A 288,358-nucleotide genomic window follows, 5' to 3' on the forward strand; every position below is an offset into this window, starting at 1 on the left:
GCCGACCGCCGCAGGCACCGGGGGGGGGTCCAATCGGACCCCCCACCCGCGGGCAGGCAAGGACGTACATATATGTCCTTTTGCCTGCCCGTGCCGCTCTGTCGACGTATATAGTCGTGCGGCGGTCGGCAAGTGGTTAAGGAGTATGCGCGCCCGCTGAGTGACGTAGGAGCCAATGCGTGGGGCCGCGATCTCCGTTCTGTCAGGGGAGTAGAGATAGATTGTCTGTTCCTAGTACTTAGGAACAGCAATTGGTCTCCTCTCCCAGTCAGTCCCATCCCCCCACAGTTAGAAACACACATGAGGGAACACATTTAACCCCTTGATCGCCCCCTAGTGTTAACCCCTTCCCTGCCAATGATATTTATACAGTAATCAGTGGCCATTTTTAGCTCTGATCGCTGTATAAATGTCAATGGTCCCAAAATAGTGTCAAAAGTGTCTGTTCTGTCCGCCACAATGTCGCAGTCCTGATAAAAATCGCAGATCGCCGCCATTACTAGTAAAAAAAAAAAAATTGTAATAAAAACGCCATAAATCTATTCCCTATTTTGTAGACACTATAACTTTTGCGCAAACCAAACAATATACATTTATTGTGTTTTTTTACCAAAAATATGTAGAAGAATGCACAGCTTAAACTGTGGAAGGAATTTGTTTTTTTATATATTTTTTTGGGGATATTTATTATAGCAAAAAGTAAAAAATATTGCTTTTTTTTCAAAATTGTCTGTCTTTTTTTTGTTTATAAAAACCACAGAGGTGATCAAATAACACCAAAAGAAAGCACTATTTGTGGGGGGAAAAAAGGACATCAGTTTTGTTTGGGTACAACATTGCATGAAAACGTAATTGTCAGTTAAAGCGACACAGTGCCGTATTGCGAAAAATGCACAGGTCAGGAAGTGGGTAAATCCTTCCGGGGCTGAAGTGGTTAAATTGCCGTTTACTCTTTGTATTTTTTGTTACATAATCAGCTTAAAATTATCATTTTAAATAATTTTATAATTATAAAAAAATCACACATACAACCAAAAATCACATACAGTACAAAGCGTCTATAGATACTTGCAGCATTTTGCAGTCCCTGCTACTGTGCCCAATTCCCAGGCCATTTTGATTGTAAAAGTTTGATTCTTTCTGGTACCCCCTTGTACTTACCTGAGCCTGATCTTGATGCAGCGCTGTGACTAAGGCCTTATTCCCACCTATGCATTTTTAGTGCTTTTTGCATTTTGCAGATTTGCACTACAGAACGTGTTCCATAGGAAACCATGTTAAATGGACTGTATTGCAAATCTGCAAAATGCAAAAAGCATAAAAAATGCATAGGTGTGAATCAAGCCTAAGAGCAGCGGCTCTATCCTCTCTCTCTCTCCTTAATAGTCCCGCTGCTGTCAATTATAGGAGAAAGCAGGGGCGGGGCCAAGCCATGCTGTGTGTGTCAATGGACACACAGGGGGTTATTTACCAAATGCAAATCCACTTGGAAGTGCAGTCGCTGTAGATCTGAGGGGGACATGCAAGGAAAATAAAAAACAGCATTTTAGCTTGCACATGATTGGATGATAAAATCAGCAGAGCTTCCCCTCGTTTCAGATCTTCTCATCTACAGCGACTGCACTTCCAAGTGCACGTGTAGTGCAGAGTGGATTTGCCTTTAGTAAATCAACCCCACATTGCCCAGCTTGCGATTAAGCCCGCATGAGTGCCCCCATAGCATAGTGGCTTGCTATGGGGGCACTTGGAAGGGAGTAAGGAGCCAGGAGTGGCAGAAGGGGATCCCAGAAGAGGAGGATTAGGGCTGCTCTGTGCAAAACCATTGCACAGAGCAAGTAAGTATGACATGTTCGTTATTTTGAAAAATTACCTTTAGAATCACTTGAAGTTTGGCTGACCACTTATGCAAATTCTTTATGTCTAGTGAACCAGCTTATCACAGTAATGAGCCAAAAGGAAGTTGTGGGAGGCAATCTTCACCAATATCAGGAAGTTCTGTAGCTCTTTTCCAATTAGACCAGCCCAAAATTCAGACGTATCTGTGGGGCTTTTTGGGTATGTGTAGGCACCTCTAGGTGAATGCACTTAAAGCGGTATTAGGGCTCATGCACACTGCAGCTCAAAGGAGCGGCTCCTACAGGCTTTTGAGCTCTTATTTTTTCTGCCTAGCAACTCCCCTCCATGTTAGCCAATGTGTCAATGCACACTAGGGCTTTTTCAGTTGTTTCCAGGCATATGCTCCTACAGGCAGAAAAAAAACCCCAAAACTCACGTTTTTGAAAGGAGCTAGTGCCCCAAAACGCTCAAAAACGCATGAAAATGTTTAAACGTTTGTTCCAGCTTTTTGTTTTGTTTAGACAGTGGTTAAAAAAATACTATCTACTGTAGGAGGATTAGTGAAAGAAAAACGCTTATGCTCAAAAAAGCTAGAAAGAGCTCAATAAAAACACGAGGAAGAGCACAAAAAAAAAGAACAAGCTTCTTCAAGCTTTTATAGGCAGAAATAAAAGCTCAAACGCCTGTAAAAAGCAGCTTTTTTTTTGAGCTGCAGTGTGCATGAGCCCATAAACCCAAAGCCAAAAATGTAATTTATTACAGCTTACCAATCATTAGATATGGTGGCTGCATTATTTTTCTTTTTTTTTTCTCTCTGTTTATACCTGGTGATCTGGCCTATAGCACACCTCCTGTTTTAGGATTCCTACACTCTGGATGAAGAAGCAACAGAGACACCTTTGGACATCAACATTGTCAGCCTGGAAGGAGGCGAGTGTTAGATGTACTTGGAGATTTAGATACACTAACAAACTCCACAAATTCCAGCTAACAATTTTGAAGCAGTTACAGCAGTAGTTTTACCTTTTGAGATAAAGATTTTACATAAATCAATAAAAGCTGACCGTTGTAAGCGCCTCTGAAAGTAGTAAATGGTTATTCTCAAGCCTCTACCTGCTACACCTACAGGACAGCTTGTTTTTTTGAAAAACAACAGACTTATTGGCCGGATCATCAGGTGAAAATAAAAGAAAGAAAGTCTAAAAAAGAAAACCACCCATGGGAGGACGGTCGGACATCAAAGCCCTGCACTTACCCCATCTAGGTAGCAGGTGAGCGGGCAGCGTGTCCGACGGGCGTCAGCTTTCATCCTTCCTGCTCCTCCTGTGGATAATGGCGACTTCTACCGTGCATCTCCTCCCTCCTCCTCCTAGGTGTCAAATAGGATCGCCGGTCCTTTCAGCCAATTGGGTGATGGGCCTCATGACCCGCTTCCTGATTGGCCAGGAGAAGGGTCAGTGTGAAAATAGCGAATATTCATTCGCTGTTGTTACACAACTGGGTGGGCTTCGAGCCCACCCTATTTTGAAAGCCTATTAGAGCCTCTGGCTCTAATCAGGTGCTTCAAACCTCTCTCCCCCATTGGAATCCATGCATCTGATGCCCTGTATGCAGATCAAGGGGCTGGACACATGGATGGGGGGGGGTGCCCATACGCCCCTAGTGGTCGGGCTGCCACTGCAAGCTTTGCAACCTCTTAACTACTTGCCTACTAGCCACTTTTACCCCCTTCTTGTCCAGGCCAATATTCAGCTTTCAGTGCTGTCGCTGTATCATTTTTTTTTAGACAGATAGAGCTTCTTTTAGTGGTATTTAATCACCACTGGGTTTTTATTTTTTGCTAAACAAATGAAAAAATAGTGTCTGTTATAAAATTTTGTAAATAAATAATTTTTCCCCCTTACTGATGTGTACTGATGAGGCTACACTGATAGACTGCACTGATGAGGCGTTACTGATAGGTAGCACTGACAGGCCTCACTGATGGGCACTAAAAGGCAGTACTGATGGGCACCGATGGGCATCACTGATGGTCACTGACAGGCATTACTAATGGGGCTGCACTGATTATCATTGTAGATGTCCCCTGTGTGGCTTACCGCTTACTGGCTCTCCTCTCCTCATGCGCTATCAGCGTGAGGAGAGGACTGCCAATAACCAGCACATCCTGCTTACACTGTGATTGGTATCAGCTGATGACATGGTAAAAGGCCGCTGTGATTGGCCCTTTACCCTGATCTTCGATCAGCTGTGCCTGAAGGACACAGCGATCACAGAACGCTCCAGATGAGCGCCCTGGGGGCATGCGGGAAGGAAGGGTTCTAGGGGGACGTTAATAGATGCCCCCCCAGAAATGTGCGACCATGCTTTAGCCGTAATTCGGCTATAGCGCAGTTGGCAAGAGGTTTCAGAGGAACTTCATTCCTCCCCCGGCTCTGCCATTCTTACATGGCTTTTGCATGCACAGATGTGCCAAAGGGCTCTGCCCGGCCTTTGGGACCCAGCAGAGTCCTGTGGCACATCTGTGCACACGCTGATTTTTCCACACATGAACAGGCAAAACATAAGTGTGCCATCCTTCTGTATGTGTACAGGAAAACCACACGTGTGCAGGTGTACCGAAGAGTGTTCTTGATCTGGCTAACTGTTGTGAAGGGTGTTTTCTTCACCAGGGAAAGAATTCTTCGGTCATCCACCACAATTGTTTTCCGTGGTCTTCCAGGTCTTTTGGTGTTGCTGAGCTCACCGGTGTATTCTTTCTTTTTAAGGATGTTCTGAACAGTTGATTTGGCCACACCTAATGTTTTTGCTATCTCTCTGATGGGTTTGTTTAGTTTTTTCAGCCTAATGATGGCTTGCTTCACTGATGGTGACAGCTCTTTGCATCTCATATTGAGAGTTGACAGCAACAGATTCCAAATGCAAATAGCACACTTGAAATGAACTCTGGACCTTTTATCTGCTCCTTGTAAATGGGATAATGAGGGAATAACACACACCTGGCCATGGAACAGCCGAGCAGCCAATTGTCCCATTACTTTTGGTCCCTTAAAAAGTGGGAGGCACATATACAAACTTAGGTAAAAGAGGAGCAGCGCTGTGAGAAATGTTCCATGTGATGAACAGAATTAGTACATAGGTAAAAAACCAAAAAAATTGGGATAGGCTCCAAGTTCATAGGTTATATAAACAACTGGACTGTCCTATTGAGAACCAATCTTGATGGTAAATACGGGACGTGAATATGGGAATCAATGAGTCCTTCACCACACCACTGTGATAATAAAATTGTGCGCTTACCAAATGGCAAGCTTAGAAGAGCTTGCGACCTTAACCCGGTCGGGGCCTTTCAAGGTGGGACCATCAAGGAGAGACACACCACTTGGTTTGAATTAGGCACACTGTTCTTCAAGTTACCACTCTAAATGGAGATGTGACCCCAGGCTAGGGATAAACCTCCAAGGAGGTATACCAGAGAAAAAAGGAAAGCAACATAGCGTAATCCTGCTTCCACTTTTAATAAAATCAAAAAGAAATGCACTTACATGTAAAAGGATAACAATAAAACATTAGAGCCGGCCGGCTAGAAAGCGAACGCCCGTCCTGTAGACTGTAGACGGTAAATGCAGCACGTCAGCACGTCAGCACGCCCAGCAGGGGGGTTGACGTGCTGACGTGCTGCATTTACCGTCTACAGTCTACAGGACGGGCGTTCGCTTTCTAGCCGGCCGGCTCTAATGTTTTATTGTTATCCTTTTACATGTAAGTGCATTTCTTTTTGATTTTATTAAAAGTGGAAGCAGGATTACGCTATGTTGCTTTCCTTTTTTCTCTGGTATACCTCCTTGGAGGTTTATCCCTAGCCTGGGGTCACATCTCCATTTAGAGTGGTAACTTGAAGAACAGTGTGCCTAATTCAAACCAAGTGGTGTGTCTCTCCTTGATGGTCCCACCTTGAAAGGCCCCGACCGGGTTAAGGTCGCAAGCTCTTCTAAGCTTGCCATTTGGTAAGCGCACAATTTTATTATCACAGTGGTGTGGTGAAGGACTCATTGATTCCCATATTCACGTCCCGTATTTACCATCAAGATTGGTTCTCAATAGGACAGTCCAGTTGTTTATATAACCTATGAACTTGGAGCCTATCCCAATTTTTTTGGTTTTTTACCTATGTACTAATTCTGTTCATCACATGGAACATTTCTCACAGCGCTGCTCCTCTTTTACCTAATTTTGTTATGTGTGTATCTCACGTTTTAGCAGCTGCTTTATATATTTGATCACTTATTTGTCACATTAGATTGGGTTTAATTTACAATTTATTCTTTATTTGTCAATAGGTGGTTTTGCATTATTTAGTTTAATATAGCGCGGTGATTTGTTCTGTTTTTTCCACATATACAAACTGTTGTAATTCCTACATCGTTCACCTGATTTAGATGTAAGTCTGCAGTTAAAGCACATCTTGTTTGTTTCATTTCAAATCCATTGTGGTGGTGTATAGAACCAAAAAGATTAAAATTGAGTCGATGTCCCAATATTTATGGACCTGACTGTATATATATATATATACATATATATATATATATATATATATATATATATATATACATATATATATATATATATACATATATATATATATATATATATATATATATATATATATATATATATATATGTATGTATGTATGCAATATTTCACAGAATTTCATGTGCAAATTCCTTATAAATAATTTCTGGTTTGTAGGTATTGTAATACAATTTAAAAGAACAGAACAATACTTTTATAGATATAATAGTTTCAGGAAAAAGTCTTTTTACAGAGGACAAAGACCTCAGAGCCGGAAGTGTGGCTAATCACCGCAGCAGAGTGAAGAGCTGTCAAATGTGAAAGTTAGGCCATGTGACTTTCACTGCTAAAGCTACATCCAGTAATACCAACTTTGACTATGTCTTAACATTAGACTTGATAGATTTTAGAATCTGAGGTTAGCCTATCTAAAACAAAAGTATGAATAACTAATGTAACATTAACATTAAGTATTGCAAGTCAACCTGTAAGCTCAGTAAAGTGCATTCATTTTAGAGATTGAGATGAGCACTGCAATTATCAGCGAATAGCTTGATTGTCCACTCACCGTGATCCAGAAGACAAGAGAGCACCAGCTGCTTGAAGAATCACAGAGCAACTGATTAAAAGTTGTCAATGTTATGTATGTATGTAGCTGCGTGGCTTGGGGGTGTTTAGGGCTGTCAGATAATAGGTCTGATTGCATGCACAGAGCTTTACAGAAATGCCTTCATGTCAGTATGTGTGACAGCTCTGTTTGGAACCCTTCTCTTAGCAGCCTTCCAACCTCGGAATGTAAAGGGAAGAGTATGTACAAATAAATGTACTGTATATAGAGCTGGGTCACTATACAGTAAGAAAGACAGGTGCTCCTTCAAGGTCATAAAAAATATTTATGGCCCTGTCCCTTTCAGCATATGGAACTGGCGACTCGTTTCTGCAAGTATTTGACCCTGAACCTTGAATCTCAGACTGGCTGCTAGATTATGTTTTACCAAACGTGTAGCAATAAAGCAGTGCCATTTGTGTCATATGTTTGCATTCCTATCAAAATCACATATACAGTATTTGGAACTTTGTCAGTGTGTTTGTTGATCAATTATTATATAAGTCATTTAAAGTGAATTTACACCCAAAACAAAAAAAAAAAACAAAAAACAGTTTTCGAGGTATTGCTGTTATTATCATTGTTTTTTTAAAAAAGGTTGTAAACCCAAGACATGAAATATGTAAAGCATATCCTTCTGTAGTGTGTACGTCTCTCAGTCCAGAGCACTAAAGTGTCATTTCTGTCTGCTGCCTCATTCCTCTGCTATCAGCATTAATCACTTCTGACAAGTTTTGCTGACACCAAGCGAAAAAAAAGGTGATGGGGAGGGTGCTCCGGCTGATTAACAGCCTCAGCTCTGTTCCTGTGTATTGTGTGAAGGGGGGTGTGTCCCTGCACTCCAATCATCTCTCAGATCTCTCCTCACTGAGCTCCGCAGATTGTAACTTCAGCTCTCCGTCCCCTTTTTTCTGACATCTCAGACAAGCTTTATAAATTCTGCACTTTGAACTGGTGTAGAGAAGATAGGGCTGCAAGCTAAACAGGTACAACTTATGTAGGAGGCTCTGTTTCATCTCTGTGTATCATATGTTTTGTAATGCTGGGCCATAGCGCTCTTGGGTTTTCTCTTTATAATGTCCCTCAAATGCTCGCCGACACAGACACAGAGCTGCCATTTTGTTTTGCCAATATAAAGCTTACCACAAGGGCACCCAACCCAAGGCTTCTTATATAATAAGTCCTGCCTCCACTCGCGTCGGTGAACACCCTGGTACATTCTACAAATGGGCAAATTTGACAATGCCCGCAAGGTACCATAGCACTTGTCTTTGGGTAATCAGCCTACCACGTGCTACTCGATGTCCTGGTGTATTCAGATCTTATCAGGACATCACCCAGGGGAGTGGGTATCTAGTTTTGACAGGTACACACTCCCACTTCTGCTGGAATCACCTAGACGATCCCAGCAGAAGTTGCCCCCCCCCACCGCCTGCAGCCTCCTGGGTAACGTGAAAGGTCCTAGAAAGCTGCGGGACCATTAACATTGCACAGCACGGCTTGTGGAGCCATCTGTGACGCCACAAGGAGTCACAGCTGGCTTCCCAAAGTTAATATGGCGGTGACGGGGACCCAAAAACCAGGGAAGAGCCAGCTCGGGTGAGGACAGCACTGGATCCTTGGACTGGTAAGTTGTCTGTTACAGTATTTGTAGTTGCTGCCTTATAATATTTTTTTTAGAAATGACCAGAGATCCTCTTTAATATAGACAGTAGTGTATTTTAAATTATATACAGAAGTGTCAAGGTAGTCCTGTATGCAAAGAACAGTAGATGTGCAAATAAGATGAACTGAGGGACTCTTGAAGGTCTTAGCAATGAGTTCCAGACCAGGAGCAGACTGACCATCGGGCACTGCCCGAGGGCCCGTGCGCCAGTAGGGGGCCCCATGACAGCTTCCACTTCGATCTACCTATCAATTACAGCTAGCTGACGGGTAGATCGGGTCCCGAATCCCTGCTCCCTGCTAAGAGACTGCAGTGTAAACAGACCTGTCATGATGCACTCCTCTCCGTCCTTCCCGTCTACCCCAGGTGCTTGTATTTGTCATCACCTCAGATGGACGAGAAGAGAGGAGGGGCCTGGCGGGGAGGAGCGCATCATGAGAGGTCTGTTTACAGTTGCTTTCCGCGCTACTCTGCATCTAGGAAGGAAAGTGCAGCAGCTTGTATGCTGTCCTGTGTCCCTCTATGTGCCCAGCGTTCTGCTCTGTGCCCCACTGCCCTGATGTCTGCCTCATGCCCTATAGTCTGCCCATACCCTGCTCTGTGCCCCATGCCCTGATATCTGCCCCATGCCCTGATGTCTGCCCCCATGCCCTGCCCTGCTGTGTGCCCCCATGCCCTGCTCTTTGACCCCATGCCCTGCTCTTTGCCCCCATGCTCTGCTGTGTGCCCCCATGCCCTGCTCTGTGCCCCCATGCCTTGATGTCTGTCCCATGCCCTAGGCTGTTCCCCCATGCCCTGCTCTGTATCCCATGCTCTGATGTGTGCCCCCATGCCTTGATGTCTGCCCCCATGCCCTGCTCTTTGCCCCCCATGCCCTGCTCTTTTCCCCCATGCCCTGCTCTGTACCCCCATGCCCTGCTGTCTGCCCCATGCCCTGCTCTGTGCCCCCATGCCCTGATGTCTGCCCCACACCCTGCTCTGTGCCCCATGGCCTGCTGTCTGCCCCATGCCCAGCTGCCTGCCGCTATGCCCTGCTGTCTGCCCCATGTTCTGATGTGTGCCCCCATGCCCTGCTGTGTGTCCCAATGCCCTGATGTGTGCCCCCATGCCCTGCTTCCTGCCCCCATGCCCTGCTGTGTGCCCCCATTCCCTGCTGTGTGCCCTATGATGTGCCCTGTGATGTTTCTCATGACCTACTGTGTGCCCCGTGATATGCCCTACTGTGTAACCCATGATGTGCTCTTGTGGTGCGCCCCATGATGTGTCCTACTGTATGCCCCATGCCATACTATGTGCCCCACTGTGTGCCCAGTTCCCTCCTGTGGGCCTTGTGATGTGTCCTGATCCCCACTGTATGCCCCATTATGTGCCCTGTACCCTGCTGTGTGCCATATGAAGTGCCCTGCAGTGTGCCCTTGATGCATCATTCAGTGCCCCATAATGTGCTCTGCTGTTTGCACCATACTGTGCCCTATTGCCCCATGTGATATCCCCTACTGTTTCCGCCTTATGTGCCCTCTTGCCCCCTCCCCCGTGTAATATGCCCCATAAAGTGCTCTGCTGTGCCCCATAATGAGCCCTCATGCCCCTATGTAATATACTCTGCTGTACCCCATAATGTGCCCTCCTGCCCTATGTAATGTTCCCTGCTGTGCCCCATAATGTGCCCTGCTAGCCCCCGTAATGTGTCCCATAATGTGCTACTGTGCCCCCCCAACCTGTAATGTGCCCTGGTGTGCCCCATAATGTGCCCTGCTGCCCCCCATGTAGTGTGCCCTCCACACACATATTGTGCCCTCCTGACCCCCCTGTGCTCTGACCTGCTGACTTCTATACTTTGACATGGTTCCCCCATGCTCTGCCCTAATGCCCCCTGTGTACTGTGCTTGCCTGACATCCCATGCTCTGCCCTGATGCTCCCTGTGTATTGTTTATCTCAGGTTCGACCCAGAATTGAGGCATCCATGCAGTGCAAGCTGGGGGTGAGGCTTGAGTATGGGTGGGGACACAGGGGGCCCCATGATCTCCTGTTGCCCGGGGGCCCCATAAGTTGTCAGTCCGCACCTGTTCCGGACAATCATATACCTGCATATATGGACAGCTATACCTGCCAGTTCTATCTTTTCTTCCCAATTAATGCTATCTGCAATAAGACTTCTTGTATATAAAAAAAGAAGAGCGTTTCCGGTTTCCTGCTAGAAACATTGGAGGAGTGACCGCATGCTACACTTACAGCACATAGTGAGACAGAGGCCACATACACCTAGTCAGGGTAGGTACACTCTATCACAGCACACATGTGGTCAGAGCAGACACGTAACAGAAAGATGCATTCAGAGCATGCGCATGTGTTCAGAACATAAAAAGGCAATCATAGTGTACATACGCAGACACAGATAGAACACACACAGTCACAACAGACGCAGAAAATCAACGCATGCCCACAGATAGATGCAGTCACAGCAGGGTCATACAGGGCACACATCAAGTTCAAACAGACACACACAGTCAATGCAGATGCAGACAGAACACACACAGTGATAGCAGAAATACCCAGTCAAAATACACAAAGAGCATGCACACACTATTAGAACAGGCACATGCAAACAGAGCAAGCACACGTAGCCACTGCGTCATAGCTCCCAACTGTCCCTGATTTCGAGGGACAGTCCCTGATATGGAACAAAGTCCCTCTGTCCCTCTTTACTCTTCACGTGTCCCTCATTTTGGTCTGATCTATATAGCTGTATATAAAATGCACTTTTTATCTTTCAAAAAGTGTTTCCCAGTACTAAACCTTTCATCCAATTTCTAAATTGCCAAATTTGTAAATGTCAAAAGCCAGTAAAAAGAAATAGTGGTGTTAAACAATAGAACTTGTGGTTTTTTTTTGTATAATTCTCCTTTAAGGGGGTGTGTCCTATGTTAACATACTTTTGCTAATAGTTGTCCCTCCTTCCCATCTCAAAAAGTTGGGAGGTAAAGAGCCAAATCTGATTACCTGCAGAGCTGGTTTGTGATCTATCAAGCTGAGAAGCAAAATGTGTGTGTGTGTGTGTGTGTGTTTTTCTGTATGTGGTAACTGTTGTCTGTGAGTGTTTGTGCTTTGAATGGGACAATATGGGTATTGTTATTTTTCTGTATGTTTGAGAGAGTGTGTGGCCTAAGAGTGTTGTGATTCCTGTGTGTGTTACATCTGAGCAATGATGACATCTACGCTGTCCAGAAATAACCCGTGGTGGCTTCAAAAAAAAAAAAAAAAAAAAAAAGTTGGGAGGTATAACTGCGTGCACACTGTCAGTGCAGAAACGTAATCAAGGCACACAAGCAGTCAGGGAATATGTGCAGCAAGAACAGATATGTGGGACGAGCAAACAATCCATGCATGCATGCAGATAGCAGATAGGGCGCACATGCAGTCAAGGCGCACAGGCCATCAGAGGGGAGGTGGGCACAGCATATAGTCAGAAAACATATACAGATAAAGAGTACACAAAGTATACAAAGCACTGTTAGTATACACATACTGTACATTCTATATTATGTGGAAAATTGTGGTGGCTGCATAGGAACATTTCTATTTCTGTTCTTAACTACTTCAATGTCGGGCGCTTTCACCCCCTACCTGCCCAGGCTCATTTTCAGCTTTTAGCGCCATACTTTGAGACCCCTTTCACGCTGAGGCGTTTTTGCAGCATCTTAGCTCTAAAAATAGCGCTATTAAAACGCTCATAAAACGCTCCTCATGCATCTCAATGGACCCTTTCACACTGAGTCGTTGCACTGGCGGGGCGCCCTGCATGCAGCATCTTTGGAGTAGCTTTTGGGCGTTGAAAAAAACGCTTCAAAAATGCCCCTCTCCATTGAAATGAATTGAAAGCGCTGTAAAAATTCCTTGAGGCTACGTCATAGGCTCTTTACCGAGATCAGTGAAGCACTACAGATCGCCGCGCTGCGTTCCCCCAGGGGTGCACACGAGCGACCCGTCCTGGAGGACATCATATGACGTCCAGTCAGAACAATAAAGCAACCGTCTGGCCATCATTCTGCATAGGCCAGGCGGGAAGGTGTTAACACTGATGTTCTCCTTGCTTGTAATGTACAGTAAGACATTCTGTAGTGCAGAATGTTTAGCAGTTGTGTCTGACTTCTTCTTCTGGCCATCTAATGAGCAGATGAAGCATGACAGTAGAAGATACACTCATGTCAGGAGCATCTGGTGCTATGGCATTCTCTTTGTCTGTCTGTCCAGGTGCAATTAATGTGATCAGTCTCTGGGTGGAAACCAAACCTGTTATAAGTCAGCCAAACCCTCACTCGCATGCTTGTGATAGAGAGTTCAGATGGTCTGGATATTCAAGTCAAACGCAAGTTCGACTTGAACATCCGCTATTCGTTTGTTCGCAGAACAAGCAAACATATGGGGTGTTTGTGGCAAATGGATCACCCCATAATGACATGTGAGATCCCAGTGCATTAACGGCTGCTGATTGCATGCTTTGGCCAATCACAGCGCGATCTGCTGTGAGAGCCATGATTGGCCAAAGGCAGGGTGCCTTTGGCCAGTCATGGCTCAGGGGCTAAGTCCACGCCCCACACTATATAAAGCTGCTTACACGGCGGCCGCGTGTAGTGTGATAACATGGAGATTGAGAGCTTGAGCTAGATTAGGCAGGTTAGTTAGTGGCGTGCAGGTAGTTTAATTATATATATATATATATATATATATATATATATATATATATATATACACACACACACACATATACAGTGCAGTCAGTGTAGAATATATATATACAGTGCAGGCAGTATATATATGTGTGTATATATATATATATATATATATATATATATATATATACGGTATCTCACAGAGGTGAGTACACCCCTCACATTTTTGTAAATATTTTATTATATATTTTCATGTGACAACACTGAAGAAATGACACTTTGCTATAATTTAAAGTAGTGAGTGTACAGCTTGTATAACAGTGTAAATGTGCTGTCCCCTCAAAATAACTCAATACAGAGACATAAACCCCTAAGTGAAAATTTCCAAATTGGGCCCAAAGTGTCAATATTTTGTGTGGCCACCATTATTTTCCAGCACTGCCTAACACCCTCTTGAGCATAGAGTTCACCAGAGCTTCACAGGTTGCCACTGGAGTCCTCTTCCACTCCTCCATGATGACATCACAGAGCTGGTGGATGTTAGAGACCTTGCGCTCTTCCACCTTCCGTTTGAGGATGCCCCACAGATGCTCAATAGTGTTTAGGTCTGGAGACATGCTTGGTCAGTTTATTATCTTTACCCTCAGCTTCTTTAGCAAGGCAATGGTCGTCTTGGAGGTATGTTTGGGGTCGTTATCATGTTGGAATACTGCCCGGCGGCCCAGTCTCCGAAGGGAGGGGATCATTCTCTGCTTCAGTATATCACAGTACACGTTGGCATTCATGGTTCCCTCAATGAACTGTTGCTGCCCAGTGCTGGCAGCACTTATGCAGCCTCAGACCATGACACTCCCACCACCATGCTTGACTGTAGGCAAGACACACTTGTCTTTGTGCTCCTCACCTGGTTGCCGCCACACAGACTTGACACCATCTGAACCAAATAAGTTTATGTTGGTCTCATCAGACCACAGGACACGGTTCCTGTAATCCATGTCCTTAGTCCGCTTGTCTTCAGCAAACTGTTTGCAGGCTTTCTTGTGCATCATCTTTAGAAGAGGCTTCCTTCTGGGACAACAGCCATGCAGACCAATTTGATGCAAGGTGCGGCGTATGGTCTGAGCACTGACAGGCTGACTTCCCACCCCTTCAACCTCTGCAGCAATGCTGGCAGCACTCATACGTCTATTTCCCAAAGACAACCTCTGGATAGGACACAGAGCACGTGCACTCAACTTCCTTGGTCGACCATGGCGAGGCCTGTTCTGAGTGTAACCTGTCCCATTAAATCGCTGTATAGTCTTGGCCATCATGCTGCAGCTCAGTTTTAGGGTCTTGGCAATCTTCTTATAGCCTAGGCCATCTTTATGTAGAGCAACAATTATTTTTTTCAGATCCTTAGAGAGTTCTTTGCCGTGAGGTGCCATGTTGAACTTCAAGTGACCAGTATGAGAGTGTGAGAGCGATCACACCGAATTTAACACACCTGCTCCCCATTCACACCTGAGACCTTGTAACACTAATGAGTCACATGACACCGGGGAGGAAAAATGGCTAATTGGGCCCAATTTGTACATTTTCACTTAGGGGTCTACTCACATTTGTTGCCAGCGGTTTAGACAATAATGGCTGGGTGTTGAGTTATTTTGAGGGGACAGCAAATTTACACTGTTATACAAGCTGTACACTCACTACTTTACATTATAGCAAAGTGTAATTTCTTCAGTGTTGTCACATGAAAAGATTATATATATATTAATATTATATATTAAAATTAAAATTATTAATATTATATTATATATTAAAATATTTACAAAAATATGAGGGGTGTACTCACTTTTGTGAGATACTTAGTCAGTGTACAGTATATATTACAGTGCAGGCAGTGTACAGTATATAATACAGTGCAGTCGGTGTACAGTAAATAAGTGCAGGCAGTGTACAGTATATAATACAGTGCAGGCAGTGTACAGTATATAATACAGTGTAGTCAGTGTTGTACAGTATATAATACAGTGCACTTGGTGTACAGTATATAATACAGTGCACTTAGTGTACAGTATATAATACACTTCAGGCGGTGTACAGTATATAATACAGTGCAGTCAGTGTACAGTGTATAATACAGTGCAGGCAGTGTACACAGTGTGTACATTATATAATACAGTGAAGTCAGTGTACAGTATATAATACAGTGCAGGCAGTGTACAGTATATAATACAGTGCAGTGGGTGTACACAGTGTGTACAGTATATAATACAGTGCAGTCAGTGTACAGTATATAATACAGTGCAGGCAGTGTACACAGTATATAATACAGTGTTTACAGTATAAAATACACTTTAGGTGATGTACAGTATATAATATAGGGCAGTCAGTGTACAGTATATAATACAGTGCAGTCAGTGTACAGTATATAATACAGTGCAGGCAGTGTACACAGTTTATATACAGTATGTACAGTATACAGTATAATACACTTCAGGCGGTGTACAGTATATAATACAGTGCAGTTGGTGTACAGTATATAATACAGTGCAGGCAGTGTACACAGTAGATAATGCAGTGCAGTCGGTGTTGTACAGTATATAATACATTGCAGTCAGTGTACAGTATATAATACAGTGCAGGCGGTGTACAGTATATAATAAAGTGCAGTTGGTGTACAGTATATATATATTTTTTTTTTTCCTTTTTCTTTGCCACATCAGTGTCTATTTTCGGAGGCGAAAGTTTCACCCTTGAGGTTCAATACTTCCCCGATTCATTACTCACATCATAGTGGCTTTGATACCTATTGTCTCTTATTATTTTTCTTTCCATATTACAAATCTCTTTTATTTCTATCTACTTATTTGTAACAACTAACTATCCTACCTGAGGTTTAATCGTAAGGTCGTAACTTAAACCCTCCTTAGACCCCGCTTAGTCAAAACCCCCTACCCTTCCCCATCCACCCTCCCCCCGATCTACTCCTTCTCAAAGTCCTATATTCCTTCCTCCATGCACCTTCATATTAACTGAATCCCCCCTACCTAATGGACACCACTCCTGCTGCCTGTTCCCCATCTAACCTTCTCATAGGTTCACCTTAGCAAGATCTATTAAATTCTCAATACCTCTACCGCCCTTAGTGAGCTTTTAAATTTTTGCCACTTTTCCCATTTTTCCTCGAACTCATCCAGTCCGCTTCCTCCGCATATCTCAAGTATTCTAAATTCTGGGTTTCATTTATTTTGTCGTACCATTCTTGTATTGTTGGACCGTTTTTCTCCTGCCAGTGACTTACAAACAAACTTTTAGCTGCATTCAACATTTGTGGAACTAGTGTTCTCAGGTATAATTCGGTTGGCATTCTAAAACCATGAAACAGACATGCCCATGGATCGTCCGGCACTTCTATTTGGGTTATCTCACCAATGATTTTCCTAATATCATACCAAAATTCCCTTATTTTTGTACAGTGCCACCAAATGTGTGACATTGTACCCAATTCCATACAACCCCTCCAGCAAAATTGTGAAGTTTCATTCTGGAACTTAGAAGCTCTATCTGGGGTAATATACCATCTTGATAAGCATTTGTAATTTAGCTCAGACATTTTGTAATTTACCGAAGTATTGTGAACTCGTTTCAATAAAGTTGTAACCTCATCTTCTTTAAGCTTTGTTTTTAATTCTGACTCCCATTTTTTAATGTGTGCTGGGGTGTCTGTTCCCTTCAGATCCACCAGTATCCTATAGGTTTTTGAGATCCCCTTCTTCCCATCCTGGCCAACACAAAGCTTCTCAAACGGTTTGAGGTTGTCCATCATTCTAATTGGTTGGGGGAGTGATTCAACTAAATTTTTTAACTGACTATATCGCCACCTGTTGAGAATCATAAGGTCACTTTTATTTTTCAGGTCCTGAAATGAGCACAGTTTACCTTTCTGCATAATATCCTTTAACTGGACTCCTCCTTGCAGTATCCATCTCCCACACAGATTCTCCATTCCTGGTGCGAAAAACTCAGTGTCCCTCAGAGGAATCAAAGGGGAGTTATACTCCCATTTCTCCCTCTTATGCAAATTATCCCATATTTTCAAAGTGTGTCTGGTGATACTGTGTGCCTCAGAACAAAGTTTCCTATAATGTGAAGGTATCCAAATTACTTTACTTAACTCTACTTTACTAGTTGTGTTTTCCATTTTTACCCACCTCTTCTCTTTATTCCCTTTTACCCAATCTATAATTCTTGATAAAGTGATTGCTTCATGATATAATCTAATGTCTGGTGCTCCCCACCCCCCTTTCTCTTTATCCCTTACCAAAGTGTCATACCTTATACGTGACTTTTTCCCCCTCCAAATAAATTTAATAATAAGTGAGTGTAATTTTTTAATATATGCTTGTGGAAGCGGAATTGGTAACATCTGCATTTTAAATAGGATCTTTGGCAGGATTGCCATTTTAATAATATTAATTCTACCCCCCGTGACAACTGTCCTCTTGTGATTCTATTCAACTCCCTCTTAACCTCATTAAGGAGAGGGACGAAGTTAGCTTGAAACAGTGACTCTCTGTTCCCTGTTATTTTTACCCCAAGATAGTTTATCTCTCTTTTTCCCCATATAAATGGGAATTCTTTGTGGACCATATGATCTTTTTTATCAGTCTTAATTTCTAATATTTCAGATTTAGTTGGATTAATCTTGAAATTAGATATTTCCCCGTAGTCTTTCAAGGTTTTGAGCAGGTTAGGAAGAGTTATTCTAGGTCTAGTAATATACAACAAAATATCATCTGCAAAAGCAGCCAGTTTATGTTCTTCCTCACCGTCTGAAACCCCCGAGATATCCAGGTTTTGCCTTATCTGTTCAAGCAAGGGCTCAAGCGTCAGCACGAGCAAAAGGGGGGACAATGGACAACCTTGTCTTGTTCCGTTGGTCATTTTAAACGGCTCAGACAACGTTCCATTAACCTTGACCCTTGCTGAAGGACATGTATACAGTGCCTTTATCCTTCTGATCATAATTGGCCCAAATCCTATTTCCTTCAGTACACTAAACATAAAGCCCCAGTCTACCCTGTCAAAGGCTTTCTCAGCGTCTATTGACAGGAGTAGACCTGGGGCTCCACTGTCCCTCATTTTTTGAATTACCATAAGGGTTCTGATCCCATTGTCCCGTCCCTCCCTTCCCGGAGTAAATCCCGCCTGATCTGGGTGTATCATATTATTTAGGATGTTCTTCACTCTCCCTGCCAGTATTTTCGCGAACAGTTTCGTGTCTGCATTTAGGAGCGCTATTGGTCTGTAGCTAGAACAGAGTGTACTATCCTTGCCCTTCTTCAAAATAATGGCAATAATCGCTTCTGACGCTTCTTTTCCCATCTCCCACTTCGTGCCAATCCCATTCAAATATGCACAGAGTTTAGGGATTAGGAGGTCTTGGAATATTTTGTAATATAATACGGAGAAACCGTCTGGCCCTGGGCTTTTCCCTACTGACGTCTCCCTCAATGTTTTTTTAATTTCCTCTTCTGTAATGGGACCCTCAAGTAAGTTATATTTATCTTCTATTTTCTTTAGACCGAGTTCCTGAAAAAAAACTTTGGTTCTCTCCTTTTTTTTAACTGCCTCCCTTTTTGGGGTAGTATTATTGATCGAATACAGTCCCTCAAAATATTTTTGGAAGATTTTGGCGATTTCTCTAGTTCTATGCTTCACCTCCCCATCTATAGTCTTGATTTTCTCAATATAGTTATGGGACTTCCTTTTTTTTAGGATCTTTGCTAGGAACTTCCCCGGCTTATTACCTCCCACATATCTCTCTTTCTTTAATAAATTGTACGTTTCTCGCGTATCTTGTTCAATTAAGGTTCTCATGGCCTCTCTTTTGTTGTGAAGTCTAAGGAGCACCTCCTTCCCCTCATCTTTTTTATGCGTCTGTTCAAGTTCCGCTATTTCATTCATGATTACAAGTTTATCTTCCCTTCTTTTTCTCTTTTTTCCGCACCTGCCCTAATCAGGATCCCCCAATATAGGCTTTGTGTGCCTCCCATATTATTGACTCTGAGACTTCAGCTGTTTCATTGGTTTTAAAATAGAACTCTAGTTCCCTCGACACCAGGTCCCTTATCTCTTTGTCATTTATTAATTCTTCATTTAACTTCCAGCTAAAGCTCTTGTTATGGGACTGTCTCATATTCACTGTTAAGCTTATGGGCGCATGATCAGAGAAAGTCACTACCCCAATATCTGAGCTGACGATCTCATCCAACCAGCAGTGCTCGATCAGAAAAAAATCCAGTCTGGAATATGTCCCATGTACGGGGGAGTAGAACGTATAGTCCCTACTGTCAACATGCTGCGTCCTCCATACGTCTACCATTTGGCACTGGTACAATTTCTTTCTCACTCTATTGCTCCATGCCATACTCCCCCCCCCCGCACATGGGACGATTTATCCTTCCCTGGCTCTAAACACAAATTGAAGTCACCAGCCATTATAGCAAGGCCTTCCTTAAATTCGGTAAATTCAGCCAACCTCTTAATCATAAAGCTATGTGGGTTTTTATTTGGGCCATAATTGTTAGCCAGTGAACATTCAGTACCATTGAGTTTCCCTTTTAAAAACAGAAACCGTCCCTCCGGGTCAGTCCTTCTCTCGTGAAGATCGAACCTTACTCCGTTAGCAAACCCAATGGCTACTCCTTTTGCGCGCAGTGTGGGTGAGTCACCGTACATCCAGACTGGGAAGTCCTTGGAGAAAATTTTTTGGTTCCTCTCCAGGAGAAAATGAGTCTCCTGAAGAAATACCACATCAGCTCCCCGGAATTTCAGTTCCTGCAAGATATTAGCACATTTTGTACGTGCGTTCAAACCTCGTACATTATATGAAATGATTTTAATATTGCTCATCTATTCTAAGAAGTTCTTTCCTAGGCCCTGCAACAGAGTGGTGTCCATGGGATTCATTATTCAAGATTATTCGTTGTACTTTTTTACCGGACTTCAACTCCTGCCTATTCCCACAACCCATACCCTCCCCTCCCTCCAACCCCTCCCATTACCCACCCCACTCCCCCTCCCTTCCCCTTCCCCCATGGGGGTATTAGGCCATCTCATGACCTGAAAAAAACGTGGCTCCTCCAACTCCACCCGCCCCTTCGGTTCTCCCCCTTGAGGTTGAGATCGGACTGAGCCGCCCCTTTCCCAATGCTCCCCCTGATATTGAGGGGTGCCCAAGCCTGGTTGATCTCGCCATACTTCACTGGATAATTCTTTTTCAGATTCTCCTTGATTTTCTCTTTGTCACTGTACTTATGAAATCTTGCGATGACATCTCTAGGGACCTCACCCCTTATTTCTGCCGGTTTTCGGGTCCTATGTATTCTCTCAAACTTTATCTTTTTTACATTCTCCGAAGTATACACCATTCTTCCAAATATTTCGTCCATTACTCCCTGTAGGTCTTCATTTCCCCCTTGTGGTTCTGGCAGACCCCTGATCCGTAAGTTTTTCCTTCTACTACGATTTTCCTGGTCTTCCGCTCTGTAACGTAGATTCCTCTGCTCTCTTTGTAGCTCTTCCAGCTGGGATTTAAGTCCTTTTATCTCTTCTTCTTGTTTATTCATCTTTGTTTCTGCTTCTTCCACTCTTTGCAACATATGGTTCATCTCTTCTCGGAGAGAGCCTATTTCCCCCTTTATAGTTACTTCCAATTTGGCAAACATTTCTGCCATTTCGCTTTTAGTAGGAAGTAGTTTTTTTTGTTGGGGTTCCATTGTTGCCTCTTCAGCTGCTTCGTTGCTTCCTACGTGGATATCGGCCTCGACTATCTGTCTTCTTGTACCTATCCTTGGGGTGCACTCAGGTGTTTTAATTTTGGTCTCATTTTGTTTGCCTGGGCTATTCTTGCCAGTGTCCTGCACCATATACTTTCTAATGGTTCCCGGGCTTGCACTTGTCCTGGTTGGGTTAGCAGTGTTGGCAGTTGCTCCTTTCGTGGTTTTACCTTTCATTTCTATCTTGATTGCTGCTCTTGAATCAGGCTTTTAACCCCGGCCGCCTACCGTTTTCCAAGGGCCACTTCTGAGTTCCCGGCAGCACCTACTACGTTTGACAGGCCAGACCCAGGCTTAAAATATCTGCCAAAGGAGGGCTCCTGAGTCTTAGGCAAACATCTCTGCCAGGCCCTGTTCTGAAAACTATTAAAGAGTCCAGCCCTAGGGGTCCCTTTTACTGGAAGCCCTTATTCAGTTCTGGTCGCTACGTATCAGTTCAGCCTACTTCCGGCTGCTTCGGTCACCATGATAGTCTGTTGCTTAGCGACCAGACAACTTACTGCCTTTCCTCTATTGAATAGGACCGTTTTATCCAAGGAGTTCAACGTCCTGGGAAATAATTTTTTTTTTTTTTTTTTATAGCCGCCCCCTTTTTCACTATAACACTACCTCAAGTTGAGCTGGTTGATATGGTCTGTCCCCTCACCAGGGTATCTTCTCCCAAACGAATAGTCCCCTAGTCTCACAGGAGCAATGTCCTCTTCCCCTGGCCCATATATTGGCAGTGAGCGATGAATTTAAATGTGTTAGTTGCTACAGGCAGCCTTTTTACTAGTAAATATTGCACCGCCGAATCTACAGTTAAGCTCTATGCGTGAATGTGTGTCGCAGGTGTTCTTTGATGTAAGGACAGATTTTTCCTTTTAGACAGCTTGATTTTTAACAGTCGCTATTTCTACTTTTATACTGGTAGAAATAGTCACTTTCCCTCCTGGTCAGTGATTTTTTTTTTTTTCTCCCCTTTCCTGTTATGTTTTTTCTTATATGTGGTCGTAAGGTATAGGCTTAAGTGTATCTATTACACAGGCGTCCCTCTTAATTGTAGTTAAAATAAAGTTAGTCAGCTGAATCCACAGTACTCCTTAATAGACTGCTTTTAAATAGGCCGCTTAATTTACTGGTACAAGATAGGCAGGTGTCACAAAAAAAAAAAAAAAAAAAGTATCAAGCTTCCTGGGGGCAGACCCCCTTAAGCGCAGTCTTTAAACAATATATAGACAATATTCAGCTGCTTAATCCTCTTCAGGCTTTATGCTATCTATAAAATAAGACAAAATAGCCAAACAAAAACAAAGTATAGACTTGTATTACTTGCCCGTCTTCCTTTTCTCCGTTCCGTTCTGGTGAGTTTTAATTTCCTTTATTACCATCAATTTTCTCCCTGGCTGGGTTAGAACTGGGGTTAACAACACTTACCCCTTCCTGCGATTCCAGGCTCTCTCCTCTAGTTTTTTTTTTTTCAGGCTACCTTTGTTCCGTTTTGTCAGAATCCATTCATATTTTACTGTGTCCTGAACCCTGAAACCCCCTACGCTGGAAGCAGCGGCTATCTCAGGCGGGTATGTCACATTCAATGCCGCTTCGGCTCCTCCATTGAGCCGCGCGGCGTCTCCGCGGCAACGGCGTTCCCGTAGTGGAGAGAGAGAGAGTGAAGAGGCAGTGCAGGCTGGAGCGAGACTACGGAGACACTATAAGTCTCGAAGACGGCCGAGAGGTCAGCTCCGCCAGAGGGGGGACACGGAGGGGCGAGGGGGGGGAGACGGGGGGGGGAAAGCAGCAGACCGGACAAGGGGAGGGACACCCCGGCCCTAGCTACACATGAGTCACATGAGCCAGCGTCTCAGGGAGGGGATCCCAGAGCCTCCCGGGCTTAGCATCGCGTCAGGTGAGCTGCCCACATCTGGCTCCTCCCTCCAGCCTCGAGGCTCCCTTCTGACATGCACACAGTTTTTGGTGTACAGTATATAATACAGTGCGGGCGGTGTACAGTATATAATACAGTGCAGTTGGTGTACAGTATATAATACAGTGCAGGTGGTGTACATAGTATATAATACAGTGTGTATAGTATATAATACACTTCAGGCGGTGTACAGTATATAATACATTGCAGTTGGTGTACAGTATATAATACAGTGCAGGCGGTGTACACAGTATATAATACAGTGTGTACAGTATAAAATACATTGCAGTCAGTGTACAGTATATAATACAATGCAGTCGGTGTACAGTATATAATACAGTGCAGGCATTGTATGGTATATAATACAGTGCAGTTGGTGTTCAGTATATAATACACTTCAGGAAGTGTACAGTATATAATACAGTGCAGTTGATGTACAGTGTATAATACAGTGCAGGCGGTGTACACAATGTGTACAGTATATAATACAGTGCAGTCGATGTACAGTATATAATACAATTCAGGCAGTGTACACAGTATATAATACAGTGTTTACAGTATATAATACACTTTAGGTGGTGTACAGTATATAATACAGTGAAGTCGGTGTACAGTATTTAATACAGTGCAGGCAGTGTACACAGTTTATAATACAGTGTGTACAGTATAAAATACACTTCAGGCGGTGTACAGTATATAATACAGTGCAGTCAGTGTACAGTATATAATACAGTGTAGTGCGGTGTGGAAAAAAAATCCCCATCATGTCCGGAAGGCCACCAAGGAGAGGCAGACTCTCACAGGCCACTAAAAGAGGGCAAGCAGCTTCTGTGTCTACAGTGAAAAGTGGTGGTCGTGGATATGGTGCACCCTATGCAGGCAGGGCATGCTTGTCCTTTTTTTCTGCTGCTGGCTGTGTTATTCAACCACAATATGCAGAAGAGTTGGTGGAGTGGATAACTAAGCCATCCTCATCCTCCTTATATCCTCTGTCACCCAGTCTGACACTAGTTTGCCTTCCAACTCAGCTGCCAAAGCAGACTTTTCCACCCGCTCCTTTGCACAGTTACTCCTTCCGTAGCCCCACCATCATGCATGCATGGAGGACTCACCAGAATTATTCAACCATAGTGTCAGTTACATGCTGCGGGAGGATGCGCAGCAATTTGAATCCGATGTTGGTTCCCAGGTTGAGAAAGGGAGTAACATGAGAGAGAGGGGGTGCCACAGAAGGACAAGAAACTAGCAGTCATGTTTCCCCAGCTGCAGCATACTGCCAAGTTTGCTCCAGTGACGAGAAGGGAGGAGAGGATGAGGTCACTGACTGTACTTGGGTGCCTGAGAGAAGAGAGGAGGAAAGTGAGGAGGAGGAGCTGGCACAACTCCAAGGAGGCAGGATGTGTTCCAGGGGCCAGCTTAAGGGCAGCCTTCCTATTGCATCACACCACAGAGCTCCACAGGTGCAGGGTGCTGCTGACTCCCCACTGACTTCCAAAAGTTCATTGGTGTGGGCTTTTTTCAACACATGTGCAATAGATCGCATCGTTACTGTTTGCAATCTACAGTGCCTTGAAAAAGTATTCATACCCCTTGAAATTTTCCACATTTTGTCATGTTACAACCAAAAACGTAATTGTATATTATTGGGATTTTATGTGATAGACTAACACAAAGTGGCACATAATTGTGAAGTGGAAAGAAAATGATAAATGGTTTTCAAAAATGTTTTACAAATAAATATGTCAAAAGTGTGGCGTGCGTTCGTATTCAGCCCCCTTTACTCTGATACCCCTAACTAAAATCTAGTGTAATAAATTGCCTTCAGAAGTCACATAATTAATAAATAGAGTCCACCTGTGTGTAATTTAATCTCAGTGTAAATACAGTTGGAACCTTAGTGAACAAATAGCATCATCAAGGCCAAGGAACACACCTATCAGGTCAGGGATAAAGTTGTGAAGAAGTTTAAAGCAGGGTTATGTTATAAAAAATATCCCGAGCTTTGAACATCTTACAGAGCACTGTTCAACAGCGGCGTAACTAAGGTGGGGCCTGAGGGGGCCACGACCCCCCCAATATTATAGTGTCCCCCCCATGTGCCCCCCCAAGTATAACTCATTAAAACGACCGGCGCCCCGACTGTCCGACTGACTCGTCACTTTTCTGTCAGTCTCTGAGCTGCTAGCTTGAGGAAGTCGGGGTAGGTGATATCACGTGACGGCAGCCGGCCACTGCTGTTGTTTATGGGAGTTGTTGTCCGCTGCAGCGGCGGCTGCGCACTGAAGTTCCCTGCTCCTGGTGGGTGGAGTCTGGAGAACAGCGCGGCCAGCCTGTTCTCCAACACAGTGGCAGCAATCGGATCTCTTGGAGTTGGACAGTGCACACACACGTGGCTGGCCTGGGTGCACTGCTGGTGGCTGCAGTACGCTGTGCACGCACCAGAAGTTGACCCCAGGAGACAGGAGCATCATCCACCCCCCCCAGGACTGGAGGAGGCCATGCAAGGAGGAGGACTTGTCCTGCTGAGCTCTGAGCTGGCAGCTGCACATTCAGCCCATAGCTGAGGTGAGAGACCCTGACACCCCCAGCTAACACCCACATGATCATCCCATCTATCTCCCTCCCATACACCTCATTTACCCTGCTCCAGTGCCCATGGCATGTGAATCCTGCTCGGAGCTGGCCGCAGATCTGTGGGTCCTGCTGGACAGTCATCTGTGGGTCCTGCTGGCCATGGCTACAAGCCAGCAGCTAGCAGGACCCATAGACCATGGCCAGCTGCCAGCAGGACCCACAGGTCTGCAGCCAGCTCCCAGTAGGACCCACAGGCTTTGGGTCCTGCTGGGAGCTGGCCGCGGACCTGTGGATCCTGCTGGCTGCTGACCCTAGCCTAGGATGACCAGAAGTCTCCAGTTTCCAGGGACAGTCCCTGGACAGAGGACACTGTCCCCGGACCAAGTCTGTCCCCGCAATCCTACCATGGGTCCCACTGGGCCCATTGGGCTGCCTCAGAGAGGAAGGGGGGAGCGAGCGCCACAGGATTACACAGATCTCCTGCTTACACAGCGCGGCCATTATGTGTGCTCTATCATAGGAACCTGTCCAGGAGGCGGGACTTCTTATGACAATGGCCGCACCGGTAAGTTGGAGATCCCCACTCTGTGTTTTCCGGTGGCACTCACACCCCCTTCCCTCTCCTCTCTCTAATCACCATGCATTGATGGGCACTGGTGAGGCTGCAAAGATGGGCACCGGTGAGGTTGCGCTGATGGGCACTGATGAGGCTGCATTGAGGACCTCTGGAGTGCATTCTATTCTATGTATATAAATTGCGTTTTATGGTTGGCCCCCCTAATTTTGTCCCTGTCTCCCCATGTGCCCCCCTAAATATGAAAGCTGGAGACGCCACTGCTGTTCAATCCATCATCCAAAAATGGAAAGAGTATGGCACAACTGCAAACCTACCAAGACATGGCCATCCACCTAAACTGACAGGCTGGGCAAGGAGAGCACTAATCAGAGAAGCAGCCAAGAGGCCCATGGTAACTCTGGAGGAGCTGCAGAGATCCACAGCTCAGGTGGGAGAATCTGTCCACAGGACAGCTATTAGTCATGCACTCCACAAATCTGGCCTTTATGGAAGAGTGGCAAGAAGAAAGCCATTGTTGAAAGAATGCCATAAGAAGTCCCGTTTGCAGTTTGCGAGAAGCCATGTGGGGGATACAGTAAACATGTGGAAGAAGGTGCTCTGGTCAGATGATACCAAAATTTTACTTTTTGGCCTAAAAGCAAAACACTATGTGTGGCGGAATACTAACACTGCACAACACCCTGAACACACCATCTCCACCGTGAAACATGGTGGTGGCGGCATCATGTCGGGGGGATGCGTTTCTTCAGCAGGGACAGGGAAACTGGTCAGAGTTGATGGGAAGACAGATGGAGCCAAATACAGGGCAATCTTAGAAGAAAACCTGTTGGAGTCTGCAAAAGAAAGATTTGAGACTGGGGCAGAGTTTCACCTTCCAGCAGGACAATGACCCTAAACATGCAGCCAGATCTACAGTGGAATGGTTTAGAATGTGTTAGAATGGCCCAGTCAAAGTCCAGACCTAAATCCAATTGAGAATCTGTGGCAAGACTAGACAATTACTGTTCACAGACCCTCTCCATCCAATCTGACAGTGCTTGAGCAATTTTGCAAAGAAGAATGGGCAAAAATGTCGCTCTCTAGATGTGCAAAGCTGGTAGAGACATCCCAAAAAGACTTCAAGCTGTAATTGCAGCGAAAGGTGGTTCTGCAAAGTATTGACTCGGGGGGCTGAATACAAATGCATGCCACACTTTTCAGATATTTATTTGTAAAAAATGTTGAAAACCATTTATCATTTTCTTTCCACTTCACAATTATGTGCCACTTTGTGTTGGTCTATCACATAAAATCCCAATAAAATACATTTACGTTTTTGTTTGGAACATAACAAAATGTGGAAAATTTCAAGGGGTATGAATACTTTTTCAAGGCACTGTATGTCTAAAGCGGATCAAGCGTGGCCATAACACCACCCACTTGGGTACCACTTGCTTGACAAGACATATGACGACCTGCCATGCAGTCCGTTGGCAACAGCACCCGAAAGACCCACATCATAAAAAAAGGAGGACTTCTCCTTGCTTCTCTTCTGGGATCTCAACCCCTACTATACCTCAAGTCCTCTCAAAAACCAGCACTGAGAAAAATGAAGGTATAGCAATAGGTGCCACAAGTACTTGCAGCCAATCTGCTAGCAGTACACCACCTGTTGATTTCAGCAGGCAAATTTCGCTACCCCAGTTGCTGAACCGTAAAAAAAAAAAATACTGCCCCAGCCATCCACATGCTCGGCGTCTAAATCCTAGCTTGGCCAAATTGCTAGCACTACAACTGCTGCCTTTTCAGCTGGTAGACTCTGCCCCCTTTCGTGAATTTGTGGAATGTGCTGTACCACAGTGGCAGGTTCCAAAAATAAATTTATTTTCACGTAAAGTGTCATGTGGAAGGCAATGTTTTGGCCAGGGCGGTGAGCAGCAAGGTTCATATTACCGTTGACTCATGGTCCAGCAGGCATGGGCAAGGACGTTACATTACCTTCACTGCGCACTGGGTAACTCTGCTGGCAGCTGGGAAGGATACAGGACGGGGTTCAGCCTTGGAGCTTGTTCCGCCACCGCTCCTACAAAAATCTGATGGTGATTGTGCCACATTTGTCTGCTCCACCCACTCCTCTTATTCTTCCTCTATGGCCCCTGAACCAGCAATGCTCCCTAAGCGTTCAAGGGGCTATACAAGCAGTCAGGCTAAAAGATGCCATACAGAGCTTCAGTTGGTCTGTCTAGGGAACAGGAGCCACACTTGGGCAGAGATTCTGTTAGCTCCGCAGGGCCCGTTCCTGCGCCAAACAAGAGTAACTGTGAGGTGTTACAGTGTTCTGGCACCACCAACACGCAATATGTATATAAGTGAGGACTATATCAAGAACTCACATTAATAAACAGTGAAGTGTTAAATATCATAAATAGATATGTCCATACAGATAGCAAAGTTCTGTTTAGTGCATCCAAGTGATGAGAAATGATGTATCCAAGTGGTGTATCAAAGTGATGAGAAATAAAGTGCTCGAAAGGAAAGCTGGCAGCACCACCACCCTTAGGAATGAGGCTTACCGGAATTCACAGACCTGAAGAGGCTTATACCTCTCAGATCGTGATTAGCTTGTGATAGGTATCCAAAGGGATGTGGCTATTCCCTGTTCCGAAGCGGTCACCGGTGGCTTACTTGATGTGACGTCAGTAAAGTCTCAAGGGATGTATGATAAGTTCAGACGGGGGGGGGCGGTCATCAGATATCCACATATTTGTGCGTTGAAAACCATGTCAGAGAAAACACCATATAGTAATATCATCAAAGAATATTTATTCATAAAAATGAGGATTAAAAGCACTCACATTTGTGTAGCTGTAAACAGGCTAGGTATAGTGTAATGTTGTTGGTATGGTCCAACTGACGCGTTTCGTCCTTATAGACGTCATCTGGCGTATGGACACACACCATAAAACATCACACTTAAATAAATAATGTGACCCTAAGTTGAATTACGAAACAACCGGATGTGGACTCCACTTCCGGTCGCGGGAAATTATGGTCACGTGTTTGCTCTGTCTGGACCATAGCGCTGTACGTGCCTCTCCCTCTTTTTGTGGTCGCCTGCCATCTCGAAGCGAGGTTTGGTGTGCGGCCACGATGACGTGGTTAGTGGGCGGGTGTGGTGCTCCACGTCAGAGCATCTATCACAGTGAGGCTTGAATATAGTGTTCCACTTCCGCCGTCACCGTTTTCGAGACAGCTGACATAGTGCCTCCATTCACGGACAATTTATTTGTACAAACATCCCCATTTATAAAAGAATACAATGGCCATTATTTAATATATATTTAATAGATTGTAATAGATCTACACACCGGAAGTAATTTCCCGTGACCGGAAGTGGCATCCACATCCGGTCATTTTGTAATTCAACTTGGGGTCTCATTATTTATTTAAGTGTGATGTTTCGTGGTGTGTGTCCATACCCCAGATGACGTCTATGAGAACGAAACCTGTCGGGTGGACCATACCAACAACATTACACTATACCTAGCCTGTTTACAGCTACACAAATGTGAGTGCTTTTAATCCTCCTTTTTATGAATAAATATTCTTTGATGATATTACACTATATGGTGTTTTCTTTGACATGGTTTTCAACGCACAAATATGTGGATATCTGATGACCGTCCCCCTCCCCTCTGAACTTATCGTACATCCCTTGAGACTTTACTGATGTCACATCAAGTAAGGCACCGGTGACAGCTTCGGAACAGGGACTAGCCACATCCCTTTGGATACCTATCACAAGCTAATCACGATCTGAGAGGTATAAGCCTCTTCAGGTCTGTGAATTCCGGTAAGCCTCATTCCTAAGGGTGGTGGTGCTGCCAGCTTTCCTTTCAAGCACTTTATTTCTCATCACTTGGATACACCAGTTGGATACATCATTTCTCATCACTTGGATACACTAAACAGAACTTTTCTATCTGTATGGACTGTCTCTTTTTGGATTTTTTCAATGTCCTGAATTGACATTGCCCATGCCAGATTTACTTTATTATATTTTTTTTACACTTCCTTTTTTTGTCACATATCTATTTATGATATTTAACACTTCACTGTTTATTAATGTGAGTTCTTGATATAGTCCTCACTTATATACATATAAGTTTAGTGCAGCATCTTTCTTATCTATATCTTAGCTATTTGTCTCTTGGCTTTGTTTGCTGCTTTATTTATATATTTTTAATCACAGCGCAGTATATACCCACATTTTTCCAACACCAACACCCAAGGCCCAATTTTTCTACACCTGTTTGACTGGGGCATGTAATTACAATTTTTGAAATCTCACATATACAGCCTATTTATTCATCACAGCTTCTTTCTTTCATGCTATAACTGGTTCAAGTAGAGCACCTCCATTCGGTTTGGAAGGCTGGAAGATAGTCTGAACACTGGTTCATGGGTATCGTATGCTTTCACCAAGTTGGGGAGGTGAAAATCTGGGAGGGAAGCAAAATGCCAAATCAGTAGATCAGAGCATTGGGGAACATTGCACCGTTGTGCACAAGGTTATACAATGGGGACGGAAAGTATTCAGACCCCCTTAAATTTTCACTCTTGTTATATTGCAGCCATTTGCTAAAATCATTTAAGTTCTTTTTTTTCCTCATTAATGTACACACAGCACCCCATATTGACAGAAAAACACAGAATTGTTGACATTTTTACAGTTTTATTAAAAAAGAAAAACTGAAATATCACATGGTCCTAAGTATTCAGACCCTTTGCTCAGTATTTAGTAGAAGCACCCTTTTGATCTAATACAGCCATGAGTCTTTTTGGGAAAGATGCAACAAGTTTTTCACACTTGGATTTGGGGATCCTCTGCCATTCCTCCTTGCAGATCCTCTCCAGTTCTGTCAGGTTGGATGGTAAACGTTGGTGGACAGCCATTTTTAGGTCTCTCCAGAGATGCTCAATTGGGTTTAGGTCAGGGCTCTGGCTGGGCCATTCAAGAACAGTCACAGAGTTGTTGTGAAGCCACTCCTTCGTTATTTTAGCTGTGTGCTTAGGGTCATTGTCTTGTTGGAAGGTAAACCTTTGGCCCAGTCTGAGGTCCTGAGCACTCTGGAGAAGGTTTTCGTCCAGGATATCCCTGTACTTGGCTGCATTCATCTTTCCCTCGATTGCAACCAGTTGTCCTGTCCCTGCAGCTGAAAAACACCACCACAGCATGATGCTGCCACCACCATGCTTCACTATTGGGACTGTATTGGACAGGTGATGAGCAGTGCCTGGTTTTCTCCACACATATCGCTTAGAATTAAGGCCATAAAGTTCTATCTTGGTTTTATGAGACCAAATAATCTTATTTCTCACCATCTTGGAGTCCTTCAGGTGTTTTTTTAGCAAACTCCAAAAAATTTAAGGGGTTCTGAATACTTTCCGTCCCCACTGTATGTTGGAAGACAAGCCAAAAACTATATGGTTATTGTGTGAATTGTAGTGATGTTATTAAGATGTATATGCATTATATGTTAGTAAGATACACCACCCTGCCGGTATATTCACCCCCAGTAAGCCATGAATAACGGGGCAGATATTAAATGTATGATATGGAATGTACGAGGTATGCAAGATAAAATTAAATGAACAGTTGTACTAACATTTCTTAAAAGACAAAAAGCAGATATTATTGTGTTGGTGGAGACCCATGTTACTGGGAATTTACAAGCGGCGCTGAGGCGCCCCTGGGTGGGATGGGCGTATCACAGCACCCATACTAACTTTTCTGGGGGGGTCACGGTGCTAGTGGCTAAATCCACCCCATTTGAATTGATAGCTGTGGAAACTGACCGGCAGGGTAGGTTCATTTTTTTACATGCACTTGTTGGAGGAGCCCCCTTGCTAATTATAGCCAGCTATATCCCCCCCATACAAATCTGATGTGGTTTCAGAGGGCCTAGCGTTTATAGCACAGCACTCGACAATACCAGAAATCTGGATAGGGGACTTTAAAAAGACAATGTCTCCATTACTAGATCGACCGACACAAATAGAGGACCAACCGGGTGAACCCACACAGACCAGACTATCCCGCACCATGACAGAGTTTGCCCTAGTGGATGTGTGGAGGCACCACAACCCCTCAACCAGAGCCTACAGGTGCCACTCCACAAGCCATAATACCATGTCTAGAATTGATTTTATGCTAGTGTCCCAATCTCTACTACCTAAGGTCACGGGGTCGGGGATCACACCGAGGATGTTATTGGACCATTCCCCTTGCTGGGTGACAATATCTCTGAGGAGTGACCCCCCTGTACACACATGGAGACTAAAACCCCAGTGGCTAGCGGCCCTGATAGACCATAACTCCATTGAAAGAGAGATAAAATACTTCCTGGAAACCCACCCTCCCTAAACACAGTCTGGGATAAATTTAAAGTACAGGCCCGCTGGATTCTTTCCATCAGAATAAACAGACTTAAACAGTCGTCTAATCTTATACTAACAACTGATAAGCTGCATGAGTTGGAAACAACTTATAACTCCAATCCCACCCCTGAAAATCTAGACAAGGTAAAACTACAGTCCCGCATGGTAACACAATTGTGCACTGAAAAGGCCATACAAAGTATATTTTTTTGCAAGCAAAGAGTTTATGAGCAGGGGGAGAGAGCGGGCAGGTTATTAGCCTATCTAGCCCATATGGACGATAGGCCTCCGGTAGTAGTCTCCCTAAAAGACATTGAGGGAAATAACATTACAGACCCCTCCCAAGTAGCATCCCAGTTCCTACAATTCTATAAAAACCTTTATAAATCCCATACCACACATGCACAAAGGGAACTTCAAGCGTATTTAAATACAATTCAATTCTCCGGTATAAACCAGAACAAGTAAAACTACTAGATGCACCCATAACCAAACAGGATATCATCGATGCGATTGCCCAATTGGCTAAGTCTAAAGCTCCCGGACTAGATGGTCTGCCCCTGGAGTTCTATGCAACCTACGCGAAAACACTCATACCTAAACTCAAGGCTCTCTATCAATCTATATTTGACACAAACCTACTCCCTCCATCCATGCAGGAGGCCCAAATAATCGTACTTCCCAAGCCGGGCAAAGACCCCCACTACCCTGAGTCATATAGGCCTATCTCACTTCTCCAAGTTGATATTAAGATACTAGCTAAAATACTGGCCAATCGATTAAACACAGCTATACTCACGTTAATACATCCTGACCAAACAGGCTTTATGCCAGGGAAAAACACTGCCATGAACATTAGGAGATTATACATGAATATACGGGCCCAACATGACAATTCCGGAACCAGGGTAGTGGTAGCATTAGACACTGCCAAAGCCATACCTATGGGAATGCTTATATAACTACGGCTTTGGTCTACAGTTTGTGAAGTGGGTTAAGCTTCTCTATCAGACACCTAAGGCAAGGGTATTTGTCAACGGCTGGCCTTCGGAGCTGTTCCCACTGGAAAGGGGTACAAGACAGGGATGTCCCCTGTCCCCCCTACTGTATGCCCTAGCAGTGGAACCACTATCAATTGCAATTAGAGCAGACACTAACATAAAGGGACTGAGGAGAGGACACACAGTAGATAAAATAGGTCTATATGCTGATGATACTATTTTGTATTTGGCAGACCAGGGACCTTCACTACAGGCCGCTCTTGAAATCATTGAAAAAATGGGTAGTTATTCGGGACTACGCATCAACTGGGATAAATCCCAAATCCACCCATTGGACATCTCCCCCCCCCCCCCCCCCGAAACAAACCCAACGTTACCATTATCTAGAGTATCCAAAATTAAGTATCTGGGGGTGGAGGTCACAAGGACCTTGACGGACTACATACGTCTGAATGTCACACCCCTGTTCGACTTGATAAAATCCAAAACCCAGACGTGGTCCAGGCTGCCACTAGGGGTGATGGGACGTAAAAATATAATAAAAATGATCTTGTTACCCAAAATACTCTATATGGTTTGGCATGCTCCTCTCTATATCCCTTTGAAAGTCTTTAAACAAATGGAAGTCATTCTAAACTCATTTGTATGGGGAAATGGCAGACACAACCTGGCCTGGCATGTTCTAAAGAACCCTACGGATTATTACTTGGCAGCTCAGCTTTCCCATATATATCACTTTAACAAAGTGGAAATGCAGCGCTATAGATCCTTAGTATGTAATAAATCGGGACACCCAGCTTTCACCCCGCTCCAAGCTATCCTCTGAGGGAAACAACTAAAAAAGCCCCCAAGGTATAATATGGGAATGCTACTCCATCATCAAAGAGTATGGGAAATCACATTGAAAAAGCAAAACTCTGGAAAAATTCACACCCACACCCCACTGTGGTTCAAAAAACACCTACCTGAGCTAGAATCTATCTCAGACTGGACAGTATGGGCTACACACAGCATAATATACCTTCATCAGGTGTTATCTAACTCCAGACTTCAGCAGTTTCAAACACTTAAGGAAGAATACATACTCCCTAATCAGATGGCCTTTAATTATCTACAACTTCGCCATGCATTAAAAACACAATTACCAAATATGGAGTGTCAGACTCCCCGCCAGTTCTAGATATATAAATGGGAGGGGAACCCTCTAAACTCATATCGACCTTATATCTAAAGATCAGAAATCGTAGGTCAATTGCCATTGCACAAAAGGCGAGATTGGAATGAGAAAAAGACATAGGCCCCATAGGGGAGGAAGATTGGGATGAAATAATGGAAGGGACTAGACTGACATCCCCTAAGTTGTGCGACAGACTGACATAGATTTACACTGTACACAAAGCTTACCTGACCCCCTTTGAAAAAGGCAAAATTCCTTAGTACATATGACCCGACATGTCATCTGTGCCATGCAGCACCAGGCACGTTCTTCCACCTTATATGGAGTTGCCCAAATATTCAGACATATTGGACTCAGATTGTTCAATTCTTACATGACAATGTGGGATCCCCAGTAGTGTTAGACCCCAAACTATGTCTCCTGGGACTACTGCCAGACGCCGAAATTAACAAATACCAAGCTACATTTTTAAATGAAACTCTGTTTATGGCGCATAAGGGAATAGTTAAGATATGGATCCAGGCTCAGCCTCCCTCCATACGCCAATGGAAGAAGGACGTTAATGATGCACTAACATTCACAAAATTAGTCTTTACCCATAGAAGGTGTAAGTACTCAAAGGTATGGGATAGATGGCTAGAGGATGGGGAAACATGTGCCTAAAATATTCCAAATCCTGCAATCAGGCCTACCCAGATGTAAGTGGAAAGTGTCTGTCCCATGAAGATGTAAACTATGAAAATCTTAATCAGAATTATATTGGTAGCAGAATGACAGGAAGTCTCTTATACACTGGTTCTTTATACTTTCACAAACTTGTGCCTTAACATGTATTTACAAAGAATCTCACACAAAATGATTGTTGTAATGTATGTTTTTTTATTATTCTATACAAGCAAATACTTTGTAAATGACTCTTATCCAAATAAAGTTGGTTTTGTCCAATTAAAAACAAAACATTTTTTAAATAATTTTTAACAGCAGGGCCCATTCCTGCTCCCATCAAGAGTAACTGAGGGGTTACAGTGTTCTGGCACCACCAACACCTAAGGCCCAATTTTTCTGCAGAGTATATAGTGCAGTCCGTATAGTATATATACTGCAGTTCATAGTATTTAGTTCAGTCCGTATAGTATATATAATGCAGTTCAGAGTATATAGTTGTCAGAAACCATGAACCAGACCAAGACAGAAGTACAGTGAAATCACACTTGTTTATTAATAAAAATAAAAAGGTAAATAGAGTAAGCATAGTCAAAGCATAGCCAGAGTCCAGTAACTGGATTGGGTAATCAGCCAAGCCAGAGCTCAGTAACCAGATGGGTAATCAGCCAGGCCAGAAGTCAGGGATCCAAGTAGAGGAACAGCAAGCAGGATAAGGAGCCAGAAGGGATGTCAACAAAGCCAGTCTTTGAACAGGAACGCAGGAGATGGTTTCTTGTGATGTGACCAAGGCGAAGGCAGTAATGAAGTAAGCTGGAGATCTTTAAGTAGGTGGGACTGACAAGCAGATCCACAACAGCTGGTTAACTGTGGAGAGAGATGAGAGCTGGCAATTAGCTGACAGCTGAGCAGCCAGCTCAGAGAAGGAAGGGCTGAGCCAGCCCTGACAATAGTGCAGTCCGTATAGTATATATACTGCAGTTCAGAGTATATAGTGCAGTCCATATAGTATATATAATGCAGTTCAGAGTATATAGTGCAGTCCGTATAGTATATATAATGCAGTTCAGAGTATATGACTGCAATGTCAGAGGGGGGCAGGGTCACTTGGTTACATCACCGGGTGGCCCTGCCCTTGCCCATATAACAGCTGTCACAGCCAAGAGACAGCAGTCACCAGGAGGCGTCCAATGGAGGTGGAGTTTTTTCTTTCTTTTTTTTTTTTTTCAGGTCTGTCGGGTGGCGTGATTGACAATAGATGTACATCACGGGACTTTTTCTTTTTTAATAAAGGGATTGTCAAAAACTGTCTGTTGTGGTTTTTACTTTTTGAAACTTTTTTTGGTGAATAGGTAGGGGTACAATGTACCCGATACCCATTCACATAATGGGGGGGCTGGGATTCTGATAAGCCCCCCGCCCGCAGACCCCGACAACCAATTGCCAGGGTTGTCAGGAAGAGGCTCTTGTCCCCATCAACATGGGGACAAGGTGATTTGGGGGGCACCCCAAAGCACCCTCCCCATGTTGATGGCAAGCGGCCTGATATGGTTCAGGAGGGGGGGCGCTCACTCGTCCCCCCCTTTCCTGGCCTGCCAGGCTGCTTGCTCAGATAAGGGTCTTGTATGGATTTTGGGGGGACCCCACGCCAATTTTTTAAAAAAAATTGTCATGGAGATCTCCTTAAAATCTTTACCAGACCTGAAGGGCCTGGAATGGACTGGGGGGACAGTGCGCCGTTTTTTTCCTTTTTTTTAATTACTTTTTTTATACATTACAGCAGCGAGCAAGTTTAAATGACATTTTTTCCTTTAGAAATTTCATTTTGCTGCGGCACTGTTCTACACATCGCACAGATGCGCTACCTTACATGCAGACTAAGGGGACCCCTAGACAGGATATTTAAAGGAATCTTTAATTTTTATTGTTTCACTTTAAGCATTTTTAAAATTACTGCTCCTGAAAAAACAGTCGTTTAAACATTTTTTTTTTGCATTGATACATGTCCCCTAGGGCAGTACCCTGGTCCCCAGACACTTTTTATGATAATAACATGCATGTAAGCCTTTAAAATTAGCACTTTTAATTCCTCATGTTCGTGTCCCATAGACTTTAATAGGGTCCGCATGTTCGCTAGAACTTTTTGTCTGTTTGCAGTGTTCTGGTGCGAACTGAACCGGGGGCGTTTGGCCCATCCCTAATAGAGAGTGGTAAGTGTATTATTCCTGATCAAGCCCCCTGTCTGCCCTGCTCTGCTAGATTGGATTTCCAAATGTGTGACCTTGGACCAGAATTTGGACTATTCCTGAACTCAGCCTGCCTTTTACCTGGACTGTCATAGAACCACGCTATCTGTCTGCCAATCGCAAGTACCTGTTTGCTTTGTTCAGTTCACGCCTGCCCTGGCGTGGTGGCCAGACACTATAGCATTGTGTATAAGAACTGGGGGCAACCGAGTACCGGTAGGCCTGCTTGCCTTATGGGAAAGGAGGCTACTATAGGTGAAGCACACAGTAGCCAGCTATAGTATCTGACCACCTGCATTGGGGTAGACGTTGCAGCTCACTCCAGGATTCAGTTGAGTTAATGCCAGCCCTGGGTTCTAAAATATGTACTGCACAACACTCATAGTTGACTATCTACTTGTGCAAGTTTAGGTTTTATTTTTTTTTTTTTTTGTTTCATAGGTTTTATATGAAGATTATTGTGTGTTCTCAGCGTGTGCCCGGAGCCGATGCGAGTACCCGGTGGGCGAGATGACCACCGGGCACCCGTGATCGCTTGTGACAGAGCGAGAACCAGGATCTATGTGTGTAAACACACAGATCTCAGTTCTCTCAGGGGAGAGGAGACAGATTGTGTGTTCATACAATGTATGAACACCATTCTCTCTCTTCCCCTAGTCAGTCCCATCCCCCCACAGTTAGAACACACCTAGGGAACACAGTAAACCCCTTGATCGCCCCCTAGTGTTAACCCCTTCCCTGCCAGTGACATTTATACAGTAATCAGTGCATTTTTATAGAACTGATCGCTGTATAATTGTCAATGGTCCCAAAAATGTGTCAAAAGTGTCCAATTTGTCCGCCGCAATATCGCAGTCCCGATAAAAATCGCAGATTACTAGTAAAAAAAAAAAAAAATAATAAAAATGCCATAAATGTATCCCCTATTTTGTAGACGTTATAACTTTTGCGCAAACCAATCAATATACGCTTATTGCAATTTTTTTTAATTAAAAATATGTAGAAGACTATGGGGGTCATTTACTATAGCGCTATGGCGCTAATTCGCGCGAAAACGGTATTCACTATAGCGCTGGTGAGAAAATACTCCCAAAATCGAATTTTTTTTTTAACAGAGAAAATTTTTATTGAACAAATCAGCATTACATTACAAGATAATTTAGTACCTTCAAAGTAGAAAGGATAATAGCAGTAGAATCTACCTTCAAATTATAGTCTCTGTTTATCAGATATTCCAGTTACATAGATGACAGAAATATCACAGAATAATACCCCTTATTACATTATAGTATTATACCATCGTAGATAAAATTATGTAAGTAACCAGTTTCAATCCAGCCTGATACGGAGTGGGAGGAGAGAAAAGGGGGGGGAACGGGGGGGGGGAGAGGAGGGGAGAGGAGGGGGGGAGGAGGGGGGGAAGGGGAACGAGAGAGAGGGAAGGGGGGGCGAGAGGGGACGAGCACAAGAAGAGTAGGCAATGAGGTATAGGATGTCCTCCAATAAGTTTCACAGCATACCAATTATGGATCAGGGGGCTCAGGGACCCCAGAGGCGTCTATCCAAGAGGACCAGATTTTATCAAACTTCCCTGGGCATTGCCTACTTTCATATGTCAACCTATATAGGGGAAGTACCATATTCACCGACCTTCTCCATGATGCCAAAATAGGAGGCTCTGCTAGTTTCCATACCAGTAAGATTTCGCGCCTAGCATAATATAATGCATAGGTAAGACACAATTTACTATACCTGTCTCCCTCAAGATCCTCCAAATGGCTAAGCAATAGTATCTGAGGATCAACCGGTACATTTAAGCCTGTAATATTGCTCAGTGTGGAGGCCACTGCTGACCAAAAGGGTCTAAGTTTGGGACAGGACCAGACCATGTGCCAAAAGGTGCCCACCTCCTGTCTGCATCTCTGACAATTGGGGTCTCTTTGATTGTAAATGCGGGCCAATCTCTGGGGGGTGAAGTATGCTCTGTGTAGGAACTTAAATTGTATGAACCTATCTTTCGCTGCGATCATGGAAGGAATGTAGGAAATTAAACACTCCTTCCATTCCTCTTCGTCCAGGGAAGGAATATCAACCCTCCACTTTTCCCAAGTCTTAGTTTGGTGTCATATTCTACCGTGAGATATAAATATAATGTTGAAAGTGGCTTCCCCATCACACTAGAAATCAAGAGCCGTTCAATGGAGTCCGGTTCCAAAACGAGGGGGGCAGGGAACTGAGCTTCAAAAGCATGCTTTAGCTGCCAGTATCTAAATTGGAAGGAGGATGGGATAGCAAATGATTGCCTCAGGGCCTGGAAAGTCATAAGCCTACCGTCCTGAACTATATGTTTTAGTGTGAGGATACCCTTTTTTGCCCAGATAGAGGGGTCTGGTATACTGTGAAGGTGAGGGAGCATGGGGTTACTCCATAGGGGCATATGCGGTGAGATATGATTGGGTTTCCTATATATCTTTCTAGCCTCCTGCCAGACCTTAACAGTGGTCCGCATCGAGGCTGTCATGGACGGGCTAGCCCTAAGTCCGCGAAACGGAAGGTTGCTCAGGGCTGCAAAGGAGCCCAGAATGGCTGCTTCGAGAATGACCGCAGGATTCTGTGCGGGCTGGGAGAACCACCACCGGACCGTAACAAGAACAGCTGCCCAGTAGTAGATTTGGAAGTTCGGTAGTGCCAAACCACCACCCGAAAGTGGGAGATATAGGATCTGCTTGGCCACCCTAGGTGGCCTCCCAGCCCACACAAATTGTATCAGCAGACTCTCCAACCTTCGGAAAAAGGCCCTAGGAATGTGTGTGGGTGTGTTGCGGAAAAAATATAAATATTTAGGAAGAAAAATCATTTTTAGCAGGTTTACTCTGCCGACCGGGGTCAGTGGAAGTGAACGCCAAGCAGCGCACTTAGCCGTTAGCTGTGTCATAAGTGGACGGAGATTGTTGTCCATATAGTCCTGGATAGGGATGAGCCGAACACCCCCCGGTTCGGTTCGCACCAGAACCCGCGAACGGACCGAAAGTTCGCACGAACGTTAGAACCCCATTGACGTCTATGGGACTCGAACGTTCGAAATCAAAAGTGCTCATTTTAAAGGCTAATTTGCATGGTATTGTCCTAAAAAGGGTTTGGGGACCCGGGTCCTACCCCAGGGGACATGTATCAATGCAAAAAAAACTTTTAAAAACGGCCGTTTTTTCGGGAGCAGTGATTTTAATGATGCTTAAAGTAAAAAAAAAAAAAGTGAAATATTCCTTTAAATATCGTAGCTGGGGGGTGTCTATAGTATGCCTGTAAAGTGACGCGTGTTTCCCATGTTTAGAACAGTCCCTGCACCAAATGTCATTTTTAAAGGAAAAAATCTCATTTAAAACTGCTTGCGGGTTTAATGTCATGTCGGGTCATGGCAATATGGATGAAAATCAGTGAGACAAACGGCATGGGTACCCCCCAGTCCATTACCAGGCCCTTTGGGTCTTGTATGGATATTAAGGGGAACCCCGCACCCAAATTAAAATAAGGAAAGGTGTGGGGCCACCAGGCCCTATATACTCTGAACAGCAGTATACAGGCGGTGCAAACAAGACAGGGACTGTAGGTTTGTTGTTAAGTAGAATCTCTTTGTAATTTTGAACATTTTTAACGTGTTTAGCTCCAGCCAAAAAATCTTTTCTAAGCTTTTTGGAAAACATAGGGAAGGGTTATCACCCCTGTGACATTTGTTTTGCTGTCTTTCCTCCTCTTCAGAAGATTTCACCTCACTTTTTTGTCCCAATGAAAAATGTTTTTTGAAAATTTGGGTTTTTTTGTGGAACAAGGATTGGAAAGCATCAGTGGAAAGGAGAAATTGTTTTCCCATATTAACTCTTACAGGAGAGAATTTCCCTTCCTAGGGGTAGATTTCATCTCACTTCCTGTTGTCTCCTTCCGTTTGCAAGTAGGAGTCGTTTGTAAGTTGGATGTTTGAAAGTAGGGTCCTGCCCTATATACTCAGCAGAAATTTGGGCCTTAGGTGTTGCTGTGGCCACAACACTGTAAGCCCTCACAGGGCCCTGCTGTGAAATATTAGATCAAGAATTGTAATTACATGCCCCTGTTGAACAGGAGCTGAAAAATTAGGCCTTAGGCACTGGTGCTGGTGTCACAACACTGCAACCCCTCACAGACACTCTAGTTGGAACGCAGGAACGAGCCCTGCTGCAAAGTATTGCTTCAAAAATTGTAATTACACGCCCCTGTTAGACAGGGGCAGAAAAATTGGGCCTTAGGCACTGGTGCTGGTGCCACAACACTGCAACCCCTCACAGACACTCTAGTTGGAACGCAGGAACGAGCCCTGCTGCAAAGTATTGCATCAAAAATTGTAATTACACGCCCCTGTTAGACAGGGGCAGAAAAATTGGGCCTTAGGCACTGGTGCTGGTGCCACAACACTGCAACCCCTCACAGACACTCTAGTTGGAACGCAGGAACGAGCCCTGCTGCAAAGTATTGCATCAAAAATTGTAATTACACGCCCCTGTTAGACAGGGGCAGAAAAATTGGGCCTTAGGCACTGGTGCTGGTGCCACAACACTGCAACCCCTCACAGACACTCTAGTTGGAATGCAGGAACGAGCCCTGCTGCAAAGTATTACATCAAAAATTGTAATTACACGCCCCTGTTAAACAGGGGCTGAAAAATTGTGCCTTAGGCACTGGTGGTGGCGCCCAGAACCAAAAATGTTCTTACAAGCTATCAGCGTGATGATTGAGGAGGAAGAGGATAATTACTCAGGGATAGTCACTCAGCATCAGCATAGGCAGTCTTTGAAGGGATCTGAGATTTCAAAAAAAATTATTCGGTTACATCAGCATCAGGTGCTTGGTAGCTGGTGGTGATCCAAGACTCATTCATTTTTATGAAGGTCAGCCGATCGACCGAGTCGGTGGACAGACGCACCCTGTGATCGGTTACCACGCCTCCAGCAGCACTGAATGTGCGTTCCGAAAGAATGCTGGATGCAGGACAGGCCAGTAGCTCAATTGCATACTGTGCAAGCTCTGGCCAGTGATCCATCCTCAAGACCCAGTAACCCAGAGGATTTTCGGTGGGAAAGGTGTCCAAGTCTGATCTTGCCCCTAGGTATTCCTGCACCATGTAAAACAGACGCTGGCGATGGTTGCTGGAACCGATCATACCTTGGGGCTGCGGACCAAAAAATTGTCTGAACGCATCGGTCAGACGGCCACCTTCTCCACCGCTCCTTCTTTGACTGACCGAAGCCTCAGCAACACGTTGTCCAGAAACAGGAGTTTGTAACCTCCCAGTCTCTGGGAACGCGTTGCACAGACCTTTCTGCAAGGCCTCCCGAAGATGTTTCATCCTCTGCTCCCTCTGCGATGGCAAGATAAGGTCCGCAACCTTACCCTTGTAACGTGGATCAAGGAGGGTTGCCAGCCAGTATTGGTCCTTCTCCTTGATACCACGAATACGAGGATCCTTACGCAGGCTTTGCAGGATCAGGGAGGCCATGCAGCGTAGGTTTGCTGAGGCATTCGGTCCGGAGTCCTCTGGGTCACTAAGAACGACATGGTCCGCAGCCACCTCCTCCCAGCCACGTACAAGTCCATGTGTTTCTTGGGACTGATCCCTTAAAGACTGCTGCTGATGCTGAGTGCCAGGCTCCACCTCCATACTGACACAATCTTCCTCCTCCTCCTCTTCCTCCTCGTCCTCTTCCTGTGTGATCGGCGGGCACGCAGGAACACTGTCTGGATAAAGGGGGCCTTGAGAGCTAAGGAAGTCCTCCTCTTCCTGCCTCTGTTCTGCCTCAAGTGCCCTGTCCATTATTCCACGCAGCGTGTGCTCCAACAGGTGGACAAGGGGGACAGTGTCACTGATGCATGCACTGTCACTGCTCACCATCCTCGTGGCCTCCTCGAATGGTGACAGGACAGTGCATGCATCCCTGATCATGGCCCACTGGCGTGGGGAAAAAAAACCAAGCTCCCCTGACCCTGTCCTGGTGCCATAGTCGCACAGGTACTCATTGATGGCCCTCTGCTGCGTGTGCAGCCGCTGCAGCATGGCCAACGTTGAGTTCCACCTGGTGGGCATGTCACAGATTAGGCGGTTCTTGGGCAGGTTAAACTCCTTTTGGAGGTCCGTCAGCCGAGCACTGGCATTATATGACCGGCGGAAATGCACACAGACTTTCCTGGCCTGCCTCAGGACATCCTGTAAGCCCGGGTACCTGCCCAAGAACCGCTGCACCACCAAGTTAAGGACGTGAGCCAAACAGGGCACATGGGTCATTTGTCCCTGTCGGAGGGCAGAGAGGAGGTTGGTGCCATTGTCGCAAACCACCATTCCTGCCTTAAGTTGGCGTGGCGTCAACCACCTCTGAACCTGCCCCTGCAGAGCTGACAGAACCTCTGCCCCAGTGTGGCTCCTGTCCCCCAAGCACACCAGCTCAAGCACCGCATGGCATCTTTTGGCCTGCGTACTTGCGTAGCCCCTTGAACGCCTACGGAGCACCGCTGGTTCCGAGGAAGAGGCCATGGAGGAAGAAGAAGAGGAGGGGGTGGAGGAGAGAGGTGTGTCACAATCAGCATTTTGGAGGCGTGGTGGCGGAATAACCTCCAACACTACTGCACCTTGTCCTGCATCCTTCCCAGCTGCCAGCAGAGTCACCCAATGCGCCGTGAAACTTAGGTAACGTCCCTGTCCATGCCTGCTGGACCATGAGTCAGCGGTAATATGCACCTTACCGCTGACCGCCCTGTCCAGCGAGGCATGGACATTGCCTTCCACATGCCGGTAGAGAGCCGGAATCGCCTTCCGTGAGAAAAAGTGGCGTTTGGGTACCTGCCACTGAGGAACCGCACATTCCACAAACTCACGGAAGGGGGCAGAGTCTACCAACTGAAAAGGCAGCAGTTGAAGTGCTAGCAATTTTGCCAAGCTAGCATTCAACCGCTGGGCATGTGGATGGCTGGGAGCAAACTTCTTTCGGCGGTGCAGCAGCTGGGGCAGGGAAATTTGCCTGGTACAATCTGACGTCGGTGTACCAAAAGCAGATTGCCCACAAGTACTTGGCTGTGACACACCTAATTCTACACCTTCATTCCTCTCACTGCAGGTCTCAGAGAGGACTGAAGGTCTAGTGGGGTTGGAAATCTCAGCTGATGAGGAGCAAGGAGAGATCCTCTTTGTTCTTTGGTGTGGGTCTTTTAGATACGCTTGCCAACGAACTGCATGGCAGGTCAACATATGTCTGGTCAAGCATGTGGTACCCAAGCGGGAGATGTTTTGGCCACGCGAGATACGCTTGAGACATATGTTGCAAATAGCAGCGGTGCGATCTGATGCACTCGTCTCAAAAAAGGCCCACACCAAAGAACTTTTTGAATAACGCGCAGAGACTGCAGCGCCCTGCACATGTGGAGCTTTGGGGTGTGATGCAGTCAATGTGCTGCCCTTAGGCTGGCCCCTGGAGGGCATCCTGCCTCGTTGGTGATGTGCCGCCGCCTCCTCCTCCTCCTCCTCCTCCTCTCTCCTATCAGGCACCCACGTTGAGTCAGTGACCTCATCATCCCCTCCCTCCTCATCACTGGAGCAAACCTGGCAGTATGCTGCAGCAGGGGGAGCATGACTGCCAGATTGCTGTCCTTCTTGGGCACCCCCTCTGTCCGTGCTCATGTTACTGCCTTCATCGAGCTCAGTATCGTCATCAGAGCCTTCCAAACGCTGGGCATCCTCCTGGAGCATGTACCCAACACTGTGGTCAAACAGTTCGAGGGAATCCCCATGAGGACATGGTGGAGCTAGGGAAGGAGTCACTGATGACATTGAGCTGAGGGAAGAGGCCGCTGCTTTGCCAGACAAAGCACCCTGGGCATGGGTGAGAGAGGATGAGGAGGATGAGGACGGCTTGGTCATCCACTCGACCAAGTCTTCCGCATGTTGCGGCTCAACACGGCCAGCTGCCGAAAAAAAGGCCAAGCGTGTCCCATGGCCACGTGCTGATGAGGATGCACCGTCTCCACGACCAGCACTAGACACAGAGCCTGCTTGCCCTCTCTTATTGGCTTGTGACTGTCTGCCTCTCCTTCTTGGCCTTCCAGACATACTAATGGCCTGTAGCTGCACTAAGCTGGGATAGAACACCTGTAATTTTCTTCAGGTAGCTTTATATACTGTAACCAGACAAGCCTGCCTGTCAGTAGGAAGATAACAGGAACGGATCTAGCTGAACACTGTGAGCAGGACGCACTGTACTAAATGTAAATAGTCTAGCTGCCTGACCGTGGTACTAATAGGATCAAATAGAACACCTGTAATTTTCTTCAGGTAGCTTTATATACTGTAACCAGACAAGCCTGCCTGTCAGTAGGAAGATAACAGGAACGGATCTAGCTGTACACTGTGAGCAGGACGCACTGTACTAAATGTAAATAGTCTAGCTGCCTGACCGTGGTACTAATAGGATCAAATAGAACACCTGTAATTTTCTTCAGGTAGCTTTATATACTGTAACCAGACAAGCCTGCCTGTCAGTAGGAAGATAACAGGAACGGATCTAGCTGAACACTGTGAGCAGGACGCACTGCACTAAATGTAAATAGTCTAGAAGATAACAGGAATGGATCTAGCTGAACACTGTGAGCAGGACGCACTGCACTAAATGTAAATAGTCTAGAAGATAACAGGAACGGATCTAGCTGAACACTGTGAGCAGGACGCACTGCACTAAATGTAAATAGTCTAGAAGATAACAGGAACGGATCTAGCTGAACACTGTGAGCAGGACGCACTGCACTAAATGTAAATAGTCTAGAAGATAACAGGAACGGATCTAGCTGAACACTGTGAGCAGGACGCACTGCACTAAATGTAAATAGCAGGAACGGATCTAGCTGAACACTGTGAGCAGGACGCACTGCACTAAATGTAAATAGTCTAGAAGATAACAGGAACGGATCTAGCTGAACACTGTGAGCAGGACGCACTGCACTAAATGTAAATAGCAGGAACGGATCTAGCTGAACACTGTGAGCAGGACGCACTGCACTAAATGTAAATAACAGGAACGGATCTAGCTGAACACTGTGAGCAGGACGCACTGCACTAAATGTAAATAGTCTAGAAGATAACAGGAACGGATCTAGCTAAACACTGTGAGCAGGACGCACTGCACTAAATGTAAATAGCAGGAACGGATCTAGCTGAACACTGTGAGCAGGACGCACTGCACTAAATGTAAATAGCAGGAACGGATCTAGCTGAACACTGTGAGCAGGACGCACTGCACTAAATGTAAATAGCAGGAACGGATCTAGCTGAACACTGTGAGCAGGACGCACTGCACTAAATGTAAATAACAGGAACGGATCTAGCTGAACACTGTGAGCAGGACGCACTGCACTAAATGTAAATAGCAGGAACGGATCTAGCTGAACACTGTGAGCAGGACGCACTGCACTAAATGTAAATTGCAGGAACGGATCTAGCTGAACACTGTGAGCAGGACGCACTGCACTAAATGTAAATAGTCTAGAAGATAACAGGAACGGATCTAGCTGAACACTGTGAGCAGGACGCACTGCACTAAATGTAAATAGCAGGAACGGATCTAGCTGAACACTGTGAGCAGGACGCACTGCATTAAATGTAAATAGTCTAGATAGAAGATAACAGGAACGGATCTAGCTAAACTGAATACAGTGTATATATATATATATGCAACACCTGGGATGCATATATATACACAATACACTGTAAGTGCAGCTAACTGACTGACTGTTCTGCCTAATCTATCTAACTCAAATCAAATGACACTGTCTCTCTCTCTCTCTATCTCTCAGCACACCGGAACACACACTACACAGGGCCGCCGTGCAGGCGGCCTTATATAGTGTGGGGTGTGTACTAAATCCCCTGAGCCATAATTGGCCAAAGCCACCCTGGCTTTGGCCAATTACAGCTCTCTCTACTGACGGCGCTGTGATTGGCCAAGCATGCGGGTCATAGTGCATGCTTGGCCAATCATCAGCCAGCAATGCACTGCGATGCCGCAGTGAATTATGGGCCGTGACGCGCCACACGAATTTAGCGCGAACGGCCCATATCGTTCGCAATTCGGCGAACGGGCGAACAGCCGATGTTCGAGTCGAACATGGGTTCGACTCGAACACGAAGCTCATCCCTAGTCCTGGACCTTACCACTAATTTTAATCCCTAGGTATTTGAAATCCTCTACCCAGTTAAGCTGCGGGTGTGGAACTCTAGGGGTTGACGGGTGAAGCGGGAACAGCATCGACTTATCCCAATTAATACGGATCCCTGAATACCCGCCAAATCGGTTGATCAGATCTAATGCAGTCTGTAAGGAGGACAACGCATCTGCTAAATAAAGCAGAGCGTCGTCCGCATAAAGCGAAATTTTCTCCTCGATTGGGCCCACCCGAAGCCCCCTCACCTCGGGGTCAGCCCTTAGCAGTATAGCCAGGGGCTCCATCGCCAGAGCAAATAGGCTCGGGGAAAGGGGGCACCCCTGTCTCGTACCTCAAAATAATTTAAACTTCTCCGATAAGCAACCGTTGGTGCGTATTCTGGCTGAAGGGCTATGGTATAGCATGCGGAGCCACTTCGTGAAACCCGGGCCAAACCCAAATCGTGAGAGCACCTCCCATAAGTAGCCCCACTCGACGGAGTCAAAAGCCTTCTCCGCGTCGAGTGAGGCCACTATTCCCCCAGACGCCTCATCCGCCCTGTCTATATGAGTATAAAGGCGCCTAATATTGATGTCAGTACCTCTCCCAGGCATGAAGCCTGTTTGATCCCTGTGGATCAGGGCAGTGATGACTAGGTTAAGTCTATTGGCCAATACTTTTGCCAGTACTTTTGCGTCCACATTCAGGAGGGATATGGGGCGATATGAAGAGCATAAAGTAGGGTCCTTTCATGGTTTGGGGATTACCACTATGATCGCTTCACTCATTGTATCCGGGAGTTTCTCGAGGCGCGTCGACGCAGAGAAGAGGCTCTGAAGTTTGTCTACGAGTTCCGTCGCGTATTGTTTGTAAAATTCTACCGGGATACCATCGGGTCCCGGTGTTTTCCCCGTCTGCATTGACTTGAGTGCCTGGAGTATTTCTAAGGATGTAATCGGGGCATCAAGCTTCTCGCGATACGTCACCGTAAGGGTTGCGATATCAATATTATCTAGGTATGTTACCAGATCCTCCTCTCTATAGTCTGCCCTGGATGTGTAGAGGGATTTATAGAATTCCGCAAAGCAGCCATTGATCTCTTCCGGTGTGTGAACTATCTGTCCCGAGGGGTCCCTGATATGGGAAATGCTCATCCCTCCCGCCTGTTCCCTGGAGAGCCAGGCCAACAGACGGCCCGCCCTCTCTCCCTGCTCAAATATACGCTGAGATTGAGCTAACATTTTTTTCCGGGTAAGAGAGGCACGAAGACGAACCACCTCCGATGTCATAAGTTGTAATTGTGAATAGTGCGCAGGGTCTCGGGTACGGACAAAGAGAACCTCCGCACTACTCGCATCCTGCTCTGCCCTTACCAAATCTGTCCTGCGCTCCCTGCGAACTCTGGCTATAATGGTCTGGTAGTGTCCCCTCGTCGTGGCCTTAAAGGCATCCCAGACAACTGTAGGGTCAGCCGAGCCCACGTTTACCGCCCAGAAGTCAAGCAGCTCCGTTCTGAATTGGGAGTCCACAGCAGTGTCCGAAATCCAAAACCTCGAGAGCCTCCATATCTTGTCTAGCGGACCCAATGAAAGGTCCAATGACAACAACAGGGGGGCGTGATCAGAGATTCCCCTAGGCAGTATTCGTATGTCCGTGACCCTCGGGAGGACCGGACTTGCTGCGAAGACTAAGTCTATTCGGGAGAACGACCTGTGAGAGGCCGAGTGGCATGTGTATGCCCTGGTCTGGGGGTGTCTCCACCTCCAGACATCAGTCAGGCCATAAGTGTTCGCCCACTCGGTCAACCCAGAGTAGTGATGTCCCGCAGACGACAGCCAGTCAAGATCTAGGTCAGGGGCCATATTAAAATCACCCAGTATAACATTGTTATCGGATGCAAAGTCGGCTATCCTGCTGGTGATCTGATTGAGCACCAGCAATGAAGCCGGAGGAGGCAAATACAAGCCCACAATGGTCCACGTTAAAGAATATATTTTAGCATGGATGATAACATAACGCCCATCTGGGTCCAGGGCCAAATCCAGGAGCCGGAAAGGAAGAGATTTCAATATCAGGATAGTAACACCCCTGGAGAAGCTGGAGTGTGTAGAGTGGTAGTGGTAGCCCACCCACGGTTTTTTAAGGACCAGAACCCTACTTCCTATGAGGTGCATTTCCTGGAACACACATATATGTGGATTGTATGCTTTAATAAATTGGAACACCAGGGAACGCTTGGTCGGGGAGTTCAGTCCCCTAGTGTTCCATGAAATGATATTAAGGGAGGACATGGTTACTCAGAATGATAATAATATTAGGATTAATGTAGATCACGGCTCCCGGAGCGGACCCCCGGACCCACAACGGACACACCTGGAAACATTGCAATGCTGATGAGTCAAGTTTTTTTTTAGTGCAGTTATAACACAAAAACAAACTAAAAACAGCCCAACATCTAACGTAAATTAAAATAGCCCCGTTAGGGGAACTTTCCCCACCCCCCACCCCACCCTACCCCCCCAAACTGAGGCGGGCTTCAATCCCAAACCAATTCAGCTCGCCGGCTGCAACAGAGGGTCCGTGGAAGAGGCAAGCCCAAACCCCCCGAGGATTCACACGGGGGGGGGGGGCAGGCAGCAGTTCAAGCGGCTTTCCAAATATGAGATCTCCGCTAATGGACTGTAACAGGCTGTGAGGTGTTAAAAGTCAGACAAAGGAGAAGTGGACCATATTGTGACCCCACAGTAAAGTCGATCCATCATTAAGAGGGTATGAGCAAGAACTTCAGTGCTCCCCGAGGGGGCATGCAAGTGCCAAGAAGCTTCATATCTCAACAGTCTCCTGACCAAATTCTTTGGCGGGGCATTAACTTATAATTTCCTGGTAGGGGATAGTTAGTTACCCCCCTCAATTTCTAACACACCATGGGGTTGAACTGGGCACAACCTGTGCAACAAAACTAAGTCATCCATGGAGTAGTACGTGTATTGACTCAAACCTGGGCCCAGGTTGTTGTAAATAGACAATTGAAGAGGACATTCGGTACGAACTGGTTAGTCGGTCAGCGGATCTGTGGTAATGATTCCAGCCAGGCAGAGGCCTCTCTCGGTGTGGTGAAAAATCGAGTTGTCTCTCCATCTTGGACCCTCAGACGAGCCGGGAAGAGAATACTGTAGCGAATGTTGCGTGATCTCAATGCCGCTTTAACCTGGTCAAACGATTTCCTGAGTTTTTGGGTCTCCACCGAGTAGTCAGGGAAGATCATCAATTTAGTGTTCTGGAATCTGAGGTCCCCCACATTTCTGGAGGCGCGAAGAACTTCATCCCTGTCTCTAAAATTCAGGAGACGGAGTATGAAGGTGCGAGGAGGGGAACCAGGAGGCCCTGGCTTAGGCGGCATACGGTGTGCCCTCTCGACTGTATAGTAGGGTGACCATCAGGCCTCTGGTAGAAGATCACGTAGCAAGCCTTCTATAAAGGAGGTAGGATTGTTCCCCTCCACTCCCTCCGGCAAACCGATAACACGAAGATTATTGCGCCGATTTCTGTTCTCGGCGTCTTCGGCTCTGTATTCTAGGGCCTTTACTTTAGTTTGAAGTGTACGGATTTGTACTCCATGTTCCGCCGTGGTGTCTTCAGTGGTACTCAGTCTTTCTTCCGTCTCAGTAACTCGCGACCTGATTTTGTCTATATCTTGGCGAATTAGACCCATATCTAGTTGGACAGCTTCAATTTTTGTTGTTAACGTGGATTGGCAAGTTGCGATGGCCGCCATGACATCCGCCAACCAGGGGGGGCGAGAGTCATCCGACTCCATGATGCTTGTCTGTGAGGCTCTATGGGTATTACGCGTGTTGTGAGCCTCCGGTGCGAGACAGGTGGGCGTTTGAGGGAAGTCCGACTGTGGCGGAAAGGTCAGTCTTTTGCCCCCTTTGTTATGTTTTGCGCTAGACGACCTGCGCCTCATTCAGAATTCTTAAGCCCTGATCTGGGCAATATCCAGTGGCTGGCCGTGGGAGCCTGTCAGTGGGTTCTGGGGTGTGCAGGGGGTGGGTGCAGAGCTATAAGTGCCCCCCAGAGAGTCTTCCCCCTCACCTGCAAGTTATGTAGAACAGGAGGGATCCTCTTCAAGCCTCCACAGGCCCACAGGAACATGCAGTTCGTCCACAGAGGGCCTCACCGAGGAGGTCAGGGATGGGGATGGTATAGGGCCTGCTCCGCTGTCCAGGTGGAGGCCTCCAGCCGTTTCAGGGCCCCCTCCTCCAGGCACCCAGGATCAATCACTCCCCCAGGCAGTCCGGCAGCCCTGGATCCTCAGGAAAGGCCGAGGTTGCGGCCTATTTGTTCGTGGGGGGTGATGGGGAGATCAAGCCCCGTGCAGCAGCTATGACCAGGACCAAGCCCGGCCTTTAGATCCCACCCGCAGCCGCAGCAGGCTGTGATGGATGCTGGAGGCGCCGACCGCGCCAAGGGTCCTCGAGGCCGCGGCGCGGTCCGCTGGGAAAGTCCGCGGCTGCGGCCTAGTGCCGCGAGGTAGGCCGGGGACGTCCGGCGGGCCTCGATCTCTGCCGAGGATGGCAAACTCTCCTCTCCCCACAGTACACAGGAGATCCACGGGTCCCCCACAGTCAGCAGGGACGTGTCAGCGGAAGATTGGAGGCTGATGGATCCGGATTACTGAATCGGTAAGCGGAGCTCTCTAAAAACGCCGCCGCTCACCTCGCCATCTTGGCCACGCCCCCCCAAAATCGAATTTACTATAGCTCCCTGAAACTAAATAGAGCCCAAACCCTTACTCTGCTAAAACCTAGAGAACTGCACATGGAAATAATGTTTAGAGCATGATATAATTGCCTAAATGGTACAGAAATATGCGGTATATTATTTAAAGATTATCTGCTTTTAAACTGTGTAAAAAAGTGATTTCTACACTGAAATATCTTTAAAAGTCTGAAAAGTGAAAAATTCCCCGTTTTGGACAACTAGGTGCCAACACAACTGAGCATGCTCAGACCTGAAAATAACTCTCATTTTATCTCCAGTGTCTTTTTTACCTGGAGCTATAGTAAATACCAAAATGAGAGCTAATTAGAGAACATTTTTTGGGAGTTAAAATCTGCTCTAATTTAGTCCAAATGAAGTTTCAGTCATTGATTCTAATGGAACGATTCTAACTTTCACAAAAAAAACCTTTTCATGTTGAGATGAAATGTATCTTTCTGTGAAATAAATTTTCCTTTGCAACATTGTTGCTTCTACTTAAAATATTTTGATTTTAATAATGCTACAATGTGGAATGTTTTGCTGTTATGGTAAAATATATTTTTCTCTGTCACTTTCACTTGTTACTCTTCATCTCACAACAATCTTTAACCTAAACTCACACAGGAGTCTTTATAATCCACAAACAATACCATTGCTAATGAAAATTTAAAATGAATCACAATTTTTTGTGCTTTGTATTATTTCCAAATATTCATAATTTGAGCCCAAAAAATGTGATAGGTGTACCAACATCAGAAATCAAAATGTAATTCCCAAAAATTTGAGGGTAATATTCTACTCTCACCCACAAAAAAACACCAAATATCACAGAATAAATCAAGAAGAATAACTCTTGAGTAATGTAATTCTATCACCTGTATGTCCATAGAAATTTAGTATTTATGTGTTTGTATGTGTATTTATGTGTAGTTATGTGTAGGAGGCTCTCACACGTGGCAGCTCTGTGGCTTAGAGGTTAGAAACTTCTGCTTAGTATCTCTGAGGGTCTGGGTTCAAATCCTCAACCATGTTACTTCGTGTGGAGAAGTTGTCTCATCTCCCAGGTCCTATAATTATGTCTAAATGTAGTAGTTATGTGTAGGAGGGTTCCACCACCATTGTAATGCCCCGTAAACACGGTCGGACTTTGTTCGGACATTCCGACATCAAAATCCTAGGATTTTTTCCGACGGATGTTGGCTCAAACTTGTCTTGCATACACACGGTCACACAAAGTTGTCGGAAAATCCGATCGTTCTGAACGCGGTGACGTAAAACACGTACGTCGGGACTATAAACGGGGCAGTGGCCAATAGCTTTCATCTCTTTATTTATTCTGAGCATGCCTGGCACTTTGTCCATCGGATTTGTGTACACACGATCGGAAATTCCGACAACGGATTTTGTTGTCGGAAAATTTTATCTCCTGCTCTCCAACTTTGTGTGTCGGAAAATCCGATGGAAAATGTCCGATGGAGCCCACACACGGTCGGAATTTCCGACAACACGCTCCGATCGGACATTTTCCATCGGAAAATCCGACCGTGTGTACGGAGCATAAGTCTTTTCCAGATACACTATATAGCCAAAAGTATTGGGACGCCTGCCTTTACACACACATGAACTTTAATGGCAGCCCAGTCTTAGTCCGTAGGGTTAAAATTTGATTTGGCCCACCCTTTGCAGCTAGAACAGCTTCTGGGAAGGCTGTCCACAAGGTTTAGTCTGCCTATGGGAATGTTTGATCATTCTTCCAGAAGTGCATTTGTGAGGCCAGGCACTGATGTTGGATGAGAAGGCCTGGCCTGCAGTCTCTACTCTAATTCAGCCAAAGGGTGTTCTATTGGGTTGAGGCCAGGACTCTGTGCAGGCCAGTCAAGTTTCTCCAACCCAAACTTGCTCATCCATGTCTTTATGGACCTTGCTTTGTGTACTGGTGTGCAGTCATGTTGGAACAGGAAGGGGCTTTCCCCAAACTGTCCCCACAAAGTTGGGAGCATGAAATTGTCCAAAATGTCTTGGTATGCTGACACCTTAAGAGTTCCCTTCTCTGAAACTAAGAGGCTAAGCCCAACCCCTGAAAAACAACCCCACATCATAATCCCCCCTCCACCAAATCATTTGGACCAGTGCACAAAGCAAGGTCCATAAAGACATGGATGAGTGATTTTGGGGTGGAGGAACTTGACTGGCCTGCACAGAGTCCTGACCTTAACACAACAGAACACCTTGGGGATAAATTAGAGAGGAGACTGTAGGTCAGGCCTTCTCATCCAACATCAGTGCCTGACCTCACAAATGCACTTGGAAGAATGGTCAAACATTCCCATAGACACACTCCTAAACCTTGTGGACAAGAAGAGTTGAAGCTGTTATAGCTGCAAAGGGTGGGCCAAATGAGTTTTGAACCCAATACTAATACTGGGATGCCATTACAGTTCATGTGTGTTTAAAGGCAGCCGTCCCAATACTTAGGCCAATATATTGTATATTGCTTGTGACACTGAGCATGGCTATGGACTTAGGACTGGTTCACACCACAGAGATGCAGAGAACACACGTGGGGCTGCCTGGTGGCTTAGTGGGTAGCAGTTCTGTCTAGCAGCACCTGGGATGTTGGTTCAATTCCCCAACATGCTAATCCTTGTGTTGAAGTTTATATGTTCTCCCTGTGTGGGTTTCTCACCACAATCTAAAGGCATGCTGGCACCTTATTTGTCTCCTGTCAAAATAGGTTCTAATGTAAGAAAGTTAATTTTGGACTTTATATTGGAAGCTCATTGCAGCCAGGGACTGATGTTAATGTTTATTAGCACTAATCATGCCCAGGGACTTGGACATTTCAAATTTTAGGGTTTACACTGCACGGGTACATATGCTTAGAAAATTGTTGCTTTGTTTATGTGGATGCAAATGGACTTTGATCTTTGTCCTGTAGTTGGAGATTTGATAGCCAAGGGCTAATACAGATGCAAATCCTATTATGTGTTCCTGCTCATCAGGTGAAATCACTTTAGACATACATGAAGAGACAGATTGAAAGATACTGGTGGGCTATTGGGTGTGTCAGTGTGCTAACAATACAACCTCTCTTATATAAAGGCCTGCAGTAGAGGGATTCGTTTGGCCTGAGAAGGTCAGGTTTTTTGTTGTGAGGGAGAAGGAATGATATTGGGAGATTTGATGAAATTCTTGTGCATTTTTTCAATCAAAAGTGGGTTTATGTGGCCATGCTGTCAATGTTGTGTGTGTATTGTTCCTGTCTGATCATGCAAACATCGTTTGGAAGCATCTGCTGACCTACTAATTTTGATCTCGTTTAATCGTGTACACCGAAATGCAGCTTCCAGCAGAACATGGTCACCAATGTATGTATGTGTGGATTGTGGGCTGGTGGTGGGTGTTTTGAATAAGTCTTTTGTAATATTATGTTGGAATGCTTTGTAAGAATGACTGTTAAGTATGTTTCTATAATCTTGCAGATAACAATGTGATGTGTTGCCCGCTATACACTGAAATTAAAGCTGTGTCCACTCTAAGGTTTTGTCTATTTTTAGATTGTAAGCTCCTATGAGCAGGGCCCTTAAAATTCCGTTGCTAAATGTAGTACCATATATCCTGTCCAAATTTTTTTTTGAAGCTAGTAAATGTAAATTTATTTTTTTTTCTGCTGGTAAAATAAAAGTACATTAAGCTTTTGTTGTGGTGTGTGTGGGTTTTTTTTTTTTTCCCTTCTACTTTTCTTTCTTTAGTTTTTGTGGGTGGTGGTTTTGGGAAAGTGCAATATCTTTTATATTTTATTTCAATATGTATTTGTGCACCAAACAACTAATCTCTTTGCCCTGATTAACATGCTACATTGAAATTGCGCTACTTCACTTGAAGTAGCAGGATTTCAAAGTAGCAAGGTCAGCGTGATTTCAGGTGGCTTCATACCCAAATGTCTATTGAAGTCGCACCTGAAATCGGCAAAAGTAGTGCAGGAACTAATTTAGCAAATTGATGTGGTGCCACAAAAAAAATGTTGCATCAATTGGAACAGTGCCATTGCCAATAGTCATGCGATTTGATCTCTCAAATCGCATGACCAATCGCTCCAATGTAAACCTAGGCTTCTGCACAACTGCAAGTTATATATAAAGATTCCACCTTTATCATTAACAGCTGTGGAGAATTGCAGGTAATGGTGGATAGGCAGTGTTTGAATGTGTCGGCTCTGGTTCACATTGGTGTGATTTGACATGTCAAATCTGTGGCAATTGCACTGTTCTAATTGGTGCGATTTGTATTGATATTGGTGCAGAAACCTGCACTGATGTCTCTGATGTTGCCCCCACAGTCGGGACTGACATGCAGGAATGAAATTGTGGGAGTTCAGCTGAACGCTTTCCTCCCGCTGTCAGAGTGAACCAGGGCTCAAACTGGGCCTTTTGCCTTTGTAATTCACCTGCTGCTAACCCAGGGACACCATTTCTTAGCAAACTCCCCTAAGTTTACCTTCAAATATATGTAGAAATACAGATTTGCATATCTGAAAATAAAAAAATACTAATCATGGTTGAGATCAAATATTCGCAGCTGCAATCAAAAGCGTGGTTTCACCTTCTGACCTGGAAATTATTCATTGTAATCACCTGGAAGTTCCTGTGCTGGTCAGGATCTCCATCTAGGTGGACATGGCGAGGTCTCTTTAGCAGAGAGGAGGTGCTGCTTATTGGCCGGGTAAGTGTAGGATATGTACTTGTACTTAATCAATGCAGGGTGGATGTCATAGTTAGATTTGGTGTGGGTGGGGTTCATTGATTTGTTTGGCATCACCACACATTTGCTTCCGTCCCATGTGCACACATCACTTCCTGCATTTGTTCTGCTGATGTAAATCAGTAAGGACTATGCAAGTATAAATGAGAGCTCCTTTTATTAAAATATATATGACTTGTTTCACAGCTGGGCGAATTTTCCAGCAAATTTGGACCTTTGAGTTGAATGACAAGTTGTAGCCCATGATTCTCAATGACAACCATTCATATCTGTGCTACTTTAAGTTGCACCAACTTCAAAGTAGTCCCTGTACTACTTTGGTGTGACTTAAGGTATATCGGGTACAATATTACACAGGCATTCCCAGAAGTTGGGGCCAAGTTGCAGCGGCAAAGTGGCAGCAAAATAGTGTGACTTTCAGGTCGCAGCAGTGTGAATGAGATTCAATGATAACACCTTTGAATTTGGCCCTATTGTCACTTGTGCATCCTGAAGGTGTAGCAAATTCGTCCCTGCACTACCTTGGTTTGACTTTGATGCAAATTGAGGTCCATACACCACAAGATTACACAGACATTGCTTCAAGTCATGACAAAGCTGTGCAATTTTAAGGTTGCACAAGTGCAAATGGGGCCTTATTCAAAGGTGTTATCAATTAATCGCATTAGGTTACTTTCACACTTGGGTGACTTTTCATGGAGCTTTGGACCTCAGAGTCACATGAAAAGTTGTCCCCCTTGATTTCCATGCATATTTATTAGAGCTGCACGATTAACCGTCATCGTGATTTTTTTCCCCTTTACGATCTTGAAAAAAGAGTTTCACGATTCTTGCTATGTAAAGAACTCTCTCTGCTCTTCTGAAGCCACAGCCGAAAAACCAGGAAGTCTGCCAAGAACTAGAACATTCTTTATCAGTGAACTTAACTAGAAACCTTGTAACAATTTGTCAATTAAATAGAATTCTGTGTAAGTGAGGAAAGTTTAACTACTTAAACACTAAACATTTTTCTGACCTGGTTTCAGGTTAAAATCATTTTTTTTTGCTAGAAAATTACTTAAAACCCCCCAACATTATATATATATATATATATATATATATATATATATTTTTTTTTTTAGTAGAGACCCTAGAGAATAAAATGGTGGTTGTTACAATATTTTATGTCACACTGTATTTGCGCCTTTCAAATGCAATTTTTTTTTGGAAAAAAGTACTTTAATGAATTAAAAAAAAGAAAAAGAAACGTTAGCCCAATTTTTTGTGAGATAATGTGAAAGATTTTACGTTGCGAGAATCGTGATCTTTTTATTCTAAGCAAAAAAATTGTGAATCTCATTTTGGCCAGAACCGTGCAGCTCTAATATCTATGCAACTTCATCCATGTTCACATAGGTCTGAATTGACATGTCAAATTGTAGGCCAAATCGGCGCCTATTGATGGCAATGGAACTGTCCGAATTGGTGCGATGCCACAACGATTCCCAAAAGTAGTTCCTGCACTACTTTGGGCGACTTCAGGGGGCGATTTCTTACCTCCCAACTTTTTGAGATGGGTATAAGGGACACCTATTAGCAAAAGTAGGTAGGCATAGGACACCTTCTTAAAGGAGAACAGTTGGGACCTATGTGATTTCACTAGACATCTGTGCAGGAAAGTGCACTGATGTCTCTGAAATCGCTGACAAAGTCGGGCTGGGTCACACTTGTGCGACTTTGGATATCAGAGTCGTATGACAAGTCATACCCCATGATTTTTAATGTGTACCATTCATATCTGTGCAACTTCAAGTAACACTGACTTCAACGTAGTCCCTGTACTACTTTGGTCTGACTTTGATGCGAGTTGAGGTCCATAGACCTCAAGTTTACACAGGCATTCCCTGGAATTGCGGCAAAATTGCTGATGCAAAATCATGGGAAAGTTGCGTGTCTTTCCCTGTGACTCCTGTGTCCATAGACCTCAAGATTACATAGGCATTGCTTAAAGTCGCATTAAAATCTCGCAACTTTCAGGTCGCACAAGTGTGAAAGGTGCCTAAGTCACTGTGCTGAGTACTATTTTATACCTAGAATATAAAGTAGTCCCACCATCAAACACTAGTAAACATATGTTGTCAATATAATTGTGCTCAAATGGCTGAAAATCACACAGATGGTATAACCTACTGAAAGCTTGCATTGTACTCAGCAGCATATGCTGAAAAGAGGCAAATGCCTATTAGCCAATGCCACATCGGCACGAGCATGGTTGTTACTATAATATTAATGTCTGAAATGCAAAACATTATTGTATTGAATCAAACATTAGTAAATGTATTTTCTCTGTAGGTAAGTGCTCAGCTCTGTAGCATAGCGGTATACCCTGCTGCCCCCAAAAGTTCAAGCCATAAATTCAAATCCCACTGACAGCATCACCTCCCAGAAGTGTGCATTGTGCTCAGAAGCATAATTAGGCAAAGCACATCAGCTTGCTTTATTCCATATTTTCACTCTTCAAATGCATGCAATGGTATGTACTTATTCAATAATATGGTATGGAATTCCAAAATTCAAGGAAAAAAATGTCGTAGGGTCCCCCCAGTACATACCAGGCCCTTCGGTATGGACTTTAAGGGGAACCCCACACCAAAATGTAAAATAAATTTGATGTGGGGCCCCCAAAATCCATACCAGAACCTTACCTGAGCATGCAGCCTGGAGGTCAGGATAGGGGGGGACGAGTGAGCACCCTCCCCTTCTGAACCTTACCAGGCCACATGCCCCAAAGCACCTTTTCCCCATGTTGATGGGGACAAGGGCCTCTTCCCGACAACACTGGTCGGTGGTTGTCGGTCTGCAGGAAGGGGGTTTATCAGAATCTGGAAGCCCCCTTTAACAAGGGGGCTCCCAGATCCTGCCCCCTATGTGAATAGGTATGGGGTACATTTTACCCCTACCCATTCACCAAAAAAAGCAGTGAAATGTAAAAAAATTAATAGCCGGTTTTTGACAAGTCCTTTATTGTAGAATAGCTCCGAGCTGTCTTCTTCCCTGAGCCATCTTCTCCAGACACTGTCTCTCCCTCCTCCATCTTCTCCCCGAGCTGTATTCTCCCAGAGCCATGTCTCCTGCCGCCGCCATCTGCTGTGTTCTTCCGCACCGCTGGTTACCCGCTAATAAAAAAAAAGCTGCTCTTCTTCCATGGTGGTCTTCCTCCGCTGTGTTGTCACCCGCTGTGCAGTGTCTCTTACATAGCCATGGAGCGGACTCTCCGGGTGACATTATTGGATGGCCACAGAAGACCGCCACAAGAAGAGCGGCTTTTTTTTTATTAGTGGGTAACCGGCTGCGCTGAAGAACACATCAGCGGGAGAAGATGGTGGCAGCAGGAGAGACAGCTCGGGGAGAAGAAACATCAAACACTAGTGAATGTATTTTCTATGTATTTTCTATGTATTTTCTATGTATGACTGTGCTACACCCAATAGGCTAGCGGTCAGCACTTCTACCTTGAAGAACTCATGGGTTCAAATCCCACTAAATACTAAAAGATTGAATTGGTGAAAAAAAAGCAAATGACTATTAGCCAATTAGCCAAAGCAGCATATGCTGAAAATAGGTGAATGCCAATTAGCCAATGCACTTTAAATTTGGCTGATTCTATTATATTAACTCTTCAACTGCATGCAATGATATGTAAGTATTCAATACTATTATGGTGTGAAATTCCAAACACCACACACTAACTAATGGGCAGATTACATTTTTTTGTTTGTTCATTTTAATTCGCTTGTGCACTGAAAAAATAAACACAGCTGGGGGACGGTAGGTTGGCTGGTATTTGAACTTGTACCATGAGTGCTGTGGAGACATCTGAGCAGACTACTAAGCCATTGTGCTAAGTATGAGACCTGCATAATAGTGTAGTATGATTAAAGAATGAATATAAATAATTACCGCTTTATAGTCACCTAAATTAAAAAATAAAAAACAACATAAAACAAATAGGTAACCTAAATGTTTAATACATGTAACTTTACAGAATAGCAGACATTACTATGTAATAATCATTCATAACTGCATTAGTTAGCAAAAGAAGGAAAAAACTAGGAATACTAATTGCAACATACATCAATAGATGCACACGAGGTAGAGCACATCTCACATAAAAATGTTTCTTTCACATATATGGATCATGATTACAGTGCAGTACTATATAACAACTTGGTAGGAATTGGCATTTGCATATACGCGGAAGCGCTAATTAGTGCCAGCTTAGAATTTACTAACATGTGTTTCTCACTAATAGCGCTAGTTTTTCATTCGCACATTCGCCTGTTGAAATTTTATTTGGCTAAAATGGTCACTGGTTCGTATTCCCAACCACACCACAAGACTACCTGCCTGGAGTTTGCATGTTCTCCCTGTGCCTGCATGGGTTTCCTCCGGGTACTCCAGTTTCCTTCCACACTCCAAAGACATGCTGGTAGGTTAATTGGCTTCTGTCTAAATTGGCCCTAGTATATGAATGTGAGTTAGGGACCTTAGATTGTAAGCTCCTTGAGGGTAGGGGCCCATATTAGTGTATAATGTTTATGTAAAGCACTGCGTAAATTGACGGCACTATAGAAGTACCTTAAAGCGGAGTTCCACACAAAAATGGAACTTCCGCTTTTCGGAACCCTCCCCCCCTCCGGTGTCACATTTGGCACCTTTCAGGGGGGAGGGGGGTGCAGATACCTGTCTAAGACAGGTATTTGCACCCACTTCCGGCATAGACTCCCATGGGAGTCTATGCCTCTTCCCGTCCCGACCGCGCTGTCTGCTGGGAACACACAGCTCCCAGGAGAGAGCGGCGACCACTAGGGACGCGCAGCGCGACTCGCGCATGCGCAGTAGGGAACCGGGAAGTGAAGCCGCAACGCTTCACTTCCTGATTCCCTCACCTAGGATGGTGGCGGCAGCTGCCGAGAACCGAGCAGGTTCTCGGCGTCCCCTGCCGACATCGCTGGACCCTGGGACAGGTAAGTGGCCATGTATTAAAAGTCAGCAGCTGCAGTATTTGTACCTGCTGGATTTTAATATTTTTTTTTTTTGGCGGTGTGGGTGAACCCCCGCTTTAAATAAAAATAAATAAGTCTTCACTAATATTATGGTGTGAATCTCCAAAACACCATACACTAGCTAACAAGCAGTTTACATTTGATAAACTTTATTGTATGGTATATAAACCATCAAACACTAGTAAAAGTATTTTGTATATATAATTGTGCTCAGCCCAATAGGCTAGCAGTTAGCACCTCTACCTTCAAACATTCAGGTATTGAAAGACTCATGGGTTCGAATCCTAAAAGATTACTATTGGTGGTGAAAAGGAGAATTACAGTTAGCCAATTAGCCAATTAGCCAAAGCAGCATACAGTGAATGCCAAGTAGCCAATACACTTTAATGTGGTTGATATTATTGTATTAACTCTTCAAATGCTTGCAATGGTATGTAAGTATTCACTAATATTATGGTGTGAATCTCCAAACGCCACACACTAGCTAACAAGCAGTTTACATTTGATAAAGTTTATTGTATAGTATATAACACATCAAACACTAGTAAAAGTATTTTGTATGTATAATTGTGCTCAGCCCAATAGGCTAGCAGTTAGCACCTCTACCTTCAAACATTCAGGTATTGAAAGACTCATGGGTTCAAATCCCACAGAAAAATCCTAAAAGATTGCATTGGTGGGAAAAGGAGAATGCCAGTTAGCCAATTAGCCAAAGCAACACAAATATACGTGTATATATATTTACTGAAAATAGGTGATTGCCAAGTAGCCAATGCAGCTTAATGTGAAAGTTTTTATTGTATTAACTCTTTAAATGCATGCAATGGTATGTAAGTATTCAATTATATTATGATGTGACATTCCAAACACCACACACTAGCTAAAGGGCAGTTTACATTTCTTTGTTTGTTTATTTTAATTCACTTGTGCACTGAAAAAATAAACACAGCTGGTGGATGGTAGGTTGGCTGTTGTTTGAACTCATACCATGAGTGGTGTGGAGATATCCAAGCAGACCACTAAGCCATTGTGCTAAGTACAAGACCTGCATAATAGTGTAGTATTATTAAAGAATGAACATAAATAATTACTGCTTTATAGTCAACTAAATTAATAAATAATAAATCAAAAACATGAAAAAAACAACATACAACAAATAGGTAACCTAAATGATTAATACATGTAACTTTACAGAATAGCAGACATTACTATGTAATAATCATTCAGAACTGCATTTCTTAGCAAAAGAAGGAAAAAAAAACTAGGAATACTAATTGCAATATAAATCAATAGATGCACGGGAACTAGAGCACATCTCTGATAAAAAAATGTTTCTTTCACATACATGGATCATGGCTACAGTACAGTGCTATATAACAACTTGATAAGAATTGGCATTTGTATATACGCGGAAGCGCTAATTAGCGGCAATTTAGAATTTACAAACGTTTGTTCTCCGCTTATATCGCTGATTTTCATGCGCAAATTCGCCGTTTTGTTTCCATTTGGCTAAAATGGGCTCTATTATTTGCCATAGTGCCCAGTACTTCCTGGAGTTATAGTAAATGACCCCCTATATATCAGCCTAAACTGAGGAAAAAAATAGTTTTTTTGAAAAAAAATGTGGGATATATATCATAGCAAAAAGTAAAATATATTCTGTTCTTTTCAAAATTGTTGCTCTTCTTTTGTTTATAGCGCAAAAACTAAAAAACGCAGAGGTGATCAAATATCACCAAAAGAAAGCTCTATTTGTCGGGAAAAAAAATGGTCAATTTTGTTTGGGTACAACGATGCGGACCACGCAATTGTCAGTTAAAGCAAAGCAGTGCCGTATCGCAAAAAATAGCCTGGTCATTGAGCAGCCAAATATCCGGGGCTGAAGTGGTTAATCATTGAGAGATATTGCTGTTTTGTTATTTCATCTGTTGCAGTGAGTATGAGATGTTAAAGGGTAGGTGACATTTGTAAGCCTTTACTATCTAACCAGACTCAGCTCTATCATGCTGCTGCTAGAAGGAAAGTGAAAAGGCTCTGTGGTTATGAACACTAAACATATACATATAGGCCGCTTATTCATGTCGAATCTTGTTGGAAGTATAATAATAATACATTGCTTGTGACATGTACAAACATGAGGTACATTAGTGGCACTCAGGGGCAGGGCCCACTTTCAAGCTGTGACAGACAGGATATGCTGTTGATTGTTGCTTGATTCAGCATTTGTCACAATACAGGTCAACAGCATCTGGATCTTGGAGCTTAATCATCGAGGAAGATTTTGAAATGTGTTTATTAGCTTTATTAGCTATTGACCACTTTAGCGCCAGAAGATTTTACCCCCTTCATGACCAGGCCATTTTTTGGAATTTGGCACTGCGCTACTTTAACCGGCAGTTGTGCAGTCATGCAACACTGTACACAAACAAAATTTATATCATTTTTTTCACACAAATAGAGCTTTCTTTTGGTAGTATTTGATCACCACTGTGTTTTTTTATTTGTTTGCAATACAAATAAAAACATTTTTCCATAAATTTTGGCTAAAATGTATTCTGCTTAATTCTTTTTTTTATACTACTAATGGCGGTGATAAATGACTTATAATGGGACAGAGATATTGCGGCGGACAATCTAACACTAACGCTTGTTGGAACAGACTAACTGCCACTGATCAGTGCTGTTATTACAGTGATCAGTGCTAAAAATATACACTGTCACTGTACTAAAGCAGAGTTCCACCCAAAAGTGGAAACTCTGTTTATCTGCTTCCTTGCCCCACTCCGGTGCCACATTTGGCACCTTTCGGGGGGAGCGGATACCTGTCAAACACAGGTACTCGTTCCCACTTCCGTGTAAGGTCACTGCAGCGACCTACATAATTTACGGCACCTCCTCCTTCCCCCCGCTGCCTTCTGGGAGACACACAAAGGTCCCAGAAGACAGCAGGACCATTCAGAAAGGCTTCACTTCCTGTTTCCCTTAGTAAGGATGCCGATGCCTGCACACAAAGCTGATGGATGGGTCAGCTTCGGGTGCCAACATCATGGGCTCCCTGGACAGGTAAGTGTCCTTATATTAAAAGTCAGCAGCTACAGTATTTGTAGCTGCTTACATTTAATTTTTTTTAATACAGGCTGGAACTCCTATTTAATGACACAGGCTGAAAAAGAGTTAACATCTAGGGAGATCAAGGGGTTAAATATGTGCCTAACTATGTGTAATGTGTGCAAAGCGTACTGCTTTTTACTTATGATCTCTCAATTTCTTATCCCTGCTTTGCCTACAGCGCCCGCCCATCCGCAGTACAGTGCAGGCGGGCAGTTTTTAAAGCGGGGTTCCACTCTCTCTTAATTTTTTTTTTTTGACCAAATGACATTGATTATGATATATCAATAGGGAACTTACTTGTTCCGTTTTTAAGTGACAGTGCTGTCTGTTTTCGCCTAATAAATAAACTTATATAATCACATTTACACGGTTGTCATCTTGCCTGTGGGCATGTGAAGCCCACAGGCATCCTCTTCCGGGATACGGTGCTGCTGATCGACCTGCATGCACCATCCATTCTTTTCCTGATCTCGCGCATGCGCATTAGACAGAAATCGGAGCACCGTCAACAGCTCCGGTTGCCATCACAACGAGCAGCGTCGTAGGAGGTCCCGCCCCGTTGTGATGGCAACTCTCTAGATGACTCTCGTAACAGGCCGCCGCACTGACTCCTGGGAACAATGACACAAGCTCCCAGAAGCCAGTGCGGCTAAGAGGAAGTGACTAATTAGCCGCTGAAAACACGCCCCTAACCGCAGCCTGTGCTTCCTGGAAGAAACAAAGAGATTATCTACAAGAAAGGTACAGCCTGAAAAAAAAAAAGTGCTGTTTTGTCATTAGGACCTTGCGGTAATCAGCTGCAGCTAGTGTAGAAAAATTGGGTGGAGCTCCGCTTTAAGTGGTTAAACTGAGCTTTCATTAAGATAGAAATTTTTTCCCTAAATGCTACAATCAAATAAAATCAGTACAGCACATGGGATTAGACATCAAAAAGGGAAAAAGGAAGGAAAGGAGTACAACAAAGTGGCTCCTGGAGGACACGAAAACATAGAAGCAACCACAGAGGGAACTGAGGATCATTTGGAAATTTTGCTGCTAAAGTGTCAACAAATGATTCCTACAACTCAAAAAAAGTTTATGTGTCAGGTTCCTCGGTCTCAGTCTAATCCATTTGAAATACAAACACCAGTTTATCCAGGAAGATTCAGTGAGGGTGGTTCAGGGTAAATTGCCTTTTTTGCTGCGAGTGCTCAGCTTTCTGGATGAGTTTCATAGTGTTGGTCAGGCTTTTGATAAATTGTAGGTGGCTCTTTAGGGACATGAGAAACCTGGGCTATGGCCCAACACCCCCCCCCCCCCCAACCTACAATGCATTTCTGTGCCTACAACATACAATAAATGCAGTGTAAGGTTATATAAGGTACTGTGCCTGTGACAGCTATTCTCATGGGGTTTGATTATGTCACTACTAGGTTTCTCACTGTTTTATATTGCTGGAGAGAAAGCTGCACCTGAGGATCTGTAGACAAGAATCTCCCTGCTTCTGCTTTAATTATTTTTTGGATCCATGCTTTCTAAGCCTATTCTGCTGCTGCTCAATTATTCCTTCATCAGCCATAAGATCACCCGTCAAGAGGCAGCTCTAACATGAAGCAAAATCTCTATAACATGACTATCAATTAACATAGTTGGATAGATTGGGATTATTATTTGCCAGCCCTTGACATGAGTGCTGGGGCCTGTGCAAATACTTGCTCTAAATTGACAATAGTGCATGCATAGCACTTTGATAATGTACTCTGCTTCATAAAGGAGGAAAAGATCAAGTCCACTTCCAGGGCGAGTGCAGTACGTTACATACTTCCTTGTGCAATAATGACTACCTCTGACCACTACCTGTCTGTACTGTAAATCTGTGGTGCTCAGATTTATTTAAACTTTTATTACAAAGAAATGCTTTTCTTGTAGTAGACTCTAAAATCACTTTGTCATCACTGCGTGTTCCAGTTTTCCCCACCCTTAATCTCTGCCAGAAGTGAAACCAGTGAAACCAGTGAAGCAAAGATAATAAAATTTTCAGGTGTTGCTGAATAAACAGAGAAAACTTCCCAGGCATTGAATTACAATGTACAGTATATTACCAAAAGTATTGTGACATCTGCCTTTACACGCACATGAACTTTAACCACTTGCCAACAGGGCACTTTCACCCCCTCCCTGCCCAGACCAATTTTCAGCTTTCAGCGCTCTCACATTTTGAATGATAATTACTCAGTCATGCAACACTGTACCCAAATGAAATTAGCGTTCTTTTTTTCACACAAATAGAGCTTTCTTTTGGTGGTATTTAATCACTAGAGGGTTTTTTATTTTTTGTGCTATGAATATAAAAAGACTGAAAAGTTGGTGAAAAAATGCCTTTTTCTTTGTTTCTGTCATAAAATTTTGCAAATTAGTAATATTTCTTTATAAATTTGGACCAAAATTTATACGGCTATATATCTTTGATAAAAAATAACCCTAATTAGTGTATATTATTTGTTTTTTGTGAAAGTTATAGAGTCTACAAGCTATGGTGCAAATAATTGAAAATTGATCACACCTGATCACACCTGATGTAATGAAGACCTCATTCATTTCTTGAGACACTAACAAGCCAGGAAAGTACAAATACCCACAAAATGACCCCATTTTGGAAAGCAGACACCCCAACGTATAATCTATGAGGCATAATGAGTCTTTTGAATGGTTCATTTTTCTCCAGAAGTTTTTGGAAAATGTGGAAAAAAAATGAAAACGCATTTTTTTCCACAAAGTTGTCAATTTTTAAGATATTTCCAACACATAGCATGTACATAGCAAAATGACACCCCAATATACATTCTGCTACTCCTCCTGAGTATGGCGATACCAAATGTGTGAGACTTTTACACAGCCTGGCCACATACAGAGGCCCACCAGTGAAGTAGCACCTTCAGGCGTTCTACAAGCATAAATTTCACATCTCATTTCTCAACCACCTATTACACTTTTGAAGGCCCTGGAGCACCAGGACAATGGAAACACCCTCAAAATGACCCCATTTTGGAAAGCAGACACCTCAATGTATAATCTATGTGGCATAATGAGTCTTTTGAACAGTTCATTTTTTTCCAGAAGTTTTTGAAAAATGTGGAAAAATTCTATTGAGGAAAGGGTAAAAAAAAAAGGATTACCTGTGGTTTTAGTAGTGTCCCCAGAGGAGAGAATTGGTGCAGGCAGCAGGCAGCAGGCAGGGATGTGCTTAGCAACAATAGTAATTATCCAGGCAGCAGGCAGGAATATTGTCTATAGTCAGCACAAGGATATCGTCAGCACAGCCAAAGCATTTGTCCATAGAAATTGTCCAGGCAGAGACAGCCAGCACTCATTATTGTACTGCTCTCCAGCCCTTCATAAACATACTGCCTCTTGCTACAGCTAATTATTTCCATAGTCCAGGTAGCAGGCAGAGGTGTCGTCAGTTTAGGCTGCAGGCAGGGGGGATGGCGGCAGTAAGTCAGCAGCAGACTGAGGGCCACAATCAGGTAAGACCTGTGCACAGGGGCACAGGCATAGAGGCTTTGACCCACCCAAATCTCTATGAAGTCTCCGGACTCCAGACCCTAATCCGAAAATTACAAAACACGGAGACAACAAAAAAAAATGTTTCCTCCATCCAGAAAAACATTTCTGGAGCCCCTCACATGTTAGACCCCTGTGTCCTACAGTAGCAGGGCAACAGATCAGTCCAAACCGTAGGCAAAAGTATAGTCCATAAAACAGGCCAGGGTCAGATGACGTGCAAGAAGTCCAAGCGGTAGGCAGAAGCATAGGTGATAAAACAGGCCAGGGTCAGTTCACGTGGAAGCCGTCCAAGCAGTTGGCAGAAGCATAGTTGGTAAAACAGGCCAGGGTCAGTTCACATGTAAGCAGTCCAAACGGTTGGCAGAGGCATAGTCAAAAAACAGGCCAGGGTCAGTTCACATAGAAGGCAGTGGCATGGTTATTTGAGGAAGAATGGGCTAAATGGTCAGCACAGATGATGAAAATGGGGAAATGGTTAAGAATATGGGCTAATATTTTAGGGATGTGTGATATAGTCTGAAGCATTCACCAATGCAAAGGCTGGGTTCGGAGGGACACTGAGGGCAATGGTAGCTGGTATCTCTTCTAAATCCTTTATTGCTGCATACTCGACATATTTTTTGGCGTCTTCGGCCTGCTTCAGATGTTGGAATGTGGTCCGGGAAGTGGCATTCATGAAGTCGGCTAACAGCATCAGAGGGAAGGTTTTCTGGGGGGGGGATCTTTGATGGTAGATGAGGGACGTGACTTCTTCTATGAATTTTAGGAAGTGGGCAGGGCTTTCGGTGGATTTGGTGTAAATTATGTAGGCATTATAAATGGCCAAATGAATGAAATAGAGTGCTACTTTCTTGTACCAGAAACGGGACCTACTTATTGCTAAATAGGGCTGAAGCATTTGGTCGTTGAAATCCACCCCCCCCCATGTACAGATTGTAATCTTGTACACATTTTGGCTTTACAATGGGACCTCATCTTCTCTGAACTTCAACTGTAGTGTTGTCATGGATGGTGGACATTATGTACAGATTCCTGGTATCCTTCCACCTCAAGGCCAGCACTTCGTTGCATCTCAAAGTTGCTCTTTCTCCCCTTCGCAATTTCTTATTTACTATGGCTTGTGGGAAGCCCTTCCTATTCTTTCTGGAGATTCCACAGGCCAGGGTTTGTGCGAGGTATAGGTGTTTGAAAAGGGGCAGGCTGGTGTAGAAGTTATCCAGGTATATGTGGTAACCTTTCTTCAGCAGTGGGTATGCCAGGTCCCATACAATTTTACCAGTTGTGCCCACGTAGGGCGGGCACTCAGGGGGCTGGAGCTGGGAATCTCTTCCTTCGTATATGCGGAACGCATACAGATATCCCATGACTCTCTCGCAAAGCTTATAAAATTTCACTCCGTATTTGGCCCTTTTGCTAGGAATGTATTGTTTTATTCCTAGCCGGCCTGAAAAGGGTACCAGGGACTCATCTACACATATATGCTAATCGGGGACATAGAGTTCTACAAATCGTTGGGAAAAGAAATTAATGAGTGGGCGAATTTTATATAATTTATCGTAATTTGGATGATTGCGGGGAGGACACTGGGTGTTGTCACTGAAATGAAGAAAGCGCATTATCATTTCGTATCGGGCCCTGGACATTACGGAAGAGGGCATGTGGTGGATGGGGTTGGTGGACCAATAGGCATGTCCTTCATTTTTTTTTTTGTAAGCCCCATGTTTATGGTGAGGCCCATGAACACTTTGAATTCCTCCAGAGTCAAATCCTTCCACTCAAATGGATGAGCGTATGAAGATTGGGGGTTGTTGGTAATATGCTGCTGGGCATATAAATTGGTCTGGTCCACGATGAGTTGCAGCAAAGTGTTGGGTAAAAATAAATGAAAAAAATCAATTTCAGAAAAATTTTGGGTATTGGCCTGCACACCTGGCGGTGAAAGGGGGAATTCTTGCTGATCCTGAGTCGGAAGGCAGCCATGTTGGATTGGCAAGACCATCTGGGAGATATGTAGCGGCCCTGGCTCTTGGGGGACGTGGCACTCCAGTGCTGGTAGTTGGAGTCCCTGTGCTGGCATTTGGGCATGATGCTGCGGCAGTGCTGGTACTGGGCATTTCTTGCGGCCTTTTGCTGGCGGCAGCTCTGGTACTGGGCCTTTGGTTTTGGGGTCTATCGCTGGCAGCAGCGCTGGTACTGGGCCTGGGAATTTGATCCTGGGGTATATTGCTGGTGACTGCCTGGTTTCCAGAGCACCGTGCTCTTTTAGGAGGGATCCATTCTTCCTCTGATTCATTTGCCGATCCACTACTATCGATCAGTTCAAATGCTGAATTTAATTCACAATGTTCACAAATTCACAGGTGATGGGTGACGGTCACTGATGGGTGACAGGTGACGGTCACTGATGGGTGAAAGGTGACGTGTGACGGTCACTGGTGGGTAGCAGGTGACGTGCGACGGTCACTGGTGGGTGACATTGTGATGGTCACTGGTGGGTGACAGGTGACAGTCACTGATGGCAGTCTCTGATGGTGACTGGTGCACTTTATGGGACTGATAGGTGACAGATGAGGGTCACGGATGGGTCACTGATGATGGTCACTGATGGCGGTCACTGATGGTCACTGGCGATGGTCACTGATGGATGACAGGTGCACCACTGATGGCAGTCTCTGACGGTGACAGGTACATTTTGTGGGCACTGATGGGTGACAGGTGCACTTTGTGGGCACTGATGAGTGACAGGTGCACTTTGTGGGCACTGATGGGTGACAGGTGCACTTTTATAAGCACTGATGTGGTGACTGAGATGACTGTTGGGAGACAGCTGTAATGGGGCGGGGGCGATGTGACAGGTTCTCTTTTATTTGTTGTGTTGATGCAGTGCAGTACAAACACAGATCAGTAACTTACTGCTCCTGGCTCTTCTCTCCTTACACTGGAAATGGTGTGTGAGGAGAGAAGAGCCGGTAACAGCTAGTAACCCGTCTTTGTTTACATTTAGTGATCGGCTGTGAATGGTTCACAACTGATCACGTGGTAAACAGCCGCCAGCCATTGGCTGTTTACCCTTGTCGGTGACGAGCAGTGTTCCTGGAAACACGCCTCCACCGACGTGACCGCGCTGCACGCTCCCGACCGCGTGCATGCGGGGTCTAAAGCGGGGAATACCCATTTGTGACTGGCCGTGACGTAATCGCGGCCGATCACATGGTGAACAGCCATGGGGCTGTTCACCCCTGTCGGTGACACGCTGTGTCCCAGGGACACGATGACACCGACAGAGCAGGGCTGCGCACCCGCGATCTCGCGCATGCCCTGTGTGAATCAGCCACCGTCATATGACGGCGGGCCAGAACAAGAGCCGCACCGCTCCGCCGTCATATGACGGTGGACGGGCGGCAACAGGTTAATGGCATCCCAGTCTTAGTCTGTAGGGTTCAATATTGCATTGGCCCACCCTTTGCAGTAATAACAGCTTCAAATCTTCTGGGATGGCTGTCCACAAGGTTTAGGAGTGTGTTTATGGGAATGTTTGACCATTCTTCCAAAAGCGCATTTGTGAGGTCAGGCACTGATGTTGGCCTGGCTCGCAGTCTCCACTCTAATTCATCCCAAAGGTGTTCTATCAGGTTGAGGTCAGGACTCTGTGCACCTTTGGGATGAATTAGAGTGGAGACTGCGAGCCAGGCCAACATCAGTGCCTGACCTCAGAAATGCGCTTCTGGAAGAATGGTCAAACATTCCCATAGACACACTCCTAAACCTTGAGAACAACCTTCCCAGAAGAGCTGAAGCTGTTATAGCTGCAAAGGGTGGGCCAACTCAATATTGAACCCTACGGACTAAGGCTGGGATGACATTAACCACTTGCTTACTGGGCACTTAAACCCCCCTCCTGCTCAGACCAATTTTCAGCTTTCAGCGTTGATGCACTTTGAATGACAATTGTGCAGTCATACAACACTGTACCCAAATGAAATGTTTATCATTTTTTTCCCCACAAATAGAGCTTTCTTTTGGTGGTATTTGAGCACCTCTGCGGTTTTTATTTTTTGTTAAAAAAATTTAAAAAGACCGATTTAAAAAAAAAGAAAAATTATATTTTTTTATATTTTGTTATACAATTTTGCAAACAGGTAATTTTTCTCCTTCATTGATGTACACTGATGAGGCTGCATTGATGGGCACTGATGGGCTGCACTGATGGGCACAGATGGGCTGCACTGATGGGCACCGATGGACTGCATTGATGGGCACCGATAAGGCGGCACTGGTGGGCACTGATAGGCGGCACTGGTGTGCACTGAGAGGTGAAACTGAGAGGTGGCACTGATGGGTGGCACTGAAGGGCATTGATAGGTGGCATTGGTAGGCACTGAGAAGTGGCACTAATAGGTGGCACTGATAGGTGGCACTAATAGCTGGCAGCGATAGGCACTAATAGGTGGCAGTGATGGGCACTGATGGGTGGCAGTGATGCGCACTGATGGGTGGCAATAATGGGCACTGATTGGCACTGGTAAGTTACACTAATAGGCAGCACTGCTAGGTGGCACTGATGAGGCACTGATTGGCACCACTGGTGGGCATTGATAGGTGGCACTCATGGGCATTGATAGGTGGCACTGGTGGGCACTGGAAGGTGGCACTGGCACTTGGCACTGGCAGGCGGGAATTGTGTGCAAAGGGGAGGACGTCATATGACGGCCTCCCGGAAATTCTGGTCCGCGCTGTGGCCATCATTTGGCTATAGCGCAGATGCCAAGAAGCTAAAGTTCACGTGCGTGTAAAGGCAGGCGTCACAATACTTTTGGTAACATATGTATATGCCTTGGCCTCAGCATGAAAATGAATATAAAAATTACGGTTTTCCTGCTATTAAAGGGAAGCACTAATATTTCTTTACATTAACATGTAATGCCCTGTACTCATGATCGGACATTGATCAGACATTCCGACAACAAAATCCATAGTTTTTTTCAGACGGATGTTGGCTGGTTTTCAGTTTTTCTGCTGTTCAGTTTGTGCTTGTGGGTTTGTATCTGGTCTTCAGTGCGTGCAGTGAGTTCCCATTGATTTATCATTGTGTTCTTGTCCGTTCGTTACTGATTTTCAGGTCGCTCTTCACAGGCCTTGCTGTTCTTCAGTGCGTTCTGTTACTTCGTTCTAGCCATGTTGCGTATACGTACTCATCGTAGAGTTCGTGCTGTACGGGGGCTTGGTGTTGGGGTTCTTACTTTGACACAAGCCCAGTCCATGAACAGGGCGAGGAGGAGTTCATGGACCAAGAATTGGTTGCTCCAGCGTGACCAATTCTGTCACATGCCTTTGCTCCATGAGATCCATGAGAATAATCCTGACGATTTCAGGAACTTTCTCAGGATGACGGACCCCGTTTTTCACCGTTTGTTGGCTTTGCTGACCCCTTATATCAGCAGGCGGGATACCTGCATGAGGCAAGACATCACTGCGGAGCCACCCTGCGGTACTTGGCGACGGGGAGAAGCCTGCAGGACCTCAAGTTCTCGACAGGCATCTCCCCCCAGGCTCTGGGGATCATTATCCCAGAGACCTGTTCTGCCATCATCCAGGTCCTGCAGAAGGACTATATTAAGGTAAGATTTTTTAACATCACATTTTATTGTATTTAATGTTTGCTATTGTATTGTATTTCTTTCCTTATTCCCTGATTACCATGATTTTAATATGCTATGAATGTCCCCTTTGTCCTCATGCATGCTGGATTTTTTTTCATGCATATTTGCCTTCACTTACCTCCCTAGCATGCTCTCTTGGGCCTATATCCACCTCGTCTAGTCACTTAACAATGTATTTTGTCAGCTCCATAGTAGTGCTTTACCCTAAACGCCCCCTAAAATGTGTAAAAATGTTATTTGTGCTTTAAATTCAGGCAGAGTGCCAGAGGCTTTTTTTTAGGGGTCCCAAACTCATTTGGAACCCTCCCTCCCCCCAACTGCTAAGTCAGCTGATACCAATCCTCTATCTGCTGACTTTGCCAAACCCATACACACTATATCTACCTCTTTTGTGGTAAGATTTCTGTATGAATTCCCCAAAGCATGTAGTGCAAGGACCTGCCTGAATACTTTCAAATGGTAATGTTAAAAGTTTTTGTATCCTTTTTTGTATTTTTTGTATTATCTTGATAGGTAATAGCAGAATGTAAAAATGTGCTAAAATGTGTACAGTGTGTATTTATATCTTTGTATTATGACACTTCTTACCTGTCCAGTGGGCTGCCAATAGTGTAAGTAAGGAAAGGCTGGCCAAAGTAATACACATTATTTAGGCATTCATCTCTCAATGAAGTGGAGAGGGTTACCTGTCCAAAACATCTCCGTCCCCCCTAAAGTTTTTAAAATGGGCCATCAGAGTGGGGAGGAATTTGATAGGTGGACCTTATACCTTTGTCTTTAAATACTCCCTAAAATAAATGTTATACTGATGTTGGCCAAGAATGTTTGTGTCTAATCTGCTTTCAATGTTTATGTGCAAAATGAATATTTTTTTTTCTTGTTTGACTCCACAGTTTCCTTCCAACCCACAGGAATGGCAGACTGTGGCCTCCCACTTTGCCCAGCGGTGGGACTTTCCCAACTGCGTAGGGGCAATTGATGGGAAAAACGTCCACATCGTCCGGCCCCCCAACTCGGGGTCTTACTATCATAATTACAAGGGGTTCAATAGTATTGTGATGTTGGCGGTGGTGTCGGCTACTTACGAGTTCCTGTATGTGGACATGGGGAAGAATGGCCAGATGTCAGATGGTGGAGTCATCGCCCAGACGGAGTTCTACAGGCATCTCCAGAATGGCAGCTTGGGCTTGCCACCTCCAGAAGACAATGCGGACGGACTCCCATTTGTCTTTGTTGTGGATGAAGCGTTTGCGCTGGGGGACCATCTTATGCGTCCATTCCCATATGAGGACCCTCACCCCGGACCAGAGGGTTTTTAATTACCGGCTGGCCAGAGCCAGAAGAGTGGTGGAGAACACGTTTGGAATAATGGCCAGCTGGTTTCGCCTATTTCTTACACCGATACACATGGTGGAATATAAACTCAATCACATCATCCTGTGTTGCTGTGTTCTCCACAACTTTTTAAGGAGAAATTCTTTGAACTATGCTGGCTCAGTTGGGCCTGAGGCCGGAATTAATATTAATGAACCAACCCTGGCGGCGCTTGAAGCTGGCCGTCCTGGCTTGCCCCCCTAGAGTGCCCGCGAGGTCCGTATAAGATACATGGAATACTTTGCGGGTAGGGGGGCCATCGATATGCCAGACAATGTCTGAGACATTTTTTAAATAAAAATATATTTGAAACTGAACTAATATTTGCTTTGATTTACTGCTTGGCTTTCTTTTAGCTGTCTCCTCGGTTATCTTTTATTAATGTTCTAATTTTTTGGCCTTTTTCTTCAACAGTGCAAACTAAATTTCGTTGACACATAATGTGACAATCTCTTCTTCGGCTAACTATTATTATTATGTTGTGGGTATGCTACACACACACCTTGTTTTTTTTGTTAATGTGTGTAATGCATTACTGACAAAAATATTAATAATTTTCAACAGCATGACCGAAATTTGTGGATTCCTGAAAATGGCGTGATTGTGTAAAATTAGAAAGCACTGTGGGTGTTATTTACTAAAGGAAAATACACTTTGCACTACAAGTGCACATTAGACTGCACTGAAACTGCACTTGTAGTGCAAAGTGGATTTGCCTTTAGTAAATAACCCCCATTGCCACTGAAAACAACAACTTTACTCCAAAAACTGCTTTTGAGAATTGAAAGAAGAAGCCACACATTGTTGATTATCAATCTTTTTAATCAAAACACAATCACATGTGCGTTTCTAAAAGGGTTTTTGAACAAACCAACATGTTTGTTGTATAACATTTTTTTAGGTCACATTAATAACTAGAAATTGCCTTTTAAGGTAAAACAGGCATGTTTAAAACCATAAAAAATTCACAACTCTGGAACTTACAAAGTTCAACTTTTATAGAAAGTGAAGACAATATCAGACATGAGTATTTATAAACTGTGTTTGATATTGCGTTCAGCAGATGGGGTGATGTCACCCCTGGAAAAGCCAAATTTTGAAGATGCACACAAATTGCCTAATGTCAACATGTGCTAGCTGCCATCATGGGGGATCAAGGGACGTGTTTTGGGGGTGCAACCCCTTCCACTCAGCTACTTTATTATTGAGGAAGGAGTTGCACCCACAAAATGTGTACATTGATCTCCCATGATGGCAGATAGCACATGTTGACCCACTGTGTGCATCTTCAAAATTTGGCTTTTCTATAATATGTCAAAAATTAGTCATAAAAACAAAAATGAACCTGCAATAAGTTAGGGATTTCTGGGTGTTTTATATTCTCCCTAAAACATCAATGATGTTCTTCATTTTGTTTTGAACATCATTGTTGTTTTTCTTTAGGGTTTCTAAATCCCTATTACACCCCATTATCTCCCCGATGAGGATCTGGGCACTTTCACTTGTGAAATGACATTCCTCTTCCACAACATCCCGATCACCTAAAACATAAAAAAAACAAAAAAAACACACCATGTATTATAAATATGTGGGCATCCATCAGTTACCTGAAGCTGTGGTCGCAGACACTCACCTGTTGTGGTGACAAGTTCTATAACGTCTCCCTCCTCCTCCTCTGGTTGGGTTTGGGGGATTTCCCCTTCTTCCTGAGGTGGGGGGTCCGTGGTCTCCTCTGATGAGTGGTGTCCTCTGAGTCTTTTCTCCCCTATGTGAACAAAAATAGGTATACTTAGCACACAGATATTTGAGGCCAGAAATAGGAATATAAAACATTGCTTGGAAGTGGGGTACAATTGTCTGTTTTGGCAGAGTTCCAAGATGCAGAAATATTTTTGTCCTTTGTCAAGCTTGAATACTTACCTATTTTGCGCAAGCTTCACAGATGGAGACACCCCTATAGTATCCACTGGAGCACCTGTGTGGGCCCCCTAATAAAAAGGGTGTTCTTGTGTCCCACACTAGTGCTCCAGCGCCCAGATGTGTAAGCAGCTGCTGAGTGTCCTCTCCTTACACAGAATCTAGTTTGCATTTCATTCTAGTTACAAACCCATCTAGCCAACAAACTTATTTTAAGAGAAGTAGGCCAGAAAAAATGTATTGAACTGCATCTGGCCAAAAGATGGTGTTTTAGTGGCCGAACGAACAATGTTTCTTACGAATGAATATAATGTGCCCATGAACATGAAAGTTGCCATTTTAAACTGTACAACAGTAAAGAAAAGCACATGGAGCAGCACGAACATAATAGAAATAAAGAATAGGAACACAGGACAACTACTTACTTTTTGCAGCACTCTCCTGATCCTTCTATACTGATCGTGCTCCTTGATTTTGAGGTCCGACCACCGCTTCCTCAGTTGATCCTTGGATCGCCGTACCCCAAAATTCTTCTGCAGACTCTTCACAACTTTAGTCATGATCTTGGCCTTTCTGACATTTGGGTTGGGGTAAGGTCCATACTTCCCGTCATAGTCGGCCCTCTTCAATATGTCCACCATCTCCACCATCTCAACAAAGGCCATATTTGATGCCTTAAATCTTCTCCTCCGGGATCGTGACGTTTCTGGCTCCGGGCTTTCCTCCTCCTCCTCCTTACTGCTATTATCATGCACCTGTTGTGCCTCCGCCATGTGCTCTTCCCCACTGCGCCGAAAGAGAAGGGGCGGGGAATAGACTAGAAAGAACATCAGGGGCGGGCGGAGTTTCACGCATGTGCAGTGTATATAAAGCATAACACGCGTGCGTCGTACGTAGATCTGTGAGCGGAGGAAGGAGTATCGGAAGCGCCGATTGTGATAACGAAGGTACCATTTTAACTTGGGCCTATACTGCTTATAGATTGAGGCCTATATTATGCCAAGATTAGGAGACTTTAGCCTTCACTTTAGGGTTTGTCTTGTGTTGTGTCTTGCAGAGAAAATGGATCTAGTCAATGATCATGACTTTATGCTAATATTTATTGATATGTTCAGGGAGCTGTCCTGTCTGTGGCAGGTAAACCACCCACATTATAACAATAAAAAAAAGAGGAAGGCAGCGCTGGATCAATTGCTGGAAGGCCCTAATTGGTGGCATGAGGAGCACCTATCTAAGGGAGCACAAGAAGGTCCAGGATTTCCAGAGATCAGGAGCTGCAGATGACATATATGTCCCCAGGCTGTGGTACTATGACAGACTGCATTTTCTGGCAGGCCAGACTGAACCCAGGCCAGCACTCTCCAGTCTTCCTTCAAGGCTCCCTTCCCCCCCCAGCTGAGGCTTATGACGTCCAACCTGGGCCTTCCAGGCAGCAACATGTGGAGGAGCCCAACTTGAGCCAGGTATAGCATTCTTCTAAATATTTCTGTTTGCAAAAATTAATGATGTTAAATCTATGTTATGGATAGCTAATTTCTGATTTCACAAAGTGAAAGTGAAATTTTACATATCAATAGACAGTAGTGGCCACAAATGATTGGGACAAGAATAAAAAATGCTGGGGTCAGAATGATAGTCTTTTCTATTTATTAACATTCAATTTGCAACAGTCATGAGCTGAAAATTGTGTGTGATTGATTAACCAAAAACTAAAACTAGGTCCCTTTTTCATACACAGGAAAGTCTCAGCCAGGAGGTGGCGGGGGTAAGTGGCAGCCAGGAGGTGGCTGGGCCCAGTAGCTTGCCCGATACCCAGGTCCCTCCCCTCCGCCTTCAACCAAAAAGTGACAGGAAGAGGAGTAACGTGAAGGAGGCAGCAATTGGCCTATTTATTAAGGCTACTGCGGCCCTCAGAACCCCCCACAGTTTTCAAGAGGACTTTGCCTACATTACAGCATGCAAAATGCTGCAAATGGAGGAGGGCCAACGCCTAATATGTGAGTATCTCATCTTACAAGCCCTAAATAAGGGGTTGAGGGGCCATCTCACAAGCCAAAGCCACGTTTGTGAGTTCAACCATGGTCCTCCTCCTCCAAGTCCTCATCCTCCTCCTGCCACACCTCCAACACCAGAGCCACAGCCTGGAAGGAAGCGTCTAAGGAAGACCAGAGAGTGATGGCCCTGGGTTTCAATCTGGTCTGACAAAAGATGCAGGCTGTGGTAGTACCACAGCCTGGGAAAATATAGGTCATCTGCTGCTGTTCATGATCTCTTGGACTTCTGGACCGGATTGTACTCCCTTATATATGGACTCCTCAGACCACCAATTTTGCATTAAAATAGTTGATGTGTGCCCTGGGGACCAAAGGCTTCGCCAATTTCAACAGTTTCTCCAGCGTTGCCTCCCTCTTTCTTTGGTTATGACCCCTTAATAAAGGTATTTTTTTTTTTTCAGTTATACTCGCCTATGTGATTTCCTTTAAAAAAAACAGTTTGTTTGTGAGGAGGCAGGTACATTTCAAAAATACAATGAGAAATTAACAAGAGACACCAAACAATCTCCTTGAGATTAAATAATACAAGATAATAATGGTGTTGTGGTAACTTGACACACAAAACACACCCAAAACTATTCTGGAGTTAAAAAAAAAATAATTAAAAAAATAACAGGAGATCAGGATTTAAAAAACTAAAAAAAAATAACACAAAATCTAAAAACATAAAAAAAAAAAAAAAATTTCGGAGAGATGTGACAAATAAAAATATTATATTCATGAAATCACGATAAATAATAAAGAAAGAAGTTTGTGAGAAGTCTGTGTGAATATGAGCAGCAAAACAACTTCATTCTTCTAGCATTATAAAGAAGAAGAGAGTGCGCTGCATTAAACAATTTAAAACATTGCAGTGTGACGAAAGTGCTATATCCATTACGACCGCTAATTTTACCAGACCGAGCAGTTCCGTCTCAGAATTTATTCTGAGCATGCGTGGCACATTGTGCATCGGAATTAGCCACACACGGTCGGAAAATTTTATAGCCTGCTCTCAAACTTTGTGTGTCGGAAATTCCGATGGAAAAAGTCAGATGGACCCCACAAGTCCGACAACAAGCTCCGATCGCACATTTTCCGTCGGAAAATCCGACCGTGTGTACAGGGCATAACAATTGGGAGCCTTGCACTTTGCACAATGGAAGACATGTTCCCTTCCTTGTGGAAAAAGGGCATGAACTATGACAGATTGTCAAGCTTGCTCAAACCTCTGTAACTGACGTGGCAGTTGCTTCAATTCCCCTACTACACTACTACTATTAGTTACAGAATTGTAATGAATGGCCAGCCTATGCATTGATAAAATATTTTATTAGATTGTAAATTACATCATACTTGATCATACTTCATCTTACAGTACATTATATCATACATCTTCATAAATTCTTTAGTTTTCAATAATACAGGGTACAAACGAAAGGACTGCTGTCTGACACAGCACAATTTGTCCACGGTACAGAAATCAGAGGTCCATGAAATATTAGATGTTGGAAATACAGTCAGTGCCCGTTATGGCTGTGGTTATGAATGGAAGCCATTCATTGTGTACAATTGCCATGTGATGTGCTGTGATTAATCACATGGTACTGTCAGCGGTCAGGTGACAGATCAGGCAAAAGATCGCGCCGTAGCGTGGCCCGTGATCGTAGGAGGGCATCATATGATGTCCATCCAGGATAGCAGCGCTCCCGTCTGGCCTATAATAATATGATAATTTAAGTGGTTAAATAGTCTTATGCCGCGTACACACGGGCGGACTTTTCGACCGGACTGGTCCGACGGACTTTCCGATGGACTTTCGACGGACTTTTGACGGACTTCCGACGGACTTTTGAACGAACGGACTTGCCTACACACGATCACACCAAAGTCCGACGAATTCGTACGTGATGACGTACAACCGGACTAAACTAAGGGAGTTGATAGCCGGTAGCCAATAGCTGCCCTAGCGTGGGTTTTCGTCCGTTGGACTAGCATACAGACAAGCGGATTTTTCGACCGGACTCGAGTCCGTCGGAAAGATTTGAAACATGTTTCAAATCTAAAGTCCGTCAGATTTTTGACTGAAAAAGTCCGCTGCAGGTCTGATGGAGCCCACACACGGTCGGATTGTCCGTCGGATTCGGTCTGTCGGACTAGTCCGGTCGAAAAGTCCGCCCGTGTACGCGGCATTACAGATACAACTGGCCCATTGATGGCAACCATAACGTAGATGCGGACCGCAAAAAAATTTAATTTGACACCCCTGATGTATGGTGTCAAGCTTGAATGCTAACAATGGTTCCCAGCATAGATAAAGGTTGGCTCAGTGTACAGATTACCCTGGTGGTCCCCATTTTCTATCATTAAACAGGACCTTGTGGAAAAAAAATGAAAAAAAGATTTAAAAAATATTTAAAGATTTTTAGATCAGCTTTGGTTAAGGGGAGGAGTACATGGCCACAAACTTTCATTTCAGAGTGAAGGCTTGCGTTAACTTTTTTTTTTTTATTTTCAGAAAGCAGACACCCTAGAGAATAAAATAGCAGTAGTTCCAATTTTCTATGTCACTTAATATTACCGCAAAGGTCTAGGAAACACAAAATTTCTGTAAAAAACAAACTAAAGTGAATGTTAGGGCAAACAAATGCAATAAACTGCCCAATTGCTAATCTTTAGACCCCTTTCAAACGGAGGCATTTTTGAGGCGCTTTCACGCTAAAAAAAGCACCTGAAAATATCACGAAAACCTATTTCCATTAAAATCAATGAATGCTTTCACACTGGGGCAGTGCGCTGGCAGGGCGGTGAAAAACTGCCCCTCTGTCAGGGCTGTGCTCAGCCCTTCCTTCTCAGAGCTCTGTGCCCAGCTGTCGGTTAATTGCCATTTTTATTTCCTGCACATCAGCTACAGCTGCTGGTTATATAAACTCCTTGGATCAGATCTTCTGTGCCTTTGCCTTGGTCAACATATCCGGACTCTCTATGCTGTGTTTTCCTGTGAAAGACTTTTGCTTGGCTGACTTCCCTTCTGGTTCCTGATCCTGTTTGCCGCACCTGACTTCGCTGATCTCTAGACTCCTGTTTCTCTGGCTTGTTCTGACTACCCGTCCTGGTTACCGATCTCTGGCTATGTTTTCACTACTTTGCTATTTTTATACCATTTTACCATTTTATTAAATAGTGTGATTTTTACTGCACTTCTGTCTCAGTCTGATTCATGGTTCCTGACACCCTCTCCACTGAAATGAATGGAAAGCTCTTCAAAAGCGTCAGTGTCAGGGAAATGGCTAAAGAACTGGCAATCTTACCAACACCCATCCTGGCCGAATCAGGCGCGGCTGCGCGAACGGGCGTACGCAGATGAGCAACAATGCTAATTGGCGTACACATATATGCAATGGTGCCTCCTGGCCTATATAAACCTGCTGCTGAGAGCTGTGCATTGCTGGATTATCGTCAGCTCCCCTGTGTTCCTGTGCTCCCGTGTTTCCTGCTCTTTGACCTTCTGTTAACGACCCGGCTTGCTTAACCTGTTATCCTGATCTCCTGGTTTGACCTTTGGCTTGTACTACTGACCCTGCTCTTGTCTGCTCCACTGTGTTTGATCTTGGCTTGGCTCACCGATGTGTATGACCCCGGCTTGTTCCAGTTCTGCTACCTGAATCTCACATTGACTGATTTAGCGTGCATGACCCCCAGCCTAGGCTTATGCCGCGTACACACGAGCGGACTTTTCGACCGGACTGGTCCAACTAACTTTTCGGCGGACTTCCAACGGACTTTCCCAATGAACGGACTTGCCTACACACGATCACACCAAAGTCCGACGGATTCGTACGTGATGACGTACGACCGGACTAAAATAAGGAAGTTCAAAGCCAATAGCCAATAGTTGCCCTAGCGTCGATTTTCGTCCGTCGGACTAGCATACAGATGAGCAGACTTTTCGATAGGAACTGGGTCCGGCGGAGTTCCCGAAGTAAAGATTTGAAACATGTTCCAAATCCAAAGTCCTTCAGATTTTTGACCGAAAAAGTCCGCTGCAGGTTTGATGAAGCCCACACACGGTCAAATTGTCCGCCGGACTCGGTCCGTCGGACCAGTCCAGTCGAAAATTCCAACCGTGTGTACGTGGCATTAGGCACAAAAATGCTCAGGTTTGAATGGGACAAAAAGTGTAGCAAATAATTTTGCGCTACCCCCAATTCCAAGCAGCTAACACACCAAATTAGATAAATGGCAAAGAAGAAACGAAAATGAAAAGTGTAGCGCTATAAAATGATAGGCTGTAAGCCCGAATGACATCTGAAAATTTCAAACAAATTCGAATGCCGCGGAACACCCTTTAAAAGTCTATGGGAGAAATCAAAAGTGGTCATTTTAAAGGCTTATATTCATGGTATTGTCATAAAAAGTGTTTGGGGACCTGGGTCCTGCCCCAGGGAACATGGATCAATGCAAAAAAAAAGTTTTAAAAACGGCCGTTTTTTCGGGAGCAGTGATTTTAATAATGTTTAAAGTGAAACAATAAAAGTGTAATATCCCTTTAAATTTCATACCTGGGGGGTGTCTATAGTATGCCTGTAAAGGGGCGCATGTTTCCAGTGTTTAGAACAGTCTGACAGCAAAATTACATTTCAAAAGAAAAAAAGTCATTTAAAACTACTCGCGGCTATTAATGCATTGCCAGTCCGACAATACACATAGAAGTTCATTGATAAAAACGGCATGGGAATTGCCCACAGGGGAACCCCGAACCAAAATAAAAAAAAAAATGACATGGGGGGTCCCCCTAAATTCCATACCAGGCCCTTCAGGTCTGGTATGGATATTAAGGGGAACCCCGCGCCAAAATAAAAAAAAAAAAACAGCGTGGGGTCCCCCCCAAAAATCAGTACCAGACCCTTATCCGAGCACGCAACCTGGCAGGCCGCAGGAAAAGAGGGGGGGATGAGAGAGTGCCCCCCCTCCTGAACTGTACCAGGCCACATGCCCTCAACATTGGGAGGGTGCTTTGGGGTAGCCTCCAAAACACCTTGTCCCCATGTTGATGAGGACAAGGGCCTCATCCCCACAACCCTGGCCGGTGGTTGTGGGGGTCTGTGGGTGGGGGGCTTATCGGAATCTGGAAGCCCCCTTTAACATGGGGACCCCCAGATCCCGGCCCTCCCCCCTGTGTGCAATGGTAAGGCGGTACAAAAGTACCCCTACCATTTCACTAAAAAACTGTCAAAAATTTTAAAAATGACAAGAGACAGTTTTTGACAATTCCTTTATTTAAATGCTTCTTCTTTCTTCTTTCTTCTATCTTCCTTCGGTTTCTTCCTCCATCTTCTTCTTCTTCTGGTTCTTCTGGTTCTTCTGGTTCTTCCTCCGATGTTCTCGTCCAGCATCTTCCTCCGCTGCGTCGGTGTCTTCTTCCCTTCTTCTCCTCGGGCCGCTCCACATCCATGATGGCATGGAGGGAGGCTCCCGCTCTTCTCTTCATCTTCTTCTCTTCATCTTCTTTTCGGGCCGCTCCGCATCCATGATGGCATGTAGGGAGGCTCCTGCTGTGTGACGCTTCTCCTCTTCTGACGGAGCCTCCCTCCATGCCATCATGGGTCTGGTATAGATTTTGAGGGGGACCCCACGCCAATTTTTTTTTTTTTAATTTTGGCCGGGGTTCCCCTTAATATCCATACCAGACCTGAAGGGCCTGGTATGGAATTTAAGGGGACCCCCCATGTCATTTTTTTTTTTTTAATTTTGGTTCGGGGTTCCCCTGTGGGGAATTCCCATGTCGTTTTTATCAATGAACTTGTATGTGTATTGTTGGACCAGCAATGTATTAATAACCGCGAGTAGTTTTAAATGACTTTTTTTCCTTTGAAATGTCATTTTGCTGTCAGACTGTGCTAAACACGGGAAACATGCGCCCCTTTACAGGCATACTATAGACACCCCGCAGGTACGAAATTTAAAGGGATATTACACTTTTATTGTTTCACTTTAAGCATTATTAAAATCACTGCTCCCGAAAAAACGGCCGTTTTTAAAACTTTTTTTTGCATTCATACATGTCCCCTGGGGCAGGACCCGGGTCCCCAAACACTTTTTATGACAATAACTTGCAAATAAGCCTTTAAAATTAGCACTTCATGTTCATTACTGCATTATTCATGTTCGTGTCCCATAGACTTTAATGGTGTTCGCGTGTTCGAACAAATTTTTTGCCTGTTCGCATGTTCTGGTGCAAACCGAACCAGGGGTGTTCGGCTCATCCCTACTCAACAGCAAGAAGTTCCAATGTGGAAAAATGTGTCTGTCCATAGGTTAAAATATGTGACTGTGATAAAACCACCACCGTGAGAAGAGGAGGCTTACCAGAATGTTTGAACACGCCAGAACACATGCTCTGCGTGTCAAACAGGCTTGTATTGTGGTGGATAGATTCAGGAGATGTCGATTTCTTTAGACCGGAGATTCCCTGTTCACAATCCAATGAGGGCGCGTGGAAAGTGACCTCTCATATGGAACGGTACTCAGAAATCTTTCTTTCAGATGGATGATCTGATGCCTTTAGGGTTCCTTTCTTCTCTCTGTTCCACTCTTATCCAGAAATGGACTTTTTACATCTTCATCAGATTGAAAGCAATATTCCCATCTCGGTGTACTCACCACGCTCCTGATATTCTCATGCTTCTGGCAGGATGGCGTTCGGAAAGAGGTGTATGAGTCCAATCTTTCTGTTGAGTCTCACAACTCTAAACATATAGACTGGAATTATATACACACGAAAGTTTCTGTTGCAGCATTGTTAGTGTTGTCATCAATATTGTCAGTATTATTTATGTTGTTATCAACATTGTCACTTTGTATGAAAAATTTTATTTTTATATTTTTTTATTTCCATTCACTGTTTGAAATTTTCAGATGTAATTCAGTCTTACAGCCCATCATTTTATAGCGCTACACTTTTCGTTTTCGTTGAATGGGACAAAGTTCCTCATTCAAGTGGTATTAAACCTAAAACCAAAAATGTAATATATTGCAGCTAAACAATCCTTAGATGTGGTGTCTGCATTAGTTTTCTTTTTTAGCTTTTTTTTCCCTGTTTTCACCTGGTGATTCTCCCAGTAACACACCTCCTGTATTATACGGTAGTGCCCCCACTCTGGATATAAGAGCACAGGGGGCACCTTTGGACAACAGGATTGTCAGTCTGGGGGGAGTGGAGGGTTAGCCTAGGTTCACACTATGAACCGCATGTAAATCGCACCACATTCCAAGTCACATGCGATTCTGTGTGGTGCGATTTGAGCCCATTCATTTTGAATAGGCTCAAATTGCACTGCGTCGTACCAAAGAAGTGCAGGCATCTTTTTTGGAGCTGCACCATCTAGAGCCCAGGGCGAAAATGCCAAATTGCCCCCCCCCCCTCACAAGGTGTATGAGCATTATGTGTCAGCAAATCCCCCCCCCAAAAAAAAAAAAAAATCAAGCACTAATCTCTATGCTTACACCTTAAGCATAAATTCCCTCTCCTGCCAATAAAAATCCGCCCCTGCTGAAATCCCCTTCCCAACACAAATTTTTGCCCCCGCCAAAAAAATAATCTATTCCTAGCACAAAACCCCTCCCCCCACCATATTACCCTTTTCTAGCACAAACCCCCCAAAATTTCCCCTCCTAGCACAACTCACCCCCCCAACACAAATCCTCTTAAATCACCACTCCTAGCACACCTCCCTAAATTTCCCCTCCCAACACAAATCCCCTACCCCTAACCTCCTCGTGGTGCCCCCCTCATGATACCACAGTACCCAGGGCAGCCACCCCTCCTGCCCACCCCTTGTCCCGGCCCTGGTCTGCATAGCCATAAAAGAAATTCACGGACAGATGTAAAAATCACGGATTTATTAAACTGTCTGTAAATTTACTGATGGTTGGCAACCCTGAGTCCAGGTCACAGCTCCAGCTTAATAATCAGTTATAGCAGTTTTTTTTTTCCTTTAGGATAAAGGTTTTACATGAATAAATAAAAGATGATCATTGTAAGCACCGCTACCAGTGATGGATGGATTTTTTCATCCCTCTAACTGCTACATCTGCAGGAGAGCTTGTTTTGTTGAAAAACAACAGACTTACTGGCTGGATCACCAGATAAAAATAAAGGAAAGAGAGCCTAAAAAAGAAAACAAATGCAGCCATCCCATGTAAGAATTAGGAAGCTGCAATATAATAAATGTTTGCCTTTGTGTTTAACCACTTCCCGCCTGCAGTACGTCATATGGCGTCGTGGACTTTGATTGGTAATATATCTGAATGATGCCTGCAGCTACAGACATCATCCAGATATCATCTTTTTCAGTGCACCGTAAGAACAATCATAGGAGCAGTTCAGCCACTTGATTATTCTTACAGGCAGAGGGAGGGGACACCCCCCTCCTGCCGCCTTCTGGTGCTTCTCACAGCTCGCCCTGCGATCGGCGAGCTGGAGAATGAATCGGTCACCGCCACTCCCCAGTCATCTCTATGACCCTCGGAGGCCCGGGCGCGACGTTATGACATCACGTACGGGCCGGCAGAGGTAAACAAAGCCGAGGATGCAGCTGGAAAGGCCGAGAGAGTTTTTTTCTTTTTCGTTTTTTTCATATCTCAGCCTTTCCTGCCTGGAGGAGAGATGTGGGGTCTTAAAGACCCCACATCTCTCCATAAAGAGGACCTGTCACACACTATTCCCATTACAAGGGATGTTTACATTCCTTGTAATAGGAATAAAAGTGATCAAAAAAGATTTTTTAAAGAGAAAGTGTAAAAATAAAAAAATTAAAGCAAAATAAAGAATTAAAAAAAGTAAAGTGCCCCCGTCGCCGCGTCCTCGCGCACAGAAGCAAACGCATGCGTAAGTCGCGCCCACATATGTAAACAGCGTTCAAATCACACATGTGAGGTATCGCTGCGTGCGTTAAAAGCAACAATTCTAGCCCAAGACCTTCTTTGTAATGGCCCGTACACACGATGGAGGAAGAATCGTATGATTTTCGGATCGCGTGTACACTACTTTCGAGAGCTGATCACGACAATTCATCCGATATTATTCGATCGGACAAACACAAAATTTTCCACGTACGATATCAGATCGTACAATTTTCGTTTAGTCAGTATAGTTGTCGTTCCGAAAATACAAATACATTACAACACATGACATCACTTCCAATTTTTTTTTCTGTTGTACGAGAATTTTTGTGACTTTACCTATTCAATTTCTTCTTGTGACTATTAAGCGAAAAAGGTCATACGATCTGTCGTACGATCTTCGGATCGTGTGTACGGGCCATAACTCTAAACCTGTAAAAAAATTTAAAGCGACGCCTATGGAGATTTTTAAGTAGTGAAGTTTTGGCGCCATTCCACGAGTGTGCGCAATTTTCAAGCATAACGTGAGGTATCTATTTACATCATCTTTCACATTATACAAAAACATTGTTCTAACTTTACTGTTTTTTTTTTTTTTTTTCTTTTTAATTCATGAAACTGTTTTTTTATTGCAAAAAAAGTTTGAAAAATCGCTGCGCAAATACCATGTGACATAAAAAGTTGCAGCGACCACCATTTTATTACTTAGGGTCTAATAATATTCTAGAAATGAAAAATGATCATTTTTACATGTAGGAGCAAAGTGGCAGAATTGGTCCGGATGGGAAGTGGTTAATACTCCTTGTTATGTTTTCCTACACCCAAAACTAGGAAGAGCTGTGTGTGTGGCTGCAGTTTGGTGAAGTGAGCGATGCTAATAAACACGTATTGATCATGTTGCAGGAGAAGCCCCTGTGCGTACATAGGACTGATAGACCGGTGGGGAGGGGCGGGGCCTGCAAGCTCCTCCTCCCGTAGAGCGAAAGCCAATCTTAGCACTACTAGACGGAATGCAGAAACTCACCTGGATGACGTCACTAGGGTGGGCCTCCAGGAAGTGCAGCAATGGAACTTATCTGTTCTTGGAGTCCGGGCGCTGTGAGGGCTTATCTACAAGGTGAGTGCGGGCTGTACATTGCCTGAACCAGGGGGAGACTGTGAACTCTGAGGGGGAGAGCTGTGTGTAGGAGGGTGAGGTGACTGCTGGCTCTATAGGGTACAAGGCACTGACTTTACACCACCTGGGCAGTAGGTGGTAGTCTAATGGGAGTGCTTCAGGTAAAAGGCCCCATCACTGATTGATTAATGCCATATGTGTCCTTTCCAGGTCTGGACCCCTCAATACAGCACTACCCATTTAAAGAATGGGACATAACAGGACAGGACCTGCTGGATCTATCCCCCCAACGCCTTGATACTTTGGGGGTGAAGAGCATTGGTCATCAGGAGGTCATACTGGAGGCTGTGGAGCAGCTGTGTGCCCTGGTAAGGTCATGCCTACTGTTATACCAAGGGATTGTAGTGAAAGCTGATCTAAAGGCTAGGTTCACATTCGTGTGGTTCTGTGTGCCATGTTTTCTTGGGCACAGCAGCCCCTTCATTTGAAAGGGCTGCAGTGTCTGCGTTTTCCTGCATCTTCCTTTTTTTTTTTTTTTTTTAATGCGGACGCACAGAAACTGCTTGTTGCTTTGGTGCCTGTGGGCGGGTAACCACATCCTGTTTTTCATTGCGTGGGGGTGCCATTTGGTTGTTGTCACCCCCCCCCCACGCGTTTTCTCTAAAGCACCACGTCTTTGCGTGCAGCTGCATGTGGGTGCGGCAATGCATAAAATTTACACCTGCAAAATTGTTAACCTAGTCTTGGGCCTCATTCAAACAGGTGTGCTTATGGGTACATCCATGTATAAAGGCTGTCTTCACCCGCACGGGATGCACAGGTGGTTTCGTACATAGGCAGACCTCTTTACGTATATTGGGATGCAGCAGCTGGTCCCAATTTGACAGCCGTGTAGGGAGCGTGTCTCCAAATGCAGTATGCGTTTGGTGGACATGCGCTCGGACCTTCACAGCTGTCAAATCAGGGGCCAGTGGCTGTGTCCATTCAGCTGCTGTGTTCCAATAGACTTGGAGGGGACTGCCTGCATGCAGATACACAAAAGTTTTCCCTTTTTATACCTATACCTGTTTGAGTCATAAGGTCTAATGCACACTAGCGCTTGGGCCTATGTGCATTACATCTTAATATTTGTGGGTGCCTGGGAGGCACAGGTACAGAGTCTACCCCACTGTCAGCCATTGGCAGCCTGTCAAAATCAATAACAGGCTGAAGTGCGCAGTGGCTGTACTCCAGCATATGTCCACTACACTCAGTATAGCATCCAGCTGCCACATATGTCAGCCTGTCAAATTTTTGGCAGTGGGGGGGGGTCTGCACCTGTACCTCCCAGATGCCCTAAAACAGTGTTTCTCAACTCCAGTCCTTAAGTACCCCCAACATGTCATGTTTTTGGGATTTCCTTCAGACGGCTGTGGTAATTACTAAGGCAGTGAAACTGATCAAATCACCTGTGCAAAATAATGGAAAGTCTGAAAACATGACCTATTGAGGGCTAGAGTTGAGAAACATTGTTTTAAAACACCAGGATGTGACACACATGGGCCTAAATCCCTAGTGTGAATGTAGCCTAAGCATTTATTTAAACTGAAACTAAAGCTGGGTACACACTAAGGTGTTTTTGTTTTTTTTTTTTTTTTTCGCTCAACCCAGAGGGCTGAACAAAAAAAAAAAAAAAACGTACAGATCACCGTACTAACACATGTACTGTCCCCCTACCAGAACACATTGATCACCACTTGCAGCCATTGGCTGTGAGCGCTGATTGGATGCTGGTTTTCCAGCATGCTTGTTGGACGGAAGCTGGTCGTGAGCCCGGCTTATGTCAGACAGGGAGCTGTACACATGAGGCAAAAGTCATGTTTTTGCCGTTTTCAGCCCATGTGTACCCAGCCTAAAGCTGCCTATGCTTTCCTACCTTTCAGTGCTCTAATGCCAGCAAACTCCTTTTTGCTAATGCCCAGTCTTCTGGGTTCAACATCTTTAGCCATCCTAATTGGTCAGCCCAGATTCACATAACTCCCATGCATGCATGATAATTCATCCTGGCACCAGAGCACACAGAGAGAGTATTCCGAGCTGGACATGCACATTAAGATATTTGCAGGAGGGAAGGTATGAACTTTTATTACAGAAGAGATATAGTTGGGTTATCCAATCATGTAAAAAAAAAGGGAAATTCCTGTTCACTTTGAATACCCAGTCATGTGCGGGTGAAATGAATTTAACACGAAGTGACTATTCACACAATCTTATAATGTAGATCTGCTTTTGTAAATCCCCTATATTGTGTCCCTTCTGCAAAAAAAAAAAATTAACCAAACACTTTACACATTAACACTTGGGTGTTTGCGATCACTGGCAGAATCGCAGCGATTCCAGATTGCTCTGCAAAACTGAAAATTGCACCACACTTGTTTGTTCACGTTCAATGGCGCTTACACGAGGGTGCATTTTTGCAAAGCTTGTCGCTCAAAAAAGAAGTAGGAGCTTTTTTTGGGCAACAAGCTTTCTGTGATACGGTTTGCTATGATTGCAGCGTGCTTTATTGTGCAAGAACTGCACTCATGTTTAGGTGCCATTGAAAATGAACTGTACCTGAACAAGCGTGGTGCGATTTTGTCAGTTTTGAAATCACGGACAGAATCGCCCAGGTGTGAATGGGGCCTAAGAACCCTATGTCATTTTTATTGCTGGCTGGGTACCCACTAGGTAGACTCACCTTTTTAAGGTCCTGTTTGCAGTTGGGTGTTATCGATCGCAGGCAGATCAGCGCAATTCCAAAACGCTCTGCAAAACTGACAAATCACACCATGCTTTTTCAGGTGCCATTCATTTTCAATGCCACCTAAACGCGGGTGTGGTTCTGCCATTCTGCAGAGCGTTTTGGAATTGTGGGCACAAACGCCGCAATTCTGCCCATGATCGCAAACGCCCAGGTGTGAACAGGGGCTTAGGTTTTTTTACACCTTTTGAGCGCAGTCCTATGTTAGTCAATGTGCCGATGCACATTCTAGGATTCACCGGTATTCTTTAAAACAGCTTTTAGGGACAAAAAAAAATGCCCAAAACCTGAGTTCCAGGAAGATCATATTTGCATAACTTCTGATGTACGCATGTAAATGTTTGTGCTAATGTTTACATGAGTACAGTGCGGATGTACACTACTGGCCCCCAACAATGTGTAGCCAGTTGGGGCGCACTATGGAAATGTTTACATATGTACACTGTATTGAGCATACTTTATGCAGGATCTTGCTGCTAGCTTTTGGCACCCAGGTCTAGAATTGATAGGTGTATTTTATCACATCTGTGTGAATGAGCCCTGATTATCCTGGTAATTATTGTGAAATCCATTGTTACAGCCATCACTGAACCAGTAATAGAGGGGAACACCTGTTCTGTTGACAACTGTCTTAGAGGGAATTTCCACCCTGAGATTTCTCTCAGTTCCTGTTATGTAAATAGAACCTCTCCAACAGCATCCAGGAAGCAAAGAGATAAATAACGGGGACTTGGACCATTCCATACTCTGTAAAATCATGATTTTAGTTTTTGATACACTTTAACATTTGTTAAAATAACGTGGAAAACCTATTGTGTTTTTTAATATAGCCTTGTTTACTATGTCACTGCACAGCTGTGCAAAGCCAGTGTTGTGAGATTGTGGTGTACTACAATGAGAAAACAATTGGCATTGTAATCTTGTGAGATAAAGACAAGTACCTAATTTCAGTGTAAATAAAAGATGTCACCTTGTTTGGTGTCATTGTAACCCCTCCATAACAGTAGGTAAAACAAACCTTAACATTTGCAGTTTTGCACCTTAGGAATGTGATAGTAAAACTCTACATTTCATTGCAACTACTCAATATATATAGGTCAGGCATCTTCAAACTACGGCTCTCCAGCTGTTGTGGAACTACACATCCCATGAGGCATTGTAAAACTCTGACATTTACAGACATGGCTAGGCATGATGGGAATTGTAGTTCGTGAATTATACCCTGATTTGTTCAGGACAAATGGATAGTGATGCACGGAAATTAAAATTCTGGACCAAAACCGAAAATTCAGGATGCACTTGGCCGAAAACCGGAACTGAAATGGACAGCTTTTAAAAAAAATATACACTCACTGGCCATTTTATTAGGTACACCTGTTTAGCAATTTGTGTTACCAAGCAATTACAATCAGCCAATCACATGGCAGAAACTCAATGCATTTAGGCATCTAGACGTGGTGAAGAGAACTTGCTGAAGTTTAAACCAAGCATCAGAATGGGAAAGATTTAGGTGACTTTGAACGTGGCATGGTTGTTGGTGCTGGGTGGGCTAGTCTGAGTATTTCAGAAACTGCTGATATACTGGGATTTTCACGCACCGTCTCTAGGGTTTACAGAGAATGGTCCAAAAAAGGGAAAATATCCACTGAGCGGCAGTTGTGTGGACGAAAATGCCTTGTTGAGGTCAGAGGAGAATGGGCAGATTGGTTGGAGATGATAGAAAGGCAACAGTAGCTCAAATAACCACTTCTTACAACCAAAATATGCAGAATACCATCTCTGAAAGCACAACACATTGAACCTTGAAACAGATGGGCTACAGCAGCAGAAGTCCACACCGGGTGCCATTCCTGTCAGCTCAGAACAGGAAACTGAGGCTACAATTTGCACCAGCTAATCAAAATTGGACAATAGAAGATTTGAAAAATGTTGCCTTGTCTGAGTCTTGAATGGTATCCATTCACCAGCCACTTTATTAGGTACACCTTGCTAGTACCGGGTTGGCCCCCCTTTTGCCTTCACAACTGCCTCAATTCTTCATTGCATAGATTCAGGAAGGTGTTGGAAAAATTCCTCAGAAATTTTGGCTCATATTGACATGATAGCATCACGCTGTTGCTGCACATTTGTCGGCTGCACGTCAATGATGCAAATTTCTTTTTTCACCACATCCCAAAGGTGCTCTATTGGATTGAGATCTGGTGACTGTGGAGGCCATTGGAGTACAGTGACCTCATCGTTATGTTCAAGAAACCAGTGGTGAGATGATTTGAGCTTTGTGTATTATCCTGCTGGAAGTAGCCATCAGAAGATGGGTATACTGTAGTTATAAAGGGATGGACATGGTCAGCAACAATACTCAGGAAGGCTGTGGAGTTTAACCCCTTCCCGCCGACCGTACGCACATATGCGTACTCGGCTTTCCGTGGTTATACCAGGATGATGCCTGCAGCTGCAGGCATCATCCCGGTACCGTTGTTTCCAGCGGGCAATCGGCTACCCGTGTATAACAACCGATGCAGCTAAAAGCCGCTCGGTTGTTATACCGGAGGAGCGGGAGGGGACACCCCCCCCCTTCCCGCTGCCTCCCGCCGCTGTTACCGGGCCTCCCGTGCGATCGGGAGGCCCGGTGTCCAATCGGGAATCTTCGGCGGCTGGGGGCGGGCTGGAACGAAGCTGTGAGCAGCTTCGTTCCAGCCTTCTCGTTGTAAACGCGGAAGCAACGTCATGACGTCACTTCCCGTTTACTCGGCTGCCAATTGCCAATGGCGCCGAATTTAAAAAAGCACACAGTATTCAGAATCGCCGTTTTCGGCGATCTGAATACTTTGAAGTGTAAAGGAGGGATGGGGGGTCTTTTAGACCCCCCATCCCTCCATAAAGAGTACCTGTCACCACCTATTACTGTCACAAGGGATATTTACATTCCTTGTGACAGCAATAAAAGTAAAAAAAAAATAAAAAAAAAATTTTTTTAAACACAATTTTAAAGTAAAAAAAAAAAAAAAAAAAAATAAATAAAAAAACGCGCAGCGAAGAAAACACATACGGAAGTCGCGCCCGCATATGTAAACGGTGTTCAAACCACACATGTAAGGTATTGCCGCGATCGTCAGAGCGAGAGCAATAATTCTAGCACTAGACCTCCTCTGTAGCTCAAACCTGGTAACCGTAAAAAATTTTTAAAGCGTCGCCTATGGAAATTCATAGGTACCGTAGTTTGTCGCCATTCCACGAGTGCGTGCAATTATAAAGGGTGACATGTTTGGTATCTATTTACTCAGCGTAACATCATCTTTCACATTATACAAAAACTTTACTGTTTGGATTTTTTAAAATTCATGAAAGTGTCCCTTTTCCAAAAATTTGCGTTTAAAACACCGCTGCACAAATACCGTGTGATAAAAAATATTGCAACAATCGCCATTTTATTCTCTAGATTCTCTGCTAAAAAAATTTATATAATGTTTGGGAACTCTAAGTAATTTTCTAGCAAAAAATACGGATTTTAACTTGTAAACACCAAATTTCAAAAATAGGCTTAGTCATGAAAGGGTTAAACAATGCTCAATTGGTACTAAGGGGCCCAAAGTGTGCCAAGAAAATATCCCCCACATGATTACACCATCACCACCAGCCTGAATCATTAATACAAGGCAGGAGGATTCATGCTTTCATGTCGTTTACGCCAAATTTTGACCCTACCATCTGAATGTCGCCGCTGAATTTGAGACTTGTCAGACCAGGCAACGTTTTTCTAATCTTCTATTGTCCAATTTTGGTGACCCTGTGCGACTTATAGCCTCAATTGACAGGAATGGCATCCAGTGTGGTCTTCTGCTGCTGTAGCCCTTCTGCTTCCGGTTGCGTTCACACTGGTGCGATGTTGGACATCGCATGTAATTCGCACCACACTGCTGTACAGATCACATGCGATGGTAATGGTGCAGGACTTTTTTTTTTTTTTGGTCTGCACTGGAATCTAAATGCATGGATGTTCACACCTATGTGATTTGATTCCTGCACCATTTGGCAGTTTGCACTGCAATCTGTGAACCGATCTGGGGGTGTTAATAACTTTGCATTGATATGTGAAAAAAGAAGTTGGATGGCTGCACACCCATATAATGCATATGGGGGGAGGTTGACGCGTTTTCATACGTTTAGTAGGTGCTTTGTCAAAGCTGTATTGGGCACAATTACCATACACACATGTATACAAAATATCACATGATTGCACAGGTGTAACTGATGAGGTCCGATGATATCAATCGGCTGTTCCCAGTTGAAAAGTAGAGCAAACCATTTCTGGTACACCCATTCCTCCATGAGATAAATATACACAGCAAAGTCTGAAAAACTGAAACATAATAATAAAAATATGCCTTATATATTACAAAGGAGAAAAACGAGATAAGGGTGTGTACAAAAAAAGCAAAACGGAGACCACATCTTGGACATTCTATATATTTACACTCATGCAAATAATAATTTTCTTTTCCAAGACATAAAAAAATAAAGGTGAAAAACAACTGCATCTCACCTGTGGAAACCTACACACCACTACAGGTGATGGTGAAAACAATGTCTCTTCCATATTCAAAACAGTGAAAAAAATGTATATACATATATAATCAAAATCCCTATATCAAGGATATATACAGCAATTACTACATTTACCTTTTTTACTGTTTTACTTTACTGTCCAAAAACTCAAAAGGCAACATATATAATGTGGAAGAAAGGCAAAAATCACCACAAGTTCATATGTGGTATGACAAAAAACAAGAAATCGAAAAAGCACTATACTAACCATAAAAGTGAGTCAAATCCCACTCCAAAGTTTAAACTGGAATCCTCATTTTGAAGGGAAAATTATCCAAAAAACTTCTCTTTTTACAGAGACTTCTAAAGTTGTCTTCACCTCTCTTGCGGGTGACAACCCTTTCAATTCCTTGCATTTGTAATAAGGTGGTGTCACCTCCATGAAGCTCATTAAAATGCCTAGCAACACTAGTACCGTGTTCTTTCTCTGTGTCATAGACATGATCTTGTAGCCTTCTAGTAGTGCGACCAACATATTGGATCGCACACTTGTTACAAGTGATCAAATAGACCACGTTTCTAGTGTTGCGATTATTGAAGCTCTTGATTTTAAAAGATCTACCATTCACTGTGGAGCGAAATTGATCACTTTTTATGACCTGAGAACAGCATAAACAACGGTCAGCACCGCACTTATACGTACTCACAAAATCTAGCCACGTTCTGGTTTGTTTATTGCTACTGAACTCACTAGGAGACAGGGAATTTGCCAATGTCAGTGCCCGCCGTGAGACCGATTTTTATCCCCCCCCCAGGCAAAATCTTGGCATAGCACTTTAATCTACAGTTGTGCTTATAAGTTTACATACCCTGGCAGAATTTGTGATTTATTGGCCACTTTTCAGAGAATATGAATAACACCAAAATTTTTCTTTCGCTCATGGTGATTTATTTTCATTTTATTAATCTAAATGTGTTTACTCTTCTTTTTAAATCATAATGACAACAGAAACTACCTAAATGACCCCCTCAAGATTCATACCAAACACAGTGCCTGGTATTGGCGGGGATCCAAGTCAGATCCCTGTTCATTGACGTCGGACGCATCTCTGACTTCAAGTCGCAGGGCAAAGTCGGATCCAAAGTAGGACGAGTGTCGTGTCGCACCAGTGTGAACCTGGCCTTTGTGTCAACTTGTGTGCATGTTATCAGGCCAAAATCACCAGGGTATGTAAACTTTTGATCAGGGTCATTTGGGTAGTTTCTGTTGCAGTTAGGATTTAAAAAGAGTAAACATAGTTGATTGATAATAAATGGCTTCAGCCAAACACTAACCATGAGTAAAAAATGTTTTTGTGTTATTCATATTCTCTGAGAAATGGCCAAGAAATCATAAATTCTGCCAGGATAGGTAAACCTATGAGAACAACTGTATTTGAATCTGTTCTGGATGTGAATAAGTTTGCACGCAAGTTGACACTTGGGAAACACTATTTTAAGGATAATGAGCACGAACTTCTAGATGACGCACTTGAATCTCATAGATCTGAGTTGTCTGTGAGTATGGGCTTTTCAGATTTATGTGAGGTGCAGGATCTGGAGGATTTGCAGGGGGGAGCCTGCCAGCGTCCAGTATGAGTCATACACTTCCCCCGTGGTGACTTCGTTCAGGACGCGGTCGGACTTCTACCCTGTGAATTCAAGGGGTAAACCTTTGGATTTATTTCGGAAGAGTGTTGAAAAAGAGCTCACTAGGCTTACATTCCATACTCTTAATAATGGTTTCATTTACAATGATAATCTTACTGCTGATGAGCGGGATGCACTGAAGGCTCTAGGTCAAGACGCTTCTATAGTCATCAAGAATTCTGATAAAGGTGACTTGGTAGTGGTACAGGATGCTTCTGTGTACTATGAGTAAGCCATTTGGCAGTTGTCGTTTTTAAAAGGGAATCGCTGTCCAATTTAACACATTGAGTGATTTAGTTCAAAAAGGGGTTCGTCTAGGTGTTGTCTCTGTGAAAGAGGGTGAGATTATGGTTCCTGACTTCACCATTACCCCCATATTCCATCATCTCCCAAAAACCCATAAATGGTTAACTCCCTTAATTGGGTGGCTTATAGAGGCTGGAATAGGTTCTTTGAATGAAAATTTTGGTCTTTGGGTTGATTGCCAGTAAGGATGAGCTCAGGTGTGTTCGTAACTAGCATGTGCAGAGCCTGCCAGGAAGTCGGCACTGCACATCGCTAATCGCAGGCAGTGAGACATTCCTCGATCTCTGCAGCCACGCATCAGGAAAATGTCTCACTGCCTGCGATTAGCGCTGTACAGTGCCGACTTCCTGGCGGGATCTGCACATGCTAGTTGCGAAAGCACGCCTGAGCTCATCCTTAATTGCCAGTTACAGCCATTAGATAAGATTGACCAGCTATTTAAGGGACACCAAACACCTTTTGAATTTGTGATCGAATGAGGTGGGAGGATATAGTGATTACCTGTGATGTGTCCAGTCTGTACTCCTCCATACCGCATACTCTTGGTGTGCGTGCAGTGGAGTACTTTTTGGATCGTCACAGTGGATACTTTCCTATACACAGAGAATACATTCTTGAGTATTTGTTGACACATAATTATTTTTCATTCAATGGTTCTTTTTATCTTCAGAGATGCAGAGCAGCCATGGGAGCCTGGTTTTCACACTCTATTGCCAACTTGTATATGGGTTGGTGGTAGAGGGTATGCAACTTTGGGGATAATAATCCCTTTCAATATTTTCCAAAATTTTTGTTTTTTTCCGTCGCTTCATTGATTATCTGTTCATTTGCTCTGAATCTGTAGGTACATTAGATGATTTTCTGCTGTTTTTGAATAATAATGATTTAAGCCTTAACTTTACGGGGCATATGAGCAACACATCCATTCCCTTTTTGGATGTAGTTTTGTCAAGCAGGGAGGGTTGTATTGTATCAGGCTTGTACAGGAAAAACCTCTCCGGGAACACCCTCCTAGGTGTGGACTCTGGGCACCCAGGCCATGTGACACGCGGTATACCAGTCGGTCAATTTCTTAGGGTGCGCAGGATCTGCAGTGAGGAGGGAGATTTCCAACAGGAGAAAGATAGGATGCGCTCTAGGTTCCTTGATGGGGGCTATCAGCCCAGCATTGTAAATGGGGCAATTGAGATGGCAGAACATACCCCTAGGGAGAAGTTGCTACGGGACAAAAAAACGAGAATCTACATCTAGTAAAACTCCTATGTTTTCAACTTCATACAGTTTGGAATATAATAAAATTAGAAAAATAGTGGAACGATCTGTGCCCATTCTGTATGAAGATGAATGATATGCCAAGATTTTGTCTGGGGGGGATAAAATCTGTCTCCCGGCGGGCACTGACATTGGCAAATTCCCTGTCTCCTAGTGAGTTCAGTAGCAATAAACAAACCAGAACGTGGCTAGATTTTGTGGGTACGTATAAGCGCGGTGCTGACCGTTATTCATGCTGTTCTCGGGTCATAAAAAGTGATTAATTTCGCTCCATATCGAATGGTAGATCTTTTAAATTCAAGAGCTTCAATAATTGCAACACTAGAAATGTGGTCTATTTGATTACTTGTAAAAAGTGTGCGATCCAATATGTTGGTAGCACTACTAGGCTACGAGATCGCCTACACGATCATGTCTATGACACAGAGAAAGAACACGGTACTAGTGTTGCTAGGCATTTTAATGAGCTTCATGGAGGTGACACCATCTTATTACAAATACAAGGAATTGAAAGGGTTGTCACCCGCAGGAGAGGTGAAGACAACTTTAGAAGTCTCTGTAAAAAGATAAGTTTTTTTTTTTGGATATTTTCCCTTCAAAATGAGGATTCCAGGAGGTTTAAACTTTTTGGAGTGGGATTTGACTCCCTTTTATGATTTAGGATAGTGCTTTTTTCGTTTTCTTGTTTTTTGTCATGCCACATATGAACTTGCGGTGACTTTTGCCTTTCTTCCACATTATATAGGTTGCCTTTTGAGTTTTTGAACAGTAAAGTAAAACCGTAAAAATGTAATGTAGTAATTATTTGTATACCGGTATATCCTTGATACAGGCATTTTGATTATATATGTATTTACATTTTTTCGTGTTGAATATGGAAGAGGCATTAATTTCACCATCACCTATAGTGGTGTGTAGGTTTCCACCGGTGAGACAGTAGTTTTTCACCTTTTTATTTTTTATTAATGTTTTGGAAAAGAAAAAAAATATTATTTTCATGAGTGTAATTTATATAGAATTTCCAGGATGTGGGCTCTGTTTTGCTTCCAGCAGGATGTACACACCCTTATCTTGTTTTTCTCCTTTGTAATATATATATAATGCTTATTATTATTATTATTATTATTATTATTATTATTATTATGTTTCAGTTTTTTCAGATTTTGCTGTTTTTATATCTCATGGAGGAATGGGTGCACCAGAAATGGTTTGCTCTCCTTTTCAAGTGGGAACAGCTGGTTGATATCATCGGACCTCATCCGTTACACCTGTGCAATCATGTGCTATTTTGTATATATGTGTGTATGGTGATTGTGTTCAATACGGTTTTGACAAAGCATGTACTAATCGTGTGAAACGTGTCCACCTTCTTTCCCCCCGCCACAATATACCTTGTGCCTGTTTTGATGGTTTTGTCAGTGTGAACCACTGGCAGGTGACATGCAATGTGGGAACCCGCACTGGAATCGCACTGGTTCCCGCATCGCGTATATGTAAACCAGGACTTGAGGTTCTATGTGTTGTATGTTCAGAGATAGTATTCTGCATACCTTGGTTGTAACAAGTTGTTATTTGAGTTAATGTTACCATTTTATCATCTTGAACCAGTCTGCCCATTCTCCTCTCTGACATCAACAAGGCATTTTCATCCATGCAACTTCCGCTCTCTATATATTTTTACTTTTTCGAACCATTCTCTGTAAACCCTAAAGATGGTTGTGCGTGAAAATCCCAGTAGATCAGCAGTTTTTGAAATTCCCAGACTAGCCCGTCTGGCACCAACAACCATGCCACATTCAAGGTCACTTAAATCCCCTTTTATTTCCCCATTCTGATACTCGGTTTGAACTTCAGCAACTTGTCTTCACCATGTCTAGATGCCTAAATGCACTGAGTTGCTGCCATGTGATTGGCTGATTAGCACTTTTTGTTACCAAGCAATTGAACAGGTGTACCCAATAAAGTGACTGGTGAGTGTGTTTTACATAATGTATTATATTTGACTTTTTTTTAATTTAATATTTTTTGAAGTGCTTTTGCATTAAAGAGCAAGAAAAGCTCATGAAAAATGCATCACTTTAAAAATGCACCCGTGTTGCGTTTTTTGGTGCCCATTATCGGCACTTTTTTTTTTTTTTTCCCCCGATTTGTCAAAATGCAGATAACACTATTTTCAGCTGATATATCGGTGCATCCCTAGAAATAGAGCCTTCATCTTCATTTGCTAGTGAATGCTTGAAACCGGAGTTCCAGCCTTAAGAAGGAAAAAAAAAAAAAAAATTAAAGTTAGCAGCTAGAAATACTAGCCGATAACCTTTTAATATAATGTCAACTTTTTATGTTACTCGTTTATCAAATGCAAATTTTCAAGGAACATGCTGTACATTTAATTAAAATTGAGTGCACAGAAACACAATATAATTCCTGTTTTTTTTTTTTTTTTTTTTTTTTTTTTTTAGAACCTTACATAGCAAAACTTGCGCATGCTTGTGAAATGGCAACAAATTATGGTACCTGAAATTGTCCATAGGCGACTCTTTAAAAGATTTTACAGGAGTGCTCTGACTATGGTGGCTATACCTCACGTGTGGTGCAAAGCCGCCGGACTTGCATGCGCGTTTTGTGTGCGAGTACAGGGGTGTTTTTATTTATTTATTTATTTTTTTCATAGCTTTGGGAAGTGACATACTCTTTTTAATAAGACATTGGGGGCCTAATGAACCCTGATATTTCCCTTGACCTTCAAAGCATCTGATCAAATGCAAATCGTGTTTAATCAGATGTTTCACTGGCTGTACTGGCCTGGGAATGACAGCAATTCGGGCCAAGTACACACGGGCCGAATATCAGCCGGTATCAGCCCGTTTGTACGGCAGCCGGTCTGACAAAAGCCGGCCAAATGTCCGGCTTCTGTCGACCGAAAAAGATCTGCCGACCGGCATCCAATTAGCAGGGGGGACGTCCCCTCAGCAGGGAGATCGATGTACTAACATCAGATTGTTAGTACAGGATCTCCTCCCATGCTCCTCAGTTTTTTTTTTTTTTTTTTTTTTTTCGTTCAGCCCGCTGGGTTGAACGGAAAAAAACCTGTTAGTGTGTATCGGGCTTTAAACTGGAAGTGACAAAATCCTCCTCGCTTCTGGCTTCATTTGTTGCAGATGAGATCAGGGAATGGATATGCCTCCATCTTCACTTATCTGTTTACATCGATCCTGGGCTCCCCAGTGGATCAAGAGAGCCTGGAAATGGCAGTGGGAGATCCTTCTGAGCACTGTAAAAGTCATCAGGCAGCTGTACAGCCGCTCCGATCATTTTTATAGAGCTCTGCATGCGGGCTCTAAAAACAAAAAAAAAAAAGGTACCAGGATCTAGCTATGAACTTGGTATACCACTTGCTGCCCAGGACATTTATATATGTATGTTGGGCAGCAAGTGATTAAAGTAAGTTGAAAAATAACACTTAAGATAGAAAATAGTGCTGTGCTGTAATAAATATACTTAAATTATACAAAATGCAATGGTGCATATAATGTGGTAGACAAATCACAGATTAAGTGACAAAGTGCAAAAGTCCCAATGCTAAGCTAAAAAAGATTTCTGTAACAGATCGACAGCAAAAATCCATGATTACTGATGAACGTCCAATGGCATACAATAAAGTCTAATATCATATAATGTCCTTTTCTTCTTAAGTGCTGTAAAAACAGTAAGGATCACAGGGAATCCATAAACGGCTGTGTGCATGCAAAGTCTTCTTTGTATACAGTGCAAACAAGCAAGCTAAAGTGCTGACAAATTGGTGATCACTTTTACTTATATAAAGTGCAGGATAAATGATGACGTCTTATCTTCAGTGCAATATGTGATGAATACAGTGCTTAAAAAAACTGGTGATTGCTCTCTTATATACAGTGCAGATGAATGGTGACTTCCCGTCTTCAGTGTGAGACGTAATATATGGGTGTCCCCTTACCTTACTGCTGTAAGGCAACAGTGGGTGAATATGTCTTTGTGGGTAACAGATGTGCTCCCTATAGATCCTGGGTATCCAGCGACCTCTTGATCGGACTTTTCCGGATCTGCTGGTGTGTGTCTGCCTATATAGCCAATATCCCTCTGCCAAACGTGACTGATTCAATAAGCCTCATTGATGGGCACGCGGTAGTATAAAAGGGAGAACAGGGGGGTGCTCGATAGTGTAGTAGTTTTAAAGTCATTTTTTTTAGAAACAGTAAACGTAGTCAGAGTACTCACATTAAAAATGAATGTAAGTGCAAAACAAAACGAGCAGCGAGCTCGCCGATGTCCCTTCTGGTGCCTGTACGTCCCGACGTGTGTTCGTCACGGTACTATTATCCTACGAAAAATAACACTTACTGGCTGAATCACCAGGTGAAAATCAAAGGAATAAAGCCACCTTGTCTAAGAATCAAAAATGCAACTCAACCGTGCATTTTTGCCACCTGCCAAAGGCCCCCCCCAAGCTGCAATAGGCAGTGGACAGGGTGCTGATTCCGTGATGCTTTGCTCCTGCGACAAACTTGACCCAACTTGTGGTGATGCTATCCGCCGAACACTACACATTCATGTCAACGGGGAAACGCCACAAACGGCTCGCGGCCTCATGCAATGCATGCGGTTGTGGCGCATTTTTATATAAAATGGGGTTAAAACAGGCAGTAAGACGGCATTGCATTGCTTCCTCACCACCTATCAGCCACTAGAGCACAATCCGAATGTGGGTTAGGCTTCAGAGGCTAGGGAGATTTAGACTCATGTCTAAATTGATCCTTACTATGTTTTATTATAAATATTTATTTTTATTTTTTTTTACTTTTTGGAGGGGGGTTTGGAGAGACATCCGGGGTCTTCTAAACAGACCTCTAATGCCTTATTTTTGAAACCGAGATAGGGACTGAATACAGTCCCTTTTGCCTGCAGCCTGAGCTGCACTGTATATGAATGGATAGGAGTCTGTATAGACTTCTATTTATTCAAAAAAAGAAACGAGTACCATGTTTTATTCACAAACTGACACACTGTGTCAGAGGAAGTGGCAGCTAAGAGTGTGGTGACAATCCATTTTAAAGTGGAACTAAACCCATTGATTTAACTGATTTTTAAAACCGTTACATTTAAAACATGCAATGACTAATAACTGTCATGGCTGGTGTCATAACTGATCACATGTGTAGCACCATGACTGCAGATCAAATAGAGGCCAAGACGGGGCAGCTTCCTTGGCTGTAAAAGATAGGTGGTTACGTTTAACTTTATAACTTATGTACCTACATTAATCAGCTTGTAATCTATTTATGTAAAACCTTTACCCAAAAGGAAAAAAACATTTGCAACTGCTTAAAAATGTGAGCTAAAATTCAGCTTTTAAATTGTTAGCCAAGTCCATCTAAATCTGCTAGTGAATCTAACACTTTCTCCCCAGATTTACAAAGCAAAGTGTCTTTGTACATCCACAGTGGAGACATGCTTAAAGTGGTAGTAAAGTCAGAGTTGTTCAAATCCGCTGACAAGCAGGCTTTTTATAATAGAAGAGACCCTAGAGGTCTCTTCTGTCATACATGTCCCCCTTGCCTGTCAATGGGTAATGTGATCTGAGTTGCACATGTGCAGCTCAGACCACATTTACGGCCCAGTGTGCGTGCTGCAGTGATGTTATTCCACTGCGCATGTGCTGGAGTGATGTCACATCGGCCCGGCCAAGCAAGTGGAACCCGGAACGAAGACTGGGTGAAGATAGAAGTGCTGCGGACCAGGGAGAGCCCTGACAGCGCATTGCTGTAGGACTCTGTTTGTAAGCAAGTCTGTTATAATGTACTAGTATGCGGTACATACCAGTGCATTATGGCTTAAACCTGCAGGGGGGCACATTATTTTATATTGTAAAAGAGACTTTACTACCGCTTTAAGCCAGAAAGTATGTTACTGGCTGGCACATCAGGTGAAAGAAACTAATGCAGCCACCACATTTGAGGTATAACTAAGGCCTCATGTACACTGCTGCTGATAAACGGACGTTTAGGAGCAGTTGGGCATTTTTTTTCAACTGCTCCTGAACTATCCTCTGTTATCTTATCAGTACATGTACACAGGGTCATTTATAGTCATTTATAGGCAGTTGAGATTATAGGCTTTTGCGTTGGAACGCAAAAAAAATGGGTTCAGAAGCTGAGTTTAGAAGCATTTCAAGCGCCAAACGCTTCTAAACAGGCGTTTTTCATTTTTGACTATTTAAAAAAAAAAAAAAAAAAAATTCCAAAAATGAAAAACGCCTGTTTAGAAGCGTTTGGCGCTTGAAATGCCTCTAAACTCAGCTTCTGAATCTGAACCCATTTTCTCTCCATAAATATAATTACAATTATAACAGACTCAAAACACTCCCAGTGTGACATAAATTCCTTTTACTGCTGCTGTAATCACCATGTTGGATGGTTAGGACAAGGATCCGACTTCAGTGATAATCAATGGGCTGAAGTAGGACCAAAGTAGTACAGGGAGCATTTTCAAAGTCAGACCGACTTGTATCGGACCAGTTAAGATGGCTCTCATAGGGAATCGTTGATTTGGACACGTCATGTGACATGAGCTCCCAACGTCGGACCATTTTGTCATACCAATGTGAACCCGGCCTCAAGGTAAAACCTTTTTTTTTTTTTTTTTTTTTTTACTAATGAAGTAGAGATTAGAACACCTGTCAGGTTTTTATTGCTTTCTGTGCTCTCGTTTGGGAGATCCACCCTCCCCTTTTTTGTCCTATTTACCATCATCATAAAGGCCTCATGCACACTGGGCATAAAAATATATAAACAATTTTAACCACTTGACAACTGGGCATTTAAACCCCCCCTCCTGACCAGACCAATTTTCAGCTTTCAGCGCTCTCACACTTTGAATGACAATTACTTAGTCATGTAATACTGTACCCAAATGAATTTTTTTGTCTTTTTTTTTTTTTCATACAAATTAGAGCTTTTATTTTTTGCGCTATCAATAAAAAAAAAAGACCGAAAATTTAAAAAAAAAAAACAAATTTTTCTTAGTTTCTGTGATTTAAAATTTTGCAAATTTATTATTTTTTCTTCATAAATTTTCACCACAATTTATACTGCTACATATCTTTGGTAAAAATAACCCAAATTAGTGGATATTATTTAGTCTGCGTGAAAGTTAGAGAGTCTACAAGCTGTGGTGCAAATCATAAAAAATTGATCACACCTGATGTACTGACAGCCTATCTCATTTCTTGCAACCCGAACAAGTCAGAAAAGTACAAATACCCCCCAAATGACCCCTTTTTTGAAAGTAGACATTCCAAGGTATTTAGTAAGATGCACGGTGAAGTTTTTGATGTCATTTTTTCCCACAATTCTTTGCAAAATGAAGATCCCCCCCCCCCCCCACAAAATTGTCCTTGTAATAGGTTATTTCTCTCACATGGCATATGTATACCACAAATAACACCCCAAAATACATTCTGCTACTCCTCTTGAGTATTACGATACCACATGTTTGAGATTTTTTCACAGCCTGGCCACATAGAGAGTCCCAAAATGCAGGGAGCACCATCACGTGTTCAAGGAGCATAAATTACACATCTAACTTGTTGACTACCTATTACACTTTTGAAGGCCCTGGAGCACCAGGACAATGCCACGTGTCACTGATGACAGATGGCACTAATACGTGTCACTGATGACAGATGGCACTAATACGTGTCACTGATGACAGATGGCACTAATACGTGTCACTGATGACAGATGGCACGGATACATGGCACTGATGACAGATGGCACGTGACCCTGATATGTGGCAGTGGGGACAGATGGCAGTGGGGACAGATGGCACTTATATGTTGCAGTGGGGACTAGGGTTGTCCCGATACCGATACTAGTATCGGTATCGGCACCAATACCGAGCATTTGCCCAAGTACTTGTACTCGGGCAAATGCTCCCGATGCTTCCGCCGATACCTAGAGGACAGCTGTGATCGGCGCGTGGGGGAGTTACAAGATTCTCCCCCAGCGGCTTTCACCAGCTTTAGTGACATACATCGGTGATCGCTCACAGCTGACTGTCACTGCATCCTCCTCTGTGCCCCCTCCGTTCCTCTGTCCCCCTCCGCTGTCCCCTCCGTTCCTCTGTCCTTATCTGTCCCCCTCCGTTCCTCTGTCCTTATCTGTCCCCCTCCGTTCCTCTGTCCTTATCTGTCCCCCTCCGTTCCTCTCTCCTTATCTGTCCCCCTCCGTTCCTCTCTCTCCTTATCTGTCCCCCTCCGTTCCTCTCTCTCCTTATCTATCTGTCCCCCTCCGTTCCTCTCTCTCCTTATCTATCTGTCCCCCTCCGTTCCTCTCTCTCCTTATCTATCTGTCCCCCTCCGTTCCTCTCTCTCCTTATCTATCTGTCCCCCTCCGTTCCTCTCTCTCCTTATCTATCTGTCCCCCTCCGTTCCTCTCTCTCCTTATCTATCTGTCCCCCTCCGTTCCTCTCTCTCCTTATCTATCTGTCCCCCTCCGTTCCTCTCTCTCCTTATCTATCTGTCCCCCTCCGTTCCTCTCTCTCCTTATCTATCTGTCCCCCTCCGTTCCTCTCTCTCCTTATCTATCTGTCCCCCTCCGTTCCTCTCTCTCCTTATCTATCTGTCCCCCTCCGTTCCTCTCTCTCCTTATCTATCTGTCCCCCTCCGTTCCTCTCTCTCCTTATCTATCTGTCCCCCTCCGTTCCTCTCTCTCCTTATCTATCTGTCCCCCTCCGTTGTCCCCCTCAGTTCCTCCATCCCCCTCCTCCTTCCTTTGTGTATGAATAGAGTCAGCTGACTCTGTCCATTCACATAACTGAAACATTGTAATCTCCTGTGATTACGATGTGTCAGTTTATGAATGGAGAGAAGCCGCTGTCTTCTCTCCACTCATTCTCAGTGCAGCTGAGGCTGCAGAGAAAGGGACTGGGGATTCTCTATCCTCTGTCTCTTTCTCTGTCTCAAGGGGGAGATATCAGAGGTCTGTTAAGACCCCTGATATCTCACCAAAGCCCCCCAAAAGGGCTGATTAAAAAAAACAAAACAAAAAAAAAAACAATAAAGAATAAAAAAATATTATTGTAAAAAATAAAAATTGTAAAAAAAAAAAAAAAAAAACACATACAACGTTCACCCCCCCCCCCCCCCAAAAAAAATAGCAAAAAAAAAACACTGTCACGTGACATTTAAAAAAAAGTATCGGTAATTGGTATCTGCGAGTACTTGAAAAAAAGTATCGGTACTTGTACTCGGTCCTAAAAAAGTGCTATCGGGACAACCCTAGTGGGGACAGATGGCACTGAAAGGTACTGTAATCACTTTATTTTCCTTTTTTCTTTTCCCTGACACTCACCACTGCAGCTGTTAGCTCTCCCTCCTCACACGCTGTCTCTGTGTGAGGAGGGAGAGCTGGCAATGAGAGATGATCTCATATGTTTACGTATGAGATCATCTCTCATTGGAAGCTACGATCGCGCTGTAAACGGCCGCTGTGATTGGCCATTTACAGCGATCTATGACTGGCTGTGTCAAAGGGACGTGGCCAGCACAGAATTCCCCGATGCGTGCCCGCGGGAGCGCGAATCGCGGAAGTAAACAGGAGGACGTCCAGGGACGCCCTCCCGGCAATTGGCGTCCGCGCTGTAGCCTTCTTTCGGCTATATCAAGGGCGTGAAGTGGTTAATAAAAGGTGTGTGTTTTTGTTTGTTTTATTCAGCCTTTAAACACACCTCTATTTTAGCCTATGTGGCCATGCACACATAGATGTTTATAGGCATAATAGAAGAGGAGCATTGAGAGACTGGAAAAAACCCCACCACTTGCGCATTCAGCAGAGGAAGAGGGCAGAAAAAAACACGGCGCACCTACACACATGTAAATGTGTTAAATGCTAAGCATGTTTAGCGCTTGAACGTTTATTCATTTCAATGTCCAGAAAAAGTTAATATTGTGGCCAATGGAATTATTAAATGCCCAAAGCTTGATGCACATAAACGCACCTATAGTGTGCAAAACATGGCTTTAGGTGCATTTTTTTGTTAGGCTACTTTTGTCCTGCCAGGAGAAAAGGCGTTCATTGGAGCTAGGCAAATGCCCAGTGTGCATATGGACCGAAATCAAAAATAAAAGAATAGTGTCAAAATTTTGGTTGACATGAGAACAATAATACAATAACACAAAAACTTTGGAAGGATTTCCTCTGCCTTCTTGTTTTGGTTATGGGACCAGAAGTGAAGGGAAATCCTCCCATTGGGACACAGATGGCAAAGAAAGCTGTTGGGTGTTATAACCCGTCCTTCCTTTTTACTATGGAAAAAAGTGCCTTTAGTTCTACTTTAAGGGATGGTGAGTTGCACTACATGTTTGTGATTGGGTTTAGATCTCTTTTTAACTAAATCAAAAAAGTGGCTAAAAATGTAAATGGAAAATTATTTTTACTGTTCACTCTAAATTGATAAGCTGTAAAAGTTTTCTATCTATTGAGTGTCATTTTTTATTGTATCCTTTTAGCATTATGACCTGCACAGAGAAAGCCTGCGCTCTCTCACTGATAAGCTGCATAGAGTTGCTCAGTTGTTATGCTCACACATCATTACCCTAAAGAGAGCCTCATCAGTCGCTCAACCGCCTACTCTGTTACCTACTCACAAACAGCTCGCCTCCATCATAGATATTGTGGCTGCAGCACGAGGCCTCTTCTCCTGGCTTAACAGGTAACTCACTATTTAAGCGCAACTGTGTGTAGCGATAATCTGTTAATTAAAAGTAGACATTTTCCTTGTTAACATTAAAGGGGTTGTAAAGAAAAATTTTTTTTTTTTTTTTTTTAAATAACAAACATGTTATACTTACCTCCACTGTGCAGCTCGTTTTGCACAGAGTGGCCCGAACCTGGTCTCCTGGGGTCCCTCGGCGGCTGTCTCAGCTCCTCCCCGTAAGAACTAATCACTTTCATGCGAGCTCTCGCATGGTGGTGAGTTCTTGCGGGCGTGCTCCTGTGATACAGCCAGCGGCTATAGCCGATCACTGTATCAGGGTGAGCCAATGGGGGGGGGGGGGGGGGGGGGGGGCGGGGCGATATTGTCAGATGTTTTTTCACCTTAATGCATAGGATACATTAAGGTGAAAAAACTCGAACCTTTACAACCTCTTTAAAGTCTTCCATTAATTGACTTAGCTACTAATGTTTTTGTGTGTTACAGAAGTTAGCTCTGGTACTTTTTTTTTATTTAACCATGAAACTATAGTCAGTGGTACCCATTTATTGAAGTAAACCAGAGAAAATTAAGTGACGAAAAGCTAAAATACTGTATACTATAACCATGAGATATAGATATATATATATATATATATATATATATATATATATATATATATATATATATATATATATATATATATATATATATATATATATATATATATATATTTTTTTTTTTTTACATGGCTTCTTGAACCCAAAACATATAGGTGGATGAAACTGAACCCAGAGCAAATGATGTAATAGAATATTTAGATTGAGTGGACATTAACTGAAATTGAAACTACCATTTTGTTTTCTGCTGCTCCGGCTCTCGCAGTTCAGTATTTTGAGACTGACTTGGAACAGATATGCAGTTAAAGATTTTTGACTTTTTCTAATGGCTAAGCAGCTAACATTTTCAGGGGTCAATAATGGTAAAGGTAATCTTTTTTGTTTTTTTCTTCATTTCACGTCGGTATCTCCTTTTGTTATTCTTTTAAAATAAAAAAGATGTTATACTGATATTGCACAGAATGGTCTCTTTCCTCCTTTTCTGGAGTTCCCCACCAGGGCTGTCTGCTCCTCCTTCCTCCAGGTCCCCCCTCAGCAGGCCATGTGCTAAGGGGGTATGCCTGCTGGCACACTCCTGTGATGGGCTGTGTGCGTCCATAGACATACTCAGTGCCAGTAAGTCACACCCCCTGTTCCCTCCTCACAGACGTCTGATGGGCAGTAGCAGGTGTCTATGGCTCCCACTGCAGCCTGTGTCTCTTGTGAGCTGGAGCAGTGTAAGGAGTCGGGTAAGTGTTTAGGGGTGGGGGCTTAGACATTAAAGCAAAGAATGCATTAAGATAAAGTTTTTTGATTTTTGAACCACTTTAACCTGGGCTTGCTGTAAAGTATCTGAGAGTTTATCACGATTTAAATAAGTCATGCAGCGCAATAATGTAGATGCTTAGTATATTATTTCTTTTCACACTTGTATCCACAGGTATCTGTTCACACGTCTGAATGATTATTCTGCTAGTAGGGATGTCATTGCTTTGTGTGTAGAACTTGCGGAGATGTTACATAAGGTATGTTTCTGTGAGCAATGTTTCTTGTAGTGTGTTTTGTTTTTTTTTTTGAATTTATGGTAGACTTTACTATATCAGCATGGCCTCAGTTTTTAGAGAATTAGGAAACTAGAACTACTATGAAGACCAGTTAGAGAACAATGAATGATGTTTTTCTGTTTTTAGACACTGTATTGAAGGTAAATATGACTCATCGTACTTTGTTGCTGCTGCAGTATCTGAATAGTGTAGTGTATATCTAATATAGATAAGAATGGTAGCAACAATGCCAGGCAAAGGGCACTCCTTAAATATAATTTGAAACATTTTTGATACATTGCTCTAGGTTGTGAAAAATCCCAAGCATGATAAATAGGCAGACCTTTACTATTTTTTAAAGTGAACCTCTGCTTTGCCCATAGAGGAAAGATGGGTTCACTTAATCCCCCCCCCCCTTTTTTTTTTTTTTTTTTGCACCTCTGTCACTTCATGTAGCTGTGGGAATTGAGAGAAAGCAGCCCTGTGTAAGCTGGAGCTTGCTTCGGGCTCATGGTTTCCCTGCTCCTATTTGATAGCGGTGAGTTAAACCCCAGCACTGTCACATTGGGTGATTTTCTTATCCATACTTTGGGTGTTTCCCTTGTTTAGGGTAGCAAAAGAATGATGTGGTGTTCTGTTGTGTCCTTAATGGAGATTGCACTAATTCGCTTTAAAGGTGAACTTCAGGCAGATATATAAATTCACTAATTAATTATTCCAGCTCTGGGTTCAGGAGACAGAGAACATACGGATGACGGAGGCATGTAAGCTGACCACGGTGTCAGGGCTCCGCAGCCATGATACACCGTGGTCAGCTTACAAAGGGGCAGGCAGAACCAGGCAGGATCAGCCAGGTATTACAGGGCGCCAAATTACACAGCACAAGTACGGTGCTGTATAACATGCTTTAAGGGAGCAGAATTCATTTATTTTTTTTATTAGGTTAACAAACACTTTAAGAGTGGCTTGTTGGTGAAATGACATTCTCTAAATACCCTCCGTGGACATGCTGGAATCTGCACACATTCTGTGTGCTGCACTGCAAAGAACAAAAAAGTTCCAACTTAGTTGATTGACCTTTGATATAAATCCATAACCCATAAATTGGAGCCCCTGTTCACACCGGTGCGACTTTGAAATTACGCCGCTTCAGCATGATTTCAAAGTCATACATAAATGCGATTTGTACTGCCGATTTCATTGCGACTTCGTTTTACTTAAGTCTATGCAAGTCGCAATGAAATCGTTAAGTGGTGCTGGAACCTTTTTCATAATCGCTGCAACATGAACAGTTCCATTGCCAACAATGGGGAGCGACTTGTCATGCAATTTTGGAACTGTCTGGATGCACACTGCTATACTTCCTTTCCAGCAAACTTTGCAATGAAAAACAGGGATTTTTAGTTCACTCACATTGCAATACATGCTTAATTGCTTCCCGACCACCCGCCGCAGTTATACTGCGGCAAGGTGGCTGGATAGTGCAAATCGCCATAGGTGTATGTCGGTCCGTGCATGTGATATAGCGGCGCTCGCCCACTGGTTCGGCGGACTCTAAGTCCGCCGGCGACTCGCAATCGCGGTATACAGAGGCAGAATGGGGATCTGCCTATGTAAATGAGGCGGATCCCCGTTTTGACAGGGGACATGATGGAGATCTGCTGTTCCCAGTCATTGGGAACAGTGATCTCTGTGGTGTTCCAGGCAGCCCACCCCCCTACAGTTAGAACACACCCAGGGAACACAGTTAACCCCTAGTGTTAACCCCTTCCCTGCCAGTGTCATTTATACATTAATCAGTGCATTTTTATAGCACTGACTAATGTAATAATGTCACTGGTCCCGAAAAAGTGTCATTTGGGGTCAGATTTGTCAGCCGCAATGTCGCAGTCCCACTAAAAATGGCAAATCACCACCAATACCAGTAAAAAAGAAATAAAAGTCCTAAATCTACCCCATAGGTTGTAGACGTGATAACTTATGTGCAAACCAATCCATATACGCCTATTGCGATTTTATTTAAACTACAGAGTTGATCAAATGCCACCAAAAAAAAGCTCTATTTGTGGAAAAAAGAGGACATCAATTTTGTTTGGGTACAGCGTCGCACGACCGCGCAATTGACGCAGTGCCGTATTGCAAAAAAAAAGATCAGGAAGTGGGTAAATCCTTCTGGGGCTGAAGTGGTTAAAGGGGTTGTAAACACTCAAGGTTTTTCACCTTAATGCATTCTTTGCCATTGGCTGCTGCTGCGGTCAATCACTCAGCTATCCAATTGGGAGAGATGGGCAGGTTCGGGGCTCCGTGTCTGGACACAGGGAGCTGTGACTCGACTTGGGTGCCCCCATAGCAAGCTGCTTGCTGTGAGGGCACTGAACAGGAGGGAGGGGGCAGGAGCACCAGCCAGGGACCCGAGAAGGGGAGGATCAAGGCTGCTCTCTGCAAATCCACTGCAGCAGAACAGGTAAGTATAACATGTTTATTTTTATTGGGGGGAAAAAAAACAAGACCTTACCATTACTTTTAAGTTGAAAGACATCTCTTCAGTGCTAAAGTGCAGCAAACCAAAGTCACCATGAAGCAGCCATGTAGCAGACCTCTTGCAGACTTTGTGATTCAGTAGGTAACCAGATGCACTTCAAGCTTTGCTGCTCTCTTCTTCAGATTGGGGCAAATTCTTAATGACAAGAAGAGCGCACTAGACTTGTGCACTAGCTTAGGTACCATTTTTTTTTTTTGTAAAATCAAAAATAATTACACTTGCAAAAACAGTAAAATCATAAACTTGTAAAGTCACTAGAACATCAGGCATCAATACAGAGATCTGAGGAAGGGGATATATCCCTGCAAACTCTTCGGCTCTTGTGTCTGCTGTGGAATGTTGTCTGGATCCGCTTACTGTATGGCATATCTTTATTGGGGCCTGGTGTCCTGCCAACTTTACAAGTTTATGATTTCTCTGTGTTTGAGTATATTTTTACAAATAAAGGTGGTGCACAAGGCTGGTGCGCCCTTCTTCTTTTTCATGATTTGCCATGCAAAAGCTATAAAATGTGGGATTTTGTCTGCGTGTGAAACTGCATTTACAAGTGGTGAGTTAAGCACTTGTGTTAATGACCACAGCTTTAAATCAATAAAGCCTTTATAAAAACAGTGATTGCTTCTGTAAAACAGGTTTTTTTAGCCCCTGGATTTATTTAGCCCCTGGATTATTGTAACTAGGGGCTCGTTCATAAAATATCAGTAGGCTTGGCACAAAGGCACGCATGAAAACAATTGTTTTCTAGATGCCCTGTTCCCACCATCTTGGCGCTAGGTTGAGGTGGTTTGCGCTTCATTGCGTGAAAATGCAGACGTGCATGTCATCATACCACAGTGCATAGATTTTGTTGAAACCTTTATAACTCTATAAAGTTAAAACAAAAAGAGTGACAATTGTGAACAGTCTGATGTTCTGTAACAATGCATTGCACCTCCACTCTCTGCTCTACACAATGTATACTAGTGTGCACAAGTTTTGATGTGCAGGCTTGTGTTTTTGTATGGAGTTTTGAGATGGACTATGCTCTCCCACCTATTAATGGGAAAAAAAAATGAATGCACGTTCATTCTTCTCCTGGGCACTGAAAGAAGGAGTGGGTTAATGGGGGCTACTCCAAAAAATGCCCTATGACGCCTGTGATGGTTGAGGACTATCTCGGTACCCAGTAAATAAGATAGGTTTAGATAAAAAATTACACATTTATTAAGGGAAAAGTACATAAAATACAGCATTGACAAAAATAGAATTGTTGTATGTAGTTGCATTAAATTAGAAAAGTCCTGGGAATCAATTACCGGGCTGAAAATAAATTGATAAACAAGGTAAATTAATAAACAATTTAATTTATTGAAAAAAGATCAATAATAAAATTACAGCAGTTCCACGCCTCAGAGCCCATTCACACAGGGACGACTTGTCAGGCGACCTAGTCGCCTGACAAGTCGCCTCCCGTTCTGTGCTATGGAACCGTTCTAAGGGGAGCGACGCAAGTCGCTCCGACTTAGAAAAAGGTTCCTGTACGACTTCGGGGGCGACTTGGGGCGACTTGCATAGACTTCTATACAGAAGTCGTTTTGCAAGTCGCCCGGGCAGTCGTGTGCAGGTCGCATCGCTGAGGCGACCTGCAAGTCGTATTGCCCCTGTGTGAATGGGGTCTAACACTAATGCCCCGTACACACGGTCGGATTTCCCAATGGAAAATGTGTGGTAGGACCTTGTTGTCGGAAATTCCCACCGTGTGTAGGCTCCATCACACATTTTCCATCGGATTTTCCGACACACAAAGTTTGAGCTCTTGCAATAAAATTTTCCGACAACAAAATCCGTTGTCGGAATTTCCGATCGTGTGTACACAAATCCGACGCACAAAGTGCCACACATCCTCAGAATAAATAAAGAGAGGAAAGCTGTTGGCTACTGCCCCGTTTATAGTCCCAACGTACATGTTTTACGTCACCGCGTTCAGAACGATCGGTTTTTCCGACAACTTTGTGTGACCGTGTGTATACAAGACAAGTTTGAGCCAACATCCGTCTGAAAAAATCCTAGGATTTTGTTGTCGGAATGTCCGATCAATGTCCGACCGTGTGTACGGGGTATAAGAACAAACTAAAGGTCTGGAGACAAACACACACAAGACACGCATGAAACGACGACAGACCACCAAAAGAATTCATCAAAATAACACTAAATGTATTAAGCAATTAAAGGGCATTTACCACCAAGCCTGACAGATTGTAAATTGTACACAAAAACAACTGCCATTGCTCCAGATCAGCAGTTGATGGATCAACAAGGCTGAGAACTAATCCACTAAACCGAAGTCAATGAACAGAGGTCCGAGCCCGGACAATAGTAAGGTTCTAAGTGGAAATTACACAGTAGTTCAGACAAGAGGATTTGAAGATACACATCGATCAATTACTCCTGTCTGTGTAGGTCAATGAATGTAACGCTGTGCAGCGCTATTGCAAGCAGGTGATTTATGGCTTTGTAGATTGTAGGAGATTCTCATTATGGCTATATAGCTTCATATTAACTCCAGAAAAAGCCACTCGCGGTAAGTAAACAGTAAAAGCCTGTCATGCAAATAGTAGGCTAGCTGTCATATGAAGAGCGATGGCTCCCAGAACCCCCATATAAGGGGCTCAGCCAAAAAACACGGACCAACTCAGCAGCGAGATGGCATGCAGGGTGGTGCTAGAGGTGGTGTCTGACGCTGCAGGGGGTGCCTTCGTGCCAAGCCTATGTTGTCCTATACAGATCCACCACGAAGAGAGTGTATGGTACCAGTTACGAGAGGTTCTTGCAGCTCAAGTTCTTAGGACATAAAAACTTGCAGGTGACTCGGCCTGCTAGACTCTACTCACAATTGCATATTATTTTTGGGTGGTATTCTTATTTTTATTCTGATACTCAAAATATATACATGTTTTCTGTCAAAAAAAGATTACGCAACAGATCATCACTGATTTTCTGGATATAGTTTAATGATGGCATGTGTTCTCCTTTTGTGTCATGAGCAAGAAAGTTATTTTTATACCTCCTGGCTCCAGTTTCACATAACAGCTTCAGCAAACATAATCTTGGAGCTAGAGCACCTTCACTGTTACTGGACGCAAAAGCCATCTTTCAAGACAGGAAAAACGTTTCTTGGAAGTGAATGCTAGAATTGTAATTAGTGCTGCAGACTTTTGAAATGGACACCACCCATTTCTCTGATCCTAAATCTTTATTTTGGCCAACATCCTTCTAGAAAGTGTAAGCGGTAACGTTTACTAGCATAATCTCTTTACTGTGCTTTATCTTCACATTAGCTTATTATATGTTGGGCTTGAGTGATTATGTTTTTTTAGCTAGATCTGCAACAAACACAACCTTTATTTTTAAGTAATAGGAAAGTGTATAAGTTAACAAGCAATAAGAAGCAGAAATTTTACAGCATCCTGAGAAATGTTTTTTAAACCATTCTGTAGGAATATTTCCAAGCATAACTGTTTTAGTGTAAAAATAACTTGTGGCTTTTATATAAGATCAGCAGTTTTGTGGAATGGGCAGTTGTTGGAAGTATCGGTGTAATTACCTGAATATCTGTGGATGGCTAGCTCTACTTGGTAAAGTTCATATGAAAGAACCAGACTCGCTGCGAGATGCAAAACACGTTTTTAACATAATTTTGTTCTTTCTTCCAGGACTGGACAGATCCAAAGGTTGAAGCAAGGATTCTAACTATTGTGAGTATGGTCTCCATTATAGCGCTTTCTAGGATATCATTTATATTCTTGATCTGCTGCAGTGGCCTCAAAGTAACTATTGTTCTGAAACTAAGTGGCACAAATTGACACAAAGGCATATAATCACATCTGAATGGCCGTGTTGTCTTATCAGGTTTCATCAGTAGGTAGCGCTGAGTGCCGGTTCACACTGATGCGAGTTCATAACGAATGTGATGCGTCAAAAACGTTCTAAATTCGCATGTCATCTATAAAGTCATTGTTTTCTATGACCATCGTTCACATACATGCGCTGCGATTCCCCTACGAATGCGATTTAAAAAAAAGGGTCTTGTGCGAGTTTACAGCATTGCGTTGAGAATTTAGCCTCCATAGACATCAATGTAAATCGTTCTGGAATCGCATTGTTGGTTCAGATATGTGCGAATTCCACCACACTACTCTCCACAAAAACCAGGAAATACACATAAAGTTAACACCCTTTTTTTTTTTTTTTTTTTCCATTGGCTAGAACATCAATCGCAGCTATGACCTGAAATTCGCGGTAAAATCACGTTAAAATCGCACCTCACACAGGACAAAAAAAGGAACAAATTCACAGCGCAGCAGTGTGAACCGGCACTGAAGGCAATACTTAAAACCCAGGTACATGTGGAATTGGAGAACCCCTTTCATGATACTACATGGAGAGTCGGAAGCAGATCTGTTATTTTTAAAACCCCTTTGAATTACCTCAGTTATATTAAACATTTTTTTTATTCATTCGCATGCACCTTCTTGACAGCAGAATCAGAAAAAATGTTCAGTTATCTAAGACCGATAACACAGGTTCAAAATTTAAAAGGGTCTATTTTATAAGGAGTCGATACAAATTTCCACTAGACTACACTGTACTGTTTACTGCACACTGTATAGGCCACAGTGTGGAGCCTGTGATGCCTCACAAAGTTCCTTCTGTACAGTGCTGCAGAAAGAGCTCTGTAATTGGAGGAAACCTCAGTCACATGACGGTTTACTTGACCCACAGCAGGAGATTCATCCATCTGTGCTGTTAGCATAGATGGAGGAATCTGCTAGAATTCTTCAGTTCACTACGCAGGCTGAATTAAATAAATCTGTATGTTTATGGCCAGCTTATCTATTCAGTTGTGGAAGATAGGTGCATATGGGTCAGTTTGTAACAACATGTTGTGAGGAGACCAGTTCCCAGGCAAATTTCTTATTTACAGTCCCCCCCCCCGACCTCATTCTCTTTGTGAACATTTACTGCAACCTTCGAAACTCGCACAACCATGCATAATAATGTAATTTGCACTGGGAAGAGTTTGCATCATATGATCAGCCTTCTGACTGACCACCGTGGATAGCAGGAGATGCAGCTAGCAGACTGTAGACCCATGGGGCTCAACATGAACAACACTATAGCAGTGTTTGTCAATCTATGAGCTAAAGGGGCCACGAATGAGGCTCCTGATATCACTAAAGGGCCACACACCATGTTCAATCTATGTAATGCTTGAGAGAATTGTCAGAAACTGCAGATCTAATAGGAGAAATGAGGGTCAGATAGTGTGGAGGTACGTCATTGTTGGGTAAGGCTCTATTTCTTTTTCATACATCATGGGACGCAGTCAGGCTAATATTCCTTACCTGCTGGTGTTATACTCCATCATTAGGTGAATGGACACTGGTAGACCAAAGGTCTTCAGACAGGAAGTGATCCCCTATATAACCCCTCCCATACAGAAAGTACTTTCGTTTTTTTTTTACCAGTGTCTGCAAGGTGGATGGCACGGTTTGTTTGAGCTCTCTGAGCTCCAGGTCTCCAGTCCTACAAACGGTTCCAAAAATGAATCGAGGGATTAACCGATCGGATCCAATTGACACAGGCTTTTATGGTTGGATAAATGGTACCCCAGCCTCGCAAAGAAGACTTAAGATCCTGTGAGGTTTTGCCTGTAATGTGGCCTCCGGGCGCTGGATCCTGCGGAGTGGAAATCCTGGACACTACAGCGCTAAGGCATTTCCTGCAGGGCGCTGTACAGTATTGTGGAAATTTTATGAAGATGTATTTTAATATGTATTGTCATAGTGTCTCAGTGTTAGTTCTCCCGCAACACGCTCTAAAGAGCTGACTGGGACAGACTGACGCTGGTTGAGATCAGTTGGGTAGTGGAAAACTTCCTGACATTGGAGAGAGGTGTTTGCAGAGTGAGGATATGTCTGCCGGCAAAAGGGCCCCTGTGCGATGCACAGACGTTCGTCTGGGGGGATGTGTTCGCTCTGCAAAGACATTATCGGTCTAGCGGATGTGCTCTTGTGTCACCCCTGTATGCTTGATCAACATATTTGGGGTACCATGGCGTACACCTGCAAATAGTCTCCCATCAACGGGAACGGTAGTCATTGGTTGTTGTATAAACTCATATCCTTGTTTGGTCATATCCTGTGGATGAAGCAATTGGCTGTTGGGGTCAGGGCTTCCTGTTTGTGACTACCTTTGTGTGTGTGTGTGTGAATAAAAGCTGAGAGCCTCTGCCCAGCAGGGCAGATGAAGGAATGATGGAGCTAAGATGGTGATTATGTCGATTTACGGGAGACAGGGGTTATTTAAAGATGCATTATACCATTATGCTGAAAGTGTGCTTAATAGCGCAAGAGTATAGTGGAATACCCACGACAACAGGTCCAAGGGAGTGGACCCTAAAGATGAAAGGGTACCCAGTCCTTGAAGGTCCAAGTGACAGGAACCCCCCGTGAAGGGTGAAGATTGGGCCCTTAGCTTCTAAGTGGCCCTGCGCCTGGACGAGTAAGTGAAACCCCTTTATTTTTTTATTATGGGGTGTCCCAGTGATTGTAACAATCAGTCAAGCTAGCTAAAGGCTGGACACCTGTGTGTGGTGACCATACAGGGGAGTTCTGGGCTAGCTGTGGGTGTTTGCAAAGTAACTTTTTGCTTGTGTCTGGCTGTTTGTTACCTGTTTGATGGCGCACGATGGTGCGCCATTTCGCCTTGGTTCGCCATGGTGCATGTGCGTTTGCAAGAGCGCTGCTGGGCTCAGCAGTTTGGCGGCCATGGCGCACACGGCTTCAACGCACATGTGCCCTAGCCTTTTTCTGAGCGCACGAAGATTTGCGTTGTATGCCAATACGGTCACGCCCACTCGCCGGGACCACGCACATGCCTGCGCATACACGCATAGAACATTCCTGCGCACACCCAGCTTATTTAAGCTGTGCAGTCTGGAGCAGGAATGGGTTGAGGATTGGGAAGAGCTGAAAGCTCATGATTCGGTGGAGTGCCTAGCAGATGATTCTGCTTCCGAGCAATCTGGACAAGAAGATATCCAGTCGATGTCTGCCTCTCAGTCGCAGAGGCTTTTGATCCTGGCTTTGACCGAAATGGTTCGTTCTGCCTTTAAGTTGCCTCTTGCAGAGGTGACTGAGCCCCCCTGGCCCTCTTTGAGATCTCTGAGACCTATTCAGGTAGCACAGACTTTCCCGTTACACCCCCTGTTGAAACAGGCGGTGTATGCTGATTGGTAATATCCTGACAGGACTTTTTTGCCTCCTAAAAAGGTTTTCCCTTTTATATCCCATGGATGAAAAGTTCTTTACTTGTCCGGTAGATAACGCACAGGGCTTGAAAGACCCTGTTGACAGGAAATTGGAATTATTATTGAAGGCTTTCTTTTCTTTGGCCAGTTCAGCTATTCGTTTATTCGGTAATCACTTGGACAAATATATCCAAAAGATTTCCGGAGGGAGAAGTTCTCTACTTCCTGTGAAGAAAAGCACCGAACGTCCCTCGTTTAAAAACCCAGGAACTGCTTTCTCAAATGTCTCAGCATCAGGGCGGTTCCGCCACCAACAGGGCGCTAGGCCCAGGGGCAAGCCGCAAGGCCAGGGCCAGAAAAGGCCCTGGGTCCAAAATTCTTTTAAACCCAGCACCAAGCCCTCCTTTTGAGGGGACGCCCCCACTCCATCGGGTGGCGGTGGGGGGGGGGAGGCTGCTGCACTTTGCAGACATTTGGAAAACAATAATTCACGACGAGTGGGTCACCTCAATTATATCTCGCGGTTACAAGCTGGAGTTACGGGGGGTGCCCCCTTAGAGGTTTCTAAGATCCAGCGTTCCCTCGGATTCTCCAAAAATAAACTTATTGCTTCAGGCACTACATCATCTAGTGCATTAAGGAGTGATTGTAGAAGTTCCTGTATTCAAAAGGGGCACAGGGTTTTACTCAAACCTGTTTACGGTTCAGAAACCAAACTGGGACACACGGCCCATTTTGAACCGAAGGTCCCTGAACAAGTATTTATTGATACAGTCCTTTAGGATGGAGTCTGTCCGCTCAGTAGTAACCTCACTCCACTCCAGAGGGGAGACTTTTTAGCCTCCATCGATTTATAAAGGACGCGTACTTACACGTACCTATCTTTCAGCCTCATCAGAGGTTCCTACGTTTTGCAGTAGAGGAACATAATTTTCAGTGGCTCTACCCTTTGGGCTTGCTACAGCTCACCGGGTGTTCACAAAGGTCCTAGCACCAGTACTGGGTCTTTTAAGGCCCCAAGGGATCCTGGTGCTCGGGTACCTGGATGACCTCCTGCTCAGAGATCACTCAGTACAGGCTCTAGAACAGAGCAAAATATACACAGTGAGGTATTTGAAAAGCTCAGGCTGGATCATAAATACCGGAAAGTCAGCCTTGAGACCAGCTCAAAGTCTAAGATATTTAGGTCTGATTCTAAACCCGATCCAAGCAAGAGTATTCTTGTCGCCCGTAAGGAATCTGTGCCCTGAAGGATCCGACGCATCAGATGAAGAGCACCAGATAACTCTCCATTCGGCTCTGTATGAGTCTTCTAGGGAGGATGGTATCCTCCTCCTTCGAGGCAGTGCTCTATGCCCAGTTCCATTCCAGGCCTTTACAACAAGACATCTTGTTGGCTTGGAACAGAGGAAGAAAAGCCCTGGATTATCCAATTTGCTTATCTCCTCAGGCAGCCTTAAGCCTAAACTGGTGGTTGAATGATCAGAACCTGCGAAAGGGAAAATCCTTTCTCCCGGTAACTTGAAGAGTACTGACTATAGATGCCAGTCTCTCAGGTTGGGGAGCGACCTTAGACGGGCTCACAGCTCAGGGGAAATGGTCAGGGACAGAGAAGACCATGCCCCTTAATGTCCTAGAATTCCGGGCATTACGTCTGGCCCTGCGGTCCTGGACGGTGGAGCTTCAGGACTGCCCCATCAGGGTTCAGTCCGACAATGCCACGGCAGTGGCATATATAAACCATCAAGGCGGTACCAGAAGTTGTTCAGCTCTGAAGGAGGTGAACTACATACTAGCCTGGACAGAGGGACATGTGCCAATGATATCCCAGGAATAGTGAACTGGAAGGCAGATTATCTCTGCCGCCAGCAGATCTGCCCAGGGGAATGGTCCCTACGCCCATTAGACTTGCTGTCACGCAAGCTAGACTTCCTGATGGCTATCACCTCGGCTAGAAGGGTGTTATAGGGCGTACACACGGTCGGACTTTGTTCGGACATTCTGACAACAAAATCCTAGGATTTTTTCCGACGGATGTTGGCTCAAACTTGTCTTGCATGCACACGGTCACACAAAGTTGTCGGAAAATCCGATCGTTCTGAACGTGGTGACGTAAAACACGTACGTCGGGACTATAAACGGGGCAGTGGCCAATAGCTTTCATGTCTTTATTTATTCTGAGCATGCGTGGCACTTTGTCCGTCGGATTTGTGTACACACTATCGGAATTTCCGACAACGGATTTTGTTGTCAGAAAATTTTATCTCCTGCTCTCCAACTTTGTGTGTCGGAAAATCCGATGGAAAATGTCCGATGGAGCCCACACACGGTCGGAATTTCCGACAACACGCTCCGATCGGACATTTTCCATCGGAAAATCCGACCGTGTGTACGGGGCATTAGAGTTGGCGGCCCTTTCATGCAGGGAACCATACTTGATCCTTCACCATGACAAAGACGTGTTACGACCTGTTCCTTCCTTTTTGCCAAAGGTGGTGTCGGCCTTTCATTTAAATCAGGACATTATTTTGTCTTCTTTTTTCTCTCAGCCTCGTTCGGCGGAAGAGAGACGACTGCATTCTTTGGACGTTGTCCGGGCAGTCAAGGTTTATCTGGCTAGATCTGACAGACCACTTTTTTTTTTTTTGTTTTGTTTTGTTTTACCAAAAGGACCCAAGAAGGGGCAAGCGGCTTCCATTGCCAATTGGGTCCGTCAGTTGGTCATTCAGGCCTATGGTCTGAAACTTAAAGCTCCTCCTCCTTTAGGGTGAGAGCTCATTCTACCAGGGGTGTAGAAACCTCCTGGGCTTTTCACCATCGGGTATCTGTGGCTCAGATTTGTAAGGCTGCTACCTGGTCTTCAGTGCATACGTTCACAAAATTTTATCAAATGGATGTTCGAGCAGCCGAGGATTCGGCTTTCGGCCGCAGTGTACTGCGGGCTGCCGTATAAGTTCTGATGGTTATTGTTTGGCAGGGTGTCTCCCTCCCCTCAAGGCTATTGCTCTGGGACGTCCCAGCAGGTAATTAATATTAGCCTGACTCTGTGTCCCATGATGTACTCAAAGAAAAGGATTTAGCAGGCAAGTATGACGTAAAAATCCCTATTTTTACTACTATGTATTCAAGTGACTTAGATCACTTGTTAAGTTTTATATAATATTTATTTTATATACAAAGTCTGTCCGGAAAGTATCCTGCCTTTTAAGATAACGAGAATGGTTTCCGTGACATTGATGTAACCTGGCAGCCAGGGAGCATGGACTGGAACATGCATGTGTTAACAATGACGACTTCACTGTATTAGTCAGTGGGGCACTGAACACAGTTCAGTGAACATATGTACTGTGTGGCTGTCGCATTCAAAATGACTGACTGTGTGGGGGGCGTGGCCAAGAGCGGCATGTGAGTAAACGTGTATCACAGAGCTCCTGCACTCGATCCTGCTCCAAGCTTGGATTCTGGGGTTAAATTCTCACCTGATCCTACTATATTTCCCTCCGATCTGGTGGCACGGTGACCCGCAAGCAGAAGGATGGCGGGCAGCCTGACCCACGACATGGCACCATTCCCTCAGCATCCTCGTGGTGGGGAGAAGCAGAAGAAACTCCTCCTAAAACAGATGGGAAAGAGCCCCCACGAGATATACTTTACTATGCCCAGAAGCTAGCCAGGGGGGCGGGGCGGGCTTCGGAGACAGACTTGGAAGCAACCCCAGCCATCTTTCACATTTGAGGAAAAGGGAGAGCCGTCCCCACAGGACCCCTCAACAGCCATTACGCCTCAGATTACTGACACCGAGGAGGATGTGGAGGAAGATGAGGCCGAACAACCCACTCTGGCTGACATTCTCAGCGCTGTTCACAAATGCACGGCCTCAATAGATACCCTGAAAGAGAATGGTTAAAGGAGGAGTTGGGCCTAATCCGCCATGATTTGCAAAAGATCCGGGAGCGCACTACAGCAGTGGAAAGCCGCATCAGTGACGTTTTAGGAGAAAAGGCTCCCTGAGAAGTTGGAGGGCAGGAGCCCCATGTAATTTATTGAGCAGTGGCTGGTAGAGGTTTTTGGGAAAGAAGTTTTTACCCCACTATACTCAGTCGAGCGGGCGCACAGGCTGCCTCCTAGGCCTTTACCACCTGGGCACGCACCACATACCTTTCTCGTAGGACTACTTAACTACAAGGATAAATAAATTGTTTTATGACTTGCCAGAGAGAAAAGGAACATCATTTTAGGACTGGGCCTGCATCTCATTTTACCCGGATTTCTCTGCAGTGGTTCAGCGGCACAAAGCCCGGTTTGCAGATGTTAAATGGCTACAGCATCTGCAAGCAACATATGCCATGCTCTATCCTGCCAAACTCCGTGCATCGGTCAGAGGGCAAGTTCACTTTTTTGAAACTGCAACAGAAGCCTCAGGGTGGTTGGATGCAAACGAACACCTGTTCCGACAAGCCGGTCGGACAGAGGGAGACTGATAAGTTCTTCGGGTCTAGTGCAATAGTGCACAGTTCTTGCTGTTCTGCTCCCTTTTGAGATCCTAAGTATTCGGCTGGGAGACACAGTTACCCTATTTGGAGAGCGTTGGTTTTGACTCTGCTTTAAGTTCAAGTGCTACACTTGGAGTGCAGTCATTTGACCGGGTCAGTGAAAAGAACGGAGCTATTGAGGATCATCCTTTACCCACTGCTGGAGAAAGGATACCACAAAAGATCAGGAGATTGTGGTTGCCTTCCAGCCTTTGGTGTGTTTTGCCTATCCCACTGCTGAGATCGTGTGCCTGCACCATTTCTATCATTTGAGATCGTGATCTTGGATTTGGGTGTCCATACATGCTTGTTTGACTCGCCACCGCTGGTGTGTGTGTCCACGCCCTATGGTAAGAGCACCTACCCCTCTCCCCCCGGTGGTAGAAGCACAGTCCTGGGTGTTTTAAAAGTACGGGAACATCACCATCCATGCCTTTGGGATTTATCCGACACTCATGTGGAAGATTATACTATGACATTTATCATTTGATGGACTTTGTATTTTGATAAATGTGCATTTAGGTGGCATTTTATTATTCACAAATAATTCACTGGTATATTGTATGTGTGTATATGTGTATATATATATATATATATATATATATATATATATATATATATATATATATATATATATATATATATATATATATATATATATATATATATATATATATATATGTGTGTGTGTGTATATGTGTGTGTATATATAGATATATATAATGTGTATATATAGATATATATATTTATGATTTCTCTCAATGTTACGCAACGCTTGTCCCAATTTTTATATGGTTATTCGGGTACATCTCACACCTGCTAGGTTTTGTAAAATGGGAGTGAGGGACGACCCTGTGTGCACAAGATGCTCTAGAGACCATGGAGATTTAATCCATCTACTTTGGGGAAGCCAAAAATTTACATCTGTATTGGTCTGGGGTTAAGGTTTTTCATGTCCGTATTCTTACTGACCCCAAGCCTTGTCTACTGGGTATCCTGGATGAGCTTCTAACTTAGGAACATCCTAAACAGGCAATTGCCAGGGCTCTCTTTAATGCCCATAAACAAATTCTTAGGCACTGGAAAGCAGCTGACCCCCCCCTAAACGTAGAGTGGATCACACAGATGGGGGGCACCTTACGTTTTGAGAAGTAAATCTACCAACATAGGGGGGCGCTCGCACAAATTTAATACATTTGTGGCACCCATGGTTGGACACCCCAGGGCTCTCCCCAGTAGACTTTGGTTTTGTATAGAATTCTGTTGTAATGTTTCTAATGTGGGGATATAGAAATTGGAAGTTTGGTCCCCAACCAAAACTCCCTAGGGAACAGGGGCAATTGGACTATCTCGGTACAAGTTTAAACTTAAGGTAGATTAAAATGTATGAACACGTATATAGAAAAATTATATAAAGTTTTATTAATACAAAAACAATAAAAGGTAACACAAAATCAGACACAGATTAAAAGCATGTCAGATACAATCCATGTATATATCGCCAGTATAATGGTCCCCAAGAGGGGAGGATCACAGTGGGATAGTTGGTCACGGAAAGCATATTAACTAGTTTTGTGGTCTAATACCACTTCCTCAGGAGAAGATGTAATTTGACAAATGATCAGTAACAATACAATTGACCAAAATAGTAATACAGTCTCATACAGAGATAACAATAGCAGTATATACAAGAGGGAGGAGCAAAGTTGCTTACCTATAACCCTGGCAGGGGAAGGACAAATGACGTCACCAAAAAGTCCCCCGTGGCAACTAAGGGGGGAATGTGCAAATCAATGGACTGATAACTGAATAGATAGGGTAAAGTGATTGATATAAGTAGACTTTGCAGTTGAAAGGATGTGAATGTGAGGTGGAGGTGTGAAGGAAGGAAAAGGGGGAGGTTAGGAAACTGTGTGGAAGTGGAAAGAGGGGGGGGGGGGAGAGGGAAGATGAAAAATTGGCAATGGGGTGGAAATGGGATGAAAGGAGGGAATGAAGGGGGGGGGGGGGGGTAAAGGGCAAGAGGGGAGAAGGGGGGGGGGGGGGAGAAAAAAGGAGAGGGAAGGGCCTTGAATAAAGGAGGGAGGGTATAAGGAATGGAAATGGGAAAAGAAAGGAAAGGGGGGAGGGAAGGGAGGGCATAGTATGTACCTTGTATGCAGATGCGCAAAGTGTAGGGGTCCCAGGATGTAGGGGCCCAGCTTAGGCTGTAAGTCCCAATACTCAGCAAGGTTTAAAAGCCACTACAGAAGAAGGATTAAAGGTGGGGGTGCGTTTTAAGCACACGCAATAAATCCCAATGTATATAACCCATAGAGAAAGGAATTATAATGGCCACAGATGAAGACAGGGATGCAGCTCCATCGCTAGACACAGCAAGGTAGCTGTGATCAGGGCTGTGACTGTGAGGCATACTTACTGTGGGTTGGTTAGAGTACAGGATTCCCAGGACCCGGCGTCCATGGCATTTACAAGCGGGCAGAGCCTGCTTATATAATCCCCAACCCAGCGGCGTTGGTAGACGCCGGCCGTCGCCGGCGTGTGATGTCACTGGGTCAGAATGCCCACGCGAAGGGGTGGGACATGCTTGCTCGTCCTACGGCTAAAGGGCGGAGGCCCGTGCCTCGTCCATCCACCAGGGAAGTCACCTAGCCACAGGGAACACAAGGGGGCGCCGAGGATGCCCAAACAGGTCACAGGAAAGGAAAGCAGCTGAGCTCAAATGACACAAGAATAAAAACAAAATATGCAAAGCATAACATGCGATACAAGTTCATGTATGAAGCAATGAAAAAAAAATAATAAAAGCATATAGATACTTTTGTATAGATATTTAAAATACAGAAAATACCATTAATGCCAAAGCAACCTTTTAATGAACCCAAATTGGAGGCTCATGGGTATATGGGACCTCAGGCTATATAACGGGATAAAAAAGGAAGGGAAATATAGGACATGGCACAGGAAAAAGGAACAAAAACGAGGGGCAGGAATTTAACAAATAACCATGAGAGGAATGAACCAGACAGTGCCTAAAAGACAGCTTAGAGGGGCAGGATTATTTAAAGAAACAGCAACCTCTTCAAGCCAGGTGGAATAGTAGCATTGAGCCTTTCGATCCAAAGGGTCTTATGCTGCAAAAGCACCTTGTCATGGTCACCTCCCCTGGGGTTCAAGGGGCACCACCTCCAGGGCCAGGAATTTGACAGCTAAGAGATTAAACCTGCAGTAAAGGCCGATCTGTATGCCACTGGTGGTAAGTTTGCCATTTTGTTGAATAATAGAGATGATCCAATTATCTGTCTTAATTCCCCAATAGTCTTTCCTACATAGAAGGCCTTGCAATCGCAAAGCGTTAAGTAAATAACCCCGGTTGTGCCACAATGGGCTGGGGTATGTGGAGTGAAGAGTTCCCCATTGGGAAGTCTATAAGTGGTGCCAGTGAGGATCCAAGGGCAGCAAGGGCATTGCCCATATTGAGAGGTACCTCTGGAACCCGAGGGGCGATTAATGTTTGGTTGATAATGACTCCTGGTTAGACGTTTTTTTAAAGAATTAGCTCTGCGGAACACTACTTCCAGGGTATTGCGAAGGTGTTTATTTAACCACTTAAGCCCCGGACCATTTGGCTGGCCAAAGACCAGAGCACTTTTTGCGATTCAGCACTGCGTCGCTTTAACTGACAATTGCGCGGTCGTGCGACATGGCTTCCAAACAAAATTGACGTCCTTTTTTTTTTCCCCACAAATAGAGCTATCTTTTGGTGGTATTTGTTCAGCTCTGCGATTTTTATTCCTTGCGCCATAAACAAAAAAATAGCGACAATTTACGAAAAAAACGCATTTTTAAAAAAACTTTTTGCTATAATAAATATCCCCCAAAAATATATAAAAAAAAACCTTTTTTTTCATTAGTTTAGGCCGATACGAATTCTTCTACATATTTTTGGTAACAAAAAATCGCAATAAGCATTTGGTTTGCGCAAACGTTAAATCGTTTACAAAATAGGGGATAGTTTTATGGCATTTTTATTAATAATTTTTATTTTACTAGTAATGGCGGCGATCAGCATTTTTTATCGTGACTGCGACATTATGGTGGGCAGATCGGACACTTTTGGCGTGATCTTGGGACCATTCACATTTATACAGCGATAAATGCATTTAAAAATGCATTGATTACTGTGTAAATGTGACTGGCAGTGAAGGGGTTAACCACTAGGTGGCGCTGTAGGGGTTAAGTGTGGCCAAGGGAGTGATTTTAACTGTGGGGGGGAGGGGCTGTGTGTGACACAACACTGATCACCGCTCCTGATTACAGGGAGCTGTGATTAGTGACAGTGTCACTAGGCTGAATGGGCAAATGCTTGTTTACATTAGTATTTCCCCGTTCTTCCTCTCCGTGAGATGATCGTGGGTATCCCCGCGGACATCGAGTCTGCGGGACCCGCGATCACGCTCGTGAAGCAGCGCGCGCGCGCGCCCACAAGCCGCCTCTTAAAGGGCAACGTACAGGTACTTGCTTGTACGTGCCCTTCTGCCGACATATATCGGCGTAAGGCGGTCGGGAAGCGGTTAAGATGTGTGTTAAAAGGTGCCAGTGTTTAGAGAGGATACTGTGAAGCTGACCATGATGTGCAGAGAATTTAGTGATAACCTTAACGGTATTAGTACATCTAGTACGTGGAGAGGCATATAGCAAAGATGTTCTAGTATGTGCAAGAGCTTTGTTAAAGGCCCTTCTCAGATTGGTTCGAGAGCAGCCACTAAGAAGCAAAAGTTTACATAAAGATGCAGCCTGAATGTAAAAATCCTCACCTCGTGTGCAGTTCCTGCGCAGTCGCAAGTACTGCGCATATGGGATACTGCACACGAGAGGCCTGGGATGGGCACTGGAAGCATGCAGCAGGGTATTCCCAGCTGTGAGCTTCCGAAAGGAGGTCAGTACCTAAGGTTCCATCAGAGTTCTTAATGATCAACAGATCCAGAAATGGGATCTGTGTATCATCAAGATTATAGGTAAAGTGTAGATTCATAAAGTTGATGTTCAGTACCCGGATAAATTCCTTGAGCTGGGCTGGAGAACCAGTCCATGCAACAAAATAATCATCTATGAATCTATACCAGCAAAGTACAAACTGCACAAAGGTAGTATATTTTTCATTGGAGAAAACACTTCTTTCTCAGGCTCCCAGATATCAATTGGCGTAGGACGGGGCACAGGACATGCCCATGGCCACATTTTGTGCCTGTAGAAAGTGTTGGTCCTCAAAGATAAAGTAGTTTCGAGTAAGAATAAAGGATAATAGATGTAAGATTCATTCAAAGGCCAAGAAATACGGTCCTGTTCCATCAGGAAAGATTTGGCCTTCAGGACTCCTTGCTCGTAGGGGATGCTCAAGTAAAGAGCCTAGACATCTATAACCACAAGGAGGGAGTCCCGAGGGGCCTGAATCCCCTCAATGTGTCTCAATAGGTCTGTTGCGTCGCAAATGTAAGATGGTAAACTCAACATGTGGCATCAGAAAACTGTCCATAAATTTGCTGGCGTTGTCCGTGGGAGAACCATTGCCCGACACAATAGGCCTTCCTGGAGGTCGAAGAAGGTTCTTGTGTGTCTTTGGCAGCGTATAAAAGGTAGGGGTGCGAGGATGCTTGGGGATGATATAATTAAGAGTATCCTTATCTATAAGACCCTGACAAAAGGCACCGGTACACAGTTATGGATAAACGTTGATGAATCCATTAATTTAGCTAAGTGGAATAGGTCTGTACCATGTGGTGTTAAGGCCTTTGCGACACATAGTCTGATATTGAACATGGGACATGACAATATTCCCACCCTTATCGGATGGTTTAATAATACTGTAATTTCATTTTTGTAAATGTCTAGGTGCTGATTGTTGGTTTGGGGGAAGATTAGGTGGAAAATCCTGCCATTTATTTTGCTTAAGGTCCTTGATAGATTGGTGAAGGAAAGCCCAAATAGCTGGGTTAGTCATTAGGTCTGGAAAATTATGTGATTTAGGTTTGACTTTTTTCGGGACAGTAAGTTGCGTTGAAGATGGGGCAGCTAAAGTGGCTGTGGTGCCACTTAGGTCCGTTATAGGGTCCTGCTGTGAACCAGAGGGGTCCTCAGCGGCACCCTCATCATATAAAAACTGTTTGGAACTGGAGTTTGGAACTATGCTATTTTTCTGTTTGCTGTACACTGTCTGGAATCTGTAATGTTTTATAATTTTCTATTTTTTAATAAACCCTTTTTCTTGAGAAAAAAAAACAAAATGACTGAGTAGAGCTACGAATCTGCAGCAAATTTGGCGTTTAAGCTCGAACATTCCTTTGCGGAAACTGTTCCCATGATTTAGAAGGCTTACGGGGACAATGCAAAGAGTGTAGCACAAAAAAAAGTGTGGCACAAATGCTTCAAAGATGGTCGAGAATGTAAAGTGATCCCCATTCTTGAAGGCCTGCAACAAGCAGAACGTCTGAGAATGTTGAACGTGTGCGGGCTGCAATCAACAAAGATCGACAACTGACAGTGCGAGAACTAGAAGCTGATCTGAGGATTCCAAACCTACAGTATCTGAGATATTGATGCAGTATTTTGGCCCATGTATCCCATGTGCATTGTTTCTTGTATCTTCAATAAATGTCTCTTTTTCATATTACATGCTGGATACTTTCCAGACAGACTGTATGTATTTGTGTGTGTGTATGTATGTTTGTGTGTGTGTATATTAATATAAGATATGTGTGCCATCCCTTCGATTTTGTCTTGGTTTATTTTTTATTTTTTTTTTATTTCCGTAGTATTTTATTGAAGAAAATTCAGGAATAAATGAAGTAGTAGTTATATGGGCCCAACGGCCTAATGGGGCATACACACGGTCGGACTTTTCGTCTACAAAAGTCCGACAGCCTGTCCGACAGACTTCTGGCGGACTTTCGGCGGACTTGCGGCGGACTTGTGGCAGACTTTCTAACGAACGGACTTGCCTACACACGACCACACAAAAGTCCGACGGATTCGTACCTGATGACGTACACCAGACTAAAACAAGGAAGTTCATAGCCAGTAGCCAATAGCTGCCCTAGCGTGGGTTTTTGTCCGTCGGACTAGCACACAGACGAGCGGATTTCGGGGTCCGTCGTAGTTACGACATAAAGATTTGAAGCATGTTTCAAATCTAAAGTCCGTCGGATTTAAGGCTGAAAAAGTCAGCTGAAAGTCCGGGGAAGCCCACACACGATCGGATTACCAGCCAGCTTTAGTCCGTTGGCGTCCGTTGGACTTTTGTAGACGAAAAGTCTGACCGTGTGTATGCCCCATAAGGATATACATGGATTTTGTCACAATCACCAAGAGGAAATGTGTATGCCCATTGTAGGAGAATAATAGTACATAACAGTGATTATAGTAGTATGTTGGGTAATTGGATCATTTATAGTAAGGGTGTGCGTTTTTCTTCTCTGAAATCGGGGGTTGCCGGTTCTCTGAGGGGGCAAAATTCACATTAGATTTTATTGTGCTGTGATTTGAGTTAGTTTCTTAAAGCGGAGGTCCGCCCACCGTTTCAAAAATTAAAAGCCAGCAGCTGAACATACTGCAGCTGATGACTTTTAATAGGACACTTACCTGTCCTGGAGTCCAGCCATGTTGGCACCGCAGCTGACGTTTCCGTCAGATGTCGGGTGCTGCCGGCTCCATTGCGAGTAAGGGAATCCGGCAGTGTAGCCTTACGGCTTTACACCGGGAACCCCATTGCGCATGCGCTGCTCCTCTCTCCTACTGGCCCAGCGACTGGGTAAGGAGGAGGAGGGAGCCCGGGCGGTGACGTCAATACCCGCTGCTGAGGCTCCCGGAAGTGGGGACAGCATACCTGTGAAAGACAGGTACCCTTGCCCCCCCCCCCCCCCCCGAAAGGTGCCAAATGTGTCACCGGAGGGGGGAAGGAGTACAATGAGCGGAAGTTCCACTTTTGGGTGGAACTCCGCTTTAAAATAGGCTGTAATGACTATTAGTGTTTCTGTAGAGTGATATGGTTTCGGTGTGGTAGGTGTCATATAGTGTAAGTTACTTGTGTTTTAGAAATGGGTTTTCTTGTTTTTTAATTGATACTGATGAAGTCCTTTCTTTCCAGTGTGAAAATATTGGTGTCATATGTAAGAGTATCCTGAACTGCAGTCCAGAGAGTCTCCTCAATCAGACGGCAACTCTGGAGCTAGTGCAGATCCATTCTAAATCTTCAGATGGTTTGGTGAGAGAGCTTTTTTCAGCTTTGGGGAATGTTTATAGATTGTCAACTTACTGAAAGAGGCAAGCACAACTCTGTTAGACTTAGCATTGGTATACTACTATCTATTCACCTGATGCTAATTCTGGTTCAGTGTTGTTATTCTTGTAGAAACTTTAAAGAGAATAGATGATTAACTTGCAATAAGGCAAGATACTAATTGCACAATCAAATATTCGTGTTCCCTGACTGGGAATAGTGAACCATACACAGTAATGAAATATACGTGTTCCCTATATGGGAATGATGAGCAATAAAGATAGTCCACACAAAAATAAAGAATTTAATAAAAATAAGAGTCCAAATGCACAAAAATAATCCTCAGTCTTCTGCACAAAAACGCACAACACACCACTAGTGCATAAACGTTGAAAATGCAAGTGCTCTTTTCAGGGGCGGACTGACAACTCATGGGGCCCCCGGGCAATAGGGGATCATGGGGCCCCCTTTGTACCCACCCACACACAAGCCACACCCTCACAAAGCCCCACGTATATATTGCACTGCTACATTACATGCATTGGTCACAGAATTTCTCTACTGTATGTTCAAAATGTTTAAAGAGTTATGTAGATAAAGTAAAATAAACTCACATTAACCACATACATTTACTGCGGGGCTGCGTCTCCTGTGAGCAGAATCACGTACAGGTACTTGATTCTGCACTTGCTGGTCTGCGTGCTGTTTGACGCGGGATCTCACCGGGGCTTGTAGTTTTCTTCCTAATTCTGTACAGTGAAGAGGGGAGGGGCCTCTGACCCGGGCAGCAGTCTGCAACAGTGTACAAGCAGAGCAACTCACTTGTACACTGAAGAGTGAAACTTGTAGCTGCCCGGGTCAGAGGCCCCTCCCCTCTCCACTGTATACACTCTGAAGGAGAAATACAAGCCCCAGGGTGATGCCCTGAGCACCATAGAGCTGCCGATCGCTGCATCCCAAACTTAAAGCCAGAGGTGCAGGGGGGGACATGCTGTGTCTTGGGCCCCCCACAATGGCAGAACGGCTCCGCCGCAGCACTGCCAGCAGCATACCCCTAGATCCGACGAGCATCTCTTAGGAGCTTCTCACGGGCCCTCTACTGGTCGCGAGCCCTCAGTCAGCGCCCGAATGGTCAGTCTGCCCCTAGATCTCCTCCACCTCAATATCCTAGCCGCTCACCTCACGTTCTGACCCCTGTTTCACCAGAAGGTCAGAAAAAGCAGGTTCCCTCTCAGGGATATAAACAAATTCTGTCCGTGCTGTCTCCGGCTGATTAGATGGATACCAGCCAGTACAAATTTCCTCAATGGGGTCTGGTGCACATAGGAACAGAAAAGGCAAAATCTAGTGCTCTCTGTATCAAAACGGTTTATTTCCTCATAAGTATATTAAAACGTTACTCACAAACGCAGCACTTGAACAGTGTGGGCTCAGGATGCATAGAAATGACAAGATGCTCGCGGGATGACGTTGCCACTGTGACTTCTTCCCCCTATACGCGTTATGTCAAATGGGCTACAACACCACCGTGACTTCTTCAGTAGGGATAAAAACTCCTGCTGAGGAGAGAGAGGCCTAGGAGAGCTGCTGCTCTCATGGACATCACTGGCTTGGGCTCAAGTAAGCATGGGGGGGGGGCTGCACCCTGAAGGTTTTTTTTACCTTTTATGCGTAAAGATAAAAAACATTCAGCCTTTAGAACCCCTTTAAGGCCATGGAAGACTGTGGATGCCTCCATGCCCATCTGCCAAAACCTTGCCTGTCTAAATTAAGTTCAACCAGAATCCAGCCAGACAATGCCAAAACAGTGGCCAACATCCACTGTCTGGGAGACCAGTAATTGTACCACTAAGAGAAGCAGACTTGATTTTTGGGTGGAACTGCATGTTTGGACCCTGTGTGCTGTCCACATCACAAGCGTGAAATAAATTGGCAGATGGACTTCAGTGTCTGTATCCAGGGGAATTGTCGCTCCACATGGAAGTTCTCCAAGTTCTTGCCAAAAGCAGGGGTGTACCAAATGTGGGTCTTCTGGCATTTTAGATACAGTGAGTGAAAAAAGTATTTGATCCCCTGCTGATTTTGTACATTTGCCCACTGACAAAGAAATGACCAGTATATAATTTTAATGGTAGGTTTATTTTAACAGTGAGAGACAGAATAACTACAAAAAAATCCAGAAAAACCCATTTAAAAAAAGCTATGAATTGATTTGCATTTTATTGAGTGAAATAAGGATTTGACCCCTTCGCAAAACATGACTTAGTGGCAAAATTTTTGTTGGCAATCATAGGTCAGATGTTTCTTGCAGTTGGCCATCAGGTTTGCAGACATCTCAGGAGGGCTTTTGTCCCACTCCTCTTTGCAGATTCTCCACGTCATTAAGGTTTCAAGGCTGATGTTTTGTAACTCGAACCTTCAGCTCCCTCCACATATTTTTTATGGGATTAAGGTCTGGAGACTGGCTACGCCACTCCAGGACCTAATGTGCTTCTTCTAGAGCCACTCCTTTGTTGCTTTGGCCATGTGTTTTGGGTTATTGCCATGCTGGAATACCCATCCATGACCCATTTTCAACGCCCTGGCTGAGGGAAGGAGGTTCTCACCCAAGATTTGACGATGCATGGCCTCATCCATTGTCCCTTTTTGATGCGGTGAAGTAGTTCTGTCCTTTTAGCAGAAAAACACCCCCCAAAGCACATAATGTTTCCACCTCCATGTTTGACATTGGGGATGGTGCTCTTGGGATCATATTCAGCATTCCTCCTCCAAACACAGCGAGTTGAGTTGATGCTAAAGAGCTCGATTTTGGTCTCATCTGACCACAACGCTTTCACCCAGTTCTCCTCTGAATCATTCAGATGTTCATTAGCAAACTTCAGACAGGCCTGTACATGTATTTTCTTGAGCAGGGGGACCTTGTGGGCACTGCAGGATTTTAGTCCTTCACGGCGTAGTGTGTTACCAATTGTTTTCTTGGTGACTATGGTCCCAGCTGCCTTGATCATTGACAAGATTCTCCCGTGTAGTTCTGGGCTGATTCCTCACCGTTCTCATGGACATTGAAACTCCACAAGGTGATAACTTGCATGGATCCCCAGACCGAGGGAGATTGACAGTTATTTTGTGTTTCTTCCATTTGTGAATAATCACACCAACTGTTGTCACCCTCTCACCAAGCTGCTTGGCGATGGTCTTGTAGCCCATTTCAGCCTTGTGTAGGTCTACAATCCTGTCCCTGACCTCCTTGGACAGCTCTTTGGTTTTGGCCATGGTGGAGGGATTGGAATCTGATTGCTTCTATCTTTTATACAGGTAACTGAGATTGGGAGCACTCCCTTTAAGAGTACTCCTAATCTGAGCTTGTTCTCTGTATAGAGAATACCCGGGGCCGGAAATCTTGCTGATTTGATAGGGGATCAAATACTTATTTCACTCATTAAAATGCAAATCCATTTATAACTTTTTTTAAATGCGTTTTTCTGGATATTTTTGTTCTTTTTCTCACTGTTAAAATTATAGACCGATCATTTCTCAGTCAGTGGGCAAATGTACAAAATCACCAGGGGATCAAATACTTTTTTTTCCTTCACTGTACAACAGCAAGCTGAGCAGGGTTCTCACCAGGTCCATGCTCTGGAGACTCTGTAAGATCAGTTTCACCTGATCGATGCCTTTCTTCCTCTACAGTTATTAAAGTGTCTGAGTTAGTGGCCATGTTTTGGTTTTGCCTTTCCTATTACAAGATTCCTGTACAAGGTTGTCCTGAGGCATAAGCCTCTTTTCTCACTCTTTCCTCCTTCTACCTCAACCAGCACATTGTCCTTCTCACCTTATGTCTTGCTCTGAAAAAATTCATAAGTAATTTTCTCCCTGATGTCGCTCTTTATGGTACCTGCAGTGATAGTCTACCTCAGCTGCAGCCTCTTATCAGCCACTCTGTTCTTCTTTTTTCCTTTCCCAAGGTTTCCTCGGGGGGCCTCCCTGCTTCCTACTTCTCCTTTTGAGCCTTTGGTCTAAATGATAGTTGGTGCTTCAGGGCACTTCAGCAGGCATCTGTTTCTCAGATTTGTAAGGCGGTCTTCTGTTCACACTTTTTTTTTTTTTCAACCAGGTGTATGTTTCTGCCTAATCTGATGCCATTTCTTGACCCATTTGTTACGTTGGCCTGTTGGTATCGTTCGTTTGTCTTGCATACCCCTCACTTGGGCTGCTTTTGGACATCCCATTGTTTAAACTTGTCTTGTACTGTGACTGAATTTAAACCCCTAGAGATAAGTGGAGTAAATAGTAGCGCTCAAATAAATAAATAAAAAATGAAAAAATAAAAATGAAAAATTAAAAATGTGCTTATGAAAGCAATGATCAATCTAAATGAACAGTAAAGGTATATATGTGTGAATATTGACAATAATACCCTCATTGAAAATTAGTCACAATATAAATGTGATCTGACAAAAAAGTTATTGGTGAACACTGTGAGCAAACACCAAACTCTGATTTTCCTTTTGGAGTGTTTTTTTGGCCTGCATTGGTTTTTACACATGTGAGTGCAATGGTGTGCGATGGTTTGAATTTTTAATAAATTTGCTGTACTTTTTCACACTATTTGGAGCATTTTTTTCATTTTCATGTGGAGCAATCACTTGAGGAAAAGGATTTGTTGCATTTACGCTCGCTATTTGGAGATCACGTTTGGAATCTGGAGATCACATTTTAACCCCCAATAAGTGTGGGTTGAGGCGAGTTATGCCAAACACGAGAGTGGGAGGCAATTGTAGCTGGTGAGTGCAAATCTTTAAGTGGGAGTGGAAGCACAAACATTGAGGTGTGGTGGAAGATCACAAAGAACAACCAAGTTTTCATTTATAGATTTTTTTTCAGACCATTCTTCGGAATATTTATGAACTTTATGTCAACACTTTATTCATTATTTTCACATCTGTCACAGGGTGTGTTATTTTGATTATTATGTGATATATGATGTGTTTGCTCACAGTGTTCACCAATAACTTTTTTTTGTTAGAATATATTCACATGATATGAACTTTATGTTAAGATTTAATTTATTATTTTCACATCTGCCACAGGTTGTGTTGCTTTGAACATTATGTGATAGGATGTGTTTGCTCACAGTGTTCACCAATAACTTTTTTGTCAGATCACATTCATATTGTGACCGATTTTCAATGAGGGTATTATTGTCAATATTCACACATGTATACCTTTTACTGTTCATTTAGATCGATCATTGCTTTCATTAGCACATTTTTATTTTTTTATTTATTTGAGCGCTACTATTTACTCCACTTATCTGTAGAGGTTTAAATTCAGTCACATATTTGTTACATATTAAGTGTCAGCTATAGTTTATTTAAATTATACTTTTCTTTGGGGGGGGGGGAGTTTTACCTATAGTTGTACTTTAATATATTTAAAAACGCAAAAAAACAAATTTTATGACTTGACAGTAAAATCCTTTTTTGTGAGACCATAAAGGACACTGCTCCCTCTCCTCTGTTCCTTCATGATAATTGTATTACTTACTACAAGGCTGAGGCTTACTGGATGTGAAAGGGGTTGTTTGGGAATGTCCCTGTGGGTTTTTTTGCAGGTGTCCAATTACCTGAAGGTAGCTACATCTTACCCATTGTTAAGGCCAAGATCCTGTGTCCTATATTGTAATTCAAGAAAAGTATTTTATTGGCAAGTTAAAAATTATATTATTGTAGAAAGGTATTTTAAGCCATTTTTGTTTTATAGGATTGCTGCTTTACATGTGAATTACCTAAGACTGATAGTGGGTTTCCTCAGGGAAAAATATTTGACTATTGTCGTATTTTAAATCATTAATGACTTATTTTTATGTCTTAGGGCCTTGTAATTAAATCCACTTCTTCAGGACAGCATTTTGTTGGCCAAACAGTACCAGAGGTCAGTTTCAATCACTTGCTACTAGCTGCAAATACATAAATGGAAATGGTTACTGATAACTGTGGGTAGAGCTGATTACGTGGTGTATGCTGTTTGGTTAGTGCTCTGTTTAGAGCTAAAATGACACTTTGTTGTTCTAAAACCAGTATGGTGACATTGTTATTGCCTCTTGTTCACACAAATCTTGAGTTTTATATAAATCGCAAATGTACCTGTTACCTGCTCTCTCCCATGGTGATGGATGTTGGCTACTGCACATATACAGTTAGAGCAAAGCAAACGGCATGTCCCTAGCAGCACGTGAACTGTGAATTAAAGTAGATGTAAACCATACATAAATTAAAGTGGTACTTTAGTCAGAAAATTTAAGTCCTGCTAGTTCACTCTAGGCTGGCTCCTTTTGCAGGTATATACTATACTGTTTAAAATCAGGTAATACACTGTTTCACCCTCCTCTGCACATGCTCAGTTGCTCTCTATTTTTAGCCCTTTTTGGGCACTGCTGAATTTGTAGAGGCCGATATGCTGACAACTTTTTTAACCACTTCAGCCCCGGAAGGATTTACCCCCTTCCTGACCAGAGCACTTTTTACAATTTGGCACTGCGTCGCTTTAACTGCTAATTGCGCGGTCATGCAATGCTGTAACCAAACGAAATTTGCGTCCTTTATTTCACCACAAATAGAGCTTTCTTTTGATGGTATTTGATCACCTCTGCCGTTTTTATTTTTTGCGCTATACACGGAAAAAGACCGAAAATTTTGAAAAAAAATGATATTTTCTACTTTTTGTTATAAAAAAAATCCAATAAACTCAATTTTAGTCATACATTTAGGCCAAAATGTATTTGGCCACATGTCTTTGGTAAAAAAAATGTCAATAAGTGTATATTTATTGGTTTGCGCAAAAGTTATAGCGCCTACAAACTAGGGTACATTTTCTGGAATTTACACAGCCTTTAATTTATGACTGCCTATGTCGTTTCTTGAGGTGCTAAAATGGCAGGACAGTACAAAACCCCCACAAATGACCCCATTTTGGAAAGTAGACACCCCAAGGAAATTGCTGAGAGGCATGTTGAGCCCATTGAATATTCATTTTTTTTGTCCCAAGTGATTGAATAATGACAAAAAAAAAGAAAAAAAATTACAAAAAGTTGTCACTAAATGATATATTGCTCACACAGGCCATGGGCATATGTGGAATTGCACCCCAAAATACATTTAGCTGCTTCTCCTGAGTACGGGGATACCACATGTGTGGGACTTTTTGGGAGCCTAGCCGCATACGGGGCCCCGAAAACCAATCACTGCCTTCAGGATTTCTAAGGGCGTACATTTTTGATTTTACTCCTCACTACCTATCACAGTTTTGAAGGCCATAAAATGCCCAGATGGCACAAACCCCCCCAAATGACCCCATTTTGGAAAGTAGACACCCCAAGCTATTTGCTGAGAGGCATGTTGAGTCCATGGAATATTTTATATTTTGACACAAGTTGCGGGAAAGTGACTATTTATTTTTTTTGCACAAAGTTGTCACTAAATGATATATTGCTCACACAGGTCATGGGCATATGTGGAATTGCACCCCAAAATACATTTAGCTGCTTCTCCTGAGTATGGGGATACCACATGTGTGGGACTTTTTGGGAGCCTAGCCGCGTACGGGGCCCCGAAAACCAATCACCGCCTTCAGGATTTCTAAGGGTGTACATTTTTGATTTCACTCTTCACTGCCTATCACAGTTTCGGAGGTCATGGAATGCCCAGGTGGCACAAACCCCCCCAAATGACCCCATTTTGGAAAGTAGACACCCCAAGCTATTTGCTGAGAGGCATGGTGAGTATTTTGCAGCTCTCATTTGTTTTTGAAAATGAAGAAAGACAAAAAAAAAATTTTTTTTTTCTTTTTTTAATTTTCAAAACTTTGACAAAAAGTGAGGTCTGCAAAATACTCACTATACCGCTCAGCAAATAGCTTTGGGTGTCTACTTTCCAAAATGGGGTCATTTGGGGGGGTTTTGTGCCACCTGGGCATTCCATGGCCTCCGAGACTGTGATAGGCAGTGAAGAGTGAAATCAAAAATTTACGCCCTTAGAAAGCCTGAAGGCGGTGCTTGGTTTTCGGGGTCCCATACGCGGCTAGACTCCCAAAAAGTCTCACACATGTGGTATCCCCGTACTCAGGAGAAGCAACAGAATGTATTTTGGGGTGTAATTTCACATATTCCCATGGCATGTTTGAGCAATATATCATTTAGTGACAACTTTGTGCAAAAAAAAAAAAAAAAAAATTTGTCTCTTTCCCGCAACTTGTGTCACAATAAAAAATATTCCATGGACTCGACATGCCTCTCAGCAAATAGCTTGGGGTGTCTACTTTCCAAAATGGGGTCATTTGGGGGGGTTTGAACTGTCCTGGCATTTTATGCACAACATTTAGAAGCTTATGTCACACATCACCCACTCTTCTAACCACTTGAAGACAAAGACCTTTCTGACACTTTTTGATTACATGAAAAAATTATTTTTTTTTTGCAAGAAAATTACTTTGAACCCCCACACATTATATATTTTTTTTAAAGCAAATGCCCTACAGATTAAAATGGTGGGTGTTTAATTTTTTTTTTTTCACACAGTATTTGCGCAGCGATTTTTCAAACGCATTTTTTGGGGAAAAAACACACTTTTTTAAATTTTAATGCACTAAAACACACTATATTGCCCAAATGTTTGATGAAATAAAAAAGATGATCTTAGGCCGAGTACATGGATACCAAGCATGACATGCTTTACAATTGCGCACAAACGTGCAGTGGCAACAAAATAAATACATTTTTAAAAGCCTTTAAAAGCCTTTACAGGTTACCACTTTAGATTTACAGAGGAGGTCTACTGCTAAAATTACTGCCCTCGATCTGACCGTCGCGGTGATACCTCACATGCATGGTGCAATTGCTGTTTACATTTGACGCCAGACCGACGCTTGCGTTCGCCTTAGCGCGAGAGCAGGGGGGACAGGGGTGCTTTTTTTTTTTCTTTATTTTTTTTTGCTTTTTTATCTTATTTTAAAACTGTTCCTTTCATTTTTTTTTTTTTTTTTTAATCATTTTTATTATTATCTCAGGGAATGTAAATATCCCCTATGATAGCAATAGGTAGTGACAGGTACTCTTTTTTTGAAAAAATTGGGGTCTAGACCCTAGATTTCTCCTCCGCCCTCAAAGCATCTGACCACACCAAGATCGGTGTGATAAAATGCTTCCCCAATTTCCCAATGGCGCTATTTACATCCGGCGAAATCTAAGTCATAAAATGCTCGTAGCTTCCGGTTTCTTAGGCCATAGAGATGTTTGGAGCCACTCTGGTCTCTGATCAGCTCTATGGTCAGCTGGCTGAATCACCGGCTGCATTCTCAGGTTCCCTGTTGAGACAGGAGAGCCAGAGAAAAACACGGAAGACGGTGGGTGGGGGGGGGGGCATTCTCTCCCACTGCTTGTAAAAGCAGTCTAGAGGCTAATTAGCCGCTAGGATTGCTTTTACATGAAAGCCGACCGCTGGCTGAAAAGAATGATACCAAGATGATACCTAAACCTGCAGGCATCATTCTGGTATAACCACTCAAAGTCGTGAATGGTGTACCTGAAGACAAAAAAATGGTTAACAATAAAGCACAGTAAACGGTAAAGTATAAAAAATTGCATACCTGAAAAGCAAACATGATAAAACATAATAACAATAAAACATTGCAGAATAGAATACAGTAAAAAAGAGCAGAACAATAGAGAGAGAGAATAGAGAGAGAACAATAAAACGACAACTATTATTTTTTATTTTATATTTTTGTTTGTGTGTTTTTTTTTTTTTTTTTTTACACTTTTTTTTTTTTTTTGTAACTAACTTTTATAACTGTAACCGGTTCCAGGTTCGGGTCTCTCAAAATGCGATGGCATCTTGGGAGACCCTGTGAAAGTGTGTCCTAGTCTGTACAATGCTGTACCCTACGCTAATACTCAACTAGTGAATGGTAGCGTTCAAAACATTCACCAATGCAAAGACCAGGATTGTCAGGACAGGAGGGACAATAATAGCGGGTGTCACGCCTATATCCGTGCTTGCTGCAGACACAACATCTTTTTTGGGGGGGTTCGTTGGGTAGGGGTACTCGGGAGGACATAAAAATGCCTCTCATGCAGCCGACTGCCTTTGGTTGAGGATGTGAATGGGGGAAGTACGGGCGCTGCAGAAGTGGTGGGTTCCCAATTAGGATTGGCGAATGCAGCAGGAAGGGCATTATGGGCACGACGGGCCTGTGTTTGTCTTTTTGGTGGCAGCGGGACACTACTTGTGCTTGCCACCTCACCAGCTTGAACTGCACTTATGGAACTCGCCACGTCACCAAGTGTTACTGCAGTGCTGGTTTGACTACGACCGGGGTGTACTAGGCCGCTGGCGCTTGCCAGTTCACCAAAACGCTACCAAAAAAACTGTTAACGATCGCAGGGATCAGGCCTGACTCTGCGAACACTGCAGTTATGCATTTAGTGTTTTGTAAGTGACAGTGATCGATCGATACTGCACTTGGGTGGGCTGGGCTGGGCCGGGCGGAGGGGCAAAACGCAGGTGCTAGCAGGTATCTGGGCTGATCCCACTAACACTGCGTTTTTGGGAACCCTAAACTGCTGGGGACGCCAGTATAGATCTGATCGGATCAGATCAGATATTGATCAGTTCAGATACTATACCACTAAGGGAGGTGTACGGTGCGTGCGTGGGTGTTAGCGCTACTGGCACTAACCTGACGCTGCCTGGGGCTGGTGCTTGCCAGTTCACCAAAACGCTACCAAAAAAACTGTTAGCGATCGCAGGGATCAGGCCTGACTCTGCGAACGCTGCAGTTATGCGTTTTAGTGTTTTGTAAGTGACAGTGATCGATCGATACTGCACTTGGGTGGGTGTGCTGGGCTGGGCCGGGCGGAGGGGCAAAACGCTGGTGCTAGCAGGTATCTGGGCTGATCCCGCTAACACTGCGTTTTTGGGAACCCTAAACTGCTGGGGACGCTAGTATAGATCTGAACGGATCAGATATTGATCAGATACTATACCACTAAGGGAGGCGTATGCTGCGTGCGTGGGTGTTAGCGGTACTGGTGCTAATCTGACGCTGCCTGGGGCGACGCATATCACCGCCGGGCGATCAGGGGGCTAAACCTTTATTCGGTAATAAACGGCGGGTGCCCTGACACTATAAAAAATAAACGAACTAACCAGCGCCACCCGTAACGGTTATACGGTGATCAGTGGTGAAAGGGTTAACTAGGGGGCAATCAAGGGGTTAAAACATTTATTAGATAGTATATGGGGGTCCCTGTCGCTATAAAACGCTGACGGCGAACCTAAATATTTACGTCCCTAACTAGCGTCACCAGCGACACTAATACAGCGATCAGAAAAATGATCGCTTAGCGACACTGGTGACGGGGGGTGATCAAGGGGTTAAAACTTTTTTAGGGGGGGTTAGGGGGGTATCCTAGACCTAAAGGGGGCCTAACACACACTCATTGCCCTAACACTGTAACTGTCACAAACTGACACCAATACAGTAATCAGAAAAAAAAAAAAAACCTGCTTGGTGTCAGTTTGTGACGGGGGGGGGGGGTGATTGGGGGGGGATCGGGGTGTTTTGTGTGCCTGGCATGTTCTACTGTGTGTGTAGTGTGTTGGTGCACTCACATTACAGTCTTCTCTCCTCGGCCCGGAACGGAAAATACCGAGCCGAGGAGAGATGACATCATTTCCTCTGCCTCTGTGTACAATACAGAGGCAGGGAAATGATCCCATTGGCTGGGAGCGATCGCGAGGGGGGGGCCACGAATGGATGGCCTCCCCCTCACCACCGATCGCCGGGGGAGATTTGCCGACCGCCGCAGGCACCGGGGGGGGGGGGGGGGGTCCGATCGGACCCCCCACCCGCGGACAGGCAAGGACGTACCTGTAAGTCCTTTTGCCTGCCCGTGCCATTCTGCCGACGTATATAGTCGTGCGGCGGTCGGCAAGTGGTTAAAGAACAATTAAACCCTTCTACCTTTTACAGCCAAGCAAGCTGCTTCTTTTTGGCCTTCAACTGCCATGGTGCTGCACATGTGATCAGTTATGACAACAATCATTTCATGGTTTGACAAGCAAATGTGACAGTTAGCAATCCTGGCATTCCAGGAATGTAACAAATTTTTTTAAACCATTAAGTTGATTAGTTTAATTTAGTTCCACTTTATAATTTACTGCTGTTCAGGGGCTCTGGGCTTCAGCAAAATGGCAGCCTCCAGCAAGAAGAAACAGGAGCAATGCTGGAGGCAATTTACAGCACACACTAATTTTGGTAGTATAATCATTCATGTGGAATGTATGTGGGCTGTGGGGAAAGCTAAATGCAGAAGGTTTTATAAGCTAAAAAAACTTCTGCCTTTACAACCACTTTAAACTTCATATGGGATTTAGTAATTGAATTACATATACTTTAAATGCTCATCTTTTAGACCAGCTGCAAAATAACTACTCTGGCTGTGCCTGCTTATATAGTTGGTGGCTACATAACATGCAGGTCAAATACCGTCTTTACTGGCTTTCAATTTATATGTATATTTACTTTTAAAGTTATTTGACTGGACTTCTGTCTACTGAACAAAAACACTCAGAACAAGTACCGTACCCATTGGCTTCATTGAATAGACACCAGGTGACAAAATCTCACTTGCATTGCCAGTAGCGTCCACCTAAAGCAGTCATGGTAATGTGAATTTGCTCTTCTTTTAATTAAGATTACATAAAATACAATGCAGCAAGTGGTGTGAAAGTCTAAGGCCTCATTTACACGAGGTGGACTCCGTTTCCACGGAGCTTGCCTCGGTCCGCCGGCTCAGCGGGAGAGCTCTCCGTTGATCTCCGCTGAGCCGGCGGATGACAGGTCCCTCTCTGCTCACTGAGCGGGGAGGGGCTTGTCAGGTGCAGCTGCTGCCTATGGAGGGATCGGATGAAAACGGACAGAATGTCCGTTTTCATCAGATCTCACCCGATCCGATCCGCCAGCGATGGATCTGGACGTAGGGCCATCCGTCTGTTTTTAACGGATCGGACGGGGTGGGATGTCAGTGGACATGTCTCCGCTGACATCCGTTGCTCTATAGGCTAACATGGAGCGTCCGTTCAGGTCAAAATTGACAGGCGGACCTGAAAGGTCCGATTGTGTGAAAGGGGCCTAAGGCAGAGGGAGCAGTATTCTAGGGTGAGGTCTTCTTGCTATTTTTGGATGAATACAAAGTGTATTATTCCACCATCTGCCAACAAATGCCAATTTTTGTTGGACTCTTCCTTTTACAGTGCCTTGCAAAAGTATTCACCCCCCTTGGCTTTTTACCTATTTTGTTACATTACATCCTTTAGTTCACTGTTTTTTTTTAATCTGAATTATATGTGATGGATCAGAACACAATAGTCTAAGTTGGTGAAGTAAAATTAGAAAAAATATACATAAAACTATTTTTCAGAAATAAAAAAATGATAATTGGCATGTGCATATGTATTCACCCCCTTTTGTTATGAAGCCCATAAAAAGCTCTGGTGCAACCAATTACCTTCAGAAGTCACATAATTAGTGAAATGATGGCCACCTGTGTACAATCTAAGTGTCACATGATCTGTCATTACATATACACACCTTTTTGAAAGGCCCCAGAGGCTGCAACACCTAAGCAAGAGGCACCACTAACCAAACACTGCCGTGAAGACCAAGGAACTCTCCAAACAAGTAAGGGACAATGTTGTTGAGAAGTGCAAGTCAGGGTTAGGTTATAAAAAAATATCCAAATCTTTGATGATCCCTAGGAGCACCATCAAATCAATCATAACCAAATGGAAAGAACATGGCACAACAGCAAACCTGCCAAGAGATGGCCGCACACCAAAACTCACGGACCGGGCAAGGAGAGCATTAATCCGAGAGGCAGCACAGAGCCCTAAGGTAACACTGGAGGAGCTGCAGAGTTCCACAGCAGAGACTGGAGTATCTGTACATAGGACGACAATAAGCAGTACGCTCCATAGAGTTGGGCTTTATGGCAGAGTGGCCAGAAGAAAGCCATTACTTTCAGCAAAAAACAAAATGGCATGTTTTGAGTTTGCGAAAAGGCATGTGGGAAACTCCCAAAATGTATGGAGGAAAGTGCTCTGGTCTGATGAGACTAAAATTGAACTTTTTGGCCATCAAAGAAAACGCTATGTCTGGCACAAACCCAACACATCACATCACCCAAAGAACACCATCCCCACAGTGAAACATGTTGGTGGCAGCATCATGCTGTGGGGATGTTTTTCAGCAGTCAGGACTGGGAAACTGAGTTGAGGGAAAGATGAATGGTGCTAAATACAGGGATATTCTTGTGCAAAACCTGTACCACTCGGTGTGTGATTTGAGGCTAGGACGGAGGTTCACCTTCCAGCAGGACAATGACCCCAAACACACTGCTAAAGCAACACTTAAGGTGTTTAAGGGGAAACATGTAAATTATTTGGAATGGCCTAGTCAAAGCCCAGACCTCAGTCCAATAGAAAATCTGTGGTCAGACTTAAAGATTGCTGTTCACAAGCGCAAACCATCCAACTTGAAGGAGCTGGAGCAGTTTTGCAAGGAGGAATGGGCAAAAATCCCAGTGGTAGGATGTGGCAAGCTCATAGAGACTTATCCTAAGTGACTTGGAGCTGTGATAGCCACAAAAGGTGGCTCTACAAAATATTGACTTTAGGGGGTGAATAGTTATGCACATTGACTTTTTCTGTTATTTTGTCCTATTTGGTGTTTGCTTCACAATAAAAAAAAAAAAAAAAATCTTCAAAGTTGTGGGCATGTCCTGTAAATTAAATGATGTGAATCCTCAAACAATCCATGTTAATTACAGGTTTTGAGGTAACAAAACACGAAAAATGCCAAAGGGGGTGAATACTTTTGCAAGGCACTGTAAATACAAAAGGTCTGCAACTCTGTCAGGCAAAGATGACAAAGAGCAAATTCCAGTGAACCATACCAATTCCAGAAAAAAAGGTGTCCTTAAAAAAAATAAAAATAAATAAATTACAAACATAATGCAATTGTTTGGTTCATGAACTAGAATGGTGTATAGTGCAATGAGCGTTGCTAAGCATACTATATATAAGCATAATTTACAAATAATCACATGTAACTGCTACCTCTGAGTTATGGAGCACCTGCACTATTGTTATAAATATAATGCTGGGAAAAAGGTGTATAAAGAAGCTGACATGTCATGTTCAGATGTAATTAGTATAAACTTTAAACTTAAACATCTTTAAAATAAATATTGAGAAAGCTTCAAGATAGAAATATGGACGTTACCAGTGCCGGAGGAAGTTTTTCTAGGAAACTGACTTTCTTGATGTGGTCAAATTTGCTTGCTAGTTTAGAGGCACATTACAAGAAAATAAACAATGGTTTATGGAAAGGAAAAACACTTCAAGTAAACAATTTTAGATGCTAAATCACTTTTGTGCTTTTCCCTTTAGCATTATTATGCTTTATTTTCCTGTATGGCTTGTTTCCATGTGGATTGCAGTTTCAGGTTGTTTTGTGGTGGTGTGTTTTTTTTTTTTTTTTTTTTTTCTTTCTCGCTCGTTCTTTCATGTTGTTAGACCTGTCTTTTATGTGTAACTTTTCACTTTCATTCTTGTGTTTTAGTCTGCAGCCAGAGAGTGTGAACAAATCCTTCCAGGAGATGAGATCATTAAAGTGAATGATCAGGTTGTGGTAAGTTCAATAAAGAGCATCTTCTAAATCTGTTGGCAATCAGAACTGGTAGATGTAAAGAAAAATGATTTGAAGAGGGAGACTCCAACAAGCATTTCACTATTATAAATTACAGAAATCTTAAACCTTCTGCTGCAAAGGGGATCAGTGCGTAACCAGGTTGCATTTTGCATCCTTCAATATTTGAAATTTTTTTTGGATATGATAAAGATCTGATTGTCAAGTGTAACATCAGGCATACATTGCAGATAAGGGGATCGGAGAACTATAGAGCAGGAAAGTGGGTAAGATAAGAACATGGAATATCTGACAAAGAACCTTTAGCATGCTTATGATTTAAAATTGAGATCAATATCATTGTTGTTTTACACTGAGAAAGGACAAGGATGCAAAGAAAATATGCAAAAGTTACTTTTATATTTGGGTAGGAGTGCGCCCTAATTGGAAAAACAAAATATGTTGAGGCTTCATTCTATCCCTTGACACCTCATGGACTGCAGCAAATATAAAGCAGAATACATTTAAAAAATAAAATAGTCCGAACTGGGTATGTAAAACTGGATGTGTTAAAAGATTATATAGATACATTTATTCTGATCCATGCACCATAAATATGTCAACTGTGCAGAGGAGAAATATAAGAATCCTGCTGATATCTTGCAGTCTCTTCTTTCTACATGCATTCACCTCAGCAATGGCTCCATGGGATTTCTCCAGGTAGGTTTCCTGATGGTAGCAACAGTTGAAGTATATGAACAAGTTCATTCCTTACAGGAACACCAGGAATTGTTTTTTGAGAGCTGCCAATTAATTTTAAGAAACATTGTTTTTTTAAATCATATTAACATGTTAAACACAAATTGAGATTTGGTGGTTGGACTTGAATACTCTTTAAGTTACTTTTTTTTTTTTTTTACTTTGTAATATGAAACATAACCACTAAATACTATATAGGAGCAATTCTGACCTAAGCTGGTTACTACAGTGGATCTAAAAGATCTACACACCCCTGTTTTAAAATGTCAGGTTTCTGTGATGTAAAAAACATGAGACCAAGATAAATCATTTCAGAACTTTTTCCACCTTTTTAATGTGACCTATAAAAAATTAAAAAATAAACTGAAATCTTTTGGGGGGGGGGGTAAAAATAAAAAAATGAAAATATGATTGCATAAGTGTGCACACTCTCTTATAACTGGGGATGTAGCTGTGTTCAGAATTAAGCAATCGCATTCAAACTAGGGTTGCACCGATACTACCCTGTTTCCCCGAAAATAAATAAGACCTAGCGTGATTGTCTGTGATGGCTGCAATATAAGCCCTACCCTCCAAATAAGCCCTAGTTAAAGTCCTTGTAGGTCTTATTTTCAGGGTAGGGCTTATTTTCAGAGAAACGGGATAGGGCTTATTTGGAGGGTAGGGCTTATATTGCAGCCATCACCGACAATCACGCTAGGTCTTATTTTCGGGGAAACAGGGTAGTATCGGTACCGAGTATTTGCACCCGTAACGGTACTCGTGCAAATGCACTAATACCTGAAACCAATACTTTCTGGCTCGGTTCTTTGAGCTGTTAGCGGGTCTCCTCAGTGTTAAAGAAGTCCGGTAATTGGAGCTGTCAAAAAAAAAAAAAAAAAGCAACCGGCAATGTTGACAACATTGCTCAGCCCTGAAACACTAAAATAAAAAGAAACATTGTTTCTTTTTGTATATTACTGTTTCTTCATCTGCAGATCAAAGGGATGAACAAATGTTCCTCTGTTTAACCCCTTAATAACCCTTTTATTTACTCCAATCAGCCTTAATTAACTCCCTATTCTCCTCCATTTCATTATTATTTTCCTGCTTTTTTTTCTTTTGTTCATGTCAATTGTTTATCGTTAATAAAATAAAAACTTTTTTTTGTTTGCTTTGTTAGTGAATATTTTTACACACATATATTCACATATATTTACAAATTTCACACTGAAAAAGCGCTAAGTTAAAAACAAATCTATTTATTTCATTTGTAAATAACTTTTCAATGCTTTGCACCTAGAGGTCAACCGATATATCGGCTGAAATTTGGTGTTTTTTACTTAATCGGCATATGCCAATTGTACTGATAAAAAAAGGCCGATATAACTTCAGCATGACTTGCAAATGACTTCTGTAATAGAAGTCAATGCAAGTTGCCTGAAATCTTCTGTGAAGACTTCTCTCCTCTCTGGGCAGCCTGGCAAGTCTGATAAAAAGAACCCGAAGAGATACAATGTTTACGCTTATGAATGAACTGAACTCCAAAGCTCTCAGTTTAACCCCCAAACATTATTTATTTATATATATATATATATATATATATATATATATATATATATATATATATATATATATATATATATATATATATATATAGCAGAGACCCTAGGGCGAACCTTGGCACCCCAGATGTTTTGGAACTACATTTCCCATGATGCTCATGCACTCTGCAGTGTAGTTGAGCATCATGGGAAGTGTAGTTCCAAAACATCTGGGGTGCCAAGGTTCGCCATCACTGCCCTAGGGAATAAAATAGCGGTTGTTGCAATATTTTATGTCACACAGTATTTGCACAGCGGTCTTTCAAACGCAATTTTTTCCCCTAATCGTCTTTCAGGACAGCCACCTGAGAGACCTTGGCTCCTCCCCTCTGTAGGAAACACCTGCGCCAGCTTTCTTATAAATTTCCTCCTCCCCTGCTGGCTCCTCAGTTATTTGTGTTTCCTCCAGAAGGGAGACACCACAGGAGCCAAGCCAGGAGAGTCAGGAGGCTCAGGCAGTTGTCCTAAAAAGGAGCAGAGGCTCCCTGGGCAGTCCAGGCAAACAACTAACCTGGAGGAGGATTGTCACCCCCACATCCCTGAGTGCAGATGGAGGTCGGGGGGGCTCCCTTTTCAATATCCGAGAGCGGTAGCAGGAGGTGCAGGCCGAGCCGTCCCATACCCTCAAGCAGCGTGTAAGCACTGGCAGTGTAATCACGCCGGGTATTGGGACCGCACAGCGCCTGTGACGAGTGACGTCATATCCGGCGGTAGGGCGTGCACTTCCGGGTTCGCGGCTTCCGGTTCCGGCCGCGAATCATGAAAAGGAGCCAGGCAGAGGCTGGAGAGGAGCCGCACATGCTGTAGAGACAGCAAAGGCTCCGGTGGTGACACCAAAATGTCGGACGCAGAAGGTAGAGACCAGACTGCAGCTCCAGCAGAGACCAGCTCCAGCCATGTTAAGGTAAGGGGGACCTAGTGTGGAACCTCCCTGGCCTGACCCACCGCCCCCCCCCCCCCCCGCCCCCCACCGGGATTCATCCAACAAAATAGAAGGGGGGGGGTGGGTAAAGGGCCCTCGGATGTCAGAGGGTGGTTCATGGGGCCCCTGGTGAGGGAAGCCCACATGATAAACGCTGTGCACCTGCAAGATTGCAGGAGAATATGATGGTAGTATTAACTTGTGGGGTTTTGTCTTTTATTTTATTTCAGAAAACAGACAAAGCCAGGCCCTCTCACAACTCAAAAAGGAGGTGCCCTTCCTGTAAAAATACACTTAAAGATTCCTGGGGGAAAGCATTGTGCAAAGAATGTATTTGCAAGTTGGTGCAGGAACATTCCACTGAGCAGGGCAGTGATTTAGCAGCTTCTGTTAAAGAATTATCAAATACATTTGAATCCTTTAAAACCTTCTTTGAAGGGTTTCAGATCCCACAGCTGCAGACTGCCCCTGCTACAGTACAAACAAAACCAAAAGTACAAGCACTACCTTCCACTAGTGCAGGCACTGCATCAGCCCCTAGGGAGGAGGCAGACGAGGAGCCTGACAGCGCAGCGTCTGGCTCCCAAGAATCAGAAGGAGAGGCCCTGGAAGGGGATTCCAGAAAACCCTCCAGGTACAAACTCTCATTGGAAGAAGTTGACCATCTTCTGGGAGCCATTCATACCACATTAGGTATACAGACTGAGAAAAAACCTTTATCCCTACATGATCAAATGTATGTGGGTTTAGGGGAACAGGAAAAGAAAAATTTTCCCGTTCATGATGTCTTAGTGGAGGCAATTAAAAAAGAGTGGCAAGAGCCAGAAAGAAAGCCATTCTTTTCGAAAGCTTTAAAGAGACGGTTTCCATTTTCAGATGACAAATCATCAATATGGAATAAAAACCCGAAGCTAGATGCGGCGTTCTCACAAGTATCGAGACATACGGATCTAGCTTTTGAGGACATGGGGGTCTTATCTGAAGCAATGGATAAGAGGATGGACTCCCTGTTAAGAAAGTCATGGGACGCCACAGTGGGAAGCCTAAAGCCAGCCATGGCAGTCACGGTAGTGGCCAGAAATGTTGAGTTCTGGTTGAACCAGATTCAGGCACACATCGAGGAAGGAACTGCAAAAGAGCAGATTTTATCCTCTTTTCCCACTCTTCTGCGAGGCATCGCGTATATCGCAGATGCATCAGCAGAACTGGTACGCATGGCAGCCAGATCTTCGGCACTAACTAACTCCACACGGAGGGCCCTTTGGTTAAAAACATGGCAAGGTGATTGCGCATCTAAAGCCAAGCTTTGCGGGATCCCCTTCACAGGGGACCTGCTGTTTGGGCCAGGTTTAGAAGAAGTGCTGGACCGTACAGCGGATAAAAAGAAGGCGTTTCCGCTGAAACGGAAAGCAACCTGGAGTCAGCCATACCAGAATAAGAGGAAGCAGAGAGGGGACACAAGATCCCGTTTCTCTACACCCAAGGCAGAAAACCAGAAAAGACCTTGGGTCCAGAGAGGGAAAGGAAAGGGAGGAGCGATTTTTCGTCCTCCTGAACAAGCCAAAAATAAACAATGACAAAGTAGTCCCAGTAGGAGGAAGACTGGGGGCCTTCCTCCCGCAATGGGAAGAGATATCCTCCAGTCAGTTTATTTTAAGAACAATAAAGGAGGGGTATTACCTGGAATTTTCAAGTTCACCCCCAAACAGATTTTACACCACCAGGCTTCCAAAAAACAGAGGGAAAGCCAGAGGGTTAATGAGTGCCATAACGGATCTCAAAAAACAAGGTGTAATAATCAAGGTCCCAAGAGAAGAAAAAGGGCAGGGTTTTTACTCCCATATATTTGGAGTACAAAAACCCTCAGGGAAGGTCAGACCAATCCTCAACCTCAAACCCTTAAATCTATCCATAACTTACAAAAGATTCAGAATGGATTCCATATACTCAGTGAAGGCCCTGTTACCACCAAGCTGTTATATGGTCTCCCTGGATTTAAAAGATGCGTATCTGCACATACCCATACACCAAAGTTGCCAGAAGTTTCTAAGACTAGCAATAGAAACAGGGAAAGAAATTCTACACCTTCAATTCAGAGCGCTACCCTTCGGCCTCTCTTCCTCACCGAGAATTTTTACAAAAATTCTGGCAGAAGCTCTGGCACCATTGCGACTAAAAGGCATATCCATCATTGCCTATTTAGACGACCTTCTCCTTTTTGCAGACTCCCCCAGGAGATTGCTAGAAAACCTAGAATACACACGGAAATTCCTGGAAAGTCTAGGTTGGTTAATAAATGTAGAAAAATCCAATCTACAACCCACTCAACAAATAAAATATTTGGGGTATATAATAGATTCAGTGCAACAAAGAATATTCCTACCCAAGGAGAAGATAGAGAAAATTCAGAGAGAAATAAAAAGAATACAGACCAATCTACCATGTTCAGTAAGGAAAGTCATGTCAACGTTGGGATTACTAACATCAGCAATTCCAGCGGTACAGTGGGCAAGTCTACATTTTCGGCCATTTCAGATGTTCCTATTAAAGATATGGGATCACAAGCAGGAATCACTGGACACACAGGTGTTCATACCAGCAGGGGTGAAAAAGACCCTATGGTGGTGGAGGAAAGCAGAAAATGTAAACAAAGGAAGGTTATGGATCCTACCTATTTCCCAAACTCTAACCACAGATGCAAGTGGGGTAGGGTGGGGAGCACATTTAAACTCCCAAATCTCACAAGGGACTTGGGGAAAGGAGGAGAGGACGAAGTCGTCCAATTGGAAGGAGTTGAAGGCAGTATGGTTTGCGCTTCATTCCTTCCGCAAAGAGTTGAAGGGACATCATGTGCAGGTCAGGTCCGACAACTCATCGGTAATCGCCTACATAAACAGACAAGGGGGAACCAGAAGCGGAGCCCTGTGGTCTTTAGCAAAGGAAATCCTGAGCTGGGGAGAGGAAAACATACTCTCGTTATCAGCAGTCCACTTAAAAGGGGATTTAAACAAAGTGGCAGATTTCCTCAGCAGAAAGCAAGTGAGAGAAGGCGATTGGGTGCTAAAACAGGAGGTATTCCAGCAGATTACAGAGAAATGGGGAACACCTCAGGTGGATTTATTTGCGTCAAGAGAAAACAGGAGAGTTCAAGCATTCTTTTCCCTGAGAAGAGAAGATGGAGCTCTCGGGGTAGATGCATTAGCACAAAATTGGACGTTCAAGACATGTTATGCTTTTCCCCCACCGGTGTTGATACCAGCGGTGATAAGAAAGTTGCGTACAGAGAACACATCTCTGATTCTCATAGCACCTCACTGGCCCAGGAGACCGTGGTTCTCTATGCTCAAAGAACTCACCATAGAGCCCCCTTGGTTGTTACCAGTCCAAAAAGACCTACTTTCGCAGGGCCCAGTGTACTGTCCCCAGGTAGGAAGGTGGAATTTAGCCGCCTGGTATCTGAGGAGCAGTTGCTAAAAGCAAAAGGGTTCTCAAGCCGCTTAATAGAGACACTGCTGAAAAGCAGGAAGGTTGAGACGCAGATTATATATCAAAAAGTATGGAAATGCTTTAGCGGATGGTGTGCAGAAAACAATTTCAAAACACAAAGCTCAATGGCAGTCTTAGAATTTCTACAGAGTGGTGTAGATAAAGGCCTAAGTCTCAGTACACTAAAGAGCCAGGTGTCCGCACTGTCAGTCTACCAAGAAAAACGCTTAGCAGCAAATCCATGGATAATTAGACTTTTTAGATCCGTGAGCAGGCAGAAACCGATACAGAGTTCAGCCTTTCCAAAATGGGACCTGTCATTAGTGCTGGAAACTATGACAGCAGAACCCTTTGAACCTTTAAAGGATTGCAGCCTAAAGATGCTGACACTGAAAGCAATCTTTTTGGTAGCGATCACTACAGCCAAAAGGGTCTGCGAGATAGGAGCCCTATCGATTAGACCTCCCTTTTGTCAGATTTTCCCGGATCGAATAGTCTTTAAAATGGATCCGGGATTTCTGCCCAAAGTGGCCTCGAAGTTTCACAGAGACCAAGACATAGTGTTACCCTCATTTTGTTCAAATCCTTCGAAAGAACAGGAAATAAAGTTTCATAATTTAGACGTCAGGAGATGCGTCTTACATTATTTAGAGGTAACAAAAACGCTTAGAAAAACGGATTCGTTATTTATTTTAATTTCTGGAGCTAGGCAAGGGCATAAGGCTTCAAGAAGCACCATAGCCAGGTGGCTTAGAAACGCCATTGAACAGGCGTACGAACTAAGGGGTATGCAGATCCCAGACGGAATCAGGGCACACTCCACAAGGTCAATGGCAGCGTCACAGGCAGAGAGAGCTGGAGCAACGCCAGAACAAATTTGTAAGGCGGCAACCTGGTCCAGCTTCGCCACGTTTGTAAAACATTATAGAGTGGACCTGTGGTCAGCCAAGGATCAGACCTTTGGACGCAAAGTCCTACAAGCTGTGGTCCCGCCCTAAGGGTAAGTGCTCGGTTATCCTCTCAGGTGGCTGTCCTGAAAGACGATTAGGGGAAAAACGAAGTTACTTACTGGTAACGTTCTTTCCCAGAGTCTTTCAGGACAGCCGGGTACCCACCCAAATGTATACTGAGAAATAAAGATTTCCTTACAGGAAATGTGATATAGTTGATTATGTGTATCATATGTTCTTGTGTCTCCCCAGCAAACTGGAGGTGCTCTTCAAAGAACTGAGGAGCCAGCAGGGGAGGAGGAAATTTATAAGAAAGCTGGCGCAGGTGTTTCCTACAGAGGGGAGGAGCCAAGGTCTCTCAGGTGGCTGTCCTGAAAGACTCTGGGAAAGAACGTTACCAGTAAGTAACTTCGTTTTTTTTTTACAAAATACACTAATAAATTAAAAAAAAAAACTAAGCAGTAAAGTTAGCCCATTTTTTTTCGTCCAAAAGTTTTGATTACCTGTTTTTGTGTATTTAATATTTAAGATATAGTTTTTTTTTTTTAATCTAAATTCTACATACAAGTGAACTGATTGGAGGTTTGTTTTGTTTAATAAATGTTTAAATGTAAAAAATTTTCTGTATCACTTAAGGTTGCTTCCACACTGGAGCGGGCATGCGTTGACGGTAAAACGCTGCTAGTTTTAGCGGCACTTTACCGTCATTTTAGCGGCGCTATTCGGCTGCTAGTGGGGCGCTTATAACCCAGCTTGCAGCCGAGGAAGGGGTTAAATGCGCCCCTGAAGCGACGCTGCCAAAACGCTTTGCAGGCGCTTCGACAGCGGTGCGCGTTCATTTCAATGGGTAGGAGTGGTGGTATACACCGCTCCAAAGATGCTGCTTGCAGGACTTTTTTTTAACATCCTGCCAGCGCATTGCCTCAGTGTGAAAGCACTCGGGCTTTCACACTGAGACTGCAGGGGAGCTGTTTTACAGGCACTTTACAGGTGCTATTTTTAGCCCAAAAACGCCTGAAAAATACCCCAGTGTGAAAGGGGTCTAACTGTTAGATTTTATGAGATGAAGGGGAAAAAAAAAGAAAAAATCGGCCTAATATATCGGCCCAAAAAAATCGGCATCACATATCGGCCACCGCGATTTCTAAATATCGGCATCGGCCAGAGAAAAACCCATATCGGTCGACCTCTATTTGTACCATTGCTGACAGCTGAAGTTATAACAAAACAGTTTCGGTAGGTATTGGTAATTGGTATCGGCGAGTACTAAAAAAAAAAAAAAAAAAAAATGGTACTTGTAAAAAAAAAAAAAAAAATGGTATCGCTGCATCCCTAATTCAAACTCATGTTAAATAGGAGTCAATACACACCTGTCATTTAAAGTGCCTCTGATTAACCCCAAATAAAGTTCAGGTGTTCTAGTAGGTCTTCCCTGACATTTTCTTAGTCGCATCCTACAGCAAAAGCCATGGTCCGCAGAGAGCTTCCAAAGCATCAGAGGGATCTCATTGTTAAAAGGTATCAGTCAGGAGAAGGGTACAAAAGAATTTCCAAGGCATTAGATATACCATGGAACACGGTGAAGACAGTCATCATTAAGTAGAGAAAATATGGCACAACGGTGACATTACCAAGAACTAGATGTCCTTCCAAAATTGATGAAAAGACTGGTCAGGGAGGCTGCCAAGAGGCCAACAGCAACATAAAAGGAGCTACAGGAATATCTGGCAAGTACTGGCTGTGTGGTACATGTGACAACAATCTCCCTTGTTCTTTATATGTCTGGGCTATGGGGTAGAGTGACAAGACTGAAGCCTTTTCTTATGAAGGACAACATCCAAACCTGGCTAAATTTTGCAAAAACACATCTGAAGTCTCCCAAAAGCATGTGGAAAAAATGTGTTCTGGTCTGATGAAATCAAGGTTAAACTTTTTGGCCATAATTCCAAAAGATATGTTTGGCGCAAAAACACTGCATATCACCAAAAGAACACCATACCCACAGTGAAGCATGGTGGTGGCAGCATCATGCTTTGGGGCTGTTTTTTTCAGCTGGAATATAGGGGCCTTAGACAAGGTAGAAGGAATTATGAACATTTCCAAATGCCAGTCAATATTGGCACAGAAAAGCTGAGCATGAAGAGAAACTTCATCTTTCAGCATGACAATGACCCAAAGCATGAATCCAAATTGACAAAGGAATGGCTTCACCAGAAGAAGATTAAAGTTTTTGGAATTACCCAGACCTAAATCTGATTCAGAATCTGTGGGGTGATCTGAAGAGGGCTTGGCACCGGAGATGCCCTCACAATCTGACAGATTTAGAGTGTTTTTACAAAGAAGAGTGGGCAGATATTGTCAAGTCTAGATGTGCCATGCTGATAGAATCGCACGCAAAAAGACTGAGTGCTGTAATAAAATTGAAAGGTGCTTCAACTAAGTAATAGTTTAACCACTTCAATACCAGGCACTTGTACACCTTCCCGCCCAGGCCAATTTTCAGCTTTCAGCGCTGTCGCAATTTGAATGACAATTGCGTGGTCATGCAACACTGTACCCAAACACATTTTTTATCATTTTGTTCCCACAAATAGAGCTTTCTTTTGGTGGTATATGATCACCTCTGGTTTTTATTTTTTTCGCAACAAATAAAAAAAGACCAAAAATTTTGAAAAAAAAAGTTTTTCTTTGTTTCTGTTAAAATTTTTTGTAAATAAGTTTTTTTCTTCTTCAATGACAGGCACTGATATGGCGGCACTGATACGGCGGCACTGATATGGCAGCACCAATGAGGTGGTACTGACGGGCACTGATAGGCGGCACTGATGGGCACTGATAGGCGGCACTGATGGGCACTGATGGGCACTGATAGGTGGCACCGATGGGCACTCATAGGCGGAACTGATGGGCACTCGTAGGTGGCACTGATGGGTACTTATGGGTGGAACTGATGGGTACTTGTGGGTTGCACGGATGGGCACTGACAGGTGGCACTGACACTAATGGGTGGCATTGCTGGGCATCACTGAAATATAATGGTGCCAATCAGTGCTCATTTGTGGGCACTGATTGGCACAGATTGGGCACATGTGGATGGCCATGGGTTGCATACCTGGCCATCCACATGTTGCCCCCTACCCTGGTGGTCCAGTGTGGTCATCTGAGGGGAGGCTGCGCTGATAATCAGCGCAGACCCCCCCCCCCCCCCCCCCCCCCCCGGTCGGTAGAGCCGCCGATCGGCTCTCCTCTACTTGCGTCGGAAAAGCCGATCAACGGCTCTTCCTATTGACATTGTGATCAGCCGTGATTGGACACGGCTGATCACGTAGTAAAGAGCCTCCGCCGGAGGCTCTTTACCAAAATCGGTGGAGCGGTGTGTCAGGCTGACACACCGCTCCACCGATCGCCACGATGCGCGCATGTTATCCTGCTGGACGTGTCATGACGCCCAGTCAGAATAACAACCACCGCCCGGCTGTCAATCTGCTATAGGCCGAGCGGGAAGTGGTTAAGGGTGTGCACACTTATGCAACCATATTATTTTAGTTTAATTATACTTCCCTCAACCTAAAAGATTTCAGTTTGTTGTACAACGGAGTTGTACAGTTTATAGGTCACCTTAAAGGTGGAAAAAGTTCTGAAATGATTTCTTTGTCATTTTTTTACATCACAGAAACCTGACACTTTAACGGATGTTTAGACTTTTTATATCTACTGTATGTTTTACCACTTTTACGCTTTACCCTTCCATAAAGGAAATCTATCTTGGCACGTATGTGGGATATCAGTACGATTTTCCTTTGAAAATGCTAATTACCTGTATGCATATCAGAAGTTCTTGTGTCACCTACTGCATGTTTGTTCCTGGTTAGTGATTAAGGAAGTGTTGTAACCATAGACAAAAAAATTGATTGCTTATGATTGTTAATGATTGACCTACTCTTTACATACGTGTTGCTTGGTCATGTGGAACAGATCAAACACAATTTACTTTTTATAGCCCGCTACAGTTGTGCTCAAAAGTTTGCATACCCTGGCAGAAATCGTAAGATTTTGGCATTCATATTGAAAATATGACTGATCATGCCAAAAAACTGTCTTTTTTATTCAAGGATAGTGATCACATGAAGCCCTTTATCACATAGTTTTTTGGATCCTTTTTCAATCATAATAACAAATCGCCCAAATAGCCCTGATAAAAAGTTTACCTACCCTGGAATGTTTGGCCTTGGTACAGACACAGAAGGTGGCGCACACAGGTTAAAATAGCAACTAAAGGTTAATTTCTCACATTTGTGGCTTTTTTAAATCACAATTAGTGTCTGTGTACAGTCAATGAGTTTGTTAGCTCTCACTTGAAAAGAACAGTCAAAAGACCTGCGTAACTATCCGAAACGGTACCCGTCAGGGCTGCCCCCTGTCTCCGTTGATCTTTATACTCACCCTAGAACCCTTGCTCTGTAGAATACGGGCAAACCCAAATATTGTGGGCTTCCATAAACTCTCCGGGGCCCATAAGGTCGCCGCTTTCGCAGATGACCTTATTTTCTTCCTGGCAGACCCACTTGCCTCGCTCCCTACCTTGCTCCATTCCCTTCGGGAATATGGGGCCTTGTCCCTTTTTCAAATAAATATGACCAAATCCTCCCTGCTCAACATTACGTTGGGCCCAAACACAGTGCGTCAATTGCGTTCAGAATACCAATTCCATTGGGCAACCAATACTATCCCCTATTTAGGAGTGGCGATTACGCCCGACCCCGCCGACCTATTTCAAGCCAATTTCACTCCAGTGCTTCAGAGTCTCAAGACAGACCTACATCACTGGCATTCCCTGACCCTAACATGGTTTGGTCGTTGTAACGCCATCAAGATGACCGCGCTGCCGAGGGTTCTTTACTTGCTACAAGCCCTCCCTATACATCTCCCATCCCCCTTCTTCAAGCGTATTGACGCACTGTTTCGAGAGTTTGTCTGGTCACACCGAAAACCACGCATTAAATTGCAATTACTACATATGGCGAAACGTAGGGGAGGGGTTGGACTCCCGGACTTGAAAGCCTACTATAGGGCAATGCACCTCACCAGGCTTATTGACTGGTACTGTCATGCGGAGGCAAAACAATGGGTGACGATGGAGCTGGAGGACTCCGACGGCACAGCCAAGAGCTGGCCGTGGATCACCACCCCGTTACCAAGGGTCCTTATCGATCACCCCACCTTAGGCAGCACATTACAGGTTGCCAGAGAAACTTTTCACAAATCCTCGGTATCCCCCATGCCCTCCCCCATGGTGCCGGTTTTGGGTAACCCAGACTTCCCACCTGGCTGCCAAGGGCCAATATATAGATCCCTGTCGGCGGAGGGGAAGTGGCCTCACCTTTATGACTTCATTGGGCCAAATGGCCAGCTTGGGGAAGCTGCCGGATTGGAAGACATCAACCCGCCATTGGACTTCCTGAGTGGTCTCCAACTGCGTACCTATTTACGCCGATGCACACGGATCTTAGGCAGTCCACGCCCACTCACAGAGTTGGAACGGATATGCCACCGCAGGGAACCCATACGCCACTCTCTATCCTTAATCTATTCTTTCCTGATTTCCCCGGCAGAGGGATTTATTCCTCCCTTTATTTCTAAATGGGAGGAGGATTTGGGAGTTTGCTTTGATGACTCCCAGAAGGAGAAGATTCTACATTTCGCCCAAAAATCCTCTAGCCACCAGGGTCCAGGAGACCTGCTACAAAATTGTGACTAGATGGTACAGAGTGCCATCGACTCTACATCGGTACTTTCCCCAGGTCCCTGGTCTATGTTGGTGATGTGGGACGGAGGAGGGAACAATGTTCCATATTTTTTGGGATTGCTCTAAAATAAAACCCTATTGGTGGGAGGTGACACGAACGATCGAACATCTGACTGGTGCCTCGCTGGATGGCAACCCTGGGGCGTGTCTGTTGCATCTCTCTAGACGTCCAATTAAGAAATACAAAGCCTCCCTAACCATTCAGTTACTGAACGCAGCCAAGGCTTGCATTCCCTTACTTTGGAGATCGGAGGTCCCACCAAATAAAATTCAGTGGTATGCCAAGCTTAATGAGTTGCGCGACATGGAGGATCTTACTGCCACTTTGTACGGACGGAGGAGGCCTTTCGTGAGACATGGCGACCCTGGCAGCACTTCATATACACTGAGGTGTATCTCCGTGAGGTGGCACTGGCTGAGTGACCTTTGGTTTGGGGGCGCCGCCCGGCCGGGGGGCCCAGGCCCAGCCACCGCTCTTAGTCTATCTTTACCTCTTCATTCAATTTCATCTCTCTACCCCCCCTGCTCCCCATTCACACACCCCTATTTCTTTCTCTATGTTTCCCTCTCACCCCTCCCTTCTTTCCTCTTGTCGCTCTATCCCATTTTTATACCCACTCAGCGCTCGGAGGGTCTATCCAGATATGTTGTATATCTTGGTGTGCATCACACTTTGGTAGTATCCCATGGCTGAACTTTGCTGACTACCTAGGGAGTATCCTCCCCTGGTCAACGGAGAGTTTTTCGTTTACTATTTGATTAAAGGTGCACGATTTAAATGATAAACAGGGTTACGCTCAGGAAACTCCCCCGATTGAATATTTGGTCAGTTACCTAGTAAGACCCATTTCCCCCTGTCTCATGTATGTCCCATTAATCGTGCAAGCTGGAGAATGACTACTCTTTAGTACTGAAACGACAAATAACTCTGTCCATGACTGTTCTCTACTATTTGTTTTACTATAACCACAAAAGCTGTATGATGTTTTATGCTATGGTCTACTGAACTGTAACATTTAATTTTGGAAAATAAAGGAATTACAAAAAAAAAAGACCTGCGTAACAAAGTAATGGAACTTTCTAAAGATGGAAAAGGGTATAAAAAGATACTCAAAGCCTTGAATATGCCAGTCAGTACTGTTTAATCCCTTATTAAGAAGTGGAAAATTCAGGGCTCTTTTGATACCAAGCCAAGGTTTTCAAAACAAATTGGAACATTCGTGTGTGTGCAATACTTAGCAATAGATAATGATTATTAGACACATTAAGTGACACTGGAAATCCCAACTTTTAGCACAGTAACCTTACCAGGGTTAAAACGGCTACACATTCTGTTGACTCAAACAGCCTCCCGTCATACAGATTTTCTTCTGTATCTGGCATATCTGCTTGTTTATGTGCCAGGATTAGTATAGCTCCCACTGTGCTCCCAGGCAGCTCAGATATATGTGCTGCAGATCCCGTCTTAGCCCCACTCTTTGCAGGCCATTCAGAAAACGTATTTCAGGCTTCATTTTTTTGAATGGATTAGTGGTTTCTGACCCATTGCCTGCAGAGACTGTCTGTCTGATTTATGAGTCCTCAGATGAGCTACCCCTTGTGGCGTCAGTCTGCTGCTATTACTCCCAAGTTAGAGACCATTATGGGTCTTTATTGATGCAGTGCATACCACCTTAAAACTAGAGGATCATATTGTTGCTTCTACCAGTGCTGTTTTCAGTTTTGGATCATACAAGAATGCAAAGGCAGCAAAGTCTTTCCCTTTCCATTTGCTTTTCTAACTGTTTCTATATGAAGAATGGAGGCACTCCATAAGTTGTTGGTCTCTTTTAGTGATTGATGGCCTTGTATCCATTAGGTGCAGATTTTGTTGAGAACTTGTCCATCCCCCATGTATCTGGCCTTATCTCGTCTAGACTACTATTCCTAATTAGGTGGAGGAGGCCACTGGTTTTAAGGACCCAACTGATATGCGGTTGGTAGCCCTCTCCAGAACCGATCTTATTGGTGGGTTGGCCTTGCATCCAATTCTGGCTGTATTTTTAGTTTAAGAGATTTTGCTTATTTAATCGTGGTCTTACAAAGAGGATTTAACCACTGCTGTTGACCATGTGCATGTAAAAAGCCTCCCACTTTATTTCTTGCATGAATCTCTTGTCAGTGCATACTGTATGTGTAGGGCACTTTGGTTAAAGTATTGAGCTGCCTGGTAAGAAGCACTTGATATGCATGCCCTTTTTGAGGGACAACGACTTTTCGGACCATCCCTGGATGTTCTCTGATAAGGATGTTACTAGTGATAAGTGCATTCATTTTTTGCAGTGAAAGCAGCTCAATGAGCAGAGTGCAAAGTTGTCTTTCTCTCTGACCATTAAGAATTCCCCCCCCCCCTTCTTTAATTTCTGCACTCCTTTGATTTAAGTCTGGCATTTCAAGTTTGCCAAATCCTCAGACAAGCTTCTCTGGTATAAAGGTGAGCACCTACTTTCCAGAGTAGGGGGACATCTGTTAGCCTTTGCGAACACTTAGGCATCTTACATTCTTGGTTGCAGGAGTTTTTGTCATAGGGCTACAGGCTCAAGTTTCTTTCCCTACTTCCTCTCTTCACCCTTCTGGGTTTCATTGCTCCTGTTCAGGATGCCAAATGGTTCCAGCAGTTTTACTCCAACCTGTTCACTGCTCCAGACCCTAAAGGGGACATTCACAACTTCCTTGAGTTCACAGCCCTAAATGTATTCGGATCCACAAATTCTGTATGGCATCAGCCAGACCTATCCCTTCAACAGGAAGACTTTTTGGCTTCTGTGGACATAAAAGATGCTTACTTGCTTGTACCCATTTTTCCAGTTTTTTGAGGTTTGTGGTCCTGCTCTTCAGCCTAATTTCTGCACCTTAGGAGTACACCAAGCATCTGGTGTTGGCTCTGTTGCACTCTGGTGTCATTCCCCTTGTGGGACACTTAGAAGATCTCTCGCTGAGGGAACAGTCAATGAGGGCTCTGCTGGAGAATGTATCCCTGACTATTCAGATGTTGCAGAGGATTTGGGTGAATCTTAAACCTTCATAAACTCTCTGAAACTGACAGTTTTGGAGTATCCGGGTCTGGTTCTGGACATATCTTGGGCTAGCGTATTCCTTTCACAGCAGAAGCTTCAGACTGTCTTTTGCACGAGTGTCTTGGGGCTGATAGTAAACTTTCCTAATGTTCTCTGTGGCCAATTCTACTTGCAGTGCAGTGTTCTGTCATTGTGGGGCAAATTGGGCCTTTCATTAGATAAGTTGATGCCAAGGATAAGGCTATCCCTGGCTTGGGGGGTACAGGAATCTAGCTCTGCAGTCAAGGAAGTTTCCATCTTTTTAAAAGATTCCCATGACAAACACCAGCCTATCAGGCTTTGGGGGAGTCCTGGACTGCTTGTCAGGGGACTTGGTAATCTGCAAACTTTTGTCTGATAAACATCTTGAAGTTTCGGGTGATTTGGCTGGCCCTTCAGCGTTGGTCCAACCTGGTCATCTGATCTGATTTCAGTCAGGCAACACAATCATAGGAGCCAGAAGTCTCTCCATGGAAAGAGTGGTAGAGTGGATCCTGTCCTGGGTACAACTGCAGGTTCCAGTCTTGTCCGTGAACATGGGTAGGCAGATTTTCTTAGCCGGCAGCGTTTGGACCTGGCAGAATGGTTTCCAAACCTGGAGGCGTTTGAGAACATGTCACAGGTTGGAAATCATGGATGTGGACTGCCTCCAGGTTCAGCAATAAGCTAGGCTAGTTTGTATGCAGGTGCAGGGATCCACTGGCAGAAGAAATCTAAGGGATCAGAATAGAAAGAGGGAATTCTGATGATAAGTTGTATGCTGACATAGTAAAACTTCTAGCAGACACACTGTGGGACCTGCCAGATTGTTCAGATCTACTGTCCAAAGGGCTGATTTGCCATATTTCATCAGTCTCTGGCTTTAATGCCTATGGCTGTTAAAGCTCCGGTTCTAAGGGACTGAAGGGGAATCTCCAATGCCCTGTACACACGATCGGACATTCCGACAACAAAATCCATGGATTTTTTCAGACGGATGTTGGCTCAAACTTGTCTTGCATACACACGGTCACACAAAGCTTGTCGGAAATTTTGAACGTCAAGAACGCGGTGATGTACAACATGTACGACGAGCCGAGAAAAATGAAGTTCAATAGCCAGTGTGGCTCTTCTACTTCATTCCGAGCATGCGTGGAACTTTGTGCGTCGGAATTGTGTACACACGATCGGAATTTACGAGAACGGATTTTGTTGTCGGAGAATTTGAGATCCAGATCTCAAGTTTTGTGTGACGGAAATTCGGATGGAAAATGTCCGATGGAGCCTACACACGGTCGGAATTTCCAACAACAAGCTCCCATCGAACATTTTCCGACCGTGTGTACGGGGCATAAATCTGTGATACCTATGATGATCAAGGCTAGGATATCTACTTCCTGTTGGATTTTTTGACTCGGACAAGTGGTTTCCAGATTTGCATAGCTGCCATTTGGTGTTCTGTTCAATTGTCCTCCTGATTTCTTTCAGGTGGATGTTTTTGCCTCCTCTGATGCCAGCTTCAAGCATAAGGTCCTTCAGGCAGCTGTTAGAGCTGCATGCAGTCCCCAATTTCCTGTTTTTAACATTGGGACTGTTTATAGTCATTTGCTGTATTTCCCACCCCTCAATAGGATTGCTCTTGGATTTTGAAGACTTGTGTTCCTCATGGTTGCATTCACTGTAAAATAATTTTTATTGGAGCCCATTGAGGGACATCATTTCCACCCCACTGTTTGTTTGATTGTTCTTTCAACACTGCTTTTCTACAAACTGAGGCATGTCGGTGGTGGTGGAAGTAGTAGTAGGGTCAGTAGTAGATATACTCTGGGCTGACTTAGTTTCTTTTTTTTGCCTGTGTACAATCTTCCTGTAGGCTGCCATATATAACCCAAAACTTTAAGACTTCATGTGTCACCCAATGGCCTCCATAAAAAAGGATTTTACGACGAGTACAAAAATCCTATTTTTTTTTTTTTTTTTTTCAACACCTGTACAATCTGTATTTTATCATCCCTGAAAACACTTAAATTTGTAGTAGAACGTTCGTGTGTATGGTGTTTTTTTTTTTTTTTTTTTTTTTTTTAACCTGATTTTGTGATTAATACTCTTCATATATTCACCTAGGTTGGATGGACTCATAAAAATCTTGTGCGCAAACTCCAGGAGAAATTAAACCGTGTGACTCTTATTTTAAAGAAAGTTTCAGTCTCCCCTGCAAAATCTGTTTCTTCAGAAAGGAACAAAACACATGAAGCAAGCCCATCATCGTTGATGGATAGTTCCCCATTTTCTTCACATGCAAGTCATGTTCCTGCTTCACCTAATGTGCGTGGACACGACTTGTTATTGAAACCAAATAGTGCTCCGGTATCGCCACTAAAACACAAAAACCTTCTGGCAACCCAAAGTGCACCTGGTTTTGAGACTGAGAACAAACTGACTAGCATAAAATCCGGTAGTGGAGCTCCACAAAATCTGGAACAAGCCTCGTTTGCTGAAAACATTTCAGGAGTGAGTCCAAATAGGCCAAGCGGGCTTAGTTCACAGGGGAATCTTACTTGGTCCTGCCCGGGTGCTTCATCAAAGCCTCTTACATCAGACGTTTTTCTTTTTCTTCCTCCAACCTCCCCTGGACTACCTGCCCAACCAGAGATGTCTTGCTCAACAATATATGCAAAAACACTGGCTCCATTGGAACAGTGTTCATCAGAAATGGAGTCAAAGAGTGTAAAGGTTCGTTAATTCATGTATGTTTCTTTTCTTTTAATATCTCAGCCAAGCCTGAGAGAGCCATATTTTTTTGGCTTTCCTGTGTTAGTTATGTTGGCTCTACTTTACTTGGTGGGATTGGATATATTCTGCCCCAATAAAGATTTGTTTGTTAAAGTGAGACTAAAGGAAAGGAAATGAAAATAACAAACATTTTATACTTGCCTGCTTTATGCAATAATTTTGCATAGAGCAGCCCCTGTTCTCGGGTCTCCCGTCTGCACTCTGGGCTCCTCCCCCCTGCTGAGTGCCCCATAGCAAGCCACTTGCTATGGGGCACTCGTGCCTGCTTGCTTCTGAGCCCTGCTTTGTGTGTCCATTTACCCACAGAACAGGACTCAGCCCTCCCCGCCCCACTCCCTCCTCACTGGCTGTTATTGGCTCCTGCTGCTGTGTCTGAGCCAATGAGAAGGGAGAGAGCTGGAAGAGCAGCTGCTCTCGTGTACATCGCTAGATCTGGTTCAGGTAAGAGGGGGGCGGGGGGCTGATAAACTGCATAGTGAAGGTTTTTTACCTTCATGCATGGGATCCTTCCAGCTACTCGTCTCCTAAGGCTAGGTTCACACTGCTGTGATATGATTTTTGATCCAATTTTCAGTGCGCTTTATGTAATGCTGCTTGGATGCAACATTGATAAGGTTTGTATATTCTATGGGGCTACAATTGCACTGAAATCATACCAGTGTAGTACAGGAACCCTTTTCCAAAATTTCTCCATGCTGAGTTGCATTGATGTGACCGGACACCATGGAAAACTGAAATGACACTAGTGTGAACCAGGCCCTAATGTACACTGAGCTGCACATGCAAAGCTTTGTGTTTACTGACTACATTCTTTAGTGCTGGTATGAATTAACCCATCCCAGGCCAGCCAGTCAGAATGGCCAAAGATGCCAAACCCAGAGGAAGATTAGGGGAAGATGTCAGAGGTAGCGCGAGAGCTTGTGGATGCTGCATCACAGCAGGGATGGCAAGTACAATGGACTTTTGTTCTGCTTTAATAAAACAATCGAACCTTTTATATATCAATACTACTTTTACCTGATGACCATACCTTGAAAGCACAAACAATTGGCACCATTAAGAAAAGCCTTTGTTTGATCTACGGTTGTCATGGACATGTGATCATTTATGACAGCAGCCATTTGATGGCTTGGCTGTTCGGTTGAGAGCACAAGAAATTGTGATGTCTGTCATTCACGGCATGCCTTCAATATAATTGTTTTGAGAAACGATAAGGGCAGATTTAGAAGTGCGTCTAAATCTACTGCTTCTCTGAAGAGTGATCCACGTGTGGAATGCTTCTCAGTGATGACTGACAGGCGATAGTCCTTCAAGTCATTGGGTCCCCATCTTTTTAAAAAGTTCTTAAGGCAAATCTGAGTGTTTGTTACAAATGCAGCCCTAGTTATTTCAATTATTAGCAGTACTGGTATTTAATACTGTATATACTGTAAACCAAAATCGTTTTTATCTCTCTAGCATTCCTCACGACCAAGAAGTGGGTCTGATTCTACCTCACCACCTGTGAACAGGTACAGTAAGAAACAACAAGACCCATAGTTTCTTTATATCAGTAGCCATTTTTTAAACTTAAGACTTTTGGTGATCTTTTTTTTGTAGCCTGCTCGAACCACCTTCTGCCAATTTGAGGCCCTCCATATCTGACAGTAGTCTATCAAAGGAAACAGTTGCTGAAGTTCCTCAGCAAAGCAAAAGAGTAGATGGTGAGAATTTTAAACTATTGTTTGAACAAAATTATTATGAACATTTCTATCACTCTATGGTATATGGTCCTAGTTGTATACGGTTTATAGTCATTGGAAACTGGTGGGTTATTTGTGATGTTGGCAGTATTTATGAGCATCTATAAACTTTGTGGAGTTCTTTGTAATGCCAGGATGACAGTACTTCACCTTTAAAGTTTTTCTAATTGAATTACATGAATTTGATACACTGCGGGGCTTGTACTTCTATGTGTGACCCCAGCACAAAGCATACACTGAGTAAAGACCCAGCAGAATTATCTGTGCTTGAATTATAGTTTTGTGAGAGATTTTCTAGTTTTCCCTAAATGACTGGAACAGAATTGCACATATATATTCTCTGTATTTCAGCTTCCTCCCAAGGTTCACAAGAGAAATCCAAAAGCCCCAAAACTGAGAGAGAGCTGCAACCTTCAGACACGGACAAGGTACTTTTGAATAGTTGTGAATACATTTTATTACACAGTTTAAATAACTGTATAGAGCTTCCTATTGATAGGCCCATTCGACAACTGCAGTTTCTCAGCAATACATACTAGTAAGTGGATGGTATCCATTCTATGGCATATTCAGTACAGCCTTGCCTGGCTCAGCATACAGTTTAAAATAAAAAGGGAAAAATTTCTTTGTACAGTAGTTGCATGCCATCCTTTTGGAAGGGTTTATTTGGAAATTGGATAGCTCACATAAACCTTTATTATATACTACCCTAACGCATTTTACGCATATAATGCTTAGTCTTCGTGATTTAGGTAAGCCTTTCCCTTTTATTTAAAGTTCAATTACTCACTTGTACCATTGTACAAACAAAAGCTTTCCAGACAGATTAGCTATGGCTGCCAGTCACTTTATAATTCTGTAATTGTTGCTGGGGATTGTTATATATATATATATTCTTTTTTTTTTTTTTTTTTTTTTTTTTGCGGATATACTACAGATTTCAAACAGGTCTCCAAGTAGGTATTTCCCCTATTGGGTCGTGGTTGGTATTTTTCTCCCACCACCCCGGAATGTCCACCAGGGGAATTTCTAAGTGTTCACAAAATTTTTGTGTTTCTTCAGGGAGTCTTAGCACGGCTTTTCGGCCTTCTTTGCGTCCGATCAGGCAGGCTGGAAAGCCCCAGGAGTATTGGACTCCATGCGCTTTCAAAGTTGCCAGGAGGGGTTTCTGGATTCTTCTCCTATTAAGAGTCTCTGCTGTGATGTCTTGGAAGATTTGTAAGTTCGTATCTTTATATTTAGCCTGGAGGTTTCTCTTTAAGTTGGAGGTTATTTGTTCTTTGTCCGCAAAATTGTGGAATCGCACGATGACATCTCGCGGTGGGTTTCCCCTAACATCAGATGGTTTCCTTAATCTGTGCACCCTGTCCACTTTCAACTTTCGGCCGACTTCCATTGGGTTCATCAACTCATTAAAAATTTCTTCCATTTTAAGCGGGAGGTTTTCTATTCCATCTTGTGGTTCCGGGAGACCTCTAATCCGGAGGTTCTTTCTTCTGTTGCGATTTTCTTGGTCCTCCAATCTGTATTTGATATTTCTAAATTCGGCCTGCATTGCTTTCATTTGGTGTTTCATTTTTTGAATTTCGGCTCCCTGTGTTCCCACAATGGATTCCGCCTCTTCCACTCTTTTCAGTAGATGGCTCATATTGTCGTGAACTATATTGATCTCCCCCTTAATTGAGGCCTCCAGCCTAGCGAACATCTCTACTATTTCTTCCTTCGTGGGAAACATTCTGCCCTGCAGGGGTTCGCCTGATGGTTCCTCTTCTATGTCTTGACCTATGAGTCTTGTGTCCCCATCAGCCGTTTGTCTTCTTGTTGCCGTTTTACCTGCACGCTCCGGTGTCTTTTTTGTGCCTGTCGCCACTGTTGCCGCTGTAGCCCCTGTTGATTCACTCGGACTTTCTTTGCTACCATCATTCGTCATATATCTCCTTATTGTACCTGGGCTTGAGCTAGCCCGGGGTGGGATTGCCGCATTCCCTCTGGTTGACTAGCCCCTCATTTCCCTGTTTCTTCTATTCCCTAAGGGGTAGACCGATGGGATATACTGGCCCTGAGGGTAAGGGAGTCCCCCGGGGTTGCCCCAAAATGATGTTAGCTATGTAGCTGATTTCTTATTGATTGTTTACGTGGTTCCTCCCTAAACGCTCTAGAGTGTATTCGCTGCCTCTCAGGAGGTTTCTTCCCGTTTGTACTACTTTGTACTGCTTTAGTACTTCTTCCTGGGGTTCCAATCTTAAGGGGCAACTGCTACTACTGGTTATGCTTTACATTTGAGACAGTCTCAAAAGAGAAATAGGGAGATATAATCGCAAACTCGGGGATGCAAGCCACTATTCCACCCCCAAATATAGTCCCGGATATGATCCAATGTGGGGTGCACTGGGGGGCACCCATATCTTTATGAGTTTATCCTTAACTCCCCCCGACCTTCCAATCTGCCCCTCTTTCAGTTATGTCCCAATTTAGACCAGATGATTAGCATTTACTAGGTAATTTTTGTGGAATGGTTTCAATCGCTTTAAGATACATGGTATTACATATAAAACATGATTTGAGGCGCCGGTCCTTTCAAAGATGAGAAGGTAAAGATATCCAATCAGCTGTAAATCACATTATGGAGGTTACTTACCCTCCTCATGGGTTTAGCGATTTGTAGAATCTTACCCTTCCTGGCTCCTCAAACCTCCTGGAGCTTCCCACAGTGCTAAGATTCCCACTTACTTGCTTGTCTGTTGCAATCTTCAATTCCTGTTACACACACTGCAGCAGCTTTCCCAATGATTTACCACCTCTGATGGAAATCGCTTCCTGTAAGCTGAATACTTTGTCTCCAGGAGGGGGGGTGAAGCGGCATACCCGGCCCCAGGCTCAGCTGTGGTCTTCTGTTGATACTTTTGCTGCTTCCGAGAGCCGCAGCACTGAGACACTGAGACACCGCCTCCACCGCCCTCCTCTCTGCCTTCGATCTCGGGAGCTGGGGAGAAAGCTGAGGGAGAGGGGGATGACGGGGATAACGACCGCGTACACCGCGCAATACGCCGAGGCGAGGGGGGGGGGGAGGCTAGCGTTCGCTCCGTGAGCGCTTCGTCTGCATCACGGCTGGAGGGATGCCGAGCTGCAGCCTCACGTCTCTAGCAATCCGTCCTCGCCCACATCCGGCTCCTCCTCCAAATAAATTGTATTCTAATATGAAATTTTATAGATGGGGAAAAAAGATACTCGGCATCATCTTTCCAAAAGCATACGACATGTAGAAGTTTTTTTTATACAGAATTTACCATTTCTTTTACATCGCCCTTTTGGTCAATATTTTACATCTTGATCACTGAACATACCTACTATCATCTTTAACCTGGAACCTCCTTACTTCTAGGTGGGGCTGGTCCCAGCCTGGGAGGCAAACTCCACTGGGGGGAAGCTAATAGTTGCAAAAAGTTTACAAAATGACCTTTTTATTGTGACTTAAACTTACATAGAAGGGAATGCTGAGCTTTTGGTAACAGGTAAAACTAGAAGTTGTATATTTTAAAGCAACTGTGGTGAACCTTGGCACTGTCCAATGCTCATGTACTAAGGCTACCATAACTGCTTTTGCCTGATAACACTGTCAAGCTGGCCATCATGAGAAAGAGAGTGGCTGGCAGACATAAAAGCTCACAATTTTTCCAAAGTCATGTTTCATTAGAAGTTGCCTCAACTGTGGATCACTTGTTCTTGTTCTGGGGTGCTTGTCGTTTATTAAATAATCCCAAAACTCTTACTACTAAACAAATCACCAAGTCCAGACGGTCTACCATACCTTTATTATAAAACGTTCCCTATATTAAAGCAGGCTGGGATGCCCTTAAGGCTTCTGGTCAATTTCAATCATTGTACCATTGAGTAGTGTTCTCCACTGTGCTGTATTGTGGTTTGCCAGCTGCAGGGTGGTGGATATGAAGTGCCTGTCTCGTTTAGTGTAAACAGCACAGCGGATCATAGGTACAGAGCTACCAAATTTGGACACAATTGGGATTAAAAAAGTGGGCAAAAGTTGTAAGTAATGATCCAACACATACAGGTTACACTGTTTATCCCGTTGCCATCAGGGGAAAGCTGTAGGACACTCAAAACACACACTAATCGCTTAAAGTATATATATTTTTTTTGGTATTGTCCTTAACCCCACTAGGTACAGTGTTTTAGGAACTTTATGTGAAACTATACTTTTAAAAAAATGTATATATATATATATTTTAACAAATATGTGGGCATGAGATAGGAGTATGTATGTGTGGTTGTGTTGCGAGAAATATTTTTTTTAAATTGCTGACCCTCAAGAGGTAGCTAATTATCACCCCATAGTGCTCCTGATCTTGGATTTTAATATAATTACAAAAATTATATTATAGTCTTCTCTCCTGCTACAGTCAGTCTTGCCATGCTCTGGAAATCGCCTACTGCTTCAGTCACATGCTCTGTGCCCCCGCCCCCTCCCCCCCCCCTGCAGTCTACATCACTGCTGCCATACTCAGGATGTCACCTCCTGCTTTAGCCATGTGTTCCCCCTCTTCCCCAGTCTACATTCACTGCTGCCATACATGTACAGAGGTTCTGCCCTCCTGATCCAGCCACGTGCTCCAGCTCTCTGCGATGTTCGCCTTTACCACACAACTGGATCTTGCCTCCTGATCAAGCTTCCACTCTGTCTTGCCTTCCTCCATACTCTGTATTCAGCGCTGCCATAGAAGGTCACCTCCTCCTTCTGCTCCCACTGTCTGCACACCTCACGGCTCTACCCTCTCTCTTCACTAGAGCCTAAACTACTGTACAAAGGAGGCATTGGGTAGCAAGGCGTGATGACAATACTGTCAGTTAAGAACAAGACTGGAAGCAACATCGGGTGGTATACGTCCACCACAATGTTAATTTGCATCAGAATCCCAGGGTTCTGCGGAACCCCATTTGAGAGACCCTTCTCTAGACAAACTGACTCACCTGACACCAAAGAGCAGTTTATCTCTGGTCTGGTGGCTCTGGAATCCAGCAATGAAGTTGGGAAAACCCTTCCTCCCCACTTAGGAGATCATCACAACGGATGCCAGCTTAAAGTCCAGGATGCCTTGCTGGTGCAGGGGACTTGATCGACAGGAATCATCTCCCCATCAGCATTCTGGGGCTCCAAACACTTTGACAGAAGGGTCACTCAATCAGGATACAGTTGGAAAATGCCACATCAGTGGCTGCACCAACCATCAGGGAAGATCCAGAAGTCTTGCTGTGGCAGGACAGGAAGAAAACATTCTGGACAGTGCAATGCTCCATGTTCCAGCCTTGTGAGCTGTTCACAATATGGGTGTAAACAATTGGCAGGCAGACTAGCTTGCTTAAGCTCCTATCCTAGGGGTAAGGTCCCTACACACAAAAGTGCTCCATGACTTGTGTCACTGGTGGAAGAAGCCCAGCTATGCCACAAGATTGAGATGAAGGGCATCCTGGAGATCCTCATCACTTCAAACTGGCCTAGACAAATGTGGTCCTTCGACCTGATCAGGCTCGTGGCAGAGCCACCCTGTGGGCTTATCCAGATCTCCTGCCCAATGGACCAAGGTGCTACCCTGCTTCACTGTTTCTGGCTTTAACGGCATGGCTGTTGAAGCCCAAGTCTTGAGACAGAGGCCTCTCTGTATCAGTGATTGCCACGCTTTTAAGGAAATCCACCTTCCATAAGGTCAATCATTGCACATGAAAAGCTTACTTCTCTGGGTGCAAGGAAAGAAAATATCACCTTAAATTTCCCGGCAGTGGATCAGTGTGCAGTCTATCACAGGAGCCGGTCTAGGAGGTGGGACTTTGTTACAGCGGACGCCGAACATTTCGGATCCAAGCACCATGAAACAGCAAGAGATCGCTGCTCTGCGTGACACACACATACAGGTGGAGAGGAGGGAGGGAGGGAGGACTCTGACAGGGGTGCATGGGGATGACTTATAAATTTGATTATATTTAACACCCCTGCCTTAAACCCTCCCCCCTTTAATGTGTGGCACCCAGGGCGGACCACACCGCCGTTAATATGCCACTGATTTGGTGAAGGCCAATAAACAGATTTTTTTGGCACGTACAAAAATGCTGTTTGTTTTTTTTTTTTTTTATTTTTTTTTTTGTTTGGCTCTGAACTTGATAAAGAAACCAAAAATATACAAAAGACTATACATACCTGTTTAGGCTTGGTTCACACTTATGCAGGTGGTTGTGGGTGTAGGAATCGCACCTGCAGCCAAAACGCATGAGGTTGCCATTCATTCTTAATAGCCACCCCACGCATCTAAACAGGCAGTGTGTTTGTGGGAAATTGCATGGTGCAAAACACGCCACACGATTCCCCCTGTGGCTCTGGTTTTAAAAAGGTGCGGTGACCTTTTTCCTGTGCCTCCCGCAAATACAGTAGCCTATTCAGGTGAATGGGCTGCTGTCTCAACACAAATGCAGGCCATGCCAACCGCAAAGATGTGAACCTAGCCTAAATAGTAATTTGTGTTTGTTTACAAGACTTTAGCTGTAAATATCACAGATGTTGCCAATATTTCTGCTATTAAGTTTGCACATTGTTGAGAGCATGGTGTTCCTCCTTCCCTTTTTTTTTTTTTTTTTTATTTTTATTTTTTTATTTATTTTTTCTTTTGTGTCATTCAATAGGCTTTTTCAGATGATATGTTATAATAATTATGCTTGCAGTGTGTATGTACTGTAATGTAACTTGCCCTATCCTAAACTATTTTGTGCTTAGTGTTCAAATCTTTATTTTTTCTCTTACCACTGTATTTCAGACATCTGATCGATCTCCCCGAAATCAGAAAGGTAAATATGATTTTCAGTTTTGCTTTGATGGGTTTCTACAGTCTGAAGCATTTTGATTTCCTGGTAATGCAGCATCTTGCAATGCAAACAGAAATGATTGTAAGATACCTGGCAGACACCTAATGATATTTAGCATCCCACTTTGTCACCTGCTGATCAACTATTTGAGATGATAATTGTATTAAAGGTGCTTGACTATATTTGGATGTTACGTCCTTAAAAACTAGTGCTTTTAAAAGGTACACTGCCTGAAATAGGTTTTTGCCTATTTTAAAGTGCATACATATTGGAGCAATTTTTGTTTGAATTCTATGTATTTATTTAAAGCTGAAATGTGTGTTTGTGTGTTGACATTTTTGCAGATTTATTAAAAAAGAAACTGAAATATCACATGGTCCTAAGTATTCAGACCCTTTGCTGTGACACTCATATATTTAACTCAGCTGCTGTCCATTTCTTCTAATCATCCTTGAGATGGTTCTACACCTTCATTTGAGTTCAGCTGTGTTTGATTATACTGATTGGACTTGATTAGGAAAGACGCACACCTGTCTATATAAGACCTTACAGCTCACAGTGCATGTCAGAGCAAATGAGAATCATGAGGTCAAAGGAACTGCCTGAAGAGCTCAGAGACAGAATTGTGGCAAGGCACAGATCTGGCCAAGGTTACAAAAAAATTTCTGCTGCACTTAAAGGGGTTGTAAAGGTAATTTTTATTTTTTTTTAAAAATAACTAACATGTCATACTTGCCTTCACTGTGCAGCTCGTTCTGCACAGAGTGGCCCTGAACCTGCTCTTCTGGGGTCCCTCGGCGGCTGTCTCAGCTCCTCCCCGCAAGAAATAACCACCTTAATGCGAGCTCCCACGCATGGTGGTTAGTTGTTGCGGGCGCGCTCCCGTGATACAGCCGGCGGCTATAGCCGCTCGCTGTATCACTCGGCCCCGCCCCCCCGGCGTGTCGCGTCATCGGATGTGATTGACAGCAGCGCGAGCCAATGGCTGCGCTACTTTCAATCCATTCACTGCAGCCAATCAGCGACCAGGCTGAGCTGCAATAGAGATGACGAGAACGAGCAGCGGAGATTCGAGGCGTCGGGTAAGTAAAACGGGGGGGCTGGGGGCGGCGGTATTGTCAAAAGTTTTTTCACCTTAATGCATTAAGGTGAAAAAATTTTTACCTTTACAACCCCTTTAAGGTTCCTAAGAGCACAGTGGCCTCCATAATCCTTAAATGGAAGAGGTTTGGGATGACCAAAACCCTTCCTAGAGCTGGCCGTCCGGCCAAACTGAGCTATCGGGGGAGAAGAGCCTTGGTGAGAGAGGTAAAGAAGAACCCAAAGATCACTGTGGCTGAGCTCCAGAGATGCAGTCGGGAGATGGGAGAAACTTGTAGCAAGTCAACCATCACTGCATATGATAGAAAATATGTAGCGCTACCTCAGTCCCAACATGACAAACATTATTGATTTAATACGTCCAAAATAAAAATAAATAGGTAAGGCTCCGTACAACAATGTGTACATGTAGAGTGCAAAACCAAAGGAATAATTCAATTTCACACCCAGTATAGTGGAGAATCCAACTTCACATGGCACAGTGTACTCAATAAATCATAAATAGTGTCTCCAAAATTATCCAATCAATATTGCACGTGAAAAATAACCGGATACTAAAAAATCATAATAATGGCATCCATGTTCACACATGTGCGATTCACAGACGTGATAAAGCAGTGCAACTTCTCACAATTTGACAAAGTGCAATGTGCGTGATCCAAAAATATAACCAAAAAAACCCCATAACCATAAAGTAAACACTTCACAGCTATAACCTTCAAACCAAACTTGCAGCATGTAGTGAATATTACTAAAATTGATAAATTTCACAAGTATGCGATTCACAAATGCAAAACTTAATGTGACTGGGAAAAATGTAAAATTACTAAAGTGCAATATGCATATAATAATAATAATGAAATTCATACCAAATGTAATGTGCAAAGATTCCTCGAGCATGCAATTCACATATCTAGTAATTAAATATAACAAACTTATAATTACTAATAAAGTGCCACGTGTTAAATAAATAAAATAATGTTCAGTGAAAAAATATCATTTGTATTGTGAGTTCATATCTTAAAAAAAGTGATAAAAAATAAAAATATTCCGGTGTAATCCAACGACATATGAGTGCGGCTTCTAATAACGCTCCCCTAGCCTCTCACCTGTAGTGGCGGCCCCCAGATGGGCCGAATCACGCTTATACCCACAGGTGGGAAGGGATAATATATCTGGAACAGCTTCCCTAAAATGCAGCTCCCGATCAAGATGTCAGCTCCCTTGAGAGTGGGATTGGAGCAGGATGGGATGATATTCGCCCTCACTTCATCAATAATCTAAAATGGATGTATAAAAGAAAGAAGACTCCATAGTGTAGTATGTATTAAAATAAGTTTAATGATCAATAGCATCACTTACATAAAAACAGCGATGAACAGCAGAGTACAAAGCTTCCGGGTTCGGCCGTACCCTAGGAAGCGACGGCACCTGGCTCCTCCTACCCTGACGCGTTGCTTCACACCACGTGACTTTATCAAAGGGATACGGAGCCAGATGCCATATAGCCAGAATTGCTGTCATCTACCGGCCCCCTGGACCAGTATCAGCCTTTCTTGATGACTTCTCTGCCTGGCTACCCTACTTTCTCTCTTCTGAAATCCCCACAATTATTCTTGGGGACTTCAACATCCCTGTTAACACTAACACTACTATTACTTCTAAACTTCTCAGTCTAACCTCATCGCTTGACCTGAAGCAATGGATACAGGCTCCTACCCACTCCAACGGCAAGACCCTTGACCTTGTCTTCTCCTACCTGTGCATTCCCTGCAACCTTTCCAACAATCCATTCCCACTCTCTGATCACCACCTTATTAGTTTTGCTCTCTCCCTGTCTTCCACCTCTTCTCCCTCCAACCGCCTAACAGTTAAACGTAGAAACCTTCGCCACCTCAACCCTTCTCTTCTCTACTCTGCTACTGATCACCTCTATGACAAAATCTCACCTCTGTCCTGCCCCAACCTAGCTACTTTCATCTACAACAGCTCACTGTCTTCCTCCCTAGACAAGCTTGCCCCCCTCACTACACACAGAATTAGGCCCCGACTGCTACAACCCTGGCAAACAGATGACACCAGAAGTCTCAGAAAACGTAGCAGTGCCCTTGAGCGCCTGTGGCATAAGACTAAGACCCAGGAAGACTTCACACAATATAAATCTGCCCTCCTAAAATACTACTCCTGCCTTAACACTGCCAAACAGACCTACTTTATCACACTCATTAACACCTTTTCATCCAGTCCACGTCAACTCTTCTTTACCTTCAACACTCTACTCTGTCCTCCACTGCCTCCACCCACCAACTCACTCACTGCCCAGGAGATTGGCAATTACTTAAAAACTAAGATTGATACAATTCATGAGATCACCAATGCGCAAAAACCTCCCCCATGCAACACCCCATGTCCACAGATACAATCATTACTTTCCTCATTCAACCCTGCTACTATTACTGAGGTTGCTAAACTTTTATCTAACACTCATCTAACCACCTGCCCCCTGGATCCTGTTCCCTCGCAAATGCTACGCTCACCCTCTGACTCGATTCCACACTCTCCAACTCACATTTTCAACCTCTCCCTCTCTTGTGGCATCTTCCCAAACTCTCTAAAACATGTGCTAGTCACCCCCATACTTAAAAAGCCCTCACTGGACCCCACCAATCTCAACAACTTGCGTCCCATCTCCTTACTCTCCTTCTCCTCCAAACTTCTTGAAAGACTGGTCTACAACTGACTAAGCGACCATCTGACCATGAATAAACTTCTTGATCCCCTTCAGTCCGGTTTTCACCCTCAACACTCCACGGAAACTGCTCTCCTTAAACTCTCAAATGACCTACTAATGGCTAAAGCCAATGGACACTATTCTGTACTACTTCTCCTGGATCTCTCTGCTGCCTTTGACACAGTGGACCACCCCCTTCTCCTCAAAAAACTCCACTCCTTTGGTCTCCGTGACTGTACTCTTCCCTGGTTCTCATCCTACCTATCCCACTGCTTCTTCAGTGTCACTTACAACTCTACTTCCTCCTCTCCTCTTCCTTTCTCTGTTGGGGTCCCCCAAGGTTCTGTTCTTGGACCTCTCCTTTTCTCAATCTACACCATCTCCTTGGGTCAGTTGAATTCCTCCCACGGCTTTAAATATCATCTCTACGCTGATGACACCCAAATCTATCTCTCCACCCCCCAGCTCTCTCCATCTGTCTCCTCACGCATTAGCAACTTACTAGCAGATGTTTCAGCCTGGATGTCACATCACTTCCTCAAACTCAACCTATCCAAAACCGAGCTCATGATATTTCCTCCCTCAGGTGCCACTTCCCCTGATTTCCCTGTCAGTATCAACGGCTCAACTATCAACCCATCTCCCCATGCCAAGGTCCTAGAAGTAATCCTGGACTCTGAACTAACCTTTCGACCCCACATTCTATCACTATCCAAAACTTGCCGCCTCAATCTCCGCAACATCTCCAAGATACGCCCCTTCCTAACCAATGTCACCACAAGCTTCTAATCCACTCCCTGGTCATCTCCCGCCTCGACTATTGCAACTCCCTCCTCATTGGTTTACCTCTAAATAGGCTATCCCCACTTCAGTCCGTCATGAACGCTGCTGCCAGGCTCATCCACCTCACAAACCGCTCAGCGTCTGCTACACCCCTCTGCCAATCCCTCCATTGGCTGCCACTCAGTCACCGAATTAAATTCAAGATACTAACTATAACTTACAAAGCCATCCACAACCTGGCCCCCAGCTACATCTCTAACCTAGTCACAAAATACCAACCTAATCGTTCTCTTCGCTCCTCCCAAGACCTCCTGCTCTCAAACTCCCTTGTCACCTCATCCCATGCTCGCCTTCAGGACTTCTCCAGAGCCTCCCCCATCCTCTGGAATGCTCTACCCCAATCCGTCCGTTTTTCTCCTACTTTATCCACTTTCAGACGATCCTTGAAAACACATCTCTTCAGAGAAGCCTATCTGGCCCCCACCTAACAACTGTACATTTATCTTCTCAATCAGCACATCACCCACAGTTATTACCTCTTGTATCTCTTGACCTTCCCTCTTAGATTGTAAGCTCTAAGGAGCAGGGCCCTCTGATTCCTACTGTATCAAAGTGTATTGTATTTGTACTGTCTACCCTCAAGTTGTAAAGCGCTACGTAAACTGTTGGCACTATATAAATCCTGTATTATAATAATAATAATATGTAGCAGCCGCTGTTACAGCAGCAGCGAATCATCGGCTTAGCCGCAGCCTGGACACATCATAAACAACCAGGAACATCATCATTACATTGTATATCATACAGAAAATAAAAAATAAAAAACGGAAAAATATATAGCTTCAAATAAATTTAATACAAATAAATATTAAAACATTAAAAAAAGTATTGCAGTTTCTAAACGGCCTAGTACAGATACACCATCTAGTGGTGAAACACTCTTACTACAAGAGGGAAAATATATATCTAAAACCAACCAACGGGAATCAGTCTAATAGGGGATAATTGGAAAAGGAATATAATTAAAAAGCCTAATGCCTATATGCCCTCCGGTGGTGAGGCTATATCACTACAAAGAAAAGGACATAATATATCTAAATGGGACATATGCAGGGAATAAATCCCACACAGTCAGATGATAGCTAAATATCAATACGGCTGTATCTCAATACAATAGTGACATCAAATATTAGAATATATATATATCTATATCTCTATATCTTATAAAATTCAATCCAGAAAAAATTATTAATGTGCCCTCTGGCACAGAGGGACACATTGATGTCTTCAAGAAGATGGTTCTGAAGGATCTACAGGATTTAAAAATTAAAGTGTTTAACCCAGGAAGTATAAAGAATGGTATAAAAAAACTGGAAGCCAGAAAGGACATTGTAATATGACAAGCCGACAGAGGAGCTGTTGTTGTTCAATCTAAAGCTGATTATAATGAGGAACTTAACCACTAACTAAATGACACTGGAACTTACCAGGTGTTATCGAGTAACCCAACAGTAAGGTATAGAAAAGAGTTGGCTAAGGTCATACAGAAGGGATCAGAAAAGGGTTTGCTAAACAAAAAAGAAACCATATATCTACAACCCAAAACGTGCAGAGTACCTGTGATTTACATGTTACCTAAAATCCATAAAGATAAACAAAAGCCCCCAGGGAGGCCTATAGTAAATGGGATCAATTCGGTGGGTACACGAATTGGAGAATATATTGATTGGTTCCTGCAACCAGTAGTTAAGAGGACAAGATCTTATCTAAGAGATACAAAACATCTCATCCAACTTCTGAATGATATTACCTTGAGTGATGATTCTGTATATCTGGCAACTGCTGATGTTGCATCCCTCTATACAAGCAACCAAATGGGCACTTTAAAATTTAAGTAGTTTGAAGTGTATACAGAGGAGATTCCTATTGGATTGTTTAAAATTCAGTCTAGATTCCAGTTTTCTTTCTCGAACATCACGGGACACAGAGCCACAATAATAACTGATGGGTTATGTAGGTACCACTAGGTATTGGACACTGGTCACACCCTAATCAGGAAGTTCAACCCCCTATATAATCCCTCCCCTTACAGGGATACCTCAGTTTTTACGCCAGTGTCTTAGGTGTTGGACGTGTAAAGATGCCCTGTGCTGAAGCTCCAAATATCCTGATATCCTATACTGGGGCAAGCCAGGCGAACCGGATCCATTCAAAGTGTCTTTTCGTGGCCGAATTGGATGGTACCCGGGCCTCGTGTCTGAAGAAACGAGGTTTTACCTGTAACGCTTCTCTTTTTAGAGAGCTGGACCCCGCAGATCAGAAAATGGGTTTAAATCTCCTAATTTCTGGCTGGGTGCTTTACAGGGCCAGAACTGTGGATCCCCCTATTCGTAGGGGGCCCCAGTCTCTGACGGTTTTTTCAAACGGAGCCCACCGTGAGAGGTGAAGATTGGGTCTGTGTATACAGAATCCAGCGGCTGGATAAGGTAAGAGGAGATTCCACAGAATTTTGGGATTCTAGTGAGTTTTCTCCTTTAAGGTAAATGCATGCTATGCCTATTGTGACCACCGGGGGCTGCCAAGAGCACATACCTTCTCATGCTGATTTCTGTCTCAGCGTTCGACGCTGCACAGGCTCTTCCGACCGGCTCCAGGTAGGATGGATGGGGGGTTTTCTCATCTGGGATTTTCCCCCCAGGCTAGGGGGAGGCTACAGGTGTGCTGTAAGGCGGTTTTACACTGCACTGTCACCGCCGCCATTGCAATGCAGGCCCCATCACTGCCGGCCTCCTCCTCCTTCCTCCACCACCAGCCTTCCTCCATGCTTGTCCCGGAAGGGTCGGCTCGCGCGGGAAGCGCTCGTCTTTTGAAAACGGGGGGGGGGGGGCGGGGCGTCAGCGTGCTCAAACGCCCACAGTGCCAGAAGCATGGCTACTTAAAGCACACTGTACAGGTGCTCTGAGCCTTTGGAGGGACACAGAGCTGACGGTCGCACGTAAGGTGGGACACAGGCATTCTCCTAGGCTGCATTTACTAAGGGAACACCAGACTGGGCATTTGGTAGCAGGGCTTTGCCGGACTACATCGCTCAGCAGTCAGTGTTCATTTTTTGGATACCTCACACCTTGTTGCTTTGCACTATGGGTAGAAGAGGTTCAAGTAACCCCAGAACCAGAGACACTAGGGGATCTCGGTCAGGTTCTGAGGACCCCCTGTCTGTTACACCCTCCCCCTCTGAGGGGCCAGGGACGACTGGCCAGGGAGAGCCGTTGGGGTCAGGGGCTGTACCTGCTTCTGGCACTTCAGCCCCTGTATACATTACGCAAGAGGTTTTTTCCTCAACCATTACTGGGTTAGAGCAAAGATTAATGGCCGTGATTACATCTTCACTCAGCGGAAGAAAACTTACTAGGCCTTCCTCTGTTTCCCAAGACCCTCAGGCAGAGGAGCTCTGGGATAAAGGAGATGAATCCCTTTCAGAGGATCGGGATGGGACCGATGATTCCTCTTCGGAGGAATCCGGTAGAGAGGGACCCTCTTCAACTTCCCAAGAGGAGAAAGTCTTAGTACAGATCCTTACTGGATTGGTCCGCTCCACATTTAAGTTGCCCGTACCTGAATCTGTTAAGGAATCCTTCTTCTTTGGGGTTGCTGAAACCTTCTCAAACAGCGCATGCTTTTCCTGTTCATAATTTACTTGAAAAGCTCATTTATTCTGAGTGGGATCACCCAGATAAGCGTTTTCTTCTGCCGAAAAAGTTTTCTACACTTTATCTAATGGAAGAAAAATTTATTAAGATGTGGGGAATGCCGGCCATTGATGCGGCCATTTCCTCTATAATTAATAGCCTGACTTGTCCTGTAGACAACGCTCAGATGCTCAGGGATCCTGTGGATAAAAAGATGGAATCCTTATTGAAGGATTATTATTTTTTCCTTAGCAGGATTAGTGGCTCAACCTGCTATAGCAGCGATTGGAGTCTGTCTATATTTAAGAGACCATGTTAAACAGGTCATCAAGGTGCTACCTGAACAGCAGGCCCAGGGGTTCGCTAACCTTCCTGCGGCCTTATGTTATGTTGTTGACGCCATCAGAGATTCTATCATGCAAACCTCTCGTCTTTCACTTGCGTTGGTGCATATGCGTAGAATCTTATGGTTGAAAAATTGGTCAGCCGAAGCACCATGTAAGAAGCTCCTGGCTGGGTTTCCTTTTCGTGGTGCAAGGTTGTTTGGAGAAGACTTGGATAACTATATCAAGAGAATCTCTTGTGGGAAAAGCACTCTCTTACCTGTTAAGAAGGGTAAGCGTCCCTCTTTCAAACGGACTCTTTCCCCAGTGCCAGGGACATCAGCCACCAGGCAGTCACGACGGCCTCCTCCGTCTGGGGCAAGAAACAAGAGTCAACCCCAGGGACAAAAGAAGTCCTTTGGGAAGAAGTCTACTGGACAAGACACTAATGCCTCTTCATGAAGGGGCGCCCTCGTTCGAGTGGGGGGAAGACTGATGCAGTTCTCAAAGCTCTGGCAGGAGGACTTCCAGGACAGATGGGTAATCTCCACGGTAACCTTAGGATACAAGCTGGAGTTCCAAGAATTTCCCTCTCCTTGTTTCCTCAGATCAAGTGTTCCCAGAGACCCAGAGAAGAAGCAGTCGCTCCTTCTAACGTTAGAGCGACTTTTGTCGCAAGAGGTCATTATGGTGGTTCCCAAAAAGGATCAAGGATTGGGCTTCTATTCCAACCTTTTTACGGTCCAAAAACCAAATGGGGGTCAGACCCATTCTGGATTTAAGAGATCTGAATCGATTCCTAAGGATTCCTTCCTTCCGCATGGAATCAATTCGGACAGTAGTCTCCATCCTGCAGGGAGGAGAATTTTTGGCATCGATAGACATCAGAGATGCATACCTACATGTGCCCATTTTTCCTGCTCATCAGAAGTTCCTGCGCTTTGAGGTAGGAGGGCGCCATTTCCAGTTTGTGGCTCTACCCTTCGGGTCGAGTGTTCACAAAGATCTTGGCTCCTCCTCTGGCCAGATTAAGGACTCGGGTATAACTGTCATAGCATACCTAGACGACCTGCTCTTGATAGACCGGTCCGTAGCCTCCTTGAACGTAAACTTGAGGACCACGGTCAAGTATCTGGAACATCTAGGTTGGATCCTCAACCTAGAAAAATCTTTCCTAAAACCAGTAAGAAGACTGGAGTATTTTGGTCTGATCATAGATACAAGCCAGGAGAAGGTATTTCTTCCTCAGGAAAAGATCACTGCATTAAGGGAGCTGATTCTGACAGTCAGGACCAAGAAGGGTCCTTCTGTCCGTCTTTGTATGAGACTGCTAGGGAAGATGGTGTCTTCATTCAAAGCAGTTCCCTATGCTCAGTTCCATTCAACACTACTGCAACACAGTATTCTGTCGGCCTGGAACAAGAAGGTTCAGGCATTAGACTTTCCAATGCACATGGCGCATGCGGTGCGTCAGAGCCTCAATTGGTGGCTCATACCCGAAAACCTGCAGAAGGGGAAATCCTTTCTACCGGTTACCTGGACGGTGGTAACAACAGATGCCAGTCTGTCAGGTTGAGGAGCAGTTCTGGAACAGTCTGCGATCCAGGGGCTATGGTCCAAGACCGAGAGGACCTTACCCATCAACATTCTGGAGATCCGGGCGGTATACCTAGCCCTAAAAGCCTGGACCATCAGGCTACAGGGTTGCCCGGTCAGGATCCAGTCCGACAATGCCACATCAGTGGCTTATGTCAATCATCAGGGAGGCACCCGGAGCCGAGCTGCTCAAAAGGAGGTGACCCAGATCGTAGTCTGGGCAGAGATGCATGTGCCATGCATATCGGCAGTTTTCATTCCAGGGATAGAGAACTGGCAGGCGGACTATCTAAGTCGCCAGCAGTTACTCCCAGGGGAATGGTCTCTGCACCCCGACGTCTTTTGGGCCATATGCAAAAGATGGGGGGTCCCAGATGTAGATCTCTTTGCATCCCGATTCAACAAAAAGATAGACCGATTTGTGGCAAGGACAAAGGATCCTCTTGCATGCGGGACAGATGCGTTGGTGATTCCGTGGCATCGGTTCTCACTGATTTATGCATTCCCGCCTATTCTGCTACTGCCACGACTCCTTCGCAGGATCAGGCAGGAAAGGAAGTCGCTGCTTCTGGTGGCCCCCGCTTGGCCCAGAAGGACTTGGTATGCAGAAATAGTAAGGATGACGGTGGGTTCCCCGTGGACCCTACCGGTACGCCCAGACCTGTTATCTCAAGGTCCAGTGTTCCATCCTGCCTTACAAACGTTAAATTTGACGGTTTTGGCTATTGAAACCCACGTTCTGAAGAGTCGTGGGCTTTCGGGGCCTGTGATATCTACCTTGATCAATGCAAGGAAGCCAGCTTCCAGAATGATTTATCATAGAGTCTGGAAAGCTTATATATCCTGGTGTGAATCCAGGGGTTGGCATCCCAGAAAATGTGATCGGTAGAATTCTTGATTTTCTGCAATTGGGATTAGAGATGAAGCTGGCCTTGGGTACCATCAAGGGCCAGGTCTCGGCCTTATCAGTATTATTTCAACGGTCACTTGCTTCGCATTCTTTGGTCCGAAACTTTATGCAGGGAGTGACGCGTCTTAATCCTCCGGTTAAGGCGCCCCTAAACCCCTGGGACTTGAACTTGGTTCTGTCTGTGTTACAGAAACAGCCTTTTGAACCAATATGTCAGATTCCTTTGGTCTTGCTGACAAGGAAGTTAATTTTTCTGGTAGCCATTTCTTCTGCTAGAAGAGTATCAGAGTTAGCAGCTCTTTCCTGTAAAGAGCCTTATTTGATTGTACACAAGGATAGAGTGGTACTGCGCCCTCATCCTAGTTTTTTACCAAAGGTGGTTTCAGAGTTTCATCTAAACCAAGACATTGTTCCGCCTTCCTTTTTTCCAGATCCCTGTTCTCCGGAAGAAAGATCACTACATTCTTTGGATGTAATAAGAGCAGTGAAGGTCTATCTGGAAGCGACTGCTCAGATTCGCAAAAGGGATGTTTTGTTTGTGCTGCCAGAGGGTCCCAGTAGAGGACAGGCAGCGTCAAAAGCTACCATTTCTAAATGGATTCGACAATTGATCATTCAGGCTTACGGTTTGAAACAGAAGATTCCTCCGTTTCAGATCAAGGCACATTCCACAAGGGCTATTAGTGCTTCTTGGGCAGTGCATCACCAGGCCTCTATGGCTCAGATCTGCAAGGCCGCAACCTGGTCTTCAGTCCATACATTCACCAGATTTTATCAGGTGGATGTGAGAAGGCATGAGGATATCGCCTGTGGGCATAGTGTGCTGCAGACAGCGGTACAAGGTCCTCAGGTCTGATTGCACCCTACTTGGTTGTGATTCCCCCCCCCCCCAGTTGGCATTGCTTTGGGACATCCCATCAGTTATTACTGTGGCTCTGTGTCCCGTGATGTTCGAGAAAGAAAATAGGATTTTTTTATAACGGCTTACCTGTAAAATCCTTTTCTTTCGAAGGACATCACGGGACACAGAGGTCCCGCCCCTCTTCTAATACACTTATATTGCTTTGCTACAAAACTGAGGTATCCCTGTAGGGGAGGGATTATATATGGGGTTGAACTTCCTGATTAGGGTGTGACCAGTGTCCAATACCTAGTGGTACCTACATAACCCATCAGTTATTACTGTGGCTCTGTGTCCCGTGATGTCCTTCGAAAGAAAAGGATTTTACAGGTAAGCTGTTATAAAAAATCCTATTATTTCTGGCATAACAGTATTTATTATAAACAAATCTGCGCAGTTGCGATGGGTGCTAAGTATGCGCCCAGCGTTGCTAACATTTATATGTCAGAATGGGAGGAGGAAGTATTATACAGCAATTTACCACACCAGCTAAAATTATTTAAACGCTTCATAGATGACATTATTGTTATTTGGAGTGGAAGCAGAGAGAGCTTAATGGATTTCTGTTTTAATCTGAATACCAACAACAGAAACATAAAACTCACTTGGGAAATTAGTGATGAGAAAATCAACTTTCTGAATCTGGAAATAAAGAAAGAAGGAACCAAGCTAATTACCCAGACCCATTTCAAAACTGTAGACAGGAATAGCTATTTGCCTTTGGATAGCTGTCACCATTCGGCTTGGCTAGATAACATAGCGAAGGGCCAGTTGGGCAGATTGAGGCAAAATTGCACATCAAAAGACACTTTCCTCGAACAAGCCAAGATGATCGGCGAGGGATTTATTCAGAAGGGATATCATGTTGAATTTATTGAAGAAAAAATAAAGGATGTTGCATCATTGGATCGAGAGAAACTAATACAAGATAACACCAAGAACTTGACTTATGAGGATAATATGTCTATTATTATGGATTTTAATACCCAATATAAACAGAGAGGATTTTTAGAAACCATTGGAGCATTTTAAAGACAGATCGACATTTGGGCACTATCTTGCCAGATATACCTAAATTTGTATATAGAAAAGTGCCCACCTTGAGGGATCGTCTGGCCAAGAATGTCCTGGACCCTCCAGAGAAGAAAAAGTTCTCTTTCTTTGAAGGTAAGGGATATTACCCGTGTAAAAACTGTTTTGCATGCCGACATACGAAAGAAAATAAGAAAAAGAAAGTCAGCTTTACCTCAACAGTAACATCACAGAACTACATGATAGAAGATTTTATCTCATGTAGAAGTGAGGGAGTTGTCTAATTAGAGTGCCCCTGCCGCATTCAATATGTGGGTAGGACGAAGAGAGCACTTTGGAAGAGGTTGAGGGAGCATGTCCAAAACATTAAAAAAAGCTTTGCTAAACACAGTTGATCCCTCAACATTGAAAATTTGTGGGATAGAAAAATACAAACCCCATTGGAGGGGCGATAACAAAATTGTCAAGATTAGTCAGGCTGAGTCGAGATGGATTTATGAAATACGCACTTTATCGCCATCAGGACTTAACGTAGAATTCGATCTTAATTGTTTTATCTCTAATTTTTAATTATGATGCTAATATTTTATATTCTACTTTGTCGTGGGCATTGGGGCAGAAGGTTACATTACAATTAGTCATAGCCCGTGGTTTGGTACTGACTTGGCATTAGTAGTTTTAGGTATTTTCATGAATAGAATAGGTACTGACTTGGCATTAGTAGTTTACGTATTCTCATGAATAGATTCTTCCTGTATGCGAGAATAGGGTACCTAGGGCTGCCTATTTTTAACAGTGTCTTAAGGCATTTTATCTTAAGTTCAAAAAATAAATTAATTCTTTCTGGGTTGAATTTTATAAGAGATAGAGAGATATAGAGAGATATAGAGAGATATAGAGAGATATAGAGAGATATAGAGAGATATAGAGAGATATGTGGTATATTCTAATATTTGATGTCACTATTGTATTGAGATACAGCCGTATTGATATTTAGCTATCATTTGACTATGTGTGGGATTTATTGCCTGCATATGTCCCATTTTTAGATATATTATGTCCTTTTCTTTGTAGTGATATATCCTCACCACCGGAGGGCACATAGGCATTAGGCTTTTTAATTAATTTCCTTTTCCAATTATCCCCTATTAGACCTATTCCCGTTGGTTGGTTTATTTAGATATATATTTTCCCTCTTGTAGTAAGAGTGTTTCACCACTAGATGGTGTATCTGTACTAGGCCATTTAGAAACGGCAATACTTTTTTTAAAATTTTTTAATATTTCTTATTTTTATTAATTTATTTGAAGCTATATATTTTTCTGTTTTTTATTATTTATTTTCTGTATGCTATACAATGTAATGATGATGTTCCTAATTGTTTATGATGTTTCCAGGCTGCGGCTAAGCCGATGATTCGCTGCTGCTGTAACAGCGGCTGCTACATATACTGGCTATATGGCATCTGGCTCCATATCCCTTTGATAAAGTCACGTGGTGTGACGCAACGCGTCAGGGTAGGAGGAGCCAGGTGCCGTCGCTTCCTAGGGTACGGCCGAACCCGGAAGCTTTGTAATCTGCTGTTCATCGCTGTTTTTGTGTAAGTGACGCTATTGCTCATTAAACTTATTTTAATACAAACTACACTATGGAACCTTCTTTCTTTTATACATCCATTTGAGATCATCGATGAAGTGAGGGCGAATATCATCCCATCCTGCTCCAATCCCACTCTCAAGGGAGCTGACATCTTGATCGGGAGCTGCATTTTAGGGAAGCTGTTCCAGAGATGATATCCCTTCCCACCTGTGGCTATAAGCGTGATTCGGCTCATCTGGGGGCCGCCACTACAGGTGAGAGGCTAGGGGAAACTATCACCGTGGTCACTACACATCGCACTTGGGAACAGGATTGGATGAATTATTCATAAGACGTTTGTTTTTTCCATCACTGCACCAGCACTTTTTTATTTTCTTAGAAGATTTTTTTTTTTATTTTTTGGGAGCGTTAGTAGAAGCTGCACTCATATGTCGTTGGATTACACCGGAATATTTTTATTTTTTATCACTTTTTTTAAGATATGAACTCACAATACAATTGATATTTTTTCACTGAACATTATTTTATTTATTTAACACGTGGCACTTTATTAGTAATTATAATTATAAGTTTGTTATATTTAATTACTAGATATGTGAATTGCATGCTCGAGGAATCTTTGCACATTACATTTGTTATGAATTTCATTATTATTATTATTTGCATATTGCACTTTAGTAGAAATTTTACATTTTTCCAGTCGCAGTGAGTTTTGCATTTGTGAATCGCATACTCATGAAATTTATCAATTTTAGTAATATTCACTACATGTTGCAATTTTGGTTTGAAGGTTATAGCTGTGAATTGTTTACTTTATGGTTATGGGGTTTTTTAGTTATATTTTTGGATCACGCACATTGCACTTTGTCAAATTGTGAGAAGTTGCACTGCTTTATCACGTCTGTGAATCGCACATGTGTGAACATGGATGCCATTATTATGATTTTTTAGTATCTGGTTATTTTTCACGTGCAATATTGGATAATTTTGGAGACACTATTTATGATTTATTGAGTACTCTGTGCCATGTGAGGTTGGATTCTCTACTATACTGGGTGTGACATTGAATTATTCCTTTTGGTTTTCCACTCTACATGTACACATTGTTGTACGGAGCCTTACCTATTTATTTTTATTTTGGACGTATTAATCAATAATGTTTGTCATGTTGGGACTGAGGTAGCGCTACATATTTTTTGACATCATATGTCAAGTAAGGTTATGTGAGTATACCATTTATGTTGGCGGCTCCTTGTCTATTTTGTCCTATTGTGGTTTTTGCGCATTAGTTATTGTGTATATATACACTCAACCATCACTGCAGCCCTCCACCAGTTGGGGCTTTATGGCAGAGTGGCCCGACAGAAGCCTCTCCTCAGTGCAAGACACATGAAAGCCCGCATGGAGTTTGCTAAAAAAAACACCTGAAGGACTCCAAGATGGTGAGAAATAAGATTTTCTGGTCTGATGAGACCAAGATTAGAACTTTTTGGCCTTAATTTTAAGCAATATGTGTGGAGAAAACCAGGCACTGCTCATCACCTGTCCAATACATTCCCAACAGTAAAGCATGGTGGTGGCAGCATCATGCTGTGGGGGTTTTTTCAGCTGCAGGGACAGGACGACTGGTTGCAATTGAGGGAAAGATGAATGCGGCCAAGTACAGGGATATCCTGGACAAAAACCTTCTCCAGAGTGCTCAGGACCTCAAAATGGGCCAAAGATTTACCTTCCAACAAGACAATGGCCCTAAGCACACAGCTAAAATAACGAAGAAGTGGCTTCACAACAACTCCATGACTGTTCTTGAATGGCCCAGCCAGAACCCTGACTTAAACCCAATTGAGCATCTCTGGAGAGACCTAAAAATTGGCTGTCCACCGTTTACCATCCAACCTGACAGAACTGGAGAGGATCTGCAAGGAGCAATGGCAGAGGATCCCCACATCCAGGTGTGAAAAACTTGTTGCATCTTTCCCAAAAAGACTCCATGGCTGTATTGGATCAAAAGGTTGCTTCTACTAAATACTGAGCAAAGTGTCTGAATACTTAGGACCATGTGATATTTCAGTTTTTCTTTTTTAATAAATCTGCAAAAATGTCAACAATTCTGTGTTTTTCTGTCAACATGGGGTGCTGTGTGTACATTAATGAGGAAAAAAAATTAACTTATATGATTTTAGCAAATGGAATGCAATATAACAAAGAGTGAAAAATTTAAGTGGGTCTGAATGCTTTCCGTCCCCACTGTGTGTGTGTGTGTATGTATGTATGTGTGTGTGTGTATATATATGTGTGTGTGTGTGTGTGTATATATAATTTTAATATAAAAATATGTGTGTATGTACAGTTACTTGGTACAGCTTGGACCAATTTAAGTATTCATGGGTCATATCAGGCCAATTCCCTGATGAAGCTGTCGGCACTGCTGCTTCAGTGATTGCCACTAGTTTCCAGGTCCAGCTGTCCTGCTTGGTGAGCACAGGTCGCCTGCTTCGCATGTGCGCCATTCAAAAACACTTTTGCATTTCTTTATCGTACATCACGGGACACAGAGCACCATAATAATGACTATGTGGGCTATACGCTTACCTTTAGGTGATTGGACACTGGCAACCAATAGTAAGATGGTTCCTCCCATATAACCCCTCCTATACCGGAAGCACCTCAGTTTTTTCGCCAGTGTCTTGAAGGTGATGGTCATGGTTGTTGAAGCTCTTCAGATTCTTCAAAAATGTCCCACTGAGGACATTATAATCGGATCTATTCGGATGGCATAACAAAAGCTAAAGTGGATGGTACCCGAACCTCGGTTCAAGAACGAGGTGTTGCTTGTAATGTGTCCTATTTGGGCGCTGGACCCTTGTTAAGTTGGTATTCCTGGTCAATCTTGCCCAAGGAAACCAGAAAGGGTGCTTTACGGGTCCAGGGGTGTGGACCCCAAGATATGGGGGACCCGGTCCCTGAAGGTCCTTAGAGGCGCTACCCGCCGTGATGGGGGAAGATTGGGCCTGGCAAAACAGGCTCTGCTGCTTGGGATGGTGAGTACTCCCTTTGGGAATTTTTTTATTTATGTATATATTTTCCTCTGAAACCTGCTGGTAAACCTTGAAAACTGTGATAAAAAATAGAATAAAGAAAATCTGCTGCGCCAACCCAAAACATCAAGCAGCCAACACCACCAATTAGACTAATTGTATGAGTAAATGTGAAAAAGAAAAAGTGTAGCGCTGTATTGTGCTAATAAAACATCAATGTGAACATTCTGTATAAAACACCGTGTATATATCTGTACTGGGTTCTGCTGATCCCGCAAAAAATAACTAGATGGAATAATCATACCATGTTTACAGAAATCTGGTGGTGTAAAAAATCATTTATAACAACATGCTGTATAGTGAACAATAATGTGAACTGTGTGTACACAGTAAAATGATCCCAAACCCTCAAATCAAAACCAACATATATAGTATAAATTGGGGTGGGAATAAATAGCAAGTCTCTGGGGTATTGAACAGTTCATTCAATCGAACAGAAATATCCTGGAGCATGGATGTAAATCTCACAGTGGTATCTATTCGTGTCCCCAGTAGACTCTTCAAATACTCAGCAAGGCAGAGAGTAATATAAAATCCCCTTACCGGACGTGGTGGACTCACAGGCCGTTGGCGGCGAGTCGTATAGGCTTACACCGTTAGTACGGTAGGGTTACAGCTGTCCTTGATCCATAGTGAAGGGTCCTAGATGGGTCCCCAATCCTGAGCGGTACCACGGATTCTTCCTCCAACGATCGTTTGATCTCATTCAAGTGAGACAGAGGGAGAAGGAGAAAAAAGGCTCAACATAGTATAAAATCCGGATAACCAGGAAGTTTTATTGCATTAATTAAAAAATTCCAATAAAAAATCGGGTTAAAACAAAGTTCATATGAACAAAATTGGTGAGTTTAGCGCAGTAATCAGATGGCTGTGGTAGCGTCATACACCCGACGCGTTTCGTCTACCAAGACTTCAACTGGGGTGAAGCTAACCTCTCATCTGCTGCGCTATTTATTTAAAAGTGCTGGAATTTACATCGGGGACACCTGTGCGGCGTGACTTCCGGGATTTGTATCATGTGAGGGTTTTCCTTAGTCAGCTGACTGTCCGTCTAGCCTATCATAAGGGATAGGCTAGAATTTTTTCCTTGTCAAAAGAAGTTTGAGTATACAATGTTATAAAGATACATAAATATACATAAAGTAAGTTTACAAGGATCTATAAAGTAAGCTCATTGTTTTACAGTAGGGTTTATATAGGTAAATATCATGAAATTTCAAATATTAAACATTGGGTTCACGTAAACCTAAATTAAAGATATATATCATTTCCTTAGTTACTTTTGTAGGTATTTAAATGATTTATACCTACTATACATATTGTTTACAAGTAGAGTGTATATAGGTCAAATAAGTTCTGATAATGAGCTTTAATCGTAAGGTGGAGAAAAGGAAAGAGAGAGAAGAAAAAGGGTTGAAAGGTAGAGGTATGGTCCACAAGGTTGTCCCGCTCGTCAGTTTATTATTCTTTTTAGTTCTCTTTGAAGCCTTAGAATGGGTGTCTCTGTAAGTCATTTAATCTGTTACCATGGCAACAGGACAGAGTCATTGAAATTTGACAGGAACTGTTGTTTTATCCAAGGATGCCAAAGTTTTTCAAATTTTGGAATTTGATTTTGATCGATGGCTACCATCTTAGCATGGGACATTGTATTATTCATTCTGTGAATTGTTTCTGCTAGTACCAATGTAGGAGATTTCCATGCCTTGGCCACTGTTTGTTTTGCAGCCGTTATTAGTTGGATCATAAGTTTGAATTGAGAGAGTGTTAACCATTCCGGTTTTAGATTAAGTAAAGTTAAATATGGATCTGGTTGTATTATTTTTTTAAATATTTTAGATGCAATCACGAAGACTTCCTTCCAAAAGGTTTGGATTACTGGGCACGTCCACCATATGTGTAAATATGTGCCTATTTCTGGGCATCCTCGAAAACAAAGAGTTGAGGTATTAGGTGAATATTTTGCCACTCTAGCGGGTACAAGGTACCAGCGAGTTAGGACTTTATAATTTGTCTCTAGTGCCAAGATGTTGGGTGAAGATGACTTAGATGTGAGCCATATATTAGACCAGTCCGTGTCTTCTAAAGTTCGTCCCAGGTCCTCCTCCCACCTCTGAACGTAAGAGGGTCTATTAAGATTTGCTACTCCATATAATTGATTATAAAGTGATGAAATTGTACCTTTAGCAAATGGATCTTTTGTACAGATTGATTCAAAAATGGATAATTGGGATAATGGTGTATCCCCCTTTAGGAATGGTGTATAGAAATTTTTGATTTGGAGATATCTAAATATCTCAGAGTTTGGTAGATCATATTTTTCTCTAAGCGATGGGAATGAAAGGAATGATTTAGATGCTATGAAGTCATTTAGTGTCTGAATGCCTGATGTTGTCCAAGCTTTAAAAGAATTTGGGTAGATCCATGCCGGATAAAAGGCCGGATTTCTGATAAAAGAAAGGAGAGGATTGTGTGGAGATTGTAACTGATATTTGGTTTTTAGTTTATCCCAGAGAGATAAGAAGTGTTTAGTTATGGGATTATGAATTTTAAAGCGGTCTTTAGGATCAAGCCATAATAAATTTGATATTAAGAGGGTCATTTTCTGAAGCCTCTATAAATACCCATAATGGGATTTCCTGTTTTGCATGGTATTTGGACAGACTGGCCAAATGTGCTGCTCTGTAGTAGTTAGTAAAATTAGGGTATCCCAGGCCTCCTTTATTTTTGGGAAGATGTAGTGTGTGTATAGGTATACGTGGTTTAGAAGAGCCCCATATAAACGAAGTTGCTCTTTTTTGTACTATACTCAAAAAATAGGAAGGAATTGGAATAGGGAGGACTCTAAATAGATAAAGCAATTTGGGTAGAATAGTCATTTTGATTGCATTAATCTTCCCTATCCAGGATAAAGGAAGTTGCGACCATTGTTTTATTAGATTTGTGATCTGTCTTAATACAGGAGGATAATTGGTTGAGAATAAGTCAGAATGAGATGCTGTTAAATGAATCCCAAGATATGGGATTGATTTTTCTGCCCATGTGAATGGGAGTGCAGCCCTAGCCGGGATCAATTCCATGTTTGTGAGTGAAATATTAAGCACTAGGCATTTCTTAGGATTAATCATAAGGCCGGATAGGGCTGCAAATCCATCAAGAGCTGGTATTAAGTTAGGACCAGAGACCTGTGGTGATGATAGAAAAAGTAATATATCGTCTGCAAATATACATAATTTGTGTGTAATACCTCCTTCTTCAATGCCAGTTATAGTTTGGTTTGTTCTGATATATTGGGCCATGGGTTCGAGTATAAGGGCAAATAATAAGGGAGATAACGGGCAACCCTGTCGGGTACCTCTTTCGATATTAAAGGCTTCAGATTTGTATCCAGCATATTTTATATAGGCTTTGGGTTTATTATATAATGCTTTGATCCATGTTAAAAAGTGGGGTCCAAAACCCCATTTTTGTAATGAATATTGCATATATTGCCAGGATACTGTGTCAAATGCCCTCTTAATATCGAGAGATAGAAAACATAAAGGGATTTTCCGTTTTTTAGCAATATGTGCCAATAACACTGCCCTGCGTATATTATCGCCTGCCTGTCTATTTGGTATGAAGCCTACTTGATCTCTATGTATTAATTTTCCTATAATGCTATTGAGGCGTTTTGCTATTATTTTTGCTAATAATTTAATATCGAGGTTTAACAGAGAGGCCGATAATTCACACAGGAAGTATCATCAGAAAGGGGTTTTGGGATCATACAAACAATTGCCATTAGTGTTTCTTGCCGAAAAGAATGTCCATCTAGAAGTTTGTTAAAAGTTTTAGTGAGAATGGGAGAGAGTATTTCTGAGAATGTTTTATAGTATAAAGCCGAGTAGCCGTCTGGGCCTGGTCTTTTGTTAAGTTTTAGGTCTTTTATGGCGTTAGCAACTTCATCTATAGTTATAGGCTCATCCAAACTGCTTTTTTGATTCTGAGATAACTCAGGTAAGGTTATTTTTGAGAAGAAGGATTCAGCTTCTGTAGGATTAAATTCATTGTTTGTCTTGTATAAAGTTGCGAGATGTGAGTGAAATTTATGGACTATTTTAACTGGATTACAAGTGTAAACATTTTTTGATAATTTCAAACGTATTGGTTTGAAAGATTTGTTAGTTGAATTTAATGCCCGAGCCAAATATGTACCTGGTTTGTTTGTATTCATGTAGAAATTGTGTTTGGAGCGTTTGAGGGATTTATCAACTGACTCAGTGAGAAATAGATCGTATTCCAATCTAGATTTTTCCAGATGAGACTTTGTACTCTGAGATGGATTATCTTGAAATGATATGTAGGCTGCATTAAAATTGAGTTCTAGTTTTTTTGCTAGATTTTTGCGTTCCCGTTTAAATAGTGCCATTTGTCTTTGTATTGTACCACGCAAGACAGGCTTATGAGCTTCCCACAGTGTTATTGGGGAGATGTCTGTTGTATTATTAATTGATATGTATTCCTTTAAAGCTTGTTCAATGGCCATCTGATGTAGTGGGTGTTTGAGCATTATGTCCGGTAAGTACCACGTTGGGTCATGCGCTTTTGGTATGGCTGAGGCTATAGTAGTGTATACTGCATTATGGTCAGACCACGGAATCGGAATTATATCTGATGCAATAATTTCTGGTATCATTCCTATTGTTAGAAAAATATGATCTATTCTGGTGAAGGTTTGATGAGGGTGCGAGAAATAAGTGAATTTCTTTTTCATTGGGTTACTTTCTCTCCATGAATCTACTAGATTGTATTTGGAAAGAAGTTGAGAAAAAGGTAATCTAGAGGTTATTTTGGATGGTGTAAAAGGTGATTTATCTAGAAATGGGAGGAGGACCTGGTTCGAATCCCCACACATTATCACTGTTCCTATTTTGTGTGTATTAATCACTTGTAATATATGTGAGAGGAATGGTGTAGGTTGTTTGTTAGGAGCGTAGTAGGAAATCACCGTGATTGCTGTATCCATTATATAACCCATGAGTATCAGGTATCTACCTTCTGGGTGAAATGCAATTAGAGTTCCCCTTTGCTTGGTACAGGCAGAAGCCGTGTAAATTTGTTGATAAAAAGGATAAATATATTTTGGAGTAGAATCTTTGGTGAAGTGTGTTTCTTGGAGGCATACTATGTGAGCCTTCTTGTTATGGAAAGTACGGAAGGCTTTGGTCCTTTTTTGAGGGACATTTATTCCCTGAACATTCAGGGAAAGTATATTCAGTGGTGCCATGGCAATAGATCAAATAGTTTTGACTTACTTTTTGTTATGCAGAACTGACTGCGCAGATCAACCTGTGTGGACTGAAGAGATGAATAGATAGAAAAGAAACCAGTGAATTCTGGAGTAAAGAGTAAACAAAAAACATATGAGATTAGATGATACATTGTATAAATTATTTTTTGCAAGTAATCACAATTTACCCGTGAAAGAGAATAAATATCTCTCTCAGGGGAATAAGTGCCTTCGTCACACTCCCACATAATATGGTTGGAAGAATGAGGAGGGCTAATGGGGGTACACGGATCTTCCGCTTACAGGAGAGAAGTGCTATGTCAAAAGACATCAAAATGATGTTTCATTAATTGGAGTGCAGAATATAGTTTTTGTTGAAATTATTTATTCCAGGGTGGTTGTATATGGTTAGTCTTGCCCTAGGCTAAATAATTCAGTTAGAAAGGTACTGTTAATAACTTTGGTATTGATGAAGATAGTTTGAATTATTTGGGGATTTTAACCCTTTTAGAGTAAACAGTTACATATTTTATTCATATGTAACTGTTTAGATATGTTAACTCATAAAATTGAGGTTGTATTGCTTCAGATTAGAATAAACAAAAACATTCTAGGAACTAGTTAGGTAATAATATATTTGTTTTAAGAAAAGAAAGAAAAAGCTTCCATTACTTCTGGATTATTGAACATATTTGTCCTAAAAAGTAATAAATCTATTGTTATTACCTGATAATATATAACTGAACAAGAATTTCCTTATTTCACTTATATATTCTAAGGCTATATGAATCAGAAGTAATAAGAAATATAACTGGAATGTAACATGATCCCATACAGTGTGTGACTATCAGAATGCAGTTACATTCAGTTATAAATATAGGTTTTTTATAGAGAACCATCTCTTAGTATAATAAATGAAGAGATATCAGGAATTAGGATGTCAGTCCATTGAATCTTCTTGGTCCATGGATGATGTGGCATAACGGCCTCTTTTGTGAGAATGATGATTCCCATTTTGTTCTGAAATTTTCTGGGTGCTGCCTGAAGGTGAATATGACGCCATTTTTCTGCATGTGGGAGTGTTGCTGCTTGTGGGTTCTGTCAGATTTAATTTTAAAAGGGTTTGTTGTAGTTCATCTGCTGATCTGCTTCTGTAAATTGTACCTTGGTAGTTAAATCTGACTGAAAAGGGGAAGCCCCATTGATACATAATGTTGTGGCGTTGCAGTTCCATTAGTTGGGGTTTCATGGATCGTCTTTTAGTAATAGTAAGTTGGGATAGGTCAGCAAAAATTTGATAATTGTGTCCTTGAAAATTAAGTTCTTTTTTTTCTCTTGCAGCAATTAGTATTTGTTCTTTCGTTCTGTAATAATGACATTTTGTGATTATATCACGTGGGGGTCCATCTTTCTTTTTGGCTGTGAGAGCTCTGTGTACTCTGTCCAGTTCTAAACGTTCAATAGGGATATCTGGCTTTAGTTCTTGTAATAGAGCAGTAATAGTAGATTGCAGGTCTGTCACAGTTTCAGGTATTCCCCTTATGCGCAAGTTTGAACGTCTGGCTCTATTTTCGTAATCTTCGAGCTTAGTTTGAAGTATTAAATTCTCTTTTTTTAATTGTTCCAATTCTGTTATATTTTCTTGGGTTGTAATTTCAATTTCATCCATTTTTATTTCTAGGGCTGCGGTGCGGTTTCCCAGCTCTCTTATTTCTTTGGTCTGGCTTTTTGTTATTTGGTCTGAGGTTTGTTTTAAAGCCTTATGAAGCATCTTTTCAAATTGTAATAATATTACTGGGGATTCTGAGGAGGCTTGTGGAGAAGTTTGTGAGAGGATTTGTTCTGTATCTGACTCAAATGGAGAGTCTTGCTGTGACATTTTCTGTCTGTGAGAGCGCCCTGATGCTGTATCTTGTGAGGTGACTGGAGCTGCTTCAGCTGCAGTGAGTGCCTGTGAGCTCTTTGTGAGGTGATTTTTATTTCTGCCACGGTTTCCTCCCAGTACCATATTTCCTGCCCAAACTTTCACAGTTTGTTCCCTGGGGCAAAAATGTTCAAATGGATACCTTTTGAGCCTGCAGGCTCCGCTTTGTCCTTCTCTTCTCTCCTCAGCGGTGTGGAGCTCTAACAATGCATGTCTGCTCTGCTAGGCTCCGCCTCCTGCTCCCCAGGCTAGAATTTTTTAATTAATGCAATAAAACTTCCTGGTTATCCGGATTTTATACTATGTGGAGCCTTTTTTCTCCTTCTCCCTCTGTCTCACTTGAATGAGATCAAACGATCGTTGGAGGAAGAATCCGTGGTACCGCTCAGGATTGGGGACCCATCTAGGCCCCCTCACTATGGATCAAGGACAGCTGTAACCCTACCGTACTAACGGTGTAAGCCTATACGACTCGCCGCCAACGGCCTGTGAGTCCACCACGTCCGGTAAGGGGATTTTATATTACTCTCTGCCTTGCTGAGTATTTGAAGAGTCTACTGGGGACACGAATAGATACCACTGTGAGATTTACATCCATGCTCCAGGATATTTCTGTTCGATTGAATGAACTGTTCAATACCCCAGAGACTTGTTATTTATTCCCACCCCAATTTATACTATATATGTTGGTTTTGATTTGAGGGTTTGGGATCAAACGGCGTGTGTGTGCGCAGCGTCGGTGTGCGCGTGCGGCGCTGCTGTGCGCGTCCCAGATGCGCCGCATGCGTCAGGATGGCGCATGCACCGTGCAGCGGGCATGCCGCTGATCACGCTGATGCGCGCGCTCACTCTCAGGCTAAGGCTTTATAGGGATGGAGCTCCTGCCGTGCGAGTGGACAGCACAGAGCGATATTTGGGCACGTGAGTCTGGAGGTCTTGGACACAGTGGTGACAGGTTGAAGGCTGGTTGTAGTTTGTGGGGAGTACTCCTTTTCTTCCTCATGTGTAAGCAATGTCTTCCAGAAAACGAGGTATAGGGAACAAGGCAAGCACAGGGATAAGAGTACCTCCTTTAAAAACAGGCGACCATCCCCATGCTGATGCAGCCTCAGTTTCTCCCGAAAGACCTGCGGCATCTGGCCTGGCTGAGCCATTGCAGTTGTCAGGCATAGTGGCCACTACCAATATACCTGCTTTGGCTTATGTTACAAAGGATGATTTGGCATCTGCCTTTAGCAGGCCTTGAGGGCAAAATAGCTGGCATGATTGCCTCTGTAACACAGGGGGGGAGGAAGCTTAATAAATCTCCCACCCCTGAGCCTGGGCCAAGTGGAGAGTCACTAGAGCACCAGGACTCTTATAGCCAGATGGGTCCAGGTGATCTGGAACCAGAATGGGCGGAGGATTTGGAAGAGGTAGTCATAAAAGACCGGGAGGAAGGAGAGGCTGAGGACTCTGGCTCTGAGGAGCCAATTTCAGCCTCCCATTCCCAAAAATTGTTTATCCAATCTCTAATTGAGATGGTACGAATTGGGTTCAAGTTACCCCTGGTTCAGGAGTCTGGACTCTCCTGTTCTACTTTGGGACCTTTGCGACCTCAGCAGATTTCCCAAGCGTTCCCTTTGCATCCGTTACTGGAGCAGGTGGTTTACAGGGACTGGGAGCACCCTGACAGGATTTACTTGCCTCCAAAAAGGTTTTCTGTCTTATATCCTATGGAGGAGAGGTTCAGAAAGAAATGGGGGACACCTTTGGTGGACGCTGCCATATCTTCAGTAAATAAAAGTTTAACCTGTCCAGTGGATAATGCCCAGGTATTTAGGGATCCGGCTGATAAAAAGCTAGAGTCCTTATTAAAAGCCTCTTTTTCGGTGGCTGGTGCAGCAGTTCAGCCAGCAGTTGCAGCTATTGGGATTTGCCAATCCCTAAAGGATCGCTTTAAAAAGCTGGTAAAGAACCTACCTTGCTAGGAGGAATCTGCCGAGGAGTTATCGGAGATTCCTCATGCCTTATGTTTTGCAGTAGACGCATTGAAGGACTCAATCCAACAGATGTCTCGTTTTGCGTTACTATCAATCCATATGCGCAGAGTCTTGTGGCTAAAGAACTGGTCTGCTGAGACGCCATGTAAAAGGCTACTCGCAGCTTTTCCATTCCATGGAGAGCGCTTGTTTGGCGAGGATCTGGATAAATATATCCAAAAGATCTCTGGAGGAAAGAGTGCCCTACTCCCTATTAAAAAGAAAGGGAAGCAACCCTCTTATAAAATTCCCAATGCTCCAGGACCTGGTGCTTCTTCCCCTAAGCGGTATCGACGGCCTCTGCCGTCTGGGTTTAAAAGACCCCAGGTTCAGAAGAAACCCTGGACCCAAAAGACACCCAAGCCCAACTCCAAGTCCAAGTCTACCTTGTGAAGGGGCGCCCCCGCTCTCACGGGTGGGGGGCAGGCTTCGGCTGTTTGGGGATGCCTGGGAAGAATTAGTTCGAGACAGATGGGTCATTTCCACTGTAAAACACGGTTACAGAATAGAGTTTCAGGAATTCCCCCCAAATCGTTTTCTGTACTCAAGGGTTCCGTCGGACCCAGAGAAAAGAAGATGCCTATTCCTAGCTCTACAGCATCTGCTGATGCAGGGGGTAATTGTAAAGGTTCCGCACGAAGAAAGGTTCAAGGGGTTTTACTCAAACCTATTCACCGTGCCGAAGCCAAATGGGGAAGTAAGGCCCATTTTGGACCTCAAGGCTCTCAACCTCTTTGTAGACATCCGATCCTTCCGCATGTAGTCAATTCGTTCAATAATAAAATCCCTGAGAAGGGGAGACTATTTAGCGTCCATAGATATCAAAGACGCGTACCTTCATGTGCCGATCTTCGGTTTGCATCAAAAGTTCCTGTGCTTCGCTGTAGAGGGCAGTCATTTCCAATTCGTGGCACTACCATTCGGTCTGGCCACGGCCCCCAGAGTTTTCACAAAAATTCTGGCTCCAGTGTTGGCTTCCCTAAGGTCTCCATCGTAGGATACCTGGACGACCTTCTCCTAAGGGATCGCTCTCATCTCATACTGATTCAGAACGTGTCAAGAACAGTACGGGTTTTACAACGCCTAGGTTGGATTCTGAATGTGGACAAGTCAGCTCTTTGTCCGACCCAAGCCTTGGTGTATCTGGGTCTGGTCTTGGACACCGCCCAAGAAAAGGTGTTTTTGCCCCCCTTAAAGGTCGCCTCCATAGTGGAACTTCTCCAGAAGGTGAAAAAAGAACTAACACCTTCTATTCGGCTGTGCATGAGGTTGTGTCATCCTTCAACGCAGTGCCGTATGCACAGTTCCACTCCAGAGTGTTCCAGAACAGTATTCTAAAAGCCTGGGACAAGTCGACTCGAACCTTGGATCAACCTATAGTTCTATCTCCACAAGTACTATGGAACCTCTCTTGGTGGTTAAGAACCAACAATTTGAAAAAAGGGAAATCTTTCCCACCAGTAGCCTGGAAAGTCGTAACTACAGACGCCAGTCTTTTCGGCTGGGGAGCAGTCCTAGAGGAGGCCTCCGTTCATGGAATATGGTCCCAGACAGAAAGGTCCCTGCCCATCAATCTATTGGAGATTCGGGCAGCTCGTCTGGCTCTGCGATTCTGGACATCCAGATTGCGGGGTCTTCCTGTCAGAGTCCAGTCCGCCAACTCCACGGTAGTGGCATATATCAACCACGAGGGAGGTACCAGGAGTCGGGCAGCTCAAAGAGAGGTAGATCATATATTGACTTGGGCAGAAAAACATGTGCCGTTCCTGTTGGCAGTGTTTATCCTGGGGGTGGACAATTGGCAGGCGGATTTCCTCAGTCACCAGAAATTGTTACCAGGGGAATGGTCCCCGCATCCCGAGGTTTTTCTACAGATCTGCCAATACTGGGGGACCCCAGATGTGGATCTGCTGGCATCCAGATTCAATGCCAAGCTGGACAGGTTTGTATCCAGGACCAAGGATCCGCTTGCTGTCGGGATAGATGCATTAGTAGTTCCTTGGGATCAGTATTCTCTGATATATGCCTTCCCTCCGATCCAAATTCTGCTGCACTTACTACGCAGAATACAGGAGGAACGAAAGCCAGTGATCCTAGTGGCCCCAGCGTGGCCCAGGAGATCATGGTACTCTGAGATTGTGAAGTTGGCAGTAGGGGACCCATTGGTCCTTCCTTGCCGTCCAGACCTGTTGTCTCAAGGACCCATATTCCATCCTTCTTTACGGTTGCTGAATTTGATGGCCTGGCTATTGAGACCAGACTATTGAAAGACCGTGGTATTATGGGTTCAGTCTTGTTCAGTCTTGTCTATTTTGATAAACGCTAGAAAGTCAGTTTCTAGAGCGATCTATTATAGAGTCTGGAAGTCATACATTTCCTGGTGTGAGGAAAGGAAATGGAACCCTCGTAGGTATACGATTGGAAGAGTTCTTCAAGCAGGAGTAGACTTGCAGCTCGCTTTTGGGACAATTAAAGGACAGATTTCGTCCTTATTGTTTTTTTTTTTCCAAAGACCAATTGCATCCCATTCTTTGGTGCGAACCTTTGTCAAGGGAGTAACACACCTGTGGCCACCGCTTAAATCACCTTTATGTCCCTGGGACCTAAATTTGGTACTGTCAGCCTTACAGAGTCAACCCTTTGAACCTATTAGGCATATCCCTTTTGTCCTATTGACCAGGAAATGAGTTTTCTTAGTGGCTATAACATCAGCTAGAAGGGTGTCAGAATTGGCCGCCCTTTCTTGCAAATAACCTTTTATGATTCTTCATCAGGACAGAGTGGTCATGCGCCCTCGTCCGGATTTTCTACCGAAGGTGGTTTCCAAATTTCATTTGAATCAGGATATCATTTTACCTTCCTTTTTTCCAAACCCTAAGACTAGGGAGGAAAGGTCGCTTCACTCACTGGATGTGGTGAGGGTGAGAAAAGTTTACTTAAAAATGTCAGATCCCTTTCGGAAGACTGACTGTTTTTTTGGCTTGCCTGAAGGTCCTAAAAAAGGACAGCTGGCAACAAGTTCAACTATATCCAGGTGGATTCGTCAGACTATTATCCAGGTGTATGGATTAAAGCGCAGGGTTCCACCCTGGGATTTAAAAGCACACTCCACTAGAGGGATTAGTGCATCATGGGCAGTACGCCAACAGGTGTCTATGGCTCAGGTTTGCAAAGCGGCCGCTTGCTCTTCAGTTCATATGTTCACCAGATTTTACCAGGTGGATGTGAGATCTCAAAAGGAGACTGTTTTTGGCCACAGCATGTTGCAGGCAGCTTTATAGTCTCAGGCCCGTTGGGCTTAGGGATATTGTGTCCCCCCCCTCAGGTGCATTGCTTTAGGACATCCCACATAGTCATTATTATGGAGCTCTGTGTCCCGTGATGTACGATAAAGAAAAATTGATTTTTAAAACGGCTTACCTGTAAAATCCTTTTCTTGGAGTACATCACGAGACACAGAGGTCCCTCCCCTCTTTCTGGGATCGTCATTGCTTGCTCCAAAACTGAGGTGCTTCCGGTATAGGAGGGGTTATATGGGAGGAACCGTCTTACTATTGCTTGCCAGGGTCCAATCACCTAAAGGTAAGCGTATAACCCACATAGTCCTTATTATGGTGCTCTGTGTCCCGTGATGTACTCCAAGAAAAGGATTTTACAGGTATGCTGTTTTAAAAATCCATTTTTTCTCAATAAATGCAAACAGTTCACCTACTGGACATGGGGAAGATCATGACATTATTGACCCACCCCTTCACCTTGTGCAAGCAGAATTCTTGCATTCACTGAGAAAATGCAAAGTGTTTTCTGAGCGTCACCTGCGCTGAGTGAGTGACCTCCTGTGTTCGTTGAGCAGCAAGGCAACTGCTTGGTATGAGACGCAGAAGCTAGTGGTGATTACTGTAGTAGTTGTGCCTACTACAGTGATTTTCAGCTTTTGTGGGGATTGGCCAGGTATGACGCATGTATACATTACTGTATTTGAACTGCCATTGCCAATATTGTTTGAAACATTAGCTGCTAGTTTCCTGGCTGTCTCCAGCCAGGAAACTAGCCAGATTTCTGAGTCAGTAACTTGAAATGTATATTTGCATACTTATGAGTCCATGACCTAGGATGCATGGAACCCAGATAATCCTGACTATCTTTCAAAGAGGTCATCAAATGTAGCTTATACATTTCATAAGATTCTCCATCTTAAGATTACTACTACGTTGTCTAAATCTTCCTTTTTTTTTTTTTTAATGCATTTTCTAATAGGAGGTATAAAGATGCATTGAAGAAAATTTAAATATTTATATAGTAATATATTATTTACTTTTATTGTATATTTCATTATACTATACAAGCTATTTACATATTTAATACTTGCCTAGCTACAACTGTGACTGCAATTAATAAATAATGAATTTATATGGAACATGTGACATTAACGAGAAAAGATTTATTTTGGTCCTACATCTGCAGCTTTTCTGTTCATGGCTTTTTTTTTCTTGTTTTAAAAAATAAGATCAAATGCCTTTTGAAGTATCTAACTTTTTCTAATACCTAATTTTACTGCCTTAGCAACTAAGCTGAGCCGCAGGCGAGTGTCTTGTCGAGACTTGGGAAGTCCAGATTGTGATGGCTGGTTGTGGAAAAAGAAAGAAAATGTCGGTTTTATGTCTCAGAAATGGAAACATTGCTACTGTGTCCTAAAGAAAGATAAATTGTATTGGTACAATGGACCTCAGGTATGTCTGTCCAGAGGCTTGTCAACAATCACAAAAATTCTTAGATCGTTTACTTCCTTCATATACCAAAATGAGGGTCACACACACATACACACACACACACATAAAGGATGCACATAAAGGACTACAACAGTCAATCTTTGGGGAACCAGCAATTATAATGGGAGAGATCTGCAGTGCAAGGGCGTATCATGAAATCGGTGGGCCTGCGTGCAAGATCAAAAGTGGGCCCTAGTGCGGAATGTATGATGGAGGGTAGTATGCGCAGAAGAGGAGTATTGCGTGTATGGTGGTGGCTAATATGTGCAGGAGAGGGGTATGAAATGTATGTCGGTGGGTGGTATGTGCAGGGAGAGGAGTGCGGCGTTCATGGCAGTGAGTGGTATGTGCAGGAGAGGGGTACGAAGTGCATGACGGTGGGTAGTATGTGCAGGAGAGGAGTATGGTCTGAGTAGTATGTTTAGGAGAGGGGTTCAGAGTGTATGGCGGTGGGTAGTATGTGCAGGGAGGGGAGTGCGGAGTCTATGGCAGTGGGTACTATGTGTAGGGAAAGGAATGCAGAGTGTATGGCAATGGATAGTATGTGTAGGAGAGGGGTACTGAGTGTATGGCAGTGGGTAGTTAGTGCAGGGAGGGGAGTGCGAGTGTATAGCACTGGGAAGTATGTGCAGGAGAGGGGTACAGAGTGTATGGAGGTGGATAGTATGTGTAGGAGAGGGGTACGGAGCATATGGCGGTGGGTAGTATGTGCAAGGAGGGTAGTGCGGAGTGTATGGCAGTGTGTAGTATGTGCAGGGAGGGTAGTGCGGAGTGTGTGGCAGAGGGTAGTATGTGCAGGGAGGTTAGTGCGGAGTGTATGGCAGTGAGTAGCATGTGCAGGGAGGGTAGTGCGGAGTGTATGGGAGTGGGTAGTATGTGCAGGGAGGGTAGTGTAGAGTGTATGGCAGTGGGTAGTATGTGCAGGGAGGGTAGTGCGGAGTGTATGGCGGTGGGTAGTATGTGCAGGAGAGGAGTGTGAAGGGCATATGTTACCGATCTCTATACGCTATGTATAGTGCTGTAACCTATATATAACACTGATATCTGTCCACTGAGATCAGTGTTATATATAGGTTATATAAAGTAGCTAGTGCATGAGAAGTCACTGTCACACCAAGCCTGTTATAGAATAAAGCACACACTAAGCTGCTAGCAATCACTGACCTGCAGGTAGGCTGCTGCTCCATATACTTTGCCAGCACCGGCTCTCTTCTTGGCATCTACTTATTTTCCCCCACGACTGGGATGTGGACTGTGGCCCCGCCCCTCCCCTCCGCTAACCACAGAGGGGAATGGATAGGCGGAGGGTGTGTGTGTAGAACCGCTTAGGAGGAGAAGTGGCCAGAATTGTCTTTCCTCATTCACAGGGCTCTGCCATCCCCCTCATCCCAGCCAGCATGAGTCCTATTTTCGCTCCCATTGCCGCTGCTTCAGCCACCAACAGGAACCTCTCATGGGGGGGCCCCCCACTGACCACTGAATGATCAGTCCCCAACCCCCCCCCGTGCGCTGCTGTATGTAGCGACAGGTGCAGCTGTAGCACCTGACACATGTCTCAACCATGGGTGCAGTGTATGTCAGGGCCCATGTGCAGTGCACATGTTCTGCGCATAGATTATACGCCACAGCTGCACTGGCATCCTACATATTTCTCTTATGACAGGTTTTCTTTAACCTCCGCTTAACTCATTCAATTCTGTGTTTTTTTTTTTTTTTTCAAAATGATGTATGTTTGTATGCATTTTCTTAGTAGCCTGCTGCTCTTTTTGAATTTCTCTCTCACAATCACAATTTAGGACGAGAAAGCTCTGGGAATGTTAAAACTCTCTTCATATTATTTGGAGAGCCCATTGGAATCAAAACACAAAAAGAAATAGTAAGTGCATGCAGCAACTGAATTGGATGTGATCAAGTAAGCAGGATAATCACCAGCATATATACATATCTTCTCTTCTTGTGTGTTCTCAGTGAATTTCAGCTTACTCACCAGATGTACAAGCCATTTATATTTGCTGCAGATAATCTGACAGATATGAACAAGTGAGTGGATCAAATTGTTTTTCTAAACTTCAGCTTCAGTCAGCTTTTGTTAATGAAAGAGCATGCACATATTCTACTGCCTTTCCTTTTGGTGGAGTTAGATTTTGTATATTTAAACCCCAAATAATGGTTAATTAACCTGGCCCACAATGTAAACTCGCATGCAGTTTTCCCAGAACAGAACCAACCCCCCCCCCCCCTGTTCTTTCTCTTGTCTCTATATACCTTTTGTATGTTCTCCTACCCATGTCAACTAATACAGCACATCCTCCCCACCCCCCAGTTTCTGCTTTACTTATCTCCAGGGGTTGCTGAGCTGTCAGCAACTCTGCAGCCAGACCAGCAGTCCAAGGATTTGAGTAGTTGTCCTCTCTCTCCGCCTGTAAAAACAAATAAGCGGCTGCTGCTATAATTGTTTTTACATTGCAGGGAATAGCGGGCAGAAAAGATATTTGATGCCTGGAGCTGCACCCATCATTCAGATATCTCAACTGAAAGCCCAGGACGTCATGTGACATACTGCGGTATGGAAGTGGTTAAATATGATGGCTGCATTAGTTTTCTTTTTTAGACATTTTCTTTCTTTCTTTTTGTCTGGTAATTCAGCCAATCGCAGTACAGTACAGGACACAAGCAACATATTCATACACCATCGGTGTAGGTGGGTACCTTTTAGGTCATTGGACTCTGGTAAGCTTTCCATTAATTCTACACACGCTTACCTCAGTTTTTATGGATGTTTAAACACTCTGCTCAATTACTTATGCCTTACTTCCTGGTCAGACTTTAGGTCATGACACAGGAAGGAGTTGACCAGCTGTGGGTGGATGATGCAGGGTGTGTGCTAAAGAGATCAGCTGGTCAACTCCCTGTGTCATGACCTATAGTCCAGGAAGTAAGGCAGAAGTAATCAAGCAGTGTGTTTAAACAGCTATGAAGAGAGTGAGGTAAGCCTGTGTAGAATTAATGGAAAATTGTTTTATTTGCAAAATATAATAGGGGAGCTGGAATTTAGAAAAAAATTAAAAAAGGTGAACTTTAAGCCGCAGCATTGTCAGTCTGTGGAGAGAGTAGTGTTAAGATGCACTAGCAAATTTTAGATTGGCTTTGTTAGGCAAGCCCAAGTCCAACATTAACACTTTTTAAGCCTCTTTTTACAGCAACACGTCCACTGATGCATTTCACCCTCCCACGGGCTTGCTGTACAGATTGTTCTATTATAGGGTGTTGAAAAATTACAGACTTGATGGCCAGATCACCATATGAAAATAAAGATAGATAGATTAAAAAAACGAATGCAGCCACCACATTGAGGGCTGGTGAACTCCACAATGTGTGTTTTCTGGATGTGTTTTTGCATTTTACAAATGTTTGATGCATTTGCAGTGCATTCCAGTTAGTTTCTTTTCCCTCTTCATGTTTTATTTTCACACTTGAAAAACCACAGGACAATGTGTGCCCAGGTGTGTTTACATGCGTTCTGGGGCATTTACAGTATCTCACAAAAGCGAGGTACACCCCTCACATTTTTGTAAATATTTTATTCTTTTCATGTGACAACACTGAAGAAATTACACTTTGCTACAATGTAAAGTAGTGAGTGTACAGCTTGTGTAGCAGTGTAAATTTGCTGTCCCCTCCAAAATAACTCAACACACAGCCATTAACGTTTAAACCGCTGGCAACAAAAATGAGTACACCCCTAAGTGAAATTTTCGAAATTGGGCCCAATTAGCCATTTTCCCTCCCCGGTGTCATTTGACTCGTTAGTGTTACAAGGCCTCAGGTGTGAATGGGGAGCAGGTGTGTTTAAATTTGGTGTTATCGCTCTCACTCTCTTACTGGTCGCTGGAAGTTCAACATGGCACCTCCTGGCAAAGAACTCTCCGAGGATATGGGAAAAAAGAATTGTTGCTCTATATAAAGTTGGCCTAGGCCAGTGATGGTGAACCTTGGCACCCCAGATGTTTTGGAACTACATTTCCCATGATGTTAAAGCACTCTGCAGTGTAGTTGAGCATCATGGGAAATGTAGTTCCAAAACATCTGGGGTGCCAAGGTTCGCCATCACTGGCCTAGGCTATAAGAAGATTGCCAAGACCCTGAATCTGAGCTGCAGCACGGTGGCCAAGACCATACAGCGGTTTAACAGGACAGGTTCCACTCAGAACAGTCCTCACGATGGTCGACCAAAGAAGTTGAGTGCACATGCTTAGCGTCATATCCAGAGGTTGTCTTTGGGAAATAGACGTATGAGTGCTGCCAGCATTGCTGCAGAGGTTGAAGGGGTGTTGGGTCAGCCTGTCAGTGCTCAGACCATACGCCGCACACTGCATCAAATTGGTTTGCATGGCTGTTGAAGGAAGCCTCTTCTAAAGATGATGCACAAGAGAGCCTGTAGACAGTTTGCTGAAGACAAGCAGACTAAGAACATGGATTACTGGAACCATGTCATATGGTCTGATGAGACCAAGGTAAACTTATTTGGTTTAGATGGTGTCAGGTGTGTGTGACGAAAACCAGGTGAGGAGTACAAAGACAAGTGTGTCTTGCCTACAGTGGTGGCAGCGTGGTGGTGGCAGTGTCATGGTCTGGGGCTGCATGAGTGCTGCCGGCACTGGCAAGCTATAGTTCATACTGAAGCCAAGCATGATCCCCCTCCCTTCGGAGACTGGGCTGCAGTACAGTATTCCAACATAACAACCCCAAACACACCTCCAAGATGACCACTGCCTTGCTAAAGAAACTGAGGGTAAAGGTGATAGACTGACCAAGCATGTCTCCAGACCTAAACCCTATTGAGCATCTGTGGGGCATCCTCAAATGGAATATGGAGGAGCCCAATGTCTCTAACATCCGCCAGCTCCGTGATGTCATCTTGGAGGAGTGCAAGAGGTCTCCAGTGGCAACCTGTGAAGCTCTGGTTAAATTCATGCCCAAGAGGGTTTGGCAGTGCTGGAAAATAATGGTGGCCACACAAAATATTGACACTTTGGGCCCAATTTGGACGATTTCACTTAGGGGTGTGCTCACTTTTGTTGCCAGCGGTTTAGACATTAATGGCTGTGGTTTGAGTTATTTTGACGGGACAGCAAATTTACACTGTTATACAAGCTGTACACTCACTACTTTACATTGTAGCAAAGTGTAATTTCTTCAGGGTGTCACATGAAAAGCTATAATAAAATGATGAACAGAGAAAAGGAGAAGAAATTGGTGGGACTTTGAATGAGGTAACAGGGGTCATTTAAATCCCCTCCTCCATCCCAATTTGGCACATAAAAAAATGGGAGAACAAAGGCGGGACTTTGCATGAAGCACACGGAGGCAGGAAAAGTTCATTTAACATAAAAACATTTTTAATTTTGATTTCAAATTATCATGGAATTTTTATTTATTTAACTCATTGCATTATGCCCAATATCAAGGTATATACAGTTCATGAGGACCACACAATTCATTTTCATTGGTACTTCAACAAGGTGTTATTACATGTTAAGCAGAAACACAGAATAATTGATGCATAATTAATACATAGTAAGGAATACCTGTTACAGGTCATTGACGCACTAAAGCGTAGCTTAAAACAGGTAAAGGAAGAAAATCATTATATACAAAAGAGAAAATACCTGTTACAGGTTATTGACGCATTAAAGCCTGGCTTAAAACAGGTAAAAGAGGGAATAGTTATACATATGATAGGGTATACCTGTTACAGGTTATTAACCCATTAAAGCATAGCTCAAAACAGGTAGGGAAATAAAAAACATGAATAGGAACGGCCATAGAGAATTCATGAATATATACACAGCTTGCTAGTTCTTAGCTCTAGGGGATCATGTGGGCAAATACACAATATGGGAGAACCCCCCACATGGCTATTCAACCCACATACTTACTGGTGAATCTGCGCAATGGTAGCACGGCCATGAAAAGTCCCAAACCAGCCAGAAGTGCCCCCGCCGGGAGCTGAGGGGCCGTGAGGGGTGCCAGCAACCCAACAGGCTGCACTCCGAGTGGGCCAAGTGTAGAATAGCACCAAAGGAGGTTGTATGGGGTGACCCCAAGAGTGGGGAACCTGAGTAAAAAAATGACAAAACAAAAAAAAAAGTTTATATAAATTATAATGAATATAGAATAAAAAAGTGAAATGTGGGTAGTGTGAAAGTAAATATGGAAAGTGGGCCCAAGAGTAAAGGACAAGTGACAAGGAATAAAGGATGAAAAGGATGAAAGGGCAATGGTGAATGAGAAATGGAAAAAAGTTTGATTACCTATGGAGAAGTGAGAGAGAGAGAAAATCTCGTGATGCATGATGTTAAGCGGAAAAATAGATCTGTGTAGGGGGCCCATCAAGGGGGGAAGCCTATATAGGGAGCGCCGCCACTAACCACGCCCCCATCGTCACATTACGGCACATGTGAGGAGGGAAGGAGGGCAAAACCGCGCCAGGCAGCCGAGCCAGCACGGCTAGCTAGCGGGAAGTGTCCACGCCAATCCCGTCCAACATGCCGCCAGGGGGAATGCACTCAGCCGGAGACGCGGAGGTCACCAGGACACCGCACATCCGGTGATGCGAACGTGACGTCGACCCGCAGTGACAGACCCCGCCCGCCCCAAGTAAGTGGGCGGAGGGAAGGCCGGCAGCACGCGTCGCACCCTTGGGCAGAGGGGCAAGGTCCGGTGAAAGAACATGGCAGAACCAACAGTACACACATTCAAACAGATGGTAAACTTGAATGGGAAAATTAAAACGGACAAGAATTTACTCAGAGAATAAGATATTAAGTAAATAAAAGAGAACAAAGAATCAAGAGTTGCTGCCGAAGCAGCCAAAAACTGTCAAAATAAATGAAGATATTAATGTTTGTACCACCCGTGTGCTTCCATCCCTAATTGATGAAGAGAGAAAAGGAGAAGAAATTGGTGGGACTTTGAGGTAACAGGGGTCGATCAAATTATAATAAAATATTTATAAAATTGTGAGGGGTGTACTCACTTTTGTGAGATACTGTATATGCTGTTACTGGGTTCTATACAGAAAAAAATGCAGCATGTTCTACTTTTGTTGACTACTGGCGTGAACGTGGGCCATTGGAATACATGAAAAAACTGTGCATGCATTTTTGATGCAGATTAAAAATGAACTGAACTGCATCTGGTGTGAACCAGTCCTGAAGGATTGGTAAGCTGCAATATATTATATTTTTACTTTGGATTTAGGTATGCTTTGAAGCATAGCTTAAGTCAACCTTTTTTTTGTTTCGAACAGACTGGAGAATGGAGTTTTGTTGCAGTTTATTTCCCTGTTTTGGAGATTCACTTTACGGGTTATAATCCTCCTTTACTCTATCCAAAATGGGGAGGGGTTTGCCTTTTTGGTTCTACTATAAATCAAAGCTATGCTGTACCTATGCAGGGCAAAGCAACATTTACTTCAGTACAGTCTTCCCTAATACAGAATATTAACCTTTCATTTGCTTCCCCACTGCTCTATCTGGCCATTGGGAGCCAGGAAAGGAAGCCGTGTGTTATCTAACAGTTGGAGTTTACCCAAGGCTAAAGATTCTTTCCCTGCCCACATGTGAAGTGCTGAGCAAGCCACAAGGCACTAAAGCTGTCACATGCTTCATACCCAGATCTACTGGGTATTTTCTTTGCTCTCCCACTGCTCCATTTCAGCTTTGGAAAGCAAAGGAAAGGTGTGCATATGAGCAGATGGGAATATGGATATTAAACTGGAATTGTTGCGTTTTCCCTGTCTGGGCAAAGCAAATTGTTCTCAATGCATTGTACACTTTCAAATGTTTTCAATTGTTTTTGCTGTTTTAACTAGGTATAAGTGTAGTTTTATTCCCAGTGTTTTTCATCTTGTAATGATGGGCTCACATGTTGTGGCTGATTGATTCCCCCCTGTCAATGTATTAATTCACCTAGCTTGTCCCTATTTGCTAAAGGGAGAAGACCACTTCTGTTCTGAATCACTCAGCATCCAATAAATGCCTCACCTTTTTCTGTGTGTTGCATCACAATTGTCGGAGTGCTAATGTAATGAAAGCACATCTCTTCCCTTCATTGCTTTGTGTCAGTGTCAGTTCTTAGACTACAACCTGTGCAGTGCCATGCCACGTGCTTGAACACAAACAAACCAATGAGAAATGAAATGTGCAGATTTTACTCTATTATAGACTGTACATGCAGGCCAACAAATGGAACCATAAAATTATATGATTAATGCACATCTTATGCAGGTGAAAAACACAGGGTGCAGGTAGGAAAGTTTTTTTAATGCCTTTTCATCTTGTTGCATTGGGAGTCACATTTGTGCATTTTAATCTTGTTTATATTCATTTCTTTTTTTTTTTTTTTTTTTTTTACTGATTGAGTATTGTGGTATCAGTGGAGGTGTGCCCCTTTGTTTTATTCAGATACTTACTTCTTTATATCTTTTATAGGTGGGTGACCAGTCTGGTTAAAACACTACAGAAATATAAATCGCATGCAAACCCCAATAATTCACGAGAAGAAGGTATGCAAGACAATAATTGTGAAACGATAGACATTCCCCGGGGGGGGGGGGTGGAGGCTTCCTGCATTGGAGCCTGAAGTGGAGAAAGAGGATTAATTTCATGCCTTGAGGCTGTCTGTCGTCCATCTCTACATGTGTGATAATAAACCTGAGTTTTCCTAATTCATTGTATCCCAATGAAACCTGGGTGATATATATATATTTATTTATTTTCTTTCATGCAGTATTCAAAGTGAAACAGAAATATTTAGTATAGATATTTACCATCAGAAGTACAGATGGGTTTGTCAATTTTTGTTGATTTCACTATCTTCTATATCTTTAAAAACTGTGCTAAGTAAGTTGGGGCACATTATTGAGAACCAGCCATAGCGTACTGTATGTGATTTTTACTTTAAATGCATAATGGGCTTGGCGAGTGACAATGAATGGAGATCATTTTGAAGACAGATTTCATCGTATGCTAGATGTGTCCATCTGTGACAACCCAAAGGGTGCAAAGTAATTTGCCTCTTTCTTCCTACGCATGAACAAAACAACTCGTATAAGGAATAGGCCACACCCATTTCCACAGATGAGCAAATGTTTCATAAGAATTGTGAGAGCAAAAAAGTTCAGATCAAAATAATTGAATATGAACATTGTGATGTGTGTGTGTATATATGTGTGTGTGTGTATGTATGTATATATGTGTGTGTGTATATATATATATATATATATATATATATATATATATATACATACACATATTATATATATATATATATGTGTGTGTATATATATATTGGTATTTATATTTAATTATTTTTTTTCCTTAGATTGCTACAGTGAAACAGAGGCAGAGGATGATGATCACTCCAAAGCTCCAGATGTGGTAGGTTGTGACTTGTTTTCCATCATATCTATTTCTGCATAATATCCCTTTACAAAATTAATTGGGGTGCAATAATTTTCAGTTAATGCTAACCCAGGGTTTTTGACAATAAAAACAAATGAAAAATTAAAGTAGGATCCAAACATTTCCATCCATGACATTTCGGCTAAACCAAATGTTTAACTTTGCCCTTATAAAAAATCATAACCTGTCAGCGCTCCCCTTTTCCAACCCCCTCTAACCATGCCTACTCAGCAGCTATATGTATATCTTAAAGATACAAAGTGCACCTGTGATTATCAGTGCCAAATCCATTCAAAGTTCATTTGTGCAAATTATATTGTGACGTGCTTCATAGAGTGCAATCTCCACAGCACAAAATGAGGAATTTTTCAATCCACTTTACTTGTAGATCCACTCCTTGACACTTCATCTTCAGAAAACACTACACCATCTTTTGGGAGTCAACTCACCTGATGTTATCGACTCCTTAATTTAATAAGCAGGTCTCACCACACTTTAGGAATATATCCACATATGAGATCCACTCTACACTCCTTCCTCTCGTACTATCAACTTCAGTGGTGTGTGCAAATAAATATAGCATAACAAAAAAGGGAGACCATCATAGTGCTAAACTGAGTTTATTATAACATAAGTTTAAAAACTCACAATAGATGACCAGCAGTAAATGATAGGCATTTCAGTTACCTCCGTGCATGACTAACTTTTTCAAGAGCAGGCTTCTCCTTTCCCTAGCCCTGTATACCTTCACCCGACTAAAAATGAACACTTAAAGGAACTCAGTACTGAGAGATATCTGAGTCTGCCATTTCTGACCACTTTCCAGCAGTGTTAGATGCTCCTCAGCTGTGTCTGGTGTCAATACTTCAAGAACTTTGAAACGACTTACTTGTTCCAGGAAAACCACTTGGAAAACCATTGTAACATCATGAGAGCCAAACAGCTAGCATTTTCGGAAAGCGAAATCATCAATAGCTCAACCTTCATCTTCTCCCACTACAGGTTGCCTTTAAACTCTCCTCTCACACCCCACCTTTAAATTAATCCTGTGCTGTGCAAAATAGAGGTTATCATTGCTGAATTCTTCTTATGAAAGTACTGGGCGCCTGACTGCTATATTATGTCTTAATTTTTTCTGAGCCACTGACCTGAAACATGCATGTGGACCAGTAGTAATTCTGACTTCACATTAGCGTCCCGGGCTACTTTCCTGTAACAGTTCAATGGCCCAGTATCAACTGAAATCAGAGGATCAGCATTTAGGTCCGATAATTAACATTTTCAGAAGGAGAGTTCAGCAATAGCAGTCTATTTCATTCAGCACAGCTTACCCCAACCTCCCCTAAACTTTAACCCATAACATCATCCTAAACATAACCTTAACCTCCAAAATTTCCCTTACAACACCTTAAAAATACCAGTCAGACAGGCAGGATTGGCATTTCCCAATACATGACTGGCTCAAACCTAGCTGAGACAACGTCTGTAAAGCAACGGGAGCGACAGTTTTGTCATCATTCGAATCCCCCTGCTTTTTTCACTGTTATAAATGCCTCCCTTAGCACCCTCCGATATATTAACTGAACAATTTATTCCACTGATTGGGCCTCTTACGTTAATAATCCCATCTGGAGTCATTTGTTACTCCCAGAGTTTTACAGTATCAAGTGTGGGATTTTGGTCTTCCAAAGGCCTAAAATTTCTGCTTCAATTATTTCATGAGGGTACAATGAAGGATTTCTCTACAATACTGTACAGGAAGAATTTAGATTTTTCCACAAAATATTTTATTTTCTATCTTCGGCTACAATATGCTATTAAGTCAATTTAAATCCCTCTTAGTGTCACTTCAGCAAACCCCCTTAGAAAACTGCTTACTATCTTATAATATAAGTCCAAGTTGATCTCTCAATATTTTTTGGAGCTGCTCAGTACTAAATTACTAACGCTGTAATTGTAATTGTCATTAAAATCTTAAACTACCTTTTTATAAAGAAAAAAAAAATAACTTTATCCCTCCAAAAAATTTTACCCTAAAATATGACTGAACAATTGGTCCCCTAAATCCTAAATTAGGATTCCTGCCCTGAGCCTAATCTTAACTCTACAACTAACCTTAACCGTCTAACAGTTAATACCTTCTACGCCAGTGGTCCCCAACCTTTTTGGCACCGGTGACCGGCATTGTGGATGAAAATTATGCCAAGGCCCGAGGAGGGGAGGGGGTCTGGGTGACGATGCATTTTTTTGCAGCCAATTTATCAGAAAAAGGCTGGTGTTAGCACTTCAATCATCACAACACCATGGTTAATAGGGTGTCAGGATGATTGGGAAGCTCATTATTTTTATTATTATATTGTAATATAAAATTAAACAGTTCAACTCACCATAATGCAGAATCTGCCACCAAATGCAGCTTGTCACTTGCCACCAGATGCAGCTTGCCACGGTGCCTATCACCAGATTGCCACTTGCCACATCGCCTGCCACCAGATGCAGATTTCCACAGTCACATGCCACCAGATGTCACTTGCCACATGCCACCAGATGTCACTTGCCACATGCCACCAGATGTCACTTGCCACATGCCACCAGATGTCACTTGCCACATGTCACCAGATGCAGATTGCCACATGCCATCAGATGCAGATTGCCACAGTCACTTGCCACATGCCATCAGATGCAGATTGCCACATGCCATCAGATGCAGATTGCCACAGTCACTTGCCACATGCCACCAGATGCAGATTGTCACTTGCCACCAGATGCAGATTGTCACTTGCCACCAGATGCAGATTGTCACTTGCCACCAGATGCAGATTGCCACTTGCCACCAGATGCAGATTGCCACTTGCCACCAGATGCAAATTGCCACTTGCCACCAGATGCAGATTGCCACTTGCCACCAGATGCAGATTGCCACTTGCCACCAGATGCAGATTGCCACTTGCCACCAGATGCAGATTGCCACTTGTCACCAGATGCAGATTGCCACTTGTCACCAGATGCAGATTGCCACTTGTCACCAGATGCAGATTGCCACTTGTCACCAGATGCAGATTGCCACTTGTCACCAGATGCAGATTGCCACTTGTCACCAGATGCAGATTGCCACTTGTCACCAGATGCAGATTGCCACGTGCCACCAGATGCAGATTGCCACTTGCCACAGTCACTTGCCACATGCCACCGTCTTGTCTCCTGCCTCCTTGATGCAAATTGTCACTAAGCACAGAGGCAGTGCAGTGGAGTAGTTGGTTCCGCGTGAGAGAGAACAGCGGTGATGCGGGGCGGGCGGTGAGAGATGTCCTCTCTCTGCTTCCCCCGCTTCACCTTCAGCAGTGCTGTGTGGGCGGAACAGCGGTGATGTGGGCAGGCCGTGGAAGATGTCATCTCTCTGCTCGCCTGCTTCACCCCCAACAGTATACCGGCCGGCTGTGTGAGCGGAACAGCGGTGATGCTGGCGGGCGGTGGGAGATGTCATCTCTCTGCTCGACTGCTTCACCCCCAACAGTGTAGTGGCAGGGCTGTGTGGGCGGAAGTGCGGTGTTGGCGATGATCTCTCTGCTCTCCCGCCGCCGCACCTCAGATTGTGGAGACTTCGCGGCCCGCCTGTAAACAGGCTGCGGCCCGGTAGTGGTTGGAGACCCCTGTTCTACGCCATTCTTATTTTCTCTTCGAGAATACTTTGGTTTCTATCCCAAGATCAGTGCCTAAAGCAGCCTCTTCCTTCTCTGCTTTAAAACAAGGTTACCACCAAGATGCTGGCACCAATCGCTGCATGATTGACCACTGTGTAGTAACATAACAGTCCGCAATTCTACGTTGTGTTTTTTTTTGTTTTTTTGTTTTGTTTTGTTTTTTTCTATGAGCCAGGGTAGTGAAAGCTTTTTATTGTCCATTATCAGTGTGAGTCTGACCCTTTTATTTTTTGCAAATTGTGTTTAAAATGTTTCAGTAGACCTCGAAATTCATTGTTTATCTCTAAATCCCTGTTTCAGTTGAAGAAACAAACCGTGCAGTCACCATTGAATAACACACCTGGTGCAAGTCCAATCTCCATTAAGGAAAAGGGGGCAGAAGGTGTACAGATGTCAAATGTTACCCAATCTCCAGGTCAGATGACTACAATAAACTATTTGTTATGCAATTAAGTTTGTATACAAATTTACTTTACTTTAAACGGCTTTAAACCTACTACTTTATACAAATAAAATTCAGTTTACAAACTGCAGACTGCGAAAGGCCTTTTGGAAACCCCATGTGATGCGGTTTCTTAAATAATTTTTCCAGGCATGGACATATTTTATATATAGTTACGTTGCTCCATCTTGGACCTGTATAACTATGTATAAGACATATGTTGCTGATGCTGTTGGTGTCTACGTCAATTATTTCCTGTGGCATCAGTCAAGTATGTCATATATACATAGTAACTATGCATAACACACCGATGCCTAGAATTATTATTTAAAGAAAATGTACCTTCCCCCCCCTCAAGTACAGATGTGGTTTAATGTTATCATATAACCTAATTTTAAGAAAAATGATGAAATAATAAAATTAGTTTTTGGTTTAAATGTGACAGTTTGCATGATGCACCAGGAAACATTATGGTATAGAAAAGCATGGGACTTGCTCCCTTTCTCATGTGTTGGCCTTTTTGCAGAACTGTTAAATAGGAACGTGGAGAGAGCCCTCAACTCTTTCTAAAATCTAACTTGAGTTTACACAGAGCTTTCCTCGCTCCTGATAGCTGAATGGAATGGTGGTACTGCGAAGGAAAGCTGAACGTGTGATGCTGGGAAGGGGCAATAAAGCTTACCTGTTGCTTTGCCCTGTATAGACAAGTCACGTTTGCTTTAAAGTGAAAGTCCAGGCTATTACCGTATATACTTGAGTATAAGCTGAGTTTTTCAGCACATTTTTTTGTGCTGAAAATGCCCCCCTCGGCTTATACTCGAGTCTGTGTCCATCTCTAGCCATGCGCGCCTGATCTCCCGGCGCTGTGACTTCAGTCTAGTCGACAGCCGTGCAGTGTGCTATGATATACAGAAAGTCGGCGGCCATGTAGTGTAACAAAGCCCTGCCTCCTCGTCCGTGATAGGTGGAACACTGACTTCGTGTCAGTCAGTGTTTCGTCACGGACGAGGAGGAGACGGGGCTTTGTTACACTACATGGCCACCGACTTTCTGCATATCATAGCGCCGGAGATCCTAAGGCTGCAGATGGACACACGAGGAGCAGAGCTAACCACACACATGGAACAATGTAAGTTTTGCCCTGTTTAGTGTAATTTAGTGCCCTTTTTGCTCTTTCCCCCTGGGGGTCTCTCTACAGAATAAAGTATATGTTTTATATATCCCTTGTCTATGCACTCTAGGAAGCCCAAAAGGAAACCTATGCCTGTGTATTCGCCCTAAATGCATGAGGAACAAGTTGTGACACTGCATGTGGGATAGAGGCTGCACACAATCAGTGATATATACAGCATATGCACTTTTCTTGGATAATTCAACTGTTATGTCTAGTACAAATGGGCACAGTGAGGCTGCAGGTGGGCATTGTTTACCCTCTTATCCACTTGCTGCTGCATTTCTCACCCTAGGCTTATACTCGAGTCAATAAGTTTTCCCAGTTTTTGTGGTAAAATTAGTTGCCTCGGCTTATATTCGGGTCGACTTATACTCGAGTATATACGATAATACCGATCTTGAACACTTAAAGCGGGGTTTCGGCCGCAAAAAAATTTTTTAAAAGTCAGCAGCTACAAACAATGTAGCTGCTGCCTTTAAATAAGTACACTTACCTGTCCTGGGAGCTCGCGATGTCAGCCTCCCGAGGCCGACCCGTCCCTTGGCTCTCGGGTCCTGGCACCGCCATCCTAACTAAGGGAAACGGGCAGTGGAGCCTTACGGCTTTACTGCCCATTTCCTACTGCGCATGCGTGAGTCGCGCAGCGCTTTGTGACTGGGACGCGATGTGTTGTGGGACACACACAGTTCCCATAACACACCGCGCCCCATTTCCCAGAAGACAGCGCGGGGAGAAGACTGAACATCACCGCAGCGTAGGAAGAGGCAGATTAGGAACCTGCCTAGCAACAGCCATTTTAGGTGAGCTTAAAAATTTTTCTTTTTTTTTTCTTTCCTCCAATTTTTTAGGGATTTTTTGGTGCGATTCTTTTTTTTTTTTTTTTTTTTTTTTTGTGGTGGACCTCCACCTTAAGCTCCGTAAGGTTTTACCCCCTTCATGACCATGGCATTTTTTTGCTATTCAGCACTGCTTTAATTGGCAATTGCACAGTCATGCAACGCTGTACACAAATGAAGATTTTGTTTTTTTTCACACAAATAGAGCATTCGTTTGGTATTTGATCACCTCTGTTTTTTGTTTTTTATGCGATATAAATGAGAAAAGACTAAAAATAAAAGATTTTCTGTTTTAAAACCTATCGAATCAAATTTCATCATAAATTTAGGCCAAAATATATTCTGCTACTTGTCTTTGGTTAAAAAAAAAAATCCCAATAAGTGTTGTAACCTGTGGGACAGGTAGGCGGTACAAAGCTCCCTTGGATAAACAGTCTTTCAGGCACAGATACCAAATCCAGTGAGGTAATGATAAACTGTGCGGTGTTTATTGGTGATGTATACAAGTCTATATGCAGGTGCTGTACAGTGTTTCAGAAAAACAAACAGAACAAAAATAGCCAAACGAAAAACCTAGCCGTGTCTCGGCACTAACTACACAATATATACAGGCCCTAACTACCAGGCTGAGCAAGCCTACAGCTTGTCAGCTTCCACAGATACAGCTTAACAGCTTTTTACCAATCTTTTTGCTCACAAACCAGTGATGTCTGTGTTTGCCAGGCAGAGAGCGAAGGCTGTCTGTCACAGCTGAGTTTAAATTGGCCTAGGGGAGAGGACCAAGATCTAAACTGGATTGTGGATCAGAGATCCCTGAAAGTGTATGAGAGGATCCTGGGAGACGTATAAACACCGAACAGGACTTTTCCTGGCTTTCTCTGGAAAGCTCTGCTACAGTGTATATTGATTTAGTCTGTAGGAAAGTTTTATAGCGTCCACAAACTATGGCATATATATATATATATATATATATATATATATATATATATATATATATATATATATATATATATTTGAAAATTGATCAGTCATTCTTTGAGGCCCTTAAAATGTCAGGATAGTACAAATACCCCCCAAATTACCCCTTTTTAGAAAGTAGACAATCTGAGGTTTTTAAATAATTTTTTATTTACCATTTTATTTTTTTAACTTTTTTTTTTTTTTTTTTTTTTTTTTTTTTATTATTTTTTTTTTTTTTTTAAATGCTTTCATTGGAGTGGTTCATTGTTCCAATTATAACATTGTACTACTCTGGGGGGTGATCAGGGTTTTTTTGTTTGTTTTCTTTTTATACAATTTGCTGGTACAATGAAGATCATTGTACCAGCAATGCTTTCAGCTGTCATAAATGGGTTAAGTTCATGACAGTGATGAATACTAGTGATCTGTGTTTGGGTACAGGTGATCATATGGTACAGGGTGCTGTGATTGACCCAGGTACCATGTGATGTCTGTGGGCCAATCACAGCTCACTAGCAAAGCTGTTATGAATCGTAATGTGATCACATGATCACTGGGCCCTGAGTATCTGAATCCACATTCCACTGTGTCCGGTGGACACAGGGGGGGTTGGGGGTGGCCACGCCGCGCGGGTATGTCGCCTGCCAGCAGTAAATGGACTATGGGTGATCGGCAAGTGGTTAAACCTGCTCCCACCCCTTCTAATTACTATACTATTCCTCCTATAGAAGGAAGATGAAATAATAAGGGCGCAAATAGACATATACGAATAAGTGTAGTATGTGGCGCTAACTAATGAAATGAATCAGTATGTATATAGATACTAAATAGAACCGCTCACACACCTGACAAGTAAGCGTGTAGAACAGAATAGGCAAGTGCAAGTGAAAATAAAACAAATCTAACCTACGGGTTGAGTCAAGCCTTCAGTATGGAAAACGGCAGATCCCAGCACAATGATCGATTTCCAACGATTGTCCCGATTTTCGAAACAATATGGATTTCTAGGGGTGACTCCAGGCTTAACCGATGCGGTGAGGACATGAAATAAGAGGGTGGCTCCATCGTGTAGTATTTCCCAAAGGAGTTTTATTAAAACAAAGAGTAACTTACAGTTTAAAATCAGATAATCCAGCAAAGAGAAGAGTACTTCCGGTCTTGGCCGGGACCATAAGTGACGACACCTTGCTCTTCCCCAAAGGGTAGTTGATAAAGTCACGTCTTCAGTGACAGTACACGTCAGGGAAGAGCCAGGTGTCGTCACTTCCGGTCGAGGCCGAGACCGGAAGTACTCTGCTCTTCGCTGGATTATCTGATTTTAAACTGTAAGTTACTCTTTGTTTTAATAAAACTCTTTTGGGAAATACTACACGATGGAGCCACCCTCTTTTATTTCATGTCCTCACCGAATCGGTTAAGCCTGGAGTCACCCCCAAAAATCCGCTATTGTTGGGACAATCATTGGGAAATCGATCGGTATGCTGGGTTCTGCTGTTTTCCATACTGAAGGCTTGACTCGACCCGTAGGGGTCTCCATCTGAGGTGAGAGGCTGGGGGAATCGTGTGGCGCATCACGGATAGTATATATGTGACTGGAGGAATTTGACGTTGATCGAAAGTTGTTTTTGCACAATTTTTTTATTCTTTTTTTTTTTTTTTTGCACACGGATTTAATTAATGAACATCTATATGTGAACTTATTCATATTAGTGTTTATCACTTGTTGGACTTTGTTTTTTGAATTTCACCTTTTACACACCAGGAGAACAGTGGATTTATTCAGAAATTTTTATGTTTCACGGTTTTTTTTTATGTCATATCATTAGACTAGGATTGTCATATATTTTTTCACTTGATGCACCTTATATACACACTGGATGTTATTTTAGATTGCTGTTTGGAATCTGTGGCATTGGTGCACTTTACCAGTGATCTAGAGAGGAGTAGAGAAGATTTGATATTTTTATTTGCACTTGCCTATTCTGTTCTACACACTTACTTGTCAGGGGTGTGAGCGGTTCTATTTAGTATCTATATACATACTGATTCATTTCTGCACTTTAGTTAGCGCCACATACTTTACTTATTCGTATATTTTATCTGTGTGGGAACACTTTTATATGTTGGCAGCTTCTCCCATCATTATATATCCTATTCTATACAGTTTGGTTTTGCCTATTAGTTCCCCCATTTCTTTATATCGCAAATAGACATAGTCACCCAATATGACGTGAATATATAATGTATTATGGCAACAAGTGGATCATAAATATAGTGTCAAAAAAAGTCCAGTAAAACTTTAAATTTATAGAAAAAACAAAAACAAAACAATATGGTGATTTAAATCTTCTATATATGCTTTCTCCAACACCGTGCCTCCTAAAGTGCGGTGTGCTTTAAATCTTGAAGATTTCTCAGGGTGCTCCTGTCCGGTCACATGATCGATTCCCATTGGCGGCTTCAGGGGGAAGGAGTGGCAGCCAGTAATGTATAACCAATAGTAAGTTTATGGATGACCTCAACGCCTGGGCATTGCTGCCATTGTCGCTGCTCTCTCCTCTCTCCTGAAGTGGCTGCTGGGAAGATCATGTGACCAAAGCACTCTGAGAATAGGTAAGTATAAGCATCTTCTTTCTACAGGGTAGTTAAAATAGGTTTTAGAAGAGGGATGGGAGCAGTTTTAAGCTTGCTTAGTAATAGCCTGGAATTCCACTTTATTGCAGAACTGCAGGAGAACAGTTTAGACAGCTGAAATGGCAAATTGGTAATAGCTCTTTTTACACCTCTATCACACTGCATAGTGGAGAGTGGTTCAACAAGCAGACAGATGATATGGCCATTTAAATTCATCTGTTAGGCTTTTTAATAATGTCAATTGTGATCATAGTTTTATTATGAATTAAGTGGATGATTAACCAACTTCTCTTTTTCTCCTTTGGTAAAAGATGATCTTGAGTTAATGATGACATGCCTAAAACAAGGAGGGGTGTCACTCATTGGTAAAAAGACTGCAATGACTCGAGATGAATACCGTAAATCCTTCATCAAACGAAATAAAAATCCAGACATAAATCACAAAGCACACGCCTTGCGTGTTCTACAAAGTACACTAAAAGTGAGTATGCACAGGTGCACAAAGAAACTGTACATGGGTTTTCTCCCACAAGTTGTAATCCAAAATAAAAAGTTATCCTTTCAAAATAGAAGTACATTGTGTGTGTGTGTGCGCACACTCACCGGATTTAACAGCGTCTTTAAAGCCTGACTCCAGGCTTTGTGCCATTGACAGTAAGCATTGTATTTATGAATAAATACTTTTTATGAAACCATACATCTGATTGGCTGGGGTGGAGATTGTGACATCTGTCCGCCTCTCCACTTCACCCTAGCCTTGTATTTATTTAAATAAAAAAAAGAAAAGGGAAGTCCTTGTACTGCTGCAGGAGCACAGCGCTGCACACTGATGTAGCTGATGCCACATACAGTTTATAAAGTGTTCCCTTAGTAAAGGAAAATGTTTGTTTGGGTCAGCTTGGTTCACTTGAACGATCTAAACCGAGTCTAAAGTAACACAAAGCTTGGAGTTAGGCAAGTTTTGATGGGTCACAGCCCATCTTTATCAAGATATATATAATTTTATTCCCCATTAACGAGCAAGCGCACTATTTTGCTAAAAAAGGGTGATTTGATCTGCAATTGGCTACAACTTGTAGCGCATCTAAAATCTGAAGCCTCAGCCTAGAAGGCTTCTGCTCAGATACTGGGTATTCCATTGTAAAAGATTATGATCTGTTGGATTACGATACTTACCTGGATTTTTTTTTTTTTTTACACAAATGTCTGTTAAATGTGGAGGTCTGCCTATCTAAAGCTAAATATAAGTAAATACAAAGATTTAAATACAAGAAGCATGTGTATTCTTATTTAAAGCTTGGTGTGCTGTGTGTATTCCAGATCTGTGCAGTAATCCAGTGTGAAACTTTGCCGCTGTGCGGGAACTTCCTGTAATAAAGACCGGTCACTGCTTTCTCTCTTTGTGCAGAGTGACTGGTCTGGTCTCCCCCTCTTTCTGTAGTTTTTTGCAAATAAGGACACACACACAGCTCTGCTTTCTGCACAGGCTATGTACAGCACAGTGATGTCACTGCTACCTGTATGAGGTAATATCTGAGTTTGCAATAGAATTTAGTAAAAACAAAGTGGATTATAACCTTTGTGGGTATTGAGAAATATATTTAAAGAAAAGTTTTTGTGCCTGGAGTTCACCTTTAAGGATCATTCCTGTTTTTGGTATGCAGGCTAATGTGGAAATGAGGTAGCAGGCAGAATGCAGATAACAGGCTTCTGTTTACATCATGATCAGCTGTGATTGAGCTGATCAAGTGGTGAAGAGACGCTGATTGGCGTCATGACGCCCTCCCAGAACTGGCTGGCCAGCTGCACTGTAGCCGTCAGTGCGGACTGTAGACAAAAACTGAATTTTAAGGCATAGCTTTTTAAGAGGATTGGGTCATATATTATGTCTAAGAGTTTAGCAGGTACTGTAACATGATTTGTGCTTTGAATGGGTGCACAATAATTTTGAAAGTGATAACCTAATACCAAATGGTTGCCGATGCTTTCCTGAGTGCAGGGGTAGGAGGAAATGCATTTACAATAAATTTTGCTTTTATACTGATTTTTCTGTATTTTTTATTTTATTTCCCCAAGGCAAAGCTACAGGAGCTTGAAGCACTGAATCAAATCCTGGATAACCCTAACTTGGACTCTGCTATATTCCAAAAGTGGAAATCTGAACATGACCAGCTGTATGTCAATGTAGGAAAGGGCTCACAGGCCACTGCAAAGAATGTATACAGCATGGATGTAGAAGGGAGCAATGACCAAAAAAAGCAAGACAGTGATGAAAGTGAAGCTAGTGACTGAATGCCACATGTCTGGCATAGCCGTCACTTACTGTGATCATGATACCACTGAGTAGTTCAGTGACTGTAAATCTACAGATTATAGATGGCTGCTATTTAAAGAGGAACTGCAGTCTGCTCACATGATTTGTTTTAAAAACATCTTTGCCATTCTGAAGCTGCCCTCCAACCACTTTGTATATTATTTTATATATACTGTGGTTCTGTACTTGCCAAATATGCTGCAGAAATCCTCCCCCCACTGAGTCTGGCTGCAGCCATTTTAACTGTGGGCAGCTGAAGCTGCTGCCTGTTCACTTCCTGGATTTACACAGACACACACTTCCAGCTCTGCAGCTCTCATTGGCCCTCTTATGACTCGCGTCCCCTCACTTCCTGGCAAACTCTCACAAGAGTGAGAGAGCTGTGCATGATGTCATAAGCCAAACAAGAAACAGGAAGTGGGCTGTATAGGGTATTAACTGGCAGAAAAAAAATACACACAACAAACAAGGGCAGAAGATTTAATAGATGGAAATATGAAACAAATGACTGGAGGTCTGCTTTAATCTGAAACTTGACACAACACTGTTGTCTGTCAGATATTATAATTAGAAATGTATAATATACATTGCTGTATGTCCAGTTATTCCTTCCAGGCAGGAAGCCTCATGGTGGATCTGTATGGGGTGTCTGTGGCCAAATCAGCTTAGGTTTCATACTATGTGGATTGCAGAGTATGATGTGCAAATAATATTGTCAGTATTTGATTGGGAATTTGCCATACAGTTTTATCTTTTTTATTATCAGGCCTTTAACCAAGCAAAATGAAAGAGACTACTTCTGGCGTTGAGGTAATAATTTTAAAGTGTGGCACACTGGGGTAAAACTTCATTCTCATATAAGAACTGGAAATGGCATACTGGTATACAGTTGTGTATTAAATTTAAGGTTTACTTGATTCTTTGTCACTTATATAGAATCATAAAAAAAACAAATGTCGGTCAATGATGCACGTAATTTGAGATGACCGGTGACTGTTTTATTTTTGCTTATATCAAACTGAATACATAGTTTAGGCTGCTTTTTAATAGGACAGTTTTAAAACCCGACTTAAATGATGTAGTTGATCTGCAGCCAAAGAATGTAGCAAATTAATCTGTATTTTTTTTTTACACTTTTTATAAGCTTACAGATATATTTATGGGCAAGAAATAAGTGTGCCCTTGTGCCTTCCAGTCCTTGCAAAGGTAATTTCCGATATCCATTATACAGCACTTCCTGCCAGTACACTTACCAGTGAATTCCCTGCAAAACAAGACTGCTACGCCTTCCAGTCTGTAGAAATGACTGTCAAGATTTCCAAGATCACTTGGTATCTAGAAATAACATATGCTAAGGCCTCTGCTTTTGTGACGGGCCATCCCTGCTTCTCACTAACTCGGTAAAAAAAACTTGTATTAATTTAAAAGTGCCAACAGCTTACCAGAGACAATGATTTCTTGCCCCAATTCCTCAGACTCAATAGTATAATTTGTATTAACAATGACAAAAGCACAACACCCTGGGTTTCAACAGTAGTATAAGGGTTTCTTGTACTATGATACATATACACCTATCAACACTAACATTATGACCCCCCCCCCCATCTAATATTGAGTAGTTCCCCTTTTGCCATCTGAACAGCCCTGACCCATCGAGCCGTCGACTCCACTGGACCTCTGAATTTATGCTGTGGTAGCTGGCAACAAGCCCTCGGTAGCAGATTCTCTAGGTCCTGTAAGTTGCAAGGTGGGACCTCCATGGATTGGACTTGTTTTTCTCAGCACATCCCACAGATGCTCGTTTGGATTGGAATTTGGAGACCAAGTGAACATCTCGTTGTTGTTGCATTACTCAAACCATTCTTGAAACCTTTTTGCACTGTGGTGAAAGAGGCCACTGCTCTCAGGGAATACCGTTTCCATGAAGAGGTGCACTTATGAGCAATAATGTTTTAGGTAGGTGGCATGTGTCAAGGTGACATCCACATAAATGGCAGGACCCAAGGTTTTCCAGCAGAATATTGCCCAAAGCATCACACTGCCTCCGCTAGCGTGCCTTCTTCCTGTAGGGCATCTAGGTGCCATCTCTTGCACAGGTGAGAGACGGACACGCAGCTGGCCATTATTATCCACTTAAGGACCCCTTAAGGCCTATTTTTCAGAATTTGTGTTTTTCTAGTTAAAATCATTTTTTTTGCTAGAAAATTACTTAGAACCCCAAACATTTTATATATTTTTTTCAGACACCCTAGAGAATAATTTTTGCAAAAAAAAAATCCCCTTTTGTGAAGCCGAGTGGGGGCCATCTTTCCATCACTAGGCATCCAGCCTGTGAGGGGAGAGGACCCAATCGTCTCCGCTGCTACCGACTGCTCCGGTAATCGGCGCCGCAACCACTTTTATCTGAAAATGGACCACCAGCTGTTGAAGAGGATACTGGGGTTATGGCAGCTATCTGCTGCCATAACAACAGTATTCCCCTTCAAACAGCTTATGTACAACTGCGGCGAGCGGTCCTTTTAGGTGATTATGAAAAAGAAAATGGGATTCATCAAACCAGGCCACCTTCTTCCATTTCTCCGTGCTCCAGTTCTGATGCTCATGTGCCCATTGCAGGTGCTTTTGGCTGTGGGCACCCTGACTGGTCTTCAGCTACTCAGCCCCATACTCATAAACTGAAATGCATTGTGTTCCAACACCTTTTTATCAGAACCAGCATTACCCTTTTCAGCAATTTGAGCTCTTCTATAGGGATTCACAGGGAAGCCTTTGTTCTCCATGTGCAACAATGACCCTGTTGCCAGTTTTTTTCCCCCTTGGAACACTTTTAGGTACATCCTGACCACTGCAGACCAGGAACATCCCACAGGAGCTGGAGTTCTGGAGTTACTCTGATTCAAGCATCTAGCCATTACAAATTGGCCCTTGTCAGTCGCTCAGATCCTTGCTCTTGCCCATTTTTTTTTGTTTTCGGCACATCAGCTTCTGGGACAACATGTTCACTTGCTGCCTAATATATCACACCCTCTTTCAGGTGCCATTGTAACAAGAATATCAATGTCATTCACTTTGTCAGTTGTCATAAGGTTATGGCTGATCAGTGTGTGTGTGTATATAGATATACATATACTGTATGCATGTGTGTGTATATATATATATATAATTTCCATTCTTTCTCTTATAGCTGGGAAAATGTGTATTTTTCAAATTGCGTATGTATTGTATTTTTAGAAAACCATTTCAATAAATTACCCAGAGCTGCTTTATATTTTCTACTCTTCTAGTAGGTTTTATTTTTATTCAAATAATTCTTATGTACCTGTTTTTAATATACTAGTATTATTCTTTTGTTAATATATATTACAAACCCATATTTTTTTCAATAAATGCAAAATAACCATTAATAAACAGTGTCTTTAACAAACCTTTACATTTGTGCTCACACCTTGATTTCTTTTGTTGCAATTGCATAGCAGTGCCTACAATATATGCTTAAAGGGGTTGTAAACCCTTGTGTTTTTTCACCTTAATGCATCCTATGACATGGGGGGGCAGGGCCAAGTCTGGCATTCATGTCTGTGGACGCAAATGCTGGACTCAGGAGTGCGCCCCTCAAGGTAACCCCCTCGGGAGAGCTCTTTCTCCTAGGGGGTTATATGATGCGGGGAGGAGCCACAAGAGCCGCCGGGGGACCCCAGAAGAGGATGCTCAGGGCCACTCTGTGCAAAACTAGCTGCACAGTGGAGGTAAGTATGGCATGTTTGTAACGGATCTTTTTTGTTTTTAAATAACATCACTTTAAAAGCAATATAAGCACATAGTGAACAGGTATTGGCTTTTCTTATTTAAAACATGACATGTCTTTAAAGGTGCTTTATTTAAGTTTTACATAAAGCACATGCAAATGATAAAAAGGCAGTGAAATACAGTGAGGGGGAAAAAAGTATTTGATCTCCTGCTGATTTTGTACATTTGACCACTGTCAAAGAAATGATCAGTCTATATAATGTTAATGGTAGGTTTATTTTAACATTGAGAGACAGAATAACAACAAAGATATCCAGAAAAATGCATTTCAAAGAAGTTATAAATTGATTTGCATTTTAATGAGTGAAAGTATTTGATCCCCTATCACTCAGCAAGATTTCTGGCTGCCAGGTGTCTTCTATACAGGTAAAGAGCTGAGATTAGGAGCACGCTCTTAAAGGGACCTGTATAAAAGATACCTGTCCAAGGATGTCAGGGACAAGATTGTAGACCTACACTGGAATGGGCTATAAGACCATCACCAAGCAGCTTGGTGAGAGGGTGACAACAGTTGGTGCGATTATTCGCAAATGGAAGAAACAAAATAACTGTCAATCTCCTCGGTCTGGGGCTCCATGCAAGATCTCACCTCGTGGAGTTTCAATGATCACGAGGATAGTGAGGAATCAGCCCAGAACTACATGGGAGAATCTTGTCAATGGTCTCAAGGCAGCTGGGGCCATAGTCACCGAGAAAACAATGGGTAACACACTATGCCGTGAAAGACTGAAATCCTGCAGTGCCCGCAAGGTTACCCTGCTCAAGAAAGCACATGTACAGGCCCGTCTGAAGTTTGCTAATGAACATCTGAATGATTCAGAGGAGAACTTGGTGAAAGTGTTGTGGTCCGATGAGACCAAAATCCAGCTCTTTCACATCAACTCAACATGCTGTGTTTGGAGGAGGAGGAATGCTGCCTATGACCCCAAGAACACCATCCCCAATGTCAAACATGGAGGTGGAAACATTAAGCTTTGGTGGTGTTTTTTCTGCTAAGGGGACAGGACAACCTCATCGCATCAAAGGGACAATGGAGGGGGCCATGTACCATCAAATCTTGGGTGAGAACCTCCTTCCCTCAACCAGGGCATTAAAAATGGGTCGTTGATGGATATTCCAGCATGACAATGACCCAAAACACACGGTCAAGGCAACAAAGGAATGGCTGAAGAAGAAGCACATTAAGGTCCTGGAGTGGCCTAGCCAGTCTCCAGACCTTTAATCCCATAGAAAATATGTGGTGGGAACTGAAGGTTCGAGGTACCAAATGTCAGCCTCGAAACCTTAAGGACTTGGAGAGGATCTGCAAAGAGGAGTTGGACCAAATCCCTAATGAGATGTGTGCAAGCCTGGTGGCAAACTACAAGAAACGTCTGACCTCCTGTGATTGCCAACAAGGGTTTTGCCACCAAGGGGTCAAATACTTATTTCACTCACTAAAATGCAAATCGATAACTTTTTTGAAAAGCGTTTTTTTGGATATTTTTGTTGTTCTGTGTCTCACGGTTAAATCTACCATTAAAATTTTAGACTGATCATTTCTTTGTCAGTGGGCAAACTTACAAAATCAGGAGTGGATCAAATACTTTTTTCCCCTCACTGTATGCATATCAATAGTTTCCATATGAAACCCAGTGACATTGGTTATTACAACATTACCTTACTACAACAAAACGAAGAAGACAAGAACAAGACTAATACCATTCACCACATGCACAATTGATCCCTCCATCCCCTGGTACCCACAACCGAAAACATTATGTAGTGAAGACAAATGTGGAATTGGGACTTGACATCCAGAGTAGGCACTAATGAATATGACATAATAGGTAAATCCAGCCATAGACTTCAAATTTTGTGAACGTTTGTTGGACATTCACTACCATCTTGTATTTGGGCAAGTCTGCATTAATCAGCTGAAATACTTGCATTAGAGTTGGGCGGTTAGGATTATCCCAAATGATCAGTATTGCCTTTCTAGCTTGAAAAAATTTAAAATGCAACATGATGCATTGTTGGGTCAAAGAAAAAGTCTTTCAAGATACCCAGAAGCCTTATTTTGGATGCACTGTGACCAGAGAAACCCTAATATGTTTCTAGTGTAGTATACAGTGCATTTGAGAAGGCTGTCCTACGACGTCAGGTCCAGAAGATCTGAACTAAAGTACCTAGAGTGTCTCCGCATCTAACACACTTTGTGTGCGGCCCATATGATGTAGCCTATCAATTGCATGGTGTAGGTGGTGTATGAAATTTAAACTGTATAGATTTGTCTACTGTAGTAATTGTATCTGGAAACCAGGTGGCAGTTGCTTCTATGAAAAGAGGTTGTTCCAAAGGATAGGGGGCTAACGGTTTTAAGGCTCGTATACACTATAAGAAAATCGGGCGAACATTTTCGTCCAAAGAATTTTCGTATAGTGTGTACACAACTTTCGACAGCTGATTCAGAATTTTCCTATGGGGGGGGATAAAATTAAACATTTTTCTCATACGGGAACAGAACGAACGAAAGCCTTTGTTGTCCGAGAATTTTCATACGAAAAACAAATGAATTTTCATTCATTGATTCAGATTTCCTGTGAAACATTGAGAAAAGTCGGAAGAACATTCACCCGGTTTTCTTATTCTGTACCCCACTTTAGGGTGTTAAATTGAGTGTGTATAACATGATGTATCAACAGATATTTAAATCTGAACTCCATATTTTGACATACTTTACATAGTTTGTTTGGGCCAGCTTGTAACATGTGAGGCCATTGAATGTGTTGTATTAACTGTATGTAGCTGCAGCTACATACAGCACTGTGTTCCTGGTTCAAGCTGAGACTTCGAGTCTCACCCGTAATACAGTAGATTGGAAGTCTCAGCTCGAACCCAGAGCACAATGCGATATGCTGTATGTAGCCTCAGATCTTATGCCACACATTCAGTGGCCTCACTTGCTAGTGAGGAACATAGTACGTTTGGGCCAAGCTGGACCAAACAAACTATGTAGCGTATGTCAAAAGATGAAGTTTAGCTTTACAGAAAAGTTTGTTGGAGAGGTTCATGCTGACCTGTAGGTCCCCAAAAGAGAAAGGAATTCCCATCAAACAGATGACAAGAGGTATACCTTTGGAAGTCCACCATGCAGAGTCAGAGTGTGCATAAAGTTATTACGCAAAGGATTGTTCCAGAATTCGTATGTAAAGGCGAAAGGATGCATCTGGCCATAAGTAAGATGTCAAAAGCAGACACTGAAAGACAAAACAATCTGTCCCTGAGGACCTGTGGAGAACTCAAAAGGCCAGCAGAGGGACTAAGCGATGAATGGTTTAATCAATTGTATACATATGTAAACTAAGATGCTAGGAAATAATTATAGAGATTGGGGTCAGCTAGGCCAGAATCTTCTGCTGTGGCCTGCAAAGAAAACTTGGCAATTCTAGAGTGTGAATGTTTCTAGAAAAATAAAATACAACTGAATTAATGAGGTGCTGCTTGGAGCGCATAGAGGAATTTGGAGAGGAATATCATCTTGATTTAGGTTAATACGAAATATTGGGTTCAGAGAAGAGAATTCCACACTTGAAGTTTTTTTTCTTTTCCATATGAGTGAGTATAGGGAGTAGGTTAAGGGGGTGTGAATTTAGAGATCTCATCATTAATGGTTATTTGTAAAATGTGGTCATGGGGGGGGGGGGTCATATTTGAAATGCCAGCTCACCTTTAGCCCTGAGATTTCCCCCCCCCCCCCCCAAAAAAAAAATTGGGTCATTTTTAATCCTATTACAAGAAATGTAAACATCCCTTGTAATAGAAAACAAAGCATGACATGTCCTCTTAACCACTTGCTTACTGGGCACTTAAACCCCCCTCCTGTCCAGACCAATTTTCAGCTTTCAGTGCTCTCACACTTTGAATGACAATTACTCAGTCATGCAACACTCTACCCAAATGATTTTTTTGTCCTTTTTTCCATACAAATAGAGCTTTCTTTTGGTGGTATTTGATCACCTCTGGGTTTTTTATTTTTTGCGCTATAAATGAAAAAAGACCAAAAATTTTGAAAAAAAAAGAATTTTTCTTAATTTCTGTGATAAAATTTTGCAAATTGTTAATTTTTCTTCATAAATTTTGGCCACAATTTATACTGCTACATATCTTTGGTAAAAATAACCCAAAATTAGCAGAAATTATTTGGTCTGTTTGAAAGTTTTAGCGTCTACAAGCTATGGTGCAAATCATAAAAAATGTATCACATCTGATTTACTGGTGGCCTATCTCATTTCTTGAGACCCTAACAAGCCAGGAAAGTACAAATGCCCCCCAAATGACCCCTTTTTGGAAAGTAGACATTTCAAGGTATTTAGTAAGAGGCATGGTGAGTTATTTGAAGTTGTAATTTTTTCCCACAATTCTTTGCAATATTAAGATTTTTATTTTTTTATTTTTATTTTTTCACAAAATTGTCATTGTAATAACTTATTTCTCTCACATGGCATGTGCATACCACAAATGACACCCCAAAACACATTCTGCTACTCCTCCTGAGTATAACGATACCACATGTGTGGGATTTTTTCACTGCCTGGGCACATACAGAGGCCCAACATGCAGGGAGCGCCATCAGGTGTTCTAGGAGCATAAATTACACATCTCATTTCTCAACCACCTATTACACTTTTGAAGGCCCTGGAGCACCAGGACAATGGAAACACCCACAAAATGACACCATTTTGGAAAGCAAACACCCCAACGTATAATCTATGAGGCCTAATGAGTCTTTTGCACGGTTCATTTTTTTCCAGAAGTTTTTGTAAAATGTGGGAAAAAAATGAAAACGCATTTTTTTTTTTTTACACAAAGTTGTACGTTTATAAGATATTTCCAACACATAGCATTTAGATAGCAAAAATGACACCCCAAAATACATTCTGCTATTCCTCCTGAGTATTACGATACCACATGTGTGGGACTTTTTCACTGCCTGGCCATATACAGAGGCCCAACATGCAGGGAGCACCATCAGGTGTTCTAGGAGCAAAAATTACACATCTCATTTCTCAACCACCTATTACACTTTTGAAGGCCCTGGAGCATCAGGACAATAGAAACACCCACAAAATGACCCCATTTTAGAAAGCTAACACCCCAACGTATAATCTATGAGGCATAATGAGACTTTTGAATGGTTCATTTTTTTCCAGAAGTTTTTGGAAAATGTGGAAAAAAATGAAAACGCATTTTTTTTTTACACAAAGTTGTACGTTTATAAGATATTTCCAACACATAGCATTTAGATAGCAAAAATGACACCCCAAAATACATTCTGCTACTCCTCCTGAGTATTACAATACCACATGTGTGGAACTTTTTCACTGCCTGGCCACATACAGAGGCCCAACATGCAGGGGAGCACCATCAGGTGTTCTAGGAGCAAAAATTACACATCTCATTTCTCAACCACCTATTACACTTTTGAAGGCCCTGGAGCACCAGGACAATAGAAACACCCACAAAATGACCTCCTGAGTATGGCGATACCACATGTGTCAGACTTCTACACAGCCTGACCACATACAGAGATCCAACATGCAAGGAACACCGTCAGGTGTTCCAGGAACACATAGCATGCACATACCAAGAATTACACCCCAAAATACAGGACAAGCAAAGTGTAAACAAAAGATTACCTGTGGTTGTAGTAGCGCAGTTGTACACAGGAGGATAGCACTGGTCCAGGCAGCAGGCAGGGACTTGGTCAGCAACGGCAAACACAATTGTCCAGGCAGCAGGCAGGGATACTGTCCATATACAGTCCAGGGTTAGTGCAGGCAGAGATATTGTCAGAAGTGCCATAAATATTGGTCCTGGTAGTAGGCAGGTCCATGTGGTGTGGTCAGTGCGACAGGCAGGGACATAATGGCAGTAAGTCCTACAGGCAGCAGTAGGGCCTCATTCAGGACAGAATGGGGACAGGGGTAGAGGCTTCTCCCACCCAAATCTCTTTGAAGCCTCCGAGTCTCCAGACCCTAATCTAGGAATGAGAAAACAAAAAAAATTGTTTTCTTCATCCAGAAAAACAATTCTGGAGCCCCTCACATATGTGAGACCCCTGTGTTGAATCCCACTAGTCCAGTTTCAGGGTACAAGATCAGTCCAAGAGGCAGGCAAATATCATGGTCAAACAGTCCAAGGTCAGTTCCAGATCAGGCAGAGGTATGTACAGAATCGTTAGGCAGAAGCATGGTCGAATAACAGTCCAGGGTCAGTTCCAGATCAGGCAGCGTTATGTTCAGAATCGTTAGGCAGAAGCATGGTCGAATAACAGTCCAGGGTCAGTTCCAGATCAGGCAGCGGTAAGTACAGAATCGGCAGGCAGAAGCGTGGTCAAATAACAAGCCAGGGTCAGTTACAGAGCAGGTAGTGGCATAAGGGGTGTGAAGGTGTGTGAAGGCAGGAACTGAGGATTATGTTACCATACTTCACTAATAATTTAGTGAAGTATGGTAACGGCGAAAGCATTCACTTATGCAGAGGCCTGGTTCGGAAGGGCATTGGGCACAGTAATAAGATGTATCTCTTCTGACTCCTGCTCTGGTACACACCTTACATCTTTTTTGACGTCGTTGGCCTGTTGGTCTGGGAGGGAGTCTATCTGGAAAGTGGCGCTCGGAGAGTCGACTAAGAACATCAGATCGGATGGTTTCTGGGGGGCCGTTCGGGAATATAAGGGCGGTGTAAATTTCCTCTTGGTAGCCAAGGAAGCGTTTGGGGTTTTGGGTGGAGTTACGGTAAATTACATATGAGTTGTATATGGCCAATTGAAAAAAATAAATTGCGACCTTCTTATACCAATGGTATGACCGTCTTGTGACAAGGTATGGTTCCATCATTTGGTCATTGAAGTCGACTCCCCCCATGTACAAATTATATTCATAAACGCATTTTGGTTTTTGAATGGGGCCATTTCTTCTAGGGATTTCTACGAAGGTATCATTGTGTATTGAAGATAACATATAGACATCTCTTCTGTCCCTCCACTTCACTGCCAAAATCTCCTTGTTCCGCAGGCTTGCCGTTTCTCCTTTCCTCAACCTCTTATTGACAAGACTTTGAGGAAAGCCCTTCCGGTTCCTTTTTATGGTTCCACATGCAGGCGTCTTCTTCCGGTGAAGGTTGTGGAACAGGGGCAGAGATGTGTAGAAGTTATCTACGTACAGGTGGTAGCCTTTTTCCAGTAGGGGGTATATCAGGTCCCAAACAATTTTCCCGCTTGATCCCAAGTAGTCCGGGCAATTAGGGGGTTGCAGCTGGGTGTCCTTCCCTTCGTACACTTTGAAGGCATACATGTACCCTGTGACTCGGTCACATAGTTTGTACACCTTCACCCCATAGCGGGCCCTTTTGCTGGGGATAAATTGCTTAATTTTAAGCCTGCCACTAAATTTCACAAGGGACTCATCCACACATATATGTTGGTCCGGGGTAAACAGCTGGGGGAATAATTCAGAAAAATAATTTAATATTGGCCGAATTTTGAAAAGCCTGTCATAATTTGGGTCATTTCGGGGAGGGCACTGGGTGTTATCATTAAAATGAAGGAACCTCATTATCATTTGGTATCTGGTTCTGGGCATTACCTTGGAGAAGATTGGCATGTGGTGGATGGGGAGGGTTGGCCAATAGGAATTCAAGGTGTTTTTTTTGGTGAGTCCCATAGCAAATGTGAGGCCTAAAAAAACCTTCAACTCCTCCACCGTTAGGTCTCTCCACTCGTAGGGACGGGCATAATAGGACGTTGGGTTATTTAGAATAAATTGCTGTGCATAAAGGTTGCACTGGGCCACAATTGTTGACAGCATGTCCTCTGTAAAAATTAAATCAAAAAAATTGATTGGGGAAAAATTTTCCGTGTCCACCTGGACTCCTGGCTGGGCAGTGAAAGGGGGAATGTTGGCTTCTCCTGAATTAGGAGAAAGCCACAAGGGGTTTTGAAGGGCATAGGGAAGGCTGGCATGGGTCCTTGGCCTTTTTTGCGGAGGTACTGCGGTGCTGGTGGAAGGCACTGCGGTGCTGGTGGAAGGCACTGCGGTGCTGGTGGATGCCACTGCCTCCACACTAGAACGCCTTCGTTTGGCGGGCCGAATTTCTTCCTCCTCTGAGTCACTCAGTGTTCCACTACTGAGGACTGGCTCATAATTGACGTCCGACTCAGAATCGGAGTTTGAAATGGAATCCGAACAAGAGAGCTCCCCGTTGCTCTCGTCGGCCTGGGAAAGAATCTGGTATGCCTCCTCGGCGGAAAAAACTCTTTTGGACATGCTTGCTGGTGATGATGCGACTTCACAGGTGTGTGCTAAGCCGGCACTGATGAGGCGGTACTGATGAGCACAGATGGGCACTGATGAGGTGGCACAGAGGGGCACTGATGAGGTGGCACAGAGGGGCACTGATGAGGTGGCACAGAGGGGCACTGATGAGGCGGAACAGATGTGCACTGATGAGGCGGTACTAATGAGGCTGCACAGATGTGCACTGATGAGGCTGCACAGATGTGCACCGATTACACAGATGGGCACTGATGAAGTGGCACAGATGGGCACTGATGAAGTGGCACAGATGGGCACTGATGAAGCGGCACAGATGGGCACTGATGAAGCTGCACAGATAGGCACTGATGAAGCTGCACAGATAGGCACTGATTGATTGCACAGATGTGCACTGAGGCGGCACAGATGGGGACTGATTTACGGCACAGATATGCACTGATGAGGTGGCACTGATGAGATGGCACAGATGGGCACTGAGGTGGCACAGATGGGCACTGAGGTGGCACAGATGGGCACTGATGGGGCGGAACAGTTGAGCGCTGATTGATTGCACTGATGAGGTGGCACAGATGTGCACTTATGAGGTGGCACAGATGTGGCGGCACAGATGGGCACTGATGAGGCGGCACAGATGGGCACTTATGAGGTGGCACAGGTGGGCACCGATGAGGCAGCACAGATGGCCACTGATGAGGCGGCACAGATGTGCACTGATTGCACAGATGTGCACTGATTGGCACTGATTGGCACAGGTGGGCACCGATGAGGTGGCACAGATGGGCACAGATGAGGTGGCACAGGTGGGCACTGCTGAGGTGGCACAGGTGGGCACTGATGAGGTGGCACAGGTGGGCACTGATTGCAGATGTCTGGACACTAATCACCAATGGCACAGATGGGCACAGGTGGGCACAGGTGAGCACAGATTGGCACAGGTGGGCACAGGTGGTCACCGATTGGCACAGGTGGTCACTGACTGGCACAGATCCTGTTTGAGCACTGTTTGGGCACTGTTTGGGCACTGTTTGGGCACTTTTACAGCAAGTAAAACTGTGATAGAACTCACACAAGGCACAGATCGCTGCAGTATCCTCTCTCTCCTCACACGCGGTCTCTGTGTGAGGAGAGAGAGACGGCAATGAGAGATGATCTCATATGTTTACATTTGAGATCATGTCTCATTGGAACTGGCGATCGCGCTGTAAACGGCCGCTGTGATTGGCCGTTTACCGCGATCTGTGACTGGCTGTGTCCAAGGGACACGGCCAGCACAGAATTTCCCCGATGCGCGCACGTGAGCGCGCACAGGGAACGAGGAAAGGGGAGGACGTCATATGACGTCCTCCCGGAGATTGAGGTCCGCGCTGTAGCCGTCATTATGCTATGGCCCGGACCTCAAGTGGTTAAATATGAGATCTGGGGTCAAAGTCCTCAGATCTCATATTTGGACTTAAATGCAAAAAAAAACCAAAAACTTGTCATTTGAAAAAATGACAACAGAAAAATGTGCCTTTAAGACGTATGGGCGGAAGTGACGTTTTGACGTCGCTTACGCACTGCTATAGTATGGAAACGGGTGGGGGTCATCTCCCCTCTCCATACCCAGCCATGGACAGGTCCCGAATGCCTCCGCTGCTGCCGACAGCTCCGGTAAGCGGCGGGAGTGGGGGTGGCACCTCTCCCGCCGCCGATAACGGTGATCTCGCGGTGAATCCGCCACAGAGACCACCATTATCGTAAACAGAACTGCCGGCTCTAAATATGGATACCTCGGTTGTGGCAGCAGCTGCTGCTGTTACCAAGATATCCATCTTTAAACTGCCGATGTATATGTACAGGAGCCGGTCAGCAAGTGACTAGAGATATTTATTACCAGGTATTTCATTTTATTATAAAACAAGTAAAAATTCGCGCTGAACTGAAGAAAGCAAGCGGCCAGCAAAGTTCGTAGATAACAAACAAAAAGTCACATGCATAAAAATTATTGCGGCGCTGAAAAGTTCAAAAATGAAATTGAAGAGTGGGAGGAATCCAATCACCAAATATATTGTGCAGATGTAGAAAGAGTCACTCGTCACCACGTGGTAATGTAGTCTGCTTACCAGAAGGTGTTAAGGATTTGGCATAGATGATAAATTCTCAATAGCATCCAGCAAATCCAGCCCACTGGAACCCCTCATCAGACCACAGCATCCATGGGATTTCCTTCACATATAAACATCTCCCAATGGTCACTTCAGAATTAGGCATTCAGGCATGTAGTCATCATATATCCGAGAAAAGAAAATGAAGGACCCATAGTGAAGCCCGTAATGATAGATAAAAAAACTTTTATTGTAGTAACTTACAGTTGAAGCTTAAAACAGCATGCATCAATGATAGGAACAAACGGCTGCAGCAATCAGCGTACGGATGTCAGCCTGCCTGACATGTTTCATCGTAACAGATGTCTTCAGAGGCATGGCTACAGCTACAACTGCACGCTATATATATATGGTATGGTTAGTGGGTGGATCAGAGGGGATATAATCAAACTCATCACTAACAGCTGGGTAGGATGTGTGTCTTGTGCAGAGCGCCCTGGTGCTAACAGGATAAACCTGGTTAGCAACTGATGACGCGACAGCGCACGGCCAATCAGAAAAAAGAGAGGATAGGAACAAAAAGAGGATGGCAACAGATGACTCAGTGCCACCTCATTGGTTAACCTATCTCTCAGTGAACAGAAAAATTGAAAAATGCCAGATAAGCATGAACAGGCGACGAGGAAGAGCGCCGGCTGTGCGGTCCGGCTCAGGGACATGAAAAAGGCTAAAAATGTATTTTTGATTGATCAGACAAAACCTGATATCATATAACTCAATATACACAATAAAAAAAAGTGGAAAAGAATTAACACCCGCACAGATAAGCTATGAGATTAACGCCTGTCATGCAGTATAGATCAAAGGCATAGAATAAAACGCTAGACTTTGTATAACAAATCAGTGCCTGCATGGGAAAAAAACACTAACCTATGTATAACAAACCAGCGACTCACATGCAACTAAGCAAAAAACATTGTGAATGCGATTAATCGCACACAATTCAATAAAAATACATGCATGTAATATACATCAATACATGTGTTAAAATCCAGATGATTGTAAACATCATTAAAAAATATTGTTTGTTTTAAAAAATATTGTTTTAAAAAACTGACCTAGACCCAAGATTTGCAAATAAATAAAGGAGAAAAAACAAAATAAATAAATAAAACGAATAAAGGAGTGTATTGATGCTAACTGTTATTAATGAAGCTATTAACATCCCACTCTACGTTTAACCCATATGGCGTATAGCATTTGAGGGTGTGTATCCATCGCGTTTCCAACCTCGAGATTTCTCTCTTGGTGTAACTACCTCTCCAATGGGGTGTGAAACGATCAATGGCGGTAATCAGAGTCCCTACTGGATTTCTGTTATGACATTCTAAATAGTGACGTGAGACCGTGTGCTTAGGAAAACCTTTCTTTATGTTTTTTTATATGTTCCTTTATTCGCACATTCATGGCTCTCATAGTGCGGCCTACATACTGTAGACCGCATGGACAAGTCAATAAGTACACAACATTTTTTGAGGTGCAGGTGATGAAAGTATCTATATCATAGACCTTTGTGGTGCAGTTAGATTTAAATTGACAAATTTTCCTATTTTTATCGCCATTTATGCGACACACTTTACATTTGCGACATGGGAAAAAACCTTTTGAGTTCTGAAAAAAGGGGACCCTATTGGGGACATCAAGAACGTTAGGGGCAACCTGCAGCCTTAGGGGGGGTACTCCCCTATAGATAACTTGTGGGCGTTCAGGTAAGGATGGGCCCAACACTTTATCGTTTTTTAACACAGCCCAATGTTTTCTAAGAATTTTCTTTATATCGTAATGTTGTCGAGAGTAGGTGGTCACTAAAGAAAACTCATGAATATTATTATTCTTAGTGATTCTATCTGTGCCCTTTATCATATTGGCCCTATCCAAGCCGGCAACCTCATTTATGGTTTTGTCCAAGTCTGCACCAGAGTACCCCTTCTCCACAAATTTGGTTTTTAAGTCAGAGGCCTGCATCAAAAAGTCGTGTTTAAAGGTACAATTACGCCTTAGGCGAATAAACTGGCTTTTAGGAACCGCTTTTAACCAGGAGGGATGGTGACAACTCCCCTGACTAATATAGCCATTACGATCTGTCTCCTTGAAAAAAGTGGTGGTTGTAAATTTATTGTCACAGATCCGTATATTCAAATCCAAAAAATGGATAGCAACCTTGCTCATTTTGAATTGCAGAGAGATACCAAGGGTGTTCTGATTCAGCTCATGCATGTAATTGGTCAATGATGTTTCATCTCCATCCCATAGGAGGAGGATGTCGTCTATATACCTGCCCCAGTACACCAATTCTGGCCGTCTGTCAGCATAGACGACATCCTCCTCCCACTTGGCCATGAACAGATTTGCCATACTGGGCGCAAATTTTGCGCCCATGGCTACACCTCTGGTTTGGAGGTAGCAAGAACCCCCAAACCAGAAGTAGTTATGCATCATGGCAAACCTTAGCAGGAGTAAGATGAACTCCCTCTGTGGGGGGGCCAGTTGGTCATCTCTACCAAGGAAGGTCTCAACTGCATGCATACCATCTGAGTGGGATATGACGGTATACAAAGAGGACACATCAGCGGTAGCCATGATGTAACCCTCCTTCCATACCAAGGTATCCAGTATCTGTAAGACCTGGGAAGAGTCCCTCAAAAAAAAAGGGGTCTGGGACACCAGGGGTTGTAAAAATCCATCTATATATTTTATTCACGATTTGGATCTGGGCGACCTCCTTAGGCAGAGGACTTTCTAGGGGGTCCACCGGTAGCAATACAGATTTTTCCCAATTTATAGTAAGTCCAGAAAGTTGGCCAAAATTTTTAATAATATCCATAGCCTTCTATAGGGAATTCTGCGTGTAATAGTAGGAGATCATCTGCATATAATGCTACTTTTTCTTCCACCCCTTCCCTTCTAAATCCTCTTACCTTGGGGGTGGACCTAAGGGCTATTGCCAGAGGTTCGATTATGAGGGCGAAGAGGGGCAACAAAGGGCACCCCTGTCTTGTCCCCCTCATCAATCGAAATTTATCAGAATATTCATTATTCACCTTTACTTTTGCCTCCGGCGTTTTATACAGCATTTTAACCCAGTTAATAAAGATTGGGCCATATTGAAATTCTGCCAGGACCCTCCAGAGATATTGCCATTAAAGGCCTTGGCGGCAACCAAGGGCAAAATAGCCCTTGCTCCATCCTCATCTGTTGGGACCTGGAGATTCAAATATACCCACCTTATATTCGTGCTAGTAGATCTTCCAGGTATAAATCCCAACTGACAAAATAAGGAAAGAAATTGCGCTAGGTGTGTGATAAATAAAGAACATATACATTATTGAAAATTGAAACCCTGAAGGCTATCCTGCTGTGAAGCACTATAACCCTGATATGGAGCACAAGTGATAATAATATATACATTTACATTAAAGTGACATATGTATCATAATCAAAAATATCCAGTGAAATAAACCAAGTTAAAAAATCAGGTGAAAAATAAAAAAAGAATCCATACATAAATTTATGTGCTAGAAAAATTAATGTGACAATCAAAGTTCATAAGTGAAGGTGTCCCAATGGAAAACTTCAATACAGGAACCAGGGTCTATGTTCTCCGCTTGTGCTGCCCATCACCTTACAGTAAACAATGGAGGCTTACCGGAAAGCCTGCGACCGCCCTTCTCAGGGGGGTCAAAACAGGCTTAGTAGAAAACGCAGGAATACTGTTAGGGATTCCCAGGTGACCAGCTGGCATCAATCAGGAGTATCTTCCATGGTTCACTTCCAGGAAATAAGTGCTGCGCACCAATGGATGACCAAAGGGGCAAGAGCGCACCGATGGGCGACCGTTGAGACAGGAACTGCACACCAATGGATGATGACTTCCACAGAGTACAAAAGGGGTTAACCAAGAAAAGAAGGGGAAAAAACTCCAGGAGTACAGAGATTCCTTTGATAGTTTATTTAAACCACAAAGTTCCAAAATAGTAAAAACGTTCCTTGCAAGGACCACAGATAAAAAGCTCTGCTGGTATCTTAAAAACAAGAACGCACATGCGCCGTGTGTGTCATCAGGGGTACGCACACGCGCTTTAAATATCCACATGGCAGAGCAGAGAAGCGCAGCCATAGGTTCCCTAGAAACAATACCCAGAGCTTATTGGACAATCTAAAAAGGCTATTCCCGCCAAGCTTTAACCAATCAAGTTGGTAGAGAAGGGGACTCATCACTGACACCCACAGGGCAGTCCTAATACTGCTCCAAAAAAATATATTAAAAAAAAACAGTGCCATCTTGTGGCTTATTTATAGATTGACAACACAGGGCAGTCGTAATAACACTCCAAAAAAATATATAGAAGGCAGTGCCATCTTGTGGAATATTTAAGTACTACCAGGTGGGTAAAAAGGAAACAATTCATAAGATAAGCCCATAAATAGAGCATATCGAATTCTGAACCAATTTAGGGTTTAGCCTATAGTGTAAAAACACTTCTAAGGAAGTGTGTTAAAAAAGGATACGCTCCTCCTCACTCCAAAAAAAACAGTTATATCATATTGTAAGAAAGACAATCCATATAAAAAAATAAGAATAAAACATAAGAAATTATCCCCTAACAGAGGGATGAAGAACAAAATATCCAACACTGTATTATACAAAAGGGAAAAGGATTCACAGCATCAAATAGATTATAGATTATCAATGGTGCATACGAAAAAGGTTAAACCAAAAATTGTTAACCAAGGATTGTTGATGTGGGGGACATCAACAGTTATTGATAAAACAGTTGATGTCCCACTCAACGTTCAAACCATTGGGAACATGAGTGCCAAGCTTATAAATCCAATTGGTTTCAGATCTAGAGTTCTCCTACCATTACTTCCACGCCAGTGGGGAGTGTATTTTTCTAAAGCTATGAAGATGGTACCTTTAGGGTCTCTATAGTGTTTGAGATCATAGTGCTTAGAGACGTTGTGCATATCAAAACCCTCTCTTATGTTTGTGATGTGTTCTCCCAGTCTGACGTGTAACATGCGGATGGTGCCTCCAACATATTTCAAACCGCTTGGACACCTCAAGAGGTACACAACACACTTAGTGGTGCACGTTATAAATGATTTTATGGGGTATGTGACACCAGTCCCTTCCGATGTAAATTCAGTTATTCTCCTATCACGTAGTGCGTTCACCTTACAAACTTTGCATTTTCTGCAAGGAAAGAAACCCTTTAGGTCTCCAAAAAACGTTGGACGTGTAGGTGGGTCTGGAACATTAGGTGCTAATAGATGCCTAAGATTAGAAGCCTCCCTAAACAATAAACATTGATTATCTGGTAGCAATGGTCCAAGGATCCGGTCATTTTTAACCACCGGCCAATGCTTTTTAATAATTTTTTTTTTTAGCCCAATGTTGGCTAGAATAGGTGGTCAAAAAAACTAGACCAAAGTCCTCTCTATTTTCGGCTTGGGGGGGTTTGTCACCCAAAAGGACTTGTCGATCTCTGTTACCTATCTCTGCAATTAGTAAATCCAGGGTCGCATTATCGTAGCCCTTACTTAGCAACCTGGACTTGAGAACCAAGGCTTCCTTATGAAATTCACCCAAATTGGTGCAATTCCGCCTTAGGAGTAGGAATTGACCCTTTGGGACAGCCAACAGCCAGGAACGGTGGTGACAAGAATCCAATGGGATATAACTGTTCCTGTCAGTCGATTTGAAAAAGGTGGACGTAACAATCTTGTCATCCTCAATTGTGATCACCAGATCCAGAAAATGGATCTGAGTGGGGCTGGTTGCATAGCTAAGTACAATCCCCCTGTCATTGTTGTTCAAAAAAGATAGAAAAGGCAGCTACAGATTCTGCGTTCCCGTCCCATATACACAAGACATCGTCTATAAATCTTTTCCACATGATAAGCTGTGGTGGCCTATCATGCAGAACCACACCCTCCTCCCATTTAGCCATAAAGAGGTTAGCCATACTGGGAGCGAATTTAACTCCCATGGCCACATCCTTTGTAGGTATTGCACATCATTATACCAAAAATGATTATGCTCCATCGAGAAATCCAGTAGTCTTGTGTATATGGGATGGGAACGCAGAGTCTGTAGCTGCCTTTCTATCTTTTTTGAACAACAATGACAGGGGGATTGCACTTAGCTATGAAACCAGCCCCACTCAGATCCATTTTCTGGATCTGGTGATCACAATTGAGGATGACAAGATTGTTACGTCCACCTTTTTCAAACTGACTGACAGGAACAGTTATATCCCATTGGATTCTTGTCATCATTCAAATTTCTATAAACGTGCAATTTTTCTTTGATGACCAATACCTATTCTTCTTAGTGTACTTTTTTTTGTGACGTTTTTGTGACCAAATATTACCTGTAAAAAAAAAAATGTTTATTCTTCATGCACCCCTTCAAGAATCTTTTATACCAGTCATACCATCTAATACTCTCTCGTATCTCTCTCACCTCCTCTCTAGGGAGCCTCTCACACCGCCGCCACTCAGCCAAGTATTATCAGGCCTAGAGCCCCGGAATCACATGGCCGCAAGCTGTCACCACTCACCTGGCAATCCTTGCAGCTCGTCGGCTGGCCTCCACCGCTCTCATCAGCATCACAGGATGGCTAGGTAGGAGAGCCAGACAATCATTTTTAACCACTTGCCGACCAGCCGCCATCATACTGCGGCAGAGGTGACCAAATACCACCAAAAGAAAGCTCTATTTGTGGAGGAAAAAAAAAGGACTTCAATTTTGTTTGGGTACAGCGTTGCATGACCAGGCAATTGTCAGTTAAAACAATGCAGTATCGTATCGCAAAAAATGGCCTGGTCATTAACCACTTCGCATCCAAGCCATTTCTGACACTTCGCTCCTACATGTCAAAAATCATCATTTCTTTGCTATAAAATTACATAGAACCCCCAAACATTATATATGTTTTTTTTAGCAGAGACCCTAGAGAATACAATGGCGGTCATTGCAACTTTTTATCTTGCACGGTATTTGCGCAGCAATTTTTCAAACGCGTTTTTAAAAAAAAAAAAAACAGTTTCATGCTTTAAAAAAAAACAAAACAGCAAAGTTAGCCAAATTTTTTTGCATTGTGTGAAAGATGAAGTTACGCCGAGTAAATAGATACCTAACATGTCACGCTTCAAAATTGCACACGCTCGTGGAATGGCGCCAAACTTTGGTACTTAAAAATCCCCATAGGCGATTTTTTACTGGTTACATGTTTTGAGTTACAGAGGAGGTCTAGGGCCAAAATTATTGCTCTCGCTCTAACGTTCGCGGCGATACCTCACATGTGTGGTTTGAACACCGTTTTCATATGTGGGCGGGACTTACGTATGCGTTCGCTTCTGCGTGCGAGCTCACGGGGACAGGGGCGCTTTAAAAAATTTTTTTTTTTTTTTTTATTGTTAATTTTACTTAAAAATTTTTATTTTTACACTTTAAAAAATTTTTTTTTTTTTGATCACTTTTATTCCTATTACAAGGAATGTAAACATCCCTTGTAATAGGAATATGACAAGATCAGTCCTCCTTACAGTGAGATATGGGGTCAATAAGACCCCACTTCTCACCTCTAGGCTGGGAAGCCTAAAATAAAAAAAAAATAAAACGATCGCCGCTTCACAGCCGAAGCGGCGCCGTTTTTTTGAATGCAGAGGCCGGGCGTGACGTCATAACATCGCGCCCGGCCTCCGAACGATCATAGAGACTCCGGCGACCATCTGGTCCGCCGGAAATCTCTATGGTGAACATCCGGCGCCGGCGGATCCGCTGTCCGACTTACCGATCGCTGAGGTGAGTCGGTAGAAGCACCGGAGGGCGGCGGGAGGGGGGGGGACGTCCCCCCCCTCCCGCCGCCCGTAAGAACGATCAAGCGGCGGAACAGCCGGTATCTGAATGATGTCTGTAGCCTCAGACATCATTCAGATATAAGCCCCGAAAGTCGAGGACGTCATATGACGGCCTCCGGATGCCAAGCGGTTAAGGGGGAAAATCTTCTGGAATTTTTAAAACCTGTGTATTTATTTATTTTTGACACTTTTGTTTGGTAAAAGAGTATGGGTACAATGTACCATATACTCATTCACATAGAGGGGCGTGAGATCTGGGGATCCCTTGTTAAAGCGGGTTTCCAGATTCTGATAAGCCCGCAGACCCCCACAACCACCAGCCAGGGTTGTGGGAAAGAGGCCCTTGTCCCCATCAATATGTTCTCATGTGCAGAATCAAGTGTCTCAAAGTCCAGTCAGCTGAAGCTGCCTGTAAAAGATGAAAACAAATAAGGCTGACAGCGCTCAGGAGCTGAAATGAGGAATGGTGGCTGCAATAAACCACAATTGCTCTTCAATGAGCTTGCTGGCAATTTATTCAAAAAAGTATTAAAAGCAGTACATAGTTTATAAAATATATAGTTGTTACTGTGCTGGCTGTAAGGCTGGCGCAGGCACTGATGGAACACTGAAACCAGACTATGGAAATCCAAGGAAAGGCGCTGACCATCATTGCCGCAGAATAGAGCAGGCAAACAGTGTGTTCCACGCCGGGCCCACCGACGTGTATGGATGACATCACTGGAGCTGAGGGCAGCCTCATCTCCATCAGTGCCCGAGCCAGCCTTACAGCCAATGCAGTAACGTTGCAACCATATATTTTATGAACTATGTACTGTTTAAAATACTTCTTTGAATAAATTGCCAGCAAGCTTATTGAAGAGCAATTGTGGTTTATTGCAGCCACCATTAACCATTCCTCATTTCAGCTCCTGAGCGCTGTCAGCCTTATTTGTTTTCAATATTCAATCCTATGCCACTGGACAGCAACACGGTTTAGCTGTGTTTACATTACACCATTGGGTGATTTCAGTCAGCAGCGCCTGGAACCCAGTTTCTATTGCCCATAAAAGATGTCTCACATGTATGCAATTCGAAGGAGGATGTTTCTTTATTGAAGCCCTTCAATTCATCAAAGATGTCAAAGGAGGAAAAATTCTCCTTCCATAATGGAAGTTACCAAAATCCCATTCTTCCGGCACTTCTACCTCCTTAAAATGGTGCCAGACTTTGAACAAAATCTCCATCAAGTCCACTTAAAAGCCGCCTGTTCACTGCCGTTACCAGAGCCTGGATCGCCAGTAAAATGTCGAAGTCAGAGTTCCCACTGCCTAGGAGGATTGCTGGGACTCAAAAGTCCATGATCTCATCTTATCTCAAAGATGGACTCTTTCCTGTGCAGGTTTGCTGGGGCAGCCACAACCCTGAGTTAAGGAAATGTGTGCACTTTATTCTGAACTGTTACCTTCAAACTTGCTCCTTTGAAATGATTTCATATTGTTTACATAATAGCGAATCTGAACTCAGCCAATTAGATACACAGATCAGTAATTGGTATGATGAATATAACCTTGTCATCTTTTCTCCCCGATTTATTAAACGTGACAAAGATCTACGATCACATCTGGAGGAATATACGTTAAAAATCATAAACATCAAAGAAGGTAAATTCTTACGCAACAAACTAGCTCATAAAAATGGTTTTGCGTATAGGTGGAATCAAACCACCTTTAGCAAACCCTTCTCTAAACCTCACACTGCGGAGGCCTCCAAACCAGACAATGTGGCATGTAACGTTAATTCTGTGACTTTCTCTCCAAGCTCTTCCACTACCTATCATGAACTCTCTCAAGAGAGACTACCCAAGAAAAGGAAGGGGGATCGTACTATCACTGCTCCTCCCCACCGCACAGCGGTTCCCACCTCTACATGTCAACCCACAGTGGGTCGTACACACTCATCTAGAACACTATCATCTACCCCATTTCCCTACCTGGGTAGATCTACATCTACACTCACCTCATCTGATACTTTAATACATCCCCCACTAGGCACCACCACTCCCATTCCTTCCAATCTAGCCCTGTCAGTCACTGGCCGTCGAGCAAGTGAACCCACTATTTCTTCACTTTTTCCTACCAGTACCCACTCTGTTGATCCTAAACTGGCACCTATTTTTTTAGGAAAGACACCAGACACGACCAACCCACTTCCACTTCCCTAAATACTAGTTCACTTGAACTGGATATAGTTAATCTCTCCTCGGTCAACCTTACAGCCGATCAAATTCAAGTTTTGAAATTGGGTCTCACATTTTGCCCTTCCACCGATCTGGACCGTTTCCAACTTATCAAAGATATACATTTATTTGCCCGACGCTTGTTATTTAAGGTAATTTACGATAAAAAATCTCCTTCGGAATCCACTAATTCTGCCCCATGGGAAACCTCTGAGGCTGAGCTTCGGGCTCTGGAGGATCTTGAGCAGTTATGGGAGGAGGGACACATTATAGAGGACACGCCACAAACCTCATCCTGTGGCATAGTTGTCCCCGGTGTTTCCTTCCCCCCACCAGTATCGTTTAAACCTAAATCACGTAATTTTCCATCACTTCAAACGAATCCCAATATTTGGGCTTTTGTCCAACAGATTACCCATGAAATTGAAAATTTGGATCTACACAAAGTCCACACACATAATCTATCTTCGAGACATCGAAAAGCCCTTCGGGAATTGCAATGCCATCCTGGCTTAGTCATTAAGCCTGCGGATAAGGGCGGCAACGTCGTTGTCATGGACTTCCCCGCATATGAAAATATGTGCCGGGAGGTCCTTGACAACGTACATTGGTACCACCCTATCTCTAAAACATTAATAACTAACTTTAATAATGAGTACTATAGCTTAATTTTTGAGGCCTACCAAGCAGGTGTGATTGACTCCAGTACATGGAATTATCTTAATGTGAAGGATCCCAAAATCCCTACCTTTTATTCACTGCCCAAAGTGCACAAATCAGTGAAGAAACCACCTGGACGACCTATTGTCTCAGGGTGTCAAAGTCTAACAGAGAATGCTAGTGCTTTGGTGGATAAATATTTAATACCCCACGTAACTGCCCTATTCTCCTATGTACAGGATACCATTGATCTGTTACGTCACATCGATGGAAAACAGGTCCCTCCCACTACCTGGCTGGTGGCCTTAGATATGGAATGTTTATATAACTCAATCCCACACACTAAAGGCATCGAAGTTGTTCGTACCCATCTCCAGGAATGAGGATCATCCTTTGATAGTTACAGCCGGCTGCTTGAGTTCATCTTAACTAGAAACGTTTTTATGTTTGGTTCCTCCCACTTCCTCCAGGTACAGGGGGTGGCTATGGGGACCAAGTGTGCCCCATCTTACGCCAACCTGTAACTGGGGGGGTGGGAGAGGGACTTGTTTTCCCAAGAATCCATGTCAGAATTGCTTTCACACATCATAGCCTGGTATAGGTATATTGATGATGTCCTCATCCTTTGGTCGGGTAGTCGAGATGAACTCTCCCGGCTGATGGACTTACTGGCTGTTAACACCTTCAACCTAAGTTTTACAATGGAATGCAGTCAATCCAAGATAAAAAAAATTTTTGGATTTACAAATACATCTAGGGAAGGACGGTATTTTACATTCATCCCTATATCGTAAGCCCTCCTCAGGCAATACGATTCTACATGCAGCTAGTGCGCATCCCCAGCCGTTACTAGATAGTATACCCTATAGTCAATGTTTAAGGCTTAAAAAGGAATTGCACTCAGGACTCAGATTTTTACCTGGCAGCTGATGACCTATATGAGAGACTTCGTCTGCGGGGATACAGCCATTCCTTGCTGAAGAGGTCTTTCAACAGAGTCACCAAACGAAACAGACATGATCTTATTCACCTAACCAAACCTCGTAAATTAAATCCCTCCGTTAGGATTATTACCCAATTTTCTAAACAACATGGTCAGATGAGAGGGATTCTTCAAAAATACTGGCCACTTTTGACGGCCGACAACACTATCAAAAAATTCCTTAAACCATATCCTGAAATTACTTATAGACGTGCGCCATCCATGAGAGATTTATTAGTTCATAGTCACCACATGATACGAGGTCCCGTGGACTACTCCAATGTCGGTACCTTTTCATGTGGTGTATGTGATCTTTGTCCCTTCATTTACAATTCCAAGAATATCCCTCTTCCGAATGGTAAGATTCACAGTTCAAAACATAGAGTCACTTGTAAAACAATTGGCGTAGTATATCTAGCCCTATGTCAATGAGGTTGCTTTTATATGGGGAAAACTAAGCGTCCCTTTTTCAAAGGCATCAAGGATCATATCGCACCTCTATATAAACATTTAACCACCACAGCCCTGAATAGGCATATTGCAACGGAACATAACTATGACCCAGATGTTGTCAGATTTGCAGCCCTGGAGCATATTCCATCACATGCCCGGGGAGGCAATATCGACAACACCCTACTTCAGATGGAGACTAGATGGATATATCTATTGGACACCGTAAAATTCCCTGGCTTAAATGAGTATATTAGTTTTAAATCCTTTCTCTAGAATGGTATATATCTGTTTGCATTAATCATTTTAGTTTCTTGCTGTCCAATTGGTCTATCCATCGATTGTCCCCCTATTGCCCGACCGATCTTTTGGTCAATCCGGTCCCCCAGGGTTTGGTGATCAATCCTGTCCTCATTCCCTGCCCCTATCCTGTTCCCACTGCTAGATGGTTTTATTATAATAAGTTTAATAATGGATGTTGAAGCTGTCTAATCATCTCTCAGTCCTTCCTGAATTGTACATACCAAAAAAAATATATATACAAAAAATATCTCATTCATTTTCATGTATTGTTTATCTTGTACCTATTGGATTGTATTGATATTTTGTATTGATGATTAAATAATTCCTGGCTATGATGATTGTTATTTATGTAAAGCCATATAAAATTTAAAATATTGAGTTTATTATTGCATTATAATACTGTCCTAATTAGCATGTTTTTGTTATCTAGGTCCACATCTCTGTTGTTGTGGGCGCTCTGCCCAGTTCGTATCCCAGTCATTTTGGTGACAACAACTGTCCAATGGACAGGCTGTCCTGCTTATGTCCCTGGTCTTTCCGCTTTCTTTCCCTCTTCGGTCTGCTGTGTGGACCCGGTAAACTTGTTTTTTTTGCCTCCGCTCCGCTTGAGAATTCGTCTCACTGCAGCCTTTGGCTGCATGGACGCCCAAGGGCTGACTTTACAGTCAGCCCGCCCCCTCGGCCAGGACCATCGCAGAGACATCAATTCCTATCCCATGCCTCCTCCCCCCTTCCATGGATGACTGTGGGGTTTCCATCGTTTCTCCCCCTCTCCTCGGATTGGTCCGATGCCTTAGTCACATCTACATTGACCGCGTCATTGGGATTCATTGCCACATGACGCGATCAACACTCGGCATGCTGGGTAGTGTAGGCTGGCGGCGTTGGTCACTGCGCATGCGCCCCGTCCACTTTTCGTCCGCTCCTGATTGGCTGACGCCTGTCATGCTGATCAGGTGGGGGATTTAAAAGGCAGCCAAATCCTAGCAATCTTTACCTATCTGTTGTGGGATAAGTGTGGCGGTCAGGCGACGCTGGTTAAAGGTAACAACTCTGCACTCCTTCTCTCCTTCGTTTTTATGTTTTAACCTCCTCATCTTTTTTGTGGCTGTTACATGTGGCTATGTTGATTGATTTTCACACTGACAGCATTTTTATCTGCATTGGATTTTTAGATCACTTAACTCAGTTGGTGCCATCTAAGGGATATGTTGGGGAGGTTCCAATATCCTGCCTATACACTGGCGGAATCTCCTGTATAGTCTGCATCTTTGCTTATAGCCATATGCACCCTTTTTGGTAAGCATTTCTAATCTATTAATCATTCAACAAGCTCCCCAAATCCATGTATAATTATCGGCCACCAAGCAATTTAATTTATATAAAATTTTGATCACTCCAGCATCACCACTATCTTGTCATTTTTCTAGTCTTTCTGGCTATACGTAATTTCGTGATCCCTGTATTCAACCATTGCGCCGTGAATTTCTTTTCCCGTGCATCAGCGGATGTTCTTTTTGCATATAACCCGGGTATGTAATTGAGGCTCAGTCCCCCCTATTGATAAATTGATGAATAATTGAATACTTATATGCCAATCTTCATCCTTTTAGGCTACTTTTGATTCCCCTGTAGCCAAATACAGGTTTGAGTGTGACTAATGTTCTCAGTGCTCTGAAGGTGTCCTCCTTGTGTCCCGGAGTTCCTGCATGGTATGTCCTGGTTGTGGGGACTGGGGGGCCGGGGCCTTGGGTTGGAGAGTAATTTGATCATTTTATGACATGACAGTTTGCCTCAACGATACCAGATTATGTGGACCTAATTTAACAACATATCCTTTTCTCTTTTTTTCTGTTTTAATGTTTTTACTTCATGTGTTAACCTGTACATTCCCCTGATGAAGCCAATGTTTTGGCGAAACTAGTTGGGAACTAGTGACCAGCGATCACCCTTTAACATCTCTGGCGACGGTTATTATTGTGAATCATATATCGTGCTTTTTTGTTTTTGTAATTCTCTATATATGTATGTCTAATGTATATTTTTTAGCCTTTTTGATACGATTAAAATAAAGAAGAAACAATTTTTTATAATAAGAGTGTTCTACCCCCCCCCCCCCTTTTCCCTCACTTGATTACTCTGTTACCTGTAAATGTCATGTTAATTCATCCAAGTAAGGTGTTTGAAACTTTGCCATTGCCAGATCTGAAGTTACTCAAAGGGTGTAATCAAATAGTGTGAAGATACAGTGGTTACCAAGGATAACAAAGGTCTCTAGCAGCCGGTCTTTAAGCATGGCAGGTGAGATAGCCTCTTGCAGTGAGTGAGATATTGTCAGTACTCTTTCTGCAGTGATTTGCTGTCTCCTATAGCAACGGGAGAAGATCTGCCCCGCAGGGGCCCTCATCCTGTACACACTGGTATGGAAAAGGAAGAGTTAGGTAAAGTGCATGCATGGAGTCAGCGCTAGGTGCACAGCAGGTCTCCATACTGTTACTGGCATGAATTGAAGAAAAGGCTGGGTGGCCGCACTCTGTTAACACCTTTATTGAAGACAGTTTAAAAATTCTTCTGGTACAAAGACATCAGAGGCACAGGATCAATGAAAAGCTATGTTACTGGTAGGTAGTGGTGATACGCTTGACAAGTGGAGAGGGCAAAGGCCCTGCATGTCCCTCCTAATTGCACAGGTGACTGTGGTGATGCACAGTAACATCGAGAGAGTTTATCAGAGATCAGTTTTTTCAGTAAAGTTATCCCCTGTGTAAGGCAGTGACCCTATTCATAGTGCCTAGCATAGCCCAGAGGAATCCACTCCGGGGTAGGCCTCTCATGTGACTCTTGCTTGGTGCCCAACAAGGAGGGAAACATGTAGGATGTGATGACCAACCACCCACCTGCCCCTTACAAATGTCTGTTACAGTTTGCCTTTCTCTGGGTCCCAGAGGTTCCAATCAGTGGTTTAAATAGGGTACAAAATAGAATTTCAAACTCTGCCCTTTCAGCTTTTCTCTCCTACCAACCAATATGTTATCAAGGGCAGTCATATTTGAATAATGCCCTGAAACATGTCTTGTACCAGGAATTTTACTTTATTTTTATTTATTTCAGGTACTTATATAGCGCCATCAATTTACGTAGCGCTTTACATATACATTCACATCAGTCCCTACCCTCAAGGAGCTTACAATCTAAAGTCCCTAACTCACATTCATACATACTAGGGACAATTTAGACAGGATCCAATTAACCTACCAGCATGTCTTTGGAGTGTGGGAGGAAACCGGAGTACCCGGAGGAAACCCACGCAGGCACAGGAAGAACATGCAAACTCCAGGCAGGTAGTGTCCTGGTTGGGATTCGAACCGGCGACCCTTCTTACCGCTAGGTGAGAGTGCTACCCACTACACCACTGTGCCACCCAGGAATAGGATTATATTCAAACCTTTTCATGATGTCAAAACCCAACAGGATATTCATCCTATACAGTATCTAAAATACATAAACAAGTCCCTCCTAGTTCTAAAGTTTTGTATTGATTTTGCAAGATCAACTATTTACCCACCTCATCAACACTTTCTGCGCTTTGCAGGAGACAAACATTTCTAATCTGTCGCACTGCCATTTTGCCTATACTCCGTTCCCAGATTATTCAAGGTACCTGCACCCCTTCTATCCCTCTTAGTGACACAGGGTCTTTAGACAACCTTCTTTTGAAGGACTTAACTCCCTTCCAGCTATTTGCAAATGTCCTCAGGATTATTAGGATACTTCAGGCTTTCGGTTGGGTAATCAACATCTAAAAATCTCTGCAACTTTCCCTTCGACTAAAGGCAGTCCCTTTACAACTGCTACACAAAGACCTTCACCTATTGCTAAAAGGTACCTCTCAGGGGACATTGTACCATATCCTAGCCATTTTCCTAGAGTGCACTCTAGACTCGTTATAGTATTATTATTATTCGCATTGCAGTTAATGCCAGTCTAGTGGTACAAAACTCTAATCTAAGTTAACCTTGGCATAGTGACTATACTGTCTAGCGAACCTTGTCTTCTGTGTGTTCACTTATGCTAAAACCACTGTTTATTTTAACCTGTACCTATACATTGAGTTCACTTACCGCTAAACGGTCTTGTGTCCATTTCCTGGTGCTAATTCACAGTGGAGTTACAGGTATCTATATTTGTGATCTTATAAGTGCTTGCAGTAACTTTCATTCAACCAGGTATGTCAGAGGAGCCAAGGGTGTTTTTGGAGTCGAGGCGCAGAACAGAGAACCAAAATGATCAAGTGACTCCTGTGGGGGTAGCGCTATGGAGGCTTAGGGGCTAAGTCAAAGAAGAATTGAGAAATCAAAAAATGATTTGCCTGTATAGTTTGAGAATATGTATAATAACTGTAAGCACTCTTGGAAGGATCCAAGATGCACTAAGCATCCACTAGTTGCATACCTCCCAACTTTCTGAGATAAGAGGGACACCTTCTACCAGAAAGTATTTAGGCAATGGACAAACCCCTGCCATGCCCCCAATTATTCAATCCAATAAGGATTTACTGTATATGCCAACAATTATCAAAAACACAAAATAGTTATTTTCTAACATTACCTTTTACTGGCTTTTTAACATCGAAAACAAGATATTTAAGAAATTGGATGAAGGCTGAATAAAGTGCAGAATAACACCTTTTATAGTTAAATAGTACATTTCCATAAATATCTGTACATCAAACTAAAAAGAGGGACAGAGGAATTTGGTTTCAAAAGAGACAGTTGGGAGGTAGGTAGTCGTAGTTTGTTAAAAATATACACTGCTCAAAAAAATTAAAGGAACACTTTGAAAACACATCAGATCTCAATAGGAAAAAATATTATGCTGTATATCTATACTAATATGGACTGGGTAATGTGTTAAGAATGAAAGGATGCCAGAATGTTAGATGGAAATTAAAATTATCAACCTACAGGTAGCTGAATTTAGACACCCCCATAATCAAAGTGAAAAAAAATGATGCAGCAGGCTAGTCCATTTTGCTGAAATTTCATTGCAGCAACTCAAAATGGTACTAGTAGTTTGTATGGCCCCAACGTGCTTGTATGCATGCCTGACAATGTTGGGGCATGCTCCTAATGAGACGACGGATAGTGTCCTGGGGTATTTCCTCCCAGATCTGGACCAGAGCATCACTGAGCTCCTGAACAAACTGGGGTGCAAGCTGGCGATGTTAGATTGACCAAAACATAATGTCCCAGAGGCGTTCTATTGGATTTAGGTCAAGCGAGCGTAGGGGGCCAATCAATGGTATCAATTACTTTATCTCCCCAAGGAACTGACTTCATACTCTCGCCACATGAGGCGGGGTATTGTCATTCACCAGGAGGGACCCAGGACCCACTGCACCAGCGTAGGGTCTGACAATGGGTCATCCTGATACCTAATGGCAGTCAGGGTGCCATTGTCTAGCCTGTAGAGGTCTGTGCGTCTCTCCATTGATAGGCATTCCCAAACCATCACTGACCTGCAACCAAACCAGTCATGCTGAATGATGTTACAGGCAGAATAATGTTCTCCACGGCTTTTCCAGACACTTTCACGTCTGTCACATGTGCTCAGGGTGAACCTGCTCTCATCTGTGAAAAGCACAGGGCGCCGAGGGCAGACCTGCCAATTCTGGTGTGCAATGGCAAATGCCAAGTGAGCTCCACGGTGCCAGGCAGTGAGCACAGGGGCCACTAGACAACGTCCGGCCCTCAGGCCACCCTCATGAAGTCTGTTTCTGATTGTTTGGTCACACCAGTGGTTTGCTGGAGGTAATTTTGTAGGGCCCTGGCAGTGTTCATCCTGTTCCTCCTTGCGCAAAGGAGTAGGTACCGATCCTGCTGAAGGGTTAGGGACCTTCTACGGCCCTGTCCAGCTCTCCTAGCATAACTGCCTGTCTCCTGGAATCTCCTCCATGCTCTTGAGACTGTGGTGGGAGACACAGCAAACCTTCTGGCAATGGCACATATTGATGTGCTATCCTGGAGGAGCTGGACTGCCTGTGCAACCTCTATAGGGTCCAGGTATCGCCTCATGCTACCAGTAGTGACACTGACCCTAGCCAAATGCAAAACTAGTGAAAAACAGAAAAGATGAGTAGGAAAGAAAAATGTCAGTGGCCTCCACCTGTAAAACCATTGCTGTTTTGGAGGTTGTCTCATTCTTCCCCATCTAGTGCACCTGTTGGTAATTTCAATAACACCAAAGCAGCTAAAACTGATTAACAACCCCCTCTGCTACTTAACTGACCAGATCAATATCCCAGGAGTTTAAATTGACTTCATGCTATACTCTGATTAAGTGTTTCTTTAATTTTTTTAGCAGTGTATTTGAGTTTAGTTACGGTAGCTAAAGATATAGTAGACTTCCGCTGATGAAACAGAGCCAAGTCAAAATCTCCCCCTAAAATCAAATTGTGAGTGCCAAATCTTTCAAGGCTGGAGTTATCAAATTTCAAGTGGTTGTAAACCAACTTGGTATTTTTCAGGCCAAGTTTATAGGGTGCATAAGTGGGGTTATAACAGGTTATTTGATTTTCAACGGAGCACATTGAATAGGTAGTCCCATTATATATGCAGGTACCAGCTACTGTGCCCTTGCATTGATAATGAGAGTGCCACAATAACATCTTGGTAGCTATGGATCCTACTCTGGTGGTCTTTATACAAGGGTCACATGAATTACCCTCCCCCTTTTTAGCCATAGCAGTGATACTGGCCAAGCTATCAACAGTCTCGTTATAAAGATTTTAGTAAACATTACATCGATGAATATCCTCAAGCTTCAGCTTATGCGTAGACCAACCAGCGTCCGGGCTGTGGTTGGAGCAGAGCTTAGTAGATGTCCTTTATCTTCCACCGTGCGTTGAGCAGCAGCTTCCAGGGGTGTGCTGGCCACAGGGCTCGAGTTCTTCCTTCTGATTTCCCTGGTCAATCTCAGTCTCAAAGGATCTTGGGGATCTACTGTACTGTGCCAGGAGTCTGTGAGGTCAGCAGTTTGTTTTACCCTGGAGTGGTGTAGCCAGGGTGTCACCTCAGCTACCTTAATGGCTGTTGGGGTAGATAGCAGAACAGTGTAAGGCCCCCCCCCGTTTTGGCCCTAGTGGGGTTAAGTTCCACTCCTTTACCCACACTGTCTCCTGGTTTAAAGGGGTATACTGGGTTCGACAAGCTTATGGGAAGTTTCTCTTAAACCCATTTCCCTATGTTTTGCTTACTCTCCCCAAGTCTCTGTATCAGTTCACGTTTAACAACCCCTCCTATCTGATGCAAGTCTCCTCTTATCCCTCTAATGATGGGTGGGGGCCTACCATACAGTACCTCAAAAGGGGACAGATTTGTCCTCTTTGTTGGGGTACTCCGAATTCTCAGTAAAGCAATGGGCAACATCAAGGTCCATTTCATTTGCGGTTCATTTGTTCAACTTTCCCAGAGCTTTGGGGCCTATATGCAGTGTGTAGTTTCCAAGTAATCTTAAGTGCTGTTGCCAATTCCTGGAAGCACTTGTGGACAAAGGCAGGGCCATTGTCTGAGCCTATGGCGAAGGGGATTCCATATCTTTTACAAAACTGCTTCCGTCAATAAAGTTCTCAAAGTTTGGATTTTCTAACGGGCTGTCTTTCAAGTCTGGTCGGCTTGCATATCCATTACCTGGAGACAGTCATGAGTTAGGGGTTCTTGTGAGGTGGGGAGCAGAGTGGCTGGGTTTAAAGTATTTACAGTGTCTAAGTGGATACGAGGATTTTCACACAGCATAGCTTGATATTTAACCATTCGACTTAGTAAACCAGTGATTTCCCTTGTAATCCATTAATGCGTGTACTTGGTGTGGGACTCGAACATAAGTCTCCTGACCTAATGACAACTTGTCAGCTTCGGCCACAAGGAGGGCTGTTGCTGCGATGGCCCGCAGGCAGGATGGCCATCACTGAGCTACAGTGTCCAGTTGTTTTGAAAGGTATGCTACAGGGCGCTGCCACGATCCCAAGTATTGTGTCAGGACTCTTACTGCTATTCCTTGTTTTTCACTGACATACAAATAGAAGACTTTTTGGCTATCCGGCAGGCCTAGCGCAGGAGCCTGCATTAGGGAGACCTTAATGTCTTGGAATGCTCCGTTTTGTTGTTCTCCCCATTGAAAGGGTTCCTTTTTACCCCTCCCTTTGTGGATTCATAGAGGGGTCTGTCTTTTGTGGCAAAGTCCAGTATCCAGATTCGGCAGAATCCTGCCGCTCCCAGGAATTCACGTACTTGCCGTCTGGTAGTCGGGGTGGGATTTGACAAACAGCTTCTTTCTTGCCTTCTTCCAATTGTCTCTGTCCTTGTGATACTCTGAATCCCAGGTACTTTACAGTCTCTTGGCACAATTGCGCCTTTCTCCGGGACACCTTATAACCTCCCTCCCACAGTAATTGTAACAGTTCATTAGTGACCGCTGGGTGGATGGTCATTACAGCCTGATTGACCGCTCTGAGGTCTTGAACAGGACGACAGTGAGTTGTTCCGGGTTTCTGTACTGGGAGTAGAGGTGTATTCCAGGGAGACTGACAGGGTTTTAGAATTCCATAGTGTAGGAATTTAAGTACTTTTGTATTCCTACTAGGGCTTTTAGAGGGTCTGGGTACTTTTTCAGGCTGACTGGAGTGGCTCCTGATTTTAATTCAATAAGGATTGGGGAAATGTGTCTGGCTAATCCTGATGGGTTGTCTTCTGCCCATAGTCCCAGGATGTCTTGCAGTATGCGGGCTTCAAAGGAATGGGGCAATTTTAGGATAGCCTGTCCGTCAGATTGGAAGTATATGTGTGCTCTGAGTTTAGCAAGCAAGTCTCTGCCCAGCAAGGGAATAAGGCAATCCGGCATGTACAGGAACTGATGTTGGCCTTGATGCACCCCCCAAAAATACAAAGTCTTTCTAATAGGAAGGGTCTTTTGACTTTATACATCTGTACTGCTTGGTTAATTCTGTGTCTCTCCTCAGTATTAAAAAGGGTCAATAAAAGTTGCTGGCAGTCCGACCAAGTGGGGTTATGGGTCTGAGTTATTGACCGGAGCAAATCTGTCATGGCTTGGGGCTTCTCAGAGTAGGCAGGGTTATGAATCTTCCAGTTCAGTAAATCTGTTGTGGTAAAAAGGGGTGTAAACTAGAGTCCGATGTTCCCCCACCGCCTGTTCTCCTAGGGGCATTTGCAGAGGTATGTTGAAAGACGGGGCAAGGGTCCGGCTATTTGCATCAGGATTTCTTGGAGTGGAAGTGGACACTTGATTGGGGAGCCCATTGACTACTACTGAGTTCCCTATTTCTTTCCTGCCTATACCCAGAGTGTTACGGTTTGGAGTATATTTACTGAGCTTTGGCATTGACAAACTTGCTGAATCTGATGTAGGTGGACAACAACTTGAGTCCCCTTGTTTACTGGACGGGGCATTTGGACATGGTTCTGACCTGTCTCTATCTGAGGTCCGTTCCTCTACATACAGGGGAGGCTGATCTGTCTCTTCGGGTTGAGAATATATGTGTTTTGTTTGTTTTGTCAGTGGCACTACTCTTGTCATAACCATAATTCTGCACTGTTCCTCTTTTTGTGGCTTCTATCCACTGCAGGTCTTTATTTTCCATTTGTCCAAAGGATGCACAATCATCCAGATGGACATTTTGTCCTAGCTGACTGACTGAGGATTTGTCTGAAAGATGCACAAATCATCTGGACGAACATTCCTCCTGACTGACTAGCTGAGGATTTATCCGAGAGATGCACAATCATCCGGACGGATATTCCTCCTAACTGACTGGCTGAGGATTTATTTGAGGGATGCACAATCATCCAAACGAATGGCCCCCCTGGAAGGTGCGTCTTGGTCATGTTTCCGTGAGTCTGACATAATATTCTCAAATAAAATCGGTCAATGGTCTCTTAATCAAAGGTTCCCTGTGGGGGCCACCGTGCTCCATAGCGGGGATAATCTTTCTCACACAATGTTATCAATTTCTCAGGACTAAGTTTTTAATTGCAGTTCTTAGAAAATCCCTTCCTAAAGTTGGAGATCATGGATTGTAGGGGAGATTCAACACTATATTTCCCACCCATTCTTGTAACCTAAAAGACACCAAGACAGACACAGAGGGTAGGGCAAATGATGAGAATTCAGTAAGGGGTCTGAATCCTCGACACAAGTAGGAACAATAGACAACGCTTCCCTCGGTCAGTGGCCTGGGCGCGGTCTCCCAGCCAGAAAACGCACTTAGAGGTCAACTGTCACCTCACCACAAAGTGATGTCTCATACACACATCAATCATACCAAACACTCCCACCCAAAAATTACTGACTGAAGATTCGTCTGAAAGATGCACAATCATCTGAACGGACGTCTCTCTCGGAAGGTGATCAGGCTTCCCTTCTCTCGATCCGTCGAGAGGCTGGCTGGCTGTCTGACTGTTATCGAAAAACAAAAGTAAAAAGACTCACCTGTTCCCATTGGAGTTCCAGCTATCTATTTCTCAGATTCCCAGGTCCTTTTGACGCTACCAAGGTCGTCCACAGCAGGCCACCAAATGGGACACAGCGCAGTATCCTAGATAACAGTTCTAGAAGGTGCCTTTTGCGACTACGATATAGCCCACAGGGCTGGCCTCTCGGACCACTCCTTGTAGGTCTGGTGGAAAACAGTGCCACCTGCCTCAACAGGTTACACCGATATTCCCCCCTCACGGCCAAATGCACCAAATAAAGTAGCAGATTTAAGGCAGGATATCGGTAAATGACGTTGCTGGACAAAGAACTTTGGTATGGGAGATTTATTCCATCTTTTTGGCCAAAAAGAGTGGACACGCTTGACCGACTAGTGTCTACATGTCAAGTGTGTCAGATACAACTCATACAGTGTACATATAATTTTCAGCATATTGCGTCACAAGCGAACAGGCAGGACACTTCCATTATACAAAACATTCTAACCTTTTAAAAATCAACCTAAATCAACCTACACATGCTAATCCAGACAGGTTCTGCAAAACATATATATTTTTAAACCTTATGTAAAACTTTCGTTTCTCTGCAGTATGCTCTTGCACAAAAAGAGGAACCACAACCTGTCATAAGTAGTTTCAACATGAAATACAAGAAATATGATTCTTAGTTGAAATTCTAAATCAGTCTTACTACACACATACCTATGGCCATATAAACTGACCCTCCTTGCCACTTCAGTGGGGGGAGGGGGTGTGTATGTATATATGCATGTATAGTGTATGGTGGGGGGAGGGGGGTGTATGTATAGTGTATGGTGGGGGGAAGGGAAGGTGTATGTATAGTGTATGGTGGGGGGAGTGGGTGTGTATGTATTGTGATATTGGGGTGTTTAACTCAGTGGTAGATGCATCTTCACGTAGTGAGTCCACAGCAGTCAGTTATCAGGTTTGAGGACACGGCAGCCCATTTTTATTAACAGGAACAAAATAAAAGTTTATACACGGGATCTCCCACACAGGGGTTCTTCTCCAGTAAATTAATACAACCGAAAATGCCAAGCCTCCTGGCTCCTATGCTTACTTTGCCTTGCAGTTCCCTGCTGAACCAGCCTACTCCTGGCCTTAACAGAACTCTCCAGACCCCTGGGCTTGCTTACTGTCCCCCAGACTTCAGGACTTCCTTCAGCCCCCTTGGACTTGCTAGTCGCCTCGGCTCTCCCAGCCTCCCAGACCCTTCTCTGGTCTCACAGGCACTTGTAGCCATCCCAACCTTCCCAGTCCTTCAGACAGAAAGTCCCCTCTTACCAGGGATGTAGTCTCACACAGGGCAGAGAGCTTTTCAGTCACAGGTCTGTCTTGATGCAGCAGCAAGCTGCACACACTCCACCTTCCTTCACTCTCTGCTCTCACTAGCCCCTCGTTATATGGACTGTGTGCACCTGGGCACACAACCTGCTGGCTCTCCATAAGACCTGGACACAGGGTTAGAGATACCATCCCACCCAAGTCTCTGCAGGATCTCCAAACTACAGAGCCCCATTGGAACATAGCAAAACCTGGAGAAAGCTGCCAACACAGTTTTCTCCCTTTCAAAGCTATGCTCTGTAGCACTGCAGTCACCTGACATGCAAACTCTGTGTTCATTTTCCATCCCTTTTCACAGTGACAGGGACTCTCACTATTACATATCCCCCCCTTTGTTTCAATCCGGAGGGAGGAACACCAGCACCCGTCATGGTTGGGACACCTCTGTGCTGGCTGTCAGCCACGTAGGCCCAACCTTTTTTTCGGGTGCGCTTCCAGATACGTCCCACCCTGGATCTTAACAGGGTCCTATATTTTCCCATCCTCAGCCTTCTCCCTCTTCTTTTTGGGTCCCTGGGCTTATTCATTTTTCTTGGGGAAGCTCTGCTTTCCCTGACCCTTCCTTTCAACTCACTGACATCAGCTTTAACCTTCACTATAGGTCCTAAATACCTTTCTCTGGTTGTCCACGGCAACGTCATTATTAACAGCACCAATCATTATCAGATCACCAATTTTGAGATCCCAACTTCCGATACCATCAGTGCTTTTTTCAGAGTTTGCTAGGACCCGTCCTGAGGAGGGACCACACACAGGCGAGCGACTATGCTCCACGGAACTATCACCAAGCTCCACCTCACCTGCTGTCCAACGCTCCATGGGCGGCTGTCCTAACAAATAACACTGACCCAAGCACAAATCATTCCTTACTGCGATAATGCCAACTGGTGTACACATTACATTGCTACAGCAACCAATACCTTCAGCACTTTCTCCCATAGTGTCTCCGGGTACCTTAACCTGTACCTCTTGGCCAGTGACAGAAAGCATCTCCACTACTGCCGCGTCCATTCTGGGCCCTTCCTTTTCATGAGGTCTAGCAGGTGAGACAGTGTCTGCGCCCTCTACTGACCACTGCTCAGCCGCACCTCGGACCGCACCAGCAAAGATGTTCTCAGTCACTGCACCAGGCGGAGAGACCTCTCATATCTCCAACAGTTCCCCTGAGCGACCTCCATACCAATCAACAACTGGAAGTACCCTCACCGGGAATTGGGAGATCCTGTGCCAAACGGTAAATACACATTGGCCCCACCAATTCCACTCTTGGGTAAGGTTTTCCAACACTGCCTTTACCACCTGGCTCCACCCATTGGTACTACGCAGCACCACCTGGGCCGACCGTGATGGAGACACCCAAGTGTACAGTAAGTGTGTTTTTGCCAACTCCAGCATTTCAAGTAAAGTTTCCGTTATTTCTATACATTCCATGTCTAAATTTGTGACCTCTTTAGGGACCTTTCCCTCCTCTGAGACATGGAGGGGCTCATCCACTGTAGTCTAAGAGGTTGAGACCTCCACCTCTTTGGAGGTACCCACCATCACTGCCTATTGCTCCCCTGGAGCACTGTCAGCCACATGTCTCCTCGTCCCCTCCAACTCAACAATGAGCCTCTGCAGGTCAATAGTCACATTGTCACCTTGACACTTGTTATTACTTAGTTGCTGGGCTGTGAACAACCCATCTGCCATGCCTGCGCCCAGAACTGTTCCTTCAGACTAGAGGGCATCAGTCTTTACAGGGGCTAGTGTACCCTTGAGCACCGGCCATTCTGTGATCCCTCCATTGGGCATAGCAGGTGTTCTGTCCACACCTTTGTTACACATCATTGTTTCGTAATTCTTTGTCACTTGGTCTAGCGCCGCAAGTGTTTCCTTGCACCAATCATCCCAGTCCCTTGTGGTTCCATCACTGCATCACCTGCTCTAGAAGGCCCCACAGGAACCTGGGATTCACTAACCAGAACAGCACACTTGTCACTTCTATCTACCTCACATTGTGACAATAATTTTTTACCCATATCACACTAAAAGACTGCATCCTCAACCAAAGGCAATGTGCAATACCTTATTTTGACCACCTTGCTCTGGTGGTGCTACAAACACATCTAGCTTTGAACTCTCAGCTTTTACAGGCTGAATTAACCCCTTGCCAACTGGGCTACACTTAGGGTTGTGGGGCTGTGCCCACACACACTCACTATGTGACTCAGTCCAACCTTCTTCCACCAGAGTAGGACCAGAGCCATCCTGGACAGACTCTGGCTCCATCACATGGAGACCCCCTGAGACCTCCATGGACAATCCTATGCCTCTGCCTGTCATGTGAGATCTACTCTCATCATTGGTAGTGAACACATTACCAACCTCACTCTCAGATATGACATTACAAGAAATACATGTTTCAATGTCATTACAATCCACATCACTTTTACCCATAGTAACACTTTTTTCAGCACAATCATTAGCATTCTCATTGCATGTAGACAACTGCCATTTCTTGGGGGTTGTCTATGAGCCACCATAACCTCTGAGCGACTCTTCACAGCGCCCGCTCTCTGCAAAGGGGCACTCTTACCTATTTGGGCAGCTCCATAGCTGACCTGGGAAACTCTGCTCTGTCACTGCGAGCTCCTTGGAAGTTACCCTGGGCAACCCTGCAGCACCTGTAATTAGGGAACATGGCACCAGCACTGTTTTGGTCACCCCTAGTTCAATTTTCCCAGCCATCTGCTGGATTATAGCAGGTACATGCAGAGTCCCCATGTCCTTTCTAGTCTCTAGCCCTGCAGCTAGTTGGGCTGCTCTGGGTAGCACACTGGAGCAAGTCTATGTCCATTTGTACTGCGGATCTCCCCACTGGACATTCTCCCACTTCACTGGGTTCAGCATCATAAAATGAAACAGTCTTACCAGTTCCTGCGGCTGGTGTCATAGCCTTCACTTGAGTGCAATGTCTTTCATCTGTGGTGTCTCCACAGGCTAACTCCCCCATGTGGTCACGGAGCAACACTGCAGCCTTTCTAGACCCACTGATGCTCCCTGTAGGCAACACAAGATTCCTGTTGCTAGGGGTAACAGCAGACTTGCACTCCAAAACCGTTGTTTCTCTGTATTTCCAAAACCTTGGTCTTCCGGTGACACCTCTCCCATCCTGGAGCATTGCTGGCAGCCCATGATACCCTGGAACACTCCTCTAAGAAAAACTTCCTCTTTAAACTTGCAGTAGTCATCCTGGTAGCAATCCATCAAATGGTAAACTGACCGGAACTCTATCTGTAAAAAGGGTTGCAGCAATTTTGGCCACCGGTCCCTAGGCCATTTTCTCCTTACAGCAACTTTTTCAGGAAGTCCCCAACCTCCTCTGTAGGCAGCATGGGTTGCACATAGTCAGAGGCCACAATCTCAGCCCCTTGCACTGCACCCCACTCTTTGCGATTCTGCTTGAACCATTCATTCACTGTCTCACACATCACTAGGCCTTCTGGACTGGCCCTCCTAGGTGGAGTCATCTTCTCAGGCCACGCTGAGCTAACTTCCACAGGTACAATGCCTGTATGCAACACAGTTCATCAATTTAACTCCTGCGCAATGCAGTTTGCCTGGCTGCCACACACAGCTAGCAGCAATTTCTGAAATGACTCACTACTGGCGCAGAGACCCTGATTTCACCATCTGTTTGCCCGCATTCGAACACCACTTGTGATTTCGGGGTGTTTAGCTCAGTGGTAGATGCATCTTCACGTAGTGAGTCCACAGCAGTCAGTTATCAGGTTTGAGGACATGGCAGCCCATTTTTATTAACAGGAACAAAATAAAAATTTATACACAGGATTTTCCACACCGGGGGTTCTTCTCCAATAAATTCATACAACCAAAAATGCCTAGCCTCCTGGCTCCTAGGCTTACTTTGCCTTGCAGTTCCCTGCTGAACCAGCCTACTCCTGGCCTCAACAGAACTCTCCAGACCCCTGGGTTTGCTTACTGTCCCCCAGACTTCAGGACTTCCTTCAGCCCCCTTGGACTTGCTAGTCGCCTCGGCTCTCCCAGCCTCCCAGACCCTTATCTGGTCTCACAGGCCCTTGTAGCCGTCCCAACCTTCCCAGTCCTTCAGACACGAAGTCCCCCCTTACCAGGGATGTAGTCTCACACAGGACAGACAGCTTTTCAGACACAGGTCTGTCTTGATGCAGCAGCAAGCTGCACACACTCCACCTTCCTTCACTCTCTGCTCTCACTAGCCCCTCGTTATATGGACTGTGTGCACCTGGGCACACAACCTGCTGGCTCTCCATAAGACCTGGACACAGGGTTAGAGATCCCATCCCACCCAAGTCTCTGCAAGATCTCCAAACTACAGAGCCCCATTGGAACATAGCAAAACCTGGAGAAAGCTGCCAACACAGTTTTCTCCCTTTCAAAGCTATGCTCTGTAGCACTGCAGTCACCTGACATGCAAACTCTGTGTCTATTTTCCATCCCTTTTCACAGTGACAGGGACTCTCACTATATATATATATATATATATATATATATATATATATATATATATGTATAGTGTATGGTGGGGGGAGGGGGTGTGTATGTATATATGTATGTATAGTGTATGGTGGGGGGAGGGGGGGTGTATGTATATATGTATGTATAGTGTATGGTGGGGGGAGGGGGTGTGTATGTATATATGTATGTATAGTGTATGGTGGGGGGAGGGGGTGTATATGTATATATGTATGTATAGTGTATGGTGGGGGTGCGTATGTATATATGTATGTATAGTGTATGGTGGGGGGAGGGGGTGCGTATGTATATATGTATGTATAGTGTATGGTGGGGGGAGGGGGGGAGTGTATGTATATATGTATGTATAGTGTATGGTGGTGGGGGGGAGAGGTGAGAGTACTTTGAAATCCTGACAAGGATGGTAAAAACTTACCTTACAATCTGGGCTCCAGTCCCAGGGCGATTTCTGCACACATTCCAGCAGAGTAGCAGGGAATGGGGAGGCTCCGTCCACCTCCTTGTCCCTTCTGCAGGCAGCCAAAGGATTCGAGGAGAGTACCCGGCCGGTAACATGGAGGCTCCGCCTCTGCCTGTGTCCCGACTCCCGTCCTGCATTCAGACAGCTGAGCAGGAGCAGAAATCAAGCAGCGCTAAGGCGGCGCTGCGGACCCGAACTCCACGACCGCACTGATGACACAGCTTCAGCACAGGAAGCCACTGGCGGGTCTGAAATTAATAATGTGCTCGGGTCTCAGGCGGGCAGAGACCCGGCACATGTTTCAAAACCCGTACTGTCCGGGTGAATCCCGGACAGGTGGCAACCCTAGGCAAGACTCTTATATATACTCATGGTCAGCCTGTTGTGGAGGAGTTGTCGGGTGGAAGAACTGAGTGATATAATGTTAGACTGTCGTGGCCCTTGAGGGAACCCCCTTTCTGGGGGGGGGTGACCTGGAGCTCAGGAGCTGGGAGGGAGCCTCTCTTTACACGGTCATCGAGAGGTGTCCTGGAACAGGAGCAGGAGGAGGACAGTGGAGAACACTGCCAGGCAGGTCATTCAGGAGGGATCGGTGAGTGAGAAGCACAGTGAGAAGCTCTGGGACGGACATGCCAGGATTGGATGTGAAGCCTGAGGGACTGTGGTGTCGTTGAAGTCAATTTGCTGCAGCCAAAAGGGTTGGTGGGATTTGCACCGGACTTTCTGGGATCAGTGGTTCACCAAGTTTCAGTTAGCACAAATGTCCTTTTTCATCGCTATTGGTTGCTACACCATAGGGGACGGCAGACCCCTGCCAACAAATGGCTATTATTGAACTGTTGGGACTTATTCAGAGAGAGGCCTAACCATGTGCTAACAGTGACAGGAATCTAGGATTGCGCAGTAGAGAAAGCAAAGTGATCTCAAGTAGTGTGCTGGAGGAGTGTGGAGCTTTAGAGACTGTGTTTCAACCATCTTTGTTCAAATAAGCAAGATCCATTTTCTTTATCGTACATCATGGGACACAGAGCCTAAGTAATAACTTAATGGGTTATGGGCCACCTTCAGGTGTTGACACTGGTATACCCAATACAGGAAGTTCACTCCCCTATATAACCCATCCTCCTTGCAGGAGTACCTCAGTCTTTTCGCCAGTCTCTAAGGTGCTGGTCATAAGTGAAAGATGTGCTCTAAGGAGCTCCAGGAGGGATCCATGCTGGATTTAAATTCCTCCATTGACTGGATCCATCCAAGCCAATGAGGCCACAGGATGGTACCCGGGCCTCGCATAGAACAAGGTTTTGCCTGTAAGCCTCTCTTTTGAGGGCTGGACCCCAGGAACCAGGACTCTTTTTGGTCATGCTAAATTACCTAAAGTTGTTCCTGAGGGGTGCTATGCAGGTCCAAAGGAGTGGAACCCCTAAATAGGGACCCGGTCTTTTACTAACGCTGCCCGCCATGATGGGTGAAGTTTGGATCTGTCTTCTGTTTCAGAAGTATCCTGCAGCGAGGAAAAGGTAAGGGAAGAAGCTTAGGAACTGCAAAGTCCGCCTATGCCTTTTTTTCTTCCATATGAAAACATTGTAATGCCTTAAAATCTCCTCTAGAGGGAGTAAAAATACCTTGTTATGCAGCTCTGTGTCCAGCTACAACAGCATGTGTGTGTCCCAGTAGCAGGCGGGGGTTTGTAATTGAACAATATGTTCCTCTCCCCCCTCCCAATTGGGGAAACTAAGGGGCTGGGGGTACAGCATTTTTGTACTACATCGTACATTAAGTAGTGTTGCATGTCTAATAATTGGCACAATATGACAGCGCTAAACTGATTATACTATAAAGCAGAATATAAGCCTCAACTGCCAAATAAATTTGCGACATGGCTCCCACACAAAATTTACATCCTTTTTCCCCCACAAATAGAGCTTTCTTTTGGTGGTATTTGATCGCCTCTGCGGTTTTTATTTTTTGCGCTATAAACAAAAAAATAGCGACAATTTTGAAAAAAAAAAACGCATTATTTTTTACTTTTTGCTATAATAAATATCCCCAAAAAATCTTTTAAAAAAAGTTATTTTTCCTCAGTTTAGGCCGATACATATTCTTCTACATATTTTTGGTAAATAAAAAATTGCAATAAGCGTTTATTGATTGGTTTGCGCAAAAGTTATAGTGTTTACAAAATAGGGGATAGTTTTATGGCATTTTTATTATTCATTTTTTTTTACTAGTAATGGCGGCGATCAGCGATTTTTATCGTGACTGCGACATTATGGCAGACACATCGGACATTTTTGACACATTTTTGGGACTATTGTCATTTATACAGCAATCAGTGCTATACAAACGCACTGATTCCTGTGTAAATGACACTGGCAGTGAAGGGGTTAACCACTAGGGGGCTAGGGAGGGATTAAGTATGTCCTGGGGAGTGCTAACTGTGGGGGGGGGCTATGTGTGACACATCACTGATCTCTGCTCCCGATCACAGGGAGCAGAGATCAGTGACACTGTCACTAGGCAGAACGGGGGGATGCTTGTTTACATTAGCATCTCCACGTTCATCCTCTCTGTGAGGAGATCACGGGTATCCCTGTGGCGATCGAGTCCGCAGGACCCGCGACCCGACTGCAATGGCACGGTGGCAAATTTAAAGGGAAGCACGAGTACGCCCATTTGCCCAGCCATGCCATTCTGCCGACGTACATCGGTGTGCGCCAGTCGGGAACCGGTTAAAAACATTTTTACTATGTTTTACCTGTCTGTTAAAGCCTTGTTGCGTCCATGCAATGTGAGACCTGCCAGGAGCTCCAGATGGTGGCTGCAGCCTCCTCTCCTTCGGGTCTGCATTACAGACCCGAATGCCGTGCCGTCAGCGCACGCGGGCTAAGGTTCATTTGAAAGGAGGGGGTGGGTCACCGAAAGGGGGCATGGCTAAGGCAGGCGGCGTCGTGTGCCGGACTCAGCGTCCACGTGGCGCACCCTGGGAAGTTAACAAGGCTCATACCTGAAGTCTCTTCTATAAAGCTGGCGCTCTTATGACAGAAAGTCTCTATCAGAGCAGCTGAAGTGAAGACGCTGTCACACAGGACACAGGAGCGCTGGGTCACGTAAGGGGTGTATACAGGCATTTCCAGTACAGGAAATACAATTGTTATTCAGCATCAAAAACTGATCTGTATGGTAGCATTTGTTGCTAGATTATTGCTCAGCAAATAGTATATGTGTCTTAAAGTGCCTCTGCTTTTGTGCTTAGCATTATGACTTCCAGAGCTACCACAAAGGTGCCAAAAATTCCACCCCCAGGAACTCCAGTCATGCCTTCATACTGTCATCCTCTCCAGAGATACCAGATATGGCAAGCCAGGGTGAGTCATTGGAACGTATTGGTGGTGCAATTGCTTCTCACACTTCAGCCCTGTATACATGACTGAAGATGATTTTCCTCTGCCCTGCGGGGCTTAGAAGGAAGATTAACGGCTTTAATCGCATCCTCCATCCAAGTGGATAAGAAGCGTGCTAGATCCCCTTCCCCACCTCAAACCCTTTACCAAGGGAACAGTGGGCACAGTTGATGCTGTGATTTCCAGCATCAATAAAAATTTAACTTGTCCAGTAGACAATGCACAAATGCTTAAAGATCCAACAGAAGAAGTTGGAATTTCTGTTAAAATCCTCTTTTTCCTTGGCAGGGGCAGTTTCTAAGCCTGCAGTCGCCATAATAGACTTCTGTCAGTCAATAAAGGACCAGTTTAAAGAGGCCCTTAAGGAGGTCCCTGCACAACAGGCCCGTGAGTTGGCCGAACTACCAAAGGCGCTATGTTTTGCCATAGATGCCATGAAAGACTCTATTCACCAATCGTCCCGCCTTGCGCTTGTGCTAATACACATGCGTAGGACCCTGTGGTTAAAAAGTTGGTCAGCCGAAGCACCTTGCAAAAAGCTTCTGACTAGTTTCCCTTTTCATGGAGAGCGACTATTTGGGGATGATTTGGATAAATACATCCAAACGATTTCTAGTGGGAAGAGTACTCTTTTGCCAGTCAAAAGAAAGTATAAACGTCCTTCACTTAAACTGACTTTTTCTCCAGGGGCATCCGCCTCTAGGCAGTGGCGACGGCCTTCGCTGTCAGACTCTAGGGGAATACCTCAGGGTCAGGTCCAGGCTCAAAAGAAGACCTGGGGCAGCAAATCTGCAAAGCAGAATACTGAAGCCTCGACATGAAGAGGCGTCCCCCCTCACCAGAGTGGGGGGAAGACTTCTGCATTACTCAGAAGTCTGGCAAAGGGAAATTCAGGACAGATGGGTCATCTCCACGGTGTCTCTAGGATACAAGCTAGAATTTCGGGAGTTCCCACCGTCTTGTTTTCTGAGATCAAACTTTCCCAAAAAGGCAATCCCTTTTTCAAGCATTAGACCGATTATTCTTACCTCTGGCTAAGATTAGCTCCATACAAGAGCTGGTGCGGATGGTCAGGTCGAAAAGAAATCCCTCAATTCGCCTTTGCATGAGGTTGTTAGGAAAGATGGTGGCTTCATTCTAAGCAGTCCCCTATGCCCAGTTCCATTCGAGACTGTTGCAAAACAGTATCCTGTCTGCTTGGAACAAAACGATCCAAGCTTTGGACTTGCCAATGCGGCTGTCCCCAAGAGTGTTGCAAAGTCTCAGCTGGTGGTTACGAACCCAGAATCTGCTGAAAGGAAAATCCTTCAGACCAATTATCTGGAATGTAGTAACAACAGATGCCAGCCTTTCAGGCTGGGGAGTAGTACTAGAGAAGACGACTGTCCAAGGACAGTGTTCAAGAACCAAAAGAGCCTTGCAAATCAACATCCTAGAGATTTGGGCAGTGTGTCTGGCTCTGAAAGCCTGGACTAAAGGATTGGTGAACCATATTCTTTTTTTTTTTTTTTTTTAATTCTTTATTTTCACAAGGAAAGCCATAATTTCATTACATCATACATGTTCCAAGACAATACATGTACATTAGTAAGTGCATAAGTTCCTAATATGTTTATACTTTACACACTGACTCAAGTAAAACTTATTATTGCTATATCAATAAACCTTATTCTAAGATTTCGGCTCTCCTGTTGTTTTTATCCTACAAACCCAAACCAACCAAAGCAAAACCAAACAAGACAAAACGAAAGAAAAAAAAAAAACCAAGTCCCAGAGAATATGGACTGCCTACTTGTTCTACCGAGAAGGGTGTCGGGAAAGACCTCACTCCCCCCTCCACTCCCCAGCAACCTCTTCCCTTCTTCAGAATATACAAATACCTCTCACGTGGCCCATGTTTCAGTATATTGTTCCTTTCTGTCTTGCGCCGTAAGCACTAGATCTTCCATTATCACAATGCTCCTAACTTTATTAAGCCACATGGCAATGGGAGGTGGTCGTGAGTCCTTCCAACACAGAGTAATACAAGCTTTGCTGCGTTCACCAAGTGACAGAGCACTAATTTTTTGTATTTCTAAAGTGTGATTTGTAAACAATGAAGCAGGAAAAAAGCCGGGTCATCTGGGATCTGGAAGTCTGTAAGTGTTTGAGAGATCCTTTGTACCTCCGACCAGTACTGTCTAATCTTTGGGAATAACCAAAATATATAAAGGAGAGTCCCTTGTCCCTCACAGCATCTCCAACAGCGGTCTGAGGCTTCTGGGAAAAAATTTTTGAGGATTGAGGGGGTATAATACCAAAATGTTAGCAATTTATAATTGGATTCCTGAATTTTTGTACACATAGATGATTTTAGCGATAAGTATATGATATTCTGGCGCTGAGCTGGTGTAAAAATCTTAAGACCTCTTTCCCATTTACTCAGGCCTGGCACTGTAAAATCATCTGGGGATGATATCAACATCGCGTACATCCTAGAGATAGTATGGGAGAGGGGTTCCTTTTCCTTGCAATATACAGTGGGGACGGAAAGTATTCAGACCCCCTTAAATTTTTCACTCTTTCTTTTTTAATAAATCTGCAAAAATGTCAACAATTCTGTGTTTTTCTGTCAATATGGGGTGCTGTGTGTACATTAATGAGGTAAAAAATGAACTTAAATGATTTTAGCAAATAGCTACAATATAACAAAGAGTGAAACATTTATGGGGGTCTGAATACTTTCTGTCCCCACTGTAGTTTGAATTTTGTACATGGACGTTGATAGCCTTCTGAAGGTTTCAGTATCAAGGTAATGGCATATCTGCAGCTCCTGCCAGAAATTTATTTCAAACTGTCCTCCCTGCTGCATCAAAGAGTCTATCGTGGGCCAAGTGTTGGAGGTCAAAAAATGTGAGGCTTGGAAGCAGCCCTTCTTTCTAAGGTTCCCAAACGCTCCTGGCTCTAAGCCTGGAGGAAAATCAAGGTTTCCCAATATGGGAAACAAGGGTGATTGTATAGTGGAGAACCTAGGATTCTGACTAATCTTATACCCTATTCGCAATGTGGGGCCTATAATAGGGTGTGATTTAAGAGAGGCTGATAGGGTTACATAACACCATCTATTCAAAGGCACTGGACTTGACTGTTGTTCAATGGTCATCCTAAGTTCATAGTCTCTGTGCCTACACCAGTAAATTATTCTGCCCAGATGTGCTGCTTGGTAGTATTTAAATCGGTCTGGAGCCGCCATTCCACCTGCACTCATGGGCAATGTCTAAAGATTCCTGCTAATCCTTGGGCGTTTACTTGCCCATATGAATTTAGTAAACATGGCACGAATTTGACTGAAGTAGGCCATGGGGATAGCAATAGGTAATGCCTGGAAAAGGTACAAAAATTTAGGCATGATGTTCATCTTAATAATGCTACACCGGCCAAGCCAAGAATGAATTCCTTGGCACCATTTATCTAACAGTGCTCTTACTGAGCTGAGAAGCGTTGGAAAATTCACAGCGAAAGTATCTACTAAATTTGGTGGAATTTGAGTACCCAAGTACTTTAGCGCTGTTGACGTCCATCTGAATTTGAAACTGAGCTGTAGGATGCTGCACACAGAACTGGGCAGTGCAACTCCCATAGCCTCTGATTTAGTGTAATTTATTTTTAAATTTGATAGGGCTCCATACCATTCAATTTCCCTCATAAGATTGGGTAGTGACACAAGTGGATTAGACATTGAGAAAAGTAGGTCATCTGCATAAACTGACACGTTATAATTATGGCCTCCTATTTTTAATCCCGCAATGTCGGGGTTTTGTCGAATTTTATATAATAGTGGCTCTAACGAAAGAGCAAATAACACAGATGAGAGAGGACAGCCCTGACGAGTACCATTTAAAATTGGAAAAGGTTTTGAGAACACTCCATTTGCCTTAACTGAGGCCTGTGGGGAAGAGTACACCCTCGTAATCCATTGTAACATCTGGTCTCCTGGGTCCACATGTTTGAGAACAACAAATATGAATGTCCAATTAACCCTATGGAAGGCTTTTTCTGCATCCCTACTCAGAAAGATACAAGGTGTCTTTGTTTGTTTAGCATATTGGTCCAGGTTAAGTACCATATTCTAACTTGGGCAGAAAGGAATATTCTGTGCCTATCAGCAGTCTTCATTCCGGGAGTAGAGAATTGGCAGGCGAACTACTTAAGTCTCCAGCTGTTATTCCCGGGGGAATGATCTCTTCACCCAGACATTTTTTGGGCTGTTTGCCAAAGATGGGGGACTCCAGATGTAGATCTTCTAAGTTAGTCAACTTTGTGTCCAGGACAAGGGATCCACTCGCATGCGGAACAGATGCGTTGGTGACCGTGTGGGATCAGTTTCCACTGATCTATGCATTCCCCCCTATTCAGTTGCTGCCACGACTTCTTTGCAGGATCAAGCTGGAAAGAAAGCCGGTAATTCTGGTAGCACCAGCATGGCCCAGAAGGTCATGGTATGCAGAAATCGTAAAGATGGCAGTGGAGGGTCCATGGTCCATCACACTAAGGCCAGACCTGCTCTGACAGGGGTCCATATTTCATCCTACTTTACGAACGCTAAATTTAACGGCCTGGCTATTGAAACCCACATTCTGAAGAAACGTGGGCTTTCCAGGTCAGTTATCGCTACTTTGATTAATGCAAGGAAGCCACCTTCCAGAACTATATATTATAGAGTCTGGAAGGCTTATGTTTCCTGGTGTGAATCTGTCTTTCTACAATTAGGCGTAGAGATGATGTTGGCCCTGAGTACTATTAAGGGCCAAGTCTTAGCCTTATCGATTTTATTTCAAAGACGGTTTGCTACGCATTCTTTGGTTGGGTTTTATGCAAGGTGGGATGCGGATTAATCTGCCAGTTAAATCACCTTTGAGCCTTTGGGACTTGAACTTAGTTTTGTCAGTGTTACAAAAAACAGCCATTTGAACTGATACAGCGTATTCCCTTAGTCCTTTTGACAAGGAAGCTGGTATTTTTGGTTGCTATATCCTCAGCAGGCAGGGTTTTGGAATTAGCTGCTCTTTCTTGTAAAGAGCCATATTTGATTTTTCATGAGGACAGGGTGGTGTTATGCCCTCGTCCGGGCGCCCTCTCTCCCCTCAAATAGCATTACTATGGGATGTCCTATTAAGTTATTACTTAGCCTCTGTGTCCCATGGTGTACGATAAAGAAAATAGGATTTTTATAACAGCTTACTTGTAAAATCCTTTTCTTGGAGTACATCATGGGACGCAGAGGTCCCGCCCCTCTTTTATGGGGTTGAAGTATATTGCTTTGCTACAAAAACTGAGCTACTCCTTGAAGGAGGAGGGGTTATATAGGGGAGTGAACTTCCTGTATTGGGTATACTGGTGTCAACACCTGAAGGTGGCTCATAAGCCATTAAGTTATTATTTAGGCTCTGTGTCCCATGATGTACTTCAAGAAAAGGATTTTACAGGTAAGCTGTTATAAAAATCCTATTATTTGGGCATCCCATGTCCCTTTTCCCCATCCAAGTTTAATCCCCTGAATAAAATAACAAAAATAAAGGACTGTTCATTGACTGGCAAAGTATGTCTGAAGTTAAGAGAAGATAAGGTAGATAGTTACTATCTGTAATCAAAACATGTAAATAAAATGAAATCTATAATATGAAATACCCGACCAGGACAAAACAGAATATACCAGACAGATAAAAAAGGAAAGAAGATAAAAGGAGGACAAAGTACAGCAAAAAAGAACAAATTAGTAGTAAAGGAGTATGAAAGTCATGGCAGGTTTCAAACAAAAGATCTAGGAAACTGGAAAGGTATTTCCACCTAGGGGTTGAACAAAGTATTGATATTAAGAAAATAAGTAGCTTTTTAACAGCCTTATTCAACATAGAAATACATAGAAATATGCAGTGCATTATTAGCGGTACCCCCGTAGGGGCTGCTGAATGTAGTAGTTCGTCTGTCACCCTGCCCAACCAGGCACACACTTTTCAATAGCTCAGAGACAGGAAAGCAGTCCTTGTAATTGTTTTTTTAGGTTTTATCGAGGGGAATTTAACTTGCATAGGGATGGGAACTTATGAGATGCCCAGGTGATCAACAGTCAATATTGGGACCAACTATATACACCTCTGTATATACAATCTCCTCTTCTCCTCTGGCACTTCCTTGCTTGCAGACTATCACTCCTCACTCCTCCAGCATATCACTTGCTTACATTTCCTGGACTAGCTAGCACTGCAGGCCTGACACTGGCTGAGCCAGGCCTAAAGCAAATGCCCCTTGCAGGCAGGGACTGCAAGCCCCTATGGTGTAGCAAATAGAAAGTTCCAGTGCTGGCTGTCCCTGTGGCTACTGCTCTTAGTACCACTTCTTTAGGCACTGCCAGCCCTCCTGGCTGCAGCTGCCCCTTTCCACTGCCCATGCCACCACAATCCTCCAGACTGGCTCTGCACCCATCCCAGACTGCTGCATCTCAGTCCTCTCAGGCGTGCCTCCCAGTCCTCCCGGCTGTGTGAACACTCACCAACCTACCTGGCTGCAACTGTGGAATGCCTGGAGACTTGCCCGGCAGTGTTCTCCCATTGTCCTCTCTTGCTCCTTCTGTGCCTCCTAGCCAGGACATCTCTGTGGGTTGTAAGAGGGTCCGCACCTGAGCCCAGGCCCAAGGTCACCCCCTTAAGGAGTTCCCTCAAAGTCCCAGACAGCCTAACACTCCATCTCCATTTTCCACTCGATCAACTCCTCCCCAGCCGGGCTGACCCTGGGTATTTAAGGAGGCCTGCCCCCTGCCAATCCAGATTGGGGATTGGTCAAGGCTCCTTAGAATATCCCAAGTGGCTCCACCTCTCCTCCCGCCTCTCTTTCCAGAAAGCACCAGAAGATTCTGGAAAGAAGTGGGAGGTCCTAGTGACACCACTTGCGAGTCAGCCAGCTCTATACTAGGTCACTCCCAACCCAGATCACAAAACACACCCAGACTTGGCAGCCAAGCCTGGAAATTTACCTGTTCCTCAAAAAATATGTAAGTTCAATAACTCCACACATGAAAGATATCCAATAGGGTGAGGGAAAAATGCTATAGTGCAATGTAGAGTAAGGGTTCTTAACCACTTCGGCTCTCACACCTGTTCACCCCTATGTACCAGAGCAATTTTTACATTTCTGCTATAGACCTGTTTATTCTGCAATAACTTTGTTATTACTAAAGATAACAAGGCAATTCATATATTGTTTTTTTAAGGACAAACAAGGCTTTCTTTTTATGATATTGTCTTGCATCAATTTTTTTTTTTTTCACGCAATCCTTAGACAATAAATTGTAACAAAACTAAACAAACACACTTTTTTTAACCAGTGTTAGTTTAAAAGAAAAAAAAAATGCAAAATTGTTACCAATACTTACTGTCATTTTCCTTTCCTGGCTGGTCCTCACGTCAGCACACCTGGGTTTGCTCGTCCTATACAACCCTCAGAACCAACTTTATCCTAGCACATAAAAGAGAGCCCTTCCCATCCCCCTTTGTTCTTCTATATTAGCGGCGACAGGCCACTTAGAGACGGAAGCAAAGTTGTGCTGACGTGAGGACTGGCCAGGAAAGGAAAATTACGATAAGTATTGGTAACAATTTTCCATTTTCCTGGCCAGCCCCACATCAACACACCTAGGATTTAACCTATATAGGGCAGGATAACATAAAAAAAGAGCAATTCGTCTTAAAGCTTCACAAATAGACTTTATTCTGTCTGAAAAGGTGATGTCATCACTGCTATTCCAAATCTAGTTGTGCTGGTTGACATTATATATAGCTTATAGTGTCTGACGAAGATCTTGTAGAACTCCAGCTGGCCTTTCTGCATATTTCTTCCACCGACACTTTGGCGAGTGCTGCCCATGAGGTTGCCAGACCTCTTGGTATGTGAACTTGTAATACCTGTGGAGGCGTTAAGCCCTGTTGCTTGTACGCCAGGTTAATTGTCCTGGGGATCCAAGTCGCTATGGTCCTTGCCGATGCTGCCTCCCCTTTCTTAGGACCTGATGGTAAGATAAATAGGCTGTCTGACTTTTATATCCGTTCTGCAGCAAAGGTAACAAATCTTTCCCAAATTCTGGTATACGTGATGTTTGATGAAACTCTCCTAGCCTTCAATAGTGTGGTGATCAATTCTTCCGAAAATTCCTGCAACCATAATCTGGCTGATTCAGTAGCCAAGCTGCTAGATGCAGCCTCCTTGGATTTGTATGGGTCCACTGTCCCTGTCTCAATAGATCTCTCTTCTGGGGCAGAGATATTGGTGGGGTTGCCACCATCTGTAACAGCAATTGGAACCACGGTCTCTGCAGCCAGAAGGGTAGTATGAGGATGACATGGGTTCCTTCCTTCACAATTTTCAATAACATTTTTAAGATCAGTGGAAAAATGTATACTAGTGGAAACGTCCATGGAATTGAGAATGCATCTTGTTCTATCACTTAGCTTTCTCTGAACTTGGTCACAAATTTCGGCAGCTGTGCATTCTCCGATGTTGCCATTAGATCCATGACTCTTGGATCCCCCCTGTTG

At 43.6% G+C, this 288,358-nt stretch overlaps 1 protein-coding gene across 1 annotated transcript; it reads left to right on the forward strand.

The window, feature by feature from the left end:
* Positions 1 to 90,049: 90,049 nt before the first annotated feature.
* CNKSR1 (connector enhancer of kinase suppressor of Ras 1) lies at positions 90,050 to 234,393 on the forward strand. The gene is made up of 21 exons (XM_073616135.1): positions 90,050 to 90,181; positions 90,392 to 90,549; positions 111,319 to 111,521; positions 113,043 to 113,127; positions 119,380 to 119,421; positions 135,654 to 135,770; positions 141,660 to 141,719; positions 151,467 to 151,535; positions 170,237 to 170,845; positions 172,364 to 172,416; positions 172,505 to 172,608; positions 172,999 to 173,075; positions 179,466 to 179,496; positions 211,058 to 211,224; positions 213,060 to 213,139; positions 213,232 to 213,303; positions 219,759 to 219,832; positions 220,651 to 220,706; positions 224,732 to 224,846; positions 230,789 to 230,958; positions 232,554 to 234,393. The coding sequence occupies exons 1-21, from the start codon at positions 90,130 to 90,132 to the stop codon at positions 232,767 to 232,769; spliced, it is 2,610 nt and encodes an 869-aa protein (XP_073472236.1). The 5' UTR covers positions 90,050 to 90,129; the 3' UTR covers positions 232,770 to 234,393.
* Positions 234,394 to 288,358: the final 53,965 nt, after the last annotated feature.

This window comes from Aquarana catesbeiana, linkage group LG02 (genome assembly GCF_042186555.1).
Source record: "Aquarana catesbeiana isolate 2022-GZ linkage group LG02, ASM4218655v1, whole genome shotgun sequence".
Lineage (NCBI taxonomy): Eukaryota > Metazoa > Chordata > Amphibia > Anura > Ranidae > Aquarana > Aquarana catesbeiana.

Excerpts from the sequence above, each read along its gene's own strand:
- CNKSR1 (XM_073616135.1), top strand. The coding sequence starts at position 90,130 with ATGGAACTTATCTGTTCTTGGAGTCCGGGCGCTGTGAGGGCTTATCTA. Across the intron at positions 170,846-172,363 it reads TGGAGTCAAAGAGTGTAAAG|CATTCCTCACGACCAAGAAG; the intron begins GTTCGTTAATTC and ends TTATCTCTCTAG. Across the intron at positions 230,959-232,553 it reads TTCTACAAAGTACACTAAAA|GCAAAGCTACAGGAGCTTGA; the intron begins GTGAGTATGCAC and ends TATTTCCCCAAG.